This window comes from Salvelinus alpinus, chromosome 16, assembly GCF_045679555.1.
Source record: "Salvelinus alpinus chromosome 16, SLU_Salpinus.1, whole genome shotgun sequence".
Taxonomy (NCBI): domain Eukaryota; kingdom Metazoa; phylum Chordata; class Actinopteri; order Salmoniformes; family Salmonidae; genus Salvelinus; species Salvelinus alpinus.
The window spans coordinates 6,421,063-6,709,133 of NC_092101.1; the positions used below are offsets into that span (position 1 = coordinate 6,421,063).

The following is a 288,071-nucleotide window of genomic DNA, read 5'->3' on the forward strand; positions in this document are numbered from 1 at the left end:
CGATCCCGTAACCAAATGTGTGTTTTTCCGTGTTATTTGTAACTTATTTTGTACATATTGTTTCTGCCACCGTGTCTGATGACCGAAAAGAGCTTCTAGATATCAGGACAGCGATTACTCACTGACATACTGGAGGAATACATTTTCTTCAACGAGTTGGACGGGAAGAATTTACTTCAGACGCCCGACAAGGCCCTCATCCCCGTCATTCGCAGGAGAACGAGACAGAGATATTGGGGACGAAGGTCCGGGGCCTTGTAAGGATCCGACGCCGAGAGGGTAATCTAGCTTTATCATCGGTCCTATTAGCCAACGTACAATCAATAGATAATAAAATAGACGAACTATGATCATGTATATCCTACCAATGGGACATTAAAAACTGTAATATCTTATGTTTCACCAAGTCGTGGCTGAATGACGACATGAATAACATACAGTTTGCGGGTTTTAAACTTTTTCGGCAGGATAGAACAGCAGCCTCCGGTAAGACAAGGGGTGGTGGTCTATGTATATTTGTAAACAACAGCTGGTGCACAAAATCTAAGGAAGTCTCAAGGTTTTGCTCGCCTGAGGTAGAGTATCTCATGATAAGCTGTAGACCACACTATTTACCTAGAGAGGTTTCATCTGTATTTTTCGTAGCTGTCTATATACCACCACAAACTGATGCTGGCACCAAGACCGGACTCAATGAGCTGTATACGGCCATAAGAAAACAGGAAAACGCTCATCCAGAAGTGGCGCTCCTAGTGGTTGGGGACTTTAATGCAGGGAAACTCTGCTTCACCTCATTTCTACCAGCATGTTAAATGTGCAACCAGAGGGAAAAAACTCTAGACCACCTTTACTCCACACCCTTTGGCAAATCTGACCATAATTCTATCCTCCTGATTCCTGCTTACAAGCAAAAACTAAAGCAGGAAGCACCAGTGACTCGGTCAATAAGAAAGTGATCAGATGAAGCAGATGCTAAGCTACAGGGCTGTTTTGCTAGCACAGACTGGAAAATGTTCCGGGATTCTTCCTATGGCACTGAGAAGTACATCACATCAGTCACTGGCTTCATCAATCCAGCCAATAGAACTTGAGGATATAATAGAGTCCAGCATTATTAATTGGCAATATTTATCACATTGAAACTAGGTCTATTTATATCAATGATGGATTCCCCACATCAGCCAGCCATTCTGTTCTTGCTTCATGTTAATATATTTGCCATTTAGCAGACGCTTAAATCCAAAGCGACTTAGTCATGCGTGCATACATTTTCCATGTGGGTGGTCCCGGGATTTGAGCCCACTACCCTGGTGTCACAAGTGCCATGCTCTACCAACTGAGCTACAAAGGACCACTCATAATGACCATTAATAATCTTTGAATTCATTTACTAAGTCTTAACTTCATTAATGACGCTACAGTGTGAGATGTTGATGTGCAGTGCCTTCAGAAAGTATTCACACCCCTTGACTTTTTGCACATTTTGTTGTGTTAGAGCCTGAATTTAAAATGGATAAAATATTTAAAAAAAATGTGTCAATGGCCTACAAACATTACCCCATAATGTCAAAGTGGAAATATGTTTTTCGGAATTTTTACAAATTAATTAAAATTGAAAAGCGGAAATGTTTTGAGTCAATAAGTAATCAACCCCTTTGTTACGGCAACACTAAACAGGGGGGGGGGGGGGGGGAATTCTAAGCATATTATCGTATCGTTTTAAGATGGTCATACTATAGATCATTTAGCTATTTGATTTTGATTTTGAATTTTAGGATTGCTTTAGGTGTAAAGAATATTGAATTTGGCCTTTAATACCTTAGCCTAGATAAACACATTGAAAAACACATTCACAAATGGCAAAAATAAAGCCAGTCAAACATAAATAATAAGAAACAAGGTTTTCAAGTGTTTGTTCTGGAAGTTCAGGAAATATGTTTAAAAAAATTGACACATATTTAACCACTTTTTTTGGATAGGCACAATACTACCTTCATCCTTACATACATGTTTTACAACCTGTACTGGTTACCGTCAGACGAGTCACGTGACATTTGTGGAGGTTGAATAGCAAAATGGAGACACACCATCGTGTTCGTGAGAATCATTAGTTTGTGGCCCAAGTTGTTCGGACGCTACAGAAGTTTTTGTGAGAAGACCACTTTTTGCTATGTCTCATGGTCTGACGAACACCGCTCTGGCTCTGCCACCTTTCACTGCAGATGCGGAAGTGAGATATTGGCGGATATCTCTAGTTTAAAATGACGTTTTATTATGTTACTTAGATTGACTCACCGGGGGGTCAATCAAATCTAGATTTGTTGTACATTATTTTTGAATGACTACCTCATCTCTGTACCCCACACATTCAATTATCTGTGTGGTCTCTCAGTCGAGCAGTGAATTTCCAACACCGATTCAACCACAAAGACCAGGGAGTTTTTCCAATGCCTTGCGAAGAATAGCACCTACTGGTAGATGGGTAAAAAAATTCTATTGAATATCCATTTGAGCATGGTAAAGTTATTAAGTACACTTTGGATGGTGTCCTAATGGACCCTGTCAAATAAAATTAAATGTTATTGGTCACGTACACATATTAAGCACATGTTATTGCGGATGTAGCGAAATGCTTGTCACTACAAAGATACAAGTGTCCTTCTGAACCACCTTAGAAGAGGCCGGAGATGGAGCAGGCCTAGGGGAATCAGCAACGAGGCCGCCGTCAGCAAGCCCTACAGGTGTTGACAGGTCAGGGTAGACCTGCCAACAGGACTAGCAGCAGATTGGCTCTGCCTGCGGTGGCTCCTGCTACGCTTCCTGGGAGGGGTACTATGCCCAGTAGAGGGACTATCAGCTCACTGGCGCACCACTCCTGAGGAAGGGAGCTCGTCCCCAGCCTGAGCCCGAGCCTGGTCAACCCACTCGCGCATGGCCTCCAACATAGTGGAAAGCCCAACATGATACTTTGACACTCTGCAGGGGAAAGAACAAGAAAAAAAACATGCAGGGTAATTAGCAGAGCAGCATGTTAACCTCACTAGGGTACGTGGGACGCTAGCGTCCCACCTGGCCAACATGCAGTGAAATTCAAAAACAGAAATACTCATTATAAAAATTCATAAAACATACAAGTGTTATACATGGGTTTAAAGATTAACTTCTTGTTAATCCAACCACGGTGTCAGATTTCAAAAAGGCTTTACGGCGAAAGCATACCATGCGATTATCTGAGAACAGCGCCCAGCAGACAAATCATTACAAACAGTAACCAGCCAAGTAGAGGAGTTACACAAGTCAGAAATAGTGATAAAATGAATCACTAACCTTAGATGATCTTCATATGGTTGCACTCACAAGACTCCCATTCACTCAATAAAAACCTCAGTCAAAAACCTCAGTCTTGTTTGCACGTTTTGTTCTGTAATCCACAGGCTCAAACACAGTCACAACAGGCAGACGAAAAATCCAAATAGTATCCGTAAAGTTCGTAGAAACATGTCAAACGATGTTTAAAATCAATCTTCAGGTTGTTTTTAGTCATAATAATCAATAATATTTCAACCGGACAATAACGTTGTCAATATAAAAGGTAAACAAGAAAGGAGCGCTCTCGGTCGTGCGCATGAAAAAGCTCTGGGACACTATAGTGTCCATTCATTCAGAGAGGTCTTACTCCCTAATTTTTCAGAATACAAGCCTGAAACCATTTCTAAAGACTGTTGACATCTAGTGGAAGCCATAGGAAGTGCAATTTGAGTCATAAGTCAATGGATACTGTAATGGCATTCAATAGAAAACTACAACATTAAAAAATCCCACTTCCTGGATGGATTTTTCTCAGGTTTTTGGCTGCCAAATCAGTTCTGTTATACTCACAGACATTATTCTAACTGTCTTGGAAACTTTAGAGTGTTTTCTATCCAAATCTACCAATTATATGCATATCCTAGCTTCTGGGCCTGAGTAGCAGGCAGTTTACTTTGGGCACGCTTTTCATCTGGAAGTGAAAATAGTGCCCCTTAACCTAGTGAAGTTAAAGCAATTCACAACACACACATAGAACAAGCAAGTCGGCAAATTGTGTAAGGTAAATTGCAGTTTGTGGCAGCAAGAGCCATGATGGAGGCCACTGTGTTCTTGGGGAACTTCAATGCAGCACCCACTCGTAGCACACGCTCCAGCAGGTATATCTCACTGGTCACCCCCAAAGCCAATTCATCCTTTGGCCGCCTTTCCTTCCAGTTCTCTGCTGCCAATGACTGGAACGAACTGCAAAAATCACTGAAGCTGGAGTCTCATATCTCTCTCACTAGCTGTCAGAGCAGCTCACAGATCAATGCACCTGTACATAGCCAATCTGTAAACAGCCCATCCAACTACCTCATCCCCATACTGTATTTATTTATTTATCTTGCTCCTTTGCACTCCAGTATCTCTACTTGCACATTCATCTTCTGCACATCTACCATTCCAGTGTTTAATTGCTATATTGTAATTACTTCGCCACCATGGCCTATTTATTGCCTTAACTCCCTTATCTTACCTCATTTGCACTCACTGTATATAGACTTTTTGTTTTCTTTTTTCTACTGTATTATTGACTGTATGTTTTGTTTACTCCATGTGTAACTCTGTGTTGTTGCATATGTCGAACTGCTATGCTTTATCTTGGCCAGGTTGCAGTTGCAAATGAGAACTTGTTCTCAACTAGCCTACCTGGTTAAATAAATAAAAATGCTAAAATGTACATTTTTCATTATGGGGTATTGTGTGTAGATTGATGAGGATTTTTTAAAATTTAGTACATTTTAGAATAAGGCTGTTACATAACAAAATGTGGAAAAAGTCAAGGGGTCTGAATACTTTCCAAATGCACTGTATAGACTCAAGGGTGTCACCCCGATCAACCTTTGCATCACTTGTTTACATGAAGTTTGCATATACATTTTCATCCTTATATAATTATGGCTTATAGCAGCTTATATTTTCATTATTATTATTATTATTATTATCATCATAATACCCTCCCGAGTGGGGCTGTTATTTTGTGGGGTTAATGCTAATACGTTACATATCTTATTCAGTGTTCATGTTTTGGAGGGCTGGCATCAAAGGAGATTAGTTTCATATCAATAAACAGTAAGGAGCAAAACTTGCACCTTAGCAGAAACATGTCGGACAAGAAATTAGTTATTAGCCTAACATAATTGTGACAAAAAGGTTTCTAAAGTATCCAATATTACTTCAACATGAAGTGTGTGATGTAACTTGTATCTTTCAATGTCTCTGAACCTAGCCTGGTACCAGATTTGGTTGTAATCTTGCATGCAACCTGGCCACTAGTGGCATCAGTGAGCGCTGTTACCTTCAATTAGGTTTGGGTTTTGCTAGGGGGTTGTGGACGGGGATGGAGGATGGGCGTAAGCATCTGCCTCTGATTCTAAATGAAGGTTTATATCCAGCGATATAAAGTTTTTATTGATATCTTTGTTATCCCAAACCTTAATCCTTACCTTAACCATTCAGAGTTAATGCCTAACCTTAAGAATTTGGAGTTAATGCCTTAACTTAGCCCGAACCCTAAAAATTCTGAGTTAATGCCTGAACTTAACCGTAAACATGTTAACATTTTACATTTGGAAAAACTTCAAATTGTTACATTTGAGAAACATGGATGAACCTCCAATATTGACGTGAGGCTGTGAGAACTTGTTGCCTGCATGATAGCACTGACTGGCACTAAGGGTACTCTGAACCAGTTTGTGTAGGTCAAATGCAGTGCAGTCAGTGGTTTTCAGCTACAGTAAGATGGCAAATGGTTATTATTAGGCTTCATATAAACCTGAAAATATAGACAAAGTAAATGTTGAAAAATTTGCCTTTAACTTAAGAAGTAATATTAATGTCTGCAGCACCCCTCCGAAAACAAGTTTCAAATTGCCCCCAATTTCAACCTGTGTCTCCTTTAGCGCATGTATGTCCAGGAGGAGCTCCAGCAGCACCCAGGGGAGGAAGGCAGAGAGAAAGAGGCAAAGCGGCAAAGCTAGATGTTTTACTCCGCTCAAATTTCTGTCCACTAAAATAAGTCCATGAAATGAGCAATTTTGTATGGAGGTCAATGAGAGTGTCGAATTTGGTGAAATATAAGTTTCGTAATGGTTAGGTTGTTACAAATGCACTGATATAAGTGGACGCTTGTGGCGTTTCTGCAACTTACCTTATTGTACCTGTTGTCATAATGATAGATAGAGGACTCATGGATATAACCTATTTTTCCATGGACATTGCCATTGAGGGCTTCCACCATTTTAAAGTAGTCAACTGGATGGGAAGTCCTTTGCATTGGGAGAATTCAGCCAATGAAGAAGAAGAACATTTACTACTTTCAAATGGAGATAGCCTCGATGGCACTGCCCATGCTGTTACAGACACTATAATGGCACAGATAAAAAAGATGAGTCCTCTATGGGTATGACCTGTTGGTCACACGAGTATCTGCCCTCTCATTGGCTAGAATGTCCCATCCTGTCCTCGCCTATTCCCACCTGCCCTCCATCTTTGTTGACATGTATTTCCATTGTTAGAGCAGTCACTCGAATATCTTGTCAATATAATATACGATCTTTGAGGAAGCCTTATGAAGGGAGTTGGCAAGCAGGAGTGATGAGTGCATTATAAGAAGAGAATGAACCAAGAATCGTCAAAACAATTACTAAGCGACAGTCGAGAAGGGGAGAGCGGTAGTGTGCACAATGAAGACATAACAAGGGGGATTTTACTTGACTGACTGAATTGTTGTCCATTTGAAGCCGAGGACACTGAAGCTTTTTGCAGCGCGTTGAAGATTGTTGGGCGCCTCGCGTTGAAGTGGGGTCTGGTAGCGCACTTATCGCGGCGGGCTACCTCAGTTAAAACACCGGCAAAAAATACATGGCAAGAACTCTTGCGTTTCAGCACCTTAAACAAGGACAGTTCCTTTTCTTTTGCGTAACCTTCAACGCCTCAACTAGAGCGGGCATTTGAAACATTCCGCCTCTTTTTCCAGAACTCTTTGCACATATGCACACTTCCAGTGTAGCCTAGTGTATCTGTATTGCAAGCCTAAAAGTAACCTAAAAATCCATCGTCAGAGAATCAGCAACTGACTTTGAGCTCAATATGTACCAGGGACATTTGCAGGTAAGATGTTTTGTTGCTTTTAACATAAATGCATTCGATTTGTATGTGAGGGTGTATACCAGTAACCTACATGTCAATTCAGTATAACATTCTTTATCTAGCCTAGTTCTGGATCAGTACCTGCAGGATCCTTCAATTCAAAGTATCATTAACCAGCTCTGCAAACATGGTTATGGTCAGGGTTAGGGTTAGGTAATTGTTATGGTTAAAGTAAGGGTTGGGTTTAGGGTAGGGACATCACAGGTCTTCGGGATTTCTCTAACCGTCAAACAAGCATGCCAAGTATGTCCAGGTGACTGGAAACAGTGGTATGGGAGACATAGGAACCTGATGTCAAATTATTTGGGAATATAGGCTTTGCTCACCCAATGTAGTTGACTAGTTAATTTGTGATTTTTTTATATGATCCTAAATTAAGCCCTATCAAGCAAATACAGAGTTCATTACACATAGCTCATGGTAGAGCTTAATTTTACCTCAAGAGAGCTCTACCCACATGCAATTGATTGATTTTGAGACAGTGAAACTGGGAAAGAGATCAAATCAAATTGTATTAGTTACATGCACCAATTACAACAGGTGTAGACCTTACAGTGAAATGCTTATTTACGAGCCCCTAACCAACAATAGAGTTAAAATATATATATAAAAATGTGAATAAGAAATAAAAGTAACAAGTAATTAAAGAGCAGCAGTAAAATAACAATAGTGACACTATATAAAGGGGGGAACCGGTACAGAGTCAATGTGTGGGGGCACAGGTTAGTCGAGGTAATGTACTGGGCCGTACGCACCACCCTCTGTAGTGCCTTGCGGTTGGAGGCCGAACGGTTGCCATACCAGGCTGGGATGCAACCAGTCAGGATGCTCTCGATGGTGCAGCTGTAGAATCTTTTGAGGATCTGAGGACCCATGCCAAATCTTTTCAGTCTCCTGAGGAGGAATAGGTTTTGTCGTGCCCTCTTCACGACTGTCTTGGTATGCTTGGACCATGTTAGTTTGTTGGTGATGTGGACACCAAGGAACTTGAAGCTCTCAACATGCTCCACTACAGCCCCGTCGATGAGATTGGGGACGTGCTCGGTCCTCTTTTTCCCGTAGTCCACAATCATCTCTTTTGTCTTGATATACTATAGGCTAGGACCTACAGTAATAATAATAATAATATCTGTAAGAATAGTAGTCCCTTAGCAAGAAAGTAACAAAACTGAATTTTCAGTTGATGATGGTTATACTAGACCTATGTCCCATGTCATGGTCATCTTTTTGTCCCGTGGTCCCGTGTGGCTCAGTTGGTAGAGCATGGCGCTTGCAACGCCAGGGTTGTGGGTTCAATTCCCACGGGGGGACCAGGATGAATATGTATGAACTTTCCAATTTGTAAGTCGCTCTGGATAAGAGCGTCTGCTAAATGACTTAAATGTTAAAATGTAAATGTCCGCATGACAAATCACAATTTTAACCTCTTTCGTCAGATAGATATAGCCAATTGATTCCGGGGTCCACGTTCATTCTACAGTTCTTGGTTGTGTAACAAAGGCCCTCTCCAAACATAGCTCATGGTTATTAAAGACCAGTTAAATATTCCATCATGTATTACTCAAGCAGCTGTGTTGATCTGAAACACATGGGCAGTCAGTTTTTTTTAATCTTGTGTAGGGAAACTGAGTATTTGCTTTAGTTGGAGAGTTTGGCAGACAACAGTATAGCCCTCAGAAAATGTTGTAAATGAACAGCTAATATCACGGTTCACATCATATTATATCTATAATCTTGTTAGCGTTTTGTGGCAGAAAAATGCCACAGTACTCCGACTATTTCTTGGTCTCATCTCTTGACTGACATAATTATAATTACAATCGTCCTTACAACCTATATGCTTAATCCCTATAACAAATCATTAATATGTTACTAGATCATTTCCATGGCAAATTCTATTCAGGATAACGTCACATATCTGTCAAGAGCAATAGGGTTAGTCAAACAATGTATTGTAACATTTATTTATAGATACAATTGAATATATTTGATATGATAAAACAGTCTTCCAGGACAGTGATATACTACTTAGGGATAGTGTGAATCCAAGCTGTTCCTGTTTTGAATGATCTTATACTTTCTAAGTGTCCCATCTCATGATTGGAACACATTTGTCTATGGCTTTTGCTTTTAGATCATAGCAAGTACGCAATACAGGATAATACATTTTCCATGTTGTTTATGAAGTTAATTTAGCTGCAAAACTAAAAAGATCTGTTCAAAGAGAACAATTCATTCACAAACGACCCATCACAAGACAACACTTTTCTCCTTAAAGCCAATTTCCGGTCTATGCTGTTTATTCCTTTGTTAAGATGCGAACTGCATTCTGTTGTGTAGGGTACTGTAAATGCAACCAGCACAAACTGTACTGTGTATACCTTATATTTTGTTCTGACATTTATGTGAACTCAATTTCTAACATGGAAGGCTGTGGATGATACTACAGTGGCTTGATTGTGAAGATGTTGTTTACAAATCACTCGCCAAAATGTGTGGAATTAAAAGTAATTTTTATATGGTAAAGTATATATTTTCCACTTTACTTTATGCCTGACAGCCAAGTCTTGAACACATTTAGTTGGGCACTGTATTCATCTATCTAGATATAAAGTTAATATATGCCAGGATATGCCTGCTTTTTAACAATTCATAGAGTGGATGTGACCTTTGGACAGAGTCTTGAGACTCAGAATAAATCATTGTGAGTTGTATGCTGTGTTTTCTTGTGCTGTCTGCATTCTGTAGCTCAGAATCTTAAGAAGATTGCATACTGGTATGTAACTGCAGCAGCGCAGAACCTTTCAGTGGGTTCTCTAGTCAGACCTATCGTCTACCTTCCCTATACTTGGAAATCAGAGGAGGCTAGTGGGAGGAGCTATAGGAGGATGGGCTCATTGTAATGGCTGGAATGGAATATGGCAATGGAGTAAAACACTCTACTAACTAACTAATTAATCACACAGAATTACATAACAAACAAACAGTAGATATTTGGGTTACTACATGATACAAAGAAAAAGTCCCTAGCGGACGAAGCCGATATGACGGCTTGGTAGACAAAGGAAAGGGGTGGGGACTGAGAGAGCGGGAAAGACAAAATGGATTCACTACACACAGTTGATAATTATATTAATTGAAATGCTAATCCATTGCACATGAACGGCCGCTCATTCGAGAATAATTACAATGTCTGTATTTACGCCTGTATGTCGTTGTTGTCTTCTCTGTTGGAATCGCCGGTCCGTCTGCTGGAGAGTCAGTTCATCAGAGAGTCTCTGGTTAACTTCCCCAGAAGTCACAATGTCCTTCGTGGTTGTAGCTTTCTCTACGGCTCTGGATAGTTTCTGTTGTAATGGATACGCCAGGCCTACAGATGGTCGTTGCATAGAATAGATGCTTCCGCGGTTGTCGGTATTCTCGTACTAGACTTACGTAATTTCCAGCTGCAGACTAGTAATTGTATGTCTAAGATTTGCTCTTATTCTGTAGCGATCGATAGTCTCAGAGTTTAACCATTTACAGCCATGTAGCCAAAACTACACGCTGTATGGTCTCCGTGGCCAATAGAATTGTAGCCATTCCAATGTGGGGACTCCATCCTGGCATTCTCTGACTTAATGTACATTTTGTAGGAAGTGGGTTTTATTCTCTGTGGAAGAAGGGGTGGTTCTATGACGCCTACTGTGATATCTGGGCTCACGGGGGTGTGGCCACTGACTAGTTAATCTTTATATGAAAATCCATACTCTCATTTAGAAGGTTAACCTCACATTACATCTTTTCACAAATAGTTTAATGTTTAATCACATACGTTTCACAATATTTAGATGTAAACCTGATAGCTGGGAAATGTACAATTTAAGAGATACAGTTATGTGCGTTTCCTGTCCCTCATGAGATCACTAAATGAAACACACTCGACATGACTGTCCCTTAAGTGTCCACGGACCACTCCCACATTCTCAAAAATAGAAATATTGTTTAATTATTCAAACTTTTGATGTTCAAGGGTCTCTCTGTGTTCCACCGTTTACATTCCATTCTCGAACACTACAGAGCATAGGGGCATTTTTTATATTTTATATTTTATAACCGACCATAAAACAGTCAACTTCCCGCTCTCCCCCTCTATGAGAGAGAGCACGCTGTAGAGCGGACCCCCCTGTAACCTGATTCTTCAGAATGTCACAGGAGAGTTATGACACCGTCCTCCTGTAGCCAGTTAGTGATGCTAATGACAACCGTATGCATCTTATGTGTACACAAAGAATTTCCCCTTAATTAAATGTCAATTGCAAAGTTGGCTTAAATAACAGAAAGATATTATAATTATTTGCATCAATTGGTGGCCATTGTTTTACAAACTCAGCCATGATGTGCTGCAGCAGTAGGCCCAACAGAAACATCGCTAGACCAACACATTCCCCTCTTCTAAATGCTCAATTAAAGGGGAAGTGCACTAAAAGTATTTTCTCCAGACCACATCTTCTGATGATATTTAACACTAGCACCGCCATAGGCCACTGACATTTGATTTTGTAACTAAAAAATGTCTGCCCCCTCCAAAATGTCCTGCTCCTTCCCTGACTTTTCCTAAATGTTTGTATTTTACACTGCTCATTTGTCAATTTTGAAATCACAAACAGAAAAGTATTTCACACCTATTCCTAACTTAATCCACCAAGACAATGTGCTGTAGGACCTTGGTACCCAGCCATGCGTTAATGCGTCTCTCTCTCCTCACTGAATGAATGACAAATGGATGAATGGGCGATAATTGTGCACCTTACTTCACAATTGAATTTAAATTAGGCCTGAATGACAAGGAGGGTGAAGAGGTTGAATTAATTTAGAAAGACAATAGTGTAATGATGAATTTGTATTATGCTTATTTAATCAGCAGCAAATCATTTGACCGCACCGGGTTAATACCATTCTCTTTTACGTTTTACTTTGTAAAGAAGCTGTTATGGGACTGTTTTATTTACTATAACTCTATTACTAATCAAATGTATTGTAAGGGAAACGAAAACATGCTACATGTTGCAGTAGGCCTTTAGAATAACGCTAAACATATCCTTGACTCTATCCAGCGAAGCAAACGATGCCAGCCCACTGAATGAATGACAATGGATGGAATGGGCTATCATTGTGCAAGTTACTTCACAATCTGATTTAAATAAGGCCTAACTGAATGATGAGGGTGAAGAGGTTGGTTTAATTTAGAACAACAAAAGTGTAATGATGAGTTTGTGTTATAAATATAAATACAAAAAAAATATTTTAAAAAGTACTTGCTCAACGGCTTTCTATATCTGGGGAAAGATTAAACCCGGCCAGCGGGTGGGCGATATCCCTACACATCAATTTTTTTTGTCCCATTTGTAACAACAAGTGCATGCTCTTTCAAACTCATCCAAATACTTTTGAGAGCTACACTTGGGAAGTGTTGGATAAGGTTCATGAAATAATGCGTTCAATGTTTCCCGTGAAACTTCAGCGAAGAACCAGCAACATACAGCATTGTCAAATGTGCAGACTTAGCAAAACTGCTGATCCATTTCAGAAAAGCTCTCCTGAGGCACGGTATTTTCAAATGTTTCTCTAACCGTGATTTGGGGATTAATTTGATCAATTAAAAAAAAAAATGTTAGAAGGTTACAGATGGACCTCCCGAGTGGCACTGCATCGCAGTGCTAGCTGTGCCACTAGAGATTCTGGGTTCGAGTCCAGGCTTTCTCGCAGCCGGCTGCGACCGGGAGACCGATGGGGCAGCGCACAATTGGCCCAGCGTTGTCCAAGTTAGGGGAGTGTTTGGCTGGCAGGGATTTTCCTTGTCCCATCGCACACTAGCGACTCCTGTGGCGGGCCGGGCACGGTGCACACTGACAAGGTCACCAGGTGTACAGTGTTTTCTCTGAAACATTGGTGCAGCTGGCTTCCGGGTTAAGTGGGCATTGTGTCAAGAAGCAGTGCGGCTTGGTTGGGTTCTGTTTCGGAGGATGCACGGCTCTCGACCTTCGCCTCTCACGAGTCCGTACGGGAGTTGCAGCAATGAGACAAGACTGTAACTACGCTGCACTGTGGAACGCCCCTCAGGGTTGGTCTCAGGGGGTTTGGTTCCAAGCAAAAAATGTATGCATCCATTCGTCCCTAGTAAGGTGGACAATAAAGTGGACAACAAAGTAAATGCTTGCCGGCAGCTTATTTGGGTGTTTATTGTAGCAAAATAAAAGTGGATTTAAATAAGGAAGTGAAGAATTGTAAACAATGTCTTCCTGATCCAACATCAATCAGCCCTCATGAATGTTGGGAGTGACTTCAGATAGTATACTTGATCTGCTGGACAACATGATTATGCAATTACAAAATATAGGACTATAGGCATTGTCTGAGCATACGGTTGAAGTCGGAAGTTTACATACACTTAGGATGGAGTAATTAAAACTCATTTTTCAACCACTCCACAAATTTCTTGTTAACAAACTATAGTTTTGGCAAGTTGGTTAGGACATCTACTTTGTGCATGACAAAAGTAATTTTTCCAACAATTGTTTACAGACAGATTATTTAATTTATAATTCACTGTATCCCAATTCCAGTGGGTCAGAAGTTTACATACACTAAGTTGACTATGCCTTTAAACAGCTTGGAAAATTCCAGAAAATTATGTCATGGCTTTAGAAGCTTCTGATAGGCTGATTGACATCATTTGAATCAATTGGAGGTGTACTTGTGGATGTATTTCAAGAACTACCTTCAAACTCAGTGCCTCTTTGCTTGACATCATGGGAAAATCAAAAGAAATCAGCCAAGACCTCAGAAACAAAATTGTAGACCTCCACAAGTCTGGTTCATCCTTGGGAGCAATTTCCAAATGCCTGAATGTACCACGTTCATCTGTACAAACAATAGTAAGCAAGTGTAAACACCATGGGACCACACAGCCGTCAAACCGCTCAGGAAGGAGACGCGTTTTGTCTCCTAGAGATTAACGTACTTTGGTGTGAAAAGTGCAAATCAATCCCAGAACAACAGCAAAGGACCTTGTGAAGATGCTGGTTGGAACAGGTACAAAAGTATCTATATCCACAGTAAAACGAGTCCATATCGACATAACTTGATAGGCCGCTCAGCAAGGAAGAATCCACTGCTCCAAAATCGCCATAAAAAAGCCAGACTACGGTTTGCAACTGCACATGGGGACAAAGATCGTACTTTTTGGAGAAATGTCCTCAGGTCTGATGAAACAAAAATAGAACTATTTGGCCATAATGACCATTGTTCTGTTTGGAGGAAAAAGGGGGAGGCTTGCAAGCCGAAGAAAACCATCCCAACCGTGAAGCACGGGGGTGGCAGCATCATGTTGTGGGGGTGCTTTGCTGCAGGAGGGACTGGTGCACTTCACAAAATAGATGGAATCATGAGAGAGGAAAATTACGTGGATATATTGAAGCAACATCTCAAGACATCAGTCAGGAAGTTAAAGCTTGGTCGCAAATGGGTCTTCCAAATGGACAATGACCCCAAGCATACTTCCAAAGTTGTGGCAAAATCTCTTAAGGACAACAAAGTCAAGGTATTGGAGTGGCCGTCAGTCACAAAGCCCTGACCTCAATCATATAGAAAATTTGGGGGCAGACCTGAAAAAAGTGTGTGCGAGCAAGGAGGCCTTACAAACCTGACTCAGTTACACCAGCTCTGTCAGGAGGAATGAGCCAAAATTCACCCAACTTATTGTGGGAAGCTTGTGGAAGGCTACTCGAAAATGTTTGACCCAAGTTAAACAATTTAAAGACAATGCTACCAAATACTAATTGAGTGTGTGTAAGCTTCTGACCCACTGGGAATGTGATGAAAGAATTAAAAGCTGAAATAAATCATTCTCTCTGCTATTATTCTGACATTTCACATTCTTAAAATAAAGTGGTGATCCTAACTGACCTAAGACAGGGAATTGTTACTTGGATTAAATGTCAGGAATTGTGAAAAACTGTGTCTAAATGTATTTGGCTAAGGTGTAAGTAAACTTCCGACTTCAACTGTAGATGCCTGATTGTATTTAGATCTTATGCCACAATGGAGAGAAATTGTTTAGTGTAGTCAGATCGAGCAATGGTTTGATAGATTGTCTTATTCGTCACTCTATAAGGTTTGTTTCAGGTACAGTGGTATTGCTTTCTTATAGGGCTTTTCTCCCATCTCTGCCACTGCATCTTCTACACTGGTAGAGTACAGTATATACTATACTCTACAGTGCCTTCAGATTTTGTTGTGTTACAAATTCTGATTAAAATGGATTTAATTGTCATTTTTGGTCAACAATCTACACAAAATACTCAATGTCAAAGTGGAAGAGAAATGATGACATTAATATTTTATGAAAAATACAACACTAATATCTTGATTAGATAAGTATTCACCCTACTGAAACAATACGTGTTAGAAACACCTCTGGCAGCAATTACAACTTGCCAAAGTAAGTCTTTTTGGGTAAGTCTAAGCGCTTTTCACACCTTGATTGTGCAATATTTTCCCATTATTCTTTAAAAAAAATCTGCAAGCACAGTGAAGTTGGTTGTTGATTGTTGCTAGAAAGACATTTTAAAATCTTGCCATAGATTTTCAAGCAGATTTATGTCAAAACTGTAACTAGGCCACTCAGGAACATTCAATGTCGTCTTGGTAAGCAATTTCAGTGTAGATTTGGCCTTGTGTTTTAAGGTTATTGTTCTGCCGAAAAGTGAATTATTCTCCCAGTGTCTGTTGGAAAGAAGACAACCAGGCTTTCCTCTAAGATTTTGCCTGTGCTTAGCTGTATTCCGTTTCTTTTTATCATAAAAACACCCTAGTCCTTGCTGATAGTAAGCATACCCATAACATGATGCAGCCACCACCATGCTTGAAAATATGAAGAGTGGTACTCAGTGATGTGTTGTGTTGGATTATCCCCAAACATAACACTTTGTATTCAGGACATAAAGTTAATTTCTTTGCCAATTATTTTTGCAGAATTACTTAAGTGCCTTGTTGCAAACAGGATGCATAATTTGGCATATTTTTATTCGGTACAAGCTTCCTACTTTTCACTCTGTCTTTTAGGTTAGTATTGTGGAGTAACTAAAATGTTGTGGAACAATTCTCTGTTCTCATATCACAACCATTCAACTCTGTAACTGTTTTAAAATCACCATTTGCCTCATGGTGAAATCACTGAGCAGTTTCCTTCCTCTCCGGCAACGGAGATAGGAAGGACGCCTGTATTTGTAGTGACTGGGTGGATTGATACAGCATTCAAAGCCTAATTAATAACTTGGTCACCATGGTCAAAGGGATATTCAACGTCTTCATTTTTTTAAACACATCTACCAATCGGTGCCCTTCTTTGCGAGGCATTGTTAAACCACCCTGGTCTTTGTGGTTAAGTCTGTGTTTGAAATTCACTACTCGATTGTGGGATGGGGTAGTCATTCAAAAATCATGCTAACCACTATTATTGAACACAGAATGAGTCCATGTAACTTTTGTGATTTGTTCAGCACATTTTTGCTCCCTAACTAATTTTTCATTATTTTCATAAATGTTCTACTAACATAATTATATTTTGACATGATGGGTTATTGTGTGTAGATCAGTGACACAAAATCTCAATTTAATCAATTGTAAATTCAGGCTGTAACACAAGAAAATGTGGAACAAGTAAATGGGTGTGAATACTTTCTGAAAGCACTGTAATTAGGCAGTATTTAAGTAGGTCACTGATTCAATACAACTTGTGTTGTGGTGTTGCAAAGGCAGTACCATTAGCAATTTGTCTTTCCATTGTTTAACCTTATTTTAGCAGGTTAGCGTGTCCTTGTATTTCAGAGGCGGTCTCCATTGCATTGCCACTGCCTCTTACTAAGGCTTCTCCTTAGCCTGCCTCTTCTCCGGGACCACACTGTTCTTCCATATAATTACGCCATTGGATTTTCTCTTCCAACTATCGGACTAGCTTCAATGACAAGCAAGGCTAGACCTTCCATTCTGCCAGGGGCGTTGATCAATTGCCATCATCCATTTATCTGTCTCTGAACCTCCGGTGTAATGCAATAGATGTGGCGTTGTGGGTGGATGAGTAACCAATTATGCCAACTTCTAGACACACAGAGCAAGCATACAATTCTATTTGTGTTAGGCTGTTCTAGTCTAACACCTATGAGTATAACGTCTTACTCCTACCAATGAAAAACAAATGTGTTCCTAATTAGACTTTTCTACGATACATGAACATCTCTGCTTCCTGAAATGTTAAAGCAGGGTCTGGAGGCTTTAATCCCAGACGTATACAGAACGCTCCCAAACATAACTAATCATGGTCTTGATTAAACTGATTTAATTGCCCTGCCTATTTCAGGAGGTAGAGTAATGAGTTGAATCAGAATCAGATGATTTCTGGGTGGAACAGAAGCCCGTCAGACAGTGCTGTTCTCCTATGGGTCACTGTTTTCTAACCCCTGGCTGGGAAAAATCTCTGTAGGGGTTTGGGGGTGTTTGTGTATTGGACAGCTGACTTAAACGAGAATAAGGAAGATTTGTGCATTCAGCAGCATCATTTACTTAGCCAGATTGAAGTGGAAGAATTTGCCAGCTTAAATTGCATGTTAAATTTGCTCACTGTTGATTTTATCCCCCCCCAAAAATGTGTTTACAGGATGTTGGGGCCATATTGCAAAGTGGAAGGGAAGATTATGGAACAGGTGCATGAGCAAAATAATAACAACTGACCTAACTGTGCCAAGGCTGGAGTTGAAACACAGACACAGCCTTATTTGTTTTAATCCAGGCTTTAATCCATAAATTCACATGATAAGACCGCGCAGATGTGCAGTAATGTCATGAGAGGCTTGGAACCTAGCCTGGTGGCAACACCTTGGCACAGGGACAGTCAGGGGACTTCCCAACCTGAAAGAAATACCACAGTTGGAAGTTTTAGTGCTGTACTATGTCGCAGAGGTACAGTAAGACTTTTACCGGTACTAAGTCGTCTACTTAGTTGTGCGTGTAGATAGAAGACAGAAGTGGGATGCTTTTGTACCGATTTAAATAATAATATTCAGTATACGTTTTTCAAGCAAGAATCAAACCCACGACTTGGTGTTGGAAGCAAATGTGCCAACCAGGTGGTCCATTTGAAGCCAGTTAGAGCTTTTGGGAATACCGGTTTGGAAAACAATGTTCGTTGTCAACGTTATACTGTACCTTTGTTTTTGTCCATGCAATGTTTGCCAACTAAGACAATTTCTTGGTCATATTAAGTGGGCATGAAACAGAAAAAAATCCAGATCTGAAACTATGACATACTATCTGAAAAGGCTTTTTTTTGTTTCCTATAACAAAATCGTTTATGAACATGACCCTAGGGTAGAGTACCTTAAACGTTCACTGACAGATTTATTTACTGAAGTGCTTTTGATGTCACTGAAGTCCTCAAAGGTTACTACAGCCTTGGGGAAGAGGATAATACACACATAGTTGATCAAGCTAATACATCTCATGTTGAGCAGATATCATTGGTGGATCAGTGTGATTTATTGGTCAGCCTTTGATGAACACATCGATTTGCTGTTCCAAGGACATTAGATCCACTCATGGATAAACAAACAGAAATGCCATTTCACTGTTCAGAAATAAATCACAATCACAATGAGTGACTTGAGAAGGATATTGTAGCGTGAGAGATTGTCACTTGAATAACACTTGAAGCAATGTTCAATCTGTCTTTTTCAGAGCTCCTACTCTGTCAGGGGGTATACTTTTCAAAGTGGGCATGCTTATTTTAGATGCTGGAGATTGAAAAGGGATCATCTTTCACAATAACTTATTTAAGCAATTAAGCACGTCGCATCGCTGAGTGCCTGGACACAGCCCTTAGCCGTGGTATATTGGCCATATACCACAAACCCACGAGGTGCCTTATTGCTATTATAAACTGGTTACCAATGTAACTAGAGCAGTAAAAACAAATGTTTTGTCATACCCGTGGTATACGGTCGGATATACCACAGCTGTCAGCCAATCAGCATTCAGGTCTCGAACCACCCAGTTTATAAAGTGCATTTTATTACATCCGCTGACAAACTGAGATTTTGATAAAGCGTTCTACCATTGGAGGTCCACAACTCGTTCAGATTTCCCCCCCCCCGTTTTTTCCCGTCCATAGGTTCGGAAGAGGCTCAATTGATATCATGACAAACGAGCTGAGTTGGTTTTGGTACGTTTGCCTCTTCAGGCCACAAATGCAATACAATACCTAGGTCAAAACTCAAGGCCAACTGGACACAATAGAATACGCTTCAACAGTTCTCAGAGGGGCGAAATAATAAGGGTCTGGAAAACTACTCTTGGACGAGAAACAACCCCCAGATATAGCTCGCATTAAACGTGAAGATTGTGCAACTTTATGTCCTGTGACATCACATACAGACATCCTTAAAAGCCTTCTAAGAGGCAAGTATCCAATCAAACTATTGATTAACTAAAATAGCTGACTAAATTCAAAGCACAGACACGACCATGCACATGTTAAGGGCTTGAAGAGGTTAGAATAGTATACTGTCGAGTCAGCAGAATATCCTTTGAGAATACATAGGAAGACTAAAGACTTTCTCATGGACTACCAATCATGTTTGTGTTCAATGAGCCTGTATAACCTCTCTTATGTAACCCAGCATTCACAGTGCAATTGGATCTCCTGAAAGAAACAAAAAGCCAAGCTCACGAGGTGACCGCTAACTAGTGGTGTGTATTCATGGCTGCCAAGCGAAGCCAGGCTTCCCCAAAAATTGTAAAAAAAAAAATAATAATAATTTGTTTCTCTTCAATTCGCAAGAGGCCGAGCGTGTCTCACTGGAGAAAGCATCTGAGCGAACGAAACAGCCCCCCCCCCCCCCACGCAAAACATTAAGAACATCTGCTTTTCATGACCTCTAGACTGACCAGGTGAATCCAGGTGTAAGCTATGATCCCTTATAGAGCCCCACAGTGATGCTGTCATAATACCCATAAAACCTAGCAGTCAAACAGGAAAATGCTTTCAATCATTTTACCAACATTCATTTTTCCTATTGTGAATTTTAGAAACATTTAAATCTCTCACGGGCAAGGTGACTTTTGTCAATATATTCGGCTCTATTTACTTTCAGATTCTAAAATGCTAATTAGCATCAAAGTAGACAATAGCTCCTGCTCATCAATTTAAAGAAATGTAACCATTTTATTTATTACTAAATTTAGCTAACATTAGATAGTTAATCCAGAGATTCTTACCTTTGCCTTGATTCAGCAGTCTCTTCCAGATCATCATGGCATTTCCTTGTTTGACTGCTAGGTTTTATGGGTATTACGACTCATACTGTGGTACAGTACTCTGTGGATGTCACTTGTTAAATTCACTTCAATCAGAGTAGATGTTCCTAATGTTTGGTATACTCCGTGTAAGAGAGAGAGAGATGCTTAAGCTGAAGAGAACATCTGTAGGAGATACAGTCTAGATCAGGGTTTCCCCAAACTCTTTCATGGTTCAAGTGCCTTCTAATGCCAGATATTCACTCATCAGCATACTTAAGAGTATTAATGTGTGTTTAATTATATATAATAGCCTATACTCTGGTATGATACAGCACACAGTATGGCGAAGGCCATACTTGTATGCAGGCAGGGCTCACATATAATTCCTCTATTGGTTTTGTCTTTCTAGACAGTGTTTAATGGACACTGTCTGCTTCTGCTTGCTTTTTTATGTCTAGGCTGGGTTACTGTAAAAGCACTCTGCGACAACTGCTAATGTAAAAATGGATTGGTGGATCAGTGTGATTATTGGTCAGCTCGTTTGTGTCTAGGCTGGGTTACTGTAAAATCACTTTGTGACAACTGCTGATGTTAATGGTGGTGGATTATTGGTCAGCGGTTGAGGAACACATTGATTTGCTGTTCCAAGGACATTATGGGTCAATTATGGATTATGGACATTATGGATCTACTCATGGGTAAATGGACAGAAATGCCATAGCATTTTCTGTCATTTTACTGTTTGGAAATACAGTACAATGTAGAATTATAGTGAAGACATCAAAACTATGAAATAACACATATGGAATCATGTATTAACCAAAAAAGTGTTAAACAAATCTAAATCTATTTTATATTTGAGATTCTTCAAAGTAGCCACCCTTTGCCTTGATGACAGCTTTGCACAGTCTTGGCATTCTCTCAACCAGCTTCATGAGGTAGTCACCTGGAATGAATTTCAATTAACAGGTGTGCCTTGTTAAAAGTTAATTTGTGGAATTTCTTTCCTTCTTAATGCGTTTGAGCCAATGAGTTGTGTTGTGAAAAGGTAGGGGTGCTATACAGAAGATAGCCCTATTTGGTAAAAGACCAAGTCCATATTATGGCAAGAACAGCTCAAATAAGCAAAGAGAAACAACAGTCCATCATTACTTTAAGACATGAAGGCCAGTCAATCCGGAAAATGCCAAGAACTTTGAAAGTTTCTTCAAGTGCAGTCGCAAAAACCATCAAGTGCTATGATGATACTGGCTCTAATGAGGACCGCCACAGGAAAGGAAGACCCAGAGTTACCTCTGCTGCAGATGATAAGTTCATTAGAGTTAACTGCATCTTAGATTGCAGCCCAAATAAATGCTTCAAGTAACAGACACATCTCAACATCAACTGTTCAGAGGAGACTGTGTGAATCAGTCCTTCATGGTCGAATTGCTGCAAAGAAACCACTACTAAAGGACACCAATAGGAAGAAGAGACTTGATTGGGCCATGAAACACGAGCAATGGACATTAGACCGGTGGAAATCTGTCCTTTGGGCTGATGAGTCCAAATTTGAGATTTTTGGTTCCAACCGCCATGTCTATGTGAGATGCAGAATAGGTGAACGGATGATCTCTGCATGTGTGGTTCCCACCGTGACGCATGGAGGAGGAGGTGTGATGGTGTGAGGGTGCTTTGCTGGTGACAATGTCAATGATTTTATTTAGAATTCAAGGCACACTTAACCAGCATGGCTACCACAGAATTCTGCAGCGATACGCCATCCCATCTGGTTTGCGCTTAGTGGGACCATAATTCATTTTTCAAAAGAACAATGACCCAAAACACACCTCCAGGCTGTGTAAGGGCTATTTGACCAAGGAGAGTGATGGAGTGCTGCATCAGATGACCTGGCCTCCACAATCACCTGACCTGAACCCAATTGAGATGGTTTGGTATGAGTTGGACTGCAGAGTGAAGGAAAAGCAGCCAACAAGTGCTCAGCATATGTGGGAACTCCTTCAAGACTGTTGGAAAAGCATTCCAGGTGAAGCTTGTTGAGAGAATGCCAAGAGTGTGCAAAGCTGTCATCAAGGCAAAGGGTGACTACATTGAAGAATCTAAATATAGTAACCAAAAAAGTGTTAAACAAATATAAATATATTTTAGATTTGTTTAACACTTTTTTGGTTACCATATGATTCCATATGTGTAATTTTATACAATGTAGAAAATGGTATAAACAATGAAAAATCCTTGAATGAGTAGGTGTGTCCAAATGTTTGCCTGGTACTGTACATCACAATTAGTGATTTGAGAAGGATATTGTAGCGTGAGAGATGAATTGTCACTTTAATAACACTCGAAGCAATGTTCCATCTGTCATTTTCACTGTAATGCTTTCGCAGGATGTTCTTAGATGCCAAGAGCAACGTGACATAACCAGCTTTTAACAACAAACATGGAGCAAACTCACCCCAGTTATGGCTCAGAGGCGAAGGCCATACTTCTGTGTAGGCAGGGCTCACATGTAGTTCCTCTATAGGTTTCGTCTTTCTAGGGAGTCTTTCATGGACACTGTCTCTGCTCCTCCTTTCTATTTTGTGTCTAGGCTGGGTTACTGTAAAAGCACTCTGTGACAACTGCTGATGTAAAAATGGCTTTTACAAATATGTGATTGATTTGCTGATAGAACCATTTCACTTAATGCAGCCAGGAAGTCAACCAAAGGGTAGTCTTCATCAGTAACTCTAAATCCTTTCTGAACTGTTTTGTTTTCAGTTTCAGCATTGTATTGTAAAATACGTAAAGGCGATGTTACACACATTATTTGCAAATGGTAGTGATTGGTGTCTGAGGGTCAGAAATGGGTCAAGATTGGTAGCTACGCTCAGAACCTGTTCCAGATTGGTACCTTGGATTGTGATAATGTACTGTGTCCCTCATAAACAGACTCGATTAGGTCACCGAAGTGAGCTCCAGTGTCGACTTTCACTATTCAGCTGCATAAACCCGGCTCAGCAATTAACGTACAGTAATGCTACTATGGATTCCTTCGCTATAGATTGCCAGTAGGCCATCGTGCGTGCGTATGCTCGCCTGTTTTGCCTCCATCTCATTCCCAAAACTAGGCTAGACCTCAGCACTGCTGCCTCTCTGGTAGGGGGTAGAATGCTAGCTCATCCATCTCCCTGAGCCCTGCATTCATAAAAGTCAGCCTCGATAGTAGGGAATTCATGTGCCCCAGAACCGGGCTCCTCAGCCACGAGAAACGAACATGTATCCTGTCATTTGGGGACTCATTTCAATATGGATCGTGGAATGCTTCTTTCATATCTCAAAAGCTGTGTTGGCGAAAGGGGAAGACTGCAGTAGGAAAGCGTGGCTTAAGTTAGGAGGACAGTGCCGTTTCAAGTAAGTGTGACATATTCGAAAACCCTGGCACAGGAGCATATCAGCCAATGTACTCTACGCTGTACATTCACTGTACCTTATCTTTATCTTCCGTATAGCCTAGCTCAGGGACGGGCAACTACAGTCCTCGGGGTCCTGATTGGTGTCACACTTTTCCCCCAGCCCTATAGCCAACACACCTGATTAAACGTATTGCATTCTAAAACTGAAGACCATGATTGGTTGATTATTGGAGTCAGGTGTGACAACAGTGGATGGGGGGAAAGTGGGTCACCAATCAGGTCACCGTGGACTAGAGTTGTCTGTGTCTGCTCTAGCTTGTCACTCTTTCATGGTGGATGATGAATTTGGGGGGCCTGAACAAAAGCTTTGAATCTTTAACTTCACTTCCCTGCCTCTTGACTCTGCTGAATTAAAAAGCCCCTTTGTTTCACCTCCATGCCTAGCACAATGGCTCTTTTCAAGAACCGGCTATCATGGCAGATAATTGCAGGCAAACTGCTCACAGTTTTATCGTGTAACTAGGAAGGCTCCTCAAACACCAATTAAAAACAGTCGGTTGAGAAAGGGAGATGAAACAACAAACAGAGGCTGCTGTGGTTAATTTCTCCCAAACTAATTTGAAGGGCGTGTTTTGCGACACAAATCAATCATTGTCTCAAAGCTCTCTTATGTACTGTTGTAGTATTGACAAGGGGAGCCTTTTTGATGTTACAATAAGCGGTAACAAAGGAGTTTAGAATGATACAAAACTGTTCACGCTGCCCGATTGTAGGCTACTGTAATTGACAATCTGAATATGGTGGAGAGAAAAAAATGTCATCATGGAGAAAGTGAAGGAGGAAATTATATCAATTAATGTTGGGATTGACAAACAGTGTGTCAAGTGTGGCTTTTCGCCATGCACAGGCACATCTCAATTAGTGTGGTGGGAAATTGTACGTTCCAGCTGCGTAGAGCTGGCATGAAGAAAGGCAGGATCAGGGTCCCTGTTATGACTATAACAGGGAATTCATCGCTTTGAATGGTCTTGGGAATGAGAAATAATGGACACCCCTTCAAATTAGTGGATTCGGCTATTTCAGCCACACCCGTTGCTGACATCTGTATCAAATCGAGCACACCGCCATGCAATCTACATAGACAAACATTGTCAGTAGAATGGCTTTACTGAAGAGCTCAGTGACTTTCAATGTGGCACTGTCGTAGGATGCCACTTTTCCAACAAGTCAGTTCGTCAAATTTCTGCCCTGCTAGAACTGCCCCGGTCAACTGTAAGTGCTGTTATTTTGAAGTGGAAACGTCTAGGAGCAACAACGGCTCAGCCGTAAAGTGGTAGGCCACACAAGCTCACAGAACAGGACCGCCAGGTGCTGAAGCGCGTAGCAACACTCACTACCGAGTTCCAAACTGCCTCTGGAAGCAATGTCAGCACAAAAACTGTTCGTCAGGAGCTTCATGAAATGGGTTTCCATGGTTGAGCAGTAGTGGAAACAAATTCTCTGGAGTGATGAATCACGCTTCACCATCTTGCAGTCCGACGGACGAATCTGGGTTTGATTTATGCCCGAATGCATAGTGCCAACTGAAAAAGTTTGGTGAAGGAGGAATAATGGTCTGGGGCTGTTTTCATGATTCCCTTAGCTGCAGGGGCTGTTTTTCAGTGAAGAAAAGGCCAGAGTCCCGGAGTCGCTTCTTCACTGTTGACTTTGACATAATTTTTTTAATGACTACCTCATCTCTCTACCCCACACATATAATTATCTGTAGGGTCACTCAGTTGAGCACCCAGTCACTGCAAAGATACAGGCGTCCTTCCTAACTCAGTTGCTAGAGAGGAAGGAAATCGTTCTGGGATTTCACTATGAGGCCAATGGTGACTTTAAAACAGCTACATAGAAAACTGTAGATGGATCAACATTGTAGTAACGCCACAATACTAACTTAAATGACAGATTGAAAAGAAGGAAGCTTGTACAGAATACAAATATTCCAATACGGTTTGCAATAAGGCACTAATGTAAAACAAAACAAAAAATTGGCAAAGAAATTAACTGTATGTCCTGAATATCAAGTGTTATGTTTGAGGAAAATCCAACACAACACTTCACGGAGTACCACTCTTCATATTTTCAAGCCTGTTGGTGGCTGCATCATGTTATGGGTATGCTTGTCATCGGCAAGGACTACAGAGTTTTGTATAGGATAAAAAGAAATGGAATAGAGGTAAACCTGGTTCAGTCTGCTTTCCAACAGACACTGGGAGACAAATTCACATTTCAGCAGGACTATAACCTAAAACACAAGCCCATATATAAACTGGAGTTGCTTACCAAGACAACATTGAATGTTCCCGAATGTTCTAGTTACAGTTTTGACTTTAAATGGGCTTGTAAGTTTATGGCAAGACTTGAAAATGTCTGTCTAGCATTGATCAACAACCAACTTGACAGACCTTGAAGAATTCTTTGAAGAATAATGTGCAAATATTTTACAATCTAGGTGTGCAAAGCTGTTAGAGACTTACCCAGAAAGACTCACAGCTATAATCGCTGCCAAAGGTGATTCTAACATGTATTTACTCAGGGCTGTGAATACTTATGTAGATAAGATATTTCTGTATTTAATTTTCAATACATTTGCTAAAAATTCTAAAAACATGTTTTCACTTTGTTATTATTGGGTATTGTGTGTAGATGGGTGAGAAATTCAGGCTGTAACACAACAAAATGTGGAATAAGTCAAGGGGTGTGAATACTTTCTGAAGGGACTGCAACACAACAGTTTTTGTGACAAAACCATCAGTAGAGTTGAAAATGCGATGGAAACCCATTTAACTTGTTTTCTTCATTTGTTACATGGGAATTTAATGACAAAAGTAATTTTTTATGTGCACTACGTCATCACGCACAGGCTTTTATCCACAAAAAGTCAGTTTGATGGAAACACATCACTGGATGCAAAATGCGTATATTGCTTTATGCAAACTTTTGAATATCCACATGAAAGTCTGTCGCGAATTGGATGAAAACCTAGCTTATAAAGCCCTTTATTTGCAGTATAATTTGGAACTATTGTCATTATTAGGCCACGGCATGCGAAAGATGAATTGTTGTGCAAGAAACGTCCATTTTTCATTTTTTTTTCTGTCTTTCTTTTAAATAACTTCATAGATCTTCATTGTAAAGGGCTTAAACACTGTTTCCCATGCTTGTTCAATGAACCATAAACAATTAATGAACATGCACCTGTGTAACAGTCGTTAAGACACTAACAGCTTATAAGACGATAGGCAATTAAGGTCACAGTTATGAAAACTTAGGACACTAAAGAGGCCTTTCTACTGACTCTGAAAAACACCAAAACAAAGATGCCGAGGGTCCCTGCTCATCTGCGCGCACGTGCCTTAGGCATGCTGCAAGGATGTATGAGGACTGCAGATGTGCCCAGGGCAATAAATTGCAATGTCCGTACTGTGAGATGCCTAAGACAGAGCTACAGGCAGACAGGACGGACAGCTGATCATCCTCACAGTGGCAGACCACGTGTAACAACACCTGCACAGGATCGGTACATCCGAACAACACACCTGCGGGACAGGTACAGGATGTCAACAACAACTGCCCGAGTTACACCAGGAACGCACAATCCCTCCATCAGTGCTCAGACTGTCCGCAATAGGCTGAGAGAGGCTGGACTGAGGCTTGTAGGCTTGTAGGCCTGTTGTAAGGCAGGTCCTCACCAGACATCACCGGCAACAACGTCGCCTATGGGCACAAACCCACCGTCACTGGACCAGACAGGACTGGCAAAAAGTGCTCTTCACTGACGAGTCGTGGTTTTGTCTCACATGGGGTGATGGTCGGATTCGCGTTTATCGTCGAAGGATTGAGCGTTACACTGAGGCCTGTACTCTGGAGCGGGATCGATTTGAAGGTGGAGGGTCCGTCATGGTCTGGGGCGGTGTGTCACAGCATCATTGGACTGAGCTTGTTGTCATTGCAGGTAATCTCAATGCTGTGTGTTACAGGGAAGACATCCTCCTCCCTCATGTGGTACCCTTCCTGCAGGCTCATCCTGACATGACCCTCCAGCATGACAATGCCACCAGCCATACTGCTCATTCTGTGCGTGATTTCCTGCAAAACAGGAATGTCAGTGTTCTGCTATGGCCAGCGAAGAGCCCGGATCTCCATCCCATTGAGCACGTCTGGGACCTGTTGGATTGGAGGGTGAGGGCTTGGGCCATTCCCCCCAGAAATGTCCGGGAACTTGCAGGTGCCTTGGTGGAACAGGGGTAACATCTCACAGCAAGAACGGGCAAATCTGGTGCAGTCCATGAGGAGGAGATTCACTGCAGTAGTTAATGTAGCTAGTGGCCACACCAGATACTGACTGTTACTTTTGACCCCCCTTTGTTCAGGGACACATGTCTGTGGAACTTGTTCAGTTTATGTCTCAGTTGTTGAATCTTGTTATGTTCATACAAATATTTACACATGTTAAGTTTGCTGAAAATAAACGCAGTTGACAGTGAGAGGACATTTCTTTTTTTGCAGAGTTCATGTCCTGCCTTGGTATAGGCTCTCAGATGAAATAGACAATGATATCATGCTCCTACCGCACAGCATTACTGTAGCCTACCCATACATAATGGATGTACGCCGACGTTCTGTACATTACCTTGGGAATAATGGACGATGCAGCGGAGTTAGTTTTCCCAAGGTAATGTACAGAACGGAGGTGTTTATCCCACTTTTTCCACAGTTGCCAAAGAAAACAATATGAAAACATACATTTACTGGTAGAAATAAATGTTTTTGTTGATATTTTCATTTTTATAAGCAAATTCATACTTTCTCATCTTGTGCTTGCTCATTATTTACGGACGCGACCCAGTCGTTTGCTCTTTATGTTCCGTTGCCCTGCTCAGTAGCAACGTTCTTATCCCTTGCTTTCTGCTACTGTAGCTAGCCAACTAGCTATAACTACACAGTCACAACCTCTGTAGCCAAAATAACAAAAATGTATTCCATTGCGTTTGTTTAAGTTGTTTATTCTACTTATACTACAGTTACCAAAGAAAACAATACTAAGCACACATTTACCAGTAGAGAAGAAAACTAATTGTATTTTAATTTATATAAGCAAATTCATACCTTCTCATCTTTTGGCTCCTAGACCCAGTCGTTCGTTCGATTAGTTCGATCTTGATGGACGCGATCCAGTCATTCATTCTTTATGTTCCATTACCATGCTCGCTAGCATCGTTCTCATCCCTTGCTTGCTATCTAGCCAGCTACAGTAGCTACGGCTAACACAGTCAAGACCTCTGCAGCCAGAATAACAGCAAAGTAGGTGTTTTCTATTGACATTAATTTGGATACATCCATAACGATGAGCTGATAATACAGATTTTGCCTGGCTGAGCTAGAAAAGGTTGCGTTCTCGTCAGGACACTCGTCAACACTGACTGTTAATTACGAGAAGATTGCTTTGAATATCAAACACTAGGCTAGAAGCTAGCTAAATAGTTTGTTGCTAGCAAACCTGCCAATATGAAAACCGAATTCAAAAATATAATTAGCTGAAAACAGCTGGTCAAACTAGAAACATGTGGGATTATTTGACAGCTTTAGCGGCGGAGGGGACTGGAGAAATTATTGTTCATCATTCACCACGTTAGGTCATCAGATGCTCCAAAAAAAGATCTCTGCAAAAACATATCAATGCTAGCTTGCTAGCTAAATTCTTTCCTCGTTGGACCTGTGGTTACAATGTATCCCATTTCAATTCGTGTAGTTGTTGGTTTAGCTTTCTGTAACTTTGTAGCAAGTACGGTCTGCTTGTGTAGGCACATACTGTATTGCTGCATTGCAAGGTGTCCCGTATCTTTTCCAACTGTCCCGTTGTCTGGTTTTAATGGCCATTCTAGAATGCCTTTCTAGGCAATCAGAAACGAGTATTCAACAATGTTCTGGTATAATATTAATTATTAACTGGGTGGTTCGAGCCCTGCATGCTGATTGGCTGATAGCCGTGGTATACCACGGGTACAGTATGACAAACATGTATTTTTACTGCTCTAATTATGGTAACCAGTTTATAATAGCAATAAGGCATCTCGGGGGGTTTGTGGTGTATGGCCACCCCCTCGTGCCTTAGTGCTTAACTATTTTACATAAGCTATCTGTCGATTTACTGTGTTGACAGAATGTTTTAATCTTTAGCAGTAATGTATTATTCCCCTAACCTAAATATGATGGACTGCCCGCACTTCTGAAACATTGTCTAGGGCAGGCAACAAAAATATATATTTTTACAGTACTTACAGTAGCATACATAGGCCTTCAATCACTTGTCTGTTCTCATTATAATTATGATTGTAGGCCTATATTATAAACAGCAGTGCGTATGGGATTGCAAAATACATATAGCCTATCTATTAGCTTGACTACTATGTCCAATTAAATGAGAGATACGCATGGTAATTTGTTGTATGGCTACTTTGGGAATATGAACCCATCAAGGCCAGAAAAGGTGAAGAATTTATTCAGCAATGGTTATAAAAAATAAAGTAAATGGCAAAAGTTTTATTAAAAAAATATATTTTAGATTCTAATAATAAAACACAGATTTTCTCTATTCTCACTAACTGAAAATGGCTCCATTCTTGTTCATGTTTTCCTGTTTGAAGTTCCATTTTCAATTTGAAGACAATAGTTGATGTGTTTTTATGTGTTGTTTGTTTATGTATGATTTTTTTATACAAATGTTAAGCCCAGTTGGTTACTGTAAAAAGGAAAACAGATTTTTAATTTAGGCAGTTTCTGTGTGTACGTTTGTTTGTGTGTGTGTTAAATCATATTAACTGGCATATCTACAACTGTGCCTACAGTGACAAAAATGTAAACTGCACACACACATCCCAATTTTTATTTTTGACTTCATCCGCCAATATATTGTGGCATTAAAATGGAGGCACAGCTTCTCCCAGCAACTTTTGCATTTTGATGCACAACACTTGTGGCCAAACTTTATTTTAAAGTACATGCTATTTATAAATGCTTGCTGAAAAAATCTGATAAATGGGCTGTCTGAGAACGCCCAGTTTGTTGACACCAAGAGTTTGAGTCTGTTTGCTCTTTTCCCTGGCACAAGGAGAGTTTTGTGGGTCTGTAATCAATAGTAATAAGTAGGTATTGTTCCTTGTTCAAGGGATGTTGTGTGGGACTAAAGAAAACATAATGATGACTTGGCAAAGAAGGAGCTCCTCGCTGACTTGACAAAATACGTTAGGAATAGAGGATAATTTAGTGTGTGTGTGTGTGTAAGAGAGAGAGAGAGACAGAGAGAGTAAGGGAGTGAGGAAAAGCGGTTAATTGTGAGTGTGTTGTTATGGTGGGTGGTGCGTATTACCATGTGCACACACATAGAGGTCTGGCCTGTCTGAGCACTGTCTGTGGCCTTGTTTGGCACTGTGCTATTACCAGGTTCCACCCACAGGCCAGTTGGCTCCTTGGCGTCCCATGATGCCTCAGTCTCAAATTTGATTGAGACTGAGGCATCATGGGACGCCAGGGAGCCAACTGGCCTGTGGGTGGATCCTGGTAATAGCACAGTGCCAAACAAGGCCATCAAATCAAATTTTATTGGTCACATACACATGGCTAACAGATGTTATTGCGAGTGTAGCGAAATGCTTGTGCTTCTAGTTCTGACAGTGCAGCAAAATCTAACAATTCCACAACAACTACCTAATACACACAAATCTAAGTAAAGGAATTGAATAAGAATATATACATATAAATATATGGATGCGCAATGCCCGAGCGGCAGAGGCAAGATGCAATAGATGGTATAAAATACAGTATATAAATATGAGATGAGTAATTCAAGATATGTAAACATTATTAAAGTGGCATTATTGAAGTAACTAGTGATCCATTTATTAAAGTGGCCAATGATTTCAAGTCTGTATGTAGGCAGCAGCCTCACTGTGTTAGTGATGGCTGTTTTACAATCTGCTGGCCTTGAGATAGAAGCTATCTTTCAGTCTCTCGGTCCCAGCTTTGATGCACCTGTACTGACCTCGCCTTCTGGATGGTAGCGGGGTGAACAGGCAGTGGCTCGGGTGGTTGTTGTCCTTGATGATCTTTTTGGCCTTCCTGTAACATCGGGTGCTGTAGGTGTTCTGGCGGGCTGGTGGTTTGCCACCAGTGATGCGTTGTGCAGACCACACCACCCTCTGAAGAGCCCTATGGTTGAAGGCGGTGCAGTTACCGTACCAGGCAGTGATGCAGCCCGCCAGGATGCTCTCCATTGTGCATCTGTAAAAGTTTGTGAGGGTTTTAGGTGACAAACCAAATTTCTTTAGCCTCCTGAGATTGAAGAGGCGCTGTTGCACCTTCTTCACCACACTGTCTGTGTGGGTGGACCATTTCAGTTTGTCCATGATGTGTACGCCGAGGAACTTAAAACTTTCCACCTTCTCCACTGCTGTCCCATCGATGTGGATAGGGGGGTGCTCCCTCTGCTGTTTCCTGAAGTCCACAATAATCTCCTTTGTTTTGTTGACGTTGAGTGAGATGTTGTTTTCCTGGCACCACACTCCGAATGCCCTCACCTACTCACTATAGGCTGTCTCGTCGTTGTTGCTAATCAAGCCTACTACTGTTGTGTCGTCTGCAAACTTGATGATTGAGTTGGAGGCGTGCATGGCCACACAGTCATGGATGAACAGGGAGTACAGGAGGGGGCTGAGCACGCACCCTTGTGGGGCACCAGTGTTGAGGTTCAGCGAAGTGGAGATGTTCTTTCCTACCTTCACCACCTGGGGGCGGCCCGTCAGGAAGTCCAGGACCAAATTGCACAGGGCGGGGTTGAGACCCAGGGCCTCAAGCTTAGTGATGAGCTTGGAGGGTACTATGGTGTTGAATGCTGAGCTGGCCGTGACCGGAAGACTCATGAGGCGGCACACAATTGGCCCAGCATCATCTGGGTTAGGGGAGGGTTTGGCCGCCCGGGATTTCCTTGTCCCATCGCGCTCTATCGACCCGTTGTGGCGGACCGGGCGCCTGCAAGCTGACTTCGGTCGCCAGCTGGATGGTGTTTCCTCCGACACATTGGTGTGGCTGGCTTCCTGGTTAAGCGAGCAGTGTGTCAAGAAGCAGTGCGGCTTGGCAGGGTCGTGTTTCAGAGGACGCATGACTCTCGACCTTCGCCTCTCCCGAGTCCGTAGGGGAGTTGCAGCGATGGGACAAGACAGTAACTACCAATTGCAGAAAAAGAATAATAATAGTAGTAATAATAATAATAATAATAATAATAACAAATAAAAAGTTTCTCAGAGATAATGAGCCAATAATGGGTGTCAATGTTGTGAGAGTGCCATTTTCAAAACTTGGAACTTCCTAACACTCACTTATTTTTACTAGTACAGATGAACTCTGGAGGGCAGTTGCAGAGAGTTTCATCTAAAGGTCATAGGAGGCTGGAATGGAACTGAAGCACTGTCCTGTTCCATTTTACATAAGGGGAGAGAGGATATATTGAGATAGAGGATGCATGCGTGAGATAACTCAAGCATAACAGCAGCCAGTGAAGTGGATGCTAGGAGCTGGCACACACAACTTCCTTATTACTGTGGGAGAACCCACTGAAAGTGGTTGAATGAAAAGGTCATTGAAAATAGTCAAACACAATTGGGTACAGTGAGGCAGTGAACCATAGTTATACCCTAGGAATCCAAAATGGCATTTTCTAAATTGTTCACTCAATGCATTGTGAAATGTCCTTTCACATTCGCCACTCAAGCTCCGGGAATACTTTCCTATTTGCATGAACATGACCTAATATGATATCATCTCGTAATGTCCTATTATGTGCTGTCGCATCAACAAGATGATTTAGTAGCACGTTATTATAGTACCGTAGCTGTCATTATTCTACATGCAAAGCACATTTTCACTTCTACTGTTTACATCATTTCCACTTCTGTTTTATTTTCTTCCACTTCAACTTCCTGTACTTTCCAAAAAAACATGAAAAAAAGCTTGATCCCCAGATGCCAGAAAAGTCTACTCAAGAGCATAACCTCTACAGGTTTCATCATTTCCTACATGCTACTTACTTATCTCCCTCTCCACCTTGCACCATATCATGTAAATTAAAGCCTTCCTCCGGCTATGATAAATCCGTGTGTTGTTGAAGAGGCTGCCATGGAAAAGGTCAGTCACGACAAGTCCTGGCAAGGAGTTCTCGTCCGAGACGACTGGTAGTATAAATAGAAAACCAGCAGCAGCCCAGTCTATTACTTATTAATCCCTCTCTTCCAAATCCCCACGGCAATATTGCCTCTGATCCGCCTGACAGGCAGTTGAGATTATGGTGTAAACTCAGAGTAAGTAGCAATTAAAAGGCAATATCAGCTCGAAAAACACAACGCCACAAAACACATTCATCACCTTATCCTACCTCCTCCTTCTCCAATAACACTGTAATATATTTTTTAATTAAAGTTTTGGTGTCTATGAGAGGGAGTTGTTAATGCCTTTAAATTTGTTTGAGATTATACCATGTATGTAGGATGAGCTAATGGCAGCTTCCTTCACTTTCAAACAGGATCCAACAAATTGTGTTTTAGTCACTTCTATGCAACCCCTTTGTTGAAGTGAACCTTCTGACAGGAAATAGTCAACTCTTCAATGAACGTCTTGAGGATGAATCATCCCACACTCTTCATTTGTTTACGCACTGGCGAAGCCTTTACTCTAAATTTAGTTCAGAGAGGCTAGCAGATAGCTGCCTGCATGAACACTCCAATCTGCTCGCGACCCGGGAATGTGTTGGGAATGAGGACGGATGACGTGATTAGGTGCGTCTCACAGCTCCTCATGTAATCAGGGGGCCTCAGTGGCCATCTAATTGTGACTGAGGAGCCTCAAGTCTAGTCCCCGGTTCTGGTGACGACCAGTTAAGGAAAAGAGCCTTTCCATGATGAACTCCTCAGCTCCGTCCGGGCTTGGTTGATTTGTGCCGGCAGGCTGACATTTACATGGCTAGGAGGTCGTCAGTACCATCGCTCTCCATCAAAAACCAGCGACGCCAACTAACAGCCTTGGAGAACGCCTTGTCCTAACTCTATATCTCACTCCTCAAGTATAGTTTCTCTCCCTAGACTGATTGTGGCACAGTACTGTCTCTTTTTATTTTTTTGCAAATTTAGAACAGTGCCTCATTGATGGATAATTGTCCAATTATGATAGAATTGTTGTGGTCGGGCTCTGATGTAATGAAATAGATGACAGAGGGATAGGGAAGGGTTTGCTTCATTCGTCAGCTTTAAAAGTAGCAATGAAGAGTAGGCAGAACACCAGAAAGCTATCCTTTTCCTATGCGTGGATCGATGGTTGGGTAGAAGCCATCCCCCTGTAACAAATCTGTGGACGCCGTGTGGGAGGAAATGTCTTGGAATCCCACTGCTTTGTGTCCCCAATGCATATCAGGTGTCACATTATTAACGTTTCCCCTCTCCGCCTTTGACACAGTAAAATGTCATTGGAAGCACGTATCAATCCCAATTATTGCAGGAACATGGAAAGCCTCCCTGTCTTTCGACTAAAGTAACATGCTTTCTCCATCATGTTTCCCAGCTTTTTTTAAGTGGTGATGAAGGAAGGCCTTGGCATGATAGCAGGTAGTTGCTAAATGCCTCTCTGAAATTAGATCCTAATCATTTGTCAAGAGCCATGGGCATTTTGCTGTGCATTTTACTGTGCGAGCATGTCCCTGCATAATCTGACATGAAACATCAGCCATGTAAATAGACAGTAAGTGAGTTTGCCAGGGGGTGAGATTTCAATAAATTAGTGTAATTACATGAGATGCTAATGGGCTGCTAGCTAACATGCTAATACATGGTTAGTGAGGAACGAATTAGCCTTACATTGGCTACGGAAAGAACAATTCGTGGCCATTGATTTACCATTGGGCATGTGTTATGGAGAATGTTCATGAGAAAGTCATCAGAGAGACGGACATGTTATCCCTAAAACAATCTTTAGACAAGTGCAAACAAGCCTGGGTTGACCTGGCTTGCGGAGAATGAAAACAGTGGCTATAAAGCCTTCATCGGTATCTTAGCTTGCTCAGCATGCGGCATGGATGGACGTTGTTGTCCCTAATCTGTTTTCCAGATGTGAGGCTTAGTGTGTGGCCGGCGGCCATATCGGGACATCAATCTCCGTTTATTAAGGGCATCGGAAATCAGCCAGGTTCAGGTCGGTATATACATTGCCCAGGATACAACGAGGCACTCAGTAAACCATGCCTGGCTTGTTAATGCCAAGTTCCCTGGAAAGGATGACAATGGGCCACACCGACCCTCCATCACTGGGAGCGATACCCTGTCACAGATGTCAAAGGGGATTACAATGACAAAATCAAGGCCAGCTCGCAAATGATGCCATTCGTTGCCCTCAGACGCCCTCGACAATGTGCCCAAGCGTTTTCCCCATTTTGCAAAATTGCATGTTTCTAGTTAAGTTTGCCAGTCACAGCATCTTTAGAGAGATGAGTCATCCCACACAGATGCATCTCCCTGCACATGTGATAAAACTGTCCGCCTGACTGCCAGACAGTGATGCCTGGCCATCCGGGTTGAATTTGATCTTCCCCAGCCTCCATTAAGATCAATGGTTTTGGAGAGGTCGTTTATCTTCGGACGGATTTCTTTTGATTGTGGCACAGGGGTAATGAGCTGCGCACGCACGACCTTACACGTACGCACACACGCCCGCAGACACACACACACGAGAGACACAGTGCCTCTGTACTTTGGAAGTGTACAGATTCGAAGCCATGTAGGTCAATTATTATTTCTAACAGTAGGAGACCACCATGGAACAGCACTTCAACAAGACATGGTTCGCTGTACTCTCGTACTTAACATGCAAGGAATTGGGATATTACAATTGGGGAGTAGAGTGGGTTTGACTGGGTGAATAGCTGTTTTTGTAGGGAAATGATTTTGCAGCCCATGCAGGTAAAACTGTACAGTATATTTTAATGAAACCACAGGGGAGTCATTCTGTTCCAATTTTTCATGGCAGGAAGCCACACTATTAAAGGTCCAACGAAGCCATTTTTATCTCAATATCAAATAATTTCTGGGTAACTTACTGTATTTTTCTTTCTCCATTTAAAATGGTCAAAAAGAAGAAAAAAATTGCTTCTTAGCAAAGAGTAACGTCTCAAGCAAGAATTCCCCTAGGATGGTCTGGGAGTGGTCTGAGTAGGGAGGGGAAAACTAACTGTTATTGGCAGAGACATTTGGAACTCTTTCTTTCTTATTGGTCTATTAATTAATTTACTTCCTGGTGATGTCACCAGGTAGGCCAACACTCCATCCCACCAAAACAGGCTGGCATTTCAGGTGGTCTTTTCAAACAGATCTTACAATAAAAGGGCAATATCATAATTTTCACAGTATTAATCCAACCTCATAGTGTGGAAATGTATATACAACACAGAAAAATCTAATTTTTGACTGCACTGGGCCTTTAACTATTAACTGCATTTTCTTCACTGAAATGTTGAATAGTGTTGAAAATGAAAAGTAAGGAAGTAAAAGTCCTCCACTTTTCCAAGTTGAATTACTGACATGGCTGCCTGAGAGGGTGGAATGTGAACTCACTGACTCCTGACTCTTCAAATGCTCTGGAAACATGAGCAACCAAAATGCATTGCTAAGTGCAAGACAACGTTTTAATGGACCCCAATGGACGTAAACAACATACAAGATTTATGAAAGGAAAAGAAGCGTCAAAACATAGTCTGCATTGACCCTTACATTGTCATATGACTACAGTTTATTTTATGTATTTGACATAACATTGACTTAATTACTTACCTGTATTTACAGTATGTTTATTTTAACTAGGCTACATTATGAATACACATTTTCAAAGGTATTATTTGAATATCTGACATGCAATTGATGAACAAATGTATTGCATTAAACTTTCATCTAAAAGTGGGTTCTGAGTAGAGCTGAGTGATTAGTGCTTTTTGAGGTCGGTTCGGTTTTGGTTAGATTCTAAAAGATTCTAAAAAAGATAATCACGTTTTTTGATTTCGATTTAAAAAAATGACATTAAATGCACTTTGGATTATGTGGGTTGAATTCTGTAACAACACAGAATAAAACAATTAATAAAGTCCCATGATGGTAGTGACTGCCCATTAATGATTAACCATAATTTATTCTGTCCACATTGAGCTCACAGAAAAAAAAACGAATGAAATGGAATTCAAATAATTGAACCGATGTCTGTCAATTAGTTGTACAACAACTGGAAAAAATAACCGAAATGTTGATTAATGTCTCAGCACTAGTTGTGAGAGAGTACCCTGGTGGCAATTTCAAATTAAAACAAATTGTGCTCATAGCCTTTTATTTAACAAGGTTCATAGTTCCATCATGTATGAAGACACTGCAAACGGAAATGATTAGTTCTGTTGTTTAGACATAATGCTAATAGATTTCATCATCAACAAAAATATCATTGTTATCTTGAATAAAACGTATGTGAGTTTTTATCAACAGTTAAATGGCTTTCTATTTATATCAGTTGGCAGAGAGCGAGAGAGAGCTAGAGAACAGTTATTTGTGCCTGGTGTTCTGCATTTTACTTAATGGCTTTTCAAAGTGTTTACGTAATCACTTGCGTCTGTCTGTGCAGTGGTGGTCCAAAAAAGCCACTGCACAGACAAAATTCTTGGCCTGATTCTGCCGATCTGTACAGACAGCATCAACCAAAATAGGCACCAATTCATATGGCCTGCCTTGGATGAGATGCTTGACAAACAGACTGAACAAACTGTGTCGACTGAGTCAGCCAGGGTAATGCTACTGCTTCAAGGCCCCTGTGTAACCACAGATAACATTCAAATGATCGATGAGTGCAGTTCAACTGGACAGTCTCTCTCTTCTCTCTTCTCTTGCTCCTCTCTCTGCAATAAACTGGGGGCGGCAGGTAGCCTCGATGATCGATTGTTAGGCCAGTTACCTCAAGGTCGCTGGTTCGAATACTGAATCCGACAAGGCGAAAAATCTGGCGCGGTGTGCCCTTGAGCAAGGCACTTAACCCTAATTACAAGCAGCAGCCTATCTCGTTTGCACAGCAGGATTCTTCTGAACAATCATCCATTAAGGTGTGGGTCCACGGAATGAGAGCGAGACAGAGACGCACTCCTGAGCACAGGGAGGTAGCGCTGATGCTAGCACAAAAGCTAATTCCCCTGCCCCTCCTCTACTGATGCTGTTTTCAGATGCTTTAATTGGCCAAAGTCTGTCATGGTTACAAGAGCCGTGTGGCCCTGTTACAGCAGGTGACTCACACTACTGATGGCCAGGAGTGTTGTGTGTGTGCAGAGGGGATGACTGAATTAAGACACAATCAAAGGGGCATTAAAGTCAACTGTTCTGGCGTCAGACTGAGGTTGTGTGTTCAGTGGTGTACCACCGTTTTTTGGGGGGGGTGGGAAACAGCTAACTTCGTACAATTCTAATAAATTCAAATCACATTTTATTTGTCACATCCTTCGTAAACAGCAGGTGTAGACTAACAGTGAAAAGCTTACTTATGGGTACTTTTCCAACAACGAAGAGTTAAAGATAAAAAATATCAAATAAAAATAGAAATACTGACAATAGGAAAAACTATAAATAACTACAAATAACTATAAAGAGTGATAGTAACATCGCTATATACAGGGAGTACCGCTACCGAGTCGATGTGCAGGGGTACGAGGTAATTGAGGTAGCTACAGTATGTACACATACTGTAGGTAGGGGTAAAGTGACTGGGCAACAGGATAGATAATAGATTGAGCTGTAGCAGCAGCGTATCTGGAGAAGTAGCAGCAGTGTGTGTGTGTGTGTGTGTGTGTGGTGTCAGCATGTATGTGGGCGTATGTAGTTGGGGAGTCAGTGTAAGTATGTGTGAATGTGTGCATAAAGTAAGTAAAAGAGAGTTCATTTAAAAAAAGGGTCAATGCAGGTAGTCCGGGTAGCCATTTGATTAGCTATTTAACAGCCTTGTTTAGTAGTCTTATGGCTTGGGGGTAGAAGCTGTTCAGTGTACTGTTGGTTCCAGACTTGGTGTACTGGTACCGCTTGCTGTGCAGTAGTATATGCAGTAGTATATATTTTTTTAAATAGAACAATTATATATAATAATAATAGTAATAATAATGCATATATATATATATACAGTGGGGCAAAAAAGTATTTAGTCAGCCACCAATTGTGCAAGTTCTCCCACTTAAAAAGATGAGAGAGGCCTGTAATTTTCATCATAGGTACACTTCAACTATGACAGACAAAATGAAGAAATCACATTGTAGGATTTTTAATGAATTTATTTGCAAATTATGGTGGAAAATAAGTATTTGGTCACCTACAAACAAGCAAGATTTCTGGCTCTCATAGACCTGTAACTTCTTCTTTAAGAGGCTCCTCTGTCCTCCACTCGTCCTCCAAACATAACAATGGTCATTATGGCCAAACAGTTCTATTTTTGTTTCATCAGACCAGGGGACATTTCTCCAAAAAGTACGATCTTTGTCCCCATGTGCAGTTGCAAACCGTAGTCTGGCTTTTTTATGGCGGTTTTGGAACAGTGGCTTCTTCCTTGCTGAGAGGCCTTTCAGGTTATGTCGATATAGGACTCGATTTACTGTGGAAATGGATACTTTTGTACCTGTTTGTACCTCTAGCATCTTCACAAGGTCATTTGCTGTTGTTCTGGGATTGATTTGCAATTTTCGCACCAAAGTACGTTCATCTCTAGGACACAGAACACATCTCCTTCCTGAGCGGTATGACGGCTGCGTGGTCCCATGATGTTTAAACTTGCGTATTATTGTTTGTACAGATGAATGTGGTACCTTCAGGCATTTGGAAAATGCTCCCAAGGACGAACCAGACCTGTGGACCTTTCTGAGGTCTTGGCTGATTTCTTTTGATTTTCCCATGATGTCAAGCAAAGAGGCACTGAGTTTGAAGGTAGGCCTTGAAATACATCCACAGGTACACCTCCAGTTGACTCAAATTATGTCAATTAGCCTATCATGTTACAGCACCATGTTGTGGGGGTGCTTTGCTGCAGGAGGGACTGGTGCACTTCACAAAATAGATGGCATCATGAGAGAGGAAAATTGTTTGGATATATTGAAGCAACATCTCAAGACATCAGTCAGGAAGTTAAAGCTTGGTCGCAAATGGGTCTTCCAAATGGACAATGACCCCAAGCATACTTCCAAAGTTGTGTCAAAATGGCTTAAGGACGTCAAAGTCAAGGTATTGGAGTGGCCATCACAAAGCCCTGACCTCAATCATATAGAAAATTTGTGGGCAGAACTGAAAAAGCGTGTGCGAGCATGGAGGCCTACAAACCTGATGTCACGTTCTGACCTTAGTTCCTTTTTTATGTCTTTATTTTAGTTTGGTCAGGGCGTGAGTTGGGGTGGGCATTCTATGTTGTTTTTCTATGTTTTGTTCTAGTCGTTATATTTCTATGTGTTTGGCCTAGTATGGTTCTCAATCAGAGGCAGGTGTCGATTGTTGTCTCTGATTGAGAATCATACTTAGGTAGCCTGTTTTCCCACTATGGGTTGTGGGTAGTTGTATTTTTCCCGTTTCAGTGTTTGCACCATTCGGGACTGTTTCGGTTTTATTTCTCTTGTTCTTTTTGTTTGTATTTTGTATTCATTCTCATTAAATGATATTATGGATACGTACCACGCTGCATTTTGGTCCTCCTCTCCTTTCACCAACGAAAACCGTTACACCTGACCCAGTTACACCAGCTCTGTCAGGAGGAATGGGCCAAAATTGACCCAACTTATTGAGAGAAGCTTGTGGAAGGCTACTTGAAAATGTTTGACCCAAGTTAAACAATTTAAAGTCAAAGGGTCTGAGTACTTTCCAAATGCATTGTATATCCATTAATTTGTCAGAATTGCTCAAGGTCAGTACATTTGGTTGGAAATAATTGATGGACAGCAATAATCAAACCTTGTCTCTGACAAGACAGACTGATCAGTCAAGACAGACTGATTTGGAAAGACACCTGCCTTTCCAAATCATGTCCAATCAATTAAATTTACCACAGGTGGACTTCAAACAAGTTGTAGAAAAATCTCAAGGATGATCGATGGAGACAGGATGCACCTGAGCATAATTTTGAGTCTCATAGCAAAGTGTCCTGATTACTTATGTAAATAAGGTATCTGTTTTTTATATTTAATAAATTAGCAAAATTTCAAAAAATGTGTTTTCGCTTTGTCATTATAGGGTATTGTGTGTAGATTGTTGCATTTAAAAAAAATATTTAATACATTTTAGAAGAAGGCTGTAAGTAACAAAATGTGGGAAAATGCACTGGTAAGCCACTTTTGCCTCGGGATCCATCCGGTTACACATCTTTGGAATAGCAGAACAGCATAACGGTCCGGGCGGCCCTTGATGTGCCTGGTGAGCAGTTGGTCAAGTTCTGTTGTCAGAAGAGGAATGGAAATGTCAGGGTGAACCGACGACCTGACGAACCCACCACGTATGTTGACTCTGCCTGTCAGAGGTGGAGTTCCAGAGCTCACAGGTGTGTCTGGCATGGATTGGGACTCCATCTCATTCCTCGCCCTCTTCAATGCATCATTCTCGACCTGACTCTCCGCCAATGCCGCCTGATTCTCCGCCAATGACATGTGACTCTCCGCCAATACTGCCTGGCTCTGGACCAATGCATCAGCTGTCGCCCGTATCTCTGCCCTCAGAGAATGTTTATCTTTCTGCTGGTCTGCCTTCAATGACTCGATCTTGGTCTTCAAACTTTAAATCTGATCAATGTTCACCTTCATCAGATGAGCAGAATGGTACCGCCCTGAGCCCCCATCGATTACAGTGGCCTATGATAGAAACTGTAGATAAATTAAGAATTAAAAGTGACTCCAACACACAAATGCTGCGTACAGAAACCCATTTTAAGAATCGAGCAAAACTAACCGCTTTCTTGGGAACCATGCATTTTTTCGGTGCCCTTTGTCCACTGATCTCCACGGGTGGTTGTCGGCATGGTTGTATGCTCTGCAAAAACACATTCACGTTTTTAATACACAATTATCGATTTTATTACACAGTGCCTACACATTGATAGGCTATGTATTTTCTTAAGGAAAATGCACTGAAACCAAAATACATTTAGTTTTGGTGATCCACTCAGCTCTGGCTCATTTTCAAGTCCTCTGGTGGTTACAGTCCTAACCCTGGAATGGGGAGCACCATAGAAAGAAGCTGGCTTGATGAAAACTATGTCCATTTCGTCTGTTCTCTTTGGTCGCAATGTCATTTTCTTTTTTGATTAACAGCATTTTTGAATGGTAACTGTGTTAAGGGTGGAGTTTGGGGCAGGGTGAAGAGTACTGGAAAGGTGTGGCTTTTAGGGTACAATAGGCCATAAGTATACAGCAGAACGCCGATTGTCCTCACTTTGATTATGTTGTAACAACATACCGTAGTTGTAACGATCGTCGTATAGAGGAGAAGGAGAAGACCAAGGTGCAGCGTGGTAAGTATTCATAATTCCTTTTAATGAATACGAATACTAGAACAAAACAACAAAAACGATAAACGAACAGTTCTGCAAGGTGACATACACTAAACAGAAAACAACCACCCACAAACACAGGTGGGAACAGGCTACCTAAGTATGATTCTCAATCAGAGACAACGATAGACAGCTGCCTCTGATTGAGAACCATACCAGGCCAAACACACAGAAATACAACATAGAACACCAGACATAGAATGCCCACCCAAACTCACGCCCTGACCAACCAAAATAGAGACATAAAAAGGATCTCTACGGTCAGGGCGTGACAGTAGTATCATGACCAGGATCTCTATTCATTTAAGTGAGCAGATTAGGGCTTTTCAGGAGGAACGGAAAATCTACTGGAGACATTTCAAAAATACTGTTAGATTGGGGATTATGTAGCTGAGATGTATAGTAGCTGAAATAATCATCTGCATTTTGAAAGAGTATTTTTCTCATTATTTTATGAACGAAAGCATAAAAGATGTTGATGAACAAATACTGTACATTATATGTTTTATCTGACTTTTTGCTGTTGCATGATGTTTGTAGTTAGAAATGTAAAGCTTTAGAGTACTTAATACATTGCAAGTTGGGGGGATTTTTTTTACACCTAGCCGAGCTATTAGACTATCCTTTTATAAATAAATGGAGGTATGAAGAGTCTATTGTCCTGCTAATAATCCATCATGGAAACGTTATTTGCAGAGTTCACAACCTGCTAAACTTGTAAATAAAAACACGGAATCTACAGTGGTACAAATATATTATTGAATTCGATTAAAAAAAATACAAACACACATCATTTTAAATGTTATACTAACAAGTGGTTGCCATGGTGAAGAATCCAATAATAATTGGCATGACAAGGCTCTCAGAACTCATTAGGATACTTGGAGATCAATAAAATGTCCCTGTAGATCTAATTCAATTTAGAGGATTGGAGAATTCTAAATTAATTTCTAAGGGGCTTTTATACAATTATAATGCAGGGTTAATAATAAATTAATATATTTGAAGGGGTTGATGCATTTTTCATTAGCCGCATGTGTGACATAACTCCACCAGTCCTATTTATGATATAATTTACCTTTTTTGAAAATTTTTATAAAAATGTATTTTTATTTTTTATCAATTAGTATATTTAAGTCCACAATATTTGTTGCAGTATTTGTTTTGTCTTTTCTGGTGGATTAAACTGAAATTGCAACTAACTTGTTTAACTATATTTTGGATATTATTTTGTTTTCAAATAACCGAAAGTGAGCGGTTGTAATCTGAACAAAGGGGAAAAGAACATTCTTGAACATGGGGTGAGACATTCTTATTAATTTGCTAGAGAACCAGTTTGGATTTAAGTATAACTTTCGTATGACTGACGCCTTTCGTGAGAGGTCTAATGCTTTAATATTTAATCATTTCTGCCTTCCTGAATTCATGTTCATAATATAAATAGGCCATTTTAATTTTGTCTGGCTTGCCATTCCAAATAAAATTGAATATTTTTTGCTCATAGAATTTAAAAAGGTCGCTTGGTGTAGGCAAAACCATAAGCAAATAGGTCAACTGTGAAATGACTAAATAGTTAATCAGGGTGATTTTTCCACAAATAGACAGGTGTTTTCCTGTCCATGTTCTATGAACATTTATTGGAGTGAGATCATTTCTTTCTTTCGAGATATGTATACCGATTATGTCCACATCCCTGTCAGTCCATTTGATTAAGTCCATTTTATTGGTAAACTACACGGTTTAGACTACCGACAGATCAGCATTCTAACTTGCGATTAATGTGGTGCAATGACAAAATGATGCAATCTACCACCATCTACCACAGATGGTCGCGGCATAAGGTCAAAACTTTTAAAGGAAGAACCACTGTATGTTGCGTAAGAGTTGTGCAACGTTGGGAGAATCATATTTTAAATTATTCATAGCTGTAATGGATGCCAAAGGTGGTTCCATCAAGTGTTAACTCTGGGGTGTGAAGACACGCATCAAAACTTTTTTTAAAACATACATTTTTTTATTGGGGATTTATTTATTTATTATTTTCTTTGACTTTTAAAATGTGGAGTAGGTTGTGTAGATCCGTAGGAAAAAAATGGAATGCAATCCCTTTTTAGATTTAATTTTAAAGCAGACAAATGTGAAAACTGTACAAGGGGTGTGTAGACTTTCACTAGGGACTGTGTGTTTGTACTGTATGTTTCTGTTTACATTGGGGGGAAATGGAAATAGGGATATTTCACCGAATGGAAAGCTTGAATCTGAACTGACAGATGTTTGCATGACATTGCAGAGAAGGATTCAAATGGAAACAAACGATTTCTGATTGAAGAAAATACATTAGAAGATCCCATCCTATGAATATTGGGCCCATTGAAGCTGTATGATATACTGGCTTCACTGTCTTTTATTGAACAAATAATTTTCAGCAGTAACAGTTCACAGACTATATAGGAAAACCACTGTCATAATCTTTGAATGAAATGTAAGCCACATCCTTTATAGATCTTTGATATTAAGCATATCCTTTTCATACACTGAGGTTGGCTAGCATGACTCATTTTCCATATGCAACACATCATTCAAGGTATAACATTGGACAAGCCCATTTTCACACAACCGTGCCAACCTGAACCAAACTGTGCTGTCTCTGATATTGTTCTTTTCAGCACAGTTCCAGAAACTATTATGGATGCTTAACCAGGCCAGCTCAGTACAGCTTGGTTTGCCTCAGTAGTGTGAAAATCCCTTTTTTGGGCTGATAGGCATATGCACCCTAACACGATTGCATAGGCTTCCATATGGATAAGCACATAACTAAGCCTTTCTATAGTGGGACAAAGACGGTTCCGCTGCACAGATCTAGGGCAGTAGGAGCGGCGAGGCCTCAGTCTCCGATGAGAATCAATTGTCATCTCCGACTCAAGCTGAGAGTAATCAGGTTACCCCCAGCACGGCTCATAGAGGGGATCCTCCCAGCAGAGCACTCTACTCTGCCATCCCTCATTAGAAACTGCAGCCTGGGCAGAAAGATGCTGGGCTAGCGTATAGTGAAACAAGGTGTTCTTTTTAAAGTCGCTGAATGCTCTCTTTTCAGGGCACCTGTTAATGGGCAGGTAAATGGAAGTGGAAATGCCAGAGGCCTTGAGGTTGACATGGGAAGAAGTGATCATAGGGAGGAGACCATGGAGAAGGCAAGAGAAGGGTTCAGCATGAGGTTGTGTGTTACTGTAACTGTATCCAGCCCCCCTCGTCTTCCCTTCATCCTTCACTCCTTCCAAGATGATGTCTTTCTTCTGTCACACACTCACTTTTGAGCTGTTCTTGATTTAGTCTGCCCTGCACAATGGAATGAATGGAATTGTCTCAAAAGTGCAAAGTCCAAGCTAAATCAAGCATACCTCAAATAATATTTGGACATCATGTTTTTGAAGGGGACCGAGGTGTGATATAGTTTTGGACTGTAGGGGTAGGGTGGGGTAAGTCGTGCCAAAGGGTTTGTTTTAGCCACCCCTTGTTTCTAGGAAACCAGACACAAAATGAATCATGTGACCAAATATTTAGGAAGGGGTCATTATTTCATGGAATCTGTGAAGAAAGAAACCACATGGAAAGAGTGGTAAGCAAGTTAGGTCCAAAAAACAGGTCAAATTAATTTCTTATTATAGGTTTCATGATGCTTGTATCTAAACCAATGCAGATTGTTTTAAGACTGTTTTGTACATCAGTTGGGGTCTCTATAAGCTACAATATGAGATCCTAAACCTAGCATGAAAGTGCATCCTTGTAGCTGTGTTGGCTAATATCGTCAAAATGGTTGCTTTGGGGTAAATTGTGCCATTTGGCTAGGGGCAAGTTGAGCCAATGGCTAATCAATATATCCCATACAAATGATGCATAGTATTTTGAAGACACCTCGCGTGAAGACATTTGTAGAGCCAACAATAGTGATCTCAACATTACAAATAGGTCAACCCAGGATACAAAGCCACTCTGCTGACCAATGGGCTTTACTTCGTCACCTGGCAAAACCTTGTGTCTCGAAAGCCTGCATTAATTGTAGTTGTGCAGCGTTTTGTCAACGTAAGGTCAGTTCTGCTCCGTCCCGTTCCATTCTCTTTCCTCCTATACCAGCAGATTAATAGGAGCTAGAGATGTATGGCGCAGGCAGTTTAGAACTGGGAGACATATAAGAGCGATGCACTTTTACAAGCCTTGTTGCACTGGTTGTGTTATTGGTCCTAGTTGCAGTGTGGCTGCAGGACTCTGGAGTTACAGCACAATCTTAGCCCACGTTCAGTCAGCTCTGATTGGAGACCACAGGAGGCCCAGCATCAAGAGTGGAGGTAGAATGAGGAAAACCAAGGTTTGTCTCTTATCAGATTAAGAAACATGGGCAGTATTTAAAGCTGTACAATGTAACTTAGAAATGTGTGTTATAGATATGTCATGCTCATTGAAAGCAAGTCTATGAAGTAGTAGATCTATTCTATGTTCACTATTTCTATGCTTTCCAAGTTTCGTTTTTGCTTCTAAAAAAATGCAGTATTAGAAAGGGAGAAAATTAACAGTAATGTGATGACTAATAGTCCTATAAAGCTATATAAATGGGGGTAATATTTGGTTGAGAATATTTGGTTGAGATTTCAACCTTTATTCATCCACTCAAAAACACAGCATACAGTTTATTTTATTTTTTGGTACTATCGAGTTTAAAAGATATTCTCGACTAATAAACTACGTTTAGATATTGGAGTGAGGCTCAGAATACGTTGTGGTCTGATTTGGCCAAAACACACCATGAATTCAACAGGGATTATCACCAATAGATGAAGTGTGTGGATTAGATGTTTAGAAGTCATTGTCATTTTGTGATGTAGGCTTCTTTACATTAAATAAGGATAAGAGTCTGAGCTAAGAATATGAAAACAAACTGTATGAACCAGGACCGTTCTGATGTTGCACCCTGATATGTGTAATGCAATTGTACTCATTGTGCAAAATGTATCTTCCAGACTTAGGGTCTATACTACTGTTGGCTATTGTTATTCTGTGTAACACAATTAAAGCAGTCACTTGGAATAGCATTGTGCAAACCTTTGTCCCTGTAAAAATTAAGCCAATATTTTTTGTCAAAGTCAAGAATGGTTTCAATAAAAATGTATTGCGCCACAAAATAGATGTAAAGTACATTTTTTATTTATTAAAAAAGCAAAGAAATTGCATTTCTGGCACAGACTTTCTGTAAGCACAAATTAGATATACAATAACCCCAAAAAAAGGCTATGTCGGAACAAGCTTTGATGGTTTTAACTTCTTAAGAACTCTTTCACCCCCTTACTCATTGTCCCTCCCACTGCCCCCCTTGCAGTCAGGTGCAAATTTCAGGCAGGTTGACATCGCCTGTAGTATTTCTGCCACTGTAGCCTTTGATTAACCTAGATTAACCTGCTGGGAGGGAACCGTTAATGACTTAATTTAAAAGTTCAACAAATCTGGTAATAGTTAATCGGTGCATTGATATATTCACCTGGTCCGGGATGTCTTTCCCCCCAGTTTGAGATCTGAGATCTGTAATTTCACAAAAGGACACTAATGCGTTACAAATGCAATATTTTTCCATCCAGTACTACATGGCAATATAATGTCATTCAGCTCATACCAATGAAACATTTAATTTCTCACCATGTATTTTTCAAAATCATTCTCCATAAGCTGCTCTTCCATCTTTAGTGAATCTTCCTCCGTCATGTTCACTTTGAAGTCTAATTCCTCAATCAAGCGACTGTTCCTTAAAAGGTCATGGATTTCACAAAGGAGATATACTGTAGGATTCTTTTGAAATTATGAAACAAAGTCATTTCACATTTGTTCAATTCCGAATATAACAGCCTTACTTCAATATCATAAAAAATGTATTAAAAATAAATGTGTCATACTTAGGAAAGAGTCTGAGCCTTTGCAGCGCTTTGGTGAGGGGGATCTCTCGTCTCCCACATGACCTATCCCTGGAGAATGAAGGCTTAAGATTCTCTGCAGTAAAAAAATGGACAACATTGGCAATTCTTGGTACAATTACTTTCCCAAATACATCGATCAAGAATGAGAAAATCGGGTTTGGCTTACGTTGTGAAGGGTCCTAATCGCTTGGTGGCTTGCGCAGCATTTTAGTTTGACATTTCTCCATCTCCACACAATGATGTAGAATATGAGGTTGTCTTACGTTTTGAAGGGTCGTCCTCACCGTCATTACTTGGTGGCTTGTGCTACGTTTTAGCCTTTTGTTTCTTGGTAGTAGTGCCACAGGTTTTCTGGTGCTTAGGGGCATATTTCGGTGGAGGTCTTGGGTAGACCTTTCCCTTAAAAAAAAGTGCATGTGTAAAATAACATCCAGCCTTTTTCTACACACAATTGTCATGTGTTTAAGTTTTATTGACATGGAAGAAGACTTTTAAAAAAGTCAACCTAAACACATTACCAAACTTTAAACTAAAACTCTACAACATGCCGAAGTTAACCTCCCAAGCCCCTACGCTCCTAGCTGGAAATCCAGAAGGATTTCAGTTGTTTCACATTTGTTTAACTACATTAACAATGGTGAAACATGGAGTGATTCCATCTGGGTTGAGGCTACATTCCCACTAGCCACATGCTTGTAGATTTGAAAGAATCAGTTCAAGTAATACGGTAGAAGATCCTCCCAGTCTATCAAAGGGCAAGGTGGTTGTTCAGTGGCTAGGGTTTCGGGACAAAGGGTCGATTAGTAATCAGCATTGCAGGCTACCATACTTACATAACTTGGAGGCAGTAGTGGCTGGAGGTGGGAGATTACATTCCTCATGCGATTCTAAACACACATTCAAAACCATGCCAAGTAAATCGAATGTACACAAACTGTCAGTGTGTGTTTAAACATACCAGTTTTCAGTTGTTTTAATGTAGTCTTCATTCGGTTTCTCGTGGAGATCTCCTCGACTTAACAGGTTTGGGTGATTTCGACGTCTTCACATTGCTGTTATGTTTCTGAATGGTTGGGGTGAGGGTTGGAACAATTTAGGAGTCATTTTTAACAACCAGCAGTTTTTACTTATTGTATTTTTAAGTATAATGTATCTGCTATTTATCTGATATCAGTTTTATCCTCAGAAGATGAAATTACTTCCATTTCATAGAAGGTTTGAACCAATCCTTTATTGCTTTGTCATATGTGACCGACCGGCTCGATTTGGTCTTATGTAGCAGAATTTGAAATTGTGTTTTTTACATTGGACAAAAGTAGAGACTCAAAGCTAGAAAATGGTATATCAAACATTACAGTTGAGGAACAATGGGAAAGTAATTCTGCTTTGAATGTTGATGAACTCCCGGGTGGCGCAGTGGTCTAGGGCACTGCATCGCAGTGCTAGCTGCGCCACCAGAGTCTCTGGGTTCGTGCCCAGGCTGAGCTGGGTTCGCGCCCAGGCTCTGTCGCAGCCGGCCGCAACCGGGAGATCCGTGGGGCGATGCACAATTGGCATAGCGTCGTCCGGGTTAGGGAGGGTTTGGCCGGTAGGGAGGGTTTGGCCGGTAGGGATATCCTTGTCTCAGTATGTAAAAAAAAATGTAATAAAATGTATGCACTCTACTGTAAGTCGCTCTGGATAAGAGCGTCTGCTCTTGGCCGGTAGGGATATCCTTGTCTCAGTATGTAAAAAATGTAATAAAATGTATGCACTCTACTGTAAGTCGCTCTGGATAAGAGCATCTGCTAAATGACTAAAATGTAAATGTAATGAACTAACTTTTGAGAAAATGGCCCTTGAATCATTTGGGACCTACTGGAGAGCTCATTTTTGTCTACATCCATTCAGCATCGTTCACACCCTTTTAAGCTTTAGCCCCACCCATCTCTTTAAGGATTCACATGTGAGGCTATGTACTAAACAACCAAAGATTTCAAGACTAAAGGCTGGTTTATATTACGGGTGTGTTCGTGAATTTAATCTGGAGTGCCAGAGTGTGCTCTGGGTGTTTGTAAACTCAAAGCGTTGTCAGATTGGCCGTTTGTAAATTCAGAGCATTTCACTCTTGGAGGGTGGGTGTGTGTGTGTGTGTGTGTGTGTGGGGGGTGGGGGGGGGGGCACTGAACACTCTAGCTACTTACAGACACAAATAAGAGAACAGCTCACTCTGACCATTTTACTCGCCCCTAGCAGAGCTGGTTAGGCTGTTTTTATGTTATCCAGAGCGTTGGTGACTGCAACTGTGCTGCTGGAAACAGTTTAATTACGCTTTTTTTGCCAACATTTACTGACACCGGCTATATTCAATTGGTGTTGAGCATTCGTACATTTTTCAGTTATTCTGTGCTTGCTAAACAATTAACCATAATCCCAACTCATAACGTTACTACCCTGCATGAATCTGCAGGTAGCTAACCAACCAGGTTCAATGTACCGCTTGCCGTGTGGTAGCAGAGAGAACAATCTATGACTAGGGATGGCTGGAGTCTTTGACAATTTTCAGGGCCTTCCTCTGACACCGCCTGGTATAGAGGTCCTGGATGGCAGGAAGCTTGGCCCCAGTGATGTATTGGGCCGTTCGCACTTCCCTCTGTCGTGCCTTGCGGTCGGAGGCCGAGCAGTTGCCATACCAGGCAGTGATGCAACCAGTCAGGATGCTCTCGATGGTGCAGCTGTATAACCTTTTGAGGATCTGAGGACCTTGGCCAAATCTTTTCAGTCTCCTGAGGAGGAATAGATTTTGTCGTGCCCTCTTAACGACTGTCATGGTGTGCTTGGACCATGTTAGTTTGTTGGTGATGTGGACACCAAGGAACTTGATGCTCTCAACCTGCTCCACTGCAGCCCCATCTATGAGATTGGGGGCGTGCTCGGTCCTCTTTTTCCTGCAGTCCGGAATCATCTCCTTTGTCTTGATCACGATGAGGGAGAGGTTGTTGTCCTGGCACCACACGGCTAGGTCTCTGACCTTCTCCCTATAGGCTGTCTCGTTGTTGTCGATGATCAGGCCTACCACTGTTGTGTCATCGGCAAATTTAATGATGGTGTTGGAGTCATGCCTGGCCGTGCAGTCATGAGTGAACATGGAGTACAGGAGGTGGCTGAGCATGCACCCCTGAGGGGCCCCTGTGTTGAGGATCAGCGTGGCGGATGTGTTGTTACCTACCCTTACCACCTGGGGCGGCCCGTCAGGAAGTCCAGGATCCAGTTGCAGAGGGAGGTGTTCAGTACCAGGGTTCTGAGTTTAGTGAAGAGCTTGGAGGGCCCTATGGGGTTGAACGCTGAGCTGTAGTCAATGAACAGCATTCTCACGCAGGTGTTCCTCTTGTCCAGGTGGGAGAGGTCAGTGTGGAGTGCAATAGAAATTGCGTAATCTGTGGATGTTTTGGAGTGGGTACTGGGTGTCTGGGATGATGGTTTTGACATGAGCCATGACCAGCCTTTCAAAGCTGATGTTATTTCATGTGAATTTAATTTAACTCTCTGTCAAAGAAAATTGAGAAAACTGATGGAAATCCCTTGGATTACGTTAAGGGGCATTTCCCTTCTCTGCTTCGGTTTGAGCCGCCTGATGTAATAGAGGTGATGGAGGTAATTGGCAACTTAAAGATATCAGCAGTAGGTCATGATGAGATTGGTGCCTCTTTGGTGAAATCAGTGTCTTCTTCGATTACTAAGGCTCTAAAGTATATCTTCACTAAATCTATGCAAACTGGTATTGTTCCTAAAGATTTGAAAATTGCCAAAGTTATCCCCTCTATAAATCTAGGGATCCAATATCTTTTACAAATGATTGCCCAATATGTGTACTACCATCCTTTTCTAAACTCCTAGAAAAATTGGTGTGTAAGAGAATGTTGAAACATTTAAATCAACACTGTATTCTCTATGAGCACCAATATGGTTTTCGTAAAGACGACTCCACAGACATGGCTCTTTTGCAACTTGTGGTTGATCATTAAATATTACTTTCTAAATTGCATTATTACGGTTTTCATGATTTTACATATAATTGGTTATATAGTTATGTTTATGATAGAGAACAATTTGTTTATGCAAACGGCTGAGCATCTACCAGGGACAAGATATCCTGCAGTGTGCCACAGGGTTATTCCTAATCTATATGAATGAACTTGTTGCTGTGTCTTCTACCGTACTTCCAATTCTCTTTGCTGATGATACCAATTTGATTTTATCACACAACAATTTTTAAACACTAATTAATGAAGCCAACTCAGGTATGGACACATTTTGTGAATGGTTCCAGATAAACAAATTTGCTTTAAATGTAAAAAAATCAAACTTTATTGTATTAACTTGTAAGAATAAGAAATATTGTTAAAAAAAAAGACCCAGAATCTTAATTGGTGGGAATGAAATGGAACAAGTCACATCCACTAGATTCCTCTGAGTTCTAATTGATGAAAAGTTATCCTGGAAAGATCATATTAAATTTGTCTGTAGCAAAGTGATGAAATCTGTTGGTATCATCACAAAGATTAGTGGTTTGGTTCATCAGGCTTGCTTCCTAACTCTATACTATAGTTTAATTTTCCCATATCTCATTTACTTTAATACTGTCTTGGCCAGTACATATACCTCACATAGTCAATTCTCTTTCAGATAAAAAGGCACAAACTGTTTTTCTTGTATACTGAGTATATCATGTACGATTATAATTAATATGCTTTGTTTAACTGGTTGAACAAACTTTTTTTGTACTTACAATACCAGTCAAACATTTGGACACACCTACTCACCTACTCATTACTCATTATTTTTACTATTTTTTAAATAACCCGTATGAAATCATGTAGAAACCAAAAAACTGTTAAACAAATTCTTCAAAGTAGCCACCCTTTGCTTTGATGAAAGCGTTGCACACTCTTGACATTCTCTCAACCAGCTTCATGAGGTAGTCACGTGGAATCCATTGCAATTAACAGGTGTGCCTTGTTAAAAGTTAATTTGTGGAATTTTTGAGCCAATCAGTTGTGTTATGACAAGGTACGGGTGGTATACAGAAGATAGCCCTATTTGGTAAAAGACCAAGTCCATATTCTGGCAAGAATAGCTCAAATAAGTCAAGAGAAATTACAGTCCATCATTACTTTATTAAGACAAAAACCATCAAGCGCTATGATGAAACCGCCACTGGAAAGGAAGACCCAGAGTTACCTCTGCTGCAGAGAGTAAGTTCATTAGAGTTACCAGCCTCAGAAATTGCAGCCCAAATAAATGCTCACAGAGTTCAAGTAACAGACACATCTCAACATCAACTGTTCAGAGGAGACTGTGAATCACCAATAATAAGAAGAAGCTTACTTGAGCCAAGAAGCAGCCAACAAGTGCTCAGCATATGTGGGAACTCCTTCAAGACTGCTGGAAAATCATTCCTGGTGAAGCTGGTTGAGAGAATGCCAAGAGTGTGCAACGCTACATTGTGTGTTCAAACTTATGATTGGTACTGTATATATATAAACTCTGCTCTGTACCCCCTGCAGCAACTTGCTCAAGCCCCCCCGCTACTCCTTCACCCAAATCCAGACAGCTGATATTCTGTAAGAGCTGCAAAATCTGGACCCCTACAAATCAGCTCGGCTAGACCATCTGGACCCTCTCTTTCTAAAATTATCCGCCGGGATTGTTGCAACCCCTATTACTTCCCTGTTCATCCTCTCTTTCATATCGTCTGAGATCCCCAAAGATTGGAAAGCTGCCGTGGTCATCCCCCTCTTCAAAGGGGGAGACACTCTAGACCCAAACTGTTATAGACCTATATCCATCCTGCCCTGCCTTTCTAAAATCTCCGAAAGCCAAGTTAACAAACAGATCACCGACCATTTCGAATCCCGCCGTACCTTCTCCGCTGTGCAATCTGGTATCGGAGCTGGTCATGGGTGCACCTCAGCCACGTTCAAGGTCCTAAACGATATCATAACCGCCATCGATAAAAGACAGTACTGTGCAGCCATCTTCATCGACCTGGCCAAGGCTTTCGACTCTGTCAATCACCGCATTCTTATCGGCAGACTCAATAGCCTTGGTTTTTCAAATGACTGCCTCACTTGGTTCACCAACTACTTCTCAGATAGAGTTCAGTGTGTCAAATCGGAGGGCCTGTTGTCCAGACCTCTGGCAGTCTCTATGGGGGTACCACAGGGTTCAATTCTCAGGCTGACACTTTTCTCTGTATATACAGTGGGGCAAAAAAGTATTTAGTCAGCCACCAATTGTGCAAGTTCTCCCACTTAAAAAGATGAGAGAGGCCTGTAATTTTCATCATAGGTACACTTCAACTATGACAGACAAAATGAGAAAAAAAAATCCAGAAAATCACATTGTAGGATTTTTTATGAATTTATTTGCAAATTGTGGTGGAAAAAAAGTATTTGGTCACCTACAAACAAGCAAGATTTCTGTCTCTCACAGACCTGTAACTTCTTCTTTAAGAGGCTCCTCTGTCCTCCACTCGTTACCTGTATTAATGGCACCTGTTTGAACTTGTTATCAGTATAAAAGACACCTGTCCACAACCTCAAACAGTGACACTCCAAACTCCACTATGGCCAAGACCAAAGAGCTGTCAAAGGACACCAGAAACAAAATTGTAGACCTGCACCAGGCTGGGAAGACTGAATCTGCAATAGGTAAGCAGCTTGGTTTGAAGAAATCAACTGTGGGAGCAATTATTAGGAAATAGAAGACATACAAGACCACTGATAATCTCCCTCGATCTGGGGCTCCACGCAAGATCTCACCCCGTGGGGTCAAAATGATCACAAAAATCCCAGAACCACACGGGGGGGGGACCTAGTGAATGACCTGCAGAGAGCTGGGACCAAAGTAACAAAGCCTAACATCAGTAACACACTACGCCGCCAGGGACTCAAATCCTGCAGTGCCAGACGTGTCCCCCTGCTTAAGCCAGTACATGTCCAGGCCCATCTGAAGTTTGCTAGAGAGCATTTGGATGATCCAGACGAAGATTGGGAGAATGTCATATGGTCAGATGAAACCAAAATAGAACTTTTTGGTAAAAACTCAACTCGTCGTGTTTGGAGGACAAAGAATGCAGAGTTGCATCCAAAGAACACCATACCTACTGTGAAGCATGGGGGTGGAAACATCATGCTTTGGGGCTGTTTTTCTGCAAAGGGACCAGGACGACTGATCCGTGTAAAGGAAAGAATGAATGGGGCCATGTATCGTGAGATTTTGAGTGAAAACCTCCTTCCATCAGCAAGGGCATTGAAGATGAAACGTGGCTGGGTCTTTCAGCATGACAATGATCCCAAACACACCGCCCGGGCAACGAAGGAGTGGCTTCGTAAGAAGCATTTCAAGGTCCTGGAGTGGCCTAGCCAGTCTCCAGATCTCAACCCCATAGAAAATCTTTGGAGGGAATTGAAAGTCCGTGTTGCCCAGCAACAGCCCCAAAACATCACTGCTCTAGAGGAGATCTGCATGGAGGAATGGGCCAAAATACCAGCAACAGTGTGTGAAAACCTTGTGAAGACTTACAGAAAACGTTTGACCTCTGTCATTGCCAACAAAGGGTATATAACAAAGTATTGAGATAAACTTTTGTTATTGACCAAATACTTATTTTCCACCATAATTTGCAAATAAATTCATAAAAAATCCTACAATGTGATTTTCTGGATTTTTTTTACTTATTTTGTCTGTCATAGTTGAAGTGTACCTATGATGAAAATTACAGGCCTCTCTCGTCTTTTTAAGTGGGAGAACTTGCACAATTGGTGGCTGACTAAATACTTTTTTGCCCCACTGTATCAATGATGTCGCTCTTGCTGCTGGTGATTCTCTTATCCACCTCTATGGAGACGACACCATTCTGTATACATCTGGCCCTTCTTTGGACAGTGTGTTAACAAACCTCCAAACAAGCTTCAATGCCATACAACACTCCTTCCGTGCCCTCCAACTGCTTTTAAATGCTAGTAAAACTAAATGCATGCTCTTCAACCGATTGCTGCCTGCACCCGCCCGCCCTACTAGCATCACTACTCTGCACGGTTCTGACTTAGAATATGTGGACAACTACAAATACCTAGGTGTCTGGTTAGACTGTAAACTCTCCTTCCAGACTCACATTCAGACTCGCATCTCCAATCCAAAATCAAATCTATAATCGGCTTCCTATTTCGCAACAAAGCCTTCTTCACTCATACTGCCAAACATACCCTAGTAAAACTGACTATCCTACCGATCCTTGACTTTGGCGATGTCATCTACAAAATAGTCTCCAACACTCTACTCAGCAAACTGGATGTAGTCTATCACAGCGCCATCCATTTTGTCACCAACGCCCCATATACTACCCACCACTGCGACCTGTATGCTCTCGCTGGTTGGCCCTCGCTTCATATTCGTCGCCAAACCCACTGGATCCAGGTCATCTATAAGTCTTTGCTAGGTATAGCTCCGCCTTATCTCAGCTCACTGGTCACCATAGCAACACCCACTCGTAGCACGCGCTCCAGCAGGTATATTTCACTGGTCATCCCCAAAGCCAACACCTTCTTTGGCCGCCTTTCCTTCCAGTTCTCCGCTACCAATGACTGGAACGAATTGCAAAAATCACTGAAGCTGGAGACTTATATCTCCATCTCTAACTTTAAGCATCAGCTGTCAAAGCAGCTTACCGATCACTGTACCTGTACACAGCCAATCTGTAAATAGCACACCCAACTACCTCATCCCCATATTGTTAGTTATCTTTTTGCTCTTTTGCACCCCACTATGTCTACTTGCACATAATCATCTGCACATCTATCACTCCAGTGTTAATGCTAAATTGTAATCATTGCCTTACCTCCCTAATCTTCTACATTTGCACACACGGTACATAGATTTTTCTATTGTATTATTGACTGTACGTTTGTTTATGTGTAACTCTGTGTTGTTGTTTTTGTCGCACTGCTTTGCTTTATCTTGGCCAGGTTGTAGTTGTTGTATATGAGAACTTGTTCTCAACTGGCCTACATGGTTAAATAAAGGTGAAATAAAAGAAATGAAAAAAATTTACCGCAACAATTTAACTGCTTTTACTGAGTTACATTTCATATGAGGAATTCAGTCAATTGAAATAAATGCATTAGGCCTTAGTCTATGGATTTCAGATGACTGGGAATACAGATATGCATCTGTTGCTCACAGATTTAAAAAATATGGGCTTCACAATGGGCCTCAAGATCTAATCACGGTAGTTTTGTGCATTAAGATTTCCATCAATTAAATGCAATTGTCTTCGTTGTCCGTAGCGTATGCCTGCCCATACCATAACCCCACCACCACCATGGGGCACTCTGCCTATAGGAAGGGAGGAGCAAAATGGGGTCGTGGTCAGATTTGCCGAAAGGGGGGCGGGGGAGGACCTTGTAAGCATTGCGGAAGTTGGAGTAGCAATGGTCCAGTGTTTTTTCAGCGCGAGTGCTACGGTCAATATGCTGATAGAATTTAGGTAGCCTTGTTCTCAAATTTGATTTGTTAAAATCCTCAGCTACAATACATTTACAATGGGGAGAACAAGTATTTGATACACTGCCGATTTTGCAGGTTTTCCTACTTACAAAGCATGTAGAGGTCTGTCATTTTTATCATAGGTACACTTCAACTGTGAGAGACGGAATCTAAAACAAAAATCCAGAAAATCACATTGTATGATTTGTAAGTAATTAATTTGCATTTTATTGCATGACATAAGTATTTGATCACCTACCAACCAGTAAGAATTCCGTCTCTCACAAACCTGTTAGTTTTTCTTTAAGAAGCCCTCCTGTTCTCCACTCATTACCTGTATTAACTGCACCTGTTTGAACTCGTTACCTGTATAAAAGACACCTGTCCACACACTCAATCAAACAGACTCCAACCTCTCCACAATGGCCAAGACCAGAGAGCTGTGTAAGGACATCAGGGTTAGAATTGTAGACCTGCACAAGGCTGGGTAGGCTACAGGACAATAGGCAAGCAGCTTGGTGAGAAGGCAACAACTGTTGGCGCTATTATTAGAAAATGGAAGAAGTTCAAGATGACGGTCAATCACCCTCGGTCTGGGGCTCCATGCAAAATCTCACCTCGTGTGGCATCAATGATCATGAGGAAGGTGAGGGATCAGCCCAGAACTACACGGCAGGACCTGGTCAATGACCTGAAGAGAGCTGGGACCACAGTCTCAAAGAAAACCATTAGTAACACACTACGCCGTCATGGATTAAAATCCTGCAGCGCACGCAAGGTCCCCCTGCTCAAGCCAGCGCATGTCCAGGCCCGTCTGAAGTTTGCCAATGACCATCTGGATGATCCAGAGGAGGAATGGGAGAAGGTCGTGTGGTCTGATGAGACAAAAATAGAGGTTTTTGGTCTAAACTCCACTCGCCGTGTTTGGAGGAAGAAGAAGGATGAGTACAACCCCAAGAACACCATCCCAACCGTGAAGCATGGAGGTGGAAACATCATTCTTTGGGGATGCTTATCTGCAAAGGGGACAGGACGACTGTACCGTATTGAGGGGAGGATGGATGGGGCCATGTATCGTGAGATCTTGGCCAACAACCTCCTTCCCTCAGTAAGAGCATTGAAGATGGGTCGTGGCTGGGTCTTCCAGCATGACAACGACCCGAAACACACAGCCAGGGCAACTAAGGAGTGGCTCCGTAAGAAGCATCTCAAGGTCCTGGAGTGGCCTAGCCAGTCTCCAGACCTGAACCCAATAGAAAATCTTTGGAGGGAGCTGAAAGTCCTTATTGCCCAGCGACAGCCACGAAACCTGAAGGATCTGGAGAAGGTCTGTATGGAGGAGTGGGCCAAAATCCCTGCTGCCGTGTGTGCAAACCTGGTCAAGAACTACAGGAAACGTATGATCTCTGTAATTGCAAACAAAGGTTTCTGTACCAAATATTAAGTTCTGCTTTTCTTATGTATCAAATACATATGTCATGCAATAAAATGCAAATGAATTACTTAAAAATCATACAATATGATTTTCTGGATTTTTGTTTTAGATTCCGTCTCTCACAGTTGAAGTGTACCTATGATAAAAATGACAGACCTCTACATGCTTTGTAAGTAGGAAAACCTGCAAAATCGGCAGTGTATCAAATACTTGTTCTCCCCACTGTATATGGTTTCCAGTTTGAATGAAGTCCAGTGAAGTTCCTTGAGGGCCGTCGTGGTATCGGCTTGAGTGGCGATATACACTGCTGTGACAATAACCTAAAATTATTATTTTGGGAGATAATACGGTCGGCATTTGATTGTGACGAATTCTAGGTCAGGTGAACAAAAGGTCTTGAGTTCCTGTATGTTGTTACAATTACACCATGAGTAGTTCATCATGAAACATACACCCCCGCACTTCTCCTTCCCAGAGAGATGTTTATTCCCGTCGGCGCGCCGCACTGAGAAGCCAGGTGGCTGTACTGACTCCGACAGCATTTCCCGAGAGAGCCATGTTTCCGTGAAACAGAGTATGTTACAATCCCTGATGTCTCTCTGGAAAGCAACCCTTGCCCTGATTTTGTCGACCTTGTTATCTAGGGACTGGATATTAGCGAGTAATATACTTGGGAGCGGTGGTGTGCACGCCTCCGAAGTCTGACCAGCAGACCGCTCTGTCTTCCTTTTCTCCGGCGGCGTTGTTTTGGTCGGCCTCTGGGATCAGTTCAAATGCCCTGGGTGGTGCGGACACAGGATCCGCTTCGGGAAAGTCGCATTCCTGGTCGTAGTGCTAGCGCTTGACGTCGCTCTAATATCAAATAATTCTTCCCGGCTGTATGTAATAACACTTAAGATTTTATGGGCTAACAATGTAAGAAATAATACATTAAAAAACGAAATACTGCAAAGTTTCCTAAGGACTAGAATCGAGGCAACTCTCTCTGTCAGCGCCGTCTACTGTGTGTAGATGGGTGAGAAAAACAACCTAATCCATTTTTAATTCAGTCTGCAACACAACAAAATGTGGAATAAGTCAAGTATGAATACTTTCCTATATATTGAATATAGGATTATAAACAAATCGAACAGTGAGAATATTCGAAAATCTAACGTGGATCTTATGTTGCGTGTTCATTTATTTACAAAACCACATGACATGAATTGTGTTGCTATCTCCAAGTAGATTCTATGTAAGATTTTCAACCATGCTACCTGGAATTGTCAACACAATTTCAACGTAAAAATAGTTTTGATGATTTCGTTCAAAATTGATTGATGTATCACCTTGTTAATCAGGTTAAGTCCTTGTATGTAATGTGTTTCAAACACAGATTCAACTTCACAGTACATTGACAAATTACGTTGAAACAACATTGATTCAAACAGTTTGTGCCCAGTGGGTCGGCTTCAGTTTGCTGCCATATGACTGGTTTCACATTTGCCTCCTGCGATCATAAGGTAAAATAGATCTAACACAATAGTAATTTATATTCACAATCCCCTTATCCAAACAGACGACTAATTTGCCTAGCTAGCACTTATCAATAGCTCTTATCAATTTGTAAATTACAGTGTGTGGAATATGGTGTAATTCCTATAGGGGGAAAAATGTATTAGATGTTTTTCCACTTGGAAAGGACAGGTTGCTCGACCTTATTCATTGTTTCCTCGCGCGTAAAGGTGGTGGCATTATGATGGAATTAAGTCAATGTCAGAATACGGCGTATCTGTTGACAAATCTCTGCCACACCTCCATTTCCTTGATCTCAATCCCAAAATCATACCTTGCTGGCACTGGCTTTTCCCAATGCGTAAAATCAAGATCAGAATACGCATAGAGATACAAGAGCATAAAAAGGGAATAAAGTTCCATTTACTCACGAGTAACTCGGGTCTGAATTCGTCCCTATGTGCCATAAAGTGACCCCATTTCACGAGTGATACCGAAACGGCTAATTGTGACTTTGTGCTCATCTACTGTGACCACTGTTCTCTTTGTGGCACAAGACAAGCGTCTCATAAATACATGAGCCATCTGTGAGAACCAAAGGACGCTGCAAGCTGCTGCAGAAAGGGAAAGACAAAACAAGGCCTATTATTTGGTGCCACTGTGCCTAAGAAAGATTGAGGTATCGTTCCCTCAAGGAGTTAGAGAAGGGAGTGGGAGAGAGATGGAGAGAAAAAGCGGGAGAAGAGGAGAATAGAAGAGTAAACACAGTAAAGGGCTCAGCAGCTGTAACAACGGACGTGTGCGAGACAGTGTCTAAGGCATGACTTTGTTGTCTACATTTCCAAATCTATTTCGTACACCGGCTTTCAGATGAGTGATGTGACAAGCATAGAGATGTTATGACATTGCAAAATAGAAATGTCAGTCACCCCCCAAGCTTCCGTATAAGAGAGTTGAGTAAGCAGACAAGTAATTGTTATTTAACATAATTTGTCCATAGGGAAGGATATGAACACTAGCCTCTTAGCGTCAACATTCGAGAAGTGTGTTGTATCAAAGTGACAGGACAAGCATGTTTGTTTGACATTTTAATCTCTGGATTATCCATATCTCCCAACATACATGCCCTATAGGCTACCTCAAGCCAGGCTCTTCAGCCAGTATGTGCTGTATCTCCAGTCTGTACCACATCACTTTACAATGGAGTGTCAATATATGCAATTATGGCTGGAAATAGAAAAGTAATATACATAACTCAGACTGCTCGAAGACTCCATTAAAAACCTCAGCAAATCCTCTTGTTGAACTTGCCAAATCACATTCCAGCTAGTTAAGTGTTCATCTGCCAGAAAATATCTCCAGTGAGTAACCTGCCAAGCATTTACTTCCAGAGCGTTCCGCACTGAACACAAGACGCTTTATTTCACACTTATGTAGACACTTGTGAAGGAAGTTTCGATAGTTCTTTTGGAAGTGTGTTAGGGCCAGGGGATACAATGTCCTCTGGCATCAATACTCGTTAGTAAAACACAAGAAATGGCTTTGGACACTGATTTTCCCAGGAGAAGCTATGTACTGAATACACGGTTGTCAAAATTGACATACTTTTCACATGTCCCGTGTGAATGTTTCATGAACCGAGGGCTGTGTTTCATGTTCATGTGTCAATGGAGCTCCACTGGAAGTTCCTTATTGGGTCATGTTGTATTATGTTCTCTTGGGTTGTTGTACAGTAGTGTACAGTAACAGCTGTTTACCACTTCTAGAGAGCTACAGGCTTCGCAAGGATTTGATTTAAACCAATTCAATCATATTTTGCTTTAAATGTTAATTCATTGAATAGGCTACTTGCCAGGGTCTGACATCACACGTCTATAGCCAGTTGATTTCTGGTCATGTTCTTTTCACATGTATTCAGTTCAAAAGATTTGAGACTTAATAGAAACACTACGGTTAACGGTTTGATATTTTACCCCTCAGAAGAAATGGAGTGAAGAAAAAAAAAAGAAATATAGATAGATTTCTCATTACGTTGTGCACACAAAGCCCAAGAAAGCTGAATCCAAGCTGAATCCACGTAATCCTTCAAATCCCTAAACACAGGGGCTTTTCATGACCGTCTGCAAAATGCATTTCAGCAGTGGGGGGAGAGTGCTAATGATGCAGAGTAGAAGGATGTCAGTGCTTGCCTTGGATGTTTTCCCTTCCAAACAGCAGGAGCTCTGCTGTGCCTCAGATAGAATGCCTCTTGATGCACCCTGATGAAAGGTTCAATTGTGGGCCCTGCAGAATTGTCTGGTACACCAAAAACTTCAATTAAGACCATAGTAGTCCTCGGTCCCTTTGTTTCACCTCAGAGAATTTCCTTTAGTATTGCCTGTGCTGTTTTTGTGAAAGTATACCTCTGGTACCCGTAAAGAGGGTGCTCAAAGTCATTAAACCCCTGACAGGACTATCTCTCAAAGCTACAAAGACGTTAGTGCACATGGCTTACCAGTATTCACTGTTCAAAAAATCCACTACCACCATGGTAGCAATACAAATAAAATGTTTTGAGAAAATTACTTTTTAACCCCACAAAGGTCAGAATAATTCATTTGATTCAGTTTTCAAAGCTTACTTTACAAAGAACAGTGATTCTGCAGTTAGGGACAGGTTTGCAACAAACATCGCTTGTGGCATATTTTGCTGTGTATTAGCTTTGCCTTATTGATAGGTGAGGCACTCTCCCGGCGCTGCCAACAAAGTGAAAAATCTTTCAAGGTGCCCTTGAGCAAGGCACTTAACCCAAATTTGCTCCAGGGGCACCTTACTACTATAGCTGACACTGTAAAATAACACATTTCACTGCACCTATCTGGTGTACAGTATGTGACAATAACAATTTTTACTGACCTCATAACTGAGTTATTGTCTGAAAGTTATACACCTGCAATTATATCTCATCATGATGAAGATTTTAAATTCTGACTTTATTGTGCAATTACTACTTCATATGATTGATGGAGAGCAGATCTGCTGAGGACAAACACTGATGGCAATTGACATATTTTTTTGCTGTTGTTCTTAATGGCTATGTGCTTACTATGTATATATAGAATCATTATACAAGCATTCAATTAATTCATCTTGGTTAACATAAACAGCGTTTATTCAAAGAGTTCGAAGAGGGCGCAAAATGGCTTAAAACATGAATACTAATTACTTTCGGCAGTGTTTATTTTGCCATTAGCCTGCACTGCATTGTAAATATACTGCCGGTGAGACACTGTGATTGGTTGGCCATAAATTGATGAGCTATTAATGTTCTTGCCAGCAAAAATTATCTTGGAACCAAAAAGTGGGGTAAAAAAACTGTAAAGCTTGACTTTGTCCTAATATTAGTGACATGTATCGACTGAAAGGGTGATTGAAGAATGGCGCCGACAGATAGGGCAGCTCTGCTTCTAGTTCTTAAGCAGCTTTGCAGTATTTCGTTTTTTTGTGTGTTATTTCTTACATAATTAGGCCAGGAAATGTTTTGTGTTATTACATACAGCCGGAAAGAACTTTTGGATATGAGAGCGGCGGTAAAAACCGGGAATATGACTTTCCCGAATGGTGCGCACATCATCCACCGCTTCTGAATATATTACCCGCTAATGTTCAGTCTCTGGATAATAAAGTACACGAGCTCAAGGCGAGAATCTCCTTCCAGAGGGACATCATTGTAACATACTGTTTCCCTGAAACATGGCTTTCTCAGGATATCCTATCTTTGTCCAGCCAACTGGGTTCTCAGTAAATCGCGCAGAGATGAATAAAGATCTCTCCGGGAAGAAGAAAGGCGGGGGTGCATGTTTCATGATTAACCACTCAGGGTCCTTTTGTTCACCCAACCTAGAATACTTCACAATCAAATGCCGACAGTTTTACCTCCCAGGAGAATTTTCTAGTCACATCCGTGTATATTACCCCTCAAGCCGATACCACAACGGCCCTCAAAGAACTTCACTGGACTTATGCAAACTGGAAACCACATATCCTGAGGCTGCATTTATTGTAGCTGGGGATTTTAACAAAGCAAATTTGAGGAAAATGCTATCGAAGTTCTATCAACACATTGACTGTAGTACTCGCGCTGCTAAAACACTCGACCACTGCTACTCCAACTACCGAGATGCTTACAAGGCCCTCCCCTACCCTCCCTTGAGCAAATCTGATCACGGCTCCATTTTGCGCCTCCCTTCCTATAGGCAGATACTCAAACAGGAAGTACCCGTGCTAAGGACTATTCAACGCTGGTTTGAACAATCATAAACCACGCTTCAAGATTGTTTTGATCACGTGGACTGGGATATGTTCTGGGTAGCCTCTGAGAATAACATTGATGAATACATGGATACGGTGACTAAGTTTATCAGGAAGTGTATAGGAGATGTTGAAACCACTGTGACTATTAAAAGCTACTCTAACCAGAAACCATGGATAGATGGCAGCATTCGCGCAAAACTGAAAGCGCGAACCACCACATTTAACCATGGCAAAGTGACTGGGAATATGGCCGAATACAAACGGTGTAGTTTTTTCCTCCATAAGGCAATTAAACAGGAAAAATGTCAGTATAGAGACAGTGGAGTCGCAATTCAACGGCTCAGACATGAGACGTATGTGGCAGGGTCTACAGACATTCACGGACTACAAAGAGAAAACCAGCCATGGCGTGGACACGGACGTCTTGCTTCTGGACAAGCTTAACACCTTCTTCGCCCGCTTTGAGGATAACACAATGCCACCGACGCGGCCCGCTACCAAGGACTCTGGGCTGTCCTTCTCCATGGCCGACGTGAGTAAGCCATTTAAACGTGTTAACCCTCGTAAGGCTGCCGGCCCAGTCGGCATCCCTAGCCGCGTCTCAGAGCATGCGCAGACCAGCTGGCGGGTGTGTTTACGGACATATCCAATCTCTTCCTATCCCAGTCTGCTGTTCCCACTTGCTTCAAGATGTCCACCATTGTTCCTGTACCCAAGAAAGCAAAGGTAACTGAACTAAAGGACTAACGCCCCGTGGCACTCACTTCTATCATCATGAAGTGCTTTGAGAGACTAGTCATGGATCATATCACCTCTACCTTACCTGACACCCTACTCACTTCAATTTGCTTACCGCCCCAATAGATCCACAGACGATGCAATCACCATCGCACTGCACACTGCCCTATCCCATCTGGACAAGAGGAATACCTATGTAAGAATGCTGTTCATTGACTATAGCTCAGAATTCAACACCATAGTACCCTCCAAGCTCATCATTAAGCTTGGGGCCCTGGGTCTGAACCCTGCCCTGCCCTGTGCAACTGGGTCCTGGACTTCCTGACAGGCTGCCCCCAGGTGGTGAAGGTAGGAAACAACACCTCCACTTCGCTGATCCTCAACACTGGGGCCCCACAAGGGTGCGTTCTCAGCCTCTTCCTGTACTCCCTGTTCACCCATGACTGGGTGGCCATGCATGCCTCCAACTCAAAGTTTGCAGATGACACAACAGTGGTAGGCCTGATTACCAACAATGACGATACAGCGTAGCGAGGGGGGTGAGAGCCATGGGAGTGTGGAGCCAGGAAAATAACCTCTCGCTCCATGTCGACAAAACAATAGAGCAGATCGTGGACTTCAGGAAACAGCAGAGGGAGCACTCCCCTATCCACATCGACTGGACCACAGTGGAGCAGGTGGAAAGCTTCATGTTCCAGAACACTAACGATCTGAAATGGTCCACCCACACAGACAGTGTGGTGAAGAAGGCACAACAGCTCCTCTTCAACCTCAGGAGGCTGAAGAAATTTGGCTTGTCACCTAAAACCCTCACAAACTTTTACAGATGCACAATGGAGAACAAGATGCACAATTGAGAGCATCCTGTCGGGCTGTACCACCGCCTGGTACGGCAACTGCACTGCCCGCAACCACAGGGCTCTCCATAGGGTGATGTGGTCTGCCCAACGCATCCCCGGGGGCAAACTACCTGCCCTTCAGGACACCTACAGCACCCGATGTCACAGGAAGGACCCGAAGATCATCAAGGACAACAATCACCCGAGCCACGGCCTGTTCACCCCTCTTTCGTCCAGAAGGCGAGGTCAGTACAGGTGCATCAATGCTGGGACCACAAGAGACTGAAAAACAGCTTCTATCTCAAGGCCATCAGACTGTTAAATAGCCATCACTAGGCAGCTTCCACCCGGTTATATAACCCTGCACCTTAGAGGCTGCTGCCCTATATACATAGACTTGAAATCACTGGCCACTTTAATAATGTTTACATATTTTTACTTTACTCATCTCGTATGTATTTACTGTATTCTATTCTGCTGTATTTTAGTCTATGCCGCTCCGACATTGCTCATCCTAATATTTATATATTCCTTAATTTGTTTATTTTACTTTTAGGTGTATATTGTTGTGAATTGTTATATATTACTGCACTGTTGGAGCTAGGAACACAAGCATTTCGCTACACATCTGCTAAATAACAACTGCTAAACATGTGTATGTGACAAATAACATTTTATTTTATTTGATGGCAGACATCCAGGAGGCAGGCTTATCCTCTGGACTGGCTCGTAGGGGAGGATGCTACCATTGTCTGTGTGATGTTACCCTTGTTGGGAAACCCTTGCTGTAATTCAATGATAAACAGCCTTTAGAAGGTCAGACTGGGACTTTGTTATCAATGACTCATCCTGAATTTTCTATTCCGATCAGAAGCTCTGCTATTTTGAAGTATGGCCCTACGGTACATAATTCTGCCTTATGACACTAATCAAATCAAATCAAAATCAAATTATATTGTATTTGTCACATGCAACGAATACAACTATTGTAAACTTTACTTTGAAATGCTTACTGACGAGCCCTTTCCCAACAATGCCGTTAAAAAGTAAGAAAATTAACAAATAGATAAAAGTAAAATAGTAACACTAAAATAACACAATAAAATAACAAACTTTGATTCTTCCTGTCAATTCATGTCAGTGGATGCAGTGTGATCAATCTGTTGTATTTCTTCATGTTAACAACCCTTCCCTCTGACAGAATGAGGGAAACCGTCATCGCAGAGAGCAGACAGTGGCTCTGTGCAAACTCAACCCTTACACAGTATGTAGTACAGTGTCTAGGTACTATACTATCCCTGAGCTTGCTGCTTGGGAGTAGAGAGTATAATAACCTGGCAGGGACTGTCTAGCATCGTGATGTCCTTGCTCTGACTCCCATTTAGGCAATTTGCTCAGCTGTCCCGCCAATCTGTAGCAGCCTCCAGCCTACAGGGTCAGATTTCTCAAACTTCGACAGCTATTATGCAGTTATTATTGTCCTTTACCCACTGAGAAAGTTTCACTTCACTGTTGTTTCCACTCTACGGTTGCAGGTCATCTCCATAGTGATATTTGGTGCAGCAGTGGAATTATAGGGATTTGGTGCAAAGGGAGTATAATGCTGTCCCTGAATACGACATGGGCAGGGGATCGGTTAAATCCTGCTGTTTCGTCAAAGCCTTGAGCTTTGTCTATGGAGCCAAGACAGGCCACAGAGGTTGGCTTTTACTGTAAGAATCCAACCAGTCAGATTACAAAACAGCACATATACCCTTGAGACGAGCTATAGCGAGCCTATACGGTCCCCATTAAAAACATATCTAAGATACGTTGTCCTCTGCTGCTTACAATTACATTTATCTTTGCTTGCTGCCAGCAAATAAAATCCATTGTTTCATCAAGGGAGAGCTGGACAACACTTCAAACACATTTAAGCAGAACGGGAGGGGATCCTTTTCATAAGCTCATCCTCAATATCTTTCAGACACCGAGCGTCTTTCCCCCATCTGTTTTCGTAGTGATCCCGCTGACATTTGATCCTCCAAGGATGATCCTCAATGACATTCTATCCCCCCTCGCGTTACATACACTCTGTTCAGTGTGGCCTCAAAGTCGTTAAGTGATGTATGTGTACACAAATAACCATCACAGCAGGGAGGCTTTTAGCAAATCACATCAAAAGCCCTTTTGTTGACTGAGGGATTTAAACACAGCACCAAAGCTTAAATCCATACAGACTTCCCCGTCCCAGCAGTATGGAAAGGTATTCCTGTTAGGCAAACAGTTATACACAGCTTACTGGTTAAATACTCATCTCTAAGCACTCAGCTGCTTCTGGAAATGGAGTAGGGCTTAGAATTGACTGTACATTACCAGTATAAGTGGAAATCAAAGAACTTAGAGAGGATTGTGGATCAGATACAGTACCCAGACCAGCGATGAGTGAAGATGCCGCGATCGCATCATCGCCTTTAGGTGTGCCTTTCACATATGTTTCTCGGATTCGAATCCTGCTTTGTTTGGACATTGAAATCCTTGTTATGGTCCACATGAATCTATATATTTAGGCAAAGCAAATGTATTGTCCTTTGCCCTCAGACAGAGCGTCTCTATGCTTTTCCGTTTTACGAAGCGTGTCGCCATGCCGTGAGTGCCCTGTGGTAGGAAAAACATAACTCGGAGAGAGTCATTTGATTTTCGTTACAACTGCTTCCAGCATTTTTATTCATGTTTCCTAGTGCACAAGATGGCATGAGATGCGAGATAGAGACAAGTAAAACAGCCTAGTCTATAAGACTCCAGCAACTCTAATTAGTTCAGAAGCCTGAAGTGAACTCTTGCTGAGGAGGACATTATTTCAAAATGAGCAAAAACCCTTGCATACTGTTACTGTCTATTTGGGGCATAATGCTGTACACATGCCAGTAGTTGCAATTAAATTGAGATAATTTAGTATGTAATCAAATACTGAAGGCCCCGCATTGCAGTACACGAACGCTCTATTGCAGCTGAGATTTCAGTTCGGTAAACCATGTAGCCATGCCATCATAAAACCACCTCATGAGTATTTTCATGCCAAATATGGCCTGATGTTAGCTATGAACCCAAGGTAGCGTTAATGGCAAGGACTAGGGCCTATGAGTCTGGCACGCGAAACAAAATGCTACTAGCCCGAGCTCAGCCTGCAAATTAGAACTGTGAACAACACACACAAAGAAAGCTGGTTATGGAATTGAGTACCCTGAGTGGTCACCTATGCTATATTAGGCTAACCCACAGCGGAGCTGATGGTCTGCAGGGACAGCTGAGTTCTACAGGGACAGCTCAAACATCAGAGGACTCCCCTAAGGGGTGGACAGACACAGAGTGTGTGGCATTGATGCTGTGCGTGTGAGTGTGCGAATGCATGTGTGTGTGAGGAAGTGTGTCAACTCAAAACAGCTGAGCCCACGGCTGAGATACCCGGTTGCGACGGTTCCCATTTGGAGGGACTCTGGGGCTGGATCAGGTCCCCACTTGGCAGCTGAACTTTGCAGCTAAGCGGGGACGTTCTCTTCTGCATCTGTCTCGGGCTCCATAGGATTCATTAAATTAACTACGCCTTAAAGGATTCATTAACTACGCCTTAACTATGCTCAGGACCAGGGTTCCGGCTCACGCCTTCCCGCTCTCCCTCTTAACTAAACTGTGTCACAGTGCTCCAACAGGCGCAAAGGACAGGATATTTTCCTCCTAGAAATGTGGATATGTGTTCATCTCGGACCCGGGTAATTTTTGGTCTGCTGAGAGTCCTAGCCATTTCCACATGGTTTCTTTTTGAAGTCTTGGCGTGAATCCGACAGATTGAGTCGAGTGGCCTCCAGGAGCAAGTCTGGAGATGGACTGTCGTTTCTCTTTGCTTATTTGAGCTGTTCTTGCCACAATATGCACTTGGTATTTTACCAAATAGAGCTATCTTCTGTATACCACCCCTACCTTGTCACAACACAACTGTTTGCCTCAAACGCATTGGGAAGGAAAGAAATTCCACAAATTAACTTTTAGCAAGGCACACCTGTTAATGAAATGCATTCCAGGTGACTACCTCATGAAGCTGGTTGCGAGAATGCCAAGAGTGTGCAAAGCTGTCATCAAGGCGAAGGGTGGCTACATTGAAGAATCTTAAAACAACATGAAAATACCTTTTGATTTGTTTAACACTTTTTTGGTTAATACATGATTCCACATGTGTTATTTCATAGTTTTGATGTCTTCACTATTCTTCGACCAATGTAGAAAATTGTAAAAATAAAGAAAAACCCTTGAATGAGTAGGGGTGTCCAAACTTTTGACTGGTACTGTATACAGTTGGGTTCACTTTGTGTTGTTGGAGTGTGGAGGCAGGTGGCTGTACGGTTCTCTCTGGGGACGGTACTTTGAGGCAATGCGCACAAGTTGTGCCATGATATTTGAATAAAGCTTACTGGGAGCGCCGGGTCAATTGAGAAAAATGCTTATTCTCTAATGCAGGTGAGAGTGAAAGAACAAAGGGCCCTAGACAATCAAATTAGGTAACAGAGTTTCCACTGTCAAAAACAACAGTCTCTCATTACACAGCATGACATTTTGTAATTGATATTCAGCTAAGTTTGTGTCTGTTTCCTATGGTAGACATTGTTTTGTTGAATAGACTTCGATTCTCGCAAGAATCATTTTGTTTTCTTGCCCTACGTTGGAAACCTGTTTGGACATGTTTGATTGTATAGGGCTTCTGCATACTGAATTTATCAAGACTTGGTAATTGCCCTGTACGTACAGTGTGTGAAATTCTGATAACATGAATGCAACAACAATATCTGCTGAGTACACTTATTATCACATTGCTTTTCCATTGGATATACATTTAACTTAAGTGTGGGAGGTGTGCATAGATGGGAGAGGGATGGGATGGGAGAGGTCACACTGAAAAGTGATTGCAACTTTACAGTATGACATGTGTTCTAAGCAATGAGAGACTGACTAGCACATTCCCGATGATACCTGTGTTGTATATCTAATCATCATTAGAGATCCCAGCTATATCAGATCAAACTGCTAAAGGTAACAAGAGACCATGCTCATCTGTGTATAGTGACCCCTCCATAGCCATTGTCATAGCATTGTGGATATGTTTTCAATCGATGTTGCTGTTTTTTGTCCTCGCTCACCATAGCCTATCATATAATTCCATAATCATAAAGTAAAGTTGGTAAGATGCCCTAGAGGGCAAAAACATTGACTGAACCAATTGTCCTGACACGAGTCATTGTTGATTTCACCTGTTATAGGGAAGAGACTCTAGGGCTGCAGATAAGACTGTTGCCATGGTCCTGAAGGAGATACCAAGTATGGCGTCTTCAGAAGGGAAACCCCTCCTGACGGTGACAACCAAGGTGGGCAGAACCATCGCAACCCTACCCCCCATCCCTTCCTGGAGGTTCCTCTTATTTTTTGGTGGTGATAAAATCAATGGCAAGGCTTTCAGCATCCTATATCTACTCTCCACTCTTGAGCCTAACTCGATCCTATACTATTAACCTGGAAACAGCAAAAAGCGACAACATTGATTTTATTTCATTTTTCAGCTGCTCTATAAGGTATAAAATGCATGCCACAGTTCGTTCTGCGTCACCAACTAAAAACCAGGCAGTATTTCAGCTGTAGCAAGGAATGACATTTTATCCGAATGACATTTCATTGATTTATTTTAATTATATGTTAAGTAAACTTGTGCCTTTTTAATTTAATCATTTTTGCATCAGCAACACCTTATCGTAGCCACACGCAATGTTTGTAAGAATCGTAAGTGAGAGTGCCTCAGCTGTCACTTATTATTTTTTTTATTTTTTTTACTGTAATTAGAAATTCAAATACACTGCTATTTTTATTTATTGTGTTTGTAGAATTTCCCCCACTTTTCTCAGGGATACAATTACTACACATTACCAAATGAGCCTACCCAATCAGGTAGTCTCAGCAGAATAAGCAATTAGGTCCTTTATCAGCAAAAAGTATAGCACATTTCCAAGGCAGTTTAGGAAAACGCACACTCCAAATGCACATTTTACACCTCATAAGCAGCTAAACGTGTCTAATACGCATGCATTTCCATAATGCAACACCTCTCTTCTTGTAGATGTAGTCGATTTTCAATGTGCTTTTCAGTGTTGCTTTGCTTTGAAGCAATATGTGAATGGTATGGGCCCCCGTTTTCTGTGCTCGATATAAATGTGCTTTGTGTGTGTGTGTGTGTGTGTGTGTGTGTGTGTGTGTGTGTGTGTGTGTGTGTGTGTGTGTGTGTGTGTGTGTGTGTGTGTGTGTGTGTGTGTGTGTGTGTGTGTGTGTGTGTGTGTGTGTGTGTGTGTGTGTGTGTGTGTGTCTGTGTGTGTGTGTGTGCGCGTGTTTCTGTGCTGTGGTTACAGTATAGTGTTGTTCTGATGTATAAGTTAGAAAATGTGCTCTGTAGCCTTCAACATTCTAAGTTGTTGCATAAAATGCCATGATGTGTTTGTTGAATGAAGATGTATTGAATATAATGATTTTTCTATTTTAAATTTTTAATCCCAACCAATCCCAATGCACTCTATAGTGCTGCATAACAAAATGTTTATTGTGTGCTTATTTGTAATAAAATCTAGTATTATCTAATAATTCAGCTGGAAAATGCAGTGTTTGCTGACTGTCTTTTGTTAGACATGGCCTCTCTCCGGTCCGTTTCTTTTTGACTGAACTTTTCTTTCCGTAAATGTGTTTAAAACAACTGCATTTTTTTACTTCCACAGACTTAAATAAAGCTGAACATTCTTGCTGACTAATTCCAATATCAGATGGGGGGACTTGGTGCATATCTAGATATAGATCAGCTACAAAACAATACAAAAAACAGGTGCATTAAATTAACAAGAAACCGCCTGTATCAATAATGTCTCATTATGACATGTCGTCACACACATTTTGCAACGTGACAACACATACCACGTCACTCGAAATGACACAACAATGTGCACCTCTTAATCAATATGAAAGGGGCAAAAGGTGAATTAGTTTATTTGACGAATGTACATTGAACAAAAATATGAATGTAAAGTGGTCCCATGTTTCATGAACTGAAATAAAAGATTGCAGAAATGTTACATGCACACAAAAAATATTTATTTCAAATTTTGTCTACAAATTTGTTTACATCCCTGTTAGTGAATATTATCCTTTGACAAGAAAATCCATCCACACTGATGAGTGCACCATGATGGCGGTGGGGTTATGGCATGGGCAGGCATGAGCTACGGACAATAAACACAATTGTATTTTATCGATGGCAATTTGATTATACAAAAATACCCTGATGAGATCCTGAGGCCCAGTGTGAGTCCCATTGTTTTTAAAGGTACACTACCGGTCAAAAGTTTTAGAACACCTACTCATTCAAGGGTTTTTCTTTATTTTTACTGTTTTCTACATTGTAGAATAATAGTGAAGACATCAAAACTATGAAATAACACATATGGAATCATGTAGTAACCCAAAAAGTATTAAACAAATCAAAATATATTATATATTTCAGATTCTTCAAATAGCCACCCTTTGCCTTGATGACAGCTTTGCACACGTGTGGCATTCTCTCAACCAGTTTCACCTGGAATGCTTTTCCAACAGTCGAAGGAATTCCCACATATGCTGAGCACTTGTTGGCTGCTTTTCCTTCACTCTGTGGTCCGACTCATCCCAAACCATCTCAATTTGGTTGAGGTCGGGGGATTGTGGAGGCCATCACTCTCCTTCTTGGTAAAATAGCCCTTACACAGCCTGGAGGTGTGTTGGGTCATTGTCCTGTTGAAAAACAAATTATAGTCCCACTAGGCCCAAACCAGATGGGATGGCGTATCACTGCAGAATGCTGTGGTAGCTATGCTGGTTAAGTGTGCCTTGAATTCTAATAATCACAGACAGTGTCACCAGCAAAGCATCCCCACACCATAACACCTCCTCCTCTATGCTTTACGGTGGGAAATACACATGCGGAGATCATCCGTTCACTCACATCGTGTCTCACAAAGACACGGCGGTTGGAACCAAAAATCTCAAATTTGGACTCCAGACAAATTGATAAATTACCACCGGTCTAATGTCCATTGCTTGTGTTTCTTGGCCCAAGTATGTCTCTTCTTCTTATTGGTGTCCTTTAGTAGTGGTTTCTTAGCAGCAATTCGACCACGAAGGCCTGATTCACACAGTCTCTTCTGAATAGGTGATGTTGAGATGTGTCTGTTACGTGAACTCTGTGATGCATTTATTTGGGCTGCAATTTCTGAGGCTGGTAACTCTAACGAACATATCCTCTAGAGCAGAGGTAACTCTTGGTCTTCCTTTCCTGTGGTGGTCCTCATGAGAGCCATTTGCATCATAGCTCTTGCAGGTTTTTGTGACTGCACTTGAAGAAACCTTCAAAGTTCTTGACATTTTCCATATTGTCTGACCTTCATTTCTTAAAGTAATGATGAACTGTCATTTCTCTTTGCTTATTTAAGCTGTTCTTGCCCTACCTTGTCACAACACAACTGATTGGCTCAAACGCTTTAAGAATGAAAGAAATTCCACAAATGAACTTTTAAGAAGGCACACCTGTTACTTGAAATGCTTTCCAGGTGACTACCTCATGAAGCTGGTTGAGAGAATGCCAAGCGTACTATAAATTATGTGCATCGCGCCAATACAAATATTGCCTGCAACTCTTTCAGATTATAATCCCCTGGTTACCCAAGTGGATTTGAGCTTTAAGATGAATAAAACAAAATGTTGCCATTTTAATAAGACCCTTTTTCAAAACAAATTGTTCGTGGCTGTATTTCAAGCCAAAATAGTTGAATTCTTTGCAAAAAACAATGACTTTGTCGAGGACCTTAGGTTTACATCGATGGCTACTAAAGGGTTTACCAGAGACTTTACATCATATTTTTGTGTCTCACCTCAATAAAGCCAGGAATCAAAGACTCAAGTTATTGGAGAAACCTGAAACGGAACCTGAAAAGGAATTACTCAAATAATGCCAGCAATGATTTGAGGGTGGTTAAACTGGAACTGAATGACTTATTAAGGAGAACTGAGTTCATCATGTGAATTGATTGCCCCTCATCTATCTTCAGAGTTCGTACTAGGTGACATAAACTGGGGTGTGCTTAACACCCCCGCCGTCCTACAATCTAAGCTAGATGCCCTCAATCTCACACAAATTATCAAGGAACCTACCAGGTACAACCCTAAATCCGTAACCATGGGCACCCTATAAGATCCTGACCAACTTGCCCTCTAAATACCCCTCTACTGTCTTCAACCAGGATCTCAGAGATCACTGCCTCATTGCCTGCATCCGCTATGAGTCCACGGTCAAACGACCACCCCTTTCCACTGTCAAACGCTCCCTAAAACACTTCAGCAAGCAGGCCTTTCTAATCGAGCTGGCCCGAGTATCCTGGAGGGATATTGACCTCATCCCATCAGTAGAGGATGCCTGGTTGTTTTTTAAAAGTGATTTCCTCACCATCTTAAATAAGCATGCCCCATTAAAAAAATGTACAACTAAGAACAGCTATAGCCCTTCGTTCACTCCAGACTTGACTGCCTTTGACCAGCGCAAAAACATCCTGTGGCGTTCTGCATTAGCATCGAATAGCCCCTGCGATATGCAACTTTTCAGGGAAGTCAGGAACCAATATACACAGTCAGTTAGGAAAGCTAAGGCTATATTTTTTTTAAAGAAATTTGCTTCCTGTAGAACTAATTCCAAAAAGTTTTGGGACACTAAAGTTAATGGAAAATAAGAGCACCTCCTCGCAGCTAACCACTGCACTGGGGCAAGGAAACACTGTCACCACCGATAAATCTACGATAATCGATCATTTCAATAAACGTTTTTCTACGGCTGGCCATGCTTTCCACCTGGCTCCCGCTACCCTGGCCAACAGCTCTGCAACCCCTGCAGCAACTTGCCCAAGCCCTCCCCCCCCGCTTTTCCTTCACCCAAATCCAGACAGCTGAAGTTCTGAAAGAGCTGCAAAATCTGGACCCCTACAAATCAGTTGGGCTAGAAAATATGGACCCTCTCTTTCTAAAATTATCAGCCGATATTGTTGCAACCCCTATTACTAGCCTGTTCAACCTCTCTTTCATATCGTCTGAGATCCCCAAAGATTGGAAAGCTGCCACGGTCATCCCCCTCTTCAAATGGGGAGACACTAGATCCAAACTGTTATAGACCTATATCCATCCTGCCCTTCCTTTCTAAAATCTTCGAAAGCCAAGTTAACAAACAGATCACCAACCATTTCGAATCCCACCGTACATTCTCCACTATGCAATCTGGTGTCCGAGCTGGTCATGGGTGCACCTCAGCCCCGCTCAAGGTCCTAAACGATATCATAACCACCATCGATAAAAGACAGTACTGTGCAGCCATCTTCATCGACCTGGCCAAGCTTTCGACTCTGTCAATCACTGCATTCTTATCGGCAGACTCAATAGCCTTGGTTTTTCAAATGATTGCCTCGTCTGGTTCACCAACTACTTCTCTGATAGACTTCAGTGTGTCAAATCGGAGGGCCTGTTGTCCGGACCTCTGTCAGTTTCTATGGGGGTGCCACAGGGTTCAATTCTCGGACCGACTCTCTTCTCTGTATACATCAATGATGTCGCTCTTGCTGCTGGTGATTCTCTGATCCACCTCTACGCAGACGACACCATTCTGTATACTTCTGGCCCTTCTTTGGACACTGTGTTAACAAACCTCCAAACGAGCTTCAATGCCATACAACACTCCTTCCGTGGCCTCCAACTACTTTTAAATGCTAGTAAAACTAAATGCATGCTCTTCAACCAATTGCTGCCCGCACCCGCCCGCCCGACTAGCATCACTACTCTGAACGGTTCTGACCTAGAATATGTGGACAACTACAAATAGCTAGCTGTCTGGTTAGACTGTAAACTCTCCTTCCAGACTGTAACGGGATTCCTCCTCCTCTTCATCCGAAGAGGAGGAGCAAGGATTCGACCAAAATGCAGCGTTGGAATAGGACATAATGAATTTATTTAACAAGACAAAAAACGAACTAACTTGAATAACTAACAAAATAACAAAACGGAGTAGACAGACCTGGACATGCGAACTTACAAAAACGAAGAACTCACGAACAGGAAAAATTACTACACAAAAGAACGAACTGACAAACAAACCGAAACAGTCCCGTGTGGCGCGACAAACACAGACACAGGAGACAACCACCCACCACAAACAATGTGAAACCACCTACCTTAATATGGTTCTCAATCAGAGGAGATGAAAACCACCTGCCTCTAATTGAGAACCATATCAGGTCACCCATTACCAACATAGAAACACATAACATAGACTACCCACCCAAACTCACGCCCTGACCGTCAAACACATACAAAATAACAGAAAACCGGTCAGGAACGTGACACAGACTCACATTAAACATCTCCAATCCAAAATCAAATCTATAATCGGCTTCCTATTTCGCAACAAAGCCTCCTTCATTCATGCTGCCAAACATACCCTCGTAAAACTGACTATCCTACCGATCCTTGACTTTTACGATGTCATTTACAAAATAACCTCCAACACTCTACTCAGAAAACTGGATGTAGTCTATCACAGTACCATCCGTTTTGTCACCAAAGCCCCATATACTACCCACCACTGCGATCTGTATGCTCTCGTTGGCTGGCCCTCGCTTAATATTCGTCGCCAAACCCACTGGATCCAGGTCATTTATATGTCTTTGCTAGATAAATCCCCGCCTTATCTCAGCTCGCTGGTCACCATAGCAACACCCACCCATAGCACGCGCTCCAGCAGGTATATTTCACTTATCATCCCCAAAGCCAACACCTCCTTTGGCCACCTTTCCTTCCAGTTCTCTGCTGCCAATGACTGGAACGAATTGCAAACATCCCTGAAGCTGGAAACGTATATCTCCCTCTCTAACTTTAAGCATCAGCTGTCAGAGAAGCTTACCGATCACTGTACCTGTACACAGCACATCTGTAAATAGCACACTCAACTACCTCATCCCCATATTGTTATTTTTTTGTTGTTGCTCTTTTGCACCCCAGTATCTCTACTTGCACATCATCTTCTTTCACTCCAGTGCTAAAGCTAAATTATAATTATTTCGCCTCTATGGACTTTTTATTCCCTTACCTCCCTACAATTCTACATTTTCACACACGGTACATAGATTTTTTTCTATTGTGTTATTGACTGTATGTTTGTTTATGTGTAACTCTGTGTTGTTGTTTTTGTCGCACAGCTTTGCTTTATCTTGGCCAGGTCGCAGTTGTAAATGAGAACTTGTTCTCAACTGGCCTACCTGGTTAAATAAAGGTGAAAGCATTTTTTTTTTATCATGCATAGAGTGAGGCAGAACTATTATTTTAATGGGAGCAAACCAAGCAGGCTTCTAGCCTTAAAATGGAAAAAAGTGAATCTTGTACTTCTTTAGAATCTATTCAATCCCCATCTAAAGGCTTACTTTCTGATCCACAGGAAATGAATGCAACATTTCACTCTTTTTACCAGGAGTTATATAAATCGTATATCCAGTTTGAGCCAGACGAATGCAAGCCTTTTTTTGATAACCTTGATTTGCCCGTATTGGATGAGAAGCAATCTGTGGATCTGGGGCGACCCATCTCATTAGAGGACCTGGAATCGGTGCTGAATAAAATCAAATTGTATTTGTCACATGCGCGGAATACCACAGGTGTAACCTTGCAGTGAAATGCTTATTTAGAAGCCCTTAACCAACAATGCAATTTTAAGAAAAATACGTGTTCAGTAAAAAATAGATCAGTAAAAAATAAGAAAGAAAAGTAACAAATAATTAAAGAGCAGCAGTAAAATAATTATAGCGAGACTATATACAGGGGGTACCGGTACAGAGTCGATGTAATTGAGGTAATATGTACATGTAGGTAGAGTTAAAGTGACTATGCATAGATAATAAACAGAGAGTAGCAGCAGGGTAAAAGGGGGGCAATGCAAATAGTCTGAGTAGCCGACATGGTTAGCTGTTCAGGAGTCTTATGGCTTGGGGATAGAAGCTGTTTAGAAGCCTCTTGAATTTAGACTTGGCGCTCCGGTACCGCTGCCGTATGGTAGCAGAGAGAACAGTTTATGATTAGGATGGCTGGAGTCTTTGACAATCTTTAGGGCCTTCCTCTGACATCGTCTGGTATAGAGGTCCTGGATGGCAGGAAGCTTGGCCCCAGTGATGTACTGGGCCGTTCGCACTACCCTCAGTAGTGCCTTGCGGTCGGAGGCCGAGCAGTTTCCATACCAGGCAGTGATGCAACCAGTCAGGATGCTCTCGATGGTGCAGCTGTAGAACCTTTTGAGGATCTGAGGACCCATGCCAAATCTTTTCAGTCTCCTGAGGGGTTTTGTCGTGCCCTCTTCACGACTGTCTTGGTGTGCTTGGACCATGTTAATTTGTTGGTGATGTGGACACCAAGGAACTTGAAGCTTTCAACCTGCTCCACTGCAGCCCCGTCGATGAGATTGGGGGCGTGCTCAGTCCTCTTTTTCCTGTAGTCTACAATCATCTCCTTTGTCTTGATCACGTTGAGGGAGAGGTTGTTGTCTTTGCACCACACGGCCAGGTCTCTGACCTCCTCCCTAGAGGCTGTCTCGTCGCTGTCGGTGATCAGGCCTACCACTGTTGTGTCATCGGCAAACTTAATGATGGTGTTGGAGTCGTGCCTGGCCATGCAGTCATAAGTGAACAGGGACTGCAGGAGGGGACTGAGCACGCACCCCTGAGGGGCCCCTGTGTTGAAGATCAGCGTGGCGGATGTGTTGTTACCTACCCTTACCACCTGGGGGCGGCCCGTCAGGAAGTCCAGGATCCAGTTGCAGAGGGAGGTGTTTAGTCCCAGGGTCCTTAGCTTATTGATGAGCTTTGAGAGCACTATGGTGTTGGTTAGGGTCTCGTATGTAAGCATTTCACTGTAAGCTCTACAGCTGTTGTATAAGCATTTCACTGTAAGGTCTACAGCTGTTGTATTCGGCGCATGTGACTAATGCCAAAAAAGCCGATCAGACAATTCTTTTTCATTTTATTTGTAATAATGACAATTACAACAATACTGTCAGGACCCGGTGTGAGAAACAGTCACTAATAGTCGGCAGAACCCAGAAGATGAGGCAGACACAGCAGTACTAGAGATGGTGGTTTAATAAAGGGAAAAAAGTCTTCAGGCAAAAAATATAAATCCACAACGTCAAAAAGTAATGCCAAGAGAAAAAATGAATATCCACCAAGCTACAAAGAAAATCCACAAAGTGGTAAGAACAGCAGGGGAAAAAACAAACCTCAAAAGAATAATCAAAAACAAACAAGAACAAAACCAGAGTACCTCAGGAAAATCCAACTGGAGAAATACATGTTCACAGCATGGCTGGGTGCTAACATACAAACACTGAGCAAAGAACTGAGGAACACACAGGGTTTAAATACCAACAAGGAAATGACACACAGGTGCAAATAATAATTAGAACAAGGGAAAAACAAAAGGTTCAAAAAAGGCGCAATGGGGGCATCTAGTGACCAAAACCTGAACAATCCTGGCCAAATCCTGACAAATACTGAATAAACACTTATTTTAACTTAATATAATACATCAATAAAATCAATTTAGCCTCAAATAAATAATGAAACATGTTCAATTTGGTTTAAATAATACAAAAACAAAGTGTTGGAGAAGAAAGTAAAATTGCAATATGTGCCATTTTAACATGAGTCTTCAATATTCCCAGGTAAGAAGTTTTAGGTTGTAGTTATTATAGGACTATTTCTCTCTATAACATTTGTATGTCATTAACCTTTGACTATTGGATGTTCTTATAGGCACTTTAGTATTGCCAGTGTAATAGTATAGCTTCGGTCCCTCTCCTCGCTCCTCCCTGGGCTCGAACCAGGAACACAACGACAACAGCCACCCTCGAAGCAGCGTTACTCATGCAGAGCAAGGGGAACAACCACTCCAAGTCTCAGAGCGAGTGACGTTTGAAACGCTATTAGCGCGCACCCCGCTAACTAGCTAGCCATTTCACATCGGTTACACGAGCCTAATCTCGGGAGTTGATAGGCTTGAAGTCATAAACAGCGCAATGCTTGACGCACAACGAAGAGCTGCTGGCAAAACGCACGAAAGTGCTGTTTGAATGAATGCTTACGAGCCTGCTGCTGCCTACCACCCTTCAGTCAGACTGCTCTATCAAATCATAGACTTAGTTATAACATAATAACACACAGAAATATGAGCCTTAGGTCATTAATATGGTCGAATCCGGAAACTATCATCTCGAAAACAAGACGTTTATTCTTTCAGTGAAATACGGAACCGTTCCGTATTTTATCTAAGGGGTGGCATCCATTAGTCTAAATATTCCTGTTACATTGTGTCAGGACCCGGTGTGAGAAACAGTCACTAAATAAATCGGCAGAACCCAGAAGATGAGGCAGACACAGCAGTACAAGAGACGGTGGTTTAATCAAAGAAAAGATCTTCCGGCAAAAATATAAATCCACAACGTCCAAAGAAAAGCCAAGAGACAAAAATAGATATCTTCCAAAATACAAAGAAAATCCACAAAGTGGTAAGAACAGCAAGGGAAAAAACAAACCTCAAAAGACTAATCCAAAATAAACAAGAACAAAACCAGCGAACCTCTGGAAAATCCAACAAGAGAAAAAGTTTAACAGCATGGCTGGGGCTGGGTGCTAACTTACAAACACTGAGCAAAGAACTGAGGAACACACAGGGTTTAAATACTAACAAGGGAACGACACACAGGTGCAAACAATAATAGAGCAAGGAAAAAACAAAAGGTACAAAAAAGGTGCAATGGGGACATCTAGTGACCAAAACCTGAACAGTCCTGGCCAAAACCTGACAGAATCCCCCCCCTAGGAACGGCTCCTGACGTTCCTACCAGCCTTCTCAGGGTGGAGGGCCCTGAACTGACGAATGAGGTCAGGGTCCAGTATGTCCTTGGCAGGAACCCAGGAGCGCTCCTCGGGACCGTAGCCTTCCCAGTCCACCAGATACTGCCAGGACTGCTGCACCCGGCGGGAATCCAGTATCCGGTGGACGGTATAAGCCGACTGGCCTCCGATGACACGGGGCGGAGGGGGAGGTCTGCCTGCCGGGATAAGGGGAGAAAAAACAACAGGTTTTAATAAAGAAATGTGAAATGTGGGATTGATCTTAAGGGATCTGGGTAAGTGCAGGCGAAAAGTAACGGGATTGACTCTCCTGGCAATCTTAAAGGGACCGATGAATCTCTGGGACAGCTTGCGAGACTCCACCCTTAGCGGTAAGTTTTTTGTTGAGAGCCATACTCTCTGGCCGGGGTACAGGGTAGGACCGGGACGGCGACGTCTGTTGGCTTGTCGCTGGTACTGCTGTGAGGAACGCAGAAGATTAAGACGGGCCTTCTTCCACCTAAGCCGACAGCGTCTGATGAACCTCAAGGCTGAAGGCACTCTGACTTCTGCCTCCTGGTCCGGGAACAATAGCGGAGCATAGCCAAACTGACACTCATGCGGAGACATACCAGTGGAGGAGGAGCACAAGGTGTTGTGCGCGTACTCGGCCCAAACAATGAAGGATGACCATGTGGACGGGTTGTTGGAGACCATACATCTGAGGGTGGTTTCCAGCTCCTGATTCATCCTCTCCGTTTGGCCGTTGGACTCCGGATGGTACCCTGAAGAAAGACTGGCCGTGGCCCCTATGAGTTGGCAGAAGGACTTCCAAAACCCAGAGGCGAACTGGGGACCTCTGTCGGAAACCATATCTTGCGGAATGCCAAAGACTCGGAACACATGGTTAATCACCAACTCAGCCGTTTCCTTGGCAGAAGGTAATTTGGTCAAGGGAACAAACCTGGCCGCCTTAGAAAACCTGTCGATGATGACTAGGATAGTAGTATTACCATGGGACGGAGGAAGGCCAGTAATAAAGTCCAACGAGATATGGGACCAGGGTCGGTGGGGAATAGATAAAGGGTGAAGAAGTCCTTGAGGGCGGAGGTGAGAAGATTTGCCCTGGCAGCACACGGAACAGGCCTTGACGAAAGTGGCCACGTCTTCTTTTATGGTGGGCCACCAGAACTTACGCTGGATGAACTCCAAGGTGCGACCTACGCCCGGGTGACAGGTGAGGCGAGAGGAGTGCCCCCACAGAAGGACTTGGGACCTTGCTGCATTGGGAACAAACAACCGATTGGCAGGACCTCCTCCAGGACCCGGTTCGATGGCTTGAGCTTGTTTCACGGTATCCTCAACTTGCCACGAGATCGGAGCCACGATCTTAGCGGCAGGAAGGACAGTCATGTCAGTATCTTCTCGAATGGCAGAAGAGTAGACTCGTGACAAGGCGTCCGGTTTGAGATTCTTCGACCCGGGTCTATAGGTGAGGATAAACTGGAATCGGCTGAAGAACAGAGACCATCGAGCTTGTCTGGAGTTCAACCGCTTCGCCTGCTGGATATACTCCAGATTCTTGTGGTCCGTAAGCACTTGAAATGGTTGAGAAGCCCCCTCGAGCCAGTGTCTCCATTCCTTCAATGCCATCTTAACCGCTAGGAGTTCACGATCCCCCACATCGTAATTCCTCTCGGCCGGGGTAAGCCGGTGAGAGAAGAAGGCGCAAGGATGAAGCCTCTTGTCTTCACCCCTCTGAGACAGGACAGCTCCAACACCAACCTCTGATGCGTCTACCTCCACCACAAAAGGTTAATCTGCCGTCGGTAGTGTCAGGATGGGAGCAGAGAGGATGCGCTGCTTGAGTCCTTGGAAGGCCGTCTCAGCTTCTCTTCCCCACAGAAACCTTGTGTTGTCACTCTTGGTTAAAGCTGAGAGAGGGGCTGCCACCGAGCTGAAGTTCTTGATGAACTTGCGGTAAAAGTTAGTGAAGCCCAGGAAACGCTGAACTTCCTTAACGGACTTGGGGGTGGGCCAATCCGCTACCGCCCCTACCTTCTTGGGGTCCATCTGGACTCGACCGGGTTCCACTACAAATCCCAGGAATTGTACTCGAGAGGAGTGGAATTCACACTTTTCCGGCTTAACGTACAAATGGCTGTCTAGGAGGCGTTTGAGCACTTGTCTGACATGCTTAGTGTGTTCTTGAAGGGAGCTCGAAAAGATGAGGATGTCATCCAAGTAAACAAACACGAAGATGTTAAGCATATCCCTAAGCACATCGTTTATGAGCGCTTGGAACACAGCCGGGGCGTTGGTCAGGCCGAAGGGCATCACCGAGTATTCGTAGTGACCAGTAGGCGTGTTGAAAGCGGTCTTCCACTCGTCCCCGGGTTTGATCCGCACAAGATGGTATGCGTTCCGCAGGTCAAGCTTAGTGAAGACAACTGCTTCCTGGAGCAGCTCAAAAGCTGTGGCCATAAGGGGTAGCGGGTAGCGGTTACGGACGGTTATGGCATTGAGTCCCCGGTAGTCGATGCAAGGTCGTAATCCACCGTCTTTTTTGGCCACAAAGAAAAACCCTGCTCCCGCCGGCGAGGTGGATGGACGCATGAGGCCTGCTGCCAGAGCGTCCTTGATGTAGGTATCCATAGCAGCTCGTTCGGGAGGAGATAGGGAAAAGATCCGACCCCTGGGAGTGCAGGTGCCCGGAAACAGGTCGATGGTGCAATCGTAAGGTCTATGGGGTGGTAGTTTGGTGGCCTTCTGTTTGCTAAATACCGGTTTGAGGTCATGGTAACACTCGGGAACTCGGGACAGGTCGATGGATTCTAGAGACTCGGGAGGGAAACTCGGGGAACTCGGGAAGATACAAGTGGCTTGGCACGTAGGACCCCACTGCTTGATGGTGCCTACAGACCAGTCGATGTGAGGGTTATGGCTGTGAAGCCAGGGGTATCCAAGGACGAGAGGGAACTCGGAACAGGAGATCAGATGAAAATTCATCACTTCCTGGTGTTGGGAAACTGAAAGTCGCAAGGGGGTAGTGGCATGAGTGACAAGTCCAGATCCCAAAGGACTTCCATCCAACGTAGTAACCCTTATGGGGTCACTTAGAGGTTCAGAGGGAACGCCATTCTCCTTCGCCCAGACCCCATCCATGAAGTTACCTGCGGCTCCAAAGTCTACCAAGGCTTGAAGAGGAAACTCGTGGTCGTCCCAGGAAAGGGTAACTGGAATGAGCAGGCGGGAGTTGGATGGATGGGAGGAGGTTATGTTTGGAGCCCGGAACACGTGGAGCGGAAATGGCCCGGTTTGCCGCAATATAGACAGCATCGTTCCCTCATCCGGCGGTCTCTCTCAGCCTGGGAGATGCGTCCAACCTGCATGGGTTCTGGTGGAGCCAGCGAGGATAAAGGTGGGGACTCAGAGCTGGGACCGATAGGAGCTAGGGTGAGAGGTCTACGGTTGAGTTCTCTCTCTCTCAGACGCTGGTCTATGCGCGAAGCCAACTTGATCAGGGACTCGAGGTTGTCCGGTGGTTCCCGAGTGGCCAGTTCATCTTGGATGGTGTCGGAAAGACCCTTCAAAAAGCATACTGTGAGCGCCTCGTCGTTCCAGCCACTTGCTGCTGCCACAGTGCGGAACTGGATGGCATAGTCCGTCACGCTGCGCCGACCCTGGCAGAGAGTCAGGAGCTGTTTGGCTGAGTCAGGGCCGTTGGTAGGACCTTGAAAAACTTGCTTGAATTCTTCAGCAAAGGTAGAGTAGCTGGCACAGCAGGGACTTTGGGCATCCCACACAGCAGTAGCCCAGGCTAGGGCTTTTCCCGACAGCAGGGTGATGATATATGCTATCTTGGACCGGTCGGTGGGAAACGACGATGGTTGCAGCTCGAAGGAGAGAGAACATTGGGTAAAAAAAACCTTACAAACACTCGGATCACCTGAGAACCGTTGGGGAGGCGGCAGACGAGGTTCAGCCAGGGGGTTAACTGCCACGGGCACTTGAATCTGATGTACTGGAGCAGAAGCGGTTGCCGGGAGAAGTCGATCAGAAATCTGCGTTATGGAAGTCAGCATCTCCGACAGAAGTTGAGAATGTCTAGCCATTAAGGCCTCTTGCTGAACCAGAGCAGCTTCGTGGCGTTGGACAGTCCCCTCGTGGTGGGACAGCATGGAAAAAAAATCCTGGGTACTGGCTGCCTCTCGGTTCATTATATTGGCTCAGTGTTTCTGTCAGGACCCGGTGTGAGAAACAGTCACTAAATAAATCGGCAGAACCCAGAAGATGAGGCAGACACAGCAGTACAAGAGACGGTGGTTTAATCAAAGAAAAGATCTTCCGGCAAAAATATAAATCCACAACGTCCAAAGAAAAGCCAAGAGACAAAAATAGATATCTTCCAAAATACAAAGAAAATCCACAAAGTGGTAAGAACAGCAAGGGAAAAAACAAACCTCAAAAGACTAATCCAAAATAAACAAGAACAAAACCAGCGAACCTCTGGAAAATCCAACAAGAGAAAAAGTTTAACAGCATGGCTGGGGCTGGGTGCTAACTTACAAACACTGAGCAAAGAACTGAGGAACACACAGGGTTTAAATACTAACAAGGGAACGACACACAGGTGCAAACAATAATAGAGCAAGGGAAAAACAAAAGGTACAAAAAAGGTGCAATGGGGACATCTAGTGACCAAAACCTGAACAGTCCTGGCCAAAACCTGACACATTGCACAACCTTCAATGTTATGTCATAATTACGTAAAATTCTGGCAAATTAGGCGGCCCAAACTGTTGCATATACACTGACTCTGTGTGCAATGAATGCAAGAGAAGTGACACAATTTCACCTGGTTAATATTTCCTGCTAACCTGGATTTCTTTTAGCTAAATATGCAGGTTTAAAAATATATACTTCTGTGTATTGATTTTAAGAAAGGCATTGATGTTCATGGTTAGGTACACATTGGAGCAACGATACGCACCGCATCGATTATATGCAACTCAGGACACGCTAGATAAACTAGTAATATCATCAACCATGTGTAGTTAACTAGTGATTATGATTGATTGATTGATTGTTTTTTATGAGATAAGTTTAATGCTAGCTAGCAACTTACCTTGGCTTACTGCATTCGTGTAACAGGCAGTCTCCTCGTGGAGTGCAATGAGAGGCAGGTGGTTAGAGCGTTGGACTAGTTAACTGTAAGGTTGTAAGATTGAATCACCCGAGCTGACAAGGTGAAAATCTGTCGTTCTGCCCCTGAACGAGGCAGTTAACCCACCGTTCCTAGGCCATCATTGAAAATAAGAATGTGTTCTTAACTGACTTGCCTAGTTAAATAAAGATTAAATAAAGGTGTAATTTTGTATTTTTTTTACAGATTTCCGATTGTTATGAAAACTTGAAATCGGCCCTAATTAATCGGCCATTCCGATTAATCGATCGACCTCTATTTTCTATACTATTCTACGTTATCTCATTCACTTAATAATGCTTACATACCTTGCATTACTCATCTCATATGTATATACTGTTTTTCTATACTATTCTACTCTATTCTACTGTGATAGACTGCATCCAGTTTGCCGAGTAGAGTATTGGAAGCTATTTTGTAGATGACATCGCCGAAGTCGAGGATCGGTAAGATAGTCAGTTTTACTAGGGTAAGTTTGGCGGCGTGAGTGAAGAAGGCTTTGTTGCGAAATAGGAAGTCGATTCTGGATTCTATTTCGCAACAAAGCCTCCTTCACTCACGCCGCCAAACTTACCCTAGTAAAACTGACTATCCTACCGATCCTCGACTTCGGCGATGTCATCTACAAAATAGCTTCCAACTCTACTCAGCAAACTGGATGCAGTTTATCACAGTGCCATCCGTTTTGTTACTTAAGCACCTTATACCAGCCACCACTGCGACCTGTATGCTCTAGTCGGCTGGCCCTCGCTGCATGTTCGTCGTCAGACCCACTGGCTCCAGGTCATCTACAAGGCTATGCTAGGTAAAGTGCCGCCTTATCTCAGTTCACTGGTCACGATGGCAACACCCACCCGTAGTACGCGCTCCAGCAGGTGTATCTCACTGATCATCCCTAAAGCCAAAACCTAATTTGGCCGCCTTTCCTTCCAGTTCTCTGCTGCCTGCGACTGGAACGAATTGCAAAAATCTCTGAAGTTGGAGACTTTTATCTCCCTCAACAACTTTAAACATCTGCTATCTGAGCAGCTAACCGATCGCTGCAGCTGTACATAGTCCATCGGTATATAGCCCACCCAATTTACCTACCTCATCCCCATACTGTTTTCATTTATTTACTTTTCTGCTCTTTTGCACACCAGTATCTCTATTTGCACATGATCATCTGATGATTTATCACCCCAGTGTTAATCTGCTAAATTGTAATTATTCGCTCCTATGGCCTATTTATTGCCTACCTCCTCATGCCTTTTGCACACATTGTATATAGATTCTCTTCTTTTTTCCCCCCCCTACTATGTTATTGACTTGTTTATTGTTTACTCCATGTGTAACTCTGTGTTGTTGTCTGTTCACACTGCTATGCTTTATCTTGGCCAGGTCGCAGTTGCAAATGAGAACTTGTTCTCAACTAGCCTACCTGGTTAAATAAAGGTGAAATAAAATTAAAAATTAAAATTAAATTTCTGGAGAGATTCATTTTTAAAGTTAGAAGTTCGAACTGTTTGGGCATAGACCTGAAAAGTATGACAGAACTTTGCAGGCTATCTCTACAGTAGATTGCAACTCCTCCCCCTTTGGCAGTTCTATCTTGATGGAAAATGTTATAGTTGGGTATGGAAATCTCAGAATTTTTGGTGGCCTTCCTAAGCCAGGATTCAGACACGGCAAGGACATCAGGGTTGGCGGAGTATGCTGAAGCAGTGAGTAAAACACACTTAGGGAGGAGGCTTCTGATGTTAACATGCATGAAATCAAGGCTTTTTCGATTACAGAAGTCAACAAATGAGAGCTCCTGGGGACACGCAGGGCCTGGGTTAACCTGTCTAGGATGAGAGTGGCGCTAGCGGCACTCCCCCCCCACCCCCACTGAAAAACCAGTGCCGCGAAATTCAAAAACAATATTTTTTTTAAATATTTAACTTTCACACATTAAAGTCCAATACAGCTAATGAAAGACACAGATCTTGTGAATCCAGTCAACATGTCCGATTTTTAAAATGTTTTACAGGGAAGACACAATATGTAAAGATGTACATCTATTACCTAAAAACACATTAGCATAATCCACCATCTTTTATTTGTCCACCAACACCAGTAGCTATCACCAATTCGGCTAAACTAAGATATTTATAGCCCCTAACCAAGAAAAAAACTAATCAGATGACAGTCTGATAACATATTTATGGTATGGGATAGGTTTTGTTAGAAAAAAGTGCATATTTCAGGTAGATGGCATAGGTTACAATTGCACCCACCGTCACAAATGGAATAGAAAAACTACTTAGAGCAACGTGTTTACCTACTTACTAATCATCAAACATTTCGTAAAAATACACAGCATACACGAATCGAAAGACACAGATCCTGTGAATACAGACAATATTTCAGATTTTCTAAGTGTCTTACAGCGAAAACACAATAAATCGTTATATTAGCATAGCACATAACACATAGCAGCCCAGCATTGATTCTAGCCAAAGTGAGCGATAAAAGTAAACATCGCCAAAATATATTAATTTTTTCACTAACCTTCTCAGAATTCTTCAGATGACACTCCTGTAACATCATATTACACAATCCATATAGAGTTTGATCGAAAATGTTTATATTTAGCCACCAAAATCATGGTTAGACAATGTGAAATGTAGCTCAGCTGGTCAGAAAAAGTCTGTGCGCCACTTAGACAGTGATCTACTCTTATACATAAATACTCATAAACGTGACTAAAAAATATAGGGTGGACAGGGATTGATAGACAATTTAATTCTTAATACAATCGCGGAATTACATTTTTTAAATTATCCTTACTTTTCAATACAGCTTGCGCCAAGCGAAGCTACGTCAAAAAACATGGCGTCCGAAGCCACTAACACTTTTCGACAGAAACACGATTTATCATAATAAAAATGTCCTACTTTGAGCTGTTCTTCCATCGGTATCTTGGGCAAAGGATCCTTTCTTGGGTCCAATCGTCTTTTGGTGGAAAGCTGTCCTCTTGCCATGTGGAAATGCCAACTGCGTTCGGGATGAACTGGAAGCGTGCCCAGCAATTCACAGCGTTTCAGAAATAAATGTCCCAAAATCGCACTAAACGGATATAAATTGCTATAAAACGCTTTAAATTAACTACCTTATGATGTTTTTAACTCCCATAACGAGTAGAAACATGACCCGAGTAATATTACTCCCTCCACTAATGCTTGGAACAGGTGCGGGTCGGTGTCCTCTATGCGCATGACGCAGCTCCAAAAGAGTGACTAGCCTCAGGGTTTTTTAATTTATAGTGCCTGTGAACGCGCAATCGACCCGATTCAAATCGTCATCACGTAAAGACATCCAGGGGAAGACGTAAGCAGTGTCCGTATAGTCATAGCAATAACAGTGCCCTTTTAACTGACTCCAGAACAGTGGCCAAAATTTCTGGAATCTGACTCCATGTCAGGGAAATTGCTGTAGAATGGGCTCTGTTCCACTTAGAGACAAAATTTCAACTCCTATAGAAACTATAGACTGTTTTCTATCCAATAATAATAATAATATGCATATTGTACGATCAAGAACTTTGTGGGAAGCCGTTTCAAAAAATTACACGATTAGCATAAATAGCCACAACAGCGCCCTCATCCCCAACAGGTTAACCTCCACATCACCCGAGGAACAGAGGAGGAGTAGGATGAGGGTACGGCTAAAGGCTATCAAAACTGGTCATCTAGTGCGACAGATAAACAAAAAAAATAAACAAAATGGAGTACTGTGATTAATGAACAGTCCAGCAGGCATCAGCTATGTAGCCAAGTGATCATAGTGTCCAGTGAACAGCAATAGATGGAGCAGGGAAGCCGCTGCGTAGTCGTTACTACGCTAGCACGCGGAAGACACGGTGTTTAGAGTTAGCAGGCTGGGGTAAGTAGAAGCGTCTGCTCCGCCGTTCGGCAACGGCCGGTTGAGGGCACAGCGGATGGAATTACGTCTGCGGACCAGTCGTGGTGGTACGGCAGGGCGTCGTGTCGACAAAGGGTCCTGGCCAGATGGCGAAAGAGGTATTGTAGTTGTAGTCATTTCTTTTGCTAGCCGGGAGATGCGCATGGCTCACGGCTAACTGGTGCCAGCTTCGGGGCTGGGGCGTTAGCCACTATAGCCACTCAGTAGCAGCGATGATCCGCTGCAAAGGTCCAGAGCTTACGGCAAGTGTCCGGCGGAGTAGTGGATTCTAGCCGTGTCTGGGTAGCCGGGTGATCACAGAGTAGGCCGGTAGGTGTGCCAGGCTCAGGGCTAGCTTCGGGGCTGGGTCACTCGGTGGCAGCTAGCTAGCTGTGATGATCAGGAGTAATGGTCCAGGGTTTACGGCAGGAATCCGGCGTTGTAGTGGAGAAAAACAGTCCAAGGCTGGTGTCACGTTCCTGACCTGTTTTATGTTATTTTTGTATGTGTTTAGTTGGTCAGGGCGTGAGTTGGGGTGGGCATTCTATGTTTTGTGTTTCTATGTTTAGGTCACTTGTAATTAGCCTTATATGGTTCTCAATCAGGGACAGGTGTTTGACGTTTCCTCTGATTGAGAACCATATATAGGTTGGCTGTTCACACTGTTTGTTTGTGGGTGATTGTCTTCTGTGTCTGTGTATGTTGCACCACACGGGACTGTTTCGGTTTGTTTGTTCGTTTGATGTAGTCCGTTCCTGTTCGTGAGTTCTTCGTGCTTTTATGTAAGTTCCATGTTCAGGTCTGTCTACGTTGTCCGTTTGTTATTTTGTAATCATTTCAAGTATAGTTCGTTTTTGTTCTTGTTTAAATAAATTCATTATGTCTACATACCTCGCTGCGTATTGGTCCACCGATCCTTCTCTCCTCTCCTCTTCCGAGGAAGAGGAGGACGACACCCGTTACAGAATCACCCACCAACCTAGGACCAAGCGGCGGGGGAGAGCTCAACAGCGAAACCAGGACTCGTGGACTTGGGACGAAGTATTGGAGGGAAAAGGACACTGGGCGCACATTGGGGAATATCGCCGCGCTCGTGAGGAGATGGAGGCAGCGAGAGCCCAACAGCGGTGGTATGAGGAGGCAGCAAGGAGACGTGGCTGGAAGCCTGAAAAGCCCGTGAGTACTACCCAAAAATTTCTTGGGGGGGGGATAAGAGGTAGTGGGCCAAGGGCAGGTAGGAGACCTGCGCCCACTTCCCAGGCTAACCGTGGAGAGCGGAAGTACGGGCAGACACCGTGTTACGCAGTAGAGCGCACGGTGTCTCCTGTACGTGTGCATAGCCCGGTGCGGGTTATTCCACCTCCCCGCACTGGCAGGGCTAGATTGAGTATTGAGCCGGATGTCATGAAGCCGGCCCTACATATCTGGCCACCAGTGCGTCTCCTCGGGCCGGCTTACATGGCGCCAGCCTTACGCATGGTGTCCCCGGTTCGCCTACATAGCCCGGTGCGGGTTATTCCACCTCCCCGCACTGGTCGGGCGACGGGGAGCATTCAGCCAGGTAAGGTTGGGCAGGCTCAATGCTCAAGGGAGCCAGTACGCCTGCACGGTCCGGTATTTCCGGCGCCACCTCCCCGCTCCAGGCCAGTACCACCAGTGCCTACACCACGCACCAGGCTTCCAGTGCGTCTCCAGAGCCCTGTTTCTCCTCCACGCACTAGCCCTGTGGTGCGTGTCTTCAGCCCAGTGCCTCCAGTCCCGGCACCACGCACCAAGCCTCCTGTGCGTCTCCAGAGCCCTGTACGCACTGTTCCTTCTCCCCGTACTCGCCCTGATGTGCGTGCCCTCAGCCCGGTAACACCAGTGCCGGTACCACGCACCAGGCCTATAGTACGCCTTAAGAGTCCAGTGTGCCCTGTTGTTGTTCCCCGCACTAGCCTGAAGGTGCGTGTCTTTAGCCCGGTACCTCCAGTTCCGGTACCACGCACCAGGCCTACAGTGCGTCTCAGCTGGCCAGAGTCTGCCGTCTGCCCAACGGCGCCTGAACTGTCCGTCTCCCCAGCGCCATCTGAGCCATCCGTCTCCCCAGCGCCATCTGAGCCATCCGTCTCCCCAGCGCCATCTGAGCCATCCGTCTCCCCAGCGCCATCTGAGCCATCCGTCTCCCCAGCGCCATCTGAGCCATCCGTCTCCCCAGCGCCATCTGAGCAATCTGTCTGTCCCGAGCGATTAGAGCCGCCCGTCTGTCCCGAGCCGTCAGAGCCGTTAGTCAGTCAGGAGCCGCTAGAGCCATTCGTCAGTCAGGATCTGCCAGAGCCGCCAACCAGACAGGATCTGCCAGAGCCGCCAACCAGACAGGATCTGCCCAAGCCGCCAACCAGACAGGATCTGCCAGAGCCGCCAACCAGACAGGATCTGCCAGAGCCGCCAACCAGACAGGATCTGCCAGAGCCGCCAACCAGACAGGATCTGCCAGAGCCGCCAACCAGACAGGATCTGCCAGAGCCGCCAGCGAGCCATGAGCAGCCAGAGCCGTCAGCGAGCCATGAGCAGCCAGAGCCGTCAGCGAGCCATGAGCAGCCAGAGCCGTCAGCGAGCCATGAGCAGCCAGAGCCGTCAGCGAGCCATGAGCGTCCAGAGCCGTCAGCCAGCCATGAGCGTCCAGAGCCGTCAGCCAGCCATGAGCGTCCAGAGCCGTCAGCCAGCCATGAGCGTCCAGAGCCGTCAGCCAGCCATGAGCGTCCAGAGCCGTCAGCCAGCCATGAGCTGACCCTTAGCTTAGAGCTGCCATTTATCCAGAACTGCCCCTCAGTCCAGAGCTGTCTCTCTGTCCGGAGCTGCCCTTCAGTCCGGAGTTGCCCCTCTATCCTGAGCTACCTCTCTATCCTGAGCTACCTCTCTATCCTGAGCTATCCCTCTGTCCTGAGCTACCTTGTCCCGGAGCTGTCCTTTATCTTGGTGTTGCCCCTTAAATTAGGTGGGTGGAGTAAGAGGGTGGTCATTGTGAGGGGGATAAAGAAGCAGGGATTTATTATGGTGGGATGGGAACCACGCCCAGAGCCTGAGCCGCCACCATGGACAGATGCCCACCCAGACCCTCCCCTAGACTTTTGGTGGTGCGTCCGGAGTTCGCACCTTGAGGGGGGGGTTCTGTCACGTTCCTGACCTGTTTTATGTTATTTTTGTATGTGTTTAGTTGGTCAGGGCGTGAGTTGGGGTGGGCATTCTATGTTTTGTGTTTATATGTTTAGGTCACTTGTAATTAGCCTTATATGGTTCTCAATCAGGGACAGGTGTTTGACGTTTCCTCTGATTGAGAACCATATATAGGTTGGCTGTTCACACTGTTTGTTTGTGGGTGATTGTCTTCTGTGTCTGTGTATGTTGCACCACACGGGACTGTTTCGGTTTGTTTGTTCGTTTGATGTAGTCCGTTCCTGTTCGTGAGTTCTTCGTGCTTTTATGTAAGTTCCATGTTCAGGTCTGTCTACGTCGTTTTCTTATTTTGTAGTTTGTTGAAGTGTTTTCGGTTTTCGTCAGTACTTTAATAAACTTCATTATGTCCAAATATCACGCTGCACTTTGGTCCAATCCCTACTCCTCCTCTTCGTCTGAAGAGGAGGAGGACACCCGTTACAGCTGGTAGGTATTAACCAGGCTTAAAAGGTTGGTGCCTGTGCAGAAAGTAAAAGCCGCTAGCATCGGCTAACAATTGCCTAAATAGCTAGTAGCTTATTAGCTGGTTAGCTGCTGATGGCTCACTTCTGATGGAGGTTTTGGCTATAAGGTCTAAAAAAAAATTGCGGATCCGTCACATTGAGTGAGACGGGTTACCGGAAGGTATATTTAATTTAAAAATAGAAAAGAGATTGAAAATAAATTTAAATATATACAAAAAAGACGAAAAATACAAAAAGTAAACGAGAGGACGACAAACCACGTCTGCACTGCTACCCCATCTTGGAAAAACTATCACATGCACACACGTTCACTATCACATGCATACACTCTCACTAGCATTTACGATCTATAATTAACTCGCCCATATTTTTTTATTTTATATGATATATAATTAAAACAGTTTGCACAGGCAGGGCCCGCAGATTTTTTTTATTTACCATTTTATAAGACTCCAGATTGAGCACAACATTGTGTTTAGATGTACTGTAAAAGTCTCACTGGCCTATTAGGGAGGTTGAGAGCTCTGTGAACCACAGATGTAAAGTAGTCAAGAGGCCATAAAAATAGCAGAGACACCAGTCCAACATTTAAGTCAATTTCAAAAAGCACAGATAGGTCAAAAACACAAATAGGGTAGCAGATTGCACAAGGCAACATATCATTCAATACACTCATGGAGAGCTAACTGTCTAATGCTAGACAATAGGCAAAGTGTAAAATGGCTTACCGTGCAGTATTTAAAAAAAAAAATCAAGTTACAATTATGGGTAACACTTTACTTGACACCTTGTGTCATAAAACGTTATAATACGGTCATAACCGTATCATAATATGTCATAACAGCTGACATAACGTGTAATAACCTGTTATAATATGGTCAACACTGTCATGCTGAGGGGTATTCCTGTCTGGAATAAAGCCCTTTTGTGGGGAAAAACTCGTTCTGATTGGCTGGGTCTGTTTCCCCAGTGGGTGGGCCTGGCTACCAAATGAGTTGGCCTCCAAGCTCCATCTTTGGCTGCACCCCAGCCCAGTCATGTGAAATCCATAGACTAGGGCCTAATGAATTTATTTAAATTGACTGATTTCCTTATATGAACTGTAACTCAGTAAAATCTTTGAAATTGTTGCATGTTTTTGTTCAGTATGTGTCACAACAGGTGTAAATATATGGGTCATGACAGTGTTATGACCATATTATGACAGGTTATGACAAGTTATGTCAGCTGTTATGACATATTATGACATGGTTATGACCGTATCATAACGTGTTATGACGCTTGGGGGCAAGTAAAGTGTTGCCCAATTATGCTGTATTAATATAATTAACTTTCATCACTGTGTACTATAACATAAATCATAATAAACAAACATATCTTCACTGTGCAAGTTCATAGGGTATGGGAGTGGATGTGGGGGATGCATCTGTCCCTAGGACATCAACATGAAACCTGCTGAAAAGGAGTAAGCAGGATGATGCCAAGTTAACAATGAGAGAGAGAGAGAAATCAGTGGTAATCAGTGGTAATACTAACAAAGAACAAGATATACTTTGTTAGTATCCTAAGGCTGACTGTCACGTCACTCTTCACCAAGATTACAGCAAAATGATGCAGGGCTGCTCCTTACATCACATCTTCACCCCCCCCCCCCCCCCCCCACACACACACACACCCTCAATACTCCTATGGGTTTAACCGTTTCAGGGTTCCCTTGACAACAACATCTAAGAGAGCTCTTGGAGTCATGCCCAGGTGACACAATTAGCGGAAGTTTTCCCCTTGAGCACTTGTTAACAAAGGAGCAATGTGCAATGCACAGGATAGCAAGCAAAAAGGTACAAATGGATGTGCTGAGAAATGGTAGCATCCACCTCAATGCAAAGGGAGAGGCTTGGGAGGACGAGTGTGGGCCAACCCCTCTTGTGTCTCAGTTGGAGCCAGGACATTAACTATAATTGGCCTTTCCTCTTTACCTGGTAGTTTCCTGAGATTCTGTAAACCACAGATATTGGGTGGATTGCCTGTCCCCATTGGCCGAAGGATGATTAGCAGGGAAGATATGGAGGTCTCTATCATGTAATGAAAAAAGGGTTAGCCAAGATCATTATTTAGAGTTAGCCCTTTGGCAATTACAGTAAGTGCTTTGAAGACCCCTCGTAAGGATGTTTTATTAACTCAAATAGCACAAGGTCTTCTATCAATAACGGACCAGCATCATTGAAGATCCATGACCTTGATCTTTTTGCTTGCTAAATCTTCATAACGTTCAGTATGGGGCCCCATTCAATCAAAACTAATATGCCTCACCAGGCTTTCCGGGATACGTAAGAAAGCATGTTCTTGAATCAATCACTTCATACATATCCCGGAAAGTTAGTTACCAGCTTTCATTAAATAGGGCTCTTAGTGATGTCACGTTTTACTGTCTTTATGTCTCAATAGGCTACTTACTTAGTGTTTGGGAATAGGTTAGGTAGTTCAGGCAGCACACTTCAGCTCACTACCACTTCCACACTCGATTCCCCCAGGGGGCAGCAGCAACCTTGTCCAAACGCGGAGCCTGGTTGACAAAGAACACAGGTGCTGCCAATTAAGGTGATCTTCAGTCATAGTGCTGGCTTGGAGAGCGATGAGGCTGCTGGTTGGTTTGGTGGCCATGAAGCCTTTCGTTTGGTTTTGATTCTTTACTTTGGGTCTGCCTGTTAGTTGTTTTTGGATGTGTTTATTTTCGTCATCATCAAATCAATAATCTGTTTGGACTGGCCAACCAAGAGGTCAAGAGAGACAGAGCTGACCCTGAACCAAGGTAAGGTTACTGTCTCCCTGGGCACATGTATAGTATATTCAACACCAAGGCGCATATATTGATTTCTCACAGAGATTCACATCTTAAATCAGGTTACAGAACCGATTCCTGATCAGAACAACAGTAAGTGATGGTCCACCTCACGACGCATGCTTGTTTACAGACAAGATTTAGGTCTGCATCCTGGCACCGCAATTTGTCTTATTTTATGCTAAATAGATGGCGGCATTCAAGAACAGCTATCTTTATGGGCGATCGTCACGTGGACATCATGGGGTTTCACAACCGTCTCTCTGTAATGCATCACTCTCGTCGGCATTGGCCTAACTGTATCTCGGGTCTTAAGGGGCTTCATTCATTGTGTGCACACTGCGTAGTGTATTTACATGTGCTACTAGACTTCACTTGACTGTGTGAGTGACTACTACAGGTTGGTCCCATGGTCTCCATGATGGACGCTATGAATGAGAACGATGTGTTCATCTGTGATTCATAGCTTACGTCATGGACACCCTAGGACCACCCTGTAGATGTCACTCATAAAGTCAGGCGAAGGCTAGCAGCACTGGCAAATACACTGTGCAGTGTGCAGCATAAAGTCAGATACTGTATGTACGGACCAACAATAATGACAATGGTATGCAATAGAAAATCCGTGAGGGTGCTACTGCTGCTGGTCATGAATTTAATGTTAAGAGACTGAGAGGATACAGTAATCCAGTTAATAGCATGTACTCTCCCTTCGCTTTTGGATGATAGTCACAGACACGACAACGCTATGGATGCAAGGATTAACCATCCATGATATAACCATTTTAGTTGTAACCTTGTTTTTAAGCTACACGGTAGTTGTTTACATTTACTTTGTTCACAAACGTTGGAGTAAAACAAGCTTATATTTCGGGTTTTGATGAGGTACGACAGTTGAACTAAGCTCATGAGGCATTTATACCTTGTATTCTTCAAGAATGAATGCTTACATATAATTTGCCTGGCTACCCAGATTACGGCCAAAAGCTACACCACGCCCACAGAGTTAGTTTCTTCTCCTCGATGAGTCTGGCTCGTAGTACCTCCCCGAACTTTCACAGAATGTGAACACATTCTGAGCTGTCTGATTGCTCCAGAAACCGATGGTTTGGGCCAGAGCCAGAACTTATGTGGGTGAAGCGGCGGTTTGAAAATGTGTCGTTGGCTATGATACTCTGAGTAGTTAGAGATCATCCAATTGCTGATGACTTCGTTTTGTTTGCCCCTTTAACAGGCATTGACTTTCATACAGAAAAACTTTTACATGTGGAATCGCAAGTTCACATGTGAGAAACAATCACATGTGGACATTTTTCACATCTGTAACTGCAATTGTTTTTTCCTACATGTGAACCTGCAAATTAGATTTTCATATGTGATTTGAATTTACATGTGAAAATGTGGTGTTAAAATGTCAACTCTAAATGTAATACATGTGAAAATATGGTTTCACGTGGGAAATTTAAGCTCAACATGTGAAAACAGCTATTTCACGCTGCTAATTTGACGTGTTTTTTTTGTAAGGCCCTGCAGTGCTTCTCTCAGTGCTTCTCTAAGCCATCATTTCTCATTAGCCGGTTGGGGTCTGTCCCCTTAATAATTCCCATTAATGTCAGCAATCTTTTTATATTTGTGCCAGAAGTGAGGAACATTTTGTAATTGAATACAGAGGAAATTATCTAATTAAGTGGCAGGGGCCCTAAAAGACCTCCGAAATGATTTGCTTCTCTCATTAAGGGCCCATTTTGCTGAAGATTATACAGCAGGATGTTACGCTTTGAGGTTTGGAGGGTGAAATGAAGTAAGGATTTCAATTCCTTCATAAAACGATCGATCATGACTTTTGGCTGGAGGTGCCTCCATGCAACACTTAGCTATTACAGTTCCAGTATCTTGGAACTCAAATTGTTCTCCCCAAGCAAACATACAATGTATTCGCACTGGCATTCCTCATAACTGTTTGACAACCTATTATGATAATGTACAAATTGTCTTAAAACAACATAGTACAGTACAAAATGATAGGATACAAGATTATTATTCAAGCTCAATAACATGCCTAAAAAGACAGCTAATACTGTAGCTCTTTCTCTCTCTGCACTAAATCAACAACAGCAGAGGGTGAAGTGAGGTAACTTCAAACTGTCTTTCTTGGAAATAAACAAAGTTAGTTAGTCTCAGTGCAGGATAAAACACTAATAAACTCCCATTAAGTAAACCGGGCCAGCATTTTCAGGTTGCTGCAGATCCAGAACACTCCCACAGTTAGTCATTCACAGACAATCACATTCATATTTATTTTGTGTACTGAATATCTTTGTCAGAGTTGAGCTGTTATTCACACAAGTTTACAGGAATTAGATGTATGTGTCATTCTGAAAGGGAGACAAAAGTCCGCACTGAGAAACGTGTCTGTCTATTGATCTACAAAAGTACTTGTAATCGTCATAAAATTTTCTCTGAAATACCGCACAGTACAAAAAACGCTGCGTTAGGAGGACCACGTCCTTGTCAGCTAGCCTATTGTCCCAAATTGACAAGTGAAGAATAAGACCTTTACTAATTCTCAAATATGCTGAGATGCAGGTAATCAGTTTCCCAATTTAGCAATTAATGGCGGGGTCAAACTTTTTTTTCTTCTCAATTTGGCTTGAGTGGCTAATAACCAGCCACATTATTAATTCCAAGAAAATACAGTTGCATCATTGTTAGAGCCACAGCTCGAGAAAATACGGACGGGTCATGAAACCGCGGGCAGCACCTTTCATATCAAGCGTATTCTAAGTGTAACTTCATGGCTTGTAAATAAAAAATGTTAGTGCCTTCATTAAGATTTTGCTTGCAAACACAACTCTGGAGAGCAAGGATGGAAAATGTCATGTTTCCTCTCTGATCACATTGTGTGCACATGGCACAAGCAGACAATAATGACGGTGGGGCCATTTTTATCAAACCAAATCAATCGTTTCAATCTGCTTTGTCACTAGAGCACAGGATGGCAAATGGGCCAGTTAAACCTGGGACAACTACTTCAGGGTAATGATAATGGATGGGATGTGACCTATGCCACATCAGTGTTGGTAAACCTACAGCAACAGCCCAAGGATGCCTCACAGGCAAGGTGATTAGCTTTAGCATGGGTTTGGGAAGGGAGATAAACAACTGCTAATGGCTTAGCAATTACACTTGGGGAAACACACACACACACCGTAAGTCTCCGCCTCTGCCAAGGCTGGCTAAATGGGCACTGGGAGAGGCAGATGACGGATTCACAGAGCTAGCACTCAACTGAGCTGTGGGTCCTCAGGGGAAAAACAGAACACCCATGAACTGGTGGGGGGGATGGGGAGGAATGGTGGGTCACAAAAGATCATGTCATCACTTTGTTTGAATTACATTTTTTACACAGAGGATCACTACAAAGTGCACAGTGGATACAGTTCATAACAAAAAAATACATCTGTCAAATGAAGTGGACATCAGAGTGGCTGGGTCAAATAGAGTGTCATGATTGTGTGTGTGTGTCTGTGCAGGTGTGTTGGGGGGGGGGGGGGGGGCAAACAATACACTGTTTCAAAAGACCTACACTTGTACACATCACCACATGTTATAACGTCTGGGTCAAGTTGTCATTTCCAAGAAAAGGGTCAAAAGGGCATGTTGTGTCTGAGTTTGAGCAGTGTCGTCTGCTTGCAATTGCAGCTGGTGAGTGAGCAACAAGAGAGCCGCCCCCTGCTAAGCCCCTCCATCGACGACTTCCTCTGTGAGACCAAGTGCGATGGAGCTGCCCGCCCAGTGACTTCAAACACAGCAGGTACCTCCACTGACCTCCCACTCCTCTCTGTCTACCCAGCCCCGAGCTGCAGTCACACCTTCATGCATTAGTCATTGACATTTCATAACACTATGACATAACACTGTAACCTATTTCAGACAGAGAACAGGGTGCTAACCTGTAAAACCAAACAAAGGCTATGTTTACATGACTCTCTTTCAAACAGCCCCTTATTTACCACGTTCTTATAGGTAACAGAATGGTAACAGAATGCTGAGACTCAGGTTTTATAACTTTAAAATGCATGCCAAATGGAAACCAATGATTGCAAAGTTATACCATACATCTCTGTGGCCGCTGATTGGCTGTATACCCGGGGCGCAGGATGGTTGGAGTTTTGAACAAAGCAGCATGACAGAAATATGAGGCCAAGTTTTCAAACTAGCGATCGTTTCTTTAAGATACAGTGCCTTCACTAAACCTAAACCTAACCCTAACCTTAACCCGTATCCTAACCCTAAACCTAACCCTAACCTTAGTAGCCAGTTGCTTATCAACAGATAGTATGACCATCTGTATTGTAGATTATCTACAGTGCCTTCACTAAACCTAAACCTAGCCCTAACCTTAACCCGTATCCTAACCCTAAACCTAACCCTAACCTTAGTAGCCAGTTGCTTATCAACAGATAGTATGACCATCTGTATTGTAGATTATCTACAGTGCCTTCACTAAACCTAAACCTAGCCCTAACCTTAACCCGTATCCTAACCCTAATCCTAACCCTAACCTTAGTAGCCAGTTGCTTATCAACAGATAGTATGACCATCTGTATTGTAGATTATCTACAGTGCCTTCACTAAACCTAAACCTAGCCCTAACCTTAACCCGTATCCTAACCCTAATCCTAACCCTAACCTTAGTAGCCAGTTGCTTATCAACAGATAGTATGACCATCTGTATTGTAGATTATCTACAGTGCCTTCACTAAACCTAAACCTAGCCCTAACCTTAACCCGTATCCTAACCCTAATCCTAACCCTAACCTTAGTAGCCAGTTGCTTATCAACAGATAGTATGACCATCTGTATTGTAGATTATCTACAGTGCCTTCACTAAACCTAAACCTAGCCCTAACCTTAACCCGTATCCTAACCCTAAACCTAACCCTAACCTTAGTAGCCAGTTGCTTATCAACAGATAGTATGACCATCTGTATTGGAGATTATCTACAGCCCCTTCAGAAAGTATTCACACCACTTGACGTTTTCCAAATGTTGTTGTGTTACAGCCGGAATTTAAAATTGATTAAATTGAGTTTTTTGTCACTGGCCTACACGCAATACCCCATAATGTCGAAGTGGAATTATACTGAACAAATATATAAACGCAACATGTAGAGTGTTGGTCCCATGTTTCATGAGCTGAAATAAAATATCCCAGGCATTTTCCACACGCACAGAAAGCGTATTTGTCAAAATAAAATTGGCACAAATTTGTTTACATCCCTGTTAATGAGCATTTCTCCTTTGCCGAGATAATCCATCCACCTGGCAGGTGTGGCATGTCAAGAAGCTGATTAAACAGCATGATCATCACACAGGTGCTGGGGACAATAAAAGGCCACTCTAAAACGTACATTTTTGTCACCCAACAAATGTCATAGATGTCTTCAGTTTTGAGGGCGCATGCAATTGGCACGCTGACTGTAGGAATGTCGACTAGAGCTGTTGACAGATCATTTAATGTTCATTTCTCTACCATAAGCAACTCCAACGTCGTTTTAGAGAATTTGGCGGTACGTCCAACCGGCCTCACACCTGCAGACCACGTGTAACCACGCCAGCCGAGACAGCTGATGAAAGTATTTCTGTCTGTAATAGAGCCCTTTTGTGGGGGGGAAATAATTCTGATGACTGTGCCTGGCTCCACAGTGGGTGGGCCTATGCCTAGTCCTGTGAAATCCATAGATTAGGGCCTAATGAATTTATTTCAATTGACTGATTTCCTTATATGAACTGTAACTCAGTAAAATCTTTGAAATTGTTGCATGTTGCATTCATATTTTTGTTCAGTATATGTTTTTTAAAAATGTTTACAAATTAATAAAACATTTAGTCAATAGGTATTCAACCCCTTTGCTATGGCAAGCCTAAATAAGTTCAGGAGTAAATGTTTGCTTAACCAGTCACAGCATGGACTCACTCTGTGTGCAATAATAGTGTTTAATATGATTTTTGAATGATTACCTTCTCTGTGCCCCGCACATAAAATTATCTGTAAGGTCCCTCAGTCGAGCATTACATTTCATTTCATTACAGATCGAACCGAAACGACCAGGGAGGTTTTCTAATGCCTCGTAAAGATGCACAGCTATTGGTAGATGGGTAAAACAACAAAAAACAGACATGGAATATTCCTTTGAGCATAGTGAAGTTATAAATTACACTTTGGATGGTGTATCAATACACCCAGTCACTACAAAGATACAGGCTTCCTTCCTAATTCACTTGCCGGAGAGGAAAGAAACCGCTCAGGGATTTCACCTCGAGGCCAACGGTGACATCACTACAGATCCAGGTTTGATCCCGGGCTATGTCACAGCCAGCCGCCACAGGGAGACCCATGAGGCGATTGGCCCAGCGTCGTCTGGGTTAGGGGAGGGTTTGGCCGGCTGGGATGTCCTTGTCCCATCGCACTCTAACGACTCCTTGTGACGGCTGGGCGCATGCATGCTAACTTCGGTCGCCAGCTGTACGGTGTTTCCTCCAACACATTGGTGCGAGCAGTGTGTCAAGAAGTAGTGTGGCTTGGGCGTGGTCGTGTTTCGGAGGACGCATAGCTCTCGACCTTCGCCTCTCCCGAGTTTGTACAGGAGTTGCCGCGATGGGGCAAGACTGTAACTACCAATTGGATATCATGAAATTTGGGAGAAAAGGGGGTAAAAAGTAGTTCAATAGTTGTGATAGGAGAAAACTGAGGATGGATCAACAACATTTTAGTTACTCCTCAACACTAACCTAATAGGCAGAATGAAAAGAAGAAAGCCTGTATCCTGTTTGCAACAAGGCACGAAAGTAATACTGCAAAAAATGTGGCAAAGCGTTTAAATTTTTGTCCTGTATACAAAGCATTATGTTTCACAGAAGAAAGAGACAGAGATATAGGGGACGTAGGTCTGGGTGCCTTGTAAGGATCCGACGGCGAGTGGGTAATTTGTCTTTACCATCGGTCCAATTAGCCAATGTACAATCATTGGATAATAAAATAGAACTACGAGCACGTATATCCAACCAACGGGATATTAAAAACTGTAATATCTTATGTATGGCTGAACAACGACATGAAAAACATACAGCTGGTGGGTTTTACGCTTTTTCGGCAGGATAGAACAGCTGCCTCCGGTAAGACAAGGGGTGGCGGTCTGTGTATATTTGTAAACAACAGCTGGTGCACAAAATGTAAGGAAGTCTTGAGGTTTTGCTCGCCTGAGGTAGAGTATCTCATAACAAGCTGTAGACCACACTATTTACCAAGACAGTTTTCATCTATATTCTTCGTAACTGTTTATTTACCACCACAAACCGATGCTGGCACTAGGACCACACTCAATGAGCTGTATACGGCCATAAGCAAACAGGAATACACTCATCCAGAGGCGGCGTTCCTAGTGGCCGGGGACTTTAATGCAGGGAAACTTCAATCCATTTTGACTAATTTCTACCAGCATGTTAATGTGAACCAGAGGGGGAAAAAACTATAGACCACCTTTACTCCACACACAGAGACATGTACAAAGCTCTCCCTCAACCTCCATTTGGCAAATCTGACCATAATTCTATCCTCCTGATTCCGGCTTACGAGCAAAAACTAAAGCAGAAAAGCACCAGTGACTCGGTCAATAAAAAAGTGGTCAGATGAAGCAAACGCTAAGCTACAGGACTGTTTTGCTAGCACAGACTGGAATATGTTCCGGGATTCTTCCGATGGCATTGAGGAGTAAACCAAATCAATCACTGGCTTCATCAATAAGTACATTGATGATGTCGTCCCCACAGTGACTGTATGTACATACCCCAACCAGAAGCCATGGATTACAGGCAACATCCGCACTGCGCTAAAGGGTAGAGCTGCTGCTTTCAAGGAGTGGGACTCTAACACGGAAGCTTATAAGAAATCCCACTATGCCCTCCAACGAACCATCAAACAGGCAAAGCATCAATACAGGACTAAGATCGAAACGTACTACACCGGCTCTGACGCTCGTCGGATGTGGCAGGGCTTGCAAACTATTACAGACTACAAAGGGAAGCACAGCCGCGAGCTGCCCAGTGACACAAGCCTACCAGATGAGCTGAATTTTGTCTATGCTCACTTTGAGGCAAGTAACACTGAAACATGCATGAGAGCATCAGCTGTTCCGGACGACTGTGTGATCAAGCTGTCCGTAGCCGATGTAAACAGGTCAACATTCACAAGGCCGCAGGGCCAGACGGATAACCAGGACGTGTACTCTGAGCATGCGCTGACCAACTGGCAAGTGTCTTCACTGACTTTTTCAACCTTTCACTGACTCAAGTCTGTAATACCAACATGTTTCAAGCAGACCACCATAGTTCCTGTGCCCAAGACCACTAAGGTAACCTGCCTAAATGACTACCGACTCTTAGCACTCATGTCTGTAGCCATGAAGTGCTTTGAAAGGCTGGTCATGGCTCACATCAACACCATTATCCCAGAAACCCTAGACCCACTCCAATTTGCATACCGCCCCAGCAGATCCACAGATGATGCAATCTCTATTGCATTCCACACTGCCCTTTCCCACCAGGACAAAAGGAACACCTATGTGAAAATGCTATTCATTGACTACAGCTCAGCGTTCAACATCATAGTGCCCTCAAAGCTCATCATTAAGCTAAGGACCCTAGGACTAAACACAGGGTAGGTAACAACACATCTGCCATGCCATGCAGATCCTCTACATGGGGGCCCCTCAGGGGTGTGTGCTCAGTCCCCTCCTGTACTCCCTGTTCACTCATGACTGCATGGCCAGGCACGACTCCAACACCCCCATTAAGTTTGCTGATGACATAACATTGGTAGGCCTGATCACCAACAATGATGAGACGGCCTATAGGGAGGAGGTCAGAGACCTGGCCGTGTGGTGCCAGGACAGCAACCTCTCCCTCAACGTGATCAAGACATGGAGGTGATTGTGGCACGCCCCCATTCACATCGATGGGGATGTAGTGGAGCAGGTTGAAAGCTTCAAGATCCTTGGTGTCCACATCATTGTCATACCACTACTGTGAGGATCCAAAGGATCAGGTTACAGTGGATCAGCTCTACAGTGCTCTCTCTCTGTCCCGCAGGGGAGGGTTTTATGACAACTCACTCGATCGTAAACTATAGGCAGCAGACGATTCCTTTTTGTATCTAATTTGGGTGATCCGAATGTCTGTGTGCCTTGTGAAGAGTTTACTGCCCAAGAACTTCAACATCAAACAATGGGCACCAGGACAATATATCTCATCCTCCGAATGTTGGCAATGATGAGAAATGGAATGTGAAAGATGAATGTCCATTTTGTGATGTCATTAAAAGTTAAATGAAGACGTTATAATGAAAACATTGTAACTTTAAGGGTTTTCACAACGTGTATATCATGTTTACATACTTTACGTTATATAGAAAATATCCAGTGTAAAGAGAATGTTTTTGTGATGATAAGATTGTGAGTTTAGTTCTCTAACGAGATCATAGTAAATTGTGATACCTTGCCTCGTATCTAGACACACGCCAGGGAACCCAGAGAGCATGTCAGCATGACGTAAACACCCCCTTTTTACCCGAGGGTATGAAGCATTTGAGTTAAGATTTAACATATCAGACTAGGATGACCAAGAGCTATAGCTGAGGTCTACGATTAGTCACAACCCTGCAACGCAGATGAGGTTGAAGAAGACAAAGGAACCTCTTAACAATCAATGCTACGGTTGAGTAGCTGTTCTCAGTACTGTATCTAAGAAGGTGAATTTAAGCAGGACCTTCCAGTTATTCTCTTCAAATCATTGTTCGTCTACATGGCTTTCATCACCACTCTGGGATCATCGACACGGCTGATTAGCCATCCTCAGGAGACCACTCTTCCAGAATGAGTGCAAGTAAACAGACCACTAAGATGGACAGTGTGATATCTTGTGGACAATCAGAGACTTACACCCGAGAACAAAGGAGAGGGCCATCCAAAGAACAAGGCCTCGGACCCTTATCACCAAGCGGAACCCGGCCCACGAAGGCCTGGGCCCAACAGAGATACCCGACGAAGACCTTCAACACGTAAATACATGCATTACTTCTTACCCGTAAGGGCGGCAGTTCGGGGTAAGGTATTAGGGCTAAACGAAGCGTAGCTTACAAATGTATCCAAGTGTCTCTCTCTCTCATCAATTTCTAATCAATAACCTATTCCGTGTGTATGTACATCTGTTATCATTTAGCTTGTTAGTAAATAAATAATCAACTCAATTTGTGTGGTACGGAATTATCATTGAGACCCGGGTTTGTGCAGATTTACGGAGTCTACGACATTCAGAATGAGACTGATATGAAGAAATTACAAAATAATGACTGGTAGGATATCGATATATTCTTGAGTTAATTCGGGAAACAGTAACTCATTAAACAAACTTTTACCAGTGGTGCCCAAATTCCTAATGAGTTACATTAATTGAATCAAGTAATAATTAAACGTAGTAGGTAATTATTCGATAAATAGCACATTAATGATAGTCACGTCACAACATTACCAACAAACTATCATGGTCCAAACACACCAAGACAATCATGAAGAGGGCACGACAAAGCCTATTCCCCCTCAGGGGACTGAAAAGAATTGGCATGGGTCCTCAGATCCTCAAAAGGTTCTACAGCTGCACCATCGAGAGCATCCTGACTGGTTGCATCACTGCCTGGTATGGCAACTGCTCGGCCTCCGACCGCAAGGCACTACAGAAGGTATGGCCCAGTACATCTCTGGAGCCAAGCTTCCTGCCATCCAGGACCTATATACCAGGCTGTGTCAGAGGAAGGCCCTAAAAATTGTCAAAGACTCCAGCCACCCTAGTCATAGACTGTTCTCTCTGCTACCGCATGGCAAGCGGTACCGGATCACCACGTCTAGGTCCAAAAGGCTTCTCAACAGTTTCTACCCCCAAGCCATAAGACTCCTGAACGGCTAATCAAATGGCTACCCAGACTATTTGCATTGCCCCCCCCCCCCCCTCTTTTACACTGCTGCTACTCTCTGTTTATTATCTATGCATAGTCACTTTAACTCTACCTACATATTACCTCAATTACCTCGACTATCCGATGCCCCCGCACATTGACTCTGTACCGTTACCCCCTGTATATAGCCTCGCTACTGTTATTTTACTTTACTTTATTTGTTACTTTTATTTTTTACTTATCTATTTTTTACTTAACACTTATTTTATCTTAACTACATTGTTGATTAAGGGCTTGTAAGTAAGCATTCACTGTAAGGTGTAACCTGTTGTATTCGGCGCATGTGACAAATACAATTTGATTTGATTTGAAATTCACCTTACGGCAGGACAATAACCTAAAACACAAGGCCAAATCCACACTGAAGTTGCATACCTAGAAGACAGTGAATGTTCCTGTCACGTGAGTGCCCGTGTCACGTGTGCTCCCTCTCCGGCCTGTAGGTCACCAGGCTGCTCGTTATGGCACACACCTGTCACCATCATTACGCACACCTGCGCGTCATCAGACTCACCTGGACTCCATCACTTCCCTGATTACCTTCCCTATATACAGTGGGGAGAACAAGTATTGGATACACTGCCGATTTTGCAGGTTTTCCTACTTACAAAGCATGTAGAGGTCTGCAATTTTTATCATAGGTACACTTCAACTGTGAGAGACGGAATCTAAAACAAAAACCCAGAAAATCACATTGTATAATTTTTAAGTAATTAATTAGCATTTTATTGCATGACATAAGTATTTGATACATCAGAAAAGTAGAACTTAATATTTGGTACAGAAACCTTTGTTTGCAATTACAGAGATCATACGTTTCCTGTAGTTCTTGACCAGGTTTGCACACACTGCAGCAGCGATTTTGGCCCACTCCTCCATACAGACCTTCTCCAGATCCTTCAGGTTTCGGGGCTGTCGCTGGGCAATACGGACTTTCAGCTCCCTCCAAAGATTTTCTATTGGGTTCAGGTCTGGAGACTGGCTAGGCCACTCCAGGACCTTGAGATGCTTCTTACGGAGCCACTCCTTAGTTGCCCTGGCTGTGTGTTTCGGGTCGTTGTCATGCTGGAAGACCCAGCCACGACCCATCTTCAATGCTCTTACTGAGGGAAGGAGGTTGTTGGCCAAGATCTCGCGATACATGGCCCCATCCATCCTCCCCTCAATACGGTGCAGTCGTCCTGTCCCCTTTGCTGAAAAGCATCCCCAAAGAATGATGTTTCCACCTCCATGCTTCACGGTTGGGATGGTGTTCTTGGGGTTGTACTCATCCTTCTTCTTCCTCCAAACACGGCGAGTGGAGTTTAGACCGAAAAGCTCTATTTTTGTCTCATCAGACCACATGACCTTCTCCCATTCCTCCTCTGGATCATCCAGATGGTCATTAGCAAACTTCAGACAGGCCTGGACATGCGCTGGCTTGAGCAGGGGGATCTTGCGTGCGCTGCAGGATTTTAATCCATGACGGCGTAGTGTGTTACTAATGGTTTTCTTTGAGACTGTGGTCCCAGCTCTCTTCAGGTCATTGACCAGGTCCTGCCGTGTAGTTCTGGGCTGATCCCTCACCTTCCTCATGATCATTGATGCCCCATGAGGTGAGATCTTGCATGGAGCCCCAGACCGAGGGTGATTGACCGTCATCTTGAACTTCTTCCATTTTCTAATAATTGCGCCAACAGTTGTTGCCTTCTCACCAAGTTGCTTGCCTATTGTCTTGTAGCCCATCCCAGCCTTGTGCAGGTCTACAATTTTATCCCTGATGTCCTTACACAGCTCTCTGGTCTTGGCCATTGTGGAGAGGTTGGAGTCTGTTTGATTGGGTGTGTGGAAAAGTGTCTTTTATACAGGTAACGAGTTCAAACAGGTGCAGTTAATACAGGTAATGAGTGGAGAACAGGAGGGCTTCTTAAAGAAAAACTAACAGGTCTTTGAGAGCCGGAATTCTTACTGGTTGGTAGGTGATCAAATACTTATGTCATGCAATAAAATGTAAATTAATTACTTAAAAATCATACAATGTGATTTTCAGGATTTTTGTTTTAGATTCCGTCTCTCACAGTTGAAGTGTACCTATGATAAAAATTACAGACCTCTACATGCTTTGTAAGTAGGAAAACCTGCAAAATCAGCAGTGTATCAAATACTTGTTCTCCCCACTGTATGTCACTCCCTTTGGTTCCTTCCCCAGGCATTATTGTTTCTGTTCCTGTGTCATGTCTGTGCGTTGTTTGTGTTTCTTATTTTGAATTTTGTTGTGTTTATTTATTAAAACACTCACTTCCTGAACTTGCTTACCGACTCACAGCGCACATCGTTACAGCCTTGTTTACAGTTTTTACTTAAATCTATGGCAAGACCTGAAAATGGTTGTTTAGGTAATGATCCATAACCAATTTGACAAAGCTTGAAGAATTTTGAAAAGAATAATGGGCAAATGTTGCAAAATCCAGGTGTGGAAAGCCCTTAGAGACTTAACTAGAAAGACTCACAGATGTAATTGCTGCCAAAGGTGCTTCTACAAAGCATTGACTCGGGTGTGAATACTTATGTAAATTAGATTTTTTTCTGTATTTGATTTTCAATTTTAATGTGCACATTTTTCTAAAAACATGTTTTCACTTTGCCATTATGGGAGTATTATGTGTAGATGGGTGAGAGAATTTTTTTTTAAATCCATTTCGTATTCAGGTTGTAACACAACAAAATGTGGAATAAGTCAAGGGGTGTGAATACGTTTGAAGGCACTGTATAGAAAGCCATCTCTGTACTTGAACAACCGCATAAATACACCGATTTTACTTTTGCATGTAAAAAAAAAAAAGAAAGAAGAATGATCACCGCTGCACATGCTGCCACTGTTTTAAACAGATCAGATTATACTATTTAGAATGAGCAGCCAGCTCATGAACGAACGAGTGCAGCAGTGAGAAGACAACAAGCATGCAGATGCAATAAGTGAAAACCCATTATCGAACTGGGAATAGCTAGATAACGTAATATCACAAAGAGTGATGCGCTATCCAGTTAACTTTCATTCTGAAATAACTTCATATTTCCGAGTTAGCCAGATATTAGTATAAAAAGACTTGACATTGGCATAGCTAGCTGCTTATCAAAGGTGCATAACTGGTTAATTTGATCAAAACATTGGCCAAACTATTTATCAATGTTTCTCAAAATTACTGTAGCTGGTAAATTAATATGTTCATGCTTTGTGATACCCCCAGTTTTATGCTGTTTTAGTTCACACAACATGTCAAATTGCTTGAAGAACAGTGCAGATGCAAAGTTTTGTAACAGAATGACGGCACAAACAGTCATAATATGACCAAACGTTGCATTTGCCCTGTTTTGGAGGAGTGGGGGGTGTTGTTAGGGAGATCTTGAACAATAAGAGTGTTTATGAATTTACCTGCATAAAATCCAAGATTCATTTTATGACCCCCGTACCTGTTTTTTGGTTACAGGGTCTGCGGAAATACTGTTTTATGATTAGGCCTTGAGGTGGGTTTTAATATACCATGTATTTGTTTTACCCCCCTACCCCTTTACCGCCTTCTTTATAGATCGGAATGTCAAAAATATATATATTTTTGTCTGTATATGAAAAGGGTAAGCGTAACAATATGGAAATTGACTGAAGTTCATGTAATAGAGGGCAACCATGACACTCCAGTGGAAATGTTCCTCCACTAAGAAGTTATGTCAGGGGGATTGTGTTATTGCGTCATGGTGGTCATCAATATTTGATATGCTAAATGCATATTGCAAACAATAAAGACACGACCACTTAATCCTGTTATTAGTGTGCTGAGGAAAGTACTGTAACTAAAAGTATGGGCACAAAGCATGCCAAGTTTAGCTGAAATCAGACGTTCACATCTGATGCCCACTGTGTCCTCACACTGAGTGGATTGAGATGATTCAAAATGACAGTTTGTAGGTTCCCAATTGAAGGTCAGTGGCTCAGCAGAGAATTAGTGAGTGGAAACAACAGTGACTCACTTCTCGGTAATATCCACAGGTTGAGCTGTTCCGTTACAAAAGTCTAAGACAAACCTCAGCTCTTGACAACAGCAATAGACAATTTGATCTCCAATAGCCTAGAAAGAAGGCTTGCAAAAGATCCATTGATATCATTGTTCTCCATCACGATTCACACAAACCTGACCACAAAAAACTGCAATAAGGAATCTTTAGAACTCTAAAACATTATCATGTTAAGGTTGTTGAAAGCAGTGATCAGAAAGTTAGCTGACATCGTCCTCCAAAAATATAATAGAAACACATGGGAACCCTTGGATGACCATGACAATGTAGAAATGAATCAATGAAATGAATGAATAGCGATGCTCAGCACACTATGATAGAGACGGTATACTATCCTTCGTATACATACACATCTAATATGCCTTCAGCTGGAAAGACTATTTGGAGGACTTCTTTTCAAGGCATTATCGTCATCAAGTAGACGCAAGGGTACCAAAACAGTTTGTCCATCTTGATTTCTTTCAGCACATCTGGCTTTTCTCCTGACACTGATAACACTTCAGACAACATCTCCATCTCCCACAAGTGTTTCCTCTGATTTCTAATTGCATTTATCATTTGAGGAGCACAGAGATATCAGGAGCGGAACACACTCTAATTATCTACAGATTACATTCAGAGGATCATCCCGTTTGTTTGTCATAAAACAGCAGTGTGTTAAATACCGAGGGATTTGTGTACACACAGAGGCTGAATATTGCAGAACCATCATATATACTGAAGAAAAATTTAAATGGAACATGCAACAAATTCAATGATTTTACTGAGTTACAGTTCATATAAGGAAATCAGTCAATTGAAATAAATCCATCAGGTCCTAATCTATCGATTTCACATGACTGGGCAGGGGCGCAGCCATGGGTGGGCCAGGCCCACTTGGCAGCCAGGCCCACCCACTGGGGAGCCAGACCCAGCCAATCAGAATGAGTTTTTACTGACAAAAGGGATTTATTACAGACAGAAATACTCCTCAGTTTCATCAGCTGTCCGGGTGGCTGGTCTCAGACGATCCTGCAGGTGAAGAAGCCGGATGTGGAGGTCCTGGGCTGGTGTGGTTACACATGGTCTGCGGTTGTGAGGCCGGTTGGACCAAATTCTCTAAAACGACATTGGAGGTGGCTTATGGTAGAGAAATTAACATTCAACTCTGGTAACAGCTCTGGTGGACCTTCCTGCAGTCAGCATGCTTATTGCATGCTCCCTCAAAACTTGAGACATCTGTGGCATTGTGTTGTGTGAGAAAACTGCACATTTTAGAGTGGCGTTTTATTGTTCCCAGCACAAGGTACACCTGTGTAATGATCATGCCGTTTAATCAGCTTCTTCATATGCCACACCTGCCAGGTGGATGGATTTTCTTGGCAAAGGAGAAATGCTCAAAAACTATATTTTTGTTCAGTGTATTTTATATGGCCGGTGAAATCAGAGCAATGGAATGATGTCTCTTATAACTGTATTACGATAGCAGTGTATATTACCTCACAATTTCACTGTAACAAACTAGCTTGAACAACGCAGAAAAAGCCAGTTTAAAACACAACATTTTGATTTATCAATGGAACTACATCAACATATGTCATTATTAATTGTGTCTTTGTACACCTCAATTCAATTATTTTCTGCCAATGCTTACACCAAGACAATAAACTAAACCATCTGTTTGAATTTGTTAAATCTTTATGCATAGCCTCTTTGCCTAAAACTTAACATGTTTATCTACTCACAATTGAATTTAAATGAATTAACTCCAATACATTTAGTTTTTCATCTGTATAGATGTCCAATATGCCATCTGACTAAGTAGTTATGGCACTGTTCTTAACTTTATCATAATGAAACCTATCAGCACATAATTATGAAGACGGGAAGGGCCTTTTCATTCACATACTATAGGCTGTGAGCAGTTAAATGTACATTAACCTGAAAAATATCACCAAAAAAAGCCTTCATCACCTCTTTGCGGTCTGTTGAACAAGTTGAGAGCTTCAAGTTCCTCCGTGTCCACATCACTAAGAAACTATCAGGATCCACATACATCAACACAGTCGTGAAGAGAGCACAACAACGCTTATTCCCTCTCAAGATGCGGGAAAAAAATTGGTATGGGCCCTCAGATCATCGAAAAGTTGTGAAGCGGCACCATTGAGATAATCTTGACAGGTTGCATCACCGCCTGGTATGACAACTGTTTGGAATCCGATCGCAAGGTGCTACAGAGGATAGTGCGTACAGCCCAGTACATCACTGAGGCCGAGCTCCTTGCCATCCAAGACCTCTATACCAGGTGGTGTCAGAGGAAGTCCCTAAAAATTGTCAAAGACTCCAGTTTGTTGAGGAATGTTAATTCGTTCATCATGACAGCTTTGTTTTAGGGAGATGCGTCTCTCTGTAAAGAAAAGATTTGAACTGTATACCAAGAATCTAAACTAGTATTATCTACCCTTCCAGTTCTGACCTCCACATTGGACCTGTTGGACCTCAGCGAGCCCGGAGAGAGAATGAACAGCAAGCAGGACAAGAAGAGCCCTCTGTCGTCGTCGCATGGGGAAGGGCCCAAGAACGGGCCTCACCGAAAGAAGACAACAGATGAGACAGAGCTGATCCGGGTGGCTGTGGAACAGACAGCCCCCAGCTCACACACTCCCGATAGAGTGTCACTAGACTCAGGTACAAGCATGGGAGCAGATGGTTTACCACTGACACTATTGTCCATTTATAGTGAATCCTTATTTAATGTATAGGGCAAATATGGTATATTAGATTGTACTGGCAATTCTCACATAGAAACATCATTGGAAGGAAGGATGTTTGAAATGTAAAAAGCATTTTTTTTTATCATGATGAAAGTGCCAATTTTAGACCTAAACATGCCTCCTGTAAGAACCGTACATGATACAGACACCATCTTGGTGTCATTACATTCCTTATAGTGTGATCTAAAATAAGTTGTTTCTGAAAATAAATCACATACATTTATTCAACATTAAAAATACAAATATTGGGCCTCCTGAGTGGCGCAGTGGTCTAAGGCACTGCATTGCAATGCTATCTGCGAGTCCAGGCTCTGTTGCAGCCGGCCTGACTGGCAACTCCCTCTGCTTGTGACTTGCTGAATGTGCAATCCTAAAGGAGGGCTGTGATTGGTTAATGACCTATAATGTCAATTACTATTTATAAAATGGGTCATATCATTAAAAAGAACCAGAGAGCCCACTCTGGAAATGTGACGTGTTTGAAGTGTATATTGTTACAAACAAGATATTAAGGCTGCATTATGTAACTTTTTGGGCGACCCGACCAAATTCACATAAAAATGTGAGATAGGTCTGTTATTCTCGTTGAAAGAAAGTGTAAGAAGTGTAGATCTGTTCTATGTGCGCTATTTCTATGCTTCCCTTAAGTTTTGTTTTTCCGTCTTTTAGTTTCAGTTTTGTACACTAGCTTCAAACAGCTGAAAATACAATATTTTAGGTTATGGACAATATATTTCACAGCGGTTTAGATAGTATAATAATTCTCTTTACAGTGGATTCGGAAAGTATTCAGACCCCTTGACTTTTTCCAGCCTTATTCTAAAATTGATTAAATCATTTTTTCCCCCCATCAATCTACACACAATACACCATAAAGACAAAATAAAACAGACATTTCTGCAAAAAACTGAAATATCACATTTACGTAAGTATTTAGACCCTTTACTCAGTACTTTGTTGAAATGATTACAACCTTGAATCTTCTTGGGTATGATGCTACAAGCTTGGCACACCTGTATTTGGGGATTCTCCCATTCTTCTCTGCAGATCCTCTCAAGCTCTGTCAGGTTGGATGGGGAGCGTCGCTGCGCAGCTATTTTCAGGTCTCTCCAGAGATGTTCGATCGGGTTCAAGTCCGTGCTCAGGCTGGGCCACTCAAGGACATTCAGAGACTTATCCCGAAGCCACTCCTTCGTTGTCTTAGCTGTTTGATTAGGGTCGTTGTCCTGTTGGAAGGTGAACCTTCGCCCCAGTCTGAGGTCCTGAGCGGTCTGGAGCAGTTTTTCATCAAGGATCTCTGTACTTTGCTCTTTTCACCTTTCCCTCGATCCGACTAGTCTCCCAGTCCCTACCACTGAAAAACATCTCCACAGCATGATGCTGCCACCAACATGCTTCACCGTAGGGATGGTGCCAGGTTCCTCCAGATGTGACTCTTGGCGTTCAGGCCAAAGAGTTCAATCTTGGTTTCATCAGAACAGAGAATCTTGTTTCTCATGGTCTGAGTGTCCTTTGGTGCCTTTTGGCAAAGTCTAAGTGAGCTGTCATGTGCCTTTTACTGAGGAGTGGCTTCCGTCTGGCTACTCTACCATAAAGGCCTAATTGGTGGAGTGCCTGCAGAGATGGTTGTCCTTCTGGAATGTTCTCCCATCTCCACAGAGGAACTCTGGAGCTCTGTCAGATTGACCATCAGGTTCTTGGTCACCTTCCTGACCTTGGCCCTTCTCCCTTGATTGTTCAGTATGGCCAGCTCTAGGAAGAGTCTTGAGGGTTCCAAACTTCTTCCATTTAAGAATGATGGAGGCCACTGTGTTCTTGGGGGCCTTCAATGCTGCAGACATTTTTTGGTACCTTTCCCCAGATCTGTGCCTCGACACAATTCCTTTGACCTCATTGCTTGGTTTTTGCTCTGACATACACTGTCAACTGTGGGACCTTATATAGACAGGTGTGTGCCTTTCCAAATAATGTCCAATCAATTGATTTAACCACAGGTGGACTCCAATCAAGTTGTAGAAACATCTCAAGGATGATCAATGAAAACAGGATGCACCAGAGCTCAGTTTTGAGTCTCATAGCAAAGGGTCTGAATACTTAATTAAGTAAATACCTGTTTTTGCTTCGTTATTATGGGGTATTGTGTGTAGATAGTTCTTTATCTATTTTATTTATACTTTATTTAACTAGGCATTTCAGTTAAGAACAAATTCTTATTTACAATGACTACCTACCAAAAGGCGAAAGGCCTGCATCGGGGACGAGGGCTGGGATTAATATATAGATTTTTTAAATAAAAATATAGGACAAAACACACATCACGACAAAAGAGACATTACAACACTACATAAAGACAGACCTAAGACAACAACATAGCAAGGCAGTAACACATGACAACACAGCATGGTAGCAACACAACATGGCAGCAGCACAACATGGTAGCAGCACAAAACATGGTACAAACATTATTGTGCACAGACAAGGGCAGGAAGGGCAAGAAGGTAGAGAGAACAAAACATCATGCAAAGCAGCCACAACTGTCAGTAAGAGTGTCCATGATTGAGTCTTTGAATGAAGAGATTGAGATAACTGTCCAGTCTGAGTGTTGCAGCTCGTTCCTGTCGCTAGCTGCAGCGAACTGAAAAGACGCGCAACCCAGGGATGTGTGTGCTTTGGGGACCTTTAACAGAATGTGACTGGCAGAACGGGTGTTGTATGTGGAGGATGAGGGCTGCAGTTGATATCTCAGATAGCGGGGAGTGAGGCCTAAGAGGGTTTTATAAATAAGCATCAACCAGTGGGTCTTGCGACGGGTATAGAGAGATGACCAGTTTAGAGAGGAGTATAGAGTGCAGTGATGTGTCCTATAAGGAGCATTGGTGTCAAATCTACCGACATCTAGCTGCTAGAACCTTTACCTGCTGTTCTATAAATTACGTCTCATCTAGCATGGGTAGGATAGTCATCTGAATTAGGGTTAGTTTGGCAGCTGGGGTGGAAGAGGAGTGATTACGATAAAGGAAACTAAGTCTAGTTTTAACTTTAGCCTGCAGCTTTGATATGTGCTGAGAGAAGGACAGTGTACTGTCTAATCATACTCCCAAGTACTTGTATGAGGTGAATACCTCCAGCTCTAAACCCTCAGAGGTAGTAATAACAACGATGGGGAGAGGGGCATTCTTCTTATCAAACCACATGACCTTTGTTTTGGAGGTGTTCAGGACAAGGTTAAGGGCAGATAAAGTTTGTTGGACACGAACAAAGCTTTGTTGTAGAGCATTTAACATAAAATCCGGGGAGGGGCCAGCTGAGTATAAGACTGTATCATCTGCATATAAATGGATGAGAGCGCTTCCTACTGCCTGAGCTATGTTGTTTATGTAAATTGAAAGGAGCATGGGGCCTAGGATCAAGCCTTGCGGTACTCCCTTAGAGACAGGCAGTGGCTGAGACAGCAGATGTTCTGACTTTATACACTGCACTCTTTGAGAGAGGTAGTTAGCAAACCAGGCCAAAGAGACACCAATACTCCTTAGCCGGCCCACAAGAATGGAATGGTCTATCGTATCAAAAGCTTTGGCCAAGTCAATAAAAATAGCAGCACAGCATTGCTTAGAATCAAGGGCAATGGTGACATCATGAGGACCTTTAAGGTTGCAGTGACACATCCATAATCTGAGAGGAAACCAGATTGCATACCAATGAGAATACTATAGACATCAAAGCCAGTCAGATGATTATTGACAAGTTTTTCCAATACTTTTGATAAACAGGGCGAAATAGAAATAGGCCTATAACAGTTAGGATCAGCTTGATCACCCTCTTTAAATAAAGGACGAACCGTGGCTGCCTTCCAAGCAATGAGAACCTCCCCAGAGAGGAGAGACGGGTTAAAAAGGTCAGAGATAGACTTGGTGATTATAGGGGCAGCAACCTTAAAGAGGAAAGGGTCTAAACCATCTAACCCAGATGGGTTTTTGGCGTCAAGTTTAAGAAGCTCCTTTAGCACCTCGGACTCAGTGACCGCCTGCAGGGAGAAACTTTGTAGCGGGGCAGGGGAAAAAGAGGGAGGAGCGTCGGGGCTAATTGCGTTAGAAGGGGTGGGAGATGAGGAAATGTTGGACGGTGAAGGAGGCATGGCGGAGTCAAATAGGATTTTGAAAAATTTGAGCCAAATTAATGAAGTGACTTAATGAAGTGGTGATTAAAGAGCTCAGTCATGTGCTTCTTGTCAGTAACAACCACATCATCAACATTAAGGGACATGTTGTGAGGAGGAGGGTTTATTCTCCAGGGCTTTAAAGTAACTAACTTTGGCCTTCTGGATAGCCTGAGTGCACTTATTTCTCATTTGCCTGAACGAGAGCCAGTCAGCCTATGTATGCGTGTGTGCCGAGCCTTTCACCAAATGCAATTCTTGAGGTGGAGTAACTCTGCAAGATCACAGTCGAACCAGGGGCTAGACCTGTTTTTAATTCTCATTTTCTTTATGGGGGCGTGTTAACAATACCACTGAAAATATTTAAAAAAGAGGGTCCAAGCGTCTTTGACAGAGGCCAGTTTCTGAAGGAAGGCTTGCTCATTAAAGTTTTTTAGCAAGCGTCTATGACAAATCAGGCCAGGTCGTTTCACTGAGCAGCTATTACGAACACAGGCTGCAAAACAGTGATCACTAAGGTCATTACAGAAAACACCAGACTGATACCCATCAGGATTATTTGTGAGGATAACATCAAGGAGAGTTGCCTTTTCTGGGTGTTTGGAGTCATACCTTGTGGTATTGTTAATAATCTGAGAAAGATTTAGGGAGTTCCATTGCTTTAGGACTTGGTCAGGTGGTTTAAGCATATCCCAGTTTAGGTCACCTAGCAGGACAAATTCAGACTTAGTGTAAGGGGCCAGGAGAGAACTTAGGGCAGGTAGGGTACAAGCCGGTGCTGATGGAGGACTATAGCACCCAGCAACAGTCAACAAAGAGCTATTTGAAAGTTTAATACCCAAAACCAGCAAATCAAATTGTTTGGGGACAGACTTGTTGGAGACAACAGAGCACTGAAGGTGATCATTGGTAAAGATTGCCACTCCCCCAAAGGACAGGGAGAGTTCTGCAGTGTTGATTTATGACATTTGGATGTGCATTAGAAGGCAACAAGATCATATTGTGCAGCAATTTCATCAGGTAACATGAATACAACGCCAGCGAGAGGTGGTTAGAATAGGATGGGAGGCCAAAAGTCTGTGTAGAGAGTCAGAGTGCCGAGTGTGGGAACAAACAGTCTGCCCCACGGTTGGGTAAACAAGAACGTTCATAGTCAACAAAGCATGCAGACGTCATGAGGCAAATAGCAAAATGCACAAGATTTTTTTAAATAAATAACAACTTGGGGCTAGCCATTGTAAGTTCAGAGTCACTCGCCCCAACAGGGGTGGCAGGTAGCCTAGTGGTTAGAGTGTTGGGCCAGTAACCAAAAGGTTGGTGGATCGAATCCCTGAGCTGACAAGGTAAAAATCTGTTGTTCTGCCCCTGAACAAGGCAGTTAACCCACTGTTCTTAGGCCGTCATTGTAAATTTGAATTTGTTCTTAACTGACTTGCCTAGTTATATATACACTGCTCAAAAAAATAACACATCCTAGATCTGAATGAATGAAATATTCTTATTAAATACTTTTTTCTTTACATAGTTGAATGTGCTGACAACAAAATCACACAAAAATTATCAATGGAAATCAAATTTATCAACCCATGGAGGTCTGGATTTGGAGTCACACTCAAAATTAAAATGGAAAACCACACTACAGGCTGATCCAACTTTCATGTAATGTCCTTAAAACAAGTCAAAATGAGGCTCAGTAGTGTGTGTGGCCTCCACGTGCCTGTATGACCTCCCTACAACGCCTTGGCATGCTCCTGATGAGGTGGCGGATGGTCTCCTGAGGGATCTCCTCCCAGACCTGGACTAAAGCATCCGCCAACTCCTGGACAGTCTATGGTGCAACGTGGCGTTGGTGGATGGAGCGAGACATGATGTCCCAGATGTGCTCAATTGGATTCAGGTCTGGGGAACGGGCGGGCCAGTCCATAGCATCAATGCCTTCCTCTTGCAGGAACTGCTGACACACTCCAGCCACATGAGGTCTAGCATTGTCTTGCATTAGGCGGAACCCAGGGCCAACCGCACCAGCATATGGTCTCACAAGGGGTCTGAGGATCTCATCTCGGTACCTAATGGCAGTCAGGCTACCTCTGGCGAGCACATGGAGGGCTGTGCGGCCCCCCAAAGAAATGCCACCCCACACCATGACTGACCCACCGCCAAACCGGTCATGCTGGAGGATGTTGCAGGCAGCAGAACGTTCTCCACGGCGTCTCCAGACTCTGTCACGTCTGTCACATGTGCTCAGTGTGAACCTGCTTTCATCTGTGAAGAGCACATGGCGCCAGTGGCGAATTTGCCAATCTTGGTGTTCTCTGGCAAATGCCAAACGTCCTGCACGGTGTTGGGCTGTAAGCACAACCCCCACCTGTGGACGTCGGGCCCTCATACCACCCTCATGGAGTCTGTTTCTGACCGTTTGAGCAGACACATGCACATTTGTGGCCTGCTGGAGGTCATTTTGCAGGGCTCTGGCAGTGCTCCTCCTGCTCCTCCTTGCACAAAGGCGGAGGTAGCGGTCCTGCTGCTGGGTTGTTGCCCTCCTACGGCCTCCTCCACGTCTCCTGATGTACTGGCCTGTCTCCTGGTAGCGCCTCCATGCTCTGGACACTATGCTGACAGACACAGCAAACCTTCTTGCCACAGCTCGCATTGATGTGCCATCCTGGATGAGCTGCACTACCTGAGCCACTTGTGTGGGTTGTAGACTCCGTCTCATGCTACCACTAGAGTGAAAGCACCGCCAGCATTCAAAAGTGACCAAAACATCAGCCAGGAAGCATAGGAACTGAGAAGTGGTCAGTTTGATTTCACAGAAGTGTGATTGACTTGGAGTTACATTGTGTTGTTTAAGTGTTCCCTTTATTTTTTTGAGCAGTGTATATTTAAACAGTGTGTGTGCTAGAGGGGGGACTGTGTTGGGGGTACCTGTACAAGGGGAGACAGGCCAGGGCAGACGGTGAACAGATCGCCAGGTGGAATCCAAGCAGCAGTGCAGCAGGCAACGGGAGTAGGTGTCACTCCAATTTGGGAGAAGCTTTTATTTCTGGAGGAAGATTTCTTGTAGAAAATGCCAGTGGATGGTCTCTGAACAGCGAGAGGGGACTTCAAGGGCCTCTGGATTTGGGTGGGGCAGGCTGCGAGAGACACTTGTCACTTGTTGGGCCCAAAGGCCTTAATAACACCTCTCATTTCACACCTCAGTGCTAATTTAAGTTGTATCTGGTCTGTCCTAGCAAGCCTGGCAGACTTAATGTCACATATACTCCCCCTCTGGCCTCTAGGTCACCAGACTGCTGATTATTATGCACACCTGTTCACCATTGTCACACGCACCAGCGCTTATTGACACTCCCCTGGACTTCATCACCTCCTTGATTACCTGCCCTATTTATGTCACTCCCTTTGGTTCCTTCTCCAGGTGTTATTGTTTCTGTTTCATGTCGGTGCACTGTTCGTGTTTCTTGTTTTGTTCATGTTTGCTTATTTCTTAAATGTATTCACTACCTGAACTTGCTTCCCGACTCTCAGCGTACATCGTTACACTTAATTCAGCATTCAGACCCCATAAGGTAAAATATATCATTGTAATGTACTTTATATTTCATTTTTTCTCTTCTTGGCTTTAAAAATAGCATCAGACTAAACGTGACTCACTCAGTTCCAACTTCAAATCAAATCAAATTGTATTTGTCACATACACATGGTTAGCAGATGTTAATGCGAGTGTAGCGAAATGCTTGTGCTTCTAGTTACGACAATGCAGTAATAACCAACGAGTAATCTAACCTAACAATTCCACAACAACTACCTTATACACGCAGTGTAAAGGAATGAAAGAATATGTACATAAAAATATATCAATGAGTGATGGTACAGAACGGCATAGGCAAGATGCAGTAGATGATATCGAGTACAGTATATACATATGAGATGAGTAATGTAGGGTATGTAAACATATAAATGTGGCATTGTTTAAAGTGGCTAGTGAAACATGTATTACATAAAGATGGCAAGATGCAGTAGATGGCATAGAGTACAGTATATACATATGAGATGAGTAATGTAGGGTATGTAAACATTATATGAAGTGGCATTGTTTAAAGTGGCTAGTTATACATTTTTTTACATCAATTTTTACATTATTAAAGTGGCTGGAGTTGAGTCAGTATGTTTGCAGCAACCACTCAATGTTAGTGGTGGCTGTTTAACAGTCTGATGGCCTTGAGATAGAAGCTGTTTTTCAGTCTCTCGGTCCCTGCTTTGATGCACCTGTACTGACCTCGCCTTCTGGATGATAGCGGGGTGAACAGGCAGTGGCTCGGGTGGTTGATGTCCTTGATGATCTTTATGGCCTTCCTGTGACATGGAGGGCAGGTAGTTTGCCCCCGGTGATGCGTTGTGCAGACCTCACTACCCTCTGGAGAGCCTTACGGTTGTGGGCGGAGCAGTTGCCGTACCAGGCGGTGATACAGCCCGACAGGATGCTCTCGATTGTGCATCTGTAAAAGTTTGTGAGTGCTTTTGGTGACAAGACAAATTTCTTCAGCCTCCTGAGGTTGAAGAGGCGCTGCTGCGCCTTCTTCACCACGCTCTCTGTGTGGGTGGACCACTTCAGTTTGTCCGTGATGTGTACGCCGAGGAACTTAAAACTTACTACCCTCTCCACTACTGTCCTGTCGATGTGAATATGGGGGTGCTCCCTCTGCTGTTTCCTGAAGTCCACGATCATCTCCTTTTTTTGTTGACGTTGAGTGTGAGGTTATTTTCCTGACACCACACTCCGAGGGCCCTCACCTCCTCCCTGTAGGCCGTCTCGTCGTTGTTGGTAATCAAGCCTACCACTGTAGTGTCGTCTGCAAACTTGATGATTGAGTTGGAGGCGTGCATGGCCACGCAGTCGTGGGTGATCAGGGAGTACAGGAGAGGGCTCAGAACGCACCCTTGTGGGGCCCCAGTGTTGAGGATCAGCGGGGTGGAGATGTTGTTACCTACCCTCACCACCTGGGGGCGGCCCGTCAGGAAGTCCAGTACCCAGTTGCACAGGGCGGGGTCAAGACCCAGGGTCTCGAGCTTGATAACGAGTTTGGAGGGTAATATGGTGTTAAATGCTGAGCTGTAGTCGATGAACAGCATTCTCACATATGTATTCCTCTTGTCCAGATGGGTTAGGGCAGTGTGCAGTGTGGTTGCGATTGCGTCGTCTGTGGACCTATTGGGGCGGTAAGCAAATTGGAGTGGGTCTAGGGTGTCAGGTAGGGTGGATGTGACATGGTCCTTGACTAGTCTCTCAAAGCACTTCATGATGACGGAAGTGAGTGCTACGGGGCGGTAGTCGTTTAGCTCAGTTACCTTAGCTTTCTTGGGACCAGGAACAATGGTGGCCCTCTTGAAGCATGTGGGAACAGCAGACTGGGATAAGGATTGATTGAATATGTCCGTAAACACACCAGCCAGCTGGCCTGCGCATGCTCTGAGGACGGGGCTGGGGATGCCGTCTGGGCCTGCAGCCCAGACGGCAGCCCTGCGAGGGTTAACACGTTTAAATGTTTTACTCACATCGGCTGCAGTGAAGGAGAGTCCGCAGGTTTTTGGTAGCAGGCCGTGTCAGTGGCACTGTATTGTCCTCAAAGCGAGCAAAGAAGATGTTTAGTCTTTCTGGGAGCAAGATATCCTGGTCCGCGACGGGGCTGGTTTTCTTTTTGTAATCCGTGATTGACTGTAGACCCTGCCACATACCTCTCGTGTCTGAGCCGTTGAATTGCGACTCTACTTTGTTTCTATACTGACACTTAGCTTGTTTGATTGCCTTGCGGAGGGAATAGCTACACTGTTTGTTTTCGGTCATGTTTCCGGTCACCTTGCCCTGATTAAAAGCAATGGTTCGCGCTTTCAGTTTCGCGCGAATGCTGCTATCAATCCACGGTTTCTGGTTGGGGAATGTTTTAATAAACGCTGTGGGTACAACATCACCGATGCACTTGCTAATAAACTCGCTCACCAAATCAGCGTATTCGTCAATGTTGTTGTTTGACGCAATGCGGAACATATCCCAGTCCACGTGATCGAAGTAATCTTGAAGCGTGGAATCAGATTGGTCGGACCAGCGTTGAACAGACCTGAGCGCGGGAGCTTCCTGTTTTAGTTTCTGTCTATAGGCTGGAAGCAACAAAATGGAGTCGTGGTCAGATTTTCGGAAAGGGGGAGGGCCTTATATGCGTCGCAAAAGTTAGAATAACAATGATTCAGGGTTTTACCAGCCCTGGTTGCACAATCGATATGCTGATAGAATTTAGGGAGTCTTGTTTTCAGATTAGCCTTGTTTTAAAATCCCCAGCTACAATGAATGCAGCCTCGGGATATGTGGTTTCCAGTTTACATAGAGTCAAATGAAGTTCGTTCAGGGCCATCGATGTGTCTGCTTGGGGGGAAATATATGCGGCTGTGATTATAAATCGAAGAGAATTCTCTTGGTAGATAATGCGGTCGGCATTTGATTGTGAGGAATTCTAAGTCAGGTGAACAGAAGGACTTGAGTTCCTGTATGTTATTATGATCACACCACGTCTCGTTAATCATAAGGCATACCCCCCCGCCCTTCTTCTTACCAGAAAGATGCTTGTTTCTGTCGGCGCGATGCGTGAAAAATATTAATATGCCTTTCAATATTAATGTTTAATGTTGAATAAATGAATGTGAAAATGTGTATTTCAGTATCTAGACATACTCCATATTTGAGAGAACACTATAACGAGTATAATGACACCAACATGTTGTCTGTATCATCATGAACGGTGCACCAGTCATAGGGTCTAAAATGGCAAATTGAATCATGATTTTCAAATAAATTGTTTGTGATACAAATGTAAAAAGCATGTTAAACATCCTTCCTCCCAATGAAGTTCCTATGTGATAATTTCCAGAACATTCTGAGATTCCAAAAATATTTTCTACACCAGGTGACGTGGAATCACACTATAAACTCTTAATGGCTCTTGACTATTGGGCAAGTCAGGAGCATGTTTTGGTTGCCCGAAAATAATGATCTAAATTGGATGTTGGACCGCAACTAAATTTATGTTCGAAACCATGTTTAGTGGTCATTGTCACTCTGTAGTATGACAGAGCTGTTACGTGCAAGATTAAATGAGGTTCTCTTACGGACAATATTTATGTAGAATTTACTTTGTATCATGAATTTCATGACTACCTAATATGTAGATTATAAATCTGTAAAATGTTCAGAAAATTAAATCAGGAACTGTATTAGCCTCATGTCCCCAGTCTCCTAAATGCTATAACAGACTTGCCTACCCTTAATGAAAAGTTTCCCCTATGAAGTTCAATGGAGTTGACCTTGTTCATGTTTAAGATGGTCCAAAGAAAGATCAGGCAATTGCCTGTAATGAACAGATCATCTTAGAAGACATTAAGAGGTAACAGACGATTAGTTTCCCATTAGCAAGTTGAGGTTAAATTATTTTACTCTTCAACTGAGTTCTAATGATGCGTAGCAAGTAATTCATGATAGAAAGTTTAAGCATAACCCTGGGTATCATTTACAAGCGAAGTTCATGTCCCTCTCATGACTCTGTCCAGATGGCAATGTTTTTTTTCCCCCTTGGCTGATTGTGTTGTATTGTACCCTGCTGTTAGCTGATTTCTCCATGATTGCTCTTCCCAGTCATCATTGCCTCTCCTTTAGAGAAATGGGAGGAGCTCAACCTCCACCCTGAGAGAAACGGCAGCAGAAAGTGGAAATTGGAAAGACAACGTTCGTCGAGAAACTCCTCCAGCGAACATCTGTGGTAACTAACCTTCCTGCACCTGTTATATCTAAGTCAGTTCCAAATCTGTTCAATTGCAGTTTGTTCACACACATGCATTTCCATCAACAACAGAAAAAAAAGACAAATGAGCAGTTCATAGGAGCATGTTATATTGGGTGTCTAATGAAAGCTAAGAGTCTATATTTTTGAGAAATGAAGGCATGCAATGTATCCGGAAAGTATTCAGACCTCTTGACTTTTTCCACATTTTTGTTACGTTAGTCTTACTCTAAAATTTATAAAATGATTTTCCTTGAAATGTTTCTACAACTTGATTGGAGTCCACCTGTGGTAAATTCAATTGACTGGACTGTGCGACCTTATATAGACAGGTGTGTGGCTTTCCAAATCATGTCCAATCAATTGAATTTACCACAGGTGGACTCCAATGAAGTTGTAGAAACATCAAGGATGATCAAATTCGAGTCTCATTGCAAAGGGTCTGAATACTTATGTAAATAAGGTATTTCTGTTTTTTACCTTTAATACATTTGCTAAACATTTTTGCTTTGTCATTATGGGGTTAATGTGCGTAGATTGATGAGGGGAAAAAAACTATTTAATATATTTTAGAATTAGGCTGTAACATAACAAAATGTACTTTCCAAATGCACTGTATATACATTTTCCAACCATTTTCTATCCCAAAAAATGTGGAATAAACATTTTCCATCCCCCAAAAATTGGAATAAGCAAAGGCTTAGATTTCTGGTAAAACAGATGGAAAATGTGTTTTAGACTACATCAACCAGACAAAAGTCTTAAAATGTATTATAAATACATAAAATCAATAATATTGAAGTAAAGACCCCTGCCAACTAATAAACACAATTATTTGCCTTCTGTAAGTTTAAAAAACATTGCCTTGTGCATTGCAATTCCGTTATAAAAAACCCCACATATCTTTAAGATATTTTAAAAATGTATGTCCCTCATGAGGGATAAGGAAAGTTCACAGAAGTAACAAGTAAAGGTAGACCAACCAATTAGTGTTTTCACTGATAAAGTTTATGAATTATTAAGAGAGTAAAACCTTGTAATTCTGTTACCAAATCGGTAACAGGAAACCATTGTAGTTACAAACCACAGTTGGGTCAATGAATTGTCATTGGAGTCACTTTTATTCTAAATATAAATAGGATATGTTTCTAAACACTTCTACATTAATGTGGATGCTACCATGATTACAGATAATCATGAATAAGGAGGTGTGAGAGTTACAGAAGCACAAATATCGTACCCCCAAGACATGCTAATCTCTCACCATTACAAAAACAGGGGAGGTAAGCATTTTTCTTGGGGGGAATACTGTATTTGTGTCTAACTTTCTCACACATGATTATTCACAATTTATGCGGGACTATCCGTAATCATGGTAGTATCCACATTAATGTAGTGTTTAGAAACATATTCTATTCTTATTTACAATATGTAGCAAATTCTGCATATAGCACCTTAAATTGTTTTGAGGGAGTAATGAACTTTTTTGAACATTTATTGTTGATTTGATTGTCCTTTCTCTTTAGGTCCATAGACTGCAAAACACAACCAGAGGCAACCTCCATGAACTCATTGGAAGGGAATACCAAAGCAGAGGCAGAGCCAGCTCTAGCATTTCAAGTAAGCCGAGTCCCGAGTAGTCATTGCAGACCATTATTGTCTGTTCTGTCTGCACTTGAAATCAACAGTATTTGGAGTTTAACATTTTTCACCTCGAAAACAGATTTGATTAGAAGCATGTTAGGCCGCTCTGTGACATGTTGAGAGGACTCTGCTTTGTTGGATGGAAGGGATTTGGGACACATAAACCATAGTGATCATGTTAATCTCCTGATTCCAGTCAATGTACTGGATCCCTGTGATGTGACCATGTTTTAACCTGCCATCTTCTGCTAACACCTCATATTCTTCCATTACAGCTCAACAGACAGTATATTAGTGGAAGACATGTAAGCTTCTCTATGCATCCTTTCCTATGACATTGAAAGACATTTGCACCGAGCAGACATCACCACAGAATGTAATTCGAGTTGAATTTTTATTTATTTTTAAGTGTTGATTCTGCAACAAAGGTACCAGTTAAACCAGAAGAGTCCCATGTTGGCTTTTGAAATTGTTTTTGTGGTGCTCCGAGGTCCAAATGTCAAGCGCTTCCCTCCTTAGTGCCCGTGGTCTCTACACAAGTTTGCATGAGGGTCCTGTTACTATCCATTATTATATTAATAGCTCATGAATAATTCAGTAGCCTTACTTTGAGCCCACAGTGTATCTCAGACCAACTAAGCTTGCATCACCTTTCAACATCTCTCTAAATAATAGATTTTGGATTAAAGATAACCACCGAAGATGGGGGCGTTTCAGCCCGGGGATGTTGTAAATAGTGGCAGGTGCTCACACAGCAATGTATTGAGAGAGGAATGCTTTGTTTGAATTAATTTTTGCGTATTGGTCTAGATTAGAACAAAGCTGTCTGAAAAACTACTTAAACCCTTCCCACCTCCCTACAGCTTTACTGTACCTTGACATATTGTATACAATAGCATGTGGAACTGCCTGGAAAGTTTGGAAAGAAACTTTACTTTTTTTTCTCTTCTTTTGGCCCTTATAAATTGCTTGACATAATCGGTGGCATTAACCTGGGTAAAGTTAATTCTCTGGAGGCCATTATTATCTAGATAAGCCAACTTCAATTAGACCTCGCATAAATCAGGTCTTTCTAATGACCAGCTATGGAAATGGAAAATGTGATGTTACAGGTAATGGCAGAGCTGACACGAGGCCTTACAAAACAGATTAGTCATCAGAATGCGACAGCCAGGCAGCTGTGGTAGTGGGAGCCGACTGACTTGCATTCTACCATAGGGTTTATAAAATGGCTCTCTACATAGAGCATGTTTGTAAAGGATATATCCACCACTTTAACCTAATTTTCATTATCTTCAGCACAATACCACGTGAAAATTGCACATTTCTACGTTTTGTAGAAAAACATGGAAGTTAAAAAGTTCTAACCGATTACATCATCCAAAGTTAAATCATTTTAAAAACAGCGATTTTCAAACACTATGAGATTAGTGGCGACGTAGGGAGTAACAAAATACCCTCCCCCTGGCTAGAAACTCATTGCAGGTTATGAAATGTCACAGTTTTTCTTACTTTTAATCCGACCTTGTGATGTCACAAAGAAGCATTTCTTAGCACCTTATGTTTTTAACTACAGATCTAGCACTGGTTTGGTGCTGAAGATAATGAATGAGGTTGAAAAGTGGCAGAATTGCCTTTTAATTCAATTCCTTGGCCATTGCTAATTACAGTTACTCTAGTAATTGTCATGACACTCTCACCTTGGTGAGGATCAAAGGTGCGAGATCAGCTTGGCACATGGCTGACAGATAGCCAGACTCCCCCCCCCCAGGAGTTGGGACGGTTTTATGACTTAACAGCCGGCCATAAATAGTTTGCAGAAAATATCTTTCTTGCCCTGCAGTATTGGAAGACTGAACCTCCTTTGTTACAGAGAGTGTGGCTCCCCTATAAACAGTAACATCAAAAGATTGGACATTGGAACATTATTTCTGAAATGGTATGGTTGGTGGTCACATTGTTTATTATTTTGCGACGTCATTAGGGTGGTATATCAAGGTAACGGTAACTCTGAAAGTGTATCAGGTTTACATCTAAATGTTGTAAAAATTATAAACTCAGCAAAAACAGAAAAGTCCTCTCACTGTCAACTGCGTTTATTTTCAGCAAACTTAACATGTGTAAATATTTGTATGAAAATAACAAGATACAACAGACAGAAACTGAACAAGTTCCACAGACATGTGACTAACAGAAATTTTATAATTTGTCCCTGAACAAAGGGGGGTCAAAATCAAAAGTAACAGTCAGTATCTGGTGTGGCCACCAGCTGCATTAAGTACTGCAGTGCATCTCCTCCTCATGGACTGCACCAGATTTGCCAGTTCTTGCTGTGAGATGTTACCCCACTCTTCCACCAAGGCACCTGCAAGTTCCCAGACATTTCTGGGGGGAATGGCCCTAGCTCTCACCCTACGATCCAACAGGTCCCAGACGTGCTGAATGGGATTGAGATCCGGGCTCTTCGCTGGCCAGGGCAGAACACTGACATTCCTGTCTTGCAGGAAATCACGCACAGAACGAGCAGTATGGCTGGTGGCATTGTCATGCTGGAGGGTCATGTCAGGATGAGCCTGCAGGAAGGGTACCACATGAGGGAGGAGGATGTCTTCCCTGTAACGCACAGCGTTGAGATTGCCTGCAATGACAACAAGCTCAGTCGAACGATGCTGTGACACACTGCCCCAGACCATGACGGACCCTTCACCTCCAAATCAATCCCGCTCCAGAGTACAGGCCTTGGTGTAACGCTCATTCCTTCGACGATAAACGCAAATTCGACCATCATCCCTGGTGAGACAAAACAGCGACTCGTCAGTGAAGAGCACTTTTTGCCAGTCCTGTCTCGTCCAGCGACGGTGGGTTTGTGCCCATAGGCGATGTTGTTGCTGTTGATGTCTGGTGAGGACCTGCCTTTACAACAGGACTACAAGCCCTCAGTCCAGCCTCTCTCAGCCTATTGTGGACAGTCTGAGGACTGATGGAGGGATTGTGCGTTCCTGATGTAACTCGGGCAGTTGTTGTTGCCATCCTGTACCTGTCCCGCAGGTTTGATGTTCGGGTGTACCGATCCTGTGCAGGTATTATTACACGTGGTCTGCCACTGCGAGGACCATCAGCTGTCCATCCTGTCTCCCTGTAGCACTGTCTTAGGCGTCTCACAGTACGGACATTGCAGTTTATTTCCCTTGCCACATCTGCAGTCCTCATGCGTCCTTGCAGCATGCCTAAGGCACGTTCACGCAGATGAGCAGGGACCATGGGCATCTTGCTTTTGGTGTTTTTCAGAGTCAGTAGAAAGGCCTCTGTAGTGTCCTAAGTTTTCATAACTGTGACCTTAATTGACTGTAATTGTCTGTAAGCTGTTATTGTCTTAACGACCGTTCCATAGGTGCATGTTCATTAATTGTTTATGGTTCATTGAACAAGCATGGGAAACAGTGTTAAAGCCCTTTACAATGAAGATCTGTGAAGTTTTGGATTTTTACGAATTATCTTTGAAAGACAGGGTCCTGATAAAGGCACTTTTCTATTTTTGCTGAGTTTATGATTAAATATGAGAATACTTTTGTGAAGATAGCAATGTGTGCCATTCACCCTCTGAATGGCACACATACAATCCATGTCTGATTGAAGTGTATTTATCAATAAGGGATCATAGCTTTCACCTGGATTCACCTGGTCAGTCTGTCATGGAAAGAGCAGGTGTTCCTAATGTTTTGTACACTGTGTACATGTATATGAGTTGCTTGGTTCAACTATAGGCTATTGATGACTTGAGAAAGTCACAAAAAAAGCTTGCGCTCTGTTCCTTGCCTCAGGCTGCTGTTCTTTCATCAAGTGATCATATTTTCACCCACCAGACCAGTGGCAAATTTACCATGTAAATCTCGATGGGGAAAACATAAACTATACATATTTTTAGATGCATGCCAGCAAAGCCATTACACAACACTAAACAATACATAAATTGCACTATAACGGTGACAAACGGTGCCCACAAACAGTCCCAACAGCAAAGCTTTCATTTTAGCACCACCGCTACACCTGGCTATCAGCAGAGCCTTGTCTGGCAGCGAAACAGTTCATTCAACCTCATTTGCTGCCTATTTAAAAAACATAGCTGGTATAGCTGACTCGCTTAAACAAATGTGGTTTCTACTGACAATTGAGATGGCATAAGGGAACGACAAGCGGAAAAGAGGCAATCCGTAATTTCGATTAAAACCTTAATGAGCAAGCTAGGATAGACGTAGTCAATATAACTATTTGTTCAGCACTTTTGAAATGTGCAGTGACAGAATTCAGAACATGGGCCGTATTCTCCCTGTACACCAAGTCAGAACCGTAGGATAAATAAAGGAGGCATATAAGCAGACAATGAAAGCTCGTACAATATTCAATGATTATATTTCTGTCAAACACGGTATAGGCTACATGTGTACCATCAAGTCAAAACAGTAGGCTAAGCTATGAGGAAGGAAAGAGCAAATTATTAGGGTGAGGCACATGGGCTACTAATAGCTTGCTACACAACATACACATTGTGTTACTTTCTTGGCTACAGTAGCAACATACAAAACATTTGGACTCACCTTGTTGTGCTGTGCTCACAGGTAGGTGGCACGGTGGTCATTCTTGTGGGCTATAGAAAGAGGCCCGAAATCCCGACTAGGAATTCTGAGTTGGATGACTGTTCAAAATTATTTTCCGTATTTTCCCATTCGGAGCTAGTTTTATCCGAGTACCCAGTTGTCTTGAACTCCCTGAAGTTTGAGATTTCCCAGTTCTGAGTTTCCAGTTGTTTTGAACTCCGCAGAAGTCATGATGGATTGACAGCATGGCCAGTGTTTTCAAGCTGTCCCTGGCCCATGGCGTTACCCCCTTTTTCGTGATATCCAATTGGTAGGTATGATCTTGTCTCAACACTGCAACTCCCCTACAGACCCTGCGAAGGTCAAGAGCCAAGCTGCACTGCTTTTTGACACACTGCTCGCTTATCCCGGAAGCCAGCCGCAACAATGTGTTGGAGGAAACACTGTCGAACTGACAACTGAAGTCAGCGTGCAGGCACCCTGCCCGCCACAAGGAGTCGCTAGAGTACGATGAGACAAGGACATCCCGGCCGGCCAAACCCTCCCCTAACCCAGACGACACTGGGCCAATTGTGCGCCACCTCATGGGTCTCCCGGTCACATCCGGCTGTGACACAGCCTGGGATCGAACCCGGGGCTGTTTAAGCTGCGATTTCCAACTTGATGTGTAATGTTTGTCCAATGGCCGATGAGCACTGATACATTTTATCTATCATTTCTATAATAAGAAGTGAAAAGGATTTGCCAGTAGATTGCCGACTTGATGCACGATGATGAATGCTTGTGTCTAGTGTGTTAGCTAAGATTTTGAAAGTATGAAGTTGTCATGATCAGTCCAATCAAAGCTACGTTAGATATAACGTGATTTGACATTATCTTATCTGTGGCCAATGACTTATAATTCACTGTATCACAATTCCAGTGGGTCAGAAGTTTACATACACTAAGTTGACTGTGCCTTTAAACAGCTTGGGAAATTCCAGAAAATGTCACGGCTTTAGAAGCTTCTGATAGGATAATTGACATAATTTGAGTCAATTGGGGGTGTACCTGTGGATGTATTTCAAGGCCTACCTTCAAACTCAGTGGCTCTTTGCTTGACATCATGGGAAAATCTAAAGAAATCAGCCAAGACCTCAGAAAAAAATTGTAGACCTCCACAAGTCTGGTTCATCCTTGGGAGCAATTTCCAAACGCCTGAAGGTACCACGTTCATCTGTACAAACAATAGTACGCAAGTATAAACACCATGGGACCACGCAGCCATTCTTCCGCTCAGGAAGGAGATGCGTTCTGTCTTCTAGAGATGAACGTACTTTGGTGCAAAAAGTGCAAATCAATCCCAGAACAACAGCAAAAGGACCTTGTGAAGATGCTGGAAAGTGGGCTGCGTTCCTGGGATCTAAGTGTTTGGGAGTGTGAGTTGGACACAGATGTTACAGCGACACCCTGAATGACGTGTCGACACTGCATCATACTATTCTCAATTTAATCTTGCGTTTACTAAGACGTCAAATTTGTTTCGATTTAAAATGGCCCATTATAAAATGGGCAGGTGCAGGGTAAAAAATACATGTAATCCGTAGGCACTCGAATAGAGAATGGATGCCGCTTTTGTGGTTCGTTTTTCTGGTTTTATAGCTGGTTTTATAGCAGATCTGTGCCTTTTTAGTAGTAGCTGAGAAATAAATATAGTAGCAGCTGGGATTCTCATGTTTTTAGTGGCAACCATCAAAACTGCTTTCAGATTTCATATAGAAATGTCTTCTAAGAATACTTATTCTACTCCACGCATCAGCCACTGTTTGAGGAGCTTGCAGCCTATTGTTGCGCAACAGAACTCAGTATGCCATGGGCTCTCCAACCCTGTTCCTGCAGCTACCCAGTGCTTAATTTGGGAAACCAAGTCAAATCTGTTCGGGAACATCGAGAGTAACATGTTTTCACAACTAAACATATTTCATTAATCTGTGAACAGCCCCTCTCTCTGAGCACTTCGGTAAGGAATGAAGGAGAGCGTAACGTATGCGCTGGGAGTCGGGAAGCAAGTTAAGGGAGTGCATAATTTAATAAACAAATGAACATGAACAAAACAAGAAACACAAACAACGCACAGACAGGAAACTGAAACAAAAACAACGACACCTGGGGAAGGAACCAAAGGGAGTGACATACAGTTGAAGTCAGAAGTTTAGATACACCTTAGCCAAGTACATTTAAACTGCCACAACTTTGGAAGTAGGCTTGGGTTATTGTCCATTTGGAAGACCCATTTGCGACCAAGCTTTAACTTCCTGACTGATGTCTTGAGATGTAATCCACATAATTTTCCTCCCTCATGATGCTATCTATTTTGTGAAGTGCACCAACATGATGCTGCCACCCCCGTGCTTCACCGTTGGGATGGTGTTCTTCGGCTTGCAAGCCTCCCCCTTTTTCCTCCAAACATAACGATGGTCATTACGGACAAACAGTTCTATTTTTGTTTCATCAAACCAGAGCACATTTCTCCTAAAAGTACGATGTTTGTCCCCATGTGCAGTTGCAAACTGTAGTCTGGCTTTTTTATGGTGATTTTGGAGCAGTGGCTTCTTCCTTGCTGAGCGGCCTTTCAAGTTATGTCGATATAGGACTCGTTTTACAGTGGATATAGATACTTGTGTACCGATGTCCTCCAGCATCTTCACAAGGTCCTTTGCTGTTGTTCTGGGATTGATTTGCACTTCTGGGATTGATTTGCACTTTTAAATCGAAACAAATTTTACGTCTTAGTAAACGCAAGATTAAATTGAGAATAGTATGATGCAGTGTCGACACGTCATTCAGGGTGTCGCTGTAACATCTGTGTCCAACTCACACTCCCAAACACTTAGATCCCAGGAACGCAGCCCACTTTCCAGCATCTTCACAAGGTCCTTTTGCTGTTGTTCTAGGATTGATTTGCACTTTTTGCACCAAAGTACGTTCATCTCTAGGAGACAGAACGCATCTCCTTCCTGAGCGGAAGAATGGCTGCGTGGTCCCATGGTGTTTATACTTGCGTACTATTGTTTGTACAGATGAACGTGGTACTTTCAGGCGTTTGGAAATTGCTCCCAAGGATGAACCAGACTTGTGGAGATCTACAATTTTTTTTTCTGAGATCTTAGCTAATTTCTTTTTTCACAGGTACACCTCCAATTGACTCAAATTATGTCAATTAGCCTATCAGAAGCTTCTAAAACCATGACATCATTTTCTGGAATTTTCTAAAGCTGTTTAAAGGCACAGTCAACTTAGTGTATGTAAACTTCTGACCCACTGGAATTATATTATATATTATGATACAGTGAATTATAAGTGAAATACTCTGTGTGTAAACAATTGTTGGAAAAATTACTTGTGTCATGCATAAAGTAGATGTCCTAACCGACTTGCCAAAACTATAGTTTGTTAACAATAAATTTGTGGAGTGGTTGAAAAACGAGTTTGAATGACTCCAACCTAAGTGTATGTAAACTTCCGACTTCAACTGTATATAGGGCAGGTAATCAACGAGGTGATGGAGTCCAAGTGAGTCTAATGATGCGCAGGTGCGCGTAACGATGGTGTCAGGTGTGCGCCATAACGAGCAGCCTGATGACCTAGAGTCCGGAGAGGGAGCACACATGACAGAGAGAGAAAAAGAGATGGAAATTGATATTCTGTAGTAAAGGTAATGTGTCAGCCTATTAATTATGAAAATATAAAAAAATGACCTATTATAAGGCTATTCAAAATCAAAATCTGCTATTCATTCATTTTTTACTCATTTTGTAAGCCGCCCTGCACAATCAATGAACCAACAGAATCGCCTAGGCCTGTACGTTCTCTCCCAGACTCATGGATTGAAGGTTTGGAGTGTAGAATAAGGTAACCAGTCCATCCAGTATGCATAATAATACAGTCCACACTCAAAGGCGATTACTAGAATTTGTTGAATTTTGGAGTATAGTCTAGACCAATTATGTACCAAAGACATCTTAAATCTATGCATTTTTTTAATGTTTTTCTGCTGTGTGTAAGCTGGAGGCTATTTGGCTATGTATTGTATAACAGCACAATCATTATTTGAATTCACTTTTTTTTCCCGGCTTGGGCTCATACAGTATATAGGCCTACGCATAAGCTCTAATATGCGTATGGGTGTTTTTGAATGAATCATCAACATAGAATGCTCTGTCTATTTTGTTGTGTTTGGCTTTGAAACAACATCCACAACGTCCATGTTTTCCACTCAGTTTTTTCAACCTGTTGTTGAGCTTTCTTCAAATTGATCATCACAGTGAGGGGAGTTTTAAAAGCATGATACTGTGTTTGATGTCATTTTTGATTGCATTGGCATTGATGTCAGATTGGTTAGAGGGAAAATAGAGGGCTGAGTACCAGGCCATTAGCGATCCGACGTCATTAGCAAGTTGGGTACTACCAATGCATGTCCAGGGAGCGTAAGAGGAGATTACCGTGACTCAATGGTCACGTGGAATTTGACGGCGGTCACGTGGAATTTGGCTGTGGTCATGACTCATGACTGCCGGTGTGGCGGTAATACATTCACCGAAACAGCCCTAAGCACAATGTACTGTCAGATGCTATAACAAAGCTACAATCAGCATATTTCTGAGTTATAATAGTGCATGGAAAGTATACAAAGGGCATGCGATGTAAGACCTGGCCAACAAAGAGGGGAATGTAATCTGTAATCGAGATGAGATAGTGAGGTTGGAGAGAAGAGTGGCGCTGATAAGTGGGAAAAGTGTTAGAGGGGGCTGAGAGGCACTGACGGAGGCACTTCTGCCAGCCGCTGGCCTTCTTGAGCATGTCAAAGGCTTTGCCGAGGCAATGATATTTGCCACTCCAGGGGAAGGCAGAGATGGCTGACACTGCACCCCTCTCTCTGTGTGTGTGTGTGTGTGTGAGAAACAGGGCCATTTGAGTAAAGAGCGGTTCGATGGCGGTGCCCTCCTGTCCAGAAACCAGTCCCTGGAGGAAGAGTTTGAGCGCGCCAAGGCGGCTGTCGAGGTAAGCGGAGGGGGATTTCAGACACATCACACGTGTATAGGGTCAGACAACTGCACCTGGGCCTTTTCAAGCGCTTAACTCTTGAATTGTTCCTGAAGACAGACACAGGATTGCTATATTTCTCAATATTATATCAGAACTAGAGGGAACAGATTGAAATAAGATGAGTGAACTTTGTTAGTAATACAAGGCACTGCTTCATGTCATAAGTTACTTTGCCTCAGACCCGGAGACTTCCCAGCGCTAATGCATGGACTTTAGCATAGCTTTCTGAAGTTCCAAGTAGCCATCCATCATCCATTGCTTCTTTCACCTGTCATGTGCCCTCAGGTCAGTGCTATTGAGATACAGCCCTTCGGTTCTGGATATAGGCCGATGGATTTGCTGATTGGTTCATTTAAGGTTTAAACCAATACGTGACAGCGATATCACATATTGCAATAAACCTGAAAACATTGGCAGAGGAAGTTTCTAATATCACCTTTCAACTTCACTTTAAAGCCCATTATCCTAACCATCTTTGATAATAGCTGTTATGACACCACTGTCTACCAGAAGCTGCTTTGAGGTAGATTTATTTTTGACTCATCAAGCCCTCCTATCTCTGTGCGAAATGATCTCTATTATATCTGGGACTGTGTGCTCTCTCACTCCGATGACACTCGCTGACAGCTTAAAATAGTCCATGCTAAATGCACCAACTGTGGTTCATTGGGGGTTTGACCTCAAAATATGCACAACCAGTGGATTCCCCACCTGTTTAGCACCCCCCAAAAAATATGGTTTATTGATTTATTTTGTCTTTATTCTGGGATTAATTCGTGTCTCATGTCAGTTTGCAAACTCATATATATATATAATATATATAAAATCCTTGAGTTAATAAAGCTGCATACTGTACCAACATGGTCTACTGTTTTTCTTGTGTAAGGCAACTCCAAAATGCAGGTGTTTCATCCAGGCTCGGTGCTTTCTGTGGTGGAGGGGCAGCCAGCAAAAGCACAGTTTGTAGGCGTTGGTAATATTCTCTAGCTGCGCCATGATTGGCTCAGTGTTCTGTCACTCATGGGGACTCTACATCACTACAGTATCTACAGGGAGAGCGAGGCAGTTCAAGCCCTCTTGGGTGCTGCCGTAGATTTACAGTAGAAGCCCCGTCCAGGCTCAAGGTCATTGCAACAGATAGCATTACATCAAATCACATGTTTATCTACCGTAGCTTTGATTGGACTGATCATGTCAACATCCTACTTTCAAAATCTTAGATAGCTAGACAAGCATTCATCATCATGAAATCGCATCGATAATCTACCCAGCAAATCACATATCCAAAAATAAGTGGTTTGGAAGGAATCCGTGGCTTACTAGGAGCGTCGCAAAGCAATCACTATTGCGCTCACAGTAACCCACTGATTCCTTCCAAACAATTTATTTCCGAATTTGCGAGTGTGTGTCAGTGGAGAGTGTGTGTGTGTGTGTGTGGTCCAAGTCCGATTTTAAGGATTAAAAACATCTGTCTGAAAGGGTCTCTTTTCCAAGCTTAGAAGGATAAACATTCCCACACCACACCATGGGCCAGAAAATGTTGAATACATTGACTGTGCTGTCAATCCAGCATGACTTCATCCAGAGAATGCCAGACTTTGATGACAAAGTTTGATGACAAAGTTTGCCCACAAGAAGGACCGGCACGCCACCTTCCTGTTCAAGTGAGCACAGCACAACAACGGTGAGTCCAAAAAAGTAGTCTTGTATGTTACTGCATAGATGATGTAATATGCCAGGGAGATATGTATACTGTAACTGAGAAAGTAATACTAAGTGTATGTTGTGTAGTAAGCTGTTAGTAGCCCATGTATCTCACCATAAGAATTGGATACCTCTCCCGTAGCCTACTGTTCTGACTTGGTGGTGCACATGTAGCCTATAACGTTAGCCTGTTTCAGAGAAATGTCATCATTGAATATTGTAAGAGCTTTCATTGTCTGCTTATATGTCGTTGTTATTTATCCTACGGTTCTGACTTGGTATATAGGGAGAATACTGTAAGAACGACCCATGTTCTGAATTCTGTCGCTGTCAATTTCAAAAGCCCTGAACAAATAAGCATATCGACAACGTCCCTCTTAGCTCACTCATTATTGTCTTGATCGAAATTACAGTTGTCCTCTTATCTGCTCATCATTCCGTTATGCTATAGTTTGTACATCTCCATTGTTATATTGCTTATATACAGTGCATTCGGAAAGTATTCAGACCCCTTCCCTTTTTCCAAATTTTGTAATGGTAGCCTTATTCTAAAATGGATTACATTTTTAAAAATCCTCATCAATCTGCACACAATACTCCATAGTGACAAAACAAAAACAGGTTTTTAGAAATTTTTGTATATTTGTTAAAAATAAAAAAAGAGACCTTATTTACATAAGTATTCAGACCCTTTGCTTTGAGACTCAAGATTAAACTCAGGTGCATCCGGTTTCCCTTGATCATCCTTGAGATGTTTCTACAACTTGATTGGAGTCCACCTGTGGTAAATTCAATTGATTGGACATGATTTGGAAAGGCGCACACCTGTCTATATAAGGTCCCAATGTTGATAGTGCAAAAACCAAGCCATGAGGTCAAAGGAATAATCCGTAGAACCCCGAGACAGGATTGTGTCGAGGCACAGATCTGGGGAAGGGTACCAAAAAATGTCTCCAGCATTTGAAGTTCCCCAAGAACACAATGGCCTCCATTCTATAATGGAAGAAGTTTGGAACCTCCAAGACTCATCCTAGAGCTGGCCAAACTGAGCAATCAGGGGAGAAGGGCCTTGGTCAGGAAGGTGACCAAGAACACAATGGTCACTCTGACAGAGCTCCAGAGTTCCTCTGTGGAGATGGGAGAATCTTCCAGAAGGACAGCCATCTCTGCAGCACTCCACAAATGAGGCCTTTATGGTAGAGTGGCCAGACGGAAGCCACTCCTTAGTAAAAGGTACATGACAGCCCGCGTGGAGTTTGCCAAAAGGGACCTCAAGACTCTCAGATGGGTGACAATATTAGCAATTATATAAACTCAGCAAAAAATATGTCCCTTTTTCAGGACCCTGTCTTTCAAAGATAATTTGTAAAAATCCAAATAACTTCACAGATCTTCATAGTAAAGGGTGTAAACACTGTTTCCCATGCTTGTTCAATGAACCATAAACAATTAATGAACATGCACCTGTGGAATGGTCGTTAAGACAACAGCTTACAGATGGTAGGCAATTAAGGTCACAGTTATGAAAACTTAGGACACTACAGAGGCCTTTCTACTGACTCTGAAAAACACCAAAATAAAGATGCCCAGGGTCCCTGCTCATCTGCGTGAACGTGCCTTAGGCATGCTGCAAGGACGTATGAGGACTGCAGATGTGACCAGGGCAATAAATTGCAATGTCCGTACTGTGAGACGCCTAAGACAGCGCTACAGGGAGACAGGACGGACAGGTGATCGTCCTTGCAGTGGCAGACCATGTGTAACAATACCTGCACAGGATCGGTACATCCGAACATCAAACCTGCGGAACAGGTACAGGATGTCAACAACAACTGCCCGAGTTACACCAGGAACGCACAATCCCTCCATCAGTGCTCAGACTGTCCGCAATAGGCTGAGAGAGGCTGGACTGAGGGCTTGTAGGCTTGTTGTAAGGTAGGTCCTCACCAGACATCACCGGCAACAACGTCGCCTATGGGCACAACCCCACCGTCGCTGGACCAGACAGGACTGGCAAAAAAGTGCTCTTCACTGACGAGTCATGGTTTTGTCTCACTATGGGTGATGGTCGGATTCGCGTTTATCGTCGAAGGAACGCGCGTTACACCGAGGCCTGTACTCTGGAGCGGGATCGATTTGGAGGTGGAGGGTCCGTCATGGTCTGGGGCGGTGTGTTACAGCATCATCGGACTGGGCTTGTCATTGCAGGCAATCTCAACACTGTGCGTTACAGGGAAGACGTCCTCCTCCCTCATGTGGTACCCTTCCTGCAGGCTCCTCCTGACAGGACCCTCCAGCATGACAATGCCACCAGCCATACTGCTCGTTCTGTGCATGATTTCCTGCAAGACAGGAATGTCAGTGTTCTGCCATGGCCAGCGACGAGCCCGGATCTCAATCCCATTGAGCATGTCTGGGACCTGTTGGATCGGAGGATGAGGGCTAGGGCCATTCCCCCCCCAGAAATGTCCAGGAACTTGCAGGTGCCTTGGTGGAGTGGAGTAACATCTCACAGCAAGAACTGGCAAATCTGGTGCAGTCCATGAGGAGGAGATGCACTGCAGTACTTAATGCAGCTGGTGGCCACACCAGATACTGACTGACACATTATTCAATTTCAGTTAGTCACATGTCTGTGGAACTTGTTCAGTTTATGTCTCAGTTGTTGAATCTTATGTTCATACAAATATTTACACATGTTTAGTTTGCTGAAAATAAACGCAGTTGACATTGAGAGGACGTTTCTTTTTTTTTTGCAGAGTTTATTAGCACTTGAATGATGCCCAGCTTAAGGCAAGAAACACAGCCTATTTTCTAATCATAGCTGCACACCTAGCCCATAGGCCTGTATGTTTTGATAAGGTTTGTATCAAAACTAAAGTGGCCGAATAACTTCTTAAAATGTAGTACATTCATCCGCTTTACAAGGGGTGTAAAAGCCTGACTGGCTTACATAAGCAGCGCGTGAGTTTCAAGTTTGGGGAAGAGAATTTACCATAAAAATGCACCTTCATAATAAAGCATTACATGCATAATGTAATTTGTGGTGACTTTTGATATTGGTGTTTTCCCGCTAATGGAACATTTGCTCTCATAGCCTACTGCCGTGTGCACATTGCTGCGCTTATAATGTGAAGAAATAGCCAAATAGTTTATCAACACTTTAAGCTCAATGTTCTGATCTGTTTCATCAGCCACATTGCGTAAAGTTTTTGGGATGCTAGTGTTTGTATTAATTTGAGATCTATTGCATCCCACAACTGTCCCAGACTATGTTTGGAATATTTATTTCTCGCACAGAATAGATTAAATTTTGTACTATGGGGATAGTAGATTGACAAAGGCTAGTTATTTTGTTGTTTGTTAGGCCTACTCATCTTGTTGGCTGACGAAAAGTAAATGTGGACAGTTCATCCAATATTGGATAAGGACGGGCGCAGTTGCTTCCCGACGTGTCTGTCTCTACTTGTAGCCTGTGAGAAAGACCCTGTGAGAAAGACCCTATCACACGATGGAGAGCCATGTTTTAGTGTGCAGCACTCTGGGAGAAGGGCAGAACTCCAGGCCAAGGGCACAAAAGGCATGGATTGTTTTTAGGATCCATAACAGCCACACAAAGGGGATGCCGCAGGGAAATTTGAGGCATTATCAAGTGCTTGTCAAATTGGGAATGAGAGCCAAGTGTGTACAGCCTGCGCAAATGAACAAGTATGTACAGCCTATGCAAAAAAAACAAAGCAGAGCTCATGCCTTTCAAGCAACTTTTTTCAAATCATCATTAGTCACATCATGCAGCATTACAACATATTAAAAATCATATAGCCCAACATTTGGAGAACTAAAGTAACATTAATAACTCTAAATTAAAAAAGTACCTGTTAATTTGTCCCTCAAATCGTTTGAAGAAAATATCATTTTTATTCAGCTTTGTTCAACTGTATTCTTCATACTATAAAATAATACCACGGAATTCTAAGCAAATCTTGTCTGCTAAATGAACTAGTGTAGCCCACAGCCATTTGGCATAGCCAGATCAGGGCCTAACATAAGGACAAATCAGAGTATGCTATTCTGTTCTTCTCAAATAGACTATATTTTCTTCATATCATGCTTCTTTAGACCTGTCTAAAATAAATAGTGGATTTATTGTGAAGGTGGAGGCTATATTACATGGATTTGTTGGACTTTTTAAAATGTAGATGTTCCAAAGGTCTGCATCAGTGGCTTGTGTGGAATCCAGAATATGCTAAATATGTTTGTTAATTAATGGTTAATTAACTTGAGACCGACCAGTTATTTTGCTTGACATTCATGACTGCCACAACCCTATGTGGGTCCTCCCTGTCACGTTCGTTATAGCGATGAGACCAAAGCGCAGCGTGATTTGAATGCATATTCTTTTAATAAAGAAAGAACACGGAATGAACTATACAAAAACAACAAAACAAACGTGAAGCTATATAATCATAGTGCTGACACAAGCAACTAAACATAGACATAGATAATCACCCACGAAATACTCAAGGAATATGGCTGCCTAAATATGGTTCCCAATCAGAGACAACGATAAACAGCTGCCTCTAATTGAGAACCAATCTAGGCAACCATAGACATACAAAAACCCCTAGACTGGTAACAACCTCATAAACAAATAAAAACCCTAGACAGGACAAAAACATATAATCACCCATGTCACACCCTGACCTAACCAAAATAATAAAGAAAACAAAGAATACTAAGGTCAGGGCGTGACACTCCCACTACAACTCCTCGGGAAAGCATGCAGTTTATTAGGCTACAGATGAAATAAGTTATGAACTTCACAGGGTGGTGAAAGTGCAAGGTGATGAGTATGAGGCTCCTTTCCAAGGGTCTTATTCTGGTGGCATGATCGTCGATGCTTGGCTGCCTTTTGACACAAAAAAATATTCTTGCTCTTTTGTCCATAATAATCTCATGTAGGCTATAGTTATGTAATAAACCCATCAGTTGAGTTAAAAATGCAATGGAAACCCATTCAACTTTCTACTCGGTTAAAAAGCTATTTTTATGTGCACTACATTATCACACACAGCCTTGTATCTAAATCAAATGTTTTGTGTGACCCCTTTTTATAAACATAAATATCGACTCCGAATTAAGATTCAAATATATCTGCAGAAAGAATGGGGTGTCAGCTATGATGTAGCTGACACCTTGATTTTGAAAAAAAATATCTGGTTATAGAACAGTATGTTTGGGTATTATGTTACACACTGGCTATTATTCTAATGAAGACCACATTTGGTTGGTCCACACCGGACCAAATCTGTACCAATCATAAATGTCTATGTTTCACAAGTTTGGACATCACGGTACAGCACAACACAAATATACAGTATAGTAGATTTCAATATACAGTAGAGCACAGTACAGCAGAGCACAATAGAGTACTGTAAAGGAAAGTTGAGTATAGTTCAGTAGAGTATATTACATTATATTGTACTGTGTTCTACTGCAATTGTGGTTTGTGACTACTATGATTTCCCATTGTGGCCAATTCAATTACAGTCGTTACTTAGTTTTTCGGCCACTGTTACTGATTTGGTAACAGAGAGACACCTTTTAATTACTTAATTCACAAACAAAATTATTATCAGTAGAACACTAACTTATTGATAAGTCTACCTACCTTTACTTAACTTTTATAATCCTCCCTCATGAGGGGGAGAAATTTGAAAATATCTGGGGGGTTTTGGTAACAAAATGACAAGACACTAGGCAATATTTACTAAATTTACAGATGGCAAATAATTTCTGCAAAACTTAATATAAATATTGATATTAGATGGCAGTGGCCTTTACTTCATTATTGTGTTTAGATTTTTTTTCTAATAACTTAAGACTTTCTAGTAGATTTAAAAATAAACATTTTCCATCTGTATGACCAGAAATCAATGCCTTTACCTATTCCTATTTTTTGGAAAATGGTAAAAAATACAAACATATTTACTATGCCTTCATTTCCACAAAATATAGACTCTTAAAGGCGCTGCATGGTCAATTGGCCATACAGTATTTACGCTTATATGGCCTCTGCAGAAGTCAGGACATTCATACTTCTTGCGCATCGCAAAACAGCGCGGAGCTGTTGAGCAGAGCTGTTTTGAAAGAAGTTGCCACGGAAGTGAGTTTGATTTTTATACAGGACCAACCTACCGTCAACCAATCTTGTTAATATGGATTTAAACGGAACTATACAGAGCCCTCCGCATTGTTACAACATTTTTGAGGCGCACAGCGATGCGGTCCGGAGCTCAATTTGGCCTCTGCACACCCCCATATGGAGCCTCCGACCACATTTTCGGATCAAACATAAATTGGCTTTTAGCTTTCATTTGACACCAAATTTGATATGCTCCTATGACCATGGCCAGTACAAGCAGGTGAGTACTGGAGTAGGTCAAATAAGTGAATGAGCTGGGGGCTGGGAAGCACTGCTGTAGTATAATTACAAGGGCTGGGACAATACCAGTATCGCGATACTCATTAGTATCGAGGCAAGGAATCAACACGAAGCGGGTCTACCTTCTTTAGGAAAACAGCCCTAATGTTGGAAACAAACATCATTGTGTTTTCATCCAGTGTCACATTTATTTATTTTCCAAACTATAGCACACAACATTTGACAAACTGTACAGCTGGTTTCTAAAGGACCAAAGAGTTTGCTTCATGTTTACATTTTTGCCATGGGGAAAAAAATGTGATACTGGTATTGTCACAGCCCTATGAATTACATCTTCCAGATAGATGCACTACAGTGAGGGTTTTACTAATAGATACATTTTTACATTGTCGTTGTTAGATTCCAGTATTTTTCCCCGCAGGTGAGATCAACATTAAGTTTCTATTTATACTCTTTGGAGTATACTGCAGGGACCCAGACTACTAGAAACTCTAAATAAGCTGTAATGTAAATGATGTCAAACATTTACGTGCTGTGACAAAAAGAAATAGAGCAATCATTACATTAATATACTGAACAAACATGCAACAATTTCTAAGATTTTTCTGAGTTAAAGTTTATATAAGGAAATCAGTCAATTTAAATAAATTCATTAGACTCTAATTTCTGAATTTCACATGACTGGGGGTGGGCATATACCTCCCCATTTGGGAGCCAGGCCGAGCCAATCAGAATGAGCCCCCCACCCCCAGGTCCTGGGCTGGCGTTGCTACACGTGGTCTGCGGTTGTGAGGCCGGTTGGACGTACCGCCAAATTCTCTACAACGACATTGGAGGCAGCTTATGATTCAATTCTCTGGCAACAGCTCTTCTAGACATTCCTGCAGTCAGCATGCCAATTGCACTCTCCCTCAACTTGAGACATCTGTGGCATTGTGTTGTGACAAAACTGCACATTTTAGAGTTGCCTTTTATTGTCCCAGCGTAAGGTGCACCTGTGTAATGATCATGCTGTTAAATCAGCTTCTGGATTGGTGGATTGCTCACTAACAGGGATGTAAACACATTTGTGCACAACATTTGAGATAAATAAGCTTTTTGTGCATATGGAACATTTCTGGGATCTTTTTTTTTCAGCTCATGCAACATGGGACCGGCACTTTACATGCTGCGTTTATATTTTTGTTCAGTGTAAATTGAACAGGGAAGATCTGAACTAATTTCCTGGATATCAAGAGCATTGTGGTGTTGGAATTTAATTCCACCCTGCAAATATGAAGTAAATCAGTCAATTTACATGTCTGAAAGTGTGTTTGATGTTCTTCAAAGAGCTTTACATGTCCAATCCTTTATGGCTCTGTTGATGTGTAAAATCCCCTTATCGGCAGTCACAACAACAGAAGTGGTTTGACAGATACACCGGGGATACACCTGCGGGGCTGTCCTTGGAGCCATATTAAGGTAGAAACAGATGGAATTAAACACTGAAATATACTGTACCGCTGTTGTGTAATTAGACACTATGACTTACTCTAAAACAGAACACTGATAGTTATCCGATTAGAAGAAAAATGAAAAGCCCTCGCACTTCCATGTCTGCCTGATTATGGTTCCTTCCATTATCAAGCGTAATTATAAAAAATATTTTAAAAATTGCACAACCATTAATGTCTGTCCCTTAATCTTGGAGAAGAAAAATGCCAATTTGATAATAAAGTCTAAAACAAAAACGGTACAGTATAATGCACTAAGCTGTTTAGAGCTATACAATTCTACATTATAGAGGAGACAGCAATCATTTGCTCCCAGAAAATTACCTAGACTGTATATAAAAATATTGACTGTATAAATTACCTCACTTGAGTTGGGGAAAGCACTACTTGCAATTAAGGGCCAAACTATAAGGCTCTTGGTTCCAAACTCGGTCTGTTCCGTGGGCCAAGGACCGGTATTATCTCTGGCTGCATTTCCATATTTACTTATACTGGCAATAATCTATTCATGAAGTAACGAATGGATCTCCTAAATTAATTTATATGTTGTTTTGGCAGGCAGCGAGCACAAGGCTGAATGCTGCGCGTTTCATATTTACACTTCACCCGAGCTAGTAGAATTAGAGTCGCAGGCAGAGGCTTGCTTCGTTGATACATGGGATAAAAATGACCTTCCTCTCTCAATCTCATTCCCCGAAATGAAAACGCTGATATGTGTGCAAAATACACCATTGTCTGTGTTGCAAACATTTCAAGTAATCAGAGTGTGTTTGATTCCTTAGAATCTGTTATAAAAGGGCCAAAGTGTCTATTTTACACAGACTGCCATCACATTGTCATGTGTCACGCTATTGAGGATTGTTTCACCCTTCACAACCATTCCAGTACCGTGGCACATATCATAATTGGTGCATGCACCCATGAAAGTAACATCCAAGAATGTAATTCGTTTGGCCGATTTTGTGGTGATGACACACAGCAATAGGACACTCGTGCACAAAAGCAGATCTTACGTCTTTCTCTAGCTACATGCTTTGTTAGCTCTGGAATCAGTTAGGATGAAGCCTCTGCAGGGTTACTGTCGCCAAATGAAATATTGCACCATGCCTAATTGCCTTTCTCACAGATGTTGTCATTTTAATCATAAAATGGCCCCAGGTCTGTGCTTGTTTAATCAAGGAATGACGTATGGTTGTATGCACATTCAATCTTATCAAATTAAAATGTGTTCTCTCCACATTACCTTGACTGTTAAATGACTCATGGGGCATTTCCATGTATAAAAGCCCTATGAGCACGAACATGTGAAGTTCATATGAGCACTTCAAACTAGGTGTCAAATGAAAGCTAAGAGTGTGTCTTTGAGAAAGTATGGCATAGAGTGGCCTTTAGAAAGCATCAAAATTGATTAAATGTAATCTCACCCGTCTACATACAATACCGCATAATGACAAATTGAAAACATGTTTTTAGACATTTTTGCAAATGTATTGAAAATTGAAATACAGAGAGATCTCATTTAAATAAGTATTCACACCCCTGAGTCAATACTTTGTAGAAACACCGTTCAGCAGCGATTACAGCTGTGAGTCTTTCTGGGTAAGTCTAAGAGCTTGTCCAACATTTGCCCATTAAGCTCTGTCAAATTGGTTGTTGATCATTGCTAGACAACCATTTTCCAGTATTGCCACCGATTTTGCGTAAGCGTAAACAGGTTTTTAGACATTTTTGCAAATGTATTCAAATAAACATAAATACCACATTTACATAAGTATTCAGACCCTTTGTTATGAGACTCTAAATTGACCTCAGGTGCATCATGTTTCCATTGATCATCCTTGAGATGTTACTACAACTTGATTGGAGTCCACCTGTGGTAAATTCAATTGATTGGACATGATTTGGAAAGGCACACACCTGTCTATATAAGACTCTCAGACCATGAGAAGAAAGATTCTCTGGTCTGATGAAACCAACATAGAAGCCTTTGGCCTAAATGCCAAGCGTCACGTCTGGAGGAAACCTGGCACCATCCCTACGGTGAAGCATGGTGGTGGCAGCATCATGCTGTGGGGATGTTTTTCAGAGGCAAGGACTGGGAGCTAAGTCAGGATCGAGGCAAATATGTACCGAGCAAAGTACAGAGAGATCCTTGATGAAAATCTGCTCCAGAGTGCTCAGGACCTCAGACTGGGGCAACAGTTTACCTTCCAACAGGACAACAACCCTGAGCACACAGCCAAGACAACGCAGGAGTGGCTTCGGGACAAGTCTCTGAATTTCTTTGAGTAGCCCAGCCAGAGCCTTGAGCCCGATAGAACATCTCTGGAGAGACATGAAAATAGCTGTGCAGCAACGCTCCCCATCTAACCTGACAGAGCTTGAGAGGATCTGCAGAGAGGAATGGGAGAAACTCCCCAAATACAGGTGTGCCAAGCTTGAAGCATCATACCCAAGAAGACTCAAGGCTTTAATCGCTGCCAAAGGTGCTTTAACAAAGTACAGAGTAAAGGGTCTGAATACTTATGTGAATGTGATATTTAAGTTGTATTTTTTTTTTATGTGCAAACATTAAAAAAAAATATGTTTTGCTTTGTCATTTGAGTATTGTGTGTAGATTAAGGAAAAAAACGATTTCATAATTTTAGAATAAGGAAAATGTGGAAAGTAAACGGGTAAGAAAACTTTCCCAAATGCACTGTTTGATGTATAATAGAATACAACATTCAAATGTGTTTTTGTAATAAAGAAATGCTTTAACAAAATATTAAAAGGCCACTCACACTATCTAGGAGAAATATGCTACTGTATATAAAGAGGGACAATAAAATATTTTCATTCTGGAAAAACACCAGGGCTTGATGGTAGACCTTTTTATGTCGTCAAAGATCCATTATTAGCATGTTTTAATACTCTTAATTCAAATGGTATACTTTGAGGTACTCAACAAGGTTTGATTTCATTACTATTAAAACATGACCCAGGTGGTAAGTATAAGATCCAGTCCATTTAAAAAACTGGTGGCCTCTAACACTTCAATGTTGTGATGCGGAAATCCTGGCGAAATGCATAACACAGAATAAAAAAATATATTTTTACCAGATTTTGTCATCCTGATCAGTTTTTTTTACATGGTTGATAAATTGGAGATAATATACGACAATTATGAAACATTGAAGATACCAGGCCTGGTCATCATAGCAGATTTTGAAAAGGCATTTGATAAAGTACGACTACAATTTCTATATAAATGCCTGGATTACTTTAAATTTTGTAAAAATCTTATACAATGGGTTAAAGTTATGTACAGCAACCCCAGAAGTAAATAATGGTAACTTCTCAGAAACTATTAAGCTTTAAAAGAGGAGTAAAACAAGGCTGTCCGTTGTCTCCATATCTATTTATTATGGCCATTGAAATGCTAGCTATTAAAATTATATCCAACAAGAATATCAAGGCGTTAGAAATCATAGGGATAAAAACAAGTGTCAATGTGACTCAGTTTATTCTCGCAAAGAATAGCCCTCATTTCTCAGAACAAGAATAGACTGACGAGTTTCAGAAGAAAGTCTTTGTTTCTGGCCATTTTGAGCCTGTAATCGAACCCACAAATGCTGATGCTCCAGATACTCAACTAGTCTAGAGAATACCAATTTTATTGCTTCTTTAATCGGAACAACAGCTTTCAGCTGTGCTAACGTAATTGCAAAAGGGTTTTCTAATGATCAATTAGCCTTTTAAAATGATAAACTTGGATTAGCTAACACAACGTGCCATTGGAACACAGGCGTGATGGTTGATAATGGGCCTCTGTACGCCTATGTAGATATTCCACTAACAATCAGCTGTTTCCAGCTACAATAGTCATTTACAACATTAACAATGTCTACACTGTATTTCTGATCAATTTTTTTTTTAATGGACAAAAAAAAGTGCTTTTATTTCAAAAACAAGGACATTTCTAAGTGATCCCAAACGTTTGAACGGTAGTGTGTTTTTTCTAATTCAAGAATGATTGAGAATAAATAATTGTCATCAAATTAAATGTTAATGTAAAATGTAAAATGATGTATCCTGTAACCTAAAGGCTTTAACAAAATATTCATACAAATATGAATAGGCTGTCACGGATCCCTCCGGAACTGTGTCATTACGCACACCTGGTCCCCATTTCCTTGATTAGTAATTGTATCAGTGTGCCCTCTGTTCCCCATTGTCTGGTCGATTATTGTTCCCATGTCCGTTGGTCGTGTGAATACCTATACGTTGGCTCAGCCTGTGCTGCGTGTTTTGTGAATTTGTGTTTTTACGGGTCTCGTCCCGTGTCGTTCTGCGAGGTTTGCCCTCACTCTTTTGTTTGGGTATATCCCAGTGTTTTGTATACGTGTTTGTTTTGGGTGCATTGAAAACCCAGATGATGTATTCCTGCACCTGTCTCCAAATCCTTTACACCAGCATGACATAGGCCTATCATAGACTAGGCATTTACTTTGTAGAAAGAGGGACAATTTGTCAAGTTAGGTCTGTCAAATTAAATAACGTTGGAAAAAGTGCATTTCAATCCAGTCAGAGTATTTCTTATCATATCTACAGAATAAACATGCTGTTTTGGGTATTAAAAACTTCATACGGATAGGGGGTAGTGTTTCCACTTTGAACAAATTGCGTGCCCAAACGAAATGTCCTTCTACTCTGTCCCAGAAGGTAATACATGCATATTATTATTACTATTGTATAGAAAACACTCTGAAGTTTCTAAAACTGTTTGAATTATTTCTGTAGGTATAACAGAACTCATTTGGCAGACAAAAACCTGAGAAGAGGTCAAAACAGGAAATGAGAAGTCGATTTTCAAAACAAATGGTATGGTACCCTGTCTAGATATGGCTGAACAAACACTGCCTAGGGCTTCCACTAGATGTCGTCGTCTTTCGATTTTAGTCTTATTATTCTACTATAAAGGAGGGGCTCATGGGAGCTGTTCTAGTGAGTGGTCGTCAGAAATTCTCAGTCGGGATTTGCGCGCGAGGGAGAGAGAGAGCTCTGGTGCCAATGCTCTTTCTTCAGACAATGAAATTCTCCGGTTGGATCCTTATTGATGATTAATGTAAAACACATACTAAATATGGATTGCAAACATCATTTGACCTGTTTCTACGACGTGTAACGGAACTTTTTGAGTTTTTGTCTGGATGGATTGTTCGTGCATCATGAAATGGATTCCTGGGATGAACATGCTAACAAGTGGAACTTTTCAGTCATTTATTGTCGATCTGGGAATCCTGGGAGTGCCTTCAGATGAAGTTATTCGAAGGTAAGTGCATATTTATAGTGTTTTTGTAGCTTTTCTTGACGCCAAAATGGTGACTATTTCTTTGGCTGGAATGTGCTCTAAACGCCGTTCTCAGATTAATCTTTTTCAGTAAAGTTTATTTTGAAATCTGACACAGCGGTTGCATAGAGGATAAGTTTATCTTTAATTATGTGAATAACACTTGCATCTTTTATCAATGTTTATTATGAGTATTTCTGCAAAATCACCGGATGTTTTGGAATCAAAACATTACTGCATGTAACGCGCCAATGTAAACTGAGATTTTTTAAATATATATATATGCACATTATCGAACAAAACATAAATGTATTGTGTAACATGATGTTATATGACTCATCTGATGAAGAATTTCAAAGGTTAGTGATTAATTCTATCTCTATTTGGGGGTTTTGTGCAAGCTACCTGTGCTGTGAAAGAAATGTCTGCTTTTTTGTATTTGGTGGTGAACTAACATAAATATACATGGTGTTTTCGCTGTAAAACATTACAAAAATCGGACATGTTGGCTGGATTCACAAGATGTTTATCTTTCATTTGCTGTATTGGACTTGTTAATGTGTGAAAGTTAAATATTTCTAAAAAATATTTTTTTAATTTCGTGCGCTGCCTTTTCAGTGGAATGTGGGGGGGGAACCCCGGGGCTAGACAGGTTAATTGCTTCTAATAGGTCAGAAAATTATGCATTAACCATGAATTTATCAGACTATGTTTATAAAGAGGGACGGGACAAATAAATATAAGGAATTTGCGCCGGCTTCAGCCATGCTTCCTGGCATGCGAGAGAGTTGAAACATCAGCACATACAGGTCCGAATAGTGTGTGTCAGTGTCCAATCAGAGGCCTGAACATGATCCGAGAGTGTGATCTGGTCTTTGATTCTCGCACATCAGCTTGCGAAATTCTCAAGGGAGAGAGGACAGTGCATTATATGAACATAGCACCGAATAAATTGGCCCGCCAAAAAATATTACATCTTCAAAACAAAACTGAGGGGAGAAAAGTGAAGCGGGGCATCCGTTAAACAGTAAATCAAGTCTGTTTGGTTTAATGTTGTAACGTAAAGACCCATGCCAACTACACTGAACTTTACAACATGTAAAGTGTTGGTTTCATGAGCTAAAATAAAAGATTCCAGAAATGTTCCAAATGCACAAGAAGCTCATTTATAAAAATAAAAAAATTGCACAAATTTGTTTACCTCCCTGTTAGTGAGCATTTCTCCTTTGCCAAGATAATTAATCCACCTGGCAGTTGTTGCATATCAAGAAGCTGATTAAACAGCATGATCATTACACAAGTACACCTTTTGCTGGGGACAATAAAAGGCCACTCTAAAATGTGCAGTTTGGTCACAACACAATGCCACAGTGCGTCTCAAGTTGAGGGAGCGTGCAATTGGCATGCTGACTGCAGGAATGTTCACCAGAGCTGTTGCCAGATAATTGAATGTTCATTTCTCTACCGTAAGCCGCCTCCAATGTCATTTTTGGGAATTTGACAGTACGTCCAACCGGCCTCACAACCGCAGACCACGTGTAACGCCCAGGACATCCACATCCGACTTCTTCACCTGTGGGATTGTCTGAGACCAGCCACCTGGACAGCTGATGAAACTGTAGGTTTGCACAACTTTTGCACAACCGTCTCAGGGAAGCTCATCTTCATGCTCGTCGTCCTCACCAGGGTCTCGACCTGACTGTAGTTCGGCTTCGTAACAGACTTCAGTGGGCAAATGCTCACTTTCGACGTCCACTGGTATGCTGGAAAAGTGTGCTTTTTACGGATGAATCCCAGTTTCAACTGTACCGGGCAGATGGCAAACAGCGTGTATGGTGTTTTGCGGGAGAGCACTTTGCTTATGTCAATGTTGTGATAAGAGTGCCCCATGGTGGTGGTGGGGTTATAAGCTATGGACTACAAACACAATTGTATTTTATCGATGGCAATTTGAATGCACAAAGATACCGTGAAGAGATTGTGAGTCCCATTGTCGTGCCATTCATCAGCCGCCATCACCTCATGTTTCAGAGTGATAAATGTCGCAAGGATCTGTACACAATTCCTGGAAGCTGAAAATGTCCCAGTTCTTCCATGGCCTGCATACTCACCAGACGTGTCACCCATTGAGCATGTTTGGGATGCTCTGGATTGACGTATATGACAATGTGTTCTAGTTCCCACCAATATCCAGCAACTTCGCACATCCATTGAAGACTGGGACTGGGACAATATTCCACAGGCCACAATCAACAGCCTGATCAACTCTATGCGAAGGAAATGTTGTTCTACATAATGCAAATGGTGGTCACACCAGATACTGGCGTTTTCTTTGGGGGGAGGGTGATATCTGTGACCAACGGATGTATATCTGTATTCCCAGTCATGTGAAATCCATACATTAGGGCTTAATGAATTAATTTCAATTGATTGATTTCCTTATATGAACTGTAACTCAGTAAAATCTTTGAAATTGTTGCGTATGTTGCGTGTTTATATGTAGTTTGTAGCCCAAACAATTCGGACGCTACAATACAGACAGAAGTTGGTCCATCAGCAGTACCGACTTCAGACGAGTCCCATGGAGCAAATTGGAGAACTTTGTGAGAGTCTCAGCTTTCCATAGTGGGGTCATATTTGTTTCTAGCTCAAACCGTTCAGACTCTACATTTTAGACTTCCTGGTCTGACAAACAACGCTGTAGTTCTGCCACCTTCCACTGCAGACGCGGAAGGCCGACGTCGGCAGAAGTGGTGGATTGAGATGCAGCCCATGCAAAAAAATCTCCATCTTAAACAGACTGACAGAAAAGTATTTTGATTCCTAAAATCTTTTATGATCTCAAAACTATTATGCACGTAAACAGAAATGACCCTCGCCCCACGATTATTAGCATTCAAATTCCTTGTCCATGGGTTGAATTGACTCTGTACACAACATTCCAAAGCGACATATCAGTAGCAATCCATTTCTAAGGGTTAAAGACTAATATAAACCCTCTCCCTCACTGGATTCTACAACAAGTCTTTGTCATGCTATAAGTATCTCAATTCCACTACCTTCCTGCTCCCACAAAGCTTAGCTACGACACACCGTATTCTCTCCACCTGAGGCATTCCCTCCCATTTCATCCCAAACTGAGCCAGTGAGGTTTCACAATTTGTCTCAACGTCAGCAGCCAATTGGGGAGGTGGATTGCTTTTAGGTTCGTTGTTGCTATTCAACTTTCAGTGGACACCCCCATTAGTCTTTCATAACCCCACCTGCTTTGTTTTTGTTGTCAGTGACTTTGTTAGTTCCCCTTTCTATTCAGCAACATTTTTGTTTTTATTGATGGGGAACGTAACAAAATAATCAAATTGTATTTGTCACATGCGCCGAATACAACAGGTCGTAGACCTTACCGTGAAATGCTTACTTACAAGCCCTTAACCAACAGTGCATTTCAAGAAATAGAGTTAAGAAAATATTTACTAAATAAAGTAAAAATAAATAACAATAACAAGGCTATATATAGGGGGCCCGGTACCAAGTAAATGTGTGGGGGTACAGGTTAGTCAAGGTAATTTGTTCATGTAGGTAGGTGTACAGTGACTATTCACAGATGATAAACAGTGAGTAGCAGCAGTGTAAAAACAAAGGGGGGTCAGCAGTTGCCATACCAGGCAGTGATGCAACCGGTCAGGATGCTCTCGATGGTGCAGCTGTAGAACCTTTTGAGGATCTGAGGACCCATGCCAAATCTTTTCAGTCTCCTGAGGGGGGAAAGGTGTTGTTGTGCCCTCTTCACAACTGGCTTGGTGTGTTTGGAACATGATAGTTTGTTTGTTGGTGATGTGGACACCAAGGAACTTGAAGCTCTCAACCCGCTTCACTTCAGCCCCGTCGATGTAAATGGGGGGCCTGTTCGGCCCTCCTTTTCCTGTAGTCCACTGTCATTTCCTTTGTCTTGCTCACATTGAGGGAGAGGTTGTTGGCCTGGCACCACACTGACAGGTCTTTGACCTCCTCCCTATAGGCTGTCTCATCCTTGTCGGTGATCAAACCTACCACTATTGTGTCATCAGCAAACTTAATGATGGGGTTGGAGTCGTGCTTGGCCACCCAGTCGGGAGTGAACAGGGGTGCGTGCTTAGTCTCCTCCTGTACTCCCTGAGGGGAACCGGTGTTGAGGATCAGCGTGGCAGACGTGTTGTTGCCTACCCTTACCATCTGGGGGCAGCCCGTCAGGAAGTCCAGGATCCAGTTGCAGAGGGAGGTGTTTAGTCCCAGGGTCCTTAGCTTAGTGATGAGCTGTGTGGGCACTATGGTGTTGAACGCTGAACTGTAGTCCATGAACAGCATTCTCACATACAGTAGGTGTTCTTTATGTCTATGTGGGAAAGGGCAGTATGGAGTGCTATTGAGATTGAGTCACCTGTGGATCTTTTGGGGCGGTATGCGAATTGGAGTGGATCTAGGGTTTCCGGGATGATGGTGTTGATGTGAGCCATGACCAGCCTTTCAAAGCAGTTCATGGCTACCAGTGTGTGCTACGGAGTGGAAGTCATTTAGGGAGGTTACCTTCGCATTCTTGGGCACAGGGACTATGGTTGTCTGCTTGAAACATGTGGGTATTACAGACTCGGTCAGGGAGAGATTGAAAATGTCAGTGAAGACACTTGCCAGTTGGTCCGCGCATGCTTTGATAATATGCCCTGGTAATCCGTCTGGACCAGCGGCCTTGTGAATGTTGACCTGTTAAAAGGTCTTGCTCACATCGGCTACGGAGAGCGTGATCACACAGTCGTCCGGGAATAGCTGGTGCTCTCATACATTAGCTCATCTGGTAGGCTCGTGTCACTTGGAAGCTTGTAACTGGGTTTCCCGTTGTAGTCCGAATTAGTTTGCAAGCCCTGCCACATCTGACAAACATCAGAGCCGGTGTAGTAGAATTCAATCTTAGTCCTGCGTTGACACTCTGCTTGTTTGATGGTTTGCCTGAGGGCATAGCGGGATTTCTTATAAGTGTCCGGATTAGTGTCCCGATCCTTGAAAGCGGCAGCTCTAGTCTTTAACTCGGTGCGGATATTACCTGTAATCCATGGCTTCTGGTTGGAATATGTACGTACGGTCACTGCGGGGATGACGCCCTCAATGGTCTTATTGATGAAGCCGGTGACTGAGGTGGTATACTCCTTAATACCATTGGATGAATCATGGAACATATTCTAATCTGAGCTCGCAAAACAGTCCTGTAGCTTAGCATCTGCGTCATCAGACCACTCTTATTGAGCGATTCACTGGTAGTTCCTGCTTTAGTTTTTGCTTTTATACAGGAATCAGGAGGATAGAATTATGGTCAGATTTTCCAAATGGAGGGTGAGGGAGAGCTTTGTATCCCGACCTTCTCCCTCAGTATCTCCATATTTTCTTCATGCGAATGACGGGATGTGGACATGTTCTCCGGAAAGCAGTATATCCTTCGTGTCGGACTCGTTAAAGAAAAAATATTTGTCCAGTTCGAGGTGAGTAGTCGCTGTTCTGATGTCCAGAAGCTCTTTTCGGTCATAAGAGACAGTAGCAGCAACTTTATGTACATAAGTTACAAACAATGCGAAAAAACTAACAAAATAGCACAGTTGGTTAGGAGCCTGTAAAACGGCAGCCATCCCGTCCAATGCCATTATTTGTATCGTGCTGCTACAGTAGGAATACAGACAGTACACAATGATTGCCTATGAAAGTCCTAATAGTGTTGTCATTCTCTTACAGACAATACCGCTTGGTGGCCTACAGATGCTTTTTGGAGTTTGTTCTAGGTGGTGGAAAAGCTAGGCACAGGACACCGAAAATGCCCTTGCCTTCATGTGGTGTTGGGGCCATTCAAGCAACTCAAGAGGAGCTGTGAAAGGTCCATAACAACAATCTCCCCTTGTACCAAAGTGACTTTGAACACTTAACTGCACCCCCAAACACACCATATCATATGCAAGTAGTCCCTTTGTAGAACTGTAGTATTTATTATAGCCAGTAGTATACTTTTCTTCTACTGTATACATTGCCATAACTGTTCCTGCATACTGCTTTGAAAATCTCTCCAGAGGAAATAACCTTTGACTTGAATACAAGCCATGTCTACTTATCGTATATTGACAGACTAAATCGGTTTTATTGAAACATGTTTACTTGCCAACAAATTAAAGTTGAAATGATACATCAACTCCCGCCATTATTTGTTTTAGCAGTAAGATTGTAGCTAGTTAATGCCAAATATATTTCACAATGGGGGGGGAGGCAAAGGCTGGGCACTTCAATCCGGCCCGCGAGACATAATAATATTTAGTGGTATCCAATTGGTAGTTAGTCTTGTCCCATCGCTGAGAGGCGAAGGTCGAGAACAGTGGCATCCTCCAAAACACGACCCAGCCAAGCCGAACTGCTTCTTGACAAAATGCCCGCTTAACCCGGAAGCCAGCCGCACCAATGTGTCGGAGGAAACACCGTACACCTGGCGACCGTGTCAGCGTGCATGCACCCGGCCCGCTACAGGAGTGGCTAGAGAGCGATGGGACAAGAAAATCTCAGCCTGCCAAACCCTCTCCTAACCCGGACGACGCTGGGCCAATTGTGCACCGCTTCATGGGCCTCCCAGTCACAGCCAGCTGTGACACAGCCAGGTATCGAACCCGGGTCTATAGTGACACTTCAAGCACTGCAATGCCATAGACCGCTGTGCCACTCGGGAGGCCCCTGCAAATTGATTTTAACAAACAATTGGTCCCCCAAAAAATGCGTCTCTCCGTTGAATTTCAAACTCCCAATGTGGCCCTCGAGCCAAAAACTTTGCCCACCCCCGATTTAGACATTCGTCAGTACACTTGCAGAAAATAAGACTTTATATCAAACTCCATTATATACATAATGTACAGAGCTAGCAATATCTATACCACAATGAAGTTGTGAGCATACTAGGCATTCTATAACATCAGTCTTACTGAAAATTAATGTTGTGTTGGCTTTGTTCCAGACCGGGTCCGGAATGTTCTTCAGCTAGTGAACCTCGTTTTGGGCAATGTCAGCTGGTCTGGCAGAATTTAATGCGCTCATGACCTTGGATTCAGACTATACACTTTTGCTCTTGCCAGCCCTGTGCAGTCTTTTCCTCTTCCAAGTCAGATGATGTTGAGCTTGTTCCCGGCTGAAAGCTTTCATCCAATGGGTCTACAGCACAGGTGTTAAACTCATTCCACGGAGGGCCAAGTGTCTGCAGGTTTTTGCCACTAGTCAGGAACTCCCCTCACCTGCTTGTCTAGGTCTTAATTGAAAGGGGGGGGGGGGGGGCAGCAGACACTAGGCCCTCCATGGAATGAGTTTGAGACCCCTGGTCTACAGGATCTGTATTACTAAAGCTGGTGTCATGTTCATCAGCAGTAGCAAGATTAGTCTGTAGGGCATACACTAGTCAGTGGTTAGCCAACATTTTACTATTTTGTCACCAATACACACTCACAAGGTACTATATCCACCCATCGCCCTCGTGTCAATAGAACATGCCGCCTAACCTTCACACACAATACTGACACCAGTCAGTCAGTCACCCACACCCTTTCCTCCTTACTAATAACTGCTTTTCTCCAATTTAGAACACGCTTTGCTTAAACAATCAATGAACACTCCATAATACAGAAGTTGTAGCCTACTTATAAACTCACCAACTATGACAACAAAACACGGACCATGTTTATGCCCAGCTCCAGTGTATTTATATTTATTCATGGAGTCATGGTAAGATTTAGCAAACACTAGTTCCTGGTGCTGCGCTTGATGTTGATGTCGCTACAGATGTTGATAGGCTTGTCACGTTAGCCTCTGGGTAGTTAGTTAGCTAACGGTTAGATATAGTCCGGTAGGCTGTAGCTAACGTAACCTAAGGTAGCTAAAGTTAGCTCGCAAAGTTACAAGTTACGTCGCCAGATAACAGCTGGCTAATTACATTGATTTGCTTTGGAATGTCTAGCCAGCATATTAACAAATGTAGTTTGTCAGCTAGTTACCTCTGCTCGACTTCTTAGTAAGGTAATCGATGAAATGTTACCCTAGCAGCCTGTGCATGCTTGTAGCTTGCACATCCAGGTACTAAGCACCACACCATGACTTAATTTTAGCTGTTGTCGACACAAAAATATAAATAAATAGTTCTTCACAAGCCGATGTTCCATGAATGAGTGGCTGGTCCAGTGAGTAACGTTCGCTACCTCAAACGGATCCACCTTGACAGGGGCGGTACCACATCCAGAAATCGCTATGAATTCTGAGTAACACTTTACAATAAGGTTCCATTTGTAAATTGTTTATTAAGGGGTTATAATTACGGTTATTTAATCATTTGGAAATTGCATTATAAGCCATTAATAATTGGTTATATCGCATTGGTAAAAATAGTGCAATAACTGGTCAGTGTTTGCCAAATATTGAGCCAATATTTACTTAGTTATTATCCATTTATAAATGCACCAATAATATGGCTTGATCTTGAGATGAAGCCTTAATTCCTGGAATAAATAAATGTACCAATGCATCATCAGGGTTTCAGATGGGGCAAGACACCAGTGGGAGGCTGCTGAGGGGAGGATGGCTCATAATATAGCTAATGAAATGGCATCAAACCATGTGTTTGATACCATTCCACCTATTCTGCTCTAGCCTATACCACGAGTGCGTCCTCCCCAACTAAGGTGCCACCAACCTCCTGTGCAAGACACATTATGGGAGTTAACCATTGGTCTGAAAACCGACTATTTCTGTTCCTGGGACACAGCAACAATGTATTACACAAAAATGAGAAAATAACAATTTTATTTAACTGTGCAACCATTTGAAAATAAGGTTGCATGATGATACATAAGGGTAATATATTATACGCATTTGTAAGTGCATTTATTAATGGTTAATAGCTGGAGGTAAATAGTGACTAACTATTTGACAAGCACTGACTGGCTAGCGCACAATTTTTTTAACCAATTTGTTATAACCCATTTAATGGTTTATAAAGCATCTACAAATGATTAAATAACCATTAACGTAATTACAAACCCTTTATAAACCCTTTACAAATGGAACCTTATTGTAAAGTGTTACCGAATTCTGGATATTGTGGTTTGCCTACAATCAGAAAACACAGATGGCCCTTTTCTACCGGTGAGATGCAGAAACGCTTGTATTTGTGTGTAGTGATTTTTATGACAAATATGTCATATTTATGAACATATACAGTGAACGAGCAGCGGTGAAATTACCCTTTAAGAGAAGAAATAGCAAAATAGCATTCTATCAGTCTCTGGCTGGGACAGTGAATCAGAAAGCAACCGAGTCAGTTGGTAAGGATGTCGGATCTTAATTTGACCCCTTTCGTCGCTGGAGGAAAATATTTAGAATCGCCGCCTGAATGCAGATGGAAGCGGTGTTTGTAGGCTGTAGAATAATATATACTGAACAAAAATATAAAGGCAACATGCAACAATGTCAATGATTTTACTGAGTTAGTTCATATAAGGAAATCCGTCAACTGATATAAATTAATTAGGCCCTAATCTATGGATTTCACATGACTGGGCAGGCGCGCAGACACGGGTGGGCCTGGAAGGGCATAGGCCCACCAACTGCGGAGCCAGGGCCAGCCAATCAGAATGAGTTTTTCCCCACAAAAGAGCTTTATTACAGACGTTTCATTAGCTGTCCGGGTGGCTGGTCTCAGACAATCCCACGTGACAATCCCACGTGGTCTGCGGTTGTGAGGCCGGTTGGACGTACTGCCAAATTCCAAAAATTACATTGGCGGCGGCTTATGGTAGGGAAATTAACATTCAATTATCTGGCAACAGTTCTGGTGAACATTCCTGCAGTCAGCATGCCAATTGCACACTCCCTCAACTTGAGACATCTGTGGCATTTGTTGGGTAACAAATCTGCACATTTTAGAATGGTCTTTTATTGTCCCCAGCACAAGGTTAATCTGTGTAATGATGATGCTGTTTAATGATTTCTTGATATGCAACACTTGTCAGGTGGATGAATTATCTTGGCAAAGGAGAAATGCTCACTAACAGGGATGTAAACAAATTTGTGCCCAAAATCTGAGAGAAATTAGAAGTTTTTTGTGCGTATGGAGATTTCTGGGATCTTTTATTTTACATGTTGCGTTTATATTTTTGTTTAATGTGTCAGTTCAAGTAGCCCATGTAGGCTACAGAGCGTCTCGTGTGAATTCTTATGTGAATAATAACACATTTACATTTTTGTAGGGGGTAGATGTATTTTTCGCGAGGGAAAATCTGTTTCTTTACATCAATTGTTTTATTATATGTTCAAGGCAAGCATTAGGCTGAATACAATTGTGGTAGCTTCAGTGTCTGTGTGATCCTCAGGTTACAATCTAAGTAACAGTATAGATTTTCAGTACTCTACACACCTCTGCAAATTATACATAGCCTAACTATAAATGTGGGCGAGCGTACACACTGGAGGAAAGTTTATCTTTCTACAGTAGACCTACAAACATCCTATTATCGGTTTTCACACCTTTCATGATGTGACAATAGATAGGCTAACGGGTAGCCTACAAAATGTAGACTATTGGAATATAATCAAAAAGCAAGGGCCCTATTGCAACCATCGAGTATCGCCAGTTGATATCTCGTTAAACCATCAATATGCGCTAAATTCACCCACACAGCTGATCTCAATTGCAACCATTAATGGCCACATCATTACCGCTCCCTAAAAGATGATGTCGGTGTTACCTTAGTCAGAGATCTGTATATAATGACGAAATGCTCATGTCTCCACAAGCATAGGTCTGCATATTAAGCCCATAGAAACGCATTGAGCTTATTCTGGACAGATTTTGGCGAGAATGAGCCATCTTGCTTCACCTCTTACTCCCACCTCTTACTCCCTGCTTGCAACCAAAGTCTTTCAAGATATGTTCGCCCTCTGGTTGGTATTGTCATCGGAACAACTTCCTTGTTTACAACGGTAAATCTACTGTGGCACTTTATATGAATGGAAACTAATGTTGGTGTAGCCTACTGTCATTTTATTTGGTTACTATTTATGCTATACAAAAGTGTCTTGTATGATCATTTCTTTTCAAGATTGGGGGTAAAATATCCTTGGACTGTCCATATTTGAAATGTCTAACTAAAAGAAGTCATTCGGGGGATTGAGTTATTTGTGCCAGAAGGGCTTGGGCCGGAATCGAACCCAGACCTACACAGTAGGCCTATATGTGTGCCCTGAAGGGAGCGTCTGAACCGCTAGACCACCCCAGGCCACAATTAAACTAAATGTTGACAGTTCATGTGTAAACTTAGGATACACTTTGCACTTGTATATCGTAGCCTAGTGGAGACTAATATCTATCTTGTTATTAAGCTATATAAAACGATGATTGTTATGTATGGCTCCCTTTCAGATGATACATTTTTGGGAGTTAAATGTTTCAGTAATAGGACCTAGGCCTAGCGTTTGAGCAAGTGAGAGATAATGTATTATTTTGATAGCAGGCCTGATCCCAATGACTCGACTGCCCCTACATGGAGATAAAGAGAACTGCACATTTTCAAGGAATCCCAAGGCTCATTTGAATTTCCTGATGCCGCAGGAAAATTCTCCTTGACAAAAGAGTGATCAAGTTAAGATCTGACATCTGTAGCCTAAAGTGTCGAATTCGTCTTGGCAGGAATTTGATTGGCAAGTCATAGACATGTCAAAATGCACTCTATTTTCAGGTTTCTGGAGGTGTCGGAAACGTTTGCTCTTTGAAAGCAGATGACTTGCTCACTTTTCTCATTTTTCTCTTTGCTCACTGGCCCATGGTGGTATCGACAGTGACATGCTTGGAGGTCCTTGGCCTCAGCTGTACCTTAGCTGTAAGGCGAGGGCTAATAGACATGGCCTGTATGCTTGGACAAAGTCAGACAAAAAAGCAACATCAGCACAACACTTCTCATGACCTGTTTCTGTCCAAATGAAGAGATTCGATACCTGCCTCAATTTGTAACAAGCATTTGATGTAATTTGTGTTTTCTGACCATCCTAACTGAAATGTAGTTTAACTCCCATTTTACCATGATACCAAAAAAATGACTAGAAAGACAGTAAATCATGACACACATAATGCACTATTTGCCAAATTCCGACTATAGGAGAGAAACTAAAGTACAGATCTCACCAGGAGGAAGTTCTCTGCATCCACTTGATTTTCATTTGACGGCCCGTTGCGATCCATAAAATAATTTAGAGAACAGAAAAATCAGCAATCCCTTGAAAGGTTGGACCATAAAACATACAGTGGGCCAAAAAAGTATTTAGTCAGCCACCAATTGTGCAAGTTCTCCCACTTAAAAAGATGAGAGAGGCCTGTAATTTTCATCATAGGTACACTTCAACTATGACAGACAAAATGAGATTTTTTTTCTCCAGAAAATCACATTGTAGGATTTTTAATAAATTTATTTGCAAATTATGGTGGAAAATAAGTATTTGGTCAATAACAAAAGTTTATCTCAATACTTTGTTATATACCCTTTGTTGGCAATGACAGAGGTCAAACGTTTTCTTTAAGTCTTCACAAGGTTTTCACACACTGTTGCTGGTATTTTGGCCCATTCCTCCATGCAGATCTCCTCTAGAGCAGTGATGTTTTGGGGCTGTTGCTGGGCAACACGGACTTTCAACTCCCTCCAAAGATTTTCTATGGGGTTGAGATCTGGAGACTGGCTAGGCCACTCCAGGACCTTGAAATGCTTCTTACGAAGCCACTCCTTCGTTGCCCGGGCGGTGTGTTTGGGATCATTGTCATGCTGAAAGACCCAGCCACGTTTCATCTTCAATGCCCTTGCTGATGGAAGGAGGTTTTCACTCAAAATCTCACGATACATGGCCCCATTCATTCTGTCCTTTACACGGATCAGTCGTCCTGGTCCCTTTGCAGAAAAGCAGCCCCAAAGCATGATGTTTCCACCCCCATGCTTCACAGTAGGTATGGTGTTCTTTGGATGCAACTCAGCATTCGTTGTCCTCCAAACACGACGAGTTGAGTTTTTACCAAAAAAGTTATATTTTGGTTTCATCTGATCATATGACATTCTCCCAATCTTCTTCTGGATCATCCAAATGCTCTCTAGCAAACTTCAGACGGGCCTGTACATGTACTGGCTTAAGCAGGGGGACACGTCTGGCACTGCAGGATTTGAGTCCCTGGTGGCGTAGTGTGTTACTGATGGTAGGCTTTGTTACTTTGGTCCCAACTCTCTGCAGGTCATTCACTAGGTCCCCCCGTGTGGTTCTGGGATTTTTGCTCACCGTTCTTGTGATCATTTTGACCCCACGGGGTGAGATCTTGCGTGGAGCCCCAGATCGAGGGAGATTATCAGTGGTCTTGTATGTCTTCCATTTCCTAATAATTGCTCCCACAGTTGATTTCTTCAAACCAAGCTGCTTACCTATTGCAGATTCAGTCTTCCCAGCCTGGTGCAGGTCTACAATTTTGTTTCTGGTGTCCTTTGACAGCTCTTTGGTCTTGGCCATAGTGGAGTTTGGAGTGTGACTGTTTGAGGTTGTGGACAGGTGTCTTTTATACTGATAACAAGTTCAAACAGGTGCCATTAATACAGGTAACGAGTGGAGGACAGAGGAGCCTCTTAAAGAAGAAGTTACAGGTCTGTGAGAGCCAGAAATCTTGCTTGTTTGTAGGTGACCAAATACTTATTTTCCACCATAATTTGCAAATAAATTTATTAAAAATCACACAATGTGATTTTCTGGATTTTTTTTCTTCTCATTTTGTCTGTCATAGTTGAAGTGTACCTATGATGAAAATTACAGGCCTCTCATCTTTTTAAGTGGGAGAACTTGCACAATTGGTGGCTGACTAAATACTTTTTTGCCCCACTGTACTAGCTAGAATCACAACAGTAACAAATCAGCACCTGGAGAATTACCCAGACCAGAAAGCTTCCCTTTTTCAAACATCTTTCCCTTTATCTAGGAATGATCAAGCAATTGAGTTCCATCCTCCCAATCAAAACCATGACAAACAATTGGTCAGCATTCCACCACTACAAATACAAGAAGGTGTGACCTAAGGAAAAGGTGTGGCCTCTACACCTGCTATTTTGGCATCAAAGGATATGTAGTTATAACACCAATCGAGGTGTCTGTTTGTTGTGTCTAGAGCTTTGCACATACAGTGCAAATTCCTCGACATCAATCCATTACTGAAATGTCAACAACTGAAAGGACAAAGGTCTAGCAAATTTTTGACATTTGAACGCTGCCTTTACAGGTAATGGTGATTAGTCACCAGAAGTCCATACATTACACAACCCGCCAATGAAAGAGTGAGATGGAGGTGACATTTCTGTGGCGGGGGAATGCAGCATTCTCAAAGTATTAAAGCTACCAGTCCTCTGTTTTCTAATCCGCCCACCTTTCCCTTTCTCCCACCCTCAAAACACCATCTCTCCACAGTCAGACACAGAGTTCTGGGACAAGATGCAGGCAGAGTGGGAGGAGCTAGCGCGACGGAACTGGTTAACGGAGAACGAGCAGGCCCAGACCCCCTCCAGTGTGTCGCCTCACGAGAAGGTTACTATTTTCACCTTTAACCTCTGCTTTCATAGTACTCTGTCTATACACCCTGTTTAGATGCGAAGGAAACAAATAATTGGCATGTGGACATGTTCTACTTAATGAAGGGGAAATATAGCCTATGAACTTGATGATATACAGATGTGCTGTATATACAGTATGAACTGATTTAACCCAGTGCTTCCATAATGTTAGAGACAGGTCGACATTTACTGGGGGGGCTAATCCAACTCAAGGTGTCATAAAAATAATGCATGACCCTCCACTTGTATTGTAAAATAAATTGAACACCCTCGACCCTCATAGAATTAACTAAAAATAATGTTTACTACCACAAATAACAACTGTTTTGACGTTTTACGTATTCCTAACCAATTGTGTTTTTTTGTTTCTTTCTTTGCGTTGTTTGTAACTTATTTTTTTACTTATTTTGTACATAATGTTGCTGCTACCATCTCTTATGACCGAAAATATCTTCTGGACATCAGAACTGTGATTACTCACCACGGACTGGCAAAATCATGTTTTTCCTTTGACAAGTCCGACAAGCCCGATGTGAATGATACTGTATACCGCTTTCCCGGGAACAGGCTCAGATTCCCGTAATTTGCGTGAAGAGAAGGCGGAGAAAAAGGGGCCATAGGGCGGGCTGCCTTCTAAGAATTTGTAGGCGATCGAATAAACCCCACTTCCTTCCATTCTGCTAGCAAACATGCAATCTTTGGAAAATCAAATCTATGACATACGTGGAAGATTAAACTACCAATGGGATATTCAAAACTGTAGTATCTTATGCTTCACGGAGTCGTGGCTGAACGACGACATTATCAACATACAGCTGGCTGGTTATACGCTGTATCGGCAGGCCAAAACAGCAGCATCTGGTAAGACAAGGGGCGGTGGACTATGTACAGTGGGGAGAACAAGTATTTGATACACTGACAATTTTGCAGGTTTTCCTACTTACAAAGCATGTAGAGGTCTGTAATTTTTATCATAGGTACACTTCAACTGTGAGAGAAGGAATCTAAAACAAAAATCCAGAAAATCACATTGTATGATTTTTAAGTAATTAATTTGCATTTTATTGCATGACATAAGTATTTGATACATCAGAAAAGCAGAACTGAATATTTGGTACAGAAACCTTAGTTTGCAATTACAGAGATCATACGTTTCCTGTAGTTCTTGACCAGGTTTGCACACACTGCAGCAGGGATTTTGGCCCACTCCTCCATACAGACCTTCTCCAGATCCTTCAGGTTTCGGGGCTGTCGCTGGGCAATACGGACTTTCGGCTCCCTCCAAAGATTTTCTATTGGGTTCAGGTCTGGAGACTGGCTAGGCCACTCCAGGACCTTGAGATGCTTCTTACGGAGCCACTCCTTAGTTGCCCTGGCTGTGTGTTTCGGGTCGTTGTCATGCTGGAAGACCCAGCCACGACCCATCTTCAATGCTCTTACTGAGGGAAGGAGGTTGTTGGTCAAGATCTCGCGATACATGGCCCCATCCATCCTCCCCTCAATACGGTGCAGTCGTCCTGTCCCCTTTGCAGAAAAGCATCCCCAAAGAATGATGTTTCCACCTCCATGCTTCACGGTTGGGATGGTGTTCTTGGGGTTGTACTCATCCTTCTATTCCTCCAAACACGGCGAGTGGAGTTTAGAGCAAAAAGCTCTATTTTTGTCTCATCAGACCACATGACCTTCTCCCATTCCTCCTCTGGATCATCCAGATGGTCATTGGCAAACTTCAGACGGGCCTGGACATGCGCTGGCTTGAGCAGGGGGACCTTGCGTGCGCTGCAGGATTTTAATCCATGACGGCGTAGTGTGTTACTAATGGTTTTCTTTGAGACTGTGGTCCCAGCTCTCTTCAGGTCATTGACCAGGTCCTGCCGTGTAGTTCTGGGCTGATCCCTCACATTCCTCATGATCATTGATGCCCCACGAGGTGAGATCTTGCATGGAGCCCCAGACCGAGGGTGATTGACCGTCATCTTGAACTTCTTCCATTTTCTAATAATTGTGCCAACAGTTGTTGCCTTCTCACCAAGCTGCTTGGCTATTGTCCTGTAGCCCATCCCAGCCTTGTACAGGTCTACAATTTATCCCTGATGTCCTTACACAGCTCTCTGGTCTTGGCCATTGTGGAGATGTTGGAGTCTGTTTGATTGAGTGTGTGGACAGGTGTCTTTTATACAGGTAACGAGTTCAAACAGGTGCAGTTAATACAGGTAATGAGTGGAGAACAGGAGGGCTTCTTAAAGAAAAACTAACAGGTCTGTGAGAGCCGGAATTCTTACTGGTTGGTAGGTGATCAAATACTTATGTCATGCAATAAAATGCAAATTAATTACTTAAAAATCATACAATGTGATTTTCTGGATTTTTGTTTTAGATTCCGTCTCTCACAGTTGAAGTGTACCTATGATAAAAATGACAGACCTCTACATGCTTTGTAAGTAGGAAAACCTGCAAAATCGGCAGTGTATCAAATACTTGTTCTCCCCACTGTATATCAAAACAGCTGGTGTATGATATCTGAACAGCGGGTATACGATATCTAAGGAAGTCTCGAGGTTTTGCTCGCCTGAGGTAGAGTATCTCATGATAAGCTGTAGACCACACTGTCTACCTAGAGTTTTCATCTGTATTTTTCACAGCTGTCTACATACCACCACAGACTGATGCTGGCACTAAGACCGCACTGAATGAGCTGTACTCCGCCATAAGCAAACAAGAAAACGCTCACCCAGAGGCTGCGCTCCTAGTAGCCGGTGACTTTAATGGAGGGAAACTTAAATCCGTCTAACCAAATTTCTATCAGCATCTTAAATGTGCAACCAGAGGGGAAAAACTCTGGACCACCTTTTCTCCACACACAGAGACGCATACAAAGCTCTCCCTCCATTTGGAAAATCTGACCATAATTCTATCCTCCTGATTCCTGCTTACAAGCAAAAATGAAAGCAGGAAAAACCAGTGACTCGATCAATAAAAAAGAGGTCAGATGAAGCAGATGCTAAGCTACAGGACTGTTTTGCTAGCACAGACTGGAATATGTTCCGGGAATTCCTCCGATGGCATTGAGAAGTACACATCAGTCATTGGCTTCATCAATAAGTGCATTGATGACGTCGTGCCCACAGTGACCGTACGTACATACCCCAACCAGAAGCCATGAATTACAGGCAACATCCGCACTGAGCTAAAGGGTAGAGCTGCCGCTTTCATGGAGCAGGACTCTAACCCAGAAGCTTATAAGAAATCCCGCTAAGAACCATCAAACGGGCAAAGCGTCAATACAGGACTAAGATCGAATCGTACAACACCGGCTCTGATGCCCGTCGGATGTGGCAGGGCTTGCAAACTATTACAGACTACAAAGGGAAGCACAGCCGAGAGCTACCCAGTGACACAAGCAAACTACTTCTATGCTCGCTTCGAGGCAAATAACACTGAAGCATGCATGAGAGCACCAGCTATTCTGGAAGAATGTGTGATCACGCTCTCCGCAGCCGATGTGAGTAAGACCTTTAAACAGGTCAACATTCACAAGGCCGCAGGGCCAGATGGATTACAAGGACTGGTACTGCGAGCATGCGGTGAACAATTGGCAAGTGTCTTCACTGAAATTTTCAACATCTCCCTGTCCAAGTCTGTAATACCAACATGTGTTAAGCAGACCACCATAGTGTTCTTGGGCACAGGGACTAAGGTAACTTGCCTAAATGACTACCAACCCGTAGCACTCACATCTGTAGCCATGAAGTGCTTTGAAAGGCTGATCATGCCTCACATCAACATTATCCCAGAAAACCTAGACCCACTCCAATTTGCATACCGCCCTAACAAATCCACAGATGATGGAATCTTTATTGCACTCCACACTGCCCTTTCCCACCTGGACAAAAGGAACACCTATGTGAGATTGCTATTCATTAACTACAGCTCAGCGTTCAACACCATAGAGCCCTCAAAGCTCATCAATAAGCTAAGGACCCTAGCACGAAACACTTCCCTCTGCAACTGGATCCTGGACTTCCTGATGGGCCGCCCCCAGGTGGTAAGGGTAGGTAACAACACGTCTGCAACGCTGATCCTCAACACGGCGTGCTCAGTCCCTTCCTGTACTCCCTGTTCACTCATGACTGCAAGGCCAGGCACAACTCCAACACCATCATTAAGTTTGCTGATGACTCAACAGTGGTGGGCCTGATCACCGACAACGTTGAGGCAGCCTATAGGGAGGTCAGAGACCTGTCAGTGTGGTGCTAGGACAACAACCTATCCTTGGTGTCCACATCACCAACAAACGAACATGTTCCAAGAACACCTAGACAGTCGTGAAGAGGGTCCTCAGATCCTCAAAAGGTTCTACAGCTGCACCATCGAGAGCATCATGACCGATTGCATCACTGCCTGGTATGGCAACTGCTCGGCCTCCGACCGCAAAGCACTATAAAGGGTAGTGAGTATGACCCAGTACATCACTGGGGCCAAGCTTCCTGCTATCCAGGACCTCTATACCAGGCAGTGTCAGAGGAAGGCCCTAAAAATTGTCAGACTCTAGCCACCTTAGTCATAGACTGTTCTCTCTGCTACCACACGGCAAGTGGTATCGGAGTGCCAAGTCCAGGTCCAAGAGGCTTCTAAACAGCTTCTACCCTCAAGCCATAAGACTCCTGAACATCTAATCAAATGGCTACCCAGACTATTTGCATTGCCCCCTCCCCCCTTTTACATTGCTGCTACTCTCTGTTATCTTTGCCACTTCAGCATGCTTTTGTGGCACAGTCGATGCCACGCAGGGCTACGGGCTAGGGTAGAAGGTTCGCTGACCACCACAGGCGAGCTCACTCTCCCTGCCTGTTTCATTACACTACGATCAGAGCCGGCTGCAGACAATGATAAGCTATGGGGGAATCATATTTTCGACATTTATAAATTATATAAAATATATCTAACAAATTTTCCACCAACAGGTTTCTGTGCCAATGCACCACAACCAATAAACAAAGCATACCGACTTCGGACACTTCAATATCATGGTTTGCGTTTTCAACACCACAATAAATAGACTATGTCAATCTCGATAAACAGAAAATACTTCCCTCCCTACCTTGTAGGCTTACCCAGTATTCGAAGGCTTGGCTTGACAATCTCCGAATGTCATTAAACATTTTGGTGTTTTGTAACAGATTTTTCTCTTTACATTCATAAATTGGCCACTGCACAGTTTGTAATGATGAATTTTATTTGTCAGTTAAAAAAATACATATATACACAAATATTTTGCACAATAACGTCAGGGGCTTGTTTTTTACATATACAATTGCATAGATAGACACATTACAGATATAGAGATGAAAAAATGCTCAACCTCCAGATGAGTATGAGGAGGGAGTTTAAGTACAATTCTTACAAGCTTGTTTGGCTGGTAGCTTATTCTTTAGATGTTTGGGGCTGCTGGTGAACCATGATGTGCAGGCGTAATCAAAGTGACACTGGACTAGCGCACTTGCCAGAGTCTTTAGGGTGTCTATTAGCGAGGTTTCCGTCCAACACTGTCCTGTGTTTCGATGTGTAGCATATGAAAAACTTTATAGCATATTCTTCTTATTGGTTACTTAAGCTACTTTCCTAAAACAATGATTGTCCACCTCATGGTTCAGCTGTCAGAGATTTGAGCACTGAATGTATCAGGGCATTGCATACATGGGCCTATAGGTTTAGGTGTCCACTGTATGATATTAATATTTATTTATTTTTTTTACAATACAAGGGGAGGGTTTTGTGATTTATTCATTTTTACGTTGGGAAGGTTGGTACATAATTTTTTTATGACACCTTGAGTTAAATTTTATCTGTCCCTTAATAAACCGTGGTATCAATCCACAACGGACTAGGACAAGATAATTTGCGCCCCCTAGTCGAATTGGAGTTGATGACAACGCAAAGACTGTCGTTCACTTGCTAGTCGGAACTAGGTAACTCTGAAATTTGATTTGCTAACCTAGGCAGAAGAGTCGAATCCCAAGTTTCCCATTTGGGAGGTACCAGAATCAACCCATGGGAAGCTTTACACAAATAATTGACGTTCATTTTAACTCTAAGGTTCCAATGTCTGACTAGCACGTTAACGCGGCATTAGCTACAGAACTTTGGACAAACGCATGCAGTATTAAGCCAGGGAACAACTTGATTAGCCAATGAGTGGCCAAGCCCTTGTCACCACTACAACTTGTTTATTCTTTAAAAACCAGCCCTGTCGCACTATCGCTAGCTATTGCGCTCATAATAACAGCTGTGAAAATAGAAAACATATTTCTGACACACCCCCGAACCTATTGTGCTACTGCCAGTGCTTAGATTTACCATTAGGTTTGTTAAAATAGAGCACTGGGAGTTTTGCTTAAATATTGTATTCTAGAGGAAAGTTGCTCAGGGTCGGCATTTTTTTAAAATACAGAGTCAGAGCGCTGACATTGCTGATGTTCCCGTTACTGTTATTTTATTCCCCATTGGTGACAGGGCTACTACTTTCACACTGACAACCCCTACAAGGACTGGCCCAACGCATTTGAGGAGGGGTTTCGAAAGTCCAAAGAGGGAGACCTGCCCAACGCTGTCCTGTTACTGGAGGTGGCCATTTTACAGGATCCCCAGGACTCCGAGGTGAACAGGCACAGGGGGCTGATGAGACACAGGCACAGCAATCACACACATTTCCAGCATGACTTTCACACAGGACCATAATATACTGGAACCAACTGCCAATCAGCCTGTTCAGATAACACCATACTTAGAACTTCACAAATCATGTGTACGGTCAGCACTCAGAGAGTGCTAAGTGGCCGACGCTGATTGCTAGTGGAGGACTGGGGAATTCTGTTAAATAGAGTGGTTTACTGTAGCAAAACTACGCTGTCTTCATCTCCCAATGAGAATTGTCAATTTTCCCAATGGGTTGAGTAATAGCTATTTTCTAAAGTTTTTCTCTCCTGCTCATTTCCTCTCTATTGTAACAGCAGTAATCTCTTTACAGCCTCAGAGAGCCCACATTAATAGAAAATGGTACTCGGGAATACCCTAAAATTATTCCACAGTGTATGGAACTAATATGATCACAAAAGTCCTCCTAGCGTGCTTGGTTGCTTATCTCTCTGCGGCAGAGACCTCTGGATAGTTTGTAGCTAATGTCACCCTGACATCGATACTCACAAATTCAGTATCAATGTCAATTCACAAAATAAACCAGAATGCAGATGAACCTGCATAGATCATATGTTTCTTCACAGAGACTGAAAGATGCATGTAATCTGGTCTGTTTGGATTGCAGATTCAGCAACTGTCCAAATGCAATCCTTGGATGGTATGGAGATTCAAAATTGGGTTTCAGAACTTATCAGTTATACCTAATGAATTTGGTTGGTTGCCAAGTGTTTCGAGTGAGCCTTTCCAAAAGTAGTATGTGAAATATGCCCCACAACTTGTTCTCATTAATTCATTCTTATTGGCTCTTTAGAACAGGATGCATCATCTTAATAGGACACCCCCAATACCAGAGTGAGGAGGAGGCTCAGCAATCCTAAATTAACTTGGCTGGCAGAACACTACTGTTTCTGTAAGAAGACAAACCTCAAAAGCTATTCACCTTGCAATATTAATTGCATTTGATGTGTCCTAACTTCACCTTAGACAAACTTCAGACAAAAGTTTGTATTGCAGTCTGATTGAGATACAAGATGCTTCCTGGCTGTTCTGTTCTTTACCAATGGCAGAAGCGGCTGTGGGAGTGGTACTTAGAGCATTGACTGCGAGTGAGTCATCCTATGCTTCAGAGAGTGCTGAGCTCTGCATCTGGACCACACCGTGTCTCCCTAGAGAGGGTGTTAAGCCCAGGTGATGACCCTGTTGTTCAATGCTCCCTATTGTCTCCCCAGGCTTGGCAAGTGTTGGGGACCACCCAGGCCGAGAATGAGAACGAGCAGGCTGCTATTGTCTCCCTCCAGAGGTAAGGAGGTGTTACTGCGCAGCGTGGACCCACAGGCTTCACCACAAACACGGCAATACACTGCATGTTCTGTAGTTTTGAATATTCCTCAACTGCTTCAGAAATGTACAGCCGTCTGTGGTAAACCGCGGGGTGTTGGGTTGAGCGTGCAGAGATTAACACAGAGACCAGGAGGTTTTAGTCAGCAAACACAACTTTACTAGGCCATAAAATAAACATAACAAAGAAAATCACATAGGTTTGGCTTGGTCCTTCTTCTCAGCTTTGGTTCTGTGTAGGTCTCCCGGTTCTCTGCCGCGGTGTGCCAGTGCTCCTTTTATGTGGCCTCCACGGCTGGTTGGCACTTTCCCCTAATTACCTCCATTTGGAGCTATCCGTGTCGGGGGTCCAGCTCGTGTACTCCCAGCAGAGGGAGCCAACGTCGCAGCACTTACCTCCCCTCTATTGCCACCCCCCGGGGTAAACCTCCCGGGATACCACACATCTTAGATGAAACCCATTTTTTATGTTAAAGTTAGATATTGTATCTAAGGTATTCAAAGCCCTGTTTCTAGGCTAAGCTACTACTACATTTTATCGACTGGCTCGGTCTACAGCCATGAAGAAAATACATTTTAGTGATTTTTTTTCCCTTCGAATGTACGTGCCACATGGTCCAGTGGATTATATCAGAGAGCCAAAGGTGTCGGGCTCCACAAGTGGAAAGAGGGCCCATTTTATATTACCTTGTCAGAAGGCACGCTCGGTCAGTAGATGGATCAAGCTGTTGTTTGTCCTATCTGTGAGAATGTAAACACTTACAGGGAAATCAAAAGAGACACAGAACAGCAACACAGACAGTACTTTTACGCTCAATGCACATCCACAAATTGCTGATCCAATTAAATGGGCATTTCATAAGATCCTAGGCCAGTGCTTGGATTTCATTCACTGCAGATGAATGCAACCATCTTGTACAAAGGAACAAAATTGAAATCAAGTGTATTTGGGTTAATTAATCATTGATGTTAAAACCAATGGTTTAAAACTGTAACGCTTTTATATAATCTCCTCGGAATGACTCGTCTCCTGAAGTCCAGCACTGTTCTGTTTTTAATACCACACTGCTTTTACATTGTGTTTTTGCTGACTTTTAATGTAACCCCATTGTTGATGTGTATTCCCGAGAAGCCTGGATTAGAGAACTCTGAAGAAAAAAGAAAAGTTGTAGCAGATGACACGTTATCTTAAAAGATGAACGGAGCTTCTGCACTGTATACCAATCATAAACTAACTTCATACAACAGTCAGAGACCCATGGCACAGTAGCAAGTCTGACATAAATAATTCGGTGTTCCTGAGATAACAAGGAAGTTGTGGCTTTGACTGTCACATCTCAGTGGAACATTTGATGAAAGCAGAAATCTGGGTTTGGCTCGCTAATCCTTGTTGTTCGTCCAACATAGCTCTTTTAATATCTCATAATATTATAGTTCTGATGCAACAGCAACATTGCGAGCAAGACAAAACTTTTTCTAAAGCGGAGAGTAACAATAACAATTGCAAGCCCCAAAAGTAACCCCTGTGAACCAAATGCTTTTGAAGGCAATATGCTAGCCTGGGATACTTGTATGTCGCCCCAAGAGGGGACTGGTCCTTGCCACCTGACCCCAGCCTCCTGATGTTCCTTAGCTGTGGCCTGTCCAAATTAGTGTCCGTCAAACGCTTTGAAGTGCTCACTACCCCCCATTCACCCCCTCTCTCTGTATCGCCAGGTGTCTGGAGCTCCACCCCAACAACCTCCAGGCCCTCATGGCCCTGGCGGTGAGCCTGACCAACACGGGCATGAGGCAGGATGCCTGCGAGGCGCTGCTGTGCTGGCTCCGCCACAACTCCAAGTACAAGCACCTGCTGAAGGGCAAGAGACACCTGGCGGGCTCCCCGGGATCCCAACGTAGGATGTCTCGTGTCTCTACTGTGGGCAGGTATGAGAGGTAGAATATAAGGACTGGATAGCACTAGCAAAGATCCCATAGGTGTAAGTGCATGCTCATTTTGTAGGAGAATGGTATAGGAAGACTACAATATCCATATTTTCTCAAGAAAGAGGAGAGATGTAGGCCATTCAGGATTACACAGTTAACATTGGAGAAGTATGCTCCAGGGCACCTTCATTCAAGAGCATTAAATCTGACATCTATTACCTTTTTTAAAGCACATTGCTGGCACTCTCTCTCCCTCCTTTACAATCTCTTAGCCTGAGCACTGTGACAATATTACGGAATGGCTCATTCATGCATATTTTATGCTACGGTGTGCTTTATTCTCCCGCTCAGTTATGTTATTTTTAACAGCTTCGTTTTAGAAACTCAGTTGTTTCAGTGCAATGACTATTACCTCCTGTCGTAAATGAAAGGAAACGTTATTTCAAGGTTTTTCAACCACAGCTGGTGTGGGTGTAATTTTCTTGCCGATCGAGCAAGCGGGCTCTCGCGTGTATTCAATGTGAAAACAACCACAATTCAGGGTGCTCTTTCCTTTTCGAGGCATACTTTTAGGTGTCACGTGAAAATAATTATCAGTTAGGAGCCTATATAATGAGTTCTCCGCTGTATAGGAAAAGCATGACTATCAAATCCTCTATTCAACAGTGAGATGCAGGTGCAGCCCCCTCTAACTCTTCCTCCACTTCTTCCTCCTCTCACTCGCTCTATCCACCTCGCTCTCTCTCTCTCTCCTCCCTACCCCTGCACTCAAACAGTGTGGAAATTGAATAAAGTGTACGCAGGGGGACGAACAGTGCTGTGGCAGGACTCTCTCAAGAGCATTACTCTGCTGGTTGTCAGTGTGTCTCTACTCCATATAGGCTCTAAGCCAAGTTTGTCTGCCCACAGCTCCCTATTGCCGGAGGTCAAGGAGTTGTTCCTGGAGGCTGCCCAGCACAACAGGGACACCGACCCGGACCTGCAGACGGGCCTGGGCGTGCTGTTCAACATCAGCGCTGAGTTCAACAAAGCTGTGGAGGCCTTCAATTCTGCCCTGTCGGTGCGGCCAGAGGTAGGAGGGCAGTGTAAACACTTTACACACAAACGTGCGTATGAACGCACACACACACACTGATACGCCTACTATGCGCACGCACACACACAGATGACTGATCAAGGTCACGAATCCCCAAAACACGACCCAAGATAGCGAGAGAAAGGGAGAGTTCATGCAAACAGAATCCCTGAGGCACACCAAACTGTCACACAAATCACTGAAGCACTTCATCCCAAACTTGAGAGAAATCCACTCTCGTGAACTCCTGATTCACCCTCCCTGCACTACAGCCTCTGCTTGGTGCAGCTCAAGCCCCTATCCTTTAACACTAGGAGAGCAGAGAGCGTTGACTCCAAACAAATGTACTTTATTAATTACTCTGCCATTTTTTTACTGTGCCTTCAGGAAGTATTCACACTGCTTGCTTTTTTCCACATTTTGTTGTGTTACAGCCTGAAATGAAAATGGATTGAATAGTGATTTTTGTGTCACTGGCCTACACACAATACCTCATAACCTCATAGTGGAATTATGTTTTTAGAAGTTTTTACAAGTTAATAAAAAATGAGAAGCTGAGATGTCTTGATTCGATAAGCATTCAGCCCCTTTGTTATGGCAAGCCTAAATAAGTTCTGGAGTAAAAATGTACTTAACAAGTCACATAGTAAGTTGCACGGACTCACTCTATGTGCAACAATAGTGTTTAACATGATTTTTTAATGATTTTTTAATTTTTTAATCTCTGTATCCCACACATACTGTACAATTATCTGTAAGGTCCCTCAGTCGAGCAATGAATTTCAAACATAGGTTCAACCACAAAGACCAGGGAGGTTTTCCAATGCCTCTAAAAGAAGGGAACCTATTGGTAGATGGGTAAAAAAAAGCAAACATTGAATATCCCTTTGAGCATGGTGAAGTTATTAATTACACTTTGGATGGTGTATCAATACACCCAATCACTACAAAGATACAGATGTCCTACCTAACTCAGCTGCCGGAGAGAATGGAAACTGCTAAGGGATTTCCCAATGAGGCCAAAGGTGATTTTAAAACAGTTATGAGTTTAATGGATGTGATAGGAGAGGATGAGGATGGATCAACTACATTGTAGTTACTCCACAATACTTACCTAATTGACAGAGTGAAAATAAGGAAGCCTATACAGAATAAAAATATTCAAAAACATGCATCCTGTTTGCAACAAGGCACTAAAGTAATGCAACAAATGTGGTAAAGCAATTAACACTGTATTCAGGACACAAAGTTATGTTTGGGGAAAATTAAATACAACACAGTACCACTGTCCATATTTTCAAGCATAGTTGTGGCTGAATCATGTTATGGGTATGCTTGTAATCATTAAGGACTGGGGAGTTTTTCAGGATAAAAAATAAACTAAATGGAGCTAAACACAGGCAAAATCCTGGAGGAAAACCTGGTCAAGTCTGCAGATACTGGGAGATTAATTCACCTTTCAGCAGGACAATAACTTAAAAAAGAAGGCCAAATCTATACTGGAGTTTCTTACCAAGAAGACAGTGAATTGTCCTGAATGTTACAGTTTGGACTTAAATCTACTTGAAGATCTTTGGCAAGACCTGAAAATGGTTATCTAGCAATGATCAACAACCAATTTGACAGAGCTTGAAGAATTTTTAAAAGAATAATGGGCAAAAATTGCACAATCCAGGTTTGGAAAGCTCTTTAAGAGACTTACCCAGAAAGACTCACAGCTGTAATCGCTGTCAAAGCTGCTTATACAAGGTATTGACTCAGGGGTCTGTATTTAATTTATTACATTTACAAAATTGTCTAAAAACACGTTTTTAACTTTGTCATTATGGGGTGTTGTGTGTAGATGGGTGAATACGATAGTGTTCTTTGAAATAAATTATTTTATATTCTAAGACCTTCATAAACACAATCAAATGATTCTTTTTGCAATACCATATCTGGAATGTATTTATTAGACTGTAAGAATGTTGACGTTAAAAAGACACATCATTGGCCCGAAGTGGGGTCCAATGAAGCTTTTCTTATGTTAACCCTGTCCTGCAGTGGTGAGCATATCAGCGCAAAAGCCAAAGCGCACCGTATCAGGCCGTGTCCCTGTATACGCAGATATAGCCCCAGGTGGGAGACGCGTATTCAACGAGAGGACTGACTTAATGATGCAACCGAACCGTCCTCAAGTGATCCTTGGAACTTCAGCGTTGCTAGGTTTTCACAGGGTGTTTTGCCATGTGAGGTAAATAGGTGTGCGTTTCTTTTTCTTCTAGATTGCCATGTGAGGTAGAAATAATGTACCACGGAGCATACAAGTCCAATCACACCACAGTACCTAAATTACAGTCATTTACACACCAAAGATACAGTGTGAAGAACAGGCAAATGATGTACTGCTCTCAAAAATGCTTTATTGTAGTGTCGAAATTGACGTTATATCACAGACAAAATTCGACTTAATTTTACTTGCAATACTTCTCTACCAAAGCAGGCACTGTTCGTTTCTGATTGGACTTCGCATTACACTACACAACAATTATCATTAGTAACAAATATGTTCCAATACTAAACCATTTTAGTGATGTAGTGCCTGATGGAATGAATCACAGTGTAAAACAAATCTGTGGTTCGTTGGCCCCAAATCTGCCAACAAACCACATACCCTCAGTCGACAGTTGCTAGGTTCACAGACCATGACACCGTCTGACCATGTCTGACACTGTCTGAAACCAAACGTCAAAACCAACCACTATACTATGTGTCACCATTCTCTCCTCCGGTGTTGACTCCTTCCCCCTGTCTGTCTCCTCTAGGACTACCTGCTGTGGAACCGCCTGGGTGCCACGCTGGCTAACGGGGACCGCAGCGAGGAGGCAGTGGAAGCCTACACCAGAGCCCTGGAGCTCCAGCCGGGCTTCATTAGGTCCCGCTACAACCTGGGCATCAGCTGCATCAACCTGGGAGCGCACAGGTGGGTGAGCAAGGGGGCAAGGGGTGGGTGGAGGTCTAACTGAAAGCCAGCTGGTGCTCTCGGACACAGCACCTGGCACCGCAGCAGAAGGCTTTGAGTTTCTTGGAGGAGAGTGAGGCAGAGACACTGAATTACACTGAGCCTAATAATGCTCTCTTACACTTGAAGTTCAACCACTGTAATGTTACAAGTATCAGCAAAGCCCCTTTTAATATGTCAAACATCAGCCCTGAACCTAGTAACACTCGCTCTAATGTAATGATAGCAAATAATCACAAGGTTCTCTAATGGTCAAGTCTTCCTTGTCTTTTAGGGAGGCGGCCAGTAACTTCCTAACGGCCCTGAGTCTGCAGAGGAAGAGCCGGAGTCGGCAGCTCTCGCACCAGGTCATGTCGGGGAACATCTGGGCCGCCCTGCGGATAGCCCTCTCCATGATGGACCAGCCGGAGCTCTTCCAGGCGGCCAACATCGGAGACCTAGACCTACTCATGAAAGCCTTCAACCTGGACATGTGAGTGGAGATGAGCCATGGAGACAAGGCTCTACTCTCCTACCAACAGCCAAGAATCCAAAGTGTACAGATGGAAAGAGTGGTTTTGTCCAGTTGATGACTATTATGTGGTCTTTTTTGCACGCACTACAAGAATTTGCCTATCTTTACTACTCCTAAGTACCTCTGCAGTCTTGAGTACTGCATGTGCTCGAAGAAGAGACTATTTTTGCGATGGATTTGCACTGCAATTTGTGATTTTCCAGAAGATCACAAGGACGGGCAAAGATTGTACAAGTAGGGGAGAGTGGGGTAAGCCATGCCAATGGGTTGGTTGAGCTACCCCTTGTTTCTAGGAAACCATACACAAAATGAATCATGTGCCCAAATATTTAGGAAGGGGTTATCATTTCATGAAGTCTGTGAAGAAAAAAACCACATGGAACAAGTGGTAAGGAAGTTAGGTCCAAGAAAACGATTTTCACAAAGTCTAATTCATGTATTATTATAGGTTTAATGACGCTTGTATGTAAACCAAAGTAGATCGTTTTAAGACTGGTTTATACATCAGTTTGGGTCTCTATAAGCTACAATATGAGGTTCTTAACCTAGCATGAAAGTGCATCATTGAAGCTGTGTGGCCTAATATAGTCAAAATAGTTGCTTTGGGGTAAAGTTGAGCCAATGGCTAGTCAATATATCCCATACAAATGATGCATAGTATTTTGTCAGTTGTATGCATAATATTTTTGCAATTTGTCATGCATATGAACTCGATTTCTATTGTTACAGAGCAGACATCATCATGCCCTGTGTATACAAGGTCTTGTCTGATTATATGGAGTCTGAGCTTGCTAAACAGACCAGTTTTATGGGCTTAGTAGCCTCAAATGCAGAGAACTTGCTTACGAATTGGTACATCGAAACAACATCCCGGTCCCTGACAATCTTACCCCAAGGTGTTTCCACTTACCCTGTCCCCTTGCTTAATTTACCCTGGGGTAAGTTATGCCAAGATACCATTTTTTTGGGACATTCTGTTTTCAAAACATACTGTATGTTAACATGAATTCAGATTTTTCTAGGGATACACAACATCCTGAAATATATAGATATATATTGACGTCGTGATGCTGAATGTAAAAAATGGCTCAACATACCCCACTCTCCCCTAATGCCTTAAAGAACCACCGAAATGAAAACAAACGAATTGCGTGGAACTGAGCTAGAGAGAGAAAGTGAAATGCTGAGAATACTGTTGCTGAACAGTGTTGAGGTTTGATACAAACGGTTTCCTCATCCAACTACAGTACTTTCAGAGTGTTTCGGATTGTTACACCCATCGCCCTACAGGAAGGATTTAGTGAGTAAAATCAAGACTACACCCTAAACTGTAGGACTCAATCCGTTTTTATCAGAAAATCAATAGATCCTTTTAAGAGGTTTTATCCTCTTTTTAGGGAGGAAAAGCACTGCATGGAAACTAAAGCATTTTCCTAAAATAATGCAGTGGCACAAACTTACAAAAGTTTTGAATTCTTTAACTTTTCTTGCACTTTGAAAACAAACTGATCATTTCATCCTATCTTACTGAAATTTGCAGATTGTAAAGCCTTACTCGAAACGCATGCTAAAACAATATTAACATTTACACATATTTTTTTTGCCAACTTTTGTAAGTCATTTTCAGATGAATTTTTGACTTCCTTTAATACGTGGCATCCCCCGAATCCTTCGTGTTTTGTGGTGTGCTCAGCTCCTCATTACATTTGCCAGATTTCCCCTTACTCTTATTGGTTAGATTTTTTTTTTACATTTCACTCAGAGCTGCATATGTACTTCACGTGTCAGAAACACAATCCGTTGAATTTGTTCAGGTTTGTGCTAATGGCTGGGATGACTTGCTGGGATGACTTTCAAACTATTCACTCACGTCACATTACTAAATCAAAAGATGAAGCTTTGTAGTGAATGGATTTGAGGCATTCCACTATTTTCTAGAAGACAGCATCTTTGTGTAACATCTTGTGTTGCTTTACAATATGTCAAAGGTATTGTTGAAGGTCAGAGGGCCCTCAAAGGTTACAAAACATGACAACATCTCATGTTAATGTCAGGTTTATCTAAACACAGCAAAAAAAGAAACGTCTTCACATTGTCAACTGCGTTTATTTTCAGCAATCTTAACGTGTAAATATTTGTATGAACATAAGATTCAACAACTAAACAAGTTCCACAGACATGTGACGAACAGAAATTGAAGAATGTGTCCCTGAACAAAGGGGGGGTCAAAATCAAAAGTAACAGTCAGTATCTGGTGTGGCCACCAGCTGCATTATGTACTGCAGTGCATCTCCTCCTCATGGACTGCGCCAGATTTGCCAGTTCTTGCTGTGAGATGTTACCCCACTCTTCCACCAAGGTACCTGCAAGTTCCCGGACATTTCTGGGGTGAAAGGTCCTAGCCATCACCCTCCGATCCAACAGGTCCCAGACGTGCTCGATGGGATTGAAATCCGGGCTCTTCACTGACATTCCTGTCTTGCAGGAAATCATGCACAGAACGAGCAGTATGGCTGGTGGCATCGTCATGCTGGAGGGTCATGTCAGGATGAGCCTGCAGGAAGGGTACCACATGAGGGAGGGGGATGTCTTCCCTGTAACGCACAGCGTTGAGATTGCCTGCAATGACAACAAGCTCAGTCCAACGATTCTGTGACACACTGCCCCAGCCCATGACGGACCCTCCACCTCCAAATCGATCCGCTCCAGAGTACAGGCCTTGGTGTAACGCTCATTCCTTCGACGATAAATGCAAATCCGACCATCATCCCTGGTGAGACAAAACCGTGACTCGTCAGTGAAGAGCACTTTTTGCCAGTCCTGTCTCGTCCAGCGACGGTGGGTTTGTGCCCATAGGCGACGTTGTTGCTGGTGATGTCTGGTGAGGACCTGCCTTACAACAAGCCTACAAGCCCTCAGTCCAGTCTCTCTCTGCCTATTGCGGACAATCTGAGCACTGATGGAGGGATTATGCATTCCTGGTGTAACTCGGGCAGTTGTTGTTGCTATCCTCTACCTGTCCCGCAGATGTGATGTTTAGATGTACCGATCCTGTGCAGGTGTTGTTACACGTGGTCTGCCACTGCAAGGATGATCAGCTGTCCGTCCCTGTAGCGCTGTCTTAGGCGTCTCACAGTACGGACATTGCAATTTATTGCCCCGGCCACATCTGCAGTCCTCATGTCTCCTTGCAGCATGCCTAAGGCATGTTCATGCAGATGAGCAGGGAGCCTGGGCATCTTTCTTTTGGTGTTTTTCAGAGTCAGTAGAAAGGCCTCTTTAGTGTCCTAAGTTTTCATAACTGTGACCTTAATTGCCTACCGTCTGTAAGCTGTTAGTGTCTTAACGACCGGTTTATGGTTCATTGAACAAGCATGGGAAACAGTGTTCAAACCCTTTACAATGAAGGTCTGTGAAGTTATTTGGATTTTTACGAATTATCTTTGAAAGACAGGGTCCTGAAAAAGGGACGTTTCTTTTTTTGCTGAGTTTAGTTACACAGTGAGATAAACATTTGTCTGCACATAAGCATTGGTTTATGTAGGAGGTAAATGCAGAGCTAGTAATGGTGCTTTGCTTTACTAATGAATGTGTTCCATTCTATTCGGTGTCTAGCGGCCCAATTTTAAAAAGTGTTACCAAAATAAGCCCAAAAATATATACCCTACAAGATCAAACAAACATTATCCCTGTGTGCGTACACTACCAGTGAAAAGTTTTAGAACACCTACTCATTCAAGGGTTTTTATTTGTACAAATTTCTACATTGTGAAGACATCAAAACTATGAAATAACACACATGGAATTATGTAGTAACCAAATATATATATATTATGTTAAACAAATATATATATATTTTATATTTGTGATTCTTCAAATAGCCACCCTTTGCCTTGATGACAGCTATGCACACTCTTGGCATGCTCTCAACCAGCTTCACCTGGAATGCTTGTCCAACAGTCTTGAAGGAGTTCCCACATATGCTGAGCACTTGTTGGCTGCTTTTCCTTCACTCTGCGGTCCGACTCATCCCAAACCATCTCAATTGGGTTGAGGTCAGGGGATTGGGGAGGCCAGGTCATCTAATGCAGCACTCCATCACGCTCCTTGGTAAAATAGCCCTTACACAGCCTGTAGGTGTGTTTGGTCATTGTCCTGTTGAAAAACAAATGATAGTCCCACTAATCCCAAACCAGATGGGATGGCGTATCACTGCAGGATGCTGTGGTAGCCATGCTGGTTAAGTGTGCCTTGAATGTTAAATAAATCACAGAAAGTGTGACCAGCAAAGCACCCCCAAACCATAACACCTCCCGCTCCATGCTTTACCGTGGGAAATACACATGCGGAGATCATGCGTTCACCCACACCACGTCTCACAAAGACACGGAGGTTGGATCCAGACCAAATGACACATTTCCACCGGTCTAATGTCCATTGTTCGTGTTTCTTGGCCCATGTCTCTTCTTCTTATTGGTGTCCTTTAGTAGTGGTTTCTTTGCAGCAATTCGACCATGAAGGCCTGATTCACAGTCTCCTCTGAACAGTTGATGTTAAGATGTGTATGTTACTTAAACACTGAAGCATTTATTTAGGCTGCAATTTCTGAGGCTGGTAACTCTAACGAGGCAGCAGAGGTAACTCTGGGTCTTCCATTCATGTGGCGGTCCTCATTAGAGCCAGTATCATCATAGCTCTTGATGGTTTTTGCGACTGCACTTGAAGAAACTATAAAAGTTCTTGAAATGTTCCCTATTGACTGACCTTCATGTCTTAAAGTGATGATGGACTGTCGTTTCTCTGCTTATTTGACAGGTTCTTGCCATAATATGGACTTGGTCTTTTACCAAATAGGGATATCTTCTGTATACCCCCCTACCTTGTCACAACACAACTGATTGGCTCCACAAATTAACTTTTAACAAGGCACACCTGTTAATTGAAATGGATTCCAGGTGACTACCTCATGAAGCTGGTTTAGAGAATGCCAAGAGTGTGCAAAGCTGTCATCAAGGCAAAGGGTGGCTGTTCTGAAGAATCTCAAATATAAAAATATACATCTCAACACTTTTTTGGTTACTACATGATTCCATATGTGTTATTTCATACTTTTTTATGTCTTCACTATTATTTTACAATGTAGAAAATAGTAAAAATAAAGAAAAATCCTTGAATGAGTAGTTAAAACTTTTGACCGGTAGTGTAGTTACTAGTTGGCTCAGTAGTATAGCAGCGTCACAGTTAGTTTGCACTCTGCGGACCTAATGCCACCATCATGTCTGCAAGAGAGCAAATGCCACATACAACTTCTGTACTGTAGCACTGCGCTGGTGTGTTTACCTGTCGGGGCCTACTGTATGACGGAAGAAATGTGTTTGATTCAAGGATCCCATGCAATATGGTTCCATTTTTAACTGTACAATGCCCCGGTCCGACTCAATGGACCAAAGGCAAATGCTATTAGGGTCTGGCAGAGACACCATTGCCGGTTCATCTTCCAAATTGTACCGCTTTGATGTCATGGTTTGTATAAGCCAAGGCGATTGGGGGAAATCTATCACAAAAATATTTCAGGAGTAGTTGCTTTATCGACTGTAAGCACTTTTCATTCCCCATTTAAGTTTATGGGTATTTAGGAAAGTTTGGCCCGTATAATATTTACGAAGAAATAAAGTCAAATGGGGCGAATAATTCAATTTAGACGAAAACACACAAACTGCCATTCATGCCAGCAAAGCATTCAGGTTTTGTAAACTTGGTTTGGCACTATGGCAAGGTCAGTTTAATTTAAAAGTAATCTCTGCAAATCTGGTTGAGGCTGGTTTGTAAAGGGTGGAGGGGGGCTGTACTGTCAGATTCATGTTTTACTACTGCAGTCTGCTGAAAATTCACTTTGAATTTCACCTTAGACGTACTTGTTATGTCCAATAATCCCAATCAAGCCTATTGAAAGTGGTTCCCTTGCTGGCTAAATTGAATACAAAATGTAATTGTAAAACAGATTATGTAGCCCAATGTACTTGAAAAACAGATTCATTTCTGTTTATTTTGTATAGAATCTATTACATTCAGATGACCTGAAAATGTAATGACTAATTTTCCACATGGGGAAAGGGTTGGAACAGTGCAAATGCACGAGGAGGAAAACATCAGACTTTGTGTGGAATCACTGCGGCCATGATGTTTAAAATATTAAGGAGCCAGAGGCAACTGCTGAGACACAGTATGTGCACACCACTGACAATCTGCATTGGAGGCTAGCTTTGAAGACCAGAAACACACAGGCAGACTGTACAATGTCAAAGGCAACTGGGCCAACACGTTATGGCATCCTTCCATTTATTCATTGATTTAGTCTGTTACCCGACCACCCCAACTAGCTGATACTCCTTCACACACACTCCCACTACCCTCAAACCACCCAGCGAGCAAATGTGTTTGAAATCCGGTTGTAATGATGTAATTTCAGTCAGTTCTGCCCGCTAGGCCCCATCGGGCCCCCATCATGATTAGCTACTCCTTGGTGTTTCATTCCAACGATTAGCTACTCCTTGGTGTAATCATTTACATTACATGTTTCTGTCCCCATGCCTTCTAGTTGCCCCTAACTGTCAGCAGCATATACACTGTAGTACAATAGTACACCGCCGAAACCAGGATTTCCTGGACCTTAGAATTTCTTCAAAATCAATGATTTCTTATGGTCTAGTAGGCCTGATTTTTGCATTTTGAACAAAAATCATGTACAGTGCATTCGGGAAGTATTCAGACCACTTGACTTTTTCCAAATGTTGTTATGTTACTGCTTTATTCTAAAATGTATTACATTTGTTTTTCTTCACTAATCTACACACAATACCCCAATAATGACAAAGCGAAGACAGGTTTTTAGAAATTGTTGCAAATGTATTAAAAAAAAAAATGCAGACCCTTTGCTATGAGACTAGAAATTGGGCTCAGATGCATCCTGTTTCCATGATCATCCTTGAGATGTTTCTACAACTTGATTGGAGTCCACCTGTGGTAAATTCAATTGATTAGACATGATTTGGAAAGGCACACACCTGTCTACATAAGGTCCCACAGTTGACAGTGCACCCCGCTCCTCCGCTCTCTCCACTGGCTTCCAGTTGAAGCTCGCATCCGCTACAAGACCATGGTGCTTGCCTACGGAGCTGTGAGGGGAACGGCACCTCCGTACCTTCAGGCTCTGATCAGGCCCTACACCCAAACAAGGGCACTGCGTTCATCCACCTCTGGCCTGCTCGCCTCCCTACCTCTGAGGAAGTACAGTTCCCGCTCAGCCCAGTCAAAACTGTTCGCTGCTCTGGCACCCCAATGGTGGAACAAACTCCCTCACGACGCCAGGTCAGCGGAGTCAATCACCACCTTCCAGAGACACCTGAAACCCCACCTCTTTAAGGAATACCTAGGATAGGATAAAGTAATCCTTCTAACCCCCCCCCCTTAAAAGAGTTAGATGCACTATTGTAAAGTGGTTGTTCCACTGGATATCATAAGGTGAATGCACCAATTTGTAAGTCGTTCTGGATAAGAGCGTCTGCTAAATGACTTAAATGTAAATGTAATGTAAATGTCAGAGCAAAAACCAAGCCAATACTTTGAGGGAATTGTCTGTAGAACTCAGAAACAGGTTTGTGACCAGGCACAGATCTGGGGAAGGTTACCAAAAAATGTTTGTAGCATTGAAGGTCCCCAAGAACACAGTGGCTTCCATCATTCTTAAATGGAAGAAGTTTGACTGCCTGGCCAAACTGAGCAATCGGGGGAGAAGGGCCTTGGTCACGGAGGTGACCAAGAACCTGATGGTCAACTCTGACAGAGCTCAAGAGTTCTTCTGTGGAGATGGAAGAATCTTCCAGATGGACAACCGTCTCTGCAGCACTCCACCAATCAGGCCTTTATGGTAAAAGGCCCCAACAGCCCGCTTGGAGTTTGCCAATTGGCACCTAAAGGACTCTCAGACCATGGAGAAACAAGATTCTCTGGTCTGATGAAACTAAGATTGAACTCTATGGCCTGATAGCCAAGCGTCACATCTGGAGGAAACTTGGCACCATCCCTATGGTGAAGCATGGTGTTGGCAGCATCATTCTGTGTGGATGTTTTTCAGCAGCGGGGACTGGGAGACTAGTCAGGCTCGAGGGAAAGATGAACAGAGCAAAGTACAGAGAGATCCTCAATGAAAACCTGCTCCAGAGCGCTCAGGACCTCAGACTGGGGTGAAGGTTCACCTTCCAACAGGATAACGACCCTAAGAGCACAGCCTAGACAATGCAGGAGTGGATTCAGGACAAGTCTCTGAATGTCCTTGACTGGCCCAGCCAGAGCCCGGACTTCAACCTGATCGAACATCTCTGGAGAGACCTGAAAGTAGGCGTGCAGCGACACTCCCCATCTAACTTGACAGAGCTTGAGAGGGTCTGCAGAGAAGAATTGGAGAAACTCCCCAAATACAGGTGTGCCAAACTTGTAGCGTCATACCCAAGAAGACTCAAGACTGTAATCACTGCCAAAGGCGCTTCAACTGAGTACTGAGTAAAGGGTCTGAATACTTATGTAAATGTACTAGTTTTCTTTTCTTTTATATAGATTTGCACCAAAAAAATCTAAATCTGTTTTTGCTTTGTCATTATAGGGTATTGTGTGTTGATTGATGAGGAGAAAAAAACGATTTAATCAATTTTAGAATAAGGCTGTAACGTAACAAACTGTGGAAAAAGTCAAGGGGTCTGAATACTTTCCGAATGCACTGCAGTTACTTAGAAGATAAAAAATAAAAAAATTAACTATTGGCTGACCAACTATGTACACTACTGTAGAATATATATTGCTGTGTGTTGAGTTAGGATGCCCAATGACAAAGTCCTTTTTCTAGAACCGTTTACCTTCTCAGGTGTGATGACCTATCAGAACCTAGCATGCTCCAAAATAACTTGAGTATGTTCGCATGCTAGATCTTCTATGATTAACTTTGAATGCCCTTTCATTTTTATGCATGCATTGCGACTCATGAAGTGCTTTCTTTCCACCCTACTTATAAAAACAAAACATATGATGTTACATTGCAATATTTCTACAATGCACTTTCGATCGGCTGCATTTATGAAGTAAACCTACAGGTAACTGCCAAAATAAAGGAAACACGAGTAAATGAGGGATACAAAGAATATTGAAAGCAGGTGCTTCCACACAGGTGGTTCCTGCCTTAATTAAGAAACTAACACCCAAGCAAGCTTAGGGCCATGTATAAAAAAGCCCAGTTGCCCATTATTTTGGCTACCATGGCTAGAAGAGATCTGTTACTTTGAGATCCCTCTTCCAACGGAGCACAGGGGGTTTAAAGGGTATGCCACCAGATCTCAACCTAAATAAACACTTATGGGAGATTCTTGAGCGGTGCCTGAGACAGCGTTTTCTTCCACCATCAACAAAACACCAAATTATGGAATTTCTCATGGAAGAATGTGTCGCATCCCTTTAATAGAGTTCCAGAAATGTGTAGAATTTATGGCAAGGTGCTTTAAAGCTGTTCTGGCGGCTCATGGTAACCCAAAGCCCTATTAATTGGTGTTTCCTTTATTTTGGCAGTTACCTGTGGGTGTGTGTCTATGTACATACATACATACATACATACATACATACATACATACATACATACATACATACATACATACAGTACTGTGCAAACGTTTTAGGCAGTTGTGAAAAAATGCTGTAAAGTAAGAATGCTTTCAAAAATAGACATGTAATAGCTTATATTTATCAATTAACAAAATGCAAAGTGAGTAAACAGAAGAAAAATCTAAATCAAATCCATATTTTGTGCGACCACCCTTTGCCTTCAAAACAACAAATTCTTGTAGGTACATTTGCACAAAGTCAGGGATTTTGTAGGCATATACAGTGGCTTGCGTAAGTATTCACCCCCCTTGGCATTTTTCCTATTTTGTTGCCTTACAACCTGGAATTAAAATAGATTTTTGGGGGGGGTTTGTATCATTTGATTTACACAACATGCCTACCACTTTGAAGATGCAAAATATTATTTATTGTGAAACAAACAAGAAATAAGACAAAATAAACAGACCTTGTGCGTGCGTAACTATTCCCCCCCAAAGTCAATACTTTGTAGAGCCATCTTTTGCAGCAATTACAGCTGCAAGTCTCTTGGGGTATGTCTCTATAAGCTTGGCACATCTAGCCACTGGGATATTTGCTCATTTTTCAAGGCATAACTGCTCCAGCTCCTTCAAGTTGGATGGGTTCCGCTGGTGTACAGCAATCTTTAAATCATACCACAGATTCACAATTGGATTGAGGTCTGGGCTTTGACTTGACCATTCCAAGTCATTTAAATGTTTCCCCTTTAATCCACTCGGGTGTTGCTTTAGCAGTATGCTTAGAGTCATTGTCCTGCTGGAAGGTAAACCTCCGTCCAAGTCTCAAATATCTGGAAGACTGAAACAGGTTTCCCTCAAGAATATCCCTGTATTTAGCACCATCCATCATTCCTTCAATTCTGACTGGTTTCCCAGTCCCTGCCGATGAAAAAACATCCCCACAGCATGATGCTGCCACCACCATGCTTCACTGTGGGGATGGTGTTCGAGGTGATGAGAGGTGTTGGTTTTGCGCCAGACAAAGCGTTTTCCTTGATGGCAAAAAATCGCAATTTTAGTCTCATCTGACCAGAGTACCTTCTTCCATATGCTTGGGTAGTCTCCCACATGCCTTTTGGTGAACACCAAATGTGTTTGCTTATTTTTTTCTTTAAGCAATGGCTTTTTTTCTGGCCACTTCCGTAAAGCCCAGCTCTGTGGAGTGTACGGCTTAAAGTGGTCCTATGGACAGATACTCAAATCTCTGCTGTGGAACTTTGCAGCTCCTTCAGGGTTATCTTTGGTCTCTTTGTTGCCTCTCTGATCAATCTTTGGTCTCTTTGTTGCCTCTGATTAATGCCCTCCTTGCCTGGTCTGTGAGTTTTGGTGGGCAGCTCTCTCTTGGCAGGTTTGTTGTGGTGCCATATTCTATCAAATTTTTTTTTATAATAGATTTAAATGGAGCTTCGTGGGATGTTCAAAGTTTCAGATATTTATACTGATCTGTACTTCTCCACAACTTTGTCCCTGACCTGTTTGGAGAGCTCCTTGGTCTTCGTGGTGGGGCTTGCTTGGTGGTGCCCCTTGCTTAGTGGTGATAAACTCTGGGGCCATTCAGAACCGGTGTGTATATATACTGAGATCATGTGACAGTTAAGTAAAGTCCACCTGTATGCAATCTAACTAATTATGTGACTTCTGAAGGTAATTGGTTGCAAGAATTGATGCTGTTTTGAAGGCAAAGGGTGGTCACACCAAATATTGATTTGATGTCGATTTTTCTTCTGTTCACTCACTTTGCATTTAGTTAATTGATAAATATAATCTATTAACATGTCTATTTTTGAAAGCATTCTTACTTTAAAGCATTTTTTCACACCTGCCTAAAACCTTTGCACAGTACTGTGTGTGTGTATGTATATATATATACGTACTAACGTTCAAAAGTTTGGGGTCACTTAGAAATGTCCTAATTTTTGAAAGAAAAACTACAGATTTTGTCCATTTAAAATAACATCAAAATGATCAGAAATACAGTGTAGACATTAATGTTGTAAATGACTATTTTTCCTCGAAACGGCAGATTTTTTAATGGAATATGTACATGGGCGTACAGAGGCCCATTTTCAGCAACCATCACTCCTGTTCTCCAATGGCTCGTTGTGTTAGCTAATCCAAGTGTATCATTTTAAAAGGCTAATTTCTAATTGATCATTAGAAAACACTTTTTCAATAATGTTAACTGTTGTGCTGATTAAAACAATAAAACTCACCTTAGACTAGTTGGGTATCTGGAGCATCTAGAAATGTCTAGTATTATTGTTCTTGGAAATGAAGGCTATTCCATGCGAGAAACTACCAAGAAACTGAAGAGATCGTGCAACGTTGTGTACTACTCCCATCACAGAACAGCGCAAACTGTCTCTAACCAGAATAGAAAGAGGAGTGGGAGGCCCCGGTGCACAACTGAACAAGACAACAAGTACATTAGTGTCTAGTTTGAGAAACAGACGCCTCACAAGTCCTCACCTGGCAGCTTCATTAAATAGTACCTGCAAAACACCAGTCTCAATGTCAACAGTGAAGAGGCGACTCTGGGATGCTGGCCTTCTAGGCAGAGATGCAAAGAAAAAGCCATATCTCAGACTGGCCAATAAAAATAAATGATTAAGATGGAAAAAATAACACAGACACTGAACAGAGGAACTCTGCCTAGAAGGCCAGTTTTATTGCTTCTTTAATGAGCACAACCGTTTTCAGCTGTGCTAACATAATTGCAAAAGAGTTTTCTAATGATCAATTAGCCTTTTAAAATGACAAACTTGGATTAGCTAACACAACGTGCCATTGGAACACAGGAGTGATGGTTGCTGATAACGGGCCACTGTTACGCCTATGTAGATATTCCACTAACAATCAGCCGTTTCCAGCTATAATAGTCATTTACAACATGAACAATGTCCACTGTATTTCTGATACATTTTTATTTTAAATGGACAAAAAAAATTGCTTTTCTTTCAAAAACAAGGACATTTCTAAGTGACCCCAAACTTTGGAACGGTAGTGTGTGTATGTATGAATATATATAGTATTATTTTTTATTTTATTATTCAGTATATATTGTACACAAGATACAATAAACAAAACATAAGAGTAGCGAGCTCAAACAGAGCAGGCCTTTCCCACACCCACTGTTTCGCTAAATGATTCAAACACTTTGGTGACAGACAGTTGTATTACCTTTAACTCGCTCACGCATGTGTATAACTGAACGACCACAAACCTCCCTGGTCAGTACAATAGCATAAGACCAACAGTTTGTGATTGCTCTGTATCTTGTGTACGATACATTTGTCAATTATCACCGTTTTGACCAACCCATTGTACAATGCTGGTTTACTATGGTATATTTCTGTAGCCGACATACAAGTATGAATAGAACAAATCATATTTTGAATGAAACAAATGACATAAAAATGAAATAATGGAACACTTTATAGTGTATTTGCAATGCATACTACTCTACCGATGATACAGTACCAGTCAAAAGTTGACTCACATACTCATTCAAAGGTTTTTCTAGATTTTTTAAACTATTTTCTACATTGTAGAATTAGTGTTGACATCAAAACTATAAAATAACACATGGAATCATGTAGTAACCAAAAGTGTTAAACAAATCAAAATATATTTTAGATTCTTCAAAAGTAGCCACCCTTTGCCTTGATGACAGCTTTGCACACTCTTGGCATTCTCTCAACCATGTTCACCTGGAATGCTTTTCCAACAGTCTTGAAAATATAACATATGCTGAGGACTTGTTGGCTGTTTATTCTTCACACTGCGGTCCAACTCATCCCAAACCATTCCAATTGGGTTGAGGTCGGGTGATTGTGGAGGCCAGGTCATCTGATGCAGCACTCCATCACTCTCCTTCATGGTCAAATAGCCCTTACACAGCCTGGAGGTGTGTTGGGTCATTGTCCTGTTGAAAAACAAATTATAGTCCCACTAAGCGCAAACCAGATGGGATGGCATATCGCTGCAGAATGCTGTGGTAGCCATTCTGGTTAAGAGTACCTTGAATTCAAAAGAGTTCAAGGTAACAGTTTCACCAGCAAAGCACCCCCACACCACCACCTCCATGCTTCACAGTGGGAACCACACATGCGGACATCATCCTTTCACCTACTCTGCTTCTCACAAAGACACGTCGGTTGGAACCAAAAATCTTACATTTGTACTCATCGGACCAAAGGACAGATTTCCACCAGTCTAATGTCCATTGCTCGTATTTCTTGGCCCAAGCAAGTCTCTTCTTATTATTGGTGTCCTTCAGTAGTGGTTTCTTTGCAGCAATTCGACCATGAATCACGCAGTCTCCTCTGAACAGTTGCTGTTGAGATGTCTGTTACTTGAACTCTGAAGCATTTACTTGGGCTTCAATCTCAGGTGCAGTTAACTCTAACGAACTTATCCTCTGCAGCAGAGGTAACTCTGGGTCTTCCTTTCCTGTGGTGGTCCTCATGAGAGCCAGTTTCATCATAGCGCTTGATGGTTTTTGCGACTGCACTTGAAGAAACTTTAAAAGTTCTTCAAATTTTCCGAATTGACTGACGTTCATGTCTTAAACTATTGATGGACTGTCGTTTCTCTTAGCTTATTTGAGTGGTTCTTGTCATAATATGAACTTGGTCTTTAACCAAATAGCCCTATCTTCTGTATACCACCCCTAAGGAAAGAAATTCCACAAATGAACGTTTAACAAGGTACACCTGTTAATTGAAATGGATTCCAGGTGACTACCTCATGAAGCTGGTTGAGAGAATGCCAAGCGTGCAAAGCTGTCAAGGCAAAGGGTGGCTACTTTGAAGAATCTAAAATTACATTTTGATTTGTTTAATACTTTTTTTGGTTACATGATTCCATATGTTATTTCAGTTTTTCTTCACTATTATTCTACAATGTAGAAAATAGTAAAAATTAAGAAACCCTGGAATGAGTAGGTGAGGTCAAACTTTTGACTGGTACTGTACTTAAACTAGTCAAGCATTAACACCTTTCAGGCATACCGTATATGAACGTTCTTTTAAAATAAACTGTAATAGTCAAAGTATGTATTTTGTTGTATATATTTTATCATTGCATGCCTACCAAGGTTTGTTTTCCATTGTCTTTATGGGTACTTTATGCTGCAGCTCTCCCTTCCTACCACATTATAACTAAACAAAAAACAGTCTTCAATTAAAATTATACATTATGCTTGCTATCCTACTGTTTATGGAGTAAAGAACTAGAGACGCCATGAAATTGAAAACCATTGAGGAATTGTGATGAGGAACCATGGCCAAGCCACACTAGTTCCTCAGTAACAATGCACTAAAATACAGAAGTGTCAAATGTCAAGAAATGTGTAGTTTATTGAACTATGCAAACATACATTACAAAAGTCAACTTTAAATAATCCCTTCAGGGAAACTGTATGTAATAAACTACAGAATGGGAACAAACTTGTTTGCAAAAAAGCAAAGAAATCAAGTAAAAACAGGTGAAGTATCATTGAACATTTAGTTAAATGAAATAAAAGAAAAATACATGTATTGTACAGACCAAATGTCAACTTTTAGTGCACATGCTCACAGTGCGAAGGCGTTTTGTGACAGAAGGTAAACCACTACCTTTCACAACCTCAACAACTAGTGGTGGAGAGGAAGTGACAGATGAAGAGGGAGCTGAGAGAAGACAAAACAGACGTCCTCCATAGCGATCAATTCCACAGTAAATGGAGAGCAAGAAGGTGAGCGGGCACCCTGCCAGTCTAAAACAGCTAGAGTTGACCAGATGGGAGGAACCCCGGTAGAGGACAAAACGGTATAGAACTAGAATGCATAGAACACCCACCTCTCCTCAGCAATCAGACCTTTGTATAATAAATGTAACTACTACACTGACCCGTCAAGGACCAGTAATGACAATCTCAGAATGGGACAGAGGGATTCATTCTATTCTTATTGAATAATAAACAAGTGTGGAAGGGAGATGGCAAAAACAATACTTGCAAAGAGACCATGAGGAATTGCATAGGTAACAGAAGCAATTTATCAAGTAGTGTCTGACAAGGATGGGAGCTCTTCAGGGATCGATTTGAGAGGGGGAATTGTAATCTTCTCCAAAACAACCAAGGGCTCTAGTAAATCGAAACCATTATCTGGTTTCCCATTGTGGGTCTAAAAACACGATTCATCCTGCGCAGCAAGAAAGTACCTTTGAGTTTATATGCAGTTTGAGTTTCTTTCGTCTCACACTGAAAACATTTGCATTGCGGAGTACATGAAACCAAAGGTGCATTATTGCAACGCAAGCACAATCATGTTCTTGACTCTACCAGGAAACCTGCTTTGATGGAATACTGCCCAGGTAAGTACTCAAAAGACAAGAGAAAAAAAAGGGGGGTTTTATATGCGACATTCCAATCCACTACCTTGTCGATATGTAACAGCCATACAATGAACTCTAGGCAACACTGCAGCTGGGTTTTCTACTACACCGGTTGATGAACTGTCTTTGACAGAGTGGCTGTATAGGGTCATGAGAATACGACATAGAAGTACAAACAATCTAAGATGTGACTGTGGTGGACACGAAAAGAATAGTGAGAGAATGAGTGAGCAGCGAGTATGAGTAAAATGGTGAATACAGTATTAACATATACACAACGGTTGGTGTCTATGCACCAGTAGGGCCAGTGTTGTCTCTGATATGTGTTAGAGTTTAGCATTAAAGTCGAAGGGGGGGTTTGGTTGCGAGCACAATAAGGAATACATTCAGCACAGCACCACGTCTTAAAGTACGAGAACACATTGTGAAACAAGTTGTAGGTCGTAACCTACAGTACATGGTGTATGCTCAAGAGAAGAGATTCTGTCCCAGTGCATAGTGCTATAATAATGAGGAAAACACAGATGGCTGTGTTCAAATGCATACATTCTGCATTAAAAAGATGGCGGCATATCGAATATTAAATGCGGTATTACTCAGAGTTTGAGGACTACAATAATTGGCAAACATTTCCCTCATGCATTGTCTGTCCTTCCACAAAATGTAATCATATTAGGCGCGGATACAAATGCCAACCAATACTGTATGCATGCATACACTATGCGTAATCGACATGGTCTGAGGAACACTTTGAAAATAGAAAAGGTGATATAATAGTAGTCATTTTTTGGTTACAACCACATTGGTCACAGGCTTTTACCACATTCAAGAAAAGCAAATATCAGTTTAGGGTATCTGATTCAAGGTAATATATGCTCATGGTTCTATTTCTATGTGAAAAAGCAGGGATATAAAAGTCTGTCAAAGTGGCTTTCAGATTCCAATAAAAATGACATTCTCCTGGTAACTGAAACTTGACTTGTCCAATTGTCACTGTACAGAAAACAGTTTCTCCACTGAAGCCCAGAAAAACCTGCAAATTAAAACCAGACAGGTGACAAATCTCATTACAGGACATCGGACTCTCCAATAAGGATATTACTTATTCAGTATCCATAATAGTTAAGAGCGGGTTTTTCAAATGTTTTTCCCTATTCTGACACTTGCCTATGCTGGCTATTTCTCTGCATTCAATGCCATCATTTTCTATCCTGCATCACATGTTAAGGGTTCCTGATGTCCTTTTAATTCCCTATAGATGCAAAACATTCTCTAATATTCCGTTCTGCATGGCACATGCAAAGCTCCCAGCAGCATTGCGTTTTCTTTTTATCGAGTTCTGCTTCAGAGTTTTTCCAGGGTTAGCAGTGACTCGTGACCACTTTTGGACCATGCCCGACATTTATATAATGTACCACTTCAATAAAAATACTGGCACAGTAGCTTAAGGCATAGAAAATGTATAGTAAGATCTTATATGCTGATACTAGAACTGTGGAGCACTCCCCTCTGTACCTACGCCGTAGACCAGGGGTGTCAACTCATTCCATGGAGGGCCTAGTGTGTGCAGATTTTTTCTTTTTCTTTCAATGCAGATTTTTTTCTTTTTCTTTCAATTAAGACCTAGACCACCAGGTGAGGGGAGTTCTTTACTAATTAGTGACCTTAATTCATCAATCAAGTACAAGGGAGGAGCAAAAATCTGCAGACACTTGGCCCTCCGTGGAATGAGTTTGACACTTGCCCGCAGACAAATAACACGTTTCAATACACACAAGCACACGGGAATCTCGGAGACATACAAAAAGCTAATTGCTTTCCCTTTTGACCGCACTTTCCGGTTGCTCTTGAGTGACTTGGCTGAGTCGAGCGGTTCCAATCTTTTTTTTGGCTGCTCTGGGGTGTGAGTGTTTCCATAATTTCCACTGTGGTCGTCTTCCTGTCTTCTGGTTGTGAGGATGTGGTTCTCTAAGGTTGGAGGGTGGGGGGGGCTTGGTCTAGCTGCTAGACAATCGACGGTAAAAGTAGATGTAGCCCAAGTCTTTTGGAGGCCTTTCTGACAAACACACTTTGTGGTCATTGAAGATCACCCATCTGACGTGGGGGGGAGAAAGAATAACATGGGTAACACATTGTGTTAAAACCTCATCTATACATTTCGTTTCGTCTTGATTTGCAAACGCCACATTGTAGACCACTAATTACAAAATGATCTAAGTCGTCTCTTAGGACAGTGTTTCCCAATCTGGTCTGTGAAGACAGCTAGCCGATCAAAGACGATACTTGATTGACTCCAACACTAGCAAACCCGATTCAACTCGTCAACTATGATCAAGCCCTTGATTAGTTTAAAAATCAGGAGTGTTGGAATAGATCAAAAATGTGCAGTGCAACGGCTGGTGGAAACAGTCTGTCTATACAATTCATTTTTAATCCTTCATTGTGAAAAGGGGATTGTGGTTTAATCATCTAGCAGAGATACATGTAGAGTATGTACATTGTGACCGACTTACCTTCCTTCCTTTTTGATGTGGCATACATAATGACCAGACATCGTGGACGCTCCGATGTGGCTGATGAAAGCAAAAAGCTCGTAACCTGTAAAACGGAAAGTCAAACCAAATCGTTACACAAAGCTACAACGCCCTTGTGAACAGAACAGATGCATTTTGCTAGTAAACCGGTCTCATAACTATCTAATCCCGATCTGATCCTATTCAACCAATGCAGGTTGTAGTTGGAGAGACTGTGGTCCATGATTTGCATTTCTGACTTCAAAATCATATAGGCTGAGACCCTGAATAGAATGAGTCTCCTCAAACACGAAATCTTAAAACAAACATGTGACGTAAAACCGTGTGCTGCCTTCCTTGAACAGGATTGTGTCAGAATGGAAGTGGAAAGAGAAGCCTTTCACAATTGGTGAAAGGATGGTTTCGTTCCAAATGTACCTGCAAACAGCAAGTGTTGCATCATATGGGTGTTAGCAAGCAGTGAGCTTTATATTCAAAGCAGCTTTATAAAACGTTTTATCCAGCTCCTGTACCACATTTGTATTTGTGTAATTATTTTCCTTTTATCACTCCTGTCTTAATCGTTTTGCCCATAATGGTTAGGACTGGGGATGGTGGAGCTGACTCTAGATCAATGTATTTAGCCCAATGGTTATGGTTAGGACTCGGAAGGGTGGAGCTGATCCTAGATCAGTGTCTCTAGATCACAATGGTTATGGTTAGGACTGGGGAGGGTGGAGCTGATCCTAGATCAGTGTCTCTAGATCATAATGGTTATGGCTAGGACTGGGGAGGGTGGAACTGACACTAGATCAGTCTTAGAGGTCAGAGGTCATGCAGAGTCACTCACGCCCGGGTCCGTCTTTGATCTGGGGGCCTGAGGCGTCCTGGTCTGGGGACAGTGTGGAGTCGCTGTGCGTGTTGGCATTGGAGAAGGCGCTGTCGTTGGGCTCCGTGGTGTCGGCCATGTCAGACAGGGCATCGCTAGTCTCCTCCTCTTCCCTCTCCGTGTGGGTGAAGATCCAGTCCAGCGCCCGCTCCAGGTTGTTGTTCTGAAACAACAAATGTTGGTGACACGTCATTTCACAGACCTATTTCAGTGGTTGATTACTGACAGTACTTTCTGGTACTGGTATTTTTTTTTTACACTACTTGCTTGTTTCAATGAATCCGAAAGAACCAAAAAGTCATAATTGGTAGGCTAAATTGTCATGTACAGTAGAATATGCTTCCTCTCTCCCCTAAGTCTTCTCAAATTCAGAGGTCTCAGAAGATGGACAATAATTGTGACTGGCATGCTTCAAGAGAATGTAACAGGATTGACAACATCAAGAGAGCACATGAGGGGGGAATAATCTGATGCCGTCTGCTTTTTCTGGCCATGCCCAGGCAGGCAGTCAGTTAGACAGACAGGCCAGTGAGGTTGAACACTTCCTGCGTGCTCCCTGAGCTATTACTAGAAGACCCCGGAGACCCTCTAATGTTTCACACTCCTACATAACTCACGAGGACCCTGGGCTTTTTTAAGAGGAAAAAAATGGATGGCAAAGGGGTCTGGAGGTGTTAGGAATGGTAAACAAGGAAATCAGAGGGTCTGTTTTCGTAGAGCACGTGGGACCTATTTTATGCTGACAGGGCAGGTGACTGATGAAAAAGAGAAAAAGTCGCAATCTTGAAATAGCAGCCGCTATAATGGAATTCAACGTTTATACTGTATATCGTGGTGTTATACAATTCATAACGGAATTGAATGAATGAGTTGTTTCATTTGAGGTACATTGGAGGAACGCACAAACAGATGCATGAAAATAACTGTGCTAAAATGACTGTGCACGTGTGACACAACGATCTGACTCATAGAACTGAAAAGCTGAACGAGTCTAGCTATGCACCATGTCGGGGCTCGATGCTTGGACTATTTGTAAACAGCATGTAGAACAGGGATCTGAAGCAACCAAGGACATGAAGGGGTTTTTAAAACGGCACTATATCAAGTGAACAAGTAGGCCAGCCAAGTTGTTTATAGCTGAGAGGGCATGATTCTCCAGCACGGATTGGCACTATAGAAAGCCACTCCCCATCATTCTTACATCAATGGTCCAAATATAAATAGCAAGCCAAAATTCTGACAGAGAAATAAAACATATTGGTTAAAAGTTTTTGGGGATATTAACCTACTTAAAACATAAGTCTCCCTTTCCATCTTTGCAAGGTTTTAGCTATAGGAACAGGCTTCGGATGGATGGTTTATTTTCCATATTCCACAACACAGTATATATCTCTACGATAATTCAAATCTGGAAAAAGTCCAATTAAAAACCACCAAAGAGCACTACTCCCTACTGAATGCTTTCTAGGCCAGGACAATATTATTTTTGGTGTTGTTTCACCAGAGTGAGTGTGAGCAGCAGGAGAGAAAGAGCCACTGACCGTGGCTTTTAGGGCCTGGACGGTGTGGCGGCGGGGGAAGCCCATGGAGGTGAGGATGCCGATGCTCTCCTCTGGAGGGTGGTTGTCCAGGGGGGTGGCAGCCAGGCCCGAGCTGGCCACGGAAGGGCCGGGATCCATGAAGGTTGGCAGTGCCAGGGGCTCAGCAAAGTCTGGAAAAGAGTAAAGAAGGAGAAAGCTCTACTGTAAACATGGTTCATGAATCAGTAAATCACCCGTTCAAACAAGGGTCAAACCAGGAAGAGCACACTTAAACAAGGATGTGTTCCTAAGGCCTCATCAGCCTGGTTATTTTTGGGTTATCATAGGCCATAGTCCCCCAATTAATATAGGTCATTGTTAGTACAAGTAGGGCATGCTCAGCTTAAGAGAGCCCGTTTGTGTTGGTCTGCTTATTTGTCCTTGAATCTCTTGGCGAGCTGTAAAGGAGGGGCTTGCTCACTGGGTTGTGTTTGTGAGAGAGAAGAAAAGCCTCTTCATTAGTTATTAGTAACTTTCCAACAATATCACTCTGTATGCAGAAGTGACTATAATATTGTTTAAGACAAACTTATAAATCCACTTACTAAAATATAACAGGGTACAGCAATTAAAAGCAGTAGTTCACAATTTTACAACTAGATTTTAGATGGTTCCTTAACCTGAAGGTAGTCTATGGGCCAAGAGAATCTGTAATCGAGGGTTCCATTTTCACATGCCCCATCACTTCCATTGACTGTTAGCTTGTGGTGACTAAAGTTAGCTGAAGTTTGTAGTGTCTGTTTAAGGAGAACTGAACCCTGGACTACAGTTTCTCCTGGCCCATACACTACTTTCAAGGTGAAGAACCATCTAACATCAAGCTGGAAAATAGTGAACCACTCCTTTAATACAGAGTTTATTAAGCAACTGTAATAAAGCTGAATTTCAGGGAGAGTGCAAAAGAGGCTGGCTGATGCCTCACGCATATTAAAAAGCTGATATGTGACTTCCTAACTGCAATTCCACACAAGCAATTAAGAATTTAGGAGGGACTAAAACAAAAAACAGATGGCAGTTTTAAAAAGTTACTATGGCAATACAACACCGTTCCTCCCCCGTTTTGACCTGATTGGGCCTTAATTGACACAGTTGTTACACACCTGTACAATTTGACTGTGTGTGCTAGTGTTAAATCACATTACAGTCAGGTCCAGAATTATGAATAAAATAAACACTGACCTATGCAAAAAAGGGAGAAATGATATTATACTAATACAATTGATTAGACAAAAGAGATTTAACAAGTAATATTTCTAGATGCAATTAAAGCTGGGACAGCCCGAGAAACCTCCAGGGCTGGATGACATACTAGTTTAGGTATATCAACCCTTTTTTTATGTACTCAGAGGACAGTTTTAGCATGTTTAGCATGTATAAAAATGGTAGATTATCAGATACTCAACCACAAGGTCTGATTTCATTATTACTGAAACAGGACCCAAGTGGTAAATATAAGGATCCAGTCCATTGAAAAAAATGTGAGGCCCCTTACACTCCAGGGTTGTGATGCAAAACATTCTAGCTAAATACATAGTGCATATAATTCAAAAAGGTATTATTGGATATTACTCATCCTACTGTAAGCAGACAGGATTTTTTACATGAATGATACATTGGAGATAATATAAGACAAGTACTGGAAACAATATGAAAAATCAGGAAAACCAGGCCTGGTATTCATTGCAGACTTTGAAAAGGCTTTTGATAAAGTACAACTGGAATTTATATATAACATTTCAATTTTTGAGAATCTCCTATAAAATTGGTTAAAGTTATGTATAATAACCCTACAGTAGGCGTAAAACTGTAAATAATGTCTACTTCTCAGAAAGTATTAAACTGTCGAGAGGTGTAAAACAAGGCAGTCCACTATCAACATATCCATTTATTATGGCCATCGGAATGTTAGCAATTAAAATCAGATCCAACAATAATATCAAGGGGCTAGAACTCCAGGCCTTAAAAACAAAAACATTTCATTGTACGCTGAGGATTCATGTTTTCTTTTAAATCCACAATTTGGATCACTCCACAGCCTCAGAGGATCTAGATCATTTTTCTAACCTCTCTGGACTACATATTGGGTCACAAAAAAAATATATACAACTTTTACAAAAGTGATATTTCAATCCGAACTGGTTCTCGAGCAGATGAGTAAGAATATCTCACCACATGTTCCAGAATAGCGTTTTTCCCTTTATTTCAGATTATAAGCTTCACTTTCGGTTATTATAAAATGAAATCTCCAAAATATTGCTCTTTTTAAAACAAGCCATAGAAAGTTGGTTGCAATTTCAGTTTAATCCACCAGAAAATATAGAACAAATATTACAATAAATATTATGGTTAAACTCAAATATACAAATTGACAAAAAAAATGTTTTGGGATTATTTATTTTTTAAACTGTATAATCTTTGTAAATGATATCATAAATAGGACTCGTGGAGTTATGTAACACATGCAGCTAACAAACATGTATGGAAATGTTTGCTCTACTTAAAATTACAACAAACTGAGGCAAGTGGAAGGGGAAGAAATAATCATTCTCAAAAAGATGGGGATCAACGATATTGGCACCCCTGTTTTTAATACCGTTCAATGCCTCACCTTGCGAGGATAATGGCACAGAGCCTTTTTCTAAAATATTTTATGAGATTGGAGAACACATTGGGAGGGATCTTACACCATTCCTCCATACATAATCTTTACAGATCCTTGATATCCTTCGTCTGCGCTTATGGACTGACCACCTCAATTCAAACCACGTTTTCAAGGGGTTCAAGTCCGGAGACAGATGACCATTGCAAAATGTTGATTTTAACGGTCATTTAACCATTTATTTGTGAATTTGGAGGTGTGCCCTAGTTTATTATATTGCTGGAATATCCACTTGCGGCCAAGTTTCAGCCACCTGGCAGAGGAAACCAGGTTTTTGACTAAAATGCCGTGGTACTGGGTTCATGATGTTGTTGACCTTAACAAGGGCAGCAGGACCAGTGGAAGCAAAATAGCCCCATAACATCAAAGATCCACCACCATATTTTATAGAAGGTATGGGGTTATTTTCTGCATATGCATCTTTCCATGCAAAACCCACCACTGGTTTGCGTGGCCAAAGAGACATTTTCATGTCATCTGACCAAAGCACCGGTTCCAATCCAAGTGCCAATGCCATTTACCAAACGCAGAGCATTTACATTTGTTGGATGACATGAACATTGAGCTCTCTACTAGTCCTGGGAGCCTTGTTAAGGTTGGCTTTAATTCCAGTTTGTCTACAAATTAAAACATCTAAGATTTTACTGAGTTACAGTTCATAAAAGGAAATCAGTCAATTGAAATAAATACATTAGGCCCTAATCTATGGATTTCACATGACTGGGAATACAGATATGCATCTGTTGGTCATAGAAACCTTAACAATAAGGTAGGGGAATGGATCAGAAAACCAGTCAGTATCTGGTGCATTTGCCTTATTTATTTGCCTATTTTCCTAATGCAGCGAGACATCTCTTTCACATAGAGTTCATCCGGCTGTTGATGGTGGCCTGTGGAATGTTGTCTCACTCCTCTTCAATGGCTGTGTGAAGTTGCTGGATAGTAGCAGGAACTGGAACACGCTGTCGTACACGTTGATTCAGTGCATCCCAAACATGTTCAATGGGTGACATGTCTGGTGAGTATGCAAGCCATGGAAGTACTGGGACATTTTCAGCTTCCAGGAATAGTGTACAGATCCTTGCGACATGAGGTCGTCGTGCATTATGCTGAAACATGAGGTGATGGCGGCGGATTAATGGCACGATAATGGACCTCAGGATTATCACCGCCACGGTATCTAATTTTATTGATGGCATTCAAATTGCCATCGATAAAATGCAATTGTGTTCGCTGTCCATAGTTTATGCCTGCCCATACCATAACCCCACCATGGGTCACTCCGTTCACAACATTGACATTTACATTTACATTTAAGTCATTTAGCAGACGCTCTTATCCAGAGCGACTTACAAATTGGTGCATTCACCTTATGATATCCAGTGGAACAACCACTTTACAATAGTGCATCTAACTCTTTTAATGGGGGGGGGGGGGTTAGAAGGATTACTTTATCCTATCCTAGGTATTCCTTAAAGAGGTGGGGTTTCAGGTGTCTCCGGAAGGTGGTGATTGACTCCGCTGACCTGGCGTCGTGAGGGAGTTTGTTCCACCATTGGGGTGCCAGAGCAGCGAACAGTTTTGACTGGGCTGAGCGGGAACTGTACTTCCTCAGAGGTAGGGAGGCGAGCAGGCCAGAGGTGGATGAACGCAGTGCCCTTGTTTGGGTGTAGGGCCTGATCAGAGCCTGAAGGTACGGAGGTGCCGTTCCCCTCACAGCTCCGTAGGCAAGCACCATGGTCTTGTAGCGGATGCGAGCTTCAACTGGAAGCCAGTGGAGAGAGCGGAGGAGCGGGGTGACGTGAGAGAACTTGGGAAAGTTGAACACCAGACGGGCTGCGGCGTTCTGGATGAGTTGTAGGGGTTTAATGGCACAGGCAGGGAGCCCAGCCAACAGCGAGTTGCAGTAATCCAGACGGGAGATGACAAGTGCCTGGATTAGGACCTGCGCCGCTTCCTGCGTGAGGCAGGGTCGTACTCTGCGAATGTTGTAGAGCATGAACCTACAGGAACGGGTCACCGCCTTGATGTTAGTTGAGAACGACAGGGTGTTGTCCAGGATCACGCCAAGGTTCTTAGCACTCTGGGAGGAGGACACAATGGAGTTGTCAACCGTGATGGCGAGATCATGGAACGGGCAGTCCTTCCCCGGGAGGAAGAGCAGCTCCGTCTTGCCGAGGTTCAGCTTGAGGTGGTGATCCGTCATCCACACTGATATGTCTGCCAGACATGCAGAGATGCGATTCACCACCTGGTTATCAGAGGGGGGAAAGGAGAAGATTAATTGTGTGTCGTCTGCATAGCAATGATAGGAGAGACCATGTGAGGATATGACAGAGCCAAGTGATTTGGTGTATAGTGAGAATAGGAGAGGGCCTAGAACAGAGCCCTGGGGGACACCAGTGGTGAGAGCACGTGGTGCGGAGACAGATTCTCGCCACGCCACCTGGTAGGAGCGACCTGTCAGGTAGGACGCAATCCAAGCGTGGGCCGCGCCGGAGATGCCCAGCTCGGAGAGGGTGGAGAGGAGGATCTGATGGTTCACAGTATCAAAGGCAGCCGATAGGTCTAGAAGGATGAGAGCAGAGGAGAGAGAGTTAGCTTTAGCAGTGCGGAGCGCCTCCGTGACACAGAGAAGAGCAGTCTCAGTTGAATGACTAGTCTTGAAACCTGACTGATTTGGATCAAGAAGGTCATTCTGAGAGAGATAGCAGGAGAGCTGGCCAAGGACGGCACGTTCAAGAGTTTTGGAGAGAAAAGAAAGAAGGGATACTGGTTTGTAGTTGTTGACATCGGAGGGATCGTGTAGGTTTTTTCAGAAGGGGTGCAACTCTCGCTCTCTTGAAGACGGAAGGGACGTAGCCAGCGGTCAAGGATGAGTTGATGAGCGAGGTGAGGTAAGGGAGAAGGTCTCCGGAAATGGTCTGGAGAAGAGAGGAGGGGATAGGGTCAAGCGGGCAGGTTGTTGGGCGGCCGGCCGTCACAAGACGCGAGATTTCATCTGGAGAGAGAGGGGAGAAAGAGGTCAAAGCACAGGGTAGGGCAGTGTGAGCAGAACCAGCGGTGTCGTTTGACTTAGCAAACGAGGATCGGATGTCGTCGACCTTCTTTTCAAAATGGTTGACGAAGTCATCAGCAGAGAGGGAGGAGGGGGGAGGAGGGGGAGGAGGATTCAGGAGGGAGGAGAAGGTGGCAAAGAGCTTCCTAGGGTTAGAGGCAGATGCTTGGAATTTAGAGTGGTAGAAATTGGCTTTAGCAGCAGAGACAGAAGAGGAGAATGTAGAGAGGAGGGAGTGAAAGGATGCCAGGTCCGCAGGGAGGCGAGTTTTCCTCCATTTCCGCTCGGCTGCCCGGAGCCCTGTTCTGTGAGCTCGCAATGAGTCGTCGAGCCACGGAGCAGGAGGGGAGGACCGAGCCGGCCTGGAGGATAGGGGACATAGAGAGTCAAAGGATGCAGAAAGGGAGGAGAGGAGGGTTGAGGAGGCAGAATCAGGAGATAGGTTGGAGAAGGTTTGAGCAGAGGGAAGAGATGATAGGATGGAAGAGGAGAGAGTAGCGGGGGAGAGAGAGCGAAGGTTGGGACGGCGCGATACCATCCGAGTAGGGGCAGTGTGGGAAGTGTTGGATGAGAGCGAGAGGGAAAAGGATACAAGGTAGTGGTCGGAGACTTGGAGGGGAGTTGCAATGAGATTAGTGGAAGAACAGCATCTAGTAAAGATGAGGTCAAGCGTATTGCCTGCCTTGTGAGTAGGGGGGGAAGGTGAGAGGGTGAGGTCAAAAGAGGAGAGGAGTGGAAAGAAGGAGGCAGAGAGGAATGAGTCAAAGGTAGACGTGGGGAGGTTAAAGTCACCCAGAACTGTGAGAGGTGAGCCATCCTCAGGAAAGGAACTTATCAGGGCGTCAAGCTCATTGATGAACTCTCCAAGGGAACCTGGAGGGCGATAAATGATAAGGATGTTAAGCTTGAAAGGGCTGGTAACTGTGACAGCATGGAATTCAAAGGAGGCGATAGACAGATGGGTCAGGGGAGAAAGAGAGAATGTCCACTTGGGAGAGATGAGGATCCCAGTGCCACCACCCCGCTGACCAGAAGCTCTCGGGGTGTGCGAGAACACGTGGGCAGACGAGGAGAGAGCAGTAGGAGTAGCAGTGTTATCAGTGGTAATCCATGTTTCCGTCAGTGCCAAGAAGTCGAGGGACTGGAGGGAAGCATAGGCTGAGATGAACTCTGCCTTGTTGGCCGCAGATCGGCAGTTCCAGAGGCTGCCTGAGACCTGGAACTCCACGTGGGTCGTGCGCGCTGGGACCACCAGGTTAGAGTAGCAGCGGCCACGCGGTGTGAAGCGTTTGTATGGTCTGTGCAGAGAGGAGAGAACAGGGATAGACAGACACATAGTTGACAGGCTACAGAAGAGGCTACGCTAATGCAAAGGAGATTGGAATGACAAGTGGACTACACGTCTCGAATGTTCAGAAAGTTAAGCTTACGTTGCAAAAAATCTTATTGACTAAAATGATATAGTACTGCTGGCTGGTGAAATAGGCTAGCTAGCAGTGGCTGCGTTGTTGACTTTGTTTGAAAGTGTAGCTGGCTAGGTAACCTCTAACTGGCTAGGTAACCTCGACAATTACTCTAGACTACACAATTATCTTGGATACAAAGACGGCTATGTAGCCAGCTAAGATCAAACAAATCAAACTGTTGTACTGTAATGAAATGAAATGTAATACTACCTGTGGAGCAAAGCGGAATGCAACTACTCGCTCCAACCCGGAAGTGCGTATCGTAGAGGGAGAGGCAATAGAAGTGTTGTTTCTTGTATTATTGTCTTTTGTGTCTTTAGAGGACTGCTTCACCTTAATGTCCCCTTTCCCTTTTCTTCTGTCCTTATTTTGTCCCACTTTGTCCCTTCTTTGTCCCTTCTTCTCTTCTGCCAACTAGACACTCCTTGTTAGCTAGCTAGCTTCTTCCAGGAATGTCCCTAGCAACTGCCTAGCAACAGGTAAACAACTTAGCTAGCTAAGAAAACGGTATAATTTTATGAAAAATTGTTACTTTTTCAAAAGCCTTTCTTCTTTGTTTGCTGCTTGTTTGGTCTCCTATTCAGTTTGCAGTTTTCTTTTGATTTTTTTCGATGTACTTTACTCTAAAAAAACATTTAAATTTCAATATTTGTAGGAGCTCATCTTTTCAGCTGCTGCTGCTTAATTTGGAACTCCGGAACACTTCAGCATCAGCAAACCGTTCATCCACACGACGCCACACAGTCTGCGGTTGTGAGGCCGGTTGGACTAGATGTCAAATTTTCTGAAATGACGTTGGAGGCGGCTTATGGTAGAGAAATGAACATGAAATTCTCTGGCAACAGCACTGGTGCAGTCCTGCAGTCAAGCATGCCAATTGCACACCCCCTCAAAACTTCAGACACCTGTGGCATTGTATTGTGAGACAAAAATTTCTCAAGTTAAGAGGGAGCGTGCAAATGGCATGCTGACTGCAGGACTGTCTACCAGAGCTGTTGCCAGATAATTGAATGTTAATTTCTCTACCATAAGCCACCTCCGTCGTTTTAGAGAATTTGGCAGTACATCCAACCGGCCTCACAACGTGTTAACAAACAAGCCCAGGAACTCCCACATCTGACTTCTTCACCTGGAAGACCGTATGAGACCAGCCACCCGGACAGCTGATGAAAATGTGGGTTTGCAGAACTGAATAATTTCAGCAGATGAAAGGTTTGTCACATATGCTGAGCACTTGTTGGCTGCTTTTCCTTCACTCTGTGGTCCAACTCATCCCAAACCATCTCAATTGGGTTGAGGTCAGGTGATTGTGGAGGCCAGGTCATATGATGCAGCACTCCATCACTCTCCTTCTTGGTCAAATAGCCCTTACACATCCTGTAGGTGTGTTGGGTCATTGTCCTGTTGAAAAACAAATGATAAGCGCAACCCAGATGGGATGGCGTATCGCTGCAGAATACTGTGGTACCCATGCTGGTTAAGTGTGCCTTGAATTCTAAATATATCACTGACAGTGCCTCCAGCAAAGCACCCCCACACCTCCTTCTCCATGCTTCACGGTGGGAACCACACATGCGGAGATCATCCGTTCACCTACTCTGCGTCTCACAAAGACACAGCAGTTGGAACCAAAAATGTCAAATTTGGATTCATCAGACCATAGGACAGATTTCCACCGGTCTAATGTCCATTGCTTGTGTTTCTTGGCCCAAGCAAGTCTCTTCTTATTATTGGTGTCCTTTAGTAGTGGTTTCTTTGCAGCAATTCGACCATAAAGGCCTGATTCACACAGTCTCCTCTGAACAGTTGATGTTGAGATGTCTGTTACTTGAACTCTGTGAAGAATTTATTTGGGCTGCAATTTCTGAGGCTGGTTACTCCTCTGAACGTATCCTCTGCAACAGAGGTAACTCTGGGTCTTCCTTTCCTGTGGCGTTCTTCATGAGAGCCAGTTTCATCATAGCCCTTGATGGTTTTTGCGACTGCACTTGAAGAAACTTTCAAAGTTCTTGAAATTTTCCCCATTGACTGACCTTCATGTCTTACAGTAATGGACTGTCATTTCTCTTTGCTTATTTGAGCTGTTCTTGCCATAATATGGACTTGGTCTTTTACCAAATAAGGTTATCTTCTGTATACCACCCCTATCTTGTCACAACACAACTGATTGGGTCAAACACATTAAGGAAAGAAATTCCACAGATTATTTTTTTTAGGCACACCTGTTAATTGAAATGCATTCCAGGTGACTACCTCATGAAGCTGGTTGAGAGAATGCCAAGAGTGTGCACAGCTGTCATCAAGGCAAAGGGTGATTTCTTTTAAGAATCTCAAATATAAAACATATTTTGATTTGTTTAACACTTTTTTGGTTACTACATGATTCCATATGTGTTATTTCATAGTGTTGTCTTCACTATTATTCTACAATGTATAAAATACAAAAAATAAAGAATGAGTATGTGTGTCCAAACTTCTGACTGGTACTGAATTCATTTTTATTTTAAGCTAGCTAAATACAATTTATGTTAGCATGCTAACACACAAAAGCACTTTAGTAATGGACATTAAAACAATCTATTTACATTGTTTGCATAAGAAACATGCAGTTATAGCATATGTATTACTCATTGAACATTATGCTCATTGAACATTATGTGTGTCCTTAGACACTCAAAACACACTCAGAGGCAGCTGGGGACTCCTGCTGTGACGCACATGTCGCTTTAGTGATGTTTTAGAGCGTGCACTGCCAACTCCCACATGTGCCCAGAAAAGGCTGACGAATCAGACTTGAATAACATCCATGTGGCTCTTACCAGGCTCCTCCATGTGGGCTATGATCCAGTTGAAGGCCATCTCGGGGCCCATGTTCCCAGTGTAGTAGATGGCCTTCCGACAGGCTTCCAGAGGGAAGCCCATCTCCGCCAGCTGCACTGCCGCCGACTCGTCTATTTCTGGAGCTGAGGACAAGCAAAAAACAACCAATAAACATCAGTGCCGCCCACGCTCTTTACAAACCGCACAGGTTCTAAAGGTGGTTTTGTTTTCTCTTTGGGCCTCATTAAAGAGGGGCTGGAGAGGAACCGTGCAGGGACATGCTGTACTTACCCAGTGCTTACAATTTTTTTTAAACGGGCTAATAAAATAAAGTTTTTGTAAGTAGGCAAAGTTACGCGGCGGGTGCAACAGCTGTTGGTTTTGCATCATCAAACTTATTTTCACTGCATTTATCACAACTCCAAAACTTTTGTTCCATAGTGGTAAATCTTTGTAATGTGTTAGGTATATATCGCGGAAGGATAGGAGAAACTGAATACTTACAATCTGAGGAGTTCATCGAGTTGTCTGAAAGGTAAAGAAAACAAGTGATTATTTCCAAGGAACACCAAACATGTTTTTTTTTTTACTAGTTAAATTATATTCATGCTGTAGCTACACTTTTTGATTTATCTGAATCTATCAGATTAAGTAATTCAATATGTGGTTAGTAAAAAAGTCTAACATGGACCTAAAATAGCATCCTTACCGTTCAAGTCCAACTTCAGTTTTAATTACAAAAGTTGTTCCACTTAAAACAAATATTGACTTATGGCTCAAGTCGGTAAATTTAATTGTAATGTTTTTCTATATAAAACATTTTTTTAAACTCAGGTTCCATATGCCAAATCAATACTAAATTCATAAAGATAATTGATGGGAAATTATGCATTTGAAGGAGCAACATTTTCTTTGCTTAAAACTCGGAAATCAAAATCAGAATTCATCAGGTATTGTCCGATTCAGAAATGCAATTAATTGTTGTAGTGATTCAGGTCAAGGGACAATGGGCCGGTGTTTAATTTAAGATTCACGGAGCTTATCTGACAAATTCTGTATAAATTACAAATTCATTATTAACACTGAGAACTAAGATTTACATTACTGTATGTATGTGTGTACCAGTCATTTAATTATGAGAGAAAACAAAAATGGCCAACTGCTTTGTTACTTTTTCAGGAACAGTCCTTAAGAGGAGAAATCATACAACTTTAATAAATCGCTCCATTGAAAACACATTTACGACACCTAAAATCGGGCAAATTTCTGGTGTGAAGTTTTGTTTTGGCCGCTTAGCATTTACCCATAAAGCCTCATTTTAGGAAGGAGGAACACGGTAATTATGTTGTATTAGTCTTCTAAAATAAAATAGTTGCGTTTCAACCCCGAGTTGTAGCTTAACAAGGTTTAACAAGGTTAACAAGGCTTGACAATGTTAAAGCATCTTCTACACGACAACCAGTGTGTCAATGGAGCACTACAGGGTACCAGGACAAGCTTTATTGCTTGCCTAGAGCACATAAAGTGTTCTTAGGTCTAGGACTGTATAGAACACAATGTGCCTAATGGCTGCTAAACTATTAAAGGAGGCACACAGACAAGCGCACTGTAGTCGCACTACAAACACACTAGCGAAATCCATCCAAGCAACCGCCTCTGACGGAAGAACAGAGATTAGGGGAATACTAAGCATATAAACTACAAACAGTACACCACTTCTATGTTGCTCAGCATTAGGCCCAAAACGTTACTCGTTAGGCGTGCTAGATTTAGCTTGGCCCAAATGCCAGCTTTGCTAGCCACGTCCAACACCTAAAGTCAAACTCCTCCCAGCTGTGGGTAGATTGGTAAAGGTTTGTCAGTATCTTCGTTCTAAAGCAGCCCTTCTTACTTCTGGTGTCTTCAGGGAGGACGATGGGGGGTGTGAGGTCTGGGAGCTCTTGTTCTCCCGCCTGCAGTCCTGTTCCCCGGAGCCGAGACAGGTCCAGGAAGTCTGGGATGTCTATGGACAAATCTGTTGAAGAACAGGTCAGGATCATGTTCAGTTCGAAATGGAGAAAAGGCTCCAAAATTGAGTGAAATAGGGAAGTACAATTGGAACTTGTCCAATAAGAAACATGTTTCAATCCCTGTTGCAGAACGTTTTGCTATGATGTGCCCTAATGAATGCAACCCAGAGTTTTGAAAGAACATGAGCAAGAGAAGACTGGACTTGGGCATGGTCATTCAAGCAGATAACTGAATGACTACACTCACATTCACCACTATAGCTACAGTACAAATGCAAGATGTAGCTACCATATCAGTATGAGAGAATATTGAATATAGCTGTAACAACTTTTTTGGTCCACATGACAAAAAACTGAACTTGCAAAAACAAGCATCTCAATTGCACGATGCAGGAATAACCTCATTTGAATTGCATCTCTAAATAGTTAACCTTCCTCAATCCCAATCATATTTTTGGAATTGTTTGTAGAGCTCCGAGACAGGATTGTTTCGAGGCACAGATCTGGGGAAGGGTACCAAAAAATGTCTGCAGCATTGAATGTCTCCAAGAACACAGTGGCCTCCATCATTCTTAAATGGAAGAAGTTTGGAACCACCAAGACTCTTCCTAGAGCTGGCCGCCCGGCCAAACTGAGCAATCTGGGGAGAAGGGCCTTGGTGAGGGAGGTGACCAAGAATCTGATGGTCACTCTGACAGAGCTCCAGAGTTCCTCTGGGGAGATTGGAGAAACTTCCAGAAGGACAACCATCTCTGCAGCACTCCACCAATCAGGCCATTATGGTAGAGTGGCCAGACTGTGGAGCTCTGTCAGAGTGACCATCAGATTCTTGGTCACCTCCCTCACCAAGGCCCTTCTCCCCAGATTGCTCAGTTTGGCCGGGCGGCCAGCTCTAGGAAGAGTCTTGGTGGTTCCAAACTTCTTGGAGTTTGCCAAAAGGCACTTAAAAGACTCTCAGACCATGAGGAACAAGATTATCTGGTCTGATGAAACCAAGATTGAACTCTTTGGCCTGAATACCAAGCGTCACGTCTGGAGGAAACCTGGAACCATCCCTATGGTGAAGCATCATACTGTGGGGATGTTTTTCAGCGGCAGGGACTGGGAGACTAGTCAGGATCGAGGGAAAGATGAACGGAGCAAAGTACAGAGAGATCATTGATGAAAACCTGCTCCAGAGTGCTCGAGACCTCAGACTAGAGGTCAACCAATTAATCGGAATGGCCGATTAATTAGGGCCGATTTCAAGTTTTCATAACAATCGATAATCTGAATTTTTGGACACCGATTGTGGCCGATTACATTGCACTCCAAGAGGAGACTGCGTGGCAGGCTGACTACCTGTTACGCGAGTGCAGCAAGAAGCCAAGGTAAGTTGCTAGCTAGCATTAAACTTATCTTATAAAAAACAATCAACCTTAACATAATCACTAGTTAACTACACATGGTTGATGATATTACTAGTTTATCTAGCTTGTCCTGCGTTGCATATAATCGATGCGGTGCCTGTTAATTTCTCATTGAATCACAGCCTACTTCGCCAAACGGGTGATGATTTAACAAGCGCATTCGCGGAAATAGCACTGTCATTGCACCAATGTGTACCTAACCATAAACCTCAATGCCATTCTTTAAAATCAATACACAAGTATATATTTTTAAACCTGCATTTTTAGTTAATATTGCATGCTAACATGAATTTCTTTAAATTAGGGAAATTGTGTCACTTCTCTTGCGTTCCGTGCAAGCAGTCTGGGTATATGCAGCAGTTTGGGCCGCCTGGCTCGTTGCAAACTGTGAAGACCATTTATTCCTAACAAAGACCGTAATTAATTTGCCAGAATTGTACATAATTATGACATAACATTGAAGGTTGTGAAATGTAACAGCAATATTTAGACTTAGGGATGCCACCCGTTAGATAAAATACGGAACGGTTCCGTATTTCACTGAAAGAATAAACGTTTTGTTTTCGAAATTATAGTTTCCGGATTTGACCATATTAATGACCTAAGGCTTGTATATCTGTGTGTTATTATGTTATAATTAAGTCTATGATTTGATAGAGCAGTCTGACTGAACGGTGGTAGGCAGCAACAGGCTCGTAAGCATTCATTCAAACAGCACTTTCGTGCGTTTGCCAGCAGCTCTTCGCTGTGCTTCAAGCATTGAGCTGTTTATGACTTCAAGCCTATCAACTCCCGAGATTAGGCTGGTGTAGCCGATGTGAAATGGCTAGCTAGTTAGCGGGGTGCACGCTAATAGCGTTTCAATCGGTGACGTCACTCGCTCTGAGACCTTGAAGTAGTTGTTCCCCTTGCTCTGCAAGGGCCACAGCTTTTGTGAAGCGATGGGTAACGCTGCTTCGAGGGTGGCTGTTGTCGATGTGTCCCTGGTTCGGGGCGAGGAGAGGGACGGAAGCTATACTGTTCCACTGGCAATACTATAGTGCCTATAAAAACATCCATCCAATAGCCAATGGTATATGAAATACAAATGGTAGAGAGAAATATTCCTATAATTCCTATAATAACTACAACCTAAAACTTCTTATCTGGGAATATTGAAGACTCATGTTAAAAGGAACCACCAGCTTTCATATGTTCTCATGTTCTGAGCAAGGAACTTAAACATTAGCTTTCTTACATGGCACATATTGCACTTTCACTTTCTTCTGTTTCATGTTTCATTATTTATTTTAGGCTAAATTGATTTTATTGATGTATTATATTAAGTTAAAATAAAAGTGTTCATTCAGTATTGTTGTATTTGTCATTATTACAAATAAATACATTTAAATAAAAAATAATATAAAAAAATAAAAATAACAAAATCGGCTGATTAATCGGTATCGACTTTTTTTGGTCCTCCAATAATCGATATCGGCGTTGAAAAATAATATTTGGTCGACCTCTACCTCAGACTGGTGCCAATGTTCACATTACAACAGGACAACGATCCTAAGCACACAGCCAACACAGGAGTCTCTGAATGTCCTTCAGTAAGCCCAGCCAGAGCCCGAACTTCAACCTGATCGAACTTCTCTAGAGTGACCTGAAAATAGCTGTGTAGCAACGCTCCCCATCCAACCTGACAGAGTTTGAGAGGATCTGCAGAGAAGAATGGGAGAAACTCCCCAAATACAGGTACCAAGTTTATAGTGTCATACCCAAGAAGACTCAAGGCTGTAATTGCTGCCAAAAGGTGCTTCAACAAAGTACTGAGTAGAAAGTCTGAATATCTTATTTATTAAATTTGCTAAACAAATTCTAAAAACCAGTTATTGCTTTGTCATTACGGGGTATTCTGTGTATTTTGATGATTTTTTATATATATATAAATAAATAAAATAAGGCTGCAACCTAACAAAATGTGGAAAAAGTAAAGTGTTCTGAATACTTTCCGAATGCACTGTATGTATGCATTGTCAGTGGACCTCAGTGAATCACTGTGTGGCATTGCCCTCTGCTGGGGATCTACAATACTGACTTAATAAAATTATCCAGGGATAAAGAGAAAATCTGAAAAATAGAATGCATTTATAGGCCTTCAATGAAAGACCATTCTATCCCTTAATATGATTTCAATGTTTGTTGACATATATCAAAGTTAAAAACAGAAATCAGCATCCTCTTGGTACTAGAGAATCATGGATCCAGACAAGCCAAAACATTTGTGGAGAGACATCAGTTCTCTTACTCACCTACTTTCTTTGGAACCCAGTCCACCACAAATGTGAATTTCTTTATTTGCACCACCAGATACTCTGGGAAGGAGGCGAAACGGGAAGTCCTGGAAAGACAGGGCTACAATTTAGAAAAATAACTATAAAAGAAATATGGATCACTTATTTAAACTGAACAAAATTATAAAACGCAACATGCAACAATTTCTAAGATTTAAATAAGGAGTTACAGTTCATAAGGAAATAAGTCAATTGATATTAATTAATTAGGCCCTAACCTACGGATTTCACATGACTGGGAATACATATGCATCTGTTGGTCATAGAAACGTATTTTTTTTAAGGGTGTGGATCTAAAAACAAGTCGGTATCTGGTGTGACCACCATTTGCCTCATGCAGCAAGACATCTCCTTTGAATAAAGTTGGATCAGGCTGTTGATTGTGGCCTGTGGAATGTTGTCCCGCTCCTCTCCAATGTCTGTGCAAAGTTGCTGGATATTGGCGGGAACTAGAACACACTGTCATACACGTCGATCCAGAGCATCCCAAACATGCTCAAATGGGTGACATATCTGGTGAGTATGCAAGCCATGGAAGAACTGGGACATTTTCAGCATCCAGGAATTGTGTACAGATCCTTGAGACATGGGACCGTACATTATCATGCTGAAACATGAGGTGATGGTGGCGGATGAATGGCACAACAATGGGCCTCTGGATCTCGTCACGGTATGTCTGTGCATTCAAATTGCCATCGATTAAACGCAATTGTGTTTGTTGTTCGTACCTTATGCCTGCCCATACCACAACTCCACCTCCACCATGGGACACTGTTCACAACCTTGACATCAGCAAACCGCTCGCCCACACGACCCCGTACAAGTGGTCTGCTGTTGTGAGGCCGGTTGGACGTACTGCCAAATTCTCAAAAATGATGTTGGATGCGGCTTATGGTAGAGAAATAAGTATGCAATACTCTGGTGGACATTCCTGCAGCTGGCATGACAATTGCACGCACCCTCAAAACCTGTGGCATTGTGTTGTGTGGCAAAACTGCACATTTTAGAATGGACTTTTATTTTCCCCAGCACAAGGTGCACCTGTTTAATGATCCTGATGTTTAATCCGTTTTTTGATATGCCACACCTGTCAGGTGGATGGATTATTTTGGCAAAGGAGAAATGCTCACTAACTGGGACGTAAACAAAGTTGCGCACAAAATTTGACAGAAATAATATTTTTGTGTATATGGAACATTTCTGTGATCTTTTATTTCAACTCATTAAACGTGGGACCAACATTTTACATTTTGTTTATATTTTCATTCAATGTACAAGATCAGCTTTACATTCATCTTTGGTCGTTTGTGTATGGGTATTAAAAAAAAGTTAAATGGTACATTTTTCCTACGGTTAATTCATCATGTAGCCTACCAACATAGTTTTTTCATCTTAGGGGATTAGACATATTTTGGTGCAAAATAACTCGGGTGCAGGATCCAAAAAGCCAAGTCATGAAAGATAGATCCCCACACACTGTTGAAACTGCGGGAGAATTCAACAATGTGGGATGTCGATCTTTCTTCCCGGCCTTAGACCAGGGCCTTGCTTACTTGACTCCAGCTGATTTGGCCTGCAGCTCCGAGCTCCAGAAGTCGGGGACGTTTTCTGGCTCCGTGAAGGCCTGCAGGCACGCTGTGAAGGGGATCCGGGCCCTCACGGGCTCTGGAGGGGCCCTCATGTTCTCCTCTGCTTCGTTTCGCTTGGCCTCATACGCTATCAGCTCCTCTGTCACACACACACACGTCAAGCCATTTAACTTCCTAAAATGTTGTTCCGGTTGTCGGATTCTCAGATGATTGGGGTTTAGTTATTGTATATTGGACATTTGAAATAACTTATTTTCCCAAAAATTTGGAAATTCAGGCAAGAGTCACCATCTACAGTTTGCAGTCTTGGGCATTTAAAAACACAAACTCCAAACCCACTTTGGCATCCATACCCTTTGAAGAGGAGAGCTGTGGGGGAGCCAGCAGCCCTGCTGGTTCTCATGGGGCTGGGCCAGCTGCCTGTGGGATCTTACCTCTGTTGGAGGCGGCCTCGATGGGGGCCGGGAGCTGCATGAGGTAGTCCACCTTCTGGGTGTAGCGCACCTTCTGCGTCTGGCAACACTGCACGCGCTCCTCCACCAGGTAGCGGAAGGCGTCGTTGGGGTTCTCCGAGCCCACACTGTTTCTCTAAAGCGAGGGACACAGGGGAAGATGCAGAGAATATACTGAGTACTTATGTCCTCTTCATCGATGCTATTGAATTTACCAGTTAAAAAAGTGTTTGGAAATGTAACTGTTCCCATCAATTAGAACATTGAGACTTTCATTAATTGCATGCATGTTTGAACCTTAGCAACACACACACACACACCAGTCAAAAGTTTGGACACACTACTCATTCAACGGTTTTTCTTTATTTTTACAATAATAGTGAAGACATAAAAACGAATGAAATAACACATATGGAATCATGTTGTGACCCCCTCCAAAAAAGTGTTTTATTTTATATTTGAGATTCTGCAAAATAGTTACCCTTTGGCTTGATAACAGCTTTGCACACACTTTGCATTCTCTAAACCAGCTTCATGAGGTAGTCATCTGGAATGCATTTCAATTAACAGGTGTTCCTTTGTGGAATTTATTTCTTTCTAAATGAGTTTGAGCCAATCAGTTGTGTTGTGACAAGGTAGGGGTTGTATACAGGAGATAGTACTATTTGGTAAAAGACCAAGTCCATATTATGGCAAGAACAGCTCAAATAAGCAAAGAGAAACGACAGTCCATCATTAATTTAAGACATGAACGTCAGTCAATACGGAAAATTAAGAACTTTGAACGTTTCTTCAAGTGCAGTTGCAAAAACCATCAAGCGCTATGATGAAACTGCCTCATGTGGACCGCCACAGGAAAGGAGGACCCAGAATTACCTCTGCTGCAGAGTATAAGTTAATTTGCGTTACCAGCCTCAGAAATTGCAGCCCAAATAAATGCTTCACAGAATTCAAGTAACAGACACATCAACTGTTCAGAGGAGGTTGTGTGAATCAGGCCTTCGTGGTCGAATTGCTGCAAAGAAACCACTACTAAAGGACACCAATAAGAAGAGATTTGCTTGGGCCAAGAAACACGAGCAATGGACATTAGACCGGTGGAAATCTGTCCATTGGTCTGAGTCCAAATTTGAGATGTTTGGTTCCAACCGCCGTGTATTTATGAGTAGGTGCATGGATTATCTACGCATGTGTGGTTCCCACCGTGAAGCATGGAAGAGGTGGTGTGATGGTGCTTTGCTGGTGACACTGTCGGTGATGTATTTAGAATTCTCGGCACACTTAATGAGGATGCCTACCACAGCAATCGGCAGCGATATGCCATCCCATCTGGTTTGCGCTTAGTGGGACTATCATTTGTTTTTCAACAGGACAATGACCAAACACACCTCCAGGCTGTGTAAAGGCTATTTGACCAAGAAGGAGAGTGATGGAGTGCTGCATCAGATGACCTGGCCTCCACAATCTCCCGACCTCAACCCAATTGAGATGGTTTGGGATGAGTTGGACCGCAGAGTGAAGGAAAAGCAGCCAACAAGTGCTCAGCATATGTGGGAACTCCTTCAAGACTGTTGGAAAAGCATTATCGGTGAAGCCGTTCGAAAGAATGACAAGAGTGTGCAAAGCTGTCATCAAGACAAAGCGTGGCTACTTCTAAGAATCTCAAATTTAAAATATATATTTGGATTTGTTTAACACTTTTTTGATGATGACTACATGACCAAATGTGTTTTTTCATAGTTTTGATACCTTCACTATTATTCTACAATGTAAAAAAAAAAAAAAAAAAATAAAATAAAATAAAACCCTTGAATGAGTAGGTGTCCAAACTTTTGACTGGTACTATATATATACACATACACTACCGTTCAAAAGTTTGGGGTCACTTAGAAATGTCCTTGTTTTTGAAAGAAAGGTGCATTTTTTGTCCATAAAAATAACATCAAATTTATCAGAAATACAGTGTAGACATTGTTAATGTTGTAAATGACTATTATAGCTGGAAACGGCTGATTTCTAATGAAATATCTACATAGGAGTACAGAGGCCCATTATCAACCATCACGCCTGTGTTCCAATGGCACGTTGTGTTAGCTAATCCAAGTTTATCATTTTAAAAGGCTAATTGATCATTAGAAAACCCTTTTGCAATTACGTTAGCACAGCTGAAAGCTGTTGTTCTGATTAAAGAAGCAATAAAACTGGTATTCTCTAGACTAGTTGAGTATCTGGAGCATTAGCATTTGTGGGTTCGATTACAGGCTCAAAATGGCCAGAAACAAATAACTTTCTTCTGAAACTCGTCAGTATATTCTTGTTCTGAGAAATTAAGGCTATTCCATGCGAGAAATTGCCAAGAAACTGAAGATCTCGTACAACGCTGTGTACTACTTCTTTCACAGAACAGCGCAAACTGGGTCTGACCAGAATAGAAAGAGGAGTGGGAGGCCCCGGTGCACAACTGAGCAAAAGGACAAGTACATTAGTGTCTAAAAAGTCCAGTTTTATTGCTTCTTTAATGATCACAATGGTTTTCAGCTGAGCTAACATAATTGCAAAACGTTTTTCTAATTATCAATAAGCCTTTTAAAATGATAAACTTAGATTAGCTAACACAACATGTCACTGGAACACAGGAGTGAAGGTTGCTGATAATGGGCCTCTGTTTGCCTATGTAGATACCAGGGGTGATGGTCAGATTCGCGTTTATCGTCGAAGGAATGAGCGTTACACCGAGGCCTGTACTCTGGAGCGGGATTGATTTGGAGGTGGAGGGTCCGTCATGGTCTGGGGCGGTGTGTCACAGCATCATCGAACTGAGCTTGTTGACATTGCATGGCAATCTGAACGCTGTGCATTACAGGGAAGACATCCTCTTCCCTCATGTGGTACCCTTCCCGCAGGCTCATCCTGACATGACCCTCCAGCATGACAATGCCACCAGCCATACTGCTTGTTCTGTGCGTGATTTCCTGCAAGACAGGAATGTCAGGAATGTCAGTGCCATGGCCAGCGAAGAGCCCGGACTTCAATCCCATTGAGCATGTCTGGGACCTGTTGGATCGGAGGGTGAGGGCTAGGGCCACATCTCACAGCAAGAACTGGCAAATCTGGTGCAGTCCATGAGGAGGAGATGCACTTCAGTACTTAATGCAGCTGGTGGCCACACCAGATACCGACTGTTACTTTTGATTTTGACCCCCCCTTTGTTCAGGGACACATTATTCCATTTCTGTTAATCACATATCTGTGGAACTTGTTCAGTTTATGTCTCAGTTGTTGAATCTTGTTATGTTCATACAAATATTTACACATGTTAAGTTTGCTGAAAATAAACGCAGTTGACAGTGAGAGGACGTTTATTTTTTTGCTGAGATATATGTATACACACACACTTGAAGTCGGAAGTTTATATACACCTCAGCCAAATACATTTAAAGTCAGTTTTTCACAACTCCTGACATTTAATCCTAGTACAAATTCCCTGTCTTAGGTCAGTTAGGATCACCACTTTATTTTAAGAATGTGAAATGTCAGAATAATAGTAGAGAGAATTATTTATTTCAGCTTTTATTTCTTTCATCACATTCCCAGTGGGTCAGAAGCTTACATACGCTCAATTAGTATTTGGTAGCATTGCCTTTAAATTGTTTAACTTGGGTGAAATGTTTCGGGTAGCCTTCCACAAGCTTCCCACAATAAGTTGGGTGAATTTGTGGGACTGAGTGTAACTCAAATGATGTCAATTAGCCTATCAGAAGCTTCTAAAGCCATGTCACCATTTTCTGTAATTTTCCAAGCTGTTTAAAGGCACAGTCAACTTAGTGTAAGTAAACTTCTGACCCACTGGAATTGTGATACAGCGAAGTACAAGTGAAATAATCTGTCTGTAAACAATTTTGGGAAAATGACTTGTCATGCAAAGTAGGTCCTAACTGACTTGCCAAAACTATAGTTTTAATGACTCCAACCTAAGTGTATGTAAACCTCTGACTTCAACTGCATGTATGTATGTATGTATGTATGTATGTATGTATGTATGTATGTATGTATGTATGTATGTATGTATGTATGTATGTATGTACATAAAAATCAAAAGAGGGTCCATGCCAAGCATCCTGTTTTCACGTGGTCAATTACACATTGACTAACGAAGATTGACTAACGAAGACAGACCGGGGGAAACGAGTACAACCCAAAGAGAAAGAGGTACGCAGATGTTTACTGGGGCAGGGGGGTCATAGAGAACTCATGGGGCAATGGGTCTTAAATGAAAACCGTTTGGCTTGTATGGAGTGTCACATCAGCAGCTTTTCTATTCTAAGAGGCTACAGAAATACTCAGGTTATAGCTCTAACTGACGTATTCTAACTGGCTGGCAGGCAGTCCCGAGGCTAAACTTGAAGGCTACTGTTAGAGTCTGCCTATCTCGGTCTAACCAACTCAGTTCCTCCACACAGGCTAAGGACAACTGATTATGCCCACAAATTATACACTCAATTAAAATGAAAGGTAAAAACATAGGGCTCCATTTAAATTAGAAAAGGTATTCTGAAGCTAAGGGGGATTATTTTTTATTTTTTTTAACTTATATTAACATGACGTTGACTTGTTAGCTCCTGTATTACATTTTACTTGACCTTACTGCTCAATGTAAAAAAAAGAAAATAAATAGCCAATAGATTTTTAGCCATGCAACAGAGTCTAGTAAACTGATTTCTGGCTTGATTGTTTTGTCAAGGGCAAGAGCAGAGAAAGTGGCGTGTTTCTAGTCTGAGCATGTTTCGGTGTTGACTTCAGGCAGAATAGGAAGCATTATCTGGCCTGTGTAATCGATAGGGGCAGTCTAAATTTAACCCGGTTGAGAAAGTCACTTCAGAGCACAAGTATGTGTCTGGCCCGGGGACAGGGTGCTGCGTTTCGTCAAAAACAGTCCCGCTTCCTCTCCCCCAAGGTTCCGATTGACCACGTGTGACAGGAGTCAGAGATGCAGCGACATGCCAGAAAAATGCTTTACGGTAGCCATTTCATGAAGCTATTTTTTTACATTTACATTTAAGTCATTTAGCAGACGCTCTTATCCAGAGCGACTTACAAATTGGTGCATTCACCTTATGATATCCAGTGGAACAACCACTTTACAATAGTGCATCTAACTCTTTTAAGGGGGGGGGGGGGTTAGAAGGATTACTTTATCCTATCCTAGGTATTCCTTAAAGAGGTGGGGTTTCAGGTGTCTCCGGAAGGTGGTGATTGACTCCGCTGACCTGGCGTCGTGAGGGAGTTTGTTCCACCATTGGGGTGCCAGAGCAGCGAACAGTTTTGACTGGGCTGAGCGGGAACTGTACTTCCTCAGAGGTAGGGAGGCGAGCAGGCCAGAGGTGGATGAACGCAGTGCCCTTGTTTGGGTGTAGGGCCTGATCAGAGCCTGAAGGTACGGGGGTGCCGTTCCCCTCACAGCTCCGTAGGCAAGCACCATGGTCTTGTAGCGGATGCGAGCTTCAACTGGAAGCCAGTGGAGAGAGCGGAGGAGCGGGGTGACGTGAGAGAACTTGGGAAAGTTGAACACCAGACGGGCTGCGGCGTTCTGGATGAGTTGTAGGGGTTTAATGGCACAGGCAGGGAGCCCAGCCAACAGCGAGTTGCAGTAATCCAGACGGGAGATGACAAGTGCCTGGATTAGGACCTGCGCCGCTTCCTGCGTGAGGCAGGGTCGTACTCTGCGAATGTTGTAGAGCATGAACCTACAGGAACGGGTCACCGCCTTGATGTTAGTTGAGAACGACAGGGTGTTGTCCAGGATCACGCCAAGGTTCTTAGCACTCTGGGAGGAGGACACAATGGAGTTGTCAACCGTGATGGCGAGATCATGGAACGGGCAGTCCTGCCCCGGGAGGAAGAGCAGCTCCGTCTTGCCGAGGTTCAGCTTGAGGTGGTGATCCGTCATCCACACTGATATGTCTGCCAGACATGCAGAGATGCGATTCACCACCTGGTTATCAGAGGGGGGAAAGGAGAAGATTAATTGTGTGTCGTCTGCATAGCAATGATAGGAGAGACCATGTGAGGATATGACAGAGCCAAGTGACTTGGTGTATAGCGAGAATAGGAGAGGGCCTAGAACAGAGCCCTGGGGGACACCAGTGGTGAGAGCACGTGGTGCGGAGACAGATTCTCGCCACGCCACCTGGTAGGAGCGACCTGTCAGGTAGGACGCAATCCAAGCGTGGGCCGCGCCGGAGATGCCCAGCTCGGAGAGGGTGGAGAGGAGGATCTGATGGTTCACAGTATCAAAGGCAGCCGATAGGTCTAGAAGGATGAGAGCAGAGGAGAGAGAGTTAGCTTTAGCAGTGCGGAGCGCCTCCGTGACACAGAGAAGAGCAGTCTCAGTTGAATGACTAGTCTTGAAACCTGACTGATTTGGATCAAGAAGGTCATTCTGAGAGAGATAGCAGGAGAGCTGGCCAAGGACGGCACGTTCAAGAGTTTTGGAGAGAAAAGAAAGAAGGGATACTGGTCTGTAGTTGTTGACATCGGAGGGATCGAGTGTAGGTTTTTTCAGAAGGGGTGCAACTCTCGCTCTCTTGAAGACGGAAGGGACGTAGCCAGCGGTCAAGGATGAGTTGATGAGCGAGGTGAGGTAAGGGAGAAGGTCTCCGGAAATGGTCTGGAGAAGAGAGGAGGGGATAGGGTCAAGCGGGCAGGTTGTTGGGCGGCCGGCCGTCACAAGACGCGAGATTTCATCTGGAGAGAGAGGGGAGAAAGAGGTCAAAGCACAGGGTAGGGCAGTGTGAGCAGAACCAGCGGTGTCGTTTGACTTAGCAAACGAGGATCGGATGTCGTCGACCTTCTTTTCAAAATGGTTGACAAAGTCATCAGCAGAGAGGGAGGAGGGGGGAGGAGGGGGAGGAGGATTCAGGAGGGAGGAGAAGGTGGCAAAGAGCTTCCTAGGGTTAGAGGCAGATGCTTGGAATTTAGAGTGGTAGAAATTGGCTTTAGCAGCAGAGACAGAAGAGGAGAATGTAGAGAGGAGGGAGTGAAAGGATGCCAGGTCCGCAGGGAGGCGAGTTTTCCTCCATTTCCGCTCGGCTGCCCGGAGCCCTGTTCTGTGAGCTCGCAATGAGTCGTCGAGCCACGGAGCAGGAGGGGAGGACCGAGCCGGCCTGGAGGATAGGGGACATAGAGAGTCAAAGGATGCAGAAAGGGAGGAGAGGAGGGTTGAGGAGGCAGAATCAGGAGATAGGTTGGAGAAGGTTTGAGCAGAGGGAAGAGATGATAGGATGGAAGAGGAGAGAGTAGCGGGGGAGAGAGAGCGAAGGTTGGGACGGCGCGATACCATCCGAGTAGGGGCAGTGTGGGAAGTGTTGGATGAGAGCGAGAGGGAAAAGGATACAAGGTAGTGGTCGGAGACTTGGAGGGGAGTTGCAATGAGATTAGTGGAAGAACAGCATCTAGTAAAGATGAGGTCAAGCGTATTGCCTGCCTTGTGAGTAGGGGGGGAAGGTGAGAGGGTGAGGTCAAAAGAGGAGAGGAGTGGAAAGAAAGAGGCAGAGAGGAATGAGTCAAAGGTAGACGTGGGGAGGTTAAAGTCACCCAGAACTGTGAGAGGTGAGCCATCCTCAGGAAAGGAACTTATCAGGGCGTCAAGCTCATTGATGAACTCTCCAAGGGAACCTGGAGGGCGATAAATGATAAGGATGTTAAGCTTGAAAGGGCTGGTAACTGTGACAGCATGGAATTCAAAGGAGGCGATAGACAGATGGGTCAGGGGAGAAAGAGAGAATGTCCACTTGGGAGAGATGAGGATCCCAGTGCCACCACCCCGTTGACCAGAAGCTCTCGGGGTGTGCGAGAACACGTGGGCAGACGAGGAGAGAGCAGTAGGAGTAGCAGTGTTATCAGTGGTAATCCATGTTTCCGTCAGTGCCAAGAAGTCGAGGGACTGGAGGGAAGCATAGGCTGAGATGAACTCTGCCTTGTTGGCCGCAGATCGGCAGTTCCAGAGGCTGCCTGAGACCTGGAACTCCACGTGGATCGTGCGCGCTGGGACCACCAGGTTAGAGTAGCAGCGGCCACGCGGTGTGAAGCGTTTGTATGGTCTGTGCAGAGAGGAGAGAACAGGGATAGACAGACACATAGTTGACAGGCTACAGAAGAGGCTACGCTAATGCAAAGGAGATTGGAATGACAAGTGGACTACACGTCTCGAATGTTCAGAAAGTTAAGCTTACGTTGCAAAAAATCTTATTGACTAAAATGATATAGTACTGCTGGCTGGTGAAATAGGCTAGCTAGCAGTGGCTGCGTTGTTGACTTTGTTTGAAAGTGTAGCTGGCTAGGTAACCTCTAACTGGCTAGGTAACCTCGACAATTACTCTAGACTACACAATTATCTTGGATACAAAGACTTTTTTTTTTTTTTTTTTTTTTTTTTTTTTACTTTTATTATGGCCATCATTGAAAGACAAGCTGAAAGGCCAGTGCCGTTAGATACCGTTTATGCTTATGAGCCTTTTATTGAACACCAGTGACTGTTTTCCAATTGCTGTACCTCTGCAACAATGGCATACTGTATTCATCACTACGTGCCTTTTAGAGAAGTTTTTATCATTACAAGTACACCATAAAACGCTCCTACTTATAGAAAACACGTATGAAGCCATACATGCATACCTCCACCAGGTTGATGAGATGCAGGAAAAACTTCTGTGCATCTTGCTGTCTGTTGGAGGAGAACTCTGGGTGGCCATTGCTAACCAGGGCTTTGAACATCTTGAGAGAGATACCCTTTGGCTGGTGCTGGAATGAGAACAAGGGGTCACACACACAGTGAATGATTTGTAACCTGTCAACGGGTGGGTGCAGCAAGACAAGACGCCAAACCAAAACCATTGAAATGTGATTGGTGGTACTTCAGGAAAAAATCATATTCCGCTAATAAACATTCTGAATATCATGAGGCTAATTTCCAACTTGAGGCAATTTCACCTACTCAAGTTAGGATTTGTCTCGACTTGAAAAGGGCTTTGCCATCTTCGTTTTTCAATTTTAAAAAACGAATTTAATCAAGCAGAAATCAAATCAAATTTATTCATATAGCCCTTCGTACATCAGCTGATATCTCAAAGTGCTGTACAGAAACCCAGCCTAAAACCCCAAACAGCAAGCAATGCAGGTGTAGAAGCACGGTGGCTAGGAAAAACTCCCTAGAAAGGCCAAAACCTAGGAAGAAACCTAGAGAGGAACCAGGCTATGAGGGGTGGCCAGTCCTCTTCTGGCTGTGCCGGGTGGAGATTATAACAGAACATGGCCAAGATGTTCAAATGTTCATAAATGACCAGCATGGTCAAATAATAATAATCACAGTAGTTATCGAGGGTGCAGCAAGTCAGCATCTCAGGAGTAAATGTCAGTTGGCTTTTTTAGCACGTCCGATGAACATGTCAGGGTTCCATAGCTGCAGGCAGAACAGTTGAAACAGTTGAACAAGTACAATATTTTTCTGTTATGAGAGCAGTGACAACGGTGCAAAGTCTAATCTGTGCTGTACCTACACCATCGCATACAGGCATAATGAGACACTAGGACCAATGAAGCCCCCAAAATAAACAAGCATGCTGGCAATTAACCTTGAGATCCTTTCCCCACAAAAACAAGCAGTCAATCTACAGGCAATCATGACAGTCTTTATTAGCTGTGTGAGATTAATCATAAATCTCACAACAGCAGGTGCTGTAGTGTAGAGTCCCTCTATGTCGGTAATCTGTATAGTAAATAGTTGTGGATTCAGGGCTGTATTGTACAGATTAGATTAGCAACAATTCACACTGCTCAAGCAAGACAAGTTGATATGCAGCAGCTAGCCATCTAGGCAGTGAAAAATGCCAAAATGGCACATTTGTTAAATGAGAGCCTTGCGTAGTCTTAACAGTCTGTATACTCCCTTGTCCTAAAGCTAAAAAAAAATGACCCGCCTTCACTAAACCCCTAAAATAAAGCAGCTTAATTGATTTTTAAACCCCAAATCTATTTTGCATGAAGAAACAACCTGTCATTCATCACAAACTTTGTGAATATCTGGGTTTTCCCTCTTCACAATACAGAAAGACAGCATTTAAAATCAGTGGACACCACTCTGGGTTTTTTAACAAGAGATAGCACTTTTATAACCTAAGAAAGTATCAGAAATGTGCAGAAAGTAGTTTTGAATGCATTTTATTATATATATTTTATTTATATACACTGTACAATGAGGAATTCAACTACAAAATACTAGTCTTCTCCCATTTTTCTTTTTTTAAACATTGTTGTTTATACACCTTGTGAGTGGGGGCAATCAATAAGAATAAAACAAGATAATAGATACAAAACGAAAACGTGAAGAACATAAATCAATCAACTCTAATTAGCACATGTAGGCCAGTATGCAAGTGTGTGTGCATGGCATTCGCCTCTCCCGAGTCCGTACGGGAGTTGCAGCGATGAAAAAAAACGAACTACCAATTGGATACCATGAAAATTGGGGAGAAAAAAGGGGTTAAAAAATATAGAATAATTAAAAAGGGGACGTGAGAATTTATCCACAGGATATATCCACAGGATTTTCAAAGTGCTGGTAGTGCGTTTAGATTTCTATTACCCGAAGCATGTGCAGAACCATGTAAACGCATGCATGAGCTCAGCAAGAATGCATGCGTCTCGTGCATGGATTTTTATCTTGTGCACATGCTTCAGTGATAGAAATCTGAATGCACTACCAGCGCTTTGAAAAAAGTTTGTAGTTAAACTTTCTGTAGATAGCGCATTTGGAAAGTATTCAGACCCATTGACTTTCACATTTTGTTACATTACAGCCTTATTCTAAAATTGTTTCCCCTCAATCTACATGTAACAGTATAACTTTAAACCGTCCCCTCGCCCCGACACGGGCGCGAACCAGGGACCTTCTGCACACATCAACAACAGTCACCCACGAAGCATCGTTACCCATCGCTCCACAAAAGCCGCGGCCCTTGCAGAGCAAGGGGCAACACTACATCTAGGTTTCAGAGCAAGTGACGTAACTGATTGAAACGCTACTAGCGCGTACCCGCTAACTAGCTAGCCATTTCACATCCGTTACACTCACCCCCCTTTCAACCTCCTCCTTTTCCGCAGCAACCAGTGATCCGGGTCAACAGCATCAATGTAACAGTTTAACTTTAAACCGTCCCCTCGCCCCGACCTCCGGCGCGAACCAGGGACCCTCTGCACACATCAACAACGGTCGCCCACGAAGCGTCGTTACCCATCGCTCCACAAAGGCCACGGCCCTTGCAGAGCAAGGGGCAACACTACATCTAGGTTTCAGAGCAAGTGACGTAACTGATTGAAATGCTACTAGCGCGTACCCGCTAACTAGCTAGCCATTTCACATCCGTTACATACACACAATACCCCAGAATGACAAAGCAAAAACAGGTTTCGATTTTTTTTCTAATTCATTACAAATTAAACAAAATATTACAACTAAGTCTTCTTGGGTATGATGCCTCAAGCATGGCACACTCTATTTGGGGAGTGTCTCCCATTTTTCTCTGCAGATCCTCTCAAGCTCCATCAGGTTGGATGGGGAGCATTGCTGCACAGCTATTTTCAGGTATCTCTAGAGATGTTTGATTGGGTTCAAGTCCAGCCTGGCTGGGCCACTGAAGGACATTCAAAGACTTGTCCCGAAGCTACTCCTGCGTTGTCTTGGCTGTGTGATTAGAGTCGTTCTCCTGTTGGAAGGTGAATGTTCGCCCCGGTCTGAGGTCTCGAGCAGGTTTTCAGCAAGGATCTCTGTACTTTGCTCCGTTCATCTTTCACTCGATCCTGAATAGTCTCCCAGTCCCTGCCTCTGAAAAACATCCCCACAGCATGATGCTTTCCTCCAGGCGTGACACTTGGCATTCAGGAGAGAATATTGTTTCTCATGGTCGGAGTCCTTTAGGTGCCTTTTGGCAAACTCCAAGCGGGCTGTCATGTGCCTTTTACTGAGGAGTGGCTTCCATCTGGCCACTCTAGCATAAAGTCCTGATTGGTGGAGTGCTGCAGAGAATGGTTGTTCTTCTGAAAGATTCTCCCATCTCCACAGAGGAATTCTGGAGCTCTGTCAGAGTGACCATCGGGTTCTTGCTCAGTTTGGCTGGGCAGCCAGCTCTAGGAAGAGTCTTGGTGGTTACAAACTGCAGAAATGTTTTGGTACCCTTCCCCAGAGTTCTGTGCCTCAACACAATCCTGTCTCAGAGCTCTACAGACAATTCCTTCGACCTCATGGCTTGGTTGATCTAGCTAACGTTAGCTAGCTACATGGTTGACACTGCAGCTACCTAGCTTAGCCAGCTTAGCCAGTGACAACCTAATGTAATAGCTAGTTAGTTATTGCCACACACACACATCTGATTAATTTGTTCACTCTTTATGCCAATGACAAGTTGGCTAGTTATGGTCCAACTACCCATATGGCTAGTTAGACCATATGGGGAGCTAAAAACACATTAAACTTTGTCTGTCAGATTCTGGGTTAGCCAAAGCTAGCCATTTGATTTGCACTCGCCCTCAAAAACACAGCAGAATTTTATCTGAGAAATACTTCTTACTCCAGAAATATACAATATTATCAAGGCAGAAGGTAATTAAAGTGCCACTTCCCTCTGATCACATTTGGCTAAGAACACACAAACAAAAATATCCTCAGGCGTGAAGACGTACGCTTCACTTCAAGAGCCGTGGTGGAGATACAGGGTTTGTTGACAAGTTATTTTGAATACATTTCATTGTTCAAGGGGTCGTGAAACATTCATACAGATGTAAAGGGGAACCAATAGTATCGATTCATGGAAAATCACTAAATTTGGAGGCTTTCCTCCGACAGTGATGACATGAATTGTAATGATTGTAAGTCGCTCTGGATAAGAGCGTCTGCTAAATGACTTAAATGTAAATGTAAATGTATGAAATATCTATCAATCTTCGTAACTGAAGTGATTTGGTAAAATGTAACGTAGTAAAAATTAAGTTACTTCCCTCAGAAATTACTTGAGTAAGAGTACAAGTACAGCCCACAGAGAGTAACTTCAAAAGTACTAGTTCCTCCAAAAACTCAAAGAGCAATGCAAGAAGCCTACTACATAGACTACTTGAACTGATGCCAAGTGGACCTGCAGTCTAAGTTATTGTATAGCCTACAAACACCACTTCCAGCTGACCCCTGCCTGGCTGTGATTCTAAATATTTAAAAAATCATTCAAATCCTCCTGCTGCAGGATTATGTTCCTACTGCGACAAAAGGGGGCAAATTAAGACCCAAAAATAAATTGGGGACAAATATTGGGTTATAATATTGAAAATATTTTTTTTAAGACATGCAACACAGCCTTACATTTTTTATAACTACAAGTTAATCAGAAGGAGAAATAATGAATATTGACAGAGGAGAATACATATTTCTGCACATGTCCCTTCCTTTTTCCATTCTGCCAGGCAACGGTGTTCCACTCAGCTGTCTGTGTCCAAAACTAGCAGTGGCCTCAGATGAAATGCAGAGCCACATTCCTGCCCTATCCATTACTGCTGTGGCTAATAAGGGCTAAGAGAAGTCAGGGGTGTAAAGAAACAGACTGTTTTCCAATAGGCTTTTAGTGCTTCATTTCCTTATTTCATAGCCTTTTACTGTACACAGTGCCTTCAGAAAGTATTCATACCCCTTGACTTATTCCACATTTTGTTGTGTTACAGCCTGAATTCAAAATGGATTAAATTGATTTTGTTTCTCACCCATCTACACACAATACCCCATAATGACAAAGTGAAAACATGTTTTTCGAAATGTTTGCAAATGTATTGAAAAGGAAATACAGAAATATTGCATTTCCATAAGTATTCACACCCCTGAGACAATAGTTTGTAGAAGCACCTTTGGTAGCGATTATGGCTGTGAGTCTTTCAGGGTAAGTCTCTAAGAGCTTTCCACACTTGGATTGTGCAACATTTGCCCATTATTCTTTTTTAAATTCTTCAAGCTCTGTCAAATTGGTTGTTGATCATTGCTAGACAACCATTTAAGTCTTGCCATAGATTTCCAAAAGTCAAAACTGTCCCTTTCGGCCACATTCATTGTCTTCTTGGTAAGCAACTCCAGTGTAGCTTTGGCCTTGTGTTTTAGGTTATTGTCCTGCTGAAAGCTGAATTAATCTACCAGTGTCTGGTGGAACGCAGACTGAACCAGGTTTTCCTCTAGGATTTTTCCTGTGCTAAGATCCATTCCGTTTCTTTTTTTAATCCTGAAAAACTCCTCAGTCCTTAATTAATGATTACAAGCATACCCATAACATGATCCAGCCACCACTATGATTGAAAATATGAAGAGTGGAATTCAGTAATATATCGTATTGGATTTGCCTCAAACATAACACTTTGTATTCAGGACAAAAAGATCAATTGCTTTGCCACCTTTTTTGCAGTTTAACTTGTGTTGTTGAATGTTTTTATTCTGTAAATGCTTCCTTTTCACCTCTGTCAATTAGGTTAGTATTGTGGAGTAACTACAATGTTTAATGACTGATTGGTGACTTTAAAACAGTTCTCCTATTTGCCTAAAATCTCTGAGTGGTTTCCTTCCTTTCCGGCAACTGAGTTAGGAAGGACACCTGTATCTTTGTAGTGACTGGGTATATTGATACACCATCCAAAGAGGAATTAACAACTTCAATGCTCAAAGGGATGGTCAAGGTATTTTTTTTTTTACCCATCTACCAATAGCTACCCTTCTTTGTGAGGCATTGGATCACCTCCCTGGTCTTTGTGGTTGAAATTCAGTGCTTGACTGAGGGACCTTTCAGATAATTGTATGTGTGGGGTACAGAGATGAGGTAGTCATTAAAACAAATCATGTTAAACACTATTATTGCACACAGAACGAGTCCATGCAACTTGTCAAGTAAATATTTACTCATGAACTTATTTAGGCTTGCCATAATAAAGTGGTTGAATACTTATTCACTCAAGACATTTCAGCTTTTCCTTTTTTATAACATTTGTAAAATATTCTAAAAATATCATTACACTTTGACATTATGGGATATTGTGTGTACGCCAGTGACAACAAATCTCAATTGAATCCATTTTAAATTCAGTCTAACATAACAAAATGTGTACAAATGGGTGTGAATACTTTCTGAAGGCACTGTAACCACATAGGTGAAAGCACTTTAATTTGAAACATGCTGCCCTCACCTATTAAATCCAATCAGATTATTATCTACGAGGTAAAGAAGCCAAAAGGGAGAAGCCATGTTCGACATTTGGGACATGAATATAGAATATCAGTTGTAATTTCGGGAATAAGCTAATATCATAAACATTGACAAGCGATCAGTAGAGATAACCAAGTGTTTTCTGAGGAACACTTATGGACGTCACCTATTTTAAGGCTCAATTTTAAAACGGTCGTAGAGCTGTAAAATTTCACATTGAGTACGTTTACATGCACACTAATACACTGAACAAAAATATAAAATGCAACAATTTCAAAGATAAGGAAATCAGTCAATTGAAATAAATGAATTAGGGCCTAATATGGATTTCACATGACATGCATCTGTTGGTCACAGATCCCTTAAAACAATTTTCAAAATAAGTTGGGGTATAGATCAGAAAACCAGTCAGTATCTGCTGTGACCACCATTTGCCTCACGCAGCACGACACATCTCCTTCGCATGGAGTTGATCAAGCTGTTGATTGTGGCATGTTGTCCCACTCCTCTTCAATGGCTGTGCAAAGTTGCTGGATATGCTCAATGGATGACATGTCTGGCGAGTATGCAGGCCATGGAAGAACTGGAACAGTTTGTACAGAAATTCTTTGGTTGTGCAAATCTGCAGTTTCATCAGCTGCCCGAGAGGCTGTTCTCAGACGATCCCACAGGTGAAAAAGCTGGATGCGGAGGTCCTGGGCTGGCGTGGTTACATGTGGTCTGCGGTTGTGAGGCCGGTTGGACGTACTGCCAAATTTTCTAACACGACGTTGGAGGTGGCTTATGGTAGAGAAATTAACATTAAATTATCTGGCAACAGCTCTGGTGGACCTTCCTGCACTCAGCATGCCAATTACACGCTCCCTCAAAACATCTGTGGCATTGTGTTTTGTGACAAAACTGCACATTTTAGAGTAGCCTTTTATTGTTCCCAGCAGAAGGTGCACCTGTGTTTAATCAGTTTCTTGATATGCCACACCTGTCAGGTGGATGGATTATCTTGGCAAAGGATACATTCTCACTAACAGGGATGTAAAAAAAATGTGGGCACAAATTTTGAGAGAAATAAGCTTTTTGGAACATTTCTGGGATCTTTTATTTCAGCTCATGAAACCAACATTTTACATGTTGCATTTATATTTTTGTTCAGTGTAATTCGACATTAAACTGATTGCGGCAGTAGGCAGAGTATGGAAATAGTCATGTGAAAACCTTACTCTGCTTATCTTAAATCGGCATAAGGTCAAAATTGAAGTAAGCATGCGTCGATTAAAACACCTGGTTTTCTGAGCTATCTTTCTAATTATTAGGACATGTAAACAGCTTTTCGGCAGTGTATTTGATCTGCATATTTGCCAGCACCAGCAGAGTGAACCTCCTCTTATGTGAAGTAAATTCTGAAAAACTCAAAGTATGCATCTTAAAAAACGGTTCACATACAAACTTTATATGTCCGTACTCATAATCAAATAGACTTCGCAAAAATAAGTCACTGCACTTATCTGAAGTCCCATCAAGTAGCCTGATTTCAAATGTGTCCATGTAAACAAATTAGGAAAATCATTCTTCTTGTAAAGCATGCAAACGTTTTTAAAAAACTATTATATTAATCTGACCAGCCACAGTAATCGTATTAGTGTGTCCATAACCGTGCTCATTGTGTCTTAGAGGCAGAGTTCATACTCATCATGATTCCATGTGTCTGGGATTCTTTCTAGCGACTATTCCGCAGCTTATTTTTATATATCAAGAAATGTGAACAGAGGAAAAAGTAATGAAGACCGAGCAGAACAAACGTTCAGGAGAAAGACATTTTTTACAAACGCTTATGCATTGTTCACACTACCAGCATAGACTTATTTTTGCTTGTTCATGTAATGAGGACGATCGGAAATCAATAACATTCTGTTTTGACCTGAATGCAGACTCCTCATTATATTACACTTGCATTACTAGAAGTTTAAAAACTAGTGGCTGAATAAATAAAGTACAGTACACTAGTTAACCACAGCTCTTTCGCCTACTTATCTGGAACCACAAAACAAAACATTCTCCAAATTTCCATTTGTCAGTCTGTAACTTTGCATGCTCACATTATACCCAGATATCGAGCTGGACGTACCCAGTCTAATACCTTGTATTCTTCTTTCATCACCTGTTCAATGAGCTCGGATTTCATTGGTGGTTTGGAGTACAGGCCTGAGAGGAGTCCGTGGCCCAGTTTAGCCCTGGTGGATAAACAAAAACAAACCAAAGGATTAGTGACAAACCAATATGGCCTGTCCTATTACACAAGCTTGCATTGTAATACAGTAGCTTCTCAAACTTGACTAAGAAAAGCTCTTTGCCAACACCAACATACAAACAAAAAGTAAAGAAATTGGTCAATAATTTAAACTGGCAAACACATATGACCTATTACACATGCTTGCATTGTAACAGCTACTCAAACTACTAACAGCTACTAAGAACAAAAGAGATCGGGCAACACCAGTGGTAAACAACTTGCTGATTTATGTGACGAGCTAAATCAAATCAACATGGTGAGGGTCATAAACATGATAACAACGTTATTTACCTGTGTATTGACTTACATTTGTGTGCTGAAGTCCGTGCTGGGGTCAAGAGGTGAGTAGTCATATATCCTCTGTAGATTTCCAACATACCTAGAGATTAAAAACAGACATCATACAATATGAGATTGAACACCACATTCATCCACTCGTACAAACCTGCCACTTACAGTACTGTAGGTATTGTTGTGCAGCTATTATCCGATAGATGTGTACAAAACATGTATTAAGACCTTTAGGTCAAGTCACTTTTCTTTCATAGTCATCTTTATCGGTGTTGTTGTATGAGGGCGAAACATGACGACCCCCCTAGACCCCCACGCCCAGATTTACTATGTTTATTCCGGTCCATTCTGAAGGCCTCGCTCTCGATCTCCCTCTATCCCTCTCCTACACCATCCCAGATGCTAGTGATACTTACGCCCTCTGGAACTCAGGGATGCTGAAGAGGACCTGCATGGTGGTGCCCAGGTAGCAGCTGTTGCCCAGGTTCTTGATGCCCGTGAAACCCGAGCCGTACACTGCCTTCAGCTTCATGCCCGACTCCTGGATCACCTCCCACTCGCTGACTCGCGGCCGCACGTTGTTTGTGTTGTCTGTGTTGTGGTGGCCGTTATCTGTTCCATTCTATTCAATCAGCGGAATAAAAGGAGTGAGTCCCCATTCAAAATGGGGGTCCAGCCATACCCAGAAACGGTTGATATTATTCCAGGCCCACATTCTATGTGAAATGGAAATGCCTGTTTGATATAGGTTACTTTTTGGTGACATTGACAGACAGTAGTTGTTGAAAATCACAAATTGTATTCCTACAATGACGGCAAGACGTACCCGCTGAATCTGTATAATGTCTATTCCAAAGTGTTGCAAGTGTTCGGATATTTGCGGGTCCAGGACAGCTTCTTCTTCATCGAATGAATAAATATCTGAGAGAGAAAATCTAAACAGTTAAACCTAGTTACAAGTTAATTGCTACTCGTAACTTCACAAACAACTAATTGAAGTAGGTTTATGGTCAGTTTATACACAACACAAGGGACAGTTTAGTAGAGACGGTCTGCTTTACACTAATGGAAGAATTAAAACACTGACATCAGGCCAGTTCCCCCCCCCCGGCCAATATGTGTCACTGACCTGCTATGTCTGGGGTGAGGTTGTCCAGCTTGACAGCTAGGGGGAAGTTAGTGTCTTTGAAGTGGTCCAAGGCGTGGCCATTTCCTCCGGCACCATCAAAGAACCACTTCCCACAAAGCACCGCTCCGTCCGACAGGTTCAGCCACAGGTTCTCTTTCATCTCACACTTCTGACATTTCCATCCACTGAGAAGAGAGGGGACAGGGGGGAAACATTCAGTCATATCACATGTTGCTCTTATACATTTGTTTCAGTGTCGTTTTTCCTTGCAGGACAAAATGGCAAGAATGTCCGAAAAGCATTCTCTCTCATTGGGGTTACTTTGATGACCTGAATTATGTTCAATAAAAAGGGTAGGACAGTCTTGTGTGTTTTTAACGTTTCTCATTATAAAGGACTTCTTAACGCTAGTGCTTCTTAATGCTAAATAATAGGAGTAACTTCCATGTCAGGCAAAAGGCACTGTAACGTTACAGAGTACCTTGGCTTCAGACACCTAAGAAAACACCTGTTGATTGGAGAGCTGCTGAGATATGGGTCGGCCAAGTTAATCCAAGTGCTCTGGTGTGTCCCATCATGTTTTGTGCACCTCAAAGAGTGACAGAGTTGATGCAGCTGCACATGGGTGTCTGCTTGGGTTTATATTTAGTGTGGTAACCTTCTCTCTCATCTACAGAGTGGCCCAGCCGCATTCGGACCAATCTAAATTTGCTACCGTTCATAATTACCTTCCTTAGCACAGGAAATTGATTGACCAGTTGCTGAGAAGTCTACCTATGACAACCATGCCAGTATAATACATCTGAAATTGAGCATATTCTTTCTGCGTATGTAGGCCTATGTGATCTGACCTTGGGAATATTCAACCAGGAGGGATTCCTTGATATGGGGGCAGAATCCCACAAGTAAAGTGGAGGGACGCGCAAGTAAATTAAGTCAATTGTTCTCAAACTGGGCTCCGCGGAGGTACTGCAGGGGTTCCGCGGCCAGACCTCAAAATAAATATATTTTAAAAAAATACAAATTACATGTAATTGTTTTAATGCATATTAAACACATTTTGGGATCTGTGGAATAAGTTAAGAGGGTGCAATACAATGTAATATTAATGTACAATTTACATTAACCCTGGGCAACATGGGCCTGGGAGGCTCACAGGGATATTGGTATCCACAGTACTCCACAAATTATACATTTTTCAACTCAATACCTCCTGTATTCCCCACCAATTATTTGTTTTACATAAATGCACTGTAATTCAAGCTGTTAAAGGTCCAACGCAGCCATTTTTTATCTATACTCAACAAAAATATAAATGCAAAATGTAAAGATGTTGGATGTTGGACCCATGTTTCATGAGCTGAAATAAAAGATCCCAGGAATTTTCCATTGGCACAAAAAGCTTATTTCTCTCAAATTTGGTGCACAAATTTGTTTACATCCCTGTTAGTCAGCATTTATACCTTGTCAAGATAATTAATCCACCTGATAAGGTGCAGCATATCAATAAACAGCATGATCATTACACAGGTGCACCTTGTGCTGGGGAGAATGAAAGGCCACAAAAAATGTGCAGTGCCACAGATGTCTGAAGTTTTGAGGGAGCGTGCAATTGGTATGCTGACTGCAGGAATGTCCACCAGAGCTGCTACCAAATAATTTTATGTTTAATTCTCTACCATAAGCCACCTCCAACGTCATTTTAGAGAATTTGGCAGTACGTCCAACCGGCCTCACAACCGCAAACCATGGACGCCCAGGACGTCCACATCCAGCTGCTTCACCTGTGGGATCGTCTGAGACCAGCCACCCGTACAGCTGATTAAACTGAGGAGTATTTCTGTCTGTAATAAAGCCCTTTTGTGGGGGAAAAGCTCATTCTGAGTTGGTGGGCCTGGCTCCTAAGTGGGTGGGCCTATGCCCCCCCAGGCCTACCCCTGCCTAGTCATGTGTAATCCATAGATCAGCGTCAATAATTCATTTATTTCAATTGACCGATTTCCTTAAATTAACTGTAACTCGTTGAAATTGTTGCATGTTCCAGTTATATTTGTGCTCAGTATAAATATAAAATAATTTCTGGGTAACAACTTGACTGTGAATATTTTTTATAAAATATTCTAAAATAAACAACAACAAAAAAACAAGCTGTTATTGGCAGAGGTTTGGAACTCTTACCGCCTGGTGATGTCACCAAAACAGGTTGAAATTTCAGCCAGTCTTTTCAAACAGCTCTTACGCTGAAGGGCACTATCATTTTCACAATATTATTCCAACCTCACTTGGTATATATTTCCACACTATACCAAACATTAGGAACACCTTCCCAATATTGAGTTGCACCCCTCGCTGTGTCAAGCACTGCAACGCTGCTGCATTTTTCACGCTTAATAGTTTCCCGTGTGTATCAAGAAGGGTCCACCACCCAATGGACATCTCGCCAACTTGACGGCGAGATGTCCATTGGGTGGTGGACCCTTCTTGATACACACGGGAAACTATTAAGCGTGAAAAATGCAGCAGCGTTGCAGTGCTTGACACACTCAAACCCATGCGCCTGGCAGCTACTACCTACCGTACCCCATTCAAAGGCACTTTGATTTTTTTGTCTTGCTCGTTCACTCTCGTAATGGCACACAGACAATCCATGTCTCAATTACCTCAAGGCTTAAAAATCCTTCTTTAACCCGTCTCCTCCCCTTCACATAAACTTATGTGAAAAGTGATCATAGCTTTCACCTGGATTCACCTAGTCATGGAAAGAGCAGGTGTTCATAATCTTGTGTATACTCCATGTATATAAAAACACAGAAAATCACGTTTTTGACTGCACTGGGCCTTTAAAAACGACAACTTTTTGTCAATGCCTCATGGCAAAATGGGTAGTACCGCAGGATATTAGCTTTAAAGCAGCAACCAAACATCTCTCTGCCACATGACAAAAAGCGTAGAATTGTAGGAAATTCACTTGAAAACCGCAAAATTCTCTCTCCGATGCCTTTAAAAATGTTCCTTCCCAGGGACAGAGACTTGGTTCATCCGGCTGCCGAAGTCATAGTAAAACTCCTTGTATGCTATTTTATATATCACTTCGGTTGTTCTGATTATGAAGGGGTCCCTGATGAATTTGCTATCACAAAAGTGGTAGACAGACCCAAAGAGTTTGAGAACCCCCGCATTAAGTAACTCAGAAGGACCTCCTAAAACACACAAGAAACACCAGAGGACCCACAAACTAGCAGCAACACAAGAAACAGAAAATGACACCAGACGTACATATTCTACAGATGGCTGACGGGGACGTTGTTCTGAAGCCACCGTCCACCATATTGGCGTTTCTACATTATTGCATAACAGCTGTCAGTCCAATCAGTAGGCAATTCGTTACCTGGGTGGGATCCTCACGCCGTTGTCCTGCTGTCGGAGACTCCTGGCATGTTTGGAAACCTGGATCTCCTCGTCCCAGGACTCGGGCTCCTGTTTTTTGTAGGCTGACGCAGCGTTGAGCACGGCATCGCAGGCTATTGTCACCTGGGAGTCACGGGACACACAGGAGGCATTAGATCTACTGACTGGGGAGATGTGTATCAGTGACTTAATAAGACTAGGACTAGTCACAGGTCTAGGACTGTGGTGCATACAGGAGAATATATAACCTGATCCCAGTTAGATCAGTGAGGATAAGAGACAGGATATGTTCCTGAAACTGTTAATAACATAGTGTCATGGTAATGTCTCGCTGATTTGTCTTTCACCATTACTGGTAGGGGAGTAAGCCTGTAACAGGGGATAACGTAACAACGCCAAATAATGTCACTTTTAAATCAAGTAATACGTGTTTTTTTAGTATAATGTAACAACAAATGGATAACGTAGTAAATCTCCCGAAAACGGTTGAATGATAACGTAATAATTTCCCCCAGATATAGTAATAACTTAATACATTTTCCGGTGGCTATTACATTATCAGGTGTGTAAAAAATTCCGTTATTAATGTAATAACTTCCACCGATAATGTAATAACATCAAAATCCATATTATAATGTAGGTAGAAAGGGGACAGACTAAATTATTATTACAGTACCAATACTACTATGTAAGCTACTGTTAGGAAGTCCTGCCCATTATATATATATATATATATATGTTTGGGGTCAATTTATTTTCCAGTTAATTCAGTCAAGTAAACCAAATTAAAAAATGATCCAAATTGAAAAGCATTGAAAAAAAAATGAATTTCAGTGTACCTCCTGAACTGACTGGAATTGACACCAACCCTGCTTCGCGCCACTGGAATCACTTCTGCAATTGTACCACTGTAATAACTACTGCTGTATACACCTTTTCTATTCATATACTGTCTTTACACACTATTACTGTATATACACACTGAGTGTACAAAACATGACAGACTGACCAGGTGAAAGCTCTGATCCCTTACTGATGTCACTTGTTAAATCCACTTCAAAATCAGTGTAGATGAAAGGGAGGAGACTGGTTAAAGAAGGATTTTTAAGCCTTGAAACAATTGCGAGCGACATGGATTGTGTAAGTGAGGTTTTCAATGGGTGAATGGGCAAGACAGAAGATTGAAGTGCCTTTGAACATGGTATAGTAGTAGGTGCCAGGCACACCGGTTTGGGTCAAGAACTGCTATGCTGCTGGGTTTTTCCACGCTCAACAGTGTCCCGTGTGTACCAAGAATGGTCCACCACCCAAAGGACATCCAGCCAACTAGACAACTGTGGGAAGCATCCCTGTGGAACGCTTTCGACACCTTCTAGATTCCACGCCCCGACAAATTGAGGCAGTTCTGAGGGAAAAAGGGGGGTGCAATAATATTAGGAAGGTATTCCTAATGTTTGGTATACTCAGCGTAAATGAATATACATTATATGTATATGTATATTTATATTGCGGTCTCTGACATTTATTACATTTGGATTATGTGAGTATTGTTTATTTTGTTGGCGCTAGAAACAAGCATTTCGCTGCACTTGTGATAACATCTGCAAATCTGTGTACGCAACCAATAAACTTTGATTTGACTTATCGGTAACACTTTACTTGACACCCAGCGTTATACCATGTCATAATATGCCATAACAACTGATATAACTTGTCATAACCAGTTATAATATGGTCATAACACTGTTATGACACATTTTGACCTACTGTGACATATTTTATGGCAGGTTATGACCTCTACATGAGTGTAAAAACCCACAAAACGTACCACACAACGCAAAACATTATATTAGACCATAGCTTGTGTCATCAGTATGTTTTTGTTATTTACATTTTTTATTAAATGTTATTGAGCATATTAAATTATCATTGTAATTCACACATTGATGTCAGATATGCGCGCCTACCCCAATGCTCTGTTGTTGATGACTGGGGTGAATGCAGGAGCAGGACAAGACACCCTCTTTTTGACTGATGACTGATATAAGGGAATGTGCGTAATAGGCTTATGATGGTCATAATGCTTCGACAGTGTCAAAGTTTATTTTCTTAGTCCAAGTAAAGTGACACAGGATGGTCATAATGCTTCATGACAGGGTCATGAAGTTATTAAAATGAAGGGAAAAAAACATGACTAAAGAATTGATTACAACAAAGGATTTAAGAAAAAACCGTTAAAAACGAAAGGAAACTTCTTGGCAGGGAAAAAACGAATTTGAATAAATGTGAGTTGACACTTATGTAGGTGTCATAACCAGCACACAATGGCTTTCACAACCATAAGACCCTGTGGTGAACAAAATAACACAGCATGCAAAGAAAAGAAAATCACAGGATACCTATGGCATCGGAAAACATGATATGCAAAGGCAAAGGACGGTGCGTGAACCACCGTTTCCCTTCAGAATGCATGGCACACAGAGGGCACGGGCACACACTCACTGACCAGTGCAGGCAACTCCTCAATATTTGGTAAGGGGATCTCGAAGTGGTCTGGAAATATGACGAGCTTGGCCTCGTCTTCACACTCATACTCATCTCCGTTAAAATCACGGTTTAGTTCTAAATCTTCAAGAGAGGAAGCAGACATTGACATTCAGTTACCATAAAACAGTGAGTGATGATTCATACCATTGATTAGCCTGTGCCTTTCACGAAGCATGTGTCTTGTCTAGATAGGATAAAAGATGACATGATAGGATCAAATAAATATGATAGAAAATGGTAGGTGTTTCAGGTGATTAATGCATTTCTGATATCATGTAATTTGTTAGAGGGTAACTGACATGTGGGTTATCCGATACAAAAATGGGGTGTGTACTTGCATTTCTTGAACATTTGAGCTTCCATGTTAGCTGGCTTAATAAAAATATACATCTAGTAAGTGATGCTAACCCAGACTAGGGTTTAGGGTTAGATGTCACAGCTGCTGAGTTCAACTGAGAATAGTATGATGCAAAGTCCTCGTTTAAAAATGTCACAATATAAATGTCAAGAATTTCATAGAATACTCAGGGGTGAAAGTAAGCAAGGTACGCCGTACCGGTAAAATGTGAGCCTATCACAATATTTAAAACAAATATGGCAAGACATCTGCTGGCTATTATACCATCATTGTGGTATACAATGATGGTATAATACGCTCCTCTTTCCATTCATCAAATGGCGAGTACAAAGTGCACCGTTTTAGAATCTGTTATTATTTTGGAGTGGAGAAACATGTGCACAGAACCTTATTTTTGAAGTGATTTATTTGACAATCAGATGGAGACATGCCTGGTTGTGGCCATCCCACAAAAGGTACTACATTTTTACAGTTAAATTACGTCTTCATTATTAGGCCCATAAAAAATAAAAAATAAAAATCACACATAGTGGTGAACAAAATAACACAGCATGCAAAGAAAAGAAAATCACAGGATACCTATGGCATCGGAAAACATGATAAGCAAGGGGAACATAATTCATTTGACACAAAAAGGTTCTGTCTGAGACGTCCCAAATACTGTACATGTGAGGTTTTGATTGGCCAGTTATGCGCTAACCTCACATGTACAGTATTTGGGACGTCTCAGACAGAACCTTTTGTGTCAAAATAATTATTATCCCCCATTGTTCCTATGATTTCCGAAACTGTAAAATAATGGATGAATTGTTCAGTCATGTAAGTAGTCAGATTAAGGTTACTGCATACATTAGACCCTAGTCTACCTTTCAACCCCAGACCTCTAGTAACAAGATGATGTCTTGGCTGGGTGGGTGGGCTGCTGGTTGACTGATTAGATCATCCGACTGGTATGGAAATGCCAAAGCACAATTTTGTTTCAGCTTGTATTCCAATGGGAGTCAAAGCCGAGAGGAGAGTGGGAGGGAGAATGCAGTTCACGTCAGGCTAGAGGGACCTCTGGGTCCACGAGGCTTCAAAATGGGGTCAGGCCTGCAGACGGGTCAGGCCTGCGAAGACGACAATGGGGTCAGGCCTGCAGAGGGGTCAGGCCTGCAAAGACGACAATCGAGCATGTCCAATAAATGGGAGCGTGACGCTTGGAGCCTAGCGCTTCAGCGTACGTAAGCTACAGAGGCAAGGCGTAAAGTGGCTGGTTATCCGGCTTTAGTAGATAGTGGGAGATAAGGGAATGGAGGGTAAGGGAATGTTGGTGGGGCGGTGAAACAGGGGAGGTAACTAGCAAGCGTTGATGTTTAAACGAGCCAGCACCACCTGGCCCTCCCTTGCCCACGTCATTGTGGCCAGTGGCATAAGTGTGTCAGCTGGTGGGGTTGACAGGGTGCAGCAGCTGAGGGCGGCTGAGCGACAGGCAGGGGCAGCCCACTGTAAACTAACCCCCCTGCAGGAGGGGAGTAGGCCAGGTCGGGCATGTGGCACTTTGGATTTAGAACGGTTACTAACTGCATATACAAATAAATGAGCTACATTTAGAGTTGCGCGGCAGTAAAGGACTGGGGGCCCGGGCCTCGACTTTGGACATGGGAAGATGTCCCTTTAGGCAAAATAGTGTAGGGCTACTGCCATATAATAACATACAATTTCCCCTAACAGTTGCACCCAGCCAATGCGCACAAATGACTGCAATACTTACAGCAGATCAAGATTTTCTTGAGAGGGATGTGATTATTAAAACATTGTTATTATTATAAGATTCCATTTCAAACTCGTTTTCAATTAAGTACACTGATATTTGAAACGCCACCAGGTTGCGATTAGAAAGGGGAAATGTAGAGTCATGTCCTACTCTTCAGGAATGACTGGGTACAAACAGACTACTGAGAGAGAAATGTGACTGTACTGTAAAATAAGCCATCAGGAGATTGAGTTTAAGGGGAACTCCCCATGATGATATACGAGTCGTTTTTAGGACAGTACAAGTATCAGGCTTACCTAGGAACACTTTTCCATTTCTTCTTCTGGGGATGGCACCCCCTGCGGCACCTGTAGCTTTCTGTTGGAAACACAAGTCAACAGGAAGAAATGATATTCACGGATCAAGATATACGTCTTAATATCTCAAAGCAAGCCATGAAACATCCCCATCGTTTTCAAAAAAATGATTCATGACAAATAAGAATACCAAAACTGTTTTGGTAAATGTAATGTTGGTTTATCAACACTAATACAACAGTCTCGTGTTGGCTGACAAACTGTCAATTATAACAGTATCAACCATAGAAATCCACACATGGATAAATCAATCAATATGAAACCAAGTGCTTTTTACAATCAATAGAGTAGTCAGTAGACCGTCAACATTTCAAGTCACTAGCGAAGGCTACAAGCCCATTCATTGTGAACTGACTGGGTCCTTCTGATCCAAATCGGGTTCAGGTGGATGCCCATCAATTGTGCAATAGGGCAGGGAGGCGGCCACATCGAACAGACAGGAAGAATGCTGACGCACTCTTGGACCAACTGGCCACATGGGAAAACAGCAGACACAGGAGAAGGCGGAATGTGGCCAGCTGTTTCTGGACAGATCCAGGCATGGAAATAGAATCACTTGCAGGGGAGCTTATCTGGGTCTCAATTAGAACCAAGAGGAAACGGTAGCAGCTGTCGTTTCCAACTGAACCTCCAATTTCTCCTACTGCGATCGATTCCAAATAGAGGCCAGCATTCTGACCTAGTTGATCTGTTGCTGTAAGACGGAGGAAAGAACTACATGGCTGTATCCATTTGTCAGGAAAACAGAAAAGTGAGTGATATCAAGTGATAGTAATAGTATATACAGAAGATATCAAATCAAATTTGATTGGTCACTTACACATGGTGAGCAGATGTTAATGCGAGTGTAGCGAAATGCTTGTGCTTCTAGTTCCGACCGTGCAGTAATATATAACAAGTAAGCTAACAATTTCACAACAACTACCTTATACGCACACAAGTGTAAAGGAATGAATGAGAATATGTACATATAAATATATGGATGAGCGATGGCCGTGCGGCATAGGCAAGATGCAGCAGATGGTATAGAGTACAGTATATACATATGAGATGAGTAATGTAGGGTATGTAAACATGATATAAAGTGGCATTGTTCAAAGTGACACATTAATTACATCCAATTTTTTATTATTAAAGTGGCTAGAGATTTGAGTCAGTATGTCGGCAGCAGCCACTCAACGTCAGTGATGGCCGTTTAACAGTCTGATGGCCTTGAGCAGGTTGCTAGCAATAAAATAAGCATTGCGTTTTTTATTTTATTTTGAAGGTTGTATCAGGATCTGATGTAGATCAATATGTTTGTAGTATCACAACAATAACGAATTGTAGAGTGCAGGTTTGAGGCTTCCTTCTCCCACCCCAACTACGCAATTCTAACTTATTACTACTACATAGGCCTATGCAAAGTGCAGATGACTCGAAGATTATTCACTGAAAGCGTTTCTCAGGAGGCAGTTTAAATTGATGAGGATTATCAGTGACAGTCTCAATGAAAATCAATGGAGGGGAAAGAACATTACCAAAAGGGTCAAAATAAGGAAGAGGGATGAAATACACTTGCATGCAGAACTATGATAGGCTTACATACAATGATCCATCACTGACTAATCTGAAATCGCACCAGAAATGGTGAGGCTACAGTGTGCCTATCTGTGCAATTCTTCATGTCAGAATACAACACAAGGCACGCACGAAGCAGACCACTGTAATTGGTTGAACCTAACAAATCTGAAGATAGGGGACTACCAAATGAATAAGTACGTAGGACCAAAAAAAGCATTTGTTTAAAACAAAAATGTCAACTTCATAGTCTCCAGGGTCACCACAACGTCGACGTATGTGAAGGTTTACATGTTTTGTAGTCAAAAAGGAGGCACACCAGATGATGTCAGATTTGAACCAGCTATAAGTAGGCAATGGTTAGTAAAGTACCAGACGATGTCAAAAGTGTTTAAAGACGATGTCATTGGAAAACACTTTTCTTCCTCTGTATTACTCTATCTTTTTGACTCGAAAGCACAGAAACGTGCTGTTTTCACATACGTTGATGTTAGGGTGGTGCTGAAGATGATGAAGTTGTCATTTTCGTAAATGTCTCTTTAAAATCCTCTCGAAAAAAACTTACAAGCCGCCAGCCTCTTATCAGTTCAATGGATATTTTCATTCAATGGTTTTTGCCAAAACTGAACACAAAGGTGCAGTACGTACTGTTTGCACTGTTAGTGTAGACCAATATAAAATTAAGCACATGGTATGACCCCTTACCTCTTTGACATGGCGTTTGAGATGCATGTAAACGCTCTGTCCCGTTTTACGGTAATGTCTCTCCACATGTTCTCTGCCAAAGCCCAGGAATGTGTTCATACACACATACAAGCCTCCCTCAGACTCCTGTGGACAAAAACAACATGTGGTGAATAACATGCAACACACACACGGTGAATAACATGCTAAACACACACAGTCTAGTGTTGTCAGCCAACAGATTGTTGGCTCAAAGTGGAGGAGAGATTGACTTCATCACTACTTGTTTTTGTAATAAGTGTTGACATGCTGAATGCACAGAGGTGTCTGTTTAAACTAATAACACACAGCTCGGAGCCCCATGCATACCCCACATGACATGCCACCAAAGGTCTCTTAACAATCCCCAAGTCAAGAACAAATTATGGGAGGCGCACAGTACTACATAGAGCCATGGCTACATGGAACTCTATTCCACATCAGGTAACTGATGCAAGCAGTAGAATCAGATGTCAAAAACATAAATATAAACCTTATAGAACAGCAGGGACTGTGAAGAGACATACAATAAGACACGTACTCTACACACGTACACATGGATTTTGTATTGTACATATGTGTTAGTAGTGTAGTGGCCTGAGTGTTATGAAATGTAATGTCATATTAGAAATAGTATAGAACTGCCTTAATGTTGCTGGAGCCCAGGAAGAGTAGCTGCTGCCTTGGCAGGAACTAATTGGGAACCATAATAAATACAAATGAATACACACCCATTTGAGGTAGCACGTGTCAGGAGCATCTGAAATGCTTTAGATGTACAGTGGGGTCCGACATTATTGACACCCTCGATAAAGATCAGAAAAAATGACTGAATAAAATAAATTATTCAAATACTGAGCTAATGTATATACAGTGTAAATACGTTTTTAATTTTTTTAAAATAAAATTGCTAAAAACATGTTTTCGCTTTGTCATTATGGGGTATTGTGTGTAGATGGATTAAATAAAACATTTTCCTCATCAATTTTAGAATAAGGCTGTAAAGTAACAAAAAGATGGAAAAAGTCAAGGGGTCTGAATACTATCCGGATGCACAGTATGCAAACTTTTTGGGGGAAATTATACTATTTTACACTTAATCAAATCAACATTTTATTGGTCACAAACACATGGTTAGCATATGTTATTGCGGATGTAGCGAAATGCTTGTGCTTCTAGTTCCACAACAACTACCTAATTCACACTAATCACAAAAGGATGAAATAAGAATATGTACATATAAATATATGGATGAGCAATGACCGAGCGGCATAGGCGAGATGCAATAGATGTATAAAATACAGTATATACATATGAGATAAGTAATATAACATGTAAATATTATTAAATTGACATTAATAAAGTGACTAGTGATTCATTTGTTAAAGTGGCCAATGATTTCAAGACTGTATGTAGGCAGCAGCCTCACTGTGTTAGTGATGGCTGTTTAACAGTCTGATGGCCTTGAGATTGAAAAATAGCTTCTGTCTCTCGGTCCCAGTGTTGATGCACCTGTACTGACCTCGCCTTCTGGATGGTAGCGGGGTGAACAGACAGTGGCTCGGGTGATTGTTGTTCATTATGATATTTTTGGCCTTCCTGTGACATCGGTTGCTGTAGGTGTCCTGGAGGGCAGGTAGTTTGCCCCCACCCCCCCCCCCCCCCCGGTGATGCGCTGTGCAGACCACCAGCCTCTGGACAGCCCTGCGGTTGTGGGTGGTGCAGTTGCCATACCAGGCGGTGATACAGCACAACAAGATGCTCTCAATTGCGCATCTGTAAAATTTGTGAGGGTTTTAGGTGACAAGCCAAATTTCTTCAGCCTCCTGAGGTTGAAGAGGTGCTGTTGTGCATTCAACACACTGTCTGTGTGGGTGGACAATTTCAGTTTGTCTGTGATGTGTACACCGAGGAACATACATTTCCACCTTGTCCACTGCTGTCCCGTTGATGTGGATAGGGTGATGCTCCCTCTGCTGTTTCCTGAAGGCCACGATCATCTCCTTTGTTTTGTTGACGCTGAGTGAGAAGTTGTTTTCCTGATACCACACCAAGTGCCCTCACCTCCTCCCTATAGGCTGTCTCGTCGTTGCTGATCAAGCCTACTGCTGTTGTGTTGTCTGCAAACTTGATGATCGAGATGGAGGCGTGCATGGCCACGCAGTCATGGTGAACAGGGAGTACAGGAGGAGGCCCCAGTGTTGAGGATCAGCGAAATGGAGATGTTTCCTACCTTCACCACCAGGGGGCGGCCCTTCAGGAAGTCCAGGACCCAATCGCACAGGGCGGGGTTGCGACCCAGGGCCTCAATGATGAGCTTGGAGTGTACTATGGTGTTGAATGCTGAGCTGTAGTTAATGAACAGCATTCTTACATAGGTATTCCTCTTGTCCAGATGGGATAAGGCAGTGTGATGGCGATTGCATCGTCTGTGGACCTATTGGGGCGGTATGCAAATTACAGTGGGTCTAGGGTGACAGGTAAGGTGGAGGTAATATGATCCTTGACTAGTCTCTCAAAGCACTTCATTGCAGAAGTGAGTGCTACGGGCGATAGTCATTCAGTTCAGTTACCTTTGACTTCTTGGGTACAGGAACAATGGTGGCCATCTTGAAGCATCTTGAAGCAGGACAGCAGACTAGGATAGGGAGAGATTGAATATATCCGGAAACATCAGCCAGCTGGCCTGCGCATGCTCTGAGAACACGGCTAGGGATGCAGCCTTGCGAGGGTTAACACGTTAAATGTCATACTCACGTCGGCCACGGAGAAGGAGAGCCCACAGTCCTTTGTAGTGGGACGTGTCGGTGGCACGGTGTTGTTCTCAAAGCGGGTAAAGAAGGTGTTTAGTTTGCCTGGAAGCAAGACGTCAGTGTCCGTGACGAGGCCAATTTTCTTTTTGTAGTCCGTGATTGTCTGTGGACTCTGCCACATACGTCTCGGGTCTGAGCCGCCGTTGAATTGCGACTCCACTTTGTCCCTATACTGACATTTCGCTTGTTTGATTGCCTTGCGGAGGGAATAACTACACTGTTTGTATTCAAACATATTCCCGGCCATCTTTCCATGGTTAAATGCGGTGGTTCGCGCTTTCAGTTTTGCGCAAATGCCACCATCTATCCACGGTTTGTGGTTAATTGCTCAGAGAAATAGATTTTGTTTAACAATAATATTGTTTTTTCAATTAGGTAAGGGTCAAAATTATTGACACCCCTTTTTTTCAATACCTTTCAAAACCTCACCGTGCGAGGATAACGGCACTAAGCCAGATCCTTGATATCCTTAGTCTCTGCTTATGGGCTGCCCTCTTCAATTCAAACCACAGGTTTTCAATGGGTTTCAAATCTGGAGACAGATGGCCATTGCAAAATGTTGATTTTGTGGCCAATGAACCATATATTTGTGTGTTTTGATGTGTGCTTCGGGTTTTTGCCTTGCTGGAAGATGCACTTGTGGCCAAGTTTCAGCCTCCTGGGAGAAACAACCAGGTTTTTGGCTAAAATATCCTGGTACTGGGGAGAGTTCATGATGCCCTTGCCCCATAACATCAAAAATCCACCAACATATTTTACAGTATGTATGGGGTTCTTGTCATTTCAATGTTAGTGGCCAAAGAGCTCTATTTTCATGTCATCTGACCAAAGCCCCGGTTCCAATCCAAGTAACAATGCCGTTTAGCAAACTCCAGTCATTTACATTTGTTGGATGAAATGACAATAGACCTCTTTGGCCACGCACACCAGTGATGGATTTGGTGTCACAATTTGAACACATGAGCAGAAAATAAGGTATTGAAAACACAGTCGTCAATCATTTTGACCCTTACCTTTTTGAGAAACATTTTTTTAACTTGATAAACAAAATCTTTCTCTGAGCAATTGTATAACATTTCCCATTTTTTGTGTATATAATACAGCTCAGTATTTGTATCCTTTATTTTTGCTCATCTTTATAAAGGGTGTCAATCATTTAAGTGTCAATTATTTAAGACCCCACTGCCATAACGATGTCAATTCCAAATAGGTTGTTCAAAAATCTGAACATCAGACACCCAGAGGGCGGAGAACCAATGACATTGTGCCCCTGCCACTAGCACCTAACCTGCCTTGCATCCCCCCAAACACACTAGATAACAAAAATGGGTTCTTAAGGCATGCTTACTTTGGGTCTCTAATGGTAACTCACCAGATGGAATCCATTAATACATTTGGTACAGGGCATACTCAGTACATGGATGTTGCAATTCTCTCAGTTTTTACTGATATTTTCTGATATTGATGTTGTTTAATCACAGTGTAAAATTATTTGGGGTCAATGCGCAAAGGATGTCAAATTTTCAAGGATATTGGAATTCCAGGATATTGGGATTTGTCAGCAGGGTTGTGTCAATAAAATGTCAGGCAATTTACATATAAGCTAGGGCAGGCCTAAATCAAGTGTTTTTGCATTCAGGATGTTATTTTCTGAAATACGCCTAGAACATGGTTTCATGTTTGAAACAGAGTAACTCCAGTGTGGCTTTGCAGACCGTGAAAATAGTTCAACTTTATTTTACCTTTATTTAACTAGGCAAGTCAGTTACGAACAAATTCTTATTTTCAATGACAGCCTAGGAACAGTGGGTTAAGTGCCTTGTTCAGGGGCAGAATGACAGATTTTTACCTTGACAGATTTTTACCTTATCAGCTCAGGGATTCGAGCTTGCAACCTTTCAATTACTAGTCCAACGCTCTAACCACCAGGCTACCTGCCAGCCCTAACTAACTGCCTACCACCAGTTAGAATGTGTTGGCATTCTAGAAATTGGCAGGGAGGTACTCAGATCCAGTCTCGTTACAGAGAAGAAACTAACTTCTGTGGGCGTGGCATAGTGTTTGGCAGGAGCAAGGAGTTTGGATAGCAGGGCAACAAATAACCCTCCATACTAACCTATATCTGTACTTGGGAGTATAGGCCCCCATAAAACTCTCTGCGACATACCTTAAAGTAGCTCGACACACGAGCTTCAAGCACAGGGATAAAAATAACCAACCCAAGTCTCCAGTCTGACATGATGAACTCCAGACAGATGAGTCACTTTCAAAATGGCAATTCTCATTAATAAAATGTTTCGTAGCAACAAAAAAATCTGAATAATTAGTCCAAAAAGCCAAACACTTGGGAGCCACAAGCTTCAGCGTTAAAGTCTGTAATGACTTGCGTCTGTTTCAGTTAATCGGTCTTGTGAAATAAGTAGCCCAACATGGCTCTATTATTCATTTTACGTCCGACTAATGTATTAAGCCAGCAACACACTTGTATCCCCCATGGGCCGACTCGTACATAAAACATCCTCCATTCAAGGCCGTAAAAGGTGTCAGTTGCCTTAACTCGATTGAATGGCTCGTCGGTGTACCAAAAATAAAAAGGGAAGATATGTGTACCATCTTAATAAAACTATTTTACACCACCATTTTCAGATTTTCGGCCAGCTTCCGGATGTTGCACATCACATTAGTGTTGTTAGTGGTTAAAGCTTTGGGCCAGTAACCGAAAGGTTGCTGAATCGAATCCCCGAGCTGAAAAGGTAAAAATCTGTCATTCTGCCCATGAGCAAGGCAATTAATCGACTGTTCCACGGGGGCCTAAGACATGGATGTCGATTATGGCAGCCCCCTGCACCCCTCTCTCATTCAGAGGGGTTGGGTTAAACGCCGAAGACACATTTCAGTTGAAATGCATTGTTGTACAAGTGACTAGGTATCCCCCTTCCCCTTACCCCTGGCTTAATGTGCACCGCAACCTCATGAAGTAGCATTAGCAACCCTAGCAAGGTGGTAGAAAATAGTTTCCTCGTTTTTTATGTATTTGATGCCATTCCACTTATACCACTCCAGCAATTACCATGAGCCCGTCCTCCCCAAATAAGGTGTCACCAACCTCCTGTGGAGCCGGTCCATGGGGGACCCAAATGTATTACAAGTTACACTGACTGCTCCACACCTGGAGGTAAGACATCAGGAAGAACTGCCCTCAAGAGGTATTGTCGCTACTCATGAAGTCGCAGATGACAAGTCACTCACATTGAAATAAATGGATGGACTACAATTTCTAAGAACTCCTATTTCCTCTAACACAAAACCGTGAGCAATAACTCCCATATCAACATAACGTTATTCTAGTGATTTTATGTGTGTGACTTTGAAATAGCGCCTTTTCAACAATGGAAATCCCATTCCACCGGATGTAAACATAATTATTTATTTTTCGTAGACTCGCGCTCAAGTTCAAGAGAACGGTGGTCATAGAACTCCCAGATCCAGACACAAAACAGCGTAACGTTAGCTAATTCACGTGTGTTAGTGCAGTTTACAAGACAGCCTGGAACACACAAACACACCATAATATTGGGAGACTTACGGGCGAATCGTAGGAAAAGGCACATTCATTCTTGAAAACCCTGTCTCCTGATCTGGGAACTCTGATGGTGGGCATATAAGGGACCAGCAGCTCTCCTAGATCTGCAGCCATCTTCCCATTCCTACTCCTCGCACTACAATGCTACGGGAGTCATTAGAGCAGGCTGTCAGAGGAGAGATCCTATTTTTAAATCATTCGGTCTCGACATTCTTCCAGCGACGGGGGATATGACGCTGAAAACATAACGGGAGAACTAAAAAAAAAACACCAAAAAGGTCTTAACAGGTGCGAGGGCTACCAAATTGCGTGTGTAAAAAAGAATTGTATCGCTCTATTTACCATGAAGCGCACTGAACGGTGTAACTCGAGTGGTCACACCCACCCAATTGATAAAACCACACACAAATGGCTACACCTTCAATGTTTTCTCTGACTATTCTATTTTCAAATGTTAATAGGCTACACATTACACCTCTTGACTTTTGACACATAAATTCGGCCAATTAAAGAGTTACTATTTTTGCCCAAATGCCGAAGTCCATATAGGTTACTTAAGATACTTGAGGCAATACTTTATACTATCTAAGATACTAGTTAACAGTATTACTTTAATAAGAGTAAAGAATACTGTAAACAGGTGTGGTCCTTTTTGTCATAATCAGAACAAGAAATACACTACATACTTTAACGGAGGGCAAACAGTTTATTTGACCACACTGACTTTTCAGAGTTGCTACTAAGTACATAAGCCCCGAAATAAAGTTGTTACATACATTTGAGAGCATGAATCTGTTATTTTTGTACCACAATTCAGCATCATATCAATATGTGTACACACTTTTACCCTAGTCTTTCCTTTCATTTAATTTGACCAAAACTTCTGTAATCAGTCCAAGTATGCACCTCAATAGTCCCAAGTGGCTTCCCTCATCTGCATTGATATGAAAGTGGACAAGTAAAGCAAATATACTGTGAGTATCGATCATTATGATGTTGCTTTCACCCAGACTGTTTTCATGACAGTACAGAATGAAGGAGGGAGCAATGTCATCACAGCACTGCCATCTAGTGGACATTCATGGGTTATGACAAAGACACTACTCTTAGGTTTGACAGTAGAATAAAGGAATCACAGCAAAAGTAACAGCAACTGCAGCTTTTAACGACGTGTCGGGAACGTTGTAATTACATCACAACATGCCACTGCTGCCAAATGGGAGAAATACTCAAAAGAAAGTCGTGCACCACTGCAAGAGAATGGGTCGTTCAGTACGGGCCATTGTAAAACATTTAGCCAAATCAATGTGCCCCTGCTAAACAACATTGTAATTGTGAAGCCAATTAGGATCAAATATTAGATGTCTAAAGATGGAAAACAGCATTTCAATGTATAGACAGATACTTTATTTTAGTCATGAAGAAAAGAATATACAAACAGTGATCCTGATCGCCAGTGGTGTAAAGTACTTACGTAAAAAATACTTTAGAGTAGTTCTTAAGTCGTTTTTTGGGGTATCTGTACTTTACTTTACTATTTATATTTTGAACAACATTTACTTTTACTTCAATACATTCCTAAAGAAAATAATGTACTTTTTACCCCATACATTTTCCCTGATACCCAAAAGTACTAGTTACATTTTAATAATTAGCAGGACATGAAAATGGTCCAATTCACACACTTATCAAGAGAACATCCCTGGTCATCCCTACAGGCTCTGATCTGGTGGACTCACTAAACACAGATGCTTCATTTGTAAATTATGTCTCAGTGTGCCCCTGGCTATCCATAAATTAAGAAAATTGTGCCGTCCGGTTTGCTTAATATAAGGAATTTGAAATGATTTACTTTTGATACTTAAGTATATATTAGCAATTACATGTACTTTTCATACTTAAGTATATTTAAAACCACATACTTTTAGACTTTTACTCAGGTAGTATTTTACTCGGTGGCTTTCACTTGAGTCATTTTCTATTAAGGTATCTTTACTTTTACTCAAGTATGACAATTGAGTACTTTTTCCACCACTGCTGATCGCTGACAGTTTAGACTGGGTGGTTGGACCGGTTGGTTTAATTGTCAGGCGTTGATTTAATGCTGTAGTCGACCAGATTCTTGTCCAGTGTCTCAATCTGGAACCAGGGTCCATCTCCCTTCGTTCTCATCTGCTTACGCACCTCTAACTGTTGCAGTCTGCAGATACAAAAACACAAGATTTGTTAGCAAATTAATGTGTACAGATTAAAGATTTATATTGTCCACAGTCTGTTTTCTTTTATATTTTCCTTCTGTTTTGCGCACACAAAAAAGCAGGAATGCAAGTTACGTTTTTATTTGTCATATGTACAGGATACACACAGTATACACCATCCAATCAATCAAATGCATACATGCAGATTCCTTCTCAACAATGCAACAATAAAAAATTATAAAACATAAGGCACTGTTTCAAGTAGATGTCCTGGATGGGTGGGAGCACGGTCTCAGCGATGTACTGGGCCGTCTTTACCACCCGCTGGAGGGCCTTGCAATCATGGACGGAGCAATTCCAGTACCCGGCTGTGATGCAACCAATCAGGATGCTCGATGGTGCAGCGGTAATATTTGGAAAGGACTCGGGGTGGCATGCCGAATTTCTTCACCGCCTTAGAAAGTAGAGACGTTGTTGTGGCCTCTTAACAAGGATTGTGGTGTTGTTGGTCCAGGTTAAGTCCTCTGTGATGTGGACGCAGAGGAACCTAAAAACTGATGACTCTCTACTGCAGTCCCATTGATGTGAATCGGGGCATGTTCCGTCCTATGCTTCCTGAAGTCAACAATCAACTCCTTTGTTTTGCTGACGTTGAGGGAGAGGTTGTTGTCCTGGCACCACAATGCCAGTTCACGTACCTCCTCCCTATAGACTGACTTGTCATTGTTGGCACTATGTTCACTGTGTGACACTCACCTCATCTCGCCCTTCTCAGACTCAATCTGAAACAGGGCCATCATTTTCTCATAGTCTTTCACTGGGGAGTCGTAGAAGGTCCGTGAGATCCACCTGGTGATAGGATGCTGCAAATATAGGGACAACAATAGGACTCAAAATCTGCTTTGCCAAAGTCTGATTGTAAGCAATCTCCAGAGGATCACCTATGTGAATGACTTTGTTTATAGAGGATTTCCATTTAATTTTCTGATAAAATGATTAGTCACTTTTTCCAAAAAAGACATGGACTGTGATAAGAGAAAACAACTGCGACAAAGGGCTCGAAGTACCTTGTAATACTCTCAATGCTCAGGCGCATACCCTTCAGGAATCTCAGCCAGCTCACCTTAAAAAACAGAATAATATACTCAGTTTAATAACCTTAAAAAACAGAATAATATACTCAGTTTAATTCCTCATTTACCATGTTTCTCCATAAACATTCATAAAAAAGTGGCAGTGCTTGTATTGGAGTGCTGTCATTGTAATCCCTGTCACATATAAACATTGGAATATTTCTGTACATCAATGGAAACATCTACACACACTTACCGACAAACACATTCACAGATGTCACAAAGACTGCAACTGGGATTCCAGTAAGCAGGATATAGAATTTCTAGAAATAAAAGTGGGGGGTGAATAAGATTGGAAACTCTGTGGTTCAGTGCTGGGGGGACAGTTGTCTGTAAACCAAACAAAAGTTTATTTAGGAGTATGCTAATTCTAGTCTGAATAACTAGCTACTTACTAATAATTGCAGAAACCTCCTGTCATAGAAGCCAGTGGGCTTGATGACAAGCATCTGCTTCCCATGGCTTCCCCAGCGTATTGCCACTGCAAAGCAAAGTTTTCAGCGATGTTAGGCATTGCAACACATTATTTATGTGGGAATCACCGTATTGTTGCACCAAATAAGGTACAGGTAACTGCCAAAATAAAGGAAACACCGACATAATGTATCTTAATGGGGTGTTGGGCAACCACGACAACAACAAAAAAAAACGTTTACTGTTCTAATTATGTTGGTAACCAGTTTATAATAGCAATAAGGCACCCCGGGGGTTTGAGATATATGGCCAAAATACCACGGCTAAGGGCTGTATCCAGGCACTCCGTGTTGCGTCACGCTTAAGAACAGCCCTTAGCCATGGTAAATTGACCATATACCATACCCCCTTGTGCCTTATTGCTTTTAATCATAACAGTCAAACAAGTTCAATCGCCATCCATTCATGGGAAATTATTTGGCAAGTTCAATAAAAGCTAATTATCTTTTCTCTTGTGACATATAATTATTATTATTATTTTGAGGAAAACCAAATTTTGCTTCTAATGTCATTACAAGTTACTATGATATTCCTTCTTAATTGGCTCGATAAGGTAATGTAAAAAGGTTTTATTGCATAAATATCGCAACTCCTCTGTTGCTGTATAAAAAAAAATGTGGGCCGGTTTGCAGTCCTTTTGCGCGGGTTTTGAGTAGTCATTGGACTATTAATTTAGCTAGACCTGGCAACCCTGTGAAACATGCAGATACCTAATCAAGCTCAGTGTCTTACCACCATGCACCTCTCAAATGTTGTAACAATGCGGAGGGCTCCGTATATAGCTCCGTATTGACATGATAGGTTGACGGTAGGTGGGGGCGGGAGGTCCTGTATAAACACAAACTCACTTCCTTGAAAACAACTCTGCAAAGGCTCCCGAGTGGCATAAAGCATCTCAGTGCTAGAGGCATCACTACAGACCGTGGTTCGATTCCAGACTGTATCACAACCGGTCGTGATTGGGGGTCCCATTGGGCAGCGCACAATTGGCCCAGCGTCGTCCGGGCAAAAAGTATGTTCGCTCTGACTTCTGCGGAGGCCGTATCGCAGTAAATGCGGTACTGCAACTGCAGACTGACCATGCAAAGCCTTTTAATGTGCAGACCGAGAGTCAGGGCTCTTAACAAAACGCCCCCATACAGAATACGCCTTCGTCCAATGATTTATGTGTAACGTTAATGTATGGAACTGAGAATCATGATCAAGGGCTAGTCAAGATGAGTACCACGAGCGAGTCATGTAAACGATGGAGAAAAAACATATGTAAAATGAGACGTGTATGTTGTTATTTGCAGCGGCAAGAGACACTTGAAAGTAGGATGGCCAACTAGCAATGTGTGACAGCAGGAAGCTAGCCAGCCACAGGACTAGGCACAAGGACACAAGAAATTGCAAATGGCAAAAAAAAAAGAAGGTAATTGTAGACTCGGCAAGCGTTAAATTGCCATTTACCTTGATCTGTGCATACTGCAGTTCTGCTGAGCAAGTTCACCGCATAATTCCCCTATTTTAGAGGATTTAGCCTAGCAGCAGACCAAAGAATACGCCCAGCATCGCTGCTGCGGCCAGGCAGACCGTTCTGTGATAGGTCCGTGACTACAATGTGAAGCCAAAACAGCCATATTTGCGAAGGGAAACAAATATGCGAATAAGAGTTTAACAAAGTAAAGATTTTATGTTAACATTTCATTTCTACTATGTGGATTTTATTTTTTTACTTTTGTTCATGATTCAAATTACCAAAAGTGTTTCTAATGAGTTTTTGTTTTATTTATTTTTATGATGCATTCTGGGTAGGGAATTATAGGAAAGATGGCGGCGACCTCAGCAGGACGCGTTTTGACACTTTGCAGACAGTTTCAAAACGCTTTTAGGATTTCTACATCGTTAGTCGCCCAACAGTCTGCTCTCACTTTGACCAAATCTCAGTCTTATCCTGATAGGTAAGAATCAAATACCGAATATAACCGTAACGTTAGTTCGTTAGCTTCAGAACCTTAGTAACTAACCTTTCATAATCATGGCACAGAGAAATAATGAAATGGCGACTGGCGAGGAGGCTGCTAAATAGATTACCATTCAGTACCTGAATCTGCTGTCTTCCCCTCTTTGTTAGGTTAACGTATCCACTTTTGAGCTCAAATTGGCACTGTCATGTTGGCCAGTGTCGGCCTCTGCACACTACCATCAACAGAAGAGGACTTGAGGAGTTTTTCGACATACCTGAAAACTGGGGAGAGGCAACAGTGAAGTCAGGTAAGACTTTTTGCCAGTATATCTACTGATCACCAAAGCAACGTTTTTTTTAATGATTTCCTTCAAAAGGACTGGTAAGTAGCTGAGTGTAACATTTATTATTTTAATGATTTGATTGTAGGAGCACCATGGGCTGCCAAGCAACTAAGGACGAAAAGTAATGAAGACTTACATAAGCTCTGGCAAGTAGTGAAGGTTGACATTGAATGAAGACCACTGACCTCCAGAATGAATGTCCATAAACTAAATGGTGAAAATCTTGTTTTCACTGTTCTCACAGGTATGTGCTCCTGAAAGAGAAGAACATGCTGCTTACCATTGAGCAGGAGTCCAAAAGGCAAAGAATTCAGATGCCAAGTCCAGAGCGCCTAAAGAAGGTAAATATGACATAGGCCTATGCTTTCTGAACAGGTTCATTAATATTGAACATTGAGATATTCCTAGTAGAGCACAGTCATTTAGTGACCGTCTACCCCAGTCCACACACAGAAATTGAGACAACCCTTATCTCTTCAGATCGAAAGGTCCATGAAGAGACTAGACACAGTGGTGAAGGAGAGAGAAGACGCCCTCCGCCTGCTCCAGACAGGCCAGGAGAGAGCAAGACCTGGGGCCTGGAGAAAGGACGTCTTTGGACGGGTCTACTGGTACTTAGCTTCCATACACAATACACCACTATGATACATAGAAGTATCTCCTTAAACAATAACCAAATGTTGCTTTTACCTTACTGGCCTTGTTTCCCATTCAATTTTTAAGCAAATGTTCAAAATGTAGCATGTTAGCCTGGCCTAGATTGAGTGAAGTGTTGTTGAACCGTCTTTGGAAAACTATCGGGGGAGAGGAATTACCTGCTCGAAGCAAACAAAGGCAGTTTCCCTAAAATATTCAGTGTTACTTCACATGTGTCGAATGGTAAGATTGATTGTCATTGCTAACTCTGTGATCTTAAATGTTTTTCTAGGTACCGGTTTAGAGAGCATGCCCTTCCTTGGTACATGAACAAGAGATACAAACGCAAACGTTTCTACACACCCTTATTTGTCACCCCCCACATAAGGTAAGGAACATCGTTCGTGCATTAGTTTATAACCGTACAATATGAGTACCTCCAAGCAGAGCACTTAACCATATCACATCTGGCATAACACCTTCAGAAGGGCAAATGCAATCAATCGTCTGTTGTCACAAGTTGTCTTTCTCTTTTCCAGGCTTCGTCTAGAGAAACACCTCCGTGCTAAGACCAGGATACAGAACAAAGAGAGAGAAAAACAAACCGCACTCCAGGAGAAGTTTCCCCAAATGAAGGTCCAGCCATCATGAAGACCTTCATTGACCAAGAAACATCATTCTCCCTCCTGCAATTCACATTGGAGCATGTGACTGTATCCCCGTTTTTTTGCATAAACGTGTCTGTCATCAGCTTTTATTTAATGTACTTTTTCATGTTGGTAAACTGGCATTTGTGTCTCCCTCTGTATCATGATGCCTTGATTATGGTTATTCCTATTAAAGTGATGTACAGACACTGTTTTTGTGCCTTATTTTAAACCACAGAATTCAAAATATGTCCTTGAACATAAACAATTTGAATTAAGTCGAAAGATTGCTCCATCAATAAATTGTAGGTAAATAAATATTCTGATATACCAGCAATTGTCACTGCAGGTATTCTGAACATTATTGTCTATGGTGATTGCTCAGACAAGTTTGGCAAAAACTAATTATGAAAGTGAACATTGTCTAACATCAAAGTTTGAGTTGTACACCTTCAACACTTGTTATCGACATTACGCCAAGACAAATCTTGAACTTCCGTTCCAGGAATGGTCAATGGTGAAACCACTATAAGCCAGTGATATAGAAACATATTAGAATAGGTTTGTTTTGTACTTCTTATGAATATAATTTCATGTATTTAACAGGGACAATTAACCAGCTGGCTTTGTGATGTCACAAATGTAGCTGATGACGTAATAAAAACAGACAGTTAAATGTGTGTGTAACATGGTAGTCCATTTGATCTGGAAATAATGACCACAACTAAATAAAATAAAAGTGTATTTGTCATGTGTGCCGAATACAACAGGTGTAGTAGACCTTACAGTGAAATTCTTACTTGCAGGCTCTAACCAACAGTGCTATAAAAGGTATTAGGTGAACATTAGGTAAGTAAAGAAATAAAAACGACAGTGAAAAATAGCAGTAGCGAGGCTATATACAGGCACCGGTTAGTCGGGCTGATTGAGATAGTATGTACATGTGGATATGGTTAAAGTGACTATGCATATATGATAAACAGAGTAGCAGTAGTGTAAAAGAGGGGATGGTGGGTGGTGGGACACAATGCAGATAGCCCGGTTAGCCAATGTGCGGGGGCACTGGTTGGTCGGGCCAATGGAGGTAGTATGTACATTAATGTATAGTTAAAGTGACTATGCATATATGATAAACAGAGAGTAGCAGGAGCGTAAAGGAGGAGTTGGGGGGGTACACAATGCAAATAGTCCGGGTAGCCATTTGATTACCTGTTCAGAAGTCTTATGGCTTGGGGGTAAAAACTGTTGAGAAGCCTTTTTGTCCTAGACTTGGCACTCCGGTACCGCTTGCCATGCGATAGTAGAGAGATCAGTCTATGACTGGGGTGGCTGGGGTCTTTGACAAATTTTAGGACCTTCCTCTTACACAGCCTGGTGTAGAGGTCCTGGATGGCAGACAGCTTAGCCCCAGTGATGTACTGGGCCGTACGCACTACCCTCTGTAGTGCCTTGCGGTCGGAGGCCAAGCAATTGCCGTACCAGGCAGTGATGCAACCAGTCAGGAAACTCTCGATGTTGCAGCTATAGATCCTTTTGAGGATCTGAGGACCCATGCCAAATCTTTTTAGTTTCCTGAGGGGGAATAGGCTTTGTCGTGCCCTCTTCACGACTGTCTTGGTGTGTTTGGACCATTCTAGTTTGTTGGTGATGTGGACACCAAGGAACTTGAAGCTCTCAACCTGCTCCACTACAGCCCCATCGATGAGAATGGGGGCATGCTCGGTCCTCCTTTTCCTGTAGTCCACAATCATCTCCTTTGTCTTGGTTAAGTTGAGGGATAGGTTGTTATTCTGGCACCACCCGGCCAGGTCTCTGACATCTTCCCTATAGGCTGTCTCGTCGTTGTCGGTGATCAGGCCTACCACTGTTGTGTCGTCTGCAAACTTAATGATGGTATTGGAGTCGTGCCTGGCCATGCAGTCGTGGGTGAACAGGGAGTACAGGAGGGGACTGAGCATGCACCCCTGAGGGGCTCCAGTGTTAAGGATCAGCGTGGCGGATGTGTTGCTACCTACCCTCACCACCTGGGAGCGGCCCGTCAGGAAGTCCAGGATCCAGTTGCAGAGGGAGGTGTTTAGTCCCAGGATCCTTAGCTTAGTGATGAGCTTTAAGGTGTTCCTTTTGTCCAGGTGGGAAAGGGCAGTGTGGAGGTGCAATAGAGATTGCATCATTTGTGGATCTGTTTGGGCGGTATGCAAACTGGAGTGGGTCTAGGTTTCTGGGATAATGGTGTTGATGTGAGCCATTGCCAGCTTTTCAAAGCACTTCATGGCTATGGATGTGAGTGCTACGGGTCTATAGTCATTTAGGCAGGTTGCCTTCGTGTTCTTGGGCACAGGGACTATGGTGGTCTGCTTGAAACATGTTTGTGCCCGGAGCACACGTCCTGGTAATCCGTCTGGCCCCGGGGAGCGTGATCACACAGTCGTCCGGAACAGCTGATGCTCTCATGCATGCCTCAGTGTTGCTTGCCTTGAAGCGAGCATAGAAGTGATTTAGCTCATCTGGTAGGCTCGTGTCACTGGGCAGCTCGCAGCTGTGCTTCCCTTTGTAGTCCGTAATAGTTTGCAAGCCCTGCCACATGACAAGTGTCGGAGCCGGTGTAGTACGATTCAATCTTAGCCCTGTATTGACGCTTTGCCTGTTTGATGGTTCATCTGAGGGCATAGCAGGATTTCTTATAAGCTTCTAGGTTAGAGTCCCGCACCTTGAAAGCGGCAGCTCTACCCTTTAGCTCAGTGCAAATGTTGCCTGTGATCCATGGCTTCTGGTTGGAGTATGTGCGTACAGTCACTGTGGGGACGACGTCCTCGATGCACTTATTGATAAAGCCAGTGACTGATGTGGTGTACTCCTCAATGCCATCGGAAGAATCTCGGAACATGTTCCAGTCTGTGATAGCAAAACAGTCCTGTAGTTTAGCATCTGCTTCACCTGACCAGAACTACTGATGAAAAAGGAAAACAGTAAGGTATGGAATAATGTATTTGAATGCTATTATTTATATAGTTGTTATTTCTATAGCCATGCAGCTTCTTTTGAAGGAGATAGGCAAGGGATAATTTTGCTTTGGTTAATTTAAAGTGAAAGAAAACATGATCATGTTAACTGAAAAGTGGGCCACGTGCATATTGGTCAAATAGTAAGCATAGGCTTACAACTTCTGAATTTGGATTTGGGTCTACTTCATTTTTTTCCATAAGGATTTGATGCTAGGCTTCTGATTTGGGGCGAAGTTTGCATTTACGTTTTAGTCATTAAGCAGACGCTCTTATCCAGAGCGACTTACAATTAGTGCCTTCATCTTAAAGATAGCTAGGCAAGACAACAACACATCACAAAAGTACATTTTCCCTCAACAAAGTAACATTATTTATCAGCAAAGTCAGTGCTAGAAGGAAAAGACAAGTGCCTTTTTTGGGGGGGGGGGGTCGGGGGTCGGGGGCGCCTTGAGAGTTATTTACTATTCAAAGAGTTAGGGTTTCAGACGTTTTTGGAAGATGGGCAGGGACTACTCTGTCCTGACTTTAGGGGGAAGAATGTTCCACCACTGCTGTCATCCGTACCTCCAAGCGTTTATTCAAGCTAGGGAATCTTTGGATGCCGACAGCAGTCACACCATTGTAAGACACAGCTTGGATTGTAGCCTACAAAAGCCTATTCCTGCTCTTTTCCCACAATCCATCAAACACATTTGGATTTGAATGTCATTGAGAAAACAGAGAAGTGTCAAAGATTTTTTTTTCACAAACATCCTTTCTGAATTTAAAAGTCATCCTCAAAGTACTCATCTTGTTTTTCAAAAGTACCTGTAGTCTGATTACAATAGTTTTGCTGGTAACGTAACCGATTACAGTTAACGTTTTTTTGTAATCCGTTATTCCCCAACCCTGCCCATGTACCATAGGAGGCGTGCATGTGCTTTGCAGACATACAGTACCTGGGTTCTAGACTGGCATATTTGGGCCAAAAAACGTTAGATCCTGGTGAAAGCAGAGATTACAAAAGGCTCTATATCAGGGTTTCTCAAACTATGTCTACACTCATAAGGTGTATTGCCGCCACCTTCTGTACGGGATAGTAAAAAATACCACAAAAACAAAATATGTTTTGGATTAACAAATGAATACTAATTACCAAAAACAAAAACACTAACCAAATTCACGCAACTACTCTGAATTTCAAACGAAAGCAAAAAACGGTACTATTCAGAGCCTGTTCTTTGTGATGGAAGTTTGGTGGTGGTGTGTTTCAATGCTAAACAGCACGAGAAGGCACTCAAACTCAAGCAGGTATATAAACTTGTGGTTGATAGTAGCATGCCGGATCAAACTGGACGGCAGTGGGTGATGGGAGCTATTACAGGAGTTCCAGAATGATTAACAAATAAAGGACCACTTGAAGGGAGGCAAAGCGTCTCCGGATGACCATTGCATTGCTATGACTCAAGTGTTTGGGCATGTGGCGGCAGTGTGTAAAGGCAATAGGAGAAGTGTGTGGGAAAACATGCACGTGGGGAATTTGGAGACGGTCCAGTTAAAGTGCTGTAACTGCGGGGGCGCCATAGTGCGGCATATTTTGGCTTGTTCAGTGATGAAAAGACAGTTGGAAGTGCAGCAGGTGAGGAATGAGTGAAAAACCGCGTATGCAGAAGCAGTCAAGGGCACCTAGAAGGGCAGGTATTCCAGGAGCAGATCGGGATGCAAGTTTGGCGTGACGTAGTGACAGCAGCAATCAATTGCACAGAAAAATTACAATCGAAGAGTAAGAAGATACAGATCATAGTGGAGGAGGCAGTGAGGTATCTTGGGATCACAGGACTGACATGGGACATTGTACAGGATGACCTCAATAAGATTGAGAATCAGTCCAGCCAGGAATCATGTATTGGTTCATTTTCATAATGGTATTAATGGTATGCCAGAAGGTTTATGGCTAATTGGCAAGAGTTCAGACAGTTTCATGAGGAGTTACCAGCCAAACCTGATATGTTATGTCTCCAGGAGACATGGCTTAAACCTACTCTAGATTTTACAAGGTTATGTTGCAGTCCGTAGAGCTAGGGTGGCAGGGGGAGGAGGAGGGCGTGCTACCTTTATAAAGCCAGGGATCCCATATACAGTGGGGAGAACAAGTATTTGATACACTGCCGATTTTGCAGGTTTTCCTACTTACACAGCATGTAGAGGTCTGTAATTTTTATCATAGGTACACTTCAACTGTGAGAGGCGGAATCTAAAACAAAAATCCAGAAAATCACATTGTATGATTTTTAAGTAATTAATTTGCATTTTATTGCATGACATAAGTATTTGATCACCTACCAACCAGTAAGAATTCCGGCTCTCACAGACCTGTTAGTTTTACTTTAAGAAGCCCTCCTGTTCTCCACTCATTACCTGTATTAACTGCACCTGTTTGAACTCATTACCTGTATAAAAGACACCTGTCCACACACTCAATCAAACAGACTCCAACCTCTCCACAATGGCCAAGACCAGAAAGCTGTGTAAGGACATCAGGGATAAAATTGTAGACCTGCACAAGGCTGGGATGGGCTACAGGACAATAGGCAAGCAGCTTGGTGAGAAGGCAACAACTGTTGGCGCAATTATTAGAAAATGGAAGAAGTTCAAGATGACGGTCAATCACCCTCGGTCTGGGGCTCCATGCAAGATCTCACCTCGTGGGGCATCAATGATCATGAGGAAGGTGAGGGATCAGCCCAGAACTACATGGCAGGACCTGGTCAATGACCTGAAGAGAGCTGGGACCACAGTCTCAAAGAAAACCATTAGTAACACATTACGCCGTCATGGATTAAAATACTGCAGCGCACGCAAGGTCCCCCTGCTCAAGCCAGCGCATGTCCAGGCCCGTCTGAAGTTTGCCAATGACCATCTGGATGATCCAGAGGAGGAATGGGTGAAGGTCATGTGGTCTGATGAGACAAAAATAGAGCTTTTTGGTCTAAACTCCACTCGCCGTGTTTGGAGGAAGAAGAAGGATGAGTACAGCCCCAAGAACACCATCCCAATCGTGAAGCATGGAGGTGGAAACATCATTCTTTGGGGATGCTTTTCTGCAAAGGGGACAGGACGACTGCACCGTATTGAGGGGAGGATGGATGGGGCCATGTATCGCGAGATCTTGGCCAACAACCTCCTTCCCTCAGTAAGAGCATTGAAGATGGGTCGTGGCTGGGTCTTCCAGCATGACAACGACCCGCAACACACAGCCAGGGCAACTAAGGAGTGGCTCCGTAAGAAGCATCTCAAGGTACCGGAGTGGCCTAGCCAGTCTCCAGACCTGAACCCAATAGAAAATCTTTGGAGGGAGCTGAAAGTCCGTATTGCCCAGCGACAGCCCCGAAACCTGAAGGATCTGGAGAAGGTCTGTATGGAGGAGTGGGCCAAAATCCCTGCTGCAGTGTGTGCAAACCTGGTCAAGAACTACAGGAAACGTATGATCTCTGTAATTGCAAACAAAGGTTTCTGTACTAAATATTAAGTTCTGCTTTTCTGATGTATCAAATACTTATGTCATGCAATAAAATGCTAATTAATTACTTAAAAATCATACAATGTGATCTTCTGGATTTTTGTTTTAGATTCCGTCTCTCACAGTTGAAGTGTACCTATGATAAAAATTACAGACCTCTACATGCTTTGTAAGTAGGAAAACCTGCAAAATCGGCAGTGTATCAAATACTTGTTCTCCCCACTGTAGGTGTTAAGAAGAGGGAGATAAACAGGAGTATGTAGTGGTAGAGGTGTGGTTTGGAGGGGGAAATATGGTAATAGTCAACTTTTACAACCTGTGTAAGAGAATAGAGTTGATGGCCCTTGGGAATCTAGAAAGTCAAGATAGGACCCATGCTCTGGGGAGCCTGATGTAAATGGACAAGGAACTACTGGATGAGAAAGGTCTTGTGAGTCTTAATGACGGCCGAGGAACCAGGATTGACCCAGTAACTGGAGATGAATCTGCTCTGGATCTTACTTTGATCTCAAGTTCAATGGCAGGCTGATGTAGTTGGGAGGTGTTGGAGGAATCTACAGGGGGTAGTGATAACTATCCTATCAGGTGTATTGTAGGATTGAGGGTGGAAGATTCAGTAGGAATTGGATTGAGAAGATGTATATTTGGGAAAGTGGAGTGGGGTCAGTTTCATGAGTTGAGTGAACAGGAGCCCTCTCAGGTTGATCTCAATTCAGATATGGAAACAGTGATTGATGGTGTAAGAGGAGCAAGTGAGGTGATTCCTATGTGTACGGGGGAGAAAGAGTAAAGCAGTTCCCTGGTGGACTGAAGAGTGTAGAGAAGCAGTGAAGTGTAGGAACAGGGCTTTCGGAATGTTTAAAAGGTCCCATAATTACCAGCACCTGATTCTGTCATGGTTCCACCTTTCACTAGAGGGCGGCAGAGACCGTCCTAGAGACCTTAACGACATTCAGGTGTGTTCAATTTACTCATTATGATTTCCCTGTTAAAATAGGTGTGTTTTCTGTTGTCCTTTGAAGAAGATTATTATTATTTACTGTGTGTGTGTGTGTGTGTGTGTGTGTGTGTGTGTGTGTGTGTGTGTGTGTGTGTGTGTGTGTGTGTGTGTGTGTGTGTGTGTGTGTGTGTGTGTGTGTGTGTGTGTGTGTGTGTGTGTGTGTGTGTGTGTGTGTGTGTGTGGTTTCTGAGGTTTCTGAGTGAGTTTTGAGACTGAGTGTTTGTTGCTTTTCAAGTGTACTGTGATCCTGAGGCTACCATTTCTCAATAAAGTATTATGTTTATCCTTAACCACTGATTCCTTGTCTGGTCTCTTCTCTGCACCTGGGTCCAACCTTACCATGTCACAGATTCAGTATAAACAAGCAGTAGTAAGGAGGATCATTAGGACAGCTAAGAGGGAGTATATGCGCCAGTTCTGTGGAAACATAGGCAGGACCACTCCTGTGGGAGAGGTATGGGAGATGATTAAGAGGATGAGGGAGGTCAGATGAGATTGGGTTCTCCCTGTGCTGAAAAGTGGGGAGATTGCTGCTGTGAGAGATATGGATAATGCAGAGATGTTAGCCCAGGCATTTGTGAAGGTGCACAGATCAAATAATCTGACAAAAGAGGGGCAGTGTTGGAGAGAGAGGGTCATAGGAGAACATCCAGGGGTCCTGGATCAGAGCGAGATGGTGGGGAATGCATTGAATGCCCCTTTTACGTTGGCTGAGATGAAGAGAGCATTAGCTAAAGCTGGGGTAATATATCACAGGAAGGATAAAATGTGTTACATCATGATGGCCACATCTCAGTGACACTGCAATGGGGAAAGTATTGGGCCTTTACGATAAGGTGTGGCAGGAAGGGAAACTGCCATGAAGTTGGAAGCAGGCTGTAGTGGTGCTGATACGGAAATCAGGGAAAGACCCTACTAGTCCTTCAAGCTATAGGCCGCAGTGGAGACTGCTCAGAGGAGGAAGGGGAGGACCATCCTCAGTGAAATTTCATAAAAATAAAAATAGTGAAACATTAAAAAAGTTATCCTTTTTAGATAAAACTATATTAAGTATATTCATATGTCACCAAACAATTGATTAAATAACACTTTTTTGCAATGAAGGTCTATAGTAACTGTAACAGCACTGTCTGGGGTAGCACCATGGTGCAACCGGAGTACAAGCTAGCTTCCATCCTCCTCTGGCTTTATTGACTTCAATACATAACCTAGGAGGCTTGTAGGCCTCACCCCTTTCCATAGACCTACATGGTAATAATGACCACTTCCGGAGGATGTCCTCTAACCAATCAAAGCTTTTGTAGTATGAACTGACATGTTGTCCATCCAATCATAGTATTAGGATCAGAGAATGAACCTATTGAGTTGTATTGGGATTATGCCACAGAGCATTATGGGGGTTCTTTTTGTTGAGAAGCTTGCTGACATTGGATAAAGATTAAGAGTGAAAAGTGATAGTTGAGCATGTTTTTGATATTATTCAATTCAAATTAGTTTTTCAAATTACAGGAGACTGAGGAGGTATATTATAAATAGTTTTCTTGGTTTTAGAACTTTATTTTTGTATCCAGTGCAATTTATTAAAATGTACCTTGCTAACTTCAGTAGCTAGCTAGCTACCAGCGCGAGTGTGCAGTTTTCTGCGCCAGAATGGTAGAATGGCCAACACTGCCCAAAATGTTGTGGACTTTTTGTTGAAGAACCCCTTTCAGTTTCTGGGGTACACAGAAAAGGTGCGAATTAAAAGTGAAAGTCGACATCTGCCTGAGATCAGTTTCATGAAGAAGGATGAAACGGTGAGGGCGATCAATACCACCTGGTATCAAAAGTATAGCTGGTTAACATGGACCCTTTCATCAAGCCACCTGGCCTTGCCTGTGTATCGCTGGCCTTGCCTGTGTTTTTGGGCATGCAAGAATTTGCTTTTAGAGGACACGGGGAGATGGAAAGTTCCTCCGACAAGGGCAACTACAAGGAGCTTCTAGAGGTAATTGTACGTTATGATGCTTTACTTGCTGAACATACCTCTGGGTTCCAGCTCATGTTGGAGTAGAGGGGAATAAGGGGGTGGATGTTGTCGCCAAACAGGCTATTAAACATCTTAATGTTGAGATGGAATTGTCAATCAGTCAAGCAGAAGCCAAGGGGTTAATAAGGACACTACAGTGCCAACAACTGCTGGGCGTGGCATTCGACACAAAGTTGGCTAGCTAAAATGTAAAATAATTGACAGCTGCAAAATTATACCGTTTGTAGGTTACCTAACTAGTTAGCTAGCGATGACAGGATTAGACTGCCTGCAGCATTGCTGCTTCCTTTTGAAGTTCGACGTGCAATTCATACCGAAATCTTGATAGTCAGAACCACCAGTAACATCGTCCAAGCTAGCTACAAATTTATGGCACTTGTATATGTGGCCCAAACGTGAAAATGTCTTATCGTGAAACAAACCTTTCAGTTCACCTGCTGATGGTTGACATAAACATCCGGCTCGAGTTGCCTGGGAGGATGTGGTTAAAAACAAATAGCAAGAGTTGTGGAACAGGGAGAGAAAGGGAAGACACCTGTATAAGATCCAGGAAAAAGTGGGGGCTGGGAGGTCCTGAGGCCGAGAGAGAAGGGAGAAAAGTATCATCACAAAGCTGAGACTGGAACACACAAGGCTCAATAGTACATTGTAATTTGTGGGGGAACATCTGACTGGGAGGTGTGATCATTGTCAGGAGACAGTGAAACATGCTCTATTTCAGTGAAACATGGGGGGGGGGAAAGGAAGCGATTGTTATTACATTTGAGTAGTGGGGTTTGAAGAGCCAGGATGAAGTGAACTGCTGGGGACATTTTCAGGGGATGTAATATTTAATTATGTATTTCCTTTCCTTAGGGAGACAAGAATATTGGCTAGGATTTAGACCTTCAACTGTCTCTGGTCCACACTCCAGTCCCGTTGGTGGCGGTAATCACCTTAAAGTTAGTTGCCAAACCCATATAATATCCACAGAAGAAGAATGCATCAGTGAGAAAAACTGATTTTGGCAGAGCTATGCCTCATGTTAGCGCTTTCTCTTTAGGTAGCCAACAAAGCCTGAATCTCGTGTTCTCACCTGTTTAGATTGGTCCGTATTCTTTGTAACTCCCTATCCTAGGTTCTTGAGTGTTTTTTCTTTTAGTTTGTCTTTTCTGAGGCAAATCTAGTGGGCATCCATGGTGGGTGTCTTTTAGGTCCCTTTCTAGTTCCTTTGCTGACATACAGTGGACACATTCAGAACCAGTTTGAAACCCCTTCTGTTTTGGTTTGTTTGTGTAAGTGACTTCTTTGTTCCCTTTTCTGTTGAGCGATGACATCTAGGGTTGTCTTTGGGGGGAAATAGGAAAATTATCATTTTAAATATAAGAAAACATGTTTATACTTGAGGTCATGCATATATTTATATTTTATTTGATTGGGATCCCCATTAGCCAACGCCAATGGCGACAGTTAGTCTTCCTGGGGTCCAACACAACGAAAAAGACATTACAGACAAAAAGACTATTGCATATTGGTCAAACATGATAAAGTCGTCCTGAATTAGGCTAGGAGCTCAGCGTTGTTTTTATGTGTGTCAGCCTTGACAACTGCTATAGGGCTTCTGTTTTTTTAAACATCTTTTAAGGTGGTTAAAAATGGGTAATTGCTTACACTATTTTGGAAACACAAAGATGTCTGAGGACTGGGTTTGTAAAAAATATATTTTGGGGTGTTACTGTTGACCTTCAGAAAGTAGCTACTACTTGTGCTCTACATATGTCTTTTTATACCGCTGATAATAATACTAGAGAATAATACTAGAGAAAACCAAGAGAAGTGATTGGTCCATTAAAATAAATGGTTCAGGTCACATAGTCATTTGTTTCAGTTTCAGAGATCATCCCTGGGCTTTTCCCCCTCTGCTGCAGTTGAGATGTCCCTAGAGGACATTGAACAACAAGACTAGGATGTTTGGGGGCTCTCAAGTGGCGCAGCGGTCTAAGGCACTGCATCTCAGTGCTAGAGGCGTCACTACAAACCCTGGTTCGATTCCAGGCTGTATCACAACTGGCTGTGATTGGGAGTCCCATAGGGCGGCGCACAATTGGCCCAGCGTTGTTCGGGTTTGGCCAGGGTAGGCCGTCATTGTAAATAAGAATTTGTTCTTAACTGACTTGCCTAGTTAAATAAAAAAGGAACTCTGGAGCTCCTTCAGAGTGACCATCGGGTTCTTGGTCACCTCCCTGACCAAGGCCCTGCTCATTTTGGCCGCGCGGCCAGCTCTAGGAAGAGTTGGTGGTTCCAAACTTCTTCTATTTAAGAATGATGTAGACTACTGTGTTCTTGGGGACCTTCAATGCTGCAGACATTTTTTGGTGTCCTTCCCTCAGAGCTTGGTTCCTCTCTAGGTTTCTTCCCTAGGTTCCTGCCTTTCTAGGGAGTTTTTCCTAGTCAGTGTGCTTCTACATCTGCATTGCTTGCTGTTTGGTGTTTTAGGCTGGGTTTCTGTACAGCACTTTGTGACATCTGCTGATGTAAAAAGGGTTTTATAAATACATTTGATTGATTCATAGATTATCTACCACCAGCCTAATTGTAACCAAATATTCAAACAGAGGAGTCCCCACCCTAATCTCAAAGCCAATCAAAATGGTGCTGAAATTATCGTTGATAACACACGGCTATTGCTTTAAATTATTTAAAATGGTTGGATGACTGGGAGTTTCAGTAAGCAACAATTTGATACATGACTTCAATGGTATTAGCTTACTTTGTTCCAATATTATGGTCATTCAGTGATATTAATTCCCACAGTAATTATTTATTGATCCATCCAGTTGCGGATAAGACAACGTGCATGCGTAGTGGTGGGCTTTGCCAAGTGATGGGTGGATGAATGTTTGAACACATTTCAATCAGTATTCTCGAAACAATCCTACAGCATTGAGTCTGCCTCATCTGTCCAGCGCCTCCCTATTCTCTGTGTTGGTAGCTCCCTCTTGAGTTGCTGGTTGTAGCAGTGCTGGTTGTAGGCAGGGAGTAGGTACAGAGAGACCTGATCTGATTGGCCGAAATGGGAGGTGGGGGAAAGCTTTATACATGTCACGATGTTTGTCTATACACGGTCAAGCACTCTAGATCATCTTGTGGAGCAGGATACATGTTTGGGATATTATCTGATATATATTTTTTTTTAGACAGGCTTTGTTAAAGTCACCCGCGACAATAAAGATTTATTCCGGGTGAGAGGGGGCAGAGCTGTTGTAGTAGGAATCATGGAACAAGAACAGGAATATTGGGACACAGAAATGTGGATTTCTGAGGAGGAATGGAGGTGGGAAAAAGGAAGAAGAGGTTGAAGAGAATGAGGAAAGCAGAGGTTGGATTTGAATCTGAGGAAAATGGCGATTACAAATGGAGCTGGGGTGTTGAAGAAGATTGATGTGAAGTGCAAACAGAGTGAGCTGTGAGCCAGGCCAGTTCTGGGGGGGAAACGGAAGTGAATGCGGGACGAGTTAACTGAGGTGGAAGCCGAGCTTTGAATCGTTGGACATAAAGAAGAATCTGGTCCAGAAGGAGTGACATTTTTGGAGAAAGTGCCTTTTGGCAGATCCATTTGTGGTTTCAGGGTGGGCGAGAAAAGAGTTGGGTGCAGTTGAATCGGTGACGATAACCTGTAGTGGACTTGTGATATTTCTTTGTGTTTCTTCTGATCAGAGGGAGCAGGAACTCTGTGTCACGCAACTTGGGTCAAGATCTGTTTCTTGCTTTGCTCTTAGGAACAGGGCTCCATTGAAAAAGGAGTTATTTCTGGGGTAGTGTTAAGTGTGGAGCAGAAGCAATTGGTTGAAGATTCCAGGTGTTTGTGACGCCCGCCGTTTGGTGCGTCGCAGACCTAGTGGGGAGCATGGTGAAACAGAGGAGTCACTGTCAGTCCTTTTAAGTTTTGAGTCAGCCTCTACCCGACAAAGTCATGTTAGGATATATCAGTTATCCTGTTAGACCTTTTGTGCCGAATCCACTGCATTGTTTTAGGTGCAACGTTTATGGTCATGTCGCAACAGTGTGTAGGAGGGAGACTCCAAGATGTGGGAAGAGTGCAGAATGACATGGGACAGAGGAGTGTGTAGTTTCGGTGGATAAAGTTGTGTGTCAACTGTAGGGGTGTACATGTTGCTGGGGATTGGAAGTGTCCAGTGCGAGAGAGGCAGGTTGAAGTGGCCAGAGTCAGAGTAATGCCGTGCAGAAGGTGTCGTATGCTGAGGCTGTGAAGAAAGTTGAGGGTGAGGGATCCCAAGAGGATTCCAGTGAGTAGTAGATTTGTGCCAGCCTAGGGGGATAGGCCAACGAGTGATTTATGCTTCATAGCAATGGCAATCACAGAAAATAGATGTTGTGGTGGATGCGGCAGAGAAGTATTTGGGTATATGATATTTGACTTCAGAGTGACAAGGTGTGTTGAGTGTTTGGCTGTTTTATTTGTCTTTAAAGAAAAGCGGGAGACTTAAGTTCATGTTTTAAGTGTCCCTATGTTTCTGTTGTTACGGGGCTATCACTCTGTTTGTAGTGCGCCTGCGCAGCAGTCTTGTTGTTGATGAACCTGGCCTGAGTGCAATGGCAACCATGTAGTGTGCTAATACGGTTTAGTAAACGTTGTTAAACTGGAACCTTGTCGTTGTGTCATTTCGAGTTAACAGTGGCTTCTCATCCTCGCAGGCCATTGGCATGGTGCAGGAGCAGATAGGGTCAAAGTAGTGGAATCGGGTAGTGGGTTTATATTGAGTGTAGGTGGCAGCTGCAGAGAAGTACCTGGGTACCTGGGAGATTTTATTGCCGAATAGTTATGATTTTTTTCTATTTTTATTAAAGTGGTAAATAGGTGTAGGTTTGGTTGGTGATGCAATTATATATTTTTTGTATCACAAATGTAACGTGATTGAACACGCTACCACACAGTAGGTGGGGGCATGCACAAACAAAATGTGCGAGCGCCATGATACCAAAGAAGAAGAAGCGGGTTTCTTGCTGGCTAATCTTGTACACTTTGCTGAGTGCCGCCTTGGTGTTTGCTAGTGGTGGTATGTACACAGCTGTGATGATAATAACGTAAGTGAATTCCCTCAGCATATAGTGGGGTCAGCATTTTAGCATCAGGGACTGAACAGAAGCTTTTCAACTTCGGTACATCAGGAATTGTTTATGAGGAAACATTACCCCTCCCCCCGACTCTTACCAGAAGCCGCTGTTAGATCCATTTGGAATATGGTGAAGCCATCAGGTTGAATAGCAGAGTGGAGCATGTCACTTGCCAATGTCCAATCTATAGACAACAAGGTGAACGAAATTAGGGCACGAGTTGCCTTCCAGAGATTGTAACATTCTCTGTTTCATGGAAACATGGCTCACTCTGGATATGTTGTCAGAGTCGGTACAGCCACCTGGTTTCTTCATGCTTCGCGCCGACAGAAACAAACATCTCTCTGGTAAGAAGAAGGGCGGGAGTGTATGCCTTATGATTAACGACTCATGGTGTAATCATAACAACATACATGAACTCAAGTCCTTTTGTTCACCTGACCTAGAATTCCTTACAATCAAATGCCGACCGCATTATCTACCAAGAGAATTCTCTTTGATTATAGTCACAGCCATGTATACCCCCCCCCCCCAAGCAGATACTGTGATGGCCCTGAAAGAACTTCACTGGACTCTATGTAAACTGGAAACCATATATCCTGAGGCTGCATTTATTGTAGCTGGGGATTTTAACAAAGCTAATCTGAGAACAATTCTTCCTAAATTCTATCAGCATATTGAATGCGTGACACGATTTGGTAGCACTCTGGATCACTGCTACTCTAACTTCCACGATGCATACAAAGCCCTCCCCCGTCCTCCATTCGACAATAATATTGATGTATACACTGACTCTGTGAGCGAGTTTATTAGCAAGTGCATCAGAGAAGTCGTACCCACTGTGACTATTAAAACATTTCCTAACCAGAAACCGTGGATTGATGGCAGTATTCGCGCTAAACTGAAAGCACGAACCATCGCTTTTAAACATGGCAAGGCGACTGGAAACATGACAGAATACAAACAGTGTAGCTATTCCCTCCGCAAGGCAATCAAACAAGCAAAGCGTCAGTATAGAGTCGCAATTCAACGGCTCAAACACGAAACGTATGTGGCAAGGTCTACAGTCAATCACGGATTACAAAAAGATAAACAGCCCCGCCATGGACACCGATGTCTTGCTCCCAGACAAATTAAACAACTTCTTTGCTCGCTTTGAGAACAATACAGTGCCACTGACACGGCCCGCTACCAAAGCCTGTGGGCTCTCCTTCTCCGTGGCCAACATGAGTAAAATATTTAAACGTGTAAACCCCCGCAAGGCCGCCGGACCAGACGGCATCCCTAGCCGCGTCCTCAGAGCATGCGCAGACCAGCTGGCTGGTGTGTTTACGGACATATTCAACCAATCCCAGTCTACTGTCCCCACATGCTTCAAGATGGCCACCATTGTTCCTGTTCCCAAGAAAGCTAAGGTAACTGATCTAAATGACTATTGCCCCGTAGCACTCACCTCTGTCATCATGAAGTGCTTTGAGAGACTAGTCAAGGATCATATCACCTCCACCCTACCTGATACCCTAGACCCACTCCAATTTGCTTACCGGCCCAATAGGTCCACTGACGATGCAATCGCCAACACACTGCACACTGCCCTATCCCATCTGGACAAGAGGAATATCTATGTAAGAAGGCTGTTCATTTACTACAGCTCAGCATTTAACACCATAGTACCCTCCAAGCCCGTCTTAAGCTCGAGACCCTAGGTCTCGACCCAGCCCTGTGCAACTGGGTCATGGACTTTCTGACGGGCCGCCCCCAGGTGCTGAAGGTAGGAAACAACATCTCCACCCCGCTGATCCTCAACACTGGGGCTCCTCAAGGGTGTGTTCTCAGCCCTCTCCTGTACTCCCTGTTCACCCATGACTGCGTGGTCATGCACACTTTCAACTCAATCATCAAGTTTGCAGATACCACAGTGGCAGGCTTAATTACCAACAATGACGAGACGGCCTACAGGGAGGAGTTGAGGGCCCTTGGAGTGTGGTGTCAGGAAAATAACCTCTCACTCAATGTCAACAAAACAAAGGAGATGATCGTGGACTTCAGGAAACAACAGAGGGAGCACCCCCACCCTGTCCACATCGACGGGACAGTAGTGGAGAAGGTGGAAAGTTTTAAGTTCCTCGGCGTACACATCACGGACAAATTGAAATGGTCCACCCACACAGATAGCGTGGTGAGGAGGCTGGAGGCTGAAGAAATTTGTTTAGTCATCTAAATCACTCACAAACTTTTACAGATGCGCAATCGAGAGCATCCTGTCGGGCTGTATCACCACCTGGTACGGGCAACTGCACCACCCTTAACCGCAAGACTCTCCAGAGGGTAGTGCGGTCTGCACAACGCATCACCAGGGGCGAACCACCTGCCCTCCAGGACAACAACCACCCGAGCCACTGCCTGTTCACCCCGCTATCATCCAGAAGGCGAGGTCAGTACAGGTGCATCAAAGCTGGGACCGAGAGACTGAAAAACAGCTTCTATCTCAAGGCCATCAAGACTGTAAAACAGCCATCACTAACACAGTGAGGCTGCTGCCTACATACAGACTGAAATCATTGGCCACTTTAACAAATGGAACACTAGTCACTTTAATAATGCCACTTTAATAATGTTTACATGTCTTGCATTACTCATCTCATATGTATATACTGTATTTTATACCATCTGTTGCACCTTGCCTCTGCCACTGCTTGCCTCTGTCATTGCTCATCCATATATTTGTATTTTATTTTCTTATTCCATTCCTTTACTTAGATTAGTGTGTATTAGGTAGTTGTTGTGGAATTGTTAGATATTGCTGCACTGTCGGAAGTAGAAGCACAAGCTTTTCGCTTCACTCGCAATAACATCTGTTAACCATATGTATGTGACCAATGAAATAACATTTGATTTGATTAGATTTTTTAAAGGCTATTTTTCCTGACCAGCTAGGTTTCCATCCAATTGGCGATAGATTTTCATGGAAATATTCTATATTCCGCATTTTCCCACCAGAGATGTTTCCATCCGATTTAATTGTTGAGGATTAATGGCTGTCCGTGATGATGTAGTGCACATATAAACTTCTGCGGTTAAATTTCCATGTACTGAAAAAAATGAAGATTTTATGGGTTTCCATCGCATTTTCAACTCTACTGGTTTTGTCACAAAAACAGCTCGCAGATACAGTGCAGGTATAGCCTACATGATGAGATTATTATGGACAAAATAATTTTTATTTGTCAAACTGCAGCCAAGCATCGATCATCATGTTTTATAATTTTTTTATTTCACCTTTATTTAACCAGGTAGGCTAGTTGAGAACAAGTTCTCATTTACAACTGCGATCTGGCCAAGATAAAGCAAAGCAGTTCGACACATACAACAACACAGAGTTACACATGGAATAAACTAACATACAGTCAATAATACAGTAGAAAAAAAGTCTATATACATTGTGTGCAAATGAGGTAAGATAAGGGAGGTAAGGCAATAAATAGGCCATGGTGGCGAAGTAATTACAATATAGAAATTAAACACTGGAATGGTAGATGTGCAGAAGATGAATGTGCAGCAAGTAGAGATACTGGGGTGCAAAGGAGCAAGATAAATAAATAAATACAGTATGGGGATGAGGTAGTTGGATGGGTTATTTACAGATGGGCTATGTACAGGTGCAGTGATCTGTGAGCTGCTCTGACAGCTGGTGCTTAAAGCTAGTGAGGGAGATATGTGTCTCCAGCTTCAAGATTTTTGCAGTTCATTACCGTCATTGGCAGCAGAGAACTGGAAGGATAGGCAGAGGCTTTGGGGGTGACCAGGAAGATATACCTGCTGGAGCGCGTGCTACGGGTGGGTGCTGCCATGGTGACCAGTGAGCTGAGATAAGTCGGGGCTTTACCTAGCAAAGACTTGTAGATGACCTGGAGCCAGTGGGTTTGGCGACGAGTATGAAGCGAGGGCCAGCCAACGAGAGCTTACAGGTCGCAGTGGTGGGTAGTATATGGGGCTTTGGTGACAAAACAGATGACACTGTGATAGACTGCATCCAATTTGTTGAGTAGAGTGTTGGAGGCTATTTTGTAAATGACATCACCGAAGTCAAGGATTGGTAGGATGGTCAGTTTTACGAGGGCATGTTTGACAGCGTAGAGTGAAGGATGCTTTGTTGCGAAATAGGAAGTCGATTCTAGATTTCATTTTGGATTGGAGATGTTTAATGTGAGTCTGGAAGGAGAGTTTACAGTCTAACCAGACAGCTAGGTATTTGTAGTTGCCCACATATTCTAGGTCAGAACCGTTCAGAGTAGTGATGCTGGATGGGCGGGCAGGTGCGAGCAGCAATCGGTTGAAGAGCATGCATTTAGTTTTACTTGCATTTAAGAGCAGTTGGATGCCATGGAAGGAGAGTTGTATTGCATTGAAGCTCGTCTGGAGGTTAGTTAACACAGTGTCCAAAGAAGGGCCAGAAGTATACAGAATGGTGTCGTCTGCGTAGAGGTGGATCAGAGAATCACCAGCAGCAAGAGCGACATCATTGATGTATACAGAGAAGAGAGTCGGTCCGAGAATTGAACCCTGTGGCACCCCCATAGAGACTGCCAGAGGTACGGACAACAGGCCCTCCGATTTGACACACTGAACTCTATCAGACAAATAGTTGGTGAACCAGGCGAGGCAATCATTTGAGAAACCAAGGCTGTTGAGTCTGCCGATAAGAATGTGGTGATTGACAGAGGCGAAAGCCTTGGCCAGGTCGATGAATACGGCTGCACAGTATTGTATCTTATCGATGGTATCGTTTAGGACCTTGAGCGTGGCTGAGGTGCACCCATGACCAGCTCTGAAACCAGATTGCATAGCGGAGAAGGTACGGTGGAATTCGAAATGGTCGGTAATCTGTTTGTTAACTTGGTTTTCGAAGACCTTAGAAAGGCAGGGTAGGATAGATATAGGTCTGTAGCAGTTTGGGTCTAGAGTGTCTCCCCCTTTGAAGATGTCACCAGAATAAGACCATCAATATTTTTTGGAAAGGACCATCAAGCTCATCACCATGCACTTTCACCACTCTTTGAAGTTCATTGTAACCTATTTCATCTGTAGCCTAATAAACTGCATACTTTCCCGATTGTGGGAGGACCACACAACACATTGCGTGACTCACAAGATTACGTCAGAGGGTTGTACCAAGTCCTGCAGGTGTTCCACAAGTGTGTTACTAACCAGGTTTCCATCCAACCTTTTCATGCAAGTAATGTACATGTAGGATAAAAAAAAATTCACGACAGGCTTGATGGAAACAGCTAATTTGTTTATAAACTTTCGAAATGTTGACTAAACAAAATATGCTAGACCAGGTGGGATCTTTTTGTGTCTGTAAAATGTATTATGCGAGAACTGACGGTGGAAACGCATTTATTCGCAAATATTGATATACAGTAATAATCATCATATTGAAGTAGAGTCGAGAGACCCTGACCTCTTGGAAATAGAGAGCAGGATCTGGTCTGTTACCACTAGTTTATATAACAGCATCAAGAAGACAAAGGACTTCACCATTCACCAGAAGAGGTCAGACATGCAGAGCAGAATGTCCAGCCATACACCCACAGAGGACTCGAACGTCGTGGGACTGAGGAATACCTTTGTTTGACAAGCCAAGACTTGAGGCAAGCTAGTAAGAGTGTGCCTGACCTGCCCAGTTTGAACCATGAAGTAGCGCTACACGGGTGTCAGCAAGAGTTCAAAACTTCTGAAACTGAAACAGACGAGGCTCTTCTGACCAATAATACTAAAGGCCATTTCAACAATCTTGACCTCATGTGAGGACGAGATATCAAATTAATTACAATCTGATGTGTTACTTGAGGTCAACGTGTTGGTAGGTGGTGTTCGGTCTCAGCTGAAGAACATCTTGTCAAGATCCCCAACAAACACGTGGTTTTAGTTACTCTGCTCAGTGGTCCTGGAAATCTCTCCAGATCATAAAATGTTTTGATGATCTAGTCACGTTGGTGGAGTTTAAACACTTGATCGACGTAAATATCATAGAAGAGTGTAATAGTCTTTAGAACAGCAGTTTATTTTTCCTGACTTTTTTTTAACGTAATATGTAATTGTTGTACTGTATGTGTGTCTATAGTTTTGTTTAATGTTGTGCTAGTGTATGTAAGTTGTTTGGTCTGAAACTTTGTTCCCCCTGCTGCTATTGGACCAGGTCTCTCTT

The 288,071-nt window shown here is 42.5% G+C and overlaps 3 protein-coding genes and 1 pseudogene across 6 annotated transcripts; 2 read left to right on the forward strand and 2 right to left on the reverse strand.

Moving 5' to 3' along the window:
• Positions 1 to 6,644: 6,644 nt before the first annotated feature.
• LOC139540694 (PEX5-related protein-like) lies at positions 6,645 to 188,680 on the forward strand. Its single transcript, XM_071344561.1, has 15 exons — positions 6,645 to 7,182; positions 73,189 to 73,293; positions 103,253 to 103,364; positions 117,117 to 117,335; positions 129,259 to 129,382; positions 130,930 to 131,023; positions 131,323 to 131,352; positions 140,587 to 140,682; positions 170,216 to 170,332; positions 176,872 to 177,015; positions 178,284 to 178,354; positions 180,109 to 180,318; positions 181,228 to 181,390; positions 184,198 to 184,355; positions 184,669 to 188,680. The coding sequence occupies exons 1-15, from the start codon at positions 7,162 to 7,164 to the stop codon at positions 184,868 to 184,870; spliced, it is 1,866 nt and encodes a 621-aa protein (XP_071200662.1). The 5' UTR covers positions 6,645 to 7,161; the 3' UTR covers positions 184,871 to 188,680.
• An 11,253-nt stretch (positions 188,681 to 199,933) lies between these two features.
• LOC139540695 (ubiquitin carboxyl-terminal hydrolase 13-like) lies at positions 199,934 to 260,141 on the reverse strand. 4 transcript variants are annotated; one of them, XM_071344565.1, is made up of 23 exons: positions 259,839 to 259,956; positions 256,197 to 256,294; positions 256,013 to 256,077; positions 253,422 to 253,547; positions 251,097 to 251,157; positions 248,646 to 248,767; positions 246,120 to 246,262; positions 242,732 to 242,916; positions 242,429 to 242,523; positions 242,019 to 242,224; positions 241,619 to 241,690; positions 241,147 to 241,252; positions 232,423 to 232,548; positions 223,732 to 223,885; positions 223,262 to 223,436; positions 221,667 to 221,755; positions 217,846 to 217,968; positions 216,459 to 216,482; positions 215,954 to 216,097; positions 205,913 to 206,082; positions 204,333 to 204,534; positions 203,483 to 203,567; positions 199,934 to 203,063 (listed from the first exon to the last, which is right to left on the reverse strand). In XM_071344565.1, exons 3-23 carry the CDS (start codon positions 256,046 to 256,048, stop codon positions 202,967 to 202,969), a joined length of 2,541 nt encoding a protein of 846 aa, XP_071200666.1. In that variant the 5' UTR covers positions 256,049 to 256,077; positions 256,197 to 256,294; positions 259,839 to 259,956; the 3' UTR covers positions 199,934 to 202,966. The 4 variants fall into 4 exon arrangements, with proteins under 4 accessions (XP_071200666.1, XP_071200665.1, XP_071200664.1 ...); XM_071344564.1 differs by lacking the exons at positions 256,013 to 256,077; positions 256,197 to 256,294 and having other exon boundaries at positions 241,180 to 241,252; positions 259,839 to 260,141; XM_071344563.1 differs by lacking the exons at positions 256,013 to 256,077; positions 256,197 to 256,294 and having other exon boundaries at positions 241,159 to 241,252; positions 259,839 to 260,141.
• Positions 260,142 to 261,776: 1,635 nt separating this feature from the next.
• Positions 261,777 to 264,711, reverse strand: LOC139540697 (NADH dehydrogenase [ubiquinone] 1 beta subcomplex subunit 5, mitochondrial-like; annotated as a pseudogene).
• Positions 264,712 to 265,409: 698 nt separating this feature from the next.
• Positions 265,410 to 267,424, forward strand: LOC139540696 (large ribosomal subunit protein uL29m-like). The gene is made up of 7 exons (XM_071344566.1): positions 265,410 to 265,583; positions 265,757 to 265,896; positions 266,018 to 266,078; positions 266,177 to 266,273; positions 266,413 to 266,543; positions 266,861 to 266,956; positions 267,108 to 267,424. The coding sequence occupies exons 1-7, from the start codon at positions 265,453 to 265,455 to the stop codon at positions 267,217 to 267,219; spliced, it is 768 nt and encodes a 255-aa protein (XP_071200667.1). The 5' UTR covers positions 265,410 to 265,452; the 3' UTR covers positions 267,220 to 267,424.
• Positions 267,425 to 288,071: the final 20,647 nt, after the last annotated feature.

Bases quoted from the DNA above. Each gene is read 5' to 3' on its own strand.
- LOC139540694 (XM_071344561.1), top strand. From the start codon at position 7,162: ATGTACCAGGGACATTTGCAG. The intron at 7,183-73,188 runs GTAAGATGTTTT...CACCTGTTATAG, and splicing joins TGTACCAGGGACATTTGCAG to GGAAGAGACTCTAGGGCTGC. The intron at 117,336-129,258 runs GTACAAGCATGG...TGCTCTTCCCAG, and splicing joins TAGAGTGTCACTAGACTCAG to TCATCATTGCCTCTCCTTTA.
- LOC139540695 (XM_071344562.1), bottom strand. From the start codon at position 259,949: ATGGCTGCAGATCTAGGAGAGCTGCTGGTCCCTTATATGCCCACCATC. The intron at 217,969-221,666 runs GTGAGTAAGAGA...GTTCTTCAACAG, and splicing joins CTGGGTTCCAAAGAAAGTAG to ATTTGTCCATAGACATCCCA. The intron at 203,064-203,482 runs GTAAGTCGGTCA...CCCCCACGTCAG, and splicing joins CACATCAAAAAGGAAGGAAG to ATGGGTGATCTTCAATGACC.
- LOC139540696 (XM_071344566.1), top strand. From the start codon at position 265,453: ATGGCGGCGACCTCAGCAGGACGCGTTTTGACACTTTGCAGACAGTTT. The intron at 265,897-266,017 runs GTAAGACTTTTT...ATTTGATTGTAG, and splicing joins AGAGGCAACAGTGAAGTCAG to GAGCACCATGGGCTGCCAAG. The intron at 266,079-266,176 runs GCAAGTAGTGAA...CTGTTCTCACAG, and splicing joins GAAGACTTACATAAGCTCTG to GTATGTGCTCCTGAAAGAGA.